The following is a 277,445-nucleotide window of genomic DNA, read 5'->3' on the forward strand; positions in this document are numbered from 1 at the left end:
CACTCCCTGCACACAAAGCAATGTCTATAGGGCAGACTGCAGAGTTATGAGCTGCTCTGACAAGCCACATACTTTGGCTACAATGAACACGTGTTCCAGGCAGCAGACTTGCATGGCAATAGAAAATCTGAAAGTATCTTCTTCATTTGTCCCAGGATACAATAAGCCTTGAAAGTTGATGAACATAGAAAATGACCATAGGAATGTGTAGTTAATTGAATGGAAATAGTTATATGAATGCCCATTCAACTTTTCCAGCAGACCTAGTTAACTGACCACTGTACAACTACTCCCACTTGGCAACCTCCAGAGGTATTGGATTACAACTCCAAACAGCTTTATCAGGCCACCTTTGTGGATAGAAGGAACTGTCTGATTGCTTTAGCCCTCCAAGATGTGATAGATAGTTAAAAAAAATTCCATTTGCTTCTAATTGTTATTTATTATCAACTTAAAAATGGGTTCTTAATAATTAAGTGTAGACTGCTGTATATAACTAAAGTATTTTTAATACAGTGCGGGGGTTTTAAAAAGTGAATTGTAGGCTATCCATTAAGAATTCAAGGATGCTTCACTTTATCAGGAATAGAGTTGAAAGAGAATAATATTATTTAGTTCTGACTTTTCCCCAAAAGCTGACCACAAGTGCATATTAACATTGCAACAGCAACATACCACTCCTGTATAGTCGTATACCTTGAGCTGGTGAGAAACTTTGTCAGCCCTGCCCCTAAAGATTGCAAACAGAAATAATCCAGGCAAAGTTAACACTGCAATTTTCAAGCCCCTGCTTAAACCACTGCCACTGAAGCGGACAAGGATTTAAGCATTTGAAGCCAGCTGAATCATGCAGAGACTTTGGGGCTTTAAGATGGGCCATTGTCTATATTGTTTTCATGTAGTAATAATGGGACTGCATTTAATACAGTATGATAAATGTGACACATAAGAAACAATAAAAAAGGAACAAGGAAGAACTTAATATAGCCGTCAGAATAAACATTTTTCTCTCTATTCAGTCAAATCACATTTGCAGTAGATAAGCTGATTGGAATGTGATTCCGAAAAAGAAAAAAAAAGTATTTGGAAACAGTTACAACCTGCTGGACCTGAGGAAATGGACAAGGTCCTTAGGACTGTGAGCTCAGTCTCTGCTTTAGACCCATGCCCTGCCTCGCTTGCTAAAGCCACCCCAAGAGGCATCATGTGACTGGGTTCTAATGGTGATGAATCTTCTTTTGAAAGAAATGGACTCCACTATCCTGGACTAGACTCATTGTCTGCTTTGCTTAAAGACAATAACTTGAATAAATTCCTTGTGACTTGAAAACAACTATTAGATTTCTTTCAAAACCAGGAGAAAAATCAACTTTTGACTTTGGGATGTGAGGATTAAAATTGGAATTAGAGAAATATTGTGCTTAGGACACAATAAGGATTGGTGGCAAAATAAAGTAATTCTGAAATTTGAATTATCATCTAGAGCTATTGTCCAGAACCATATAACTTTATGTTGAGATTGTTGACTTTTACAAAAGAAATAAACCAAAAAGATAGGCTGATAGAATGTTTACTTCACCAATTTTTAGAACTGTTTTTAAATGATCATACTCAGTCAAAGCAGTTCTCTCTATTCATTGGATTTGTTTATGGCCAAATTTGTCAGAATGGCATACATAGGATCAAAACCCATCTAGTTTTATTGTTCTTGCTGTTGATGTTGCAAAATTATAGCACATTTACTTAAAAATAAAGCACAAAATCTGGGAAAATCAATCTATTCTCCAAAGCATCTGTGGGCAGAACAAGAAGTAACTGATGAAAACCTATCAAGGGAGGTCCAATCTAGGAGAAATTTCCTGAGGTTGAGAACAATTAATAAGTGGAATGGCTTGCCTCCAGAAGTTGTGGGTGCTCCATCACTGGAGTATATAAGAAGAGATTGGACAGCTATTTGCCCAGAATGGTACAGGGTCTCCTGATGGAGCAGGGAGTTAGACTAGAAGACCTCAAATGTTTCTTCCAACTCTCTGGTTTATATGATCAGAACTGAAATCTTAGTCCAACAGTAAATGTATACTGTACTGTGTGTGATTTAAATTAATTTCAATTGACTGGATCAACTAGCTGACAATTTTCTCCTACGCACAGAAGAGAAAAATGCTCTTAACTTGACAGTAATCAATAGAGAAGAAGTGGAAGGAAAGGTATAAAAAGAAGGTCATCAGGTAATAATAGAGCTGGACAGAATCAAATATGTATTTTAAACTTTAGAAAAACTTACAGTAATGATGAGTTGAATCTCATCACAGGAGAAGCTAATGTGAGAAGCAGTTTAAGGTGGATGGAAATTCCTAAAGGATACTTTAACAGTGGACCAGTATGAAGGTCAATTAGGAAAAAAACATAAAACAAATGGAGGATAGGATAAGAAGATAAACTAATGACACAAAAAGCTTTTTGAGGATCTAAAAAGAAAAATGAACACAGGAATAAGCAGGGATATATCCATATATCCAAAATAGGCAAGATGGTGTTTATGGCATAGTGATCAAAGTCCTGTCCTTTTTATATTTGTGACAAAGATGTATATACATGCAGAGAAGCAAAACACACCATCTTGCCTGTTTTGATCACCACTGCAAATGCTGAGGAACAAACACCAACCCATAAAAAACCAATTAAGTTATAATCAACTTTACCACACTCATCATACTTAATAACATAGAAGAAATCCATACACAATTAGAAATTGGACAAGAACAACAAGATAACATCAGCCACCAAAAGACCTCAGGAACAATTCAGTTTTAATGTTATTTGGAAAGTAAACCTGATATTCAGAAGGATACCTTCTTTGGTACTGGAGCAATATATTATATTATATTCAAAATGTCTGCCTCCTCCTCCTCCAACATCCAGAGAAGGCTATCATTATAGGGTTATGCAACACTATGGAAGTAATTCAGTAAAGGTATTTTGCACTATATAGGAACACACACATAGCACCTCCGCAAATTGTTAAAGTGACTATGCGGGGGTGTCTGCATGACATGGCCAAAAAAAGTCAAGATGGTAGACATATAAAGGTGATCAAATTTCTGCCAGTTTTTTTACACATGATACACATAAAAAGGGTAGAGTTTCAGTTGCATGATTGTAGTCACCATCTTAACATTTTTTGTCATAGCCTATGAACTTTCCTGAGGCTGTCTTTTTCCCCTCGTTCCAAAGTAGTCCTCTGCAATTGCCATGTAATACCAAAAAAGAAAAGACTAGGCCACTTTTAAGAACAGCAGAGAGATGCTAGATTTGCCCATTCATGCACAAGCAACACTTCTTTCAAAAGGATACAAAATACTGCACAGCCTCTTAGAAATCAGTTAATTAATCGTAAAAAATAAACCGTCTTACAAAGGTGGTGGATCATCCCTCCAGTATTTGATTTTTATTCCAGTATTTCAGAAGATCGTTCCATCTAATCCTACTACTTTACATTCGAAATACTTTTTTTCTGTGAGTGCCTTGGGAAAAAACAACTATGGAATCCCTCCTGATTGTCCTCAAATAAATGTGTTTTTAAAATCCAAGAAAAGAGTAGAGAAAAAAATATTAAAAAGAAGTGTCATTTAACAAAACTGTTTTAACTGCCTGAAAACAGGGCAACTTACAACAGCGAGTCCCTTTTTTCACAATCCTCAAACACCCTTCTACTATGATCACCAAAAATCAGTTTACAATTTCCTACCATTATATAAAAAGCCACTTCAATATACCGTAATTTTACAAACACAAGTTTGGTTGGAGATTAAATGCAGCAGGGGAAATTTGGACTCATACATGTTTATCAAATTTTGTTTGAATTAGTGAATCTTCCCTGTCATAATATGTTCTTTGTCATTATCTTATATTTTCTTACCTTTGGGGAATTCCACTTAATCATCAGAGAAAAATGCCATTTCTTAAGTATACTGTCTGAGGCTGAACTTATCCACATACTTTCATTCTTGTCACCCTAATTCCAAAGAACTAGAAAGATGCTTTTTATTTCAAATGAGACTCATGTATCCTGGTTGTACAATATGCCCTGCCTTGAAAATTAAATGTAGTCTACTAATATTTTGTCATGTGCATTTCAGTTTTAGCAATAAGCAAGGACTATTATTTTTGATGACAAAATGCTACAGTCACTCTAAGTCAAGGGAGAAGAATGACTCTAAATTTTGTTTTTCTTAGCCCTCAGTATGTATAGTATGTAGGATGTTACAGTATGTAAACAAATATGAATAATACTGGGAGAGAAAGAAAACTGCCAGAACTAGTTACAAATAAGATCCTTATCTTTGTCTTCTGGTGTTTTAGATGCTTTAGAAACCAGCCTAGGAAACATTATGTTCTCCTGTGTTAGGACTACAGTTCTCAGAATTTAAAGTTATGTCACTTTGATTTATCTCAAGGACACCAGGGTGGCCTTAAAAAAACATAGGCATGCATTTTCTGTCCTGAAAATATGAATTCTGTCATCTAATATGTGTGATAGATTAAACCATGGAAAAATGACATATACACCTGGACCAAATATTGCATTGTGGTTAAAAGAGTAATGCCTTTACTGTAATTAATTACTGTGTTTTGTAATAGTCTTACTTAGCTCAATAATAGGTCCATGGGTCATCTTAATTTCAAAGCTAGAGAGTTAATGAATGGCAAAATCTTCCAGCCTTCAGATACAGAGATAGGAAGAAGAAGGTGCCATAAAAAGATCACTCCAGCAGTGTCACCACTATTCCCAGCTCCATTTTCATTCTCCATTTTAATATAGAAGAGAGATTGGGAAGCAGAAGGGAAGAATTTCAGGTATCACCGTCCAAACTCTAGCTGCCAATGCAGTTTAAAAAAAGAAAAACCTATCTTGTTATTCAAAATTTATGTCAATTATGGTATCATCAATATGCTTGTAGCACTCAGCTTTATCTCAAGAAAAACCAAATGCACAGGTATAGAATAGGTGGTACCTTGCTCAACAGTAGTAACTGTGAGAGGGTACTCAATATCCTAGTGGACAATCACTTAAATATGCGCCAGCAGTGTGCTGCAGCTGCCAAAAAAGCCAGCACAGTGCTAGGCTGCATTAACAGAGGGATAGAATGAAGATCAAGTGAAGTGTTAATACCACTTTACAATGCCTTGGAATACTACATCCAGTTTTGGTCACCACAATGTAAAAAAGATGTCGAGACTCTAGAAAGAGTACAGAGAAGAGCAACAAAGATGATTAAGGGACTGGAGGCTAAAACATATAAGGAACGGTTGCTGGAATTGGAAATGTCTAGTCTAATGAAGAGAAGGATGAGGGGTGACATGATAGCAGTGTTCCAATATCTCAGGGGCTGCCACAAAAAAGAGGGAGTCAAGCTATTCTCCAAAGCACCTGAAAGCAGGACAAGAAGCAATGGATGGAAACTAGTCAAGGAGAGAAGCAACCTACTGTAGAGCTAAGGAGAAATTTCCTGACAATTAGAACAATTAATCAGTGAAACAACTTGTCTCCAGAAGTTGTGGGCGCTCCAAGTTTAAGAAGATATTGTACAGCTATTTGTCTCAAATGATATACAATTTCCTGCCTGAGCAGGGGGTTGGACTAGAAGACCTCCAAAGGTCCCTTCCAACTCTGATATTCTGTTATTCTGCCTTTTTCTGGAAGCTATTGCTTGGCAATAATGGTGGACTGTGGGAGGACCATTCAGCTAATGCTGAATCTGACTAAGATGATGATAGTGTGGATAGGTGTTCTCAGGCCTGAGAAACAAGAAGATGACTCTGCTAGGTAAGGTAGAGTTCCTTCCAAAGGAACATGTGTCTTCTTTCAGATGTCTCCTTGATTCCCACCATCAATGGTTTGGGATTTTTCCTGCCCAGATGAGGTAGTCCTACCATAGCTTTCATTATGTAAATATTTGAAACTCCTACTGGTGGATTCTATCATAAATATTTTACAAGAATGATTCAAATGTGGAACAAAATATTATTATATACACAGAAATATAATGCCATAATCTTTCAATTTAGATTTTTGGATCTTGATAATTTGTGAACTTCTCCAATTCTTTGTCTTCTATTCTATTATCGCCTGTAGTTCAATTATCTACACATTATTCTTTTCAATCACAGTTAAATCTGGTGTGTTATGGCCCAGGCATTATCAGATTGTATTCAGAAATTCCACAATATTTTAACCTGCTCATTTAGACTACTTTTCAACTCTGTGTTTGTTAGTGGCACATGGTAATTTTTATGGATGTCACAGTGAATCATTTTGGTGACTGTGTAATATTGTTTACAGTCAGTTTGTGCAATCTTCTTGCATGAGCTGAGTGTGTGATCTACTGTTTCTTCTTCCTCTTTGCACAATCTGCACTTTGAATCATTTGACAATTTTTTGTTCTACCCTTGATTGCATTCATTTGAATAGCTTGCTTTAGAGCAGTCAAAATCAAGTCTTCCATTTCTTTTTTTAAAATGTTCCAGTTGTAAGATATTGCCAGGTTTTATCTTTATTCACTTCATACCAGAGGCTAGACTTTTTATAGAAATTGACTATATTATTCATTACACAATTGATTAAAGATTGTATAGAATAATACCAAATAATAGTAGTAGTTATACAAATGAAAGACTTCTTGCATAAGACGAGATATAAATACGTGTTTATTTTGCATTGAGAATAAATGTATATGAGCCTCTGTAGAGCTTTACAGCTTTGTGGGAACAAATCCAAGTGTTTTCAGGAGTCTTCAAAAATGTATTCTTAATATAATATTACTAAAAATGGAAAATAACTATTTAAAGCAGTAAAACTACAGTTTATTTAGTGAGCACTAGATGGTGCCATTAAACAAGCCTACTTTGAGATTCTCCTAGTGGAGCTGACATGTCACATGCTCTTGGAAACTTGGCAAAAATCCTGATTCATTAGGGATTTTTATCCCACTAGGAATAAAACGTGGGAGCAGTGTGAGTGAAGAAAAAAAAGAAGCAATATCAAGAATACATAAAGATGAAAATAAGCAGTGACAAACACTAGATGGATTAGACAGAGTAAGTGATGAAATAAATAAAAAGCAACTGTATATTTGAAAAATGTGAACTTGCCAGGGCTGCCTAGATTGGTGGCCCCCAACCTTTTGGGCATCAGGGACCGGTTCTGTGGAGAGAAGTTTTCCCACAGACCAGAGGGGGCGTATTTTCATGTGCTGCCTCCACTCCGTGGATGGGACTTTGCTTGTTTGCACGGCCCGGTTTATGGCATGCCATGGCCCGGTGCCAGTCCACGGACGGGGGGTTGGGGACCCCTAGCCTAGATGAGAAATAGTACAGTATCAGACAAATGGCAGAAGAAAAATGGAGGAAAATGTCAGTTAGAAAACTGCTATCAAACAACTGCTGTGAAACAACATCTCTTTTAGGAAGAATAATAAGATTATAAGACTTAGTTTGGTCTAGTTAGGGCAGTGATGGCAAACCTTTTAGAGACCGAGTGCCCAAACTGCAACCCCAAACCCACTTATGTATCATTGGGTGCCGGGTGGGTGTGGCCCATTGGGCGAGTATGGCCAATTGGGTGTGCATGGCCCATTGGATGGGCATGGCTGTGGTGGTAATGGCAGACTGGGTGGAACTAAAAAGTTCAATCAGTCAATTCCAACTTTGCAAGACCCTTTTTCCCCCCAAGAGAAGTTGAAATTAATTGATTGATTGAACCTTTTTTGCACACGGCATCGGAGGCCTAAAGCAAAAAGGGTTTATAAAACCCAGCTGAAGGCCTAGGACTGGGGCGACGGCACGCGTGCCCACAGAGAGGGCTCTGCTTGCCACCTGTGGCACGCGTGCCATAGGTTCACCACCACAGAGTTAGGGGTTAGGCATCAGGCTAGAGACTGGGACACTGTGAGTTCAGTCCTGCCTTAAACGTGAAAGCCAGTTGGGTGACTTTTTCTCAGCCCAACTCATCTCACAAGGTTGTGATTGTGGGGAAAATAGGAGGAGAAAGTAAGTTCAAAGCCTTGAGTTATTTATAAGAACAATAACGGCAGAATATAAATAAACAAATAATCTGGTAGTTAAAATTATACTGTTGTCTACAAATAGCAAGGACTTCAAGAGGACTGATATATGTTTGGATTAGAGCAAATCTCCCTGTCCCTGTTAAAAATATGAAAAAAACAATAAAACCATCTAAACAAGATACATGGAAACTTTGGAGATGGTTTTAAAGAAGAAAAGTCAATTGGAAATCTCACAAGGCCCAAGTGAACTATTTTTTCTAGAAAAAAATCTCATATTTAATCTCATATTCATAAAAAATGTCTTTGTACACCAACCCTACCTTTCTTCTTATATATTTACTATCCATTGTAGAGTGCAATTATGAAATTAATGGATCTTTTTATTGGATTTGTCATCTTTAGCTATCATTTTAATATCTGTATGTGACTTATTTCAATCTTTTAAGTTCTCTTTAAAAGGTTTTTTTACAGAAAAACAAGCTATGTATTAATTAAACTAAACAGTGATTAACATAGCTTGTGCGTGTGTGTGTGTGTGTGTGTGTGTGTGTGTGTGTGTTTTAAATCTATCTCAAGAAAAAGGAGCCAAACAAGACCCAGATAATATCATGCACCCAAGAGTTGGTGGTTTCCCCCCCCCCAACAACCTCAGATGCAAATTCAATGAATAAGCCTCCACAGCACATAAAACACACACAGACACACGCACACACACACACACAGAACCATGCTGTGATTTGGCTCAGGCAGAAGATATTTCTTGAGTGAATAATCTGAAACTCAAACAAATCAGGCAAATACAAAGAACAGGCCCTTCTTTATCATCAAGATGAGTTTCCAGAATTTTCCTTGAAGAACAAAAAGTGTTGAGGTTTTTGTTTGGTTTTGTTTCTTACAACAACTTTATTGATTAGCCCTTGGGCCATATCAAAGTGCAAAGTTCCAGCAACAATCCGTCACCAAAACTTGATAAAAGCAATCCAAAATGGAATTTGAGTTTGGTTTTGTGGAAGTGAATGACATTGTGAACAAAAAGTACTTTAATTTTCAAAACACCAGATACTATGAATTGTAAACAGAAAAGTTTACAAGTACTAAGTTTGCTGACAAACAGAGAAATCCTTTACTTAAAGAATATGTTTTGTTCCACTAAGTGGAACAGTTTGAGATTGTGGACTATCAACAGTCACCCACCATTTTTTGGCAGGAAAATGGGTCTTGTACAATGGATTTCAAGACTAAACTCCATGTTTTGCTCACTAAATATCAATATATTGTAGAGAATAGATGAACAAAAAAAAAATCTTCAGCAACTGAAAGCCATCAGACCCTACGTTCATAATTCATTACCCAACTCATGGAGTATGAATAATTCTTAGGCTTTAAAAATTAAACTCATCTTGTTATATATTCAGACACAAAACAACCCCTCACACTCATAAGGGATCCCCGGCAGCCATTGACAGCCGTCAAAAGGCTGCCGCGGCATTCCCCCCCACACACACGCGGTGAGCGGCCGATTCTGACAGCTGTCAAACTGCCGCGCATGCGCAGTGCACTGACAGCTGTCAAACCGGCCGACTCTGACAGCTGTCAAACTGCCGCGCATGCACAGTACACTGACAGCTGTCAAACTCCATAGAACCGCGCATGCGCAGCTCGGCCGGAGCTGTCAAAACTGCCAGCTGGCCCCGGCAACAAGCCGCCTCAGCCGCAGCCGGTCTCCTGCTTATTGGGTGTCCCTATCTGGCGGGAGATTCTTGCCTGTTTATTGGTTATTGAGTGTTATTGTTGTTGTCCCTGTTTACTATAAATACGAGAGATTCCCGGCGGTGTTTCGCCCGGGACCTCTGCCCAAATAAACGCTGTTGTTTGAACCTGCCTGCTGTCTCGCTGTCATCCCTCAAGACACTACACCTGGCGACGAAGGTGGGATACGGGTCTGCTTGATAGCTGAAGTCACTAGCTGAAGCCACAAGTGAAGGAGGGAAGCCGTCCCACCAGCCGACACCGCTGAAGTCACTTGCTGGTCGGGAGAGCCCTCCACGCACTCCGTCCTAAGCAGACCCGTGGACCTGACAGCATGTCAAACCTTGGGCACGTCTGTGAATTTGATGTCTCCCAGCCCGAGGGCTGGGAATCACATCTCGGGCAAGTGGAGGGGTACCTCCTCGTCAACAACATTGTCGAGGATCGCCCCAAAGCCGCGGCGCTCCTTTGCCTCAGCGGCCCAGCGGTCTACGATGTCGCCGTAGGGCTCTGCGACCCTGCTCCGGTGGCTTCTGTGCCCTATGCCGAACTGGTCGACCGCCTCAACCGCCATTTCGCTCCGAGACGGTCCGAGCTGTACTGGCGTTTGTACTTCGCCCGCCAGTATCAGCGACCAGGCGAGTCGGCCAAGGCGTTCATAGCCACGGTCCGACAAGCGGCCCGACGTTGTCGTTTCCCGGACCTCGAGGACCGCATAAGGGACCAGGTCATCGTCGGTCTGAGGAACCTGAAGCTCCAGAAAAAGCTCGTCACAAAGCCGACGATGGACCTGGCCGAACTAACCATAGAAATTATGGCTTACGAAGACAGCCATCGGGAAGACGCACTGCCACCTGGTAATCCCTTCACGGGGTCAGTCCATCACGACTGCCCTAGAAGTACAGACCCAGAAACAACCGAGCAGAAGACTGATGTGGACGCCATCCGTCCGAGACCCTCCAACCTCCAAACTCGTCGGGAGGGAGAAAAAGGGCCAGATCGTCCGGCCGGAGGCCAAAGGCAGACCACCAACCGCTCCAAGTGTGCCAGCTGCGGCGGCAACCATGCCAGGGCATCTTGCAAATTTCGAAACACCAAGTGCCATGGCTGCGGCAAAACTGGCCACATTCGCTCCGCCTGCCGCAGCACCGGCCGCGAGACCCTTCACGACCTGGAGGCGGCCCAGGAAGGTAATATGACCTCCCCCAAATTGCCAGGGAAGGCCCTCCAGTCATCCGTTATGACCACCAATACGACCCAGGGGACCCTGACTACCAGCTTTATCCGCCCTAAAATTAAAATCCTGGTCCGGATCCAAGGGATCCCCTGCGAAATGGAGGTGGACTCTGGCTCCTCAGTCTCCATTTTGTCCTGGGACACCCTCCAAGGGATCGCACGCCAATGCAGGCGCCGTTTTCCTATCACCCCCTCAAAAATTCTCTTAGCCGATTTCCAGGGCGCCCCTATCAAATTAAAAGGGGAAACGAGGCTCCCTATTAGTTATCAACATTTCCAGGGGGAATTAACAGCCCAAATTGCAACAGGGAAACGAGCCAGCCTCATTGGTCTCGACTGCTTCGAGCCTCTAGGGATAAAAATTTCGGGCATAAACCACTTCCAACCTCGCCATTTACAGGCCGTCTGCCAACAATTCGCAGACGTTTTTGACGGGTCGCTGGGGAAATTCAATGGCCCCCCCATTGATTTAAAATTAAATCCAGGGGTCCTGCCCATTAGGATTAAGGCTAGGAAAGTTCCCTTCGCCCTCAAACCCAAGATTGATGCAGAACTAGACAGACTAATCGGGCTAGGGCTCATAGAACCAACAGACGGGGGCACTTGGGAGACCCCCATAGTCACCCCTGTCAAGCCCAACGGGGAGGTCCGCCTCTGCGCGGACTATAAAGCCACCCTGAATAGGGCTTTAAACCCCCACGCATACCCAGTCCCAGCTGTCAGGGACGTGCTTTCTTCCATTCAGGCAGGCACTATATTTGCCAAACTGGCCCTGGCCCATGCATTCTTGCAGCTGCCAGTCTCAGATCAAACCGCCATTGCCCAAACTATAGTCACCCACCGCGGAGCGTTCAAAGTGAACCGCTTGCAGTTCGGAATAGCTGTAGCACCTGGAATATTCCAGGAAACCATGGAGCGGACTCTTAAGGGAATCCCTGGGGTTTGCCCCTATTTCGATGACGTGCTCATCGCAGGGGAATCGGAAGACATACTAGCTGACAGGCTGCGAGAGATGCTTCAAAGATTTCGCACCGCCGGCCTCAAATTAAAAAAAGAAAAGTGCTCCATCGGAGTTCCTTCTACGGAATTCCTGGGGTACAAAATTGACGCTAATGGAATCCACCCCACGGATTCCAAGGTCAAAGCCATCAGGGCAGCACCACCCCCCAAAAATAAGGCTGAATTACAAGCCTTTTTGGGGTTAATAAATTTCTATCATGCTTTCCTCCCCCATAAAGCCTCCATAGCAGAGCCGCTCCACAGGCTCTTAGACAAAGGAGCCCAGTGGCTCTGGACTCAAGCCCACGAAGATAGTTTCAATAAATTAAAACAACTTCTGTCTAGCAAGTCCACCGTCACACACTACAAAGACAAAATGCCCCTCTGTGTCGCCTGCGACGCTTCCCCCTACGGCATAGGTGCTGTCCTCAGCCACCTCCACAGCGATGGGACTCAGTCGCCCATCGCATATTATTCCAGGACCTTGTCTAAGGCCGAGCGCAATTACGCGCAAATTGACAAGGAAGCCCTAGCACTGGTGGCGAGCGTGAAGAAATTTCACGATTACTTATACGGCCGCCATTTTACAATCTTCACTGACCACAAACCCCTGCTAGGGCTCTTCACCTGGGACAAATTGACCCCACAAATCCTATCCCCCAGAATGCTCCGCTGGACAACATTCCTAGCAGCATACTCCTTCAAAATTGAGCATAAGCCAGGCAAGGAAATGGGCCACGCAGATGGCCTTAGCAGGCTGCCCCTGCCCAACCTCGACCCAGACCCTGCACCCGCCGGCCAAATCATGGCCATCCAAGAATTGCCTGACCACCCTATTTCAGCCAAAGAAATAGCTGCAGCAACCTCCAAGGACAAAATCCTAGGCAGGGTTCTGACCTGGGTCCACAGCGGCTGGCAATCCACATCCCCGGGGCCAGAATTTCAGCCTTTTTTCCAAAGGCACCTGGAACTGTCAGCCCACCTCGGCTGCATCCTTTGGGGCAGCAGGGTCATCGTACCCGCCCCGCACAGGCAACAAGTTCTAGCCTCCCTTCACGAAGGCCACCCAGGGGTGGTCAAGATGAAATCCCTCGCCCGCAGCTACTTGTGGTGGCCAGGGCTCGATGCAGACATCGAACACTTTGTCGCAACCTGCAACATGTGTCAACAGACCAGGCCACCGCTCCCTCACGCCCCTGTCCATAAGTGGGAGGTCACAAAAAACCCCTGGTCCCGAATACATGTCGATTACGCCGGCCCCTTCCAGGGACAAAATTTTCTAATAATTGTAGACAGTTTTTCCAAATGGCTCGAGGTCATCCCGGTCACCAGCACGACCTCAGCAGCCACAATTAGGGGGTTGAGGAGGGTGTTTGCCACCCACGGGTTGCCTGATGTCATCGTATCTGACAACGGCCCCCAATTCACTTCCACTGACTTCCAGGTTTTCACCAAGGCCAACTTGATTAGGCACGCCACCTCCGCGCCTTTTCACCCCTCCTCGAACGGTCTCGCAGAGGCCATGGTAAAGGCGACCAAAGATGCCTTAAGAAAAATCATCTCCGGCGACTGGCACTGCAGACTGGCAAAATACCTCCTGGCCCAGCACTCCACACCATGCACCACCACCGGCAGGTCTCCGGCAGAACTCCGTTGGGGGCGCCGCCTAGTCACAAAATTGGACCGATTACATCCCGACAGGGCAGCCGCCGAACAAACCATTGCACCGCCCGCAAAGGTCTTCCCTCCCGGCCAGCCCATTTGGGCAAAGAACTTCGGGGTCGGCGACAAGTGGCTGCAAGGCGTGATCTCCGACCAGACTGGCCCAGTCTCCTACCTCGTCGACCTAGGTGACGGAAGGCTCATCCGGAGACACGCTGACCAACTGAGGAAGCGCACACCACAGAACCACAGTTCCCGAGCCCAACCGGGCACTCTATTTTCCCCACCAGCACCGTCAACGCCACCCAGCCCATTGCCGCTCGTTCCTGACGCCGCCGACGACCCCCAACCTACTGACTCTGAAATTCCCCCCCCCTGGGGAAAGGGAAGACCAGCCCTGCACAAGTCAGCCCAGCCCTAACCTCCGTCGCTCCATCAGAACGCGGAAGGCTCCCTTGTACTTGGCGGACTATGAATGGGCCGGCAGCAGGACTAGAGGAACTGACCCCACCTAAACTTCCAGGGGCAAGGGGGGAAGGGGTGTTATATATTCAGACACAAAACAACCCCTCACACTCATAAGGGATCCCCGGCAGCCATTGACAGCCGTCAAAAGGCTGCCGCGGCATTCCCCCCCCACACACGCGGCGAGCGGCCGATTCTGACAGCTGTCAAACTGCCGCGCATGCGCAGTGCACTGACAGCTGTCAAACCGGCCGACTCTGACAGCTGTCAAACTGCCGCGCATGCGCAGTACACTGACAGCTGTCAAACTCCATAGAACCGCGCATGCGCAGCTCGGCCGGAGCTGTCAAAACTGCCAGCTGGCCCCGGCAACAAGCCGCCTCAGCCGCAGCCGGTCTCCTGCTTATTGGGTGTCCCTATCTGGCGGGAGATTCTTGCCTGTTTATTGGTTATTGAGTGTTATTGTTGTTGTCCCTGTTTACTATAAATACGAGAGATTCCCGGCGGTGTTTCGCCCGGGACCTCTGCCCAAATAAACGCTGTTGTTTGAACCTGCCTGCTGTCTCGCTGTCGTCCCTCAAGACACTACACATCTATAGCTTAATTTTCTCTGTAATCCTCATAAGATAGTGTGGGTGTTGTATAGTAAGTTCTTTGGGGACATTAAGCGAGACGAGAGGTTGCAAACAGGAACATTGCTTTATTGAGGCAAACAGGAACAGAACTAAAACAGAGGCTTCTGCGCAGCTACTTATATGGTTGGCCACTAGGTGACGGCCAATAGGTTTAAAGGAACCAATTCCCACCCCAAATCCTCCAATGATCTTCTTGGAGACAGCTTGTCTGGCAAGTCAGTGACCGTTACACAGACACACCAATTGAGCAACGTTAAACAGCATTCAAAAGACACGTGAAAGCAGTTCAAGTAAATCCCAATACATTACAGTGGGGTTCTAGCATATTCCTTTATTGTAATTATAAATTGGGCAAGGGATACATCTCATAGCAGATCCCACCATTGTTTGGAGCCACTGATTGGTTCTGGATTTGATAAATCATATTACAATATGTTATTTGTTTGTGTGAAATAATTCAATGTATATCTAACCTAAGGAAAGAGGGGGTTTGGGTTTACCAGACTTGAAATTGTACTTTGATGCATGCTGTTTGGTCTGGTTAAAAGAGTGGATGAACCTCCAGAATAAGAGGCTACTTGATTTGGAAAGCCATGAATTAAGGTTTTGGGTATTTATGGTACAATAATGTTAAATTAAATGTTGATTTTAATAATCATTTTATTAGATATGCCATATTAAGAGTTTGGAATAAATATAAAACAAGGTTCTTTATGAAGGTTCTTTACGAAGAAGCTTTTTATTTTAGAAAAAAATGGTGGTGAAGACGGACTGGTGAACGTATATTAAAATATTATCTTTCAACTCTGGAGACCCCACCCTCAAGTCGAAGGAAGAACTAGAATTAGAAGGTCATGTCTGCCATTCGTTTACATATCTGCAAATGAAGGAAAGATTTAAACTAGATAAAAAAACGTTATGGGTTTGATTTTGCTAAAAATGAATTGGAAATTTTTCTATCTGGTAGTGATGATCGTATTATTGCCAAGATCTATAAAATGTTATCAAAATTGAATTTGGAAAGTGAACATGTAACTGTATGAACCAGTGGACAAGGAATTTGGGGTATAATGTGATGCTTGAACAATGGGAGAATACATGGATGAAAGGCTTAAAATTTACATTAAACTATAACTTAAAAGAAAATTTGTACAAGATGATGTATCGCTGGTATTTAACACCAGATAAGTTATCTAGAATGTATAAAAATATTTCAAATGAATGTTGGAAATGTAAATGTAAAAGACTTTTTATCATTTATGGTGGACATGTGATAAAGCAAATAAATACTGGAAGAGGATTCATATTTAATGCAGAAAATTCTTAAAGTGAACATAAAGATTAAACCAGAAACTTTCCTTCTAGGTCTAATGGAAAAAGACTTGGGGGAAAAATTTGGAACTCTGATTTTATATATGGTGACTATTGTGTAGTGGGTTCTTGGCCGCATGGTCAGACAACAGACAAAGGATTCAGCATGGCAGCTCTTTATTGGTAGCAGTACCCAAGTGAACAAAGGAGTTACCTGTGCCCACATATATACTTGGCCAGGTGCACTGACAGCCAATCCCTTATTTGGGTTTTCACGCCGAGCGCATCCCAGCCAATCCAGTTACGGTACAGCGCCACCTGATGGTCACAATGAACTGCTGCTACATTTTATTATCCCCATACATAACACCCCTTCCCCCATAATAGAAAAAAAAACAATAAACAATTTTATAGTCACATGAAAGCTTCTTGGTATTTCTTAGACACCTTGCGTCCTTCCTTACGATCTTACATAGTCCTCTAAATAAGCTGGTGGCCTATGAGTCCTGGTTGACCTTCTCAGGGTTTGCTCCCCACCCTGGACAGTAGCATCATGTGTTGAGTCCTGGCTCTGGGGCCTTGCAACCCCTTGCTGTTCCAGCCTGTCAAAACCCCCAGGCAACAGTATAGAGACTGGCAGGTCTTCTTCCTCTCCTGAACCCCAAGTTTGTGGTTGGGAGGATTGGTCTCCCTGTGAACCCTCAGGAACCCGTTTCCTGATTTGGACGATGAGTCTCCTGACCTGGCGACCCCCCCTCCACCTCCATACCTAACAGGGACGGCAGCAAGACTGCTCTATGCACAAAAATGGAAGGATGTTTCGATTTGCCCCATGGACAAATGTTTACAAAAACTGATAGAATTAACAGAGATGGCTAAATTGATTGTTTTGATAAAAGAAAAGAATATAAGTACTTTCTTTTCTACTTGAAACCACTTTTGGACTTTGGACTTGAGGTGGAAAAAAATGATATCATGATTTTGGGTTTCATTGATTAGACTGATTTGTTGATATAGAAATGGCTAGTTCATACTACTATAAAGATGTAAAAATTTGAGATTCAATCTTAATGTCTTATTTTACTGCAACAGAGCGAATCGGAAGTCAATGCCTTTTGTTTCTTTCCCTCCCCTCCTCCACTTTTTCGTTTTCCGTTTCCCTATTGTTGTTTATTATTTGCTTTTGTTTTTTTCATATTTTATGTTATAAATGAATAAAATCATAAAACTAAAAAAGTACTTATTGATGAGGCAGGGGATCCCATTTGTAAGATGGGATTCTTGCCCCATCAATAAATATGTGTGTTTACTGCAGAAAACGAAAAAAAATGTATATCTGACCTTTTCACTGACTTGCTGCAAACCACAGTAGAGTTGGTGTTTTCCTTCAAGTTACCACAGGTTGTTAATCCTCCTTCGCCTGTGTAGCAGATTAAAGGGGATTTTAATTTGGTGAGGCCTAGTGGCTAGTTGTAAATGTTGCTGGTTAGCTGGGGAGCTTTTAAATATTTTGAAATCACAATGATTGTCTCAATGAGAACTAGACAACCTATGATCCATTAGGTAATTGTTTCAAAAATAGTTCCTAAAAATATTACCTAAAAGGAGAAATAAAATGACCGAGGGCAAAAACAAAAAAAAAACAGTGGGAGTGGGAACAACCCCTGACTTCCTGCCACCTTGACTGCAGCTAACTACCTTCCAACAGCCAATGGTGTGACCAGTCACCCAGCCTCTGGAGGGCTAGGGCTGGACCAGTCTGCCTGATCTCCAGCAGTGGAAGGAGGTGCTGGTCTACTCAGCCTCTGGAGGAAGGATAGGATAGGATAGGGTAGGGTAGGGTAGGGTAGGGTAGGGTAGGGTAGGGTAGGGCAGGGCAGGGCAGGGCAAGGCAGAGCAGAGCAGAGCACAGCAGAGTAGAATGAATAGAATAGAAGAATAGAATAGAATAGAATAGAATAGAATAGAATAGAATAGAATAGAATAGAATAGAATAGAATAGAATAGAATAGAATAGAATAGAATAGAATAGAATAGAATAGAATTTCAGACAAATGGTGGTCCAGTCTCTTTTTGAAAGCCTCCAGTGGTAGAGCACCCACAACTTCTGAAGGCAAGGTATTCCATTGTGTGGTTGCTCTTACCATTAGGAAATTTCTCCTTAGTTCTAGGTTGCTTCTCTCCTTGGTTACTTTCCATCCATTGTTTCTCATCTTGCCTTTTGGTGTTTTGGAAAATAGTTTGACTCCTTTGTCTTTGTAAAAGGTAAAGGTAAAGGTTCCCCCGCGCATGTGTGCTAGTCGTTTCCAACTCTAGGGGCCGGTGCTCATCTCCATTTCAAAGCCGAAGAGCCAGCGCTTGTCCGAAGACATCTCCCTGGTCATGTGGCCGGCATGACTAGACACCAAAGGCACACAGAATGCTGTTACCTTCCCACTGTAGTGGTCCCTATTTTTCTACTTGCATTTTTACGTGCTTTCAAACTGCTAGGTTGGCAGAAGCTGGGACGAGTAACAGGCGCTCACTCTGTTATGCGGCACTCAGGATTCGACCGCCAAACTGCTGACCTTCTGATCGACAAGCTCAGTATCCTTACACACTGAGCCACTGCGCCCCTTTTTTGTCTTTGTAGGAGCCCTCAGATATTGGAACACTGCTATCATGTCTCCCCTAGTCCTTTTTTCCCCATTAGATTAGTCATACCTGATTGCTGTAACCATTTTACAGTTCCTGTAACGCAATTCCTGTAAAGAAAGCAGGCAGCCTGGCAGCACTGAGGTCACTACAAATTAGCCAAATTTCAATCCTATAGGAGTCATGGGTCTTGGATTTTGGATGTCTTCTGTAAGATAGCCCATTTGAAGTACCTAGGCTCAAACATTGCTGCCCCTTGAAGCGCTGTTTCAATCAGTTAAAGGTTGCAGACCCAAGAGTTTTAGTAGCATATTATATTTAGTAGGATATTAAGTTTAGTTTTTCCCAGAGATTGTGTCGTCATCCTTCTAGCAGTAAGTCATTTGCAGTCTGCCTGGTTTCCTAGGGCTTAATTAAATTAAAATAAAGATCTGATGAGAAAATTCCTCCCATGGGAGGAACAGAGAAATTAAGCTTGTATCCAAAGTAAAAAGAATTGCATCCAGTACCCTGTACCATTTCATAACAAATATACCATCAAATAACTTGTAACAGGGCATGGAGTTGCTTTTACATAAACATTGGCATGGAGCTACTTCTCTGTATGGCCAAACCTAAACAAATATTGACCACTTCCAAGTTTTTGATGCTATGGAGGTATCTAAAATACACATGGAGATGAATAAGATCAACTGTGCTTCCTTTTTCTTTCTCCAAGCAAAAGTCTAACCAGTCTCCTCGACCATCTACTATCAGAATATGAGTCTCCTGTGAAAGAACCCCACATCTGATAATTGAATCACACAAGGTTTGGTTACTACTATGTTTTAGTCAAACTCCTTGTCCAGGATATAATATAGAAAATGATTTGACCTATAATAATAATAACAACACAAAACATTCTTTCAAGTAACTGATCTTGAATAGATAATTCACTCGTGTTTTTTTAAAGAAAAACAACTCTCTGCTCTGTATTTTTTTCACAAAATGTTTAATTCAATCTACAGCTTTGCAGTTTTCTATTTCCTCATTGCATTTCCCCCCTGCCCCCGTGGGCTTCTAATGCCATTAGCTGCCTTTTACAGCAGTCAACAGCTACAGACAGAATTTTAAGTATATAGCATAACTGTTGGGGATCTATTGGGCAATTATGTGACCTTAGAAATAGCCCTCATTTTTCAAGACAGTACAGCAACAGGCCTGGTCTGGTCTTGAGCCCAGTTTTCATGTTCTTTTTGCAGTTATTATTTTGTATGGCTCCTTTGAAAAATAGCAATAATGTCATGCTTCCCTTGTTTGGATATAACCAAAGACTTGTTCTATTATTACCCATAACAAGGAGCCAAATCTACAACTGAGGGAATTCAGCCTAGTTTCCAAAATTCTGAGCCCCCCACTCACACACAGCCACTACTTTTGAACCCATTGTTCATATGCAGTTGTTACTGCACTAGATTAAACCTACAACGAGAATGATTCTTGTTCTGTGGGCATTTCCTACATGGAAATCTTTGACTTGTCCATATATATAGTCTGAGTAGCTGGACAAAAGTATATATCACTTTTAATAAAAGAGTTCCCCTTTCTTTTCTTTTTCCCATGGATTAAGATTCTCCTTGGACTGATCTCATTGTGGCTCCTCCAATTAGTCTTTAAGGGTAATATAGCAGAGTTTTGCTATTAACTTTTTTCAGGATGATGTTTTTCAGCTTCCCAGTCTAATCAACAGAGAGCCAATATGGTGTAGCAGTTAAGGCATCATGCTACAACCAGGGGACTATTGAGTTCTAGTTCTACCTTAGGCACAAAAGTCAGCTAGATGACTTTGGACCAGTTAATTTCTCTCAGGCCTAGGAAGGTGACGATGGCAAACCACTTATGTAAAACCTTGTCAGGAAAACTGCAGGAATTAGCCCAGCCAGTTGCCAGGAGTGGAAAAAAATCTAGTCAATAACCCTGGTATTCCCAGATGGTCACTCTTCCAATAATAACCAAGGCTGACTTTACTTCACTTTCAGAATCATCCAAGCCTGGCAGATTGTGTGATCTACTAATAGCTTGTTCTTCATTGATCCAACTCTTAGATCACAATGTCTTAAAATCTGAAGGCAGAAATACTGTAGAAAAATGCCTATTATTTCCTGGACTTTCCTAACCTGGTAGGCTTCAGTGTATTGGGATGTTAAATCTCAGAAATCCCTAACTATAGGCATTCCAGAATTTTAGTTTAACTGCAATCAATTGGCACTAGGATGAGTGGGTTATTTCAGATCATGTGCAAATAAAATGGCCTTGTGCTATCATTTCACGTGCAATGAAATACCGTGTATCAGATTAATTTAATTACAAGATTGTCAAGGATAATCTGGACATATTGCAAGGTTCCTGAAGGAACTCAAGAATTTGCAACATGTAACAGACATAGGAATAGTAATTAAGATGCTGAAGGGAACAAAGGAAATTTCAGTTAAAATTTACACAGAGATAGTACTAACTGGATGAGAATAAGCCAGTCATAAACACTTGGCTCAACCTACGTCTCAGGAATAAAATGAAAAGAAACTTTCATGAGACCACTGAGTTCCCAGAGAAATAATGGGATATAAATGTAATATTATATAAGCCAATGTTTACTATTTCAATGGAGTTTTTGATTAAGCATGTTCACATGTTTTCTATGCCTAAGTACAAACGCTCTGAATTGTTATGAAAGGAGGCAAAAAATAAATGAAATATGTATGCTCAAGAGTTCAGATATAGCTTCATATATCAGTCTGCTCTCAATTTAAACTACAAAAGGCTAGGGGAAAATTCTCTAACTTAATCTATGAACAATGGGGAAAAGTAGCCTTGGAGTATCATGTAATTCACATTTTTAGATGATTTCAAGAAAAGTTTACACAGGCATCAATCATGTCTCCTGTAGTTAATGAACATTATGTTCAGAACAGAGAGAGGCATTTTGCTAACAAATCCTGCTCCAGGAAGGAAGAATTTCATTTTCCAGTGGGAATGAGTTATTAGTCAGCTATAAAAAATATTTGGGCACCATGGAGCTTATTTTTTTAACTAACTTCTTGAAATCACTGTTAATGCCTCTGATTTCTATATTTTATTACTCTTTAACTTCATGGGCTCAAGTAAGAGTAAGAGACAGCTGTTGTGTCCTTCACTGTTTGTGCAAAAACTGTTTGAATTGATACTGACTTCTTCAGCACTGGCAACGTGCAATGTAAGTGTACTAATTGCTGTTGCCCTAACTTTTGGCCTGGCTTTATTTCCCCATTCAGACCCATGGTGCATATGAATTCCTTTCTTGAGATTATACACCATGAGTTCACTTAAAACAGATTTTGACTCCATTAAATTTATGCTAGTTGTTAAGCTGCAAGACTTCCTTTATAATTTGCAGTCACCCACACTTTGTTTTTGAGTCCATTCTCTGCATTTTCTTCAGATATTAACTTGAGTTCAGGAGAAACTGATTCCTCAAGTTTGTAATAAAAACCATTTGTGTGCAGTTCTGATTGCGTAGAATGAGTGACTTCATAAAATCATTTTATCTCTCCTCAGACATGGTCTGTTTTAGAAAAATAAAGCTGAATGCCATGCCTGAAATTCAGCAAAGGAGAAACACAATAATGATTTGCCTGCATCAAAGAGCACTAGCCATTTGTTTTCCAAACATGATTTTCTACTCCATGAATCAATGCACAACAGGCATGGCAAACTGCCAGCCCGCAGGCTGGGTGCATCACAATGAAACCGTGCCCTGCCCATTGCCGGCAATGGGGAAAAAGTCACGATACATCGTGCGACGTCATGTGATGTCGTGAGTTTGACATGCCTGCATCATGACATCCAAGAACTTGGATAAGACTGCAGTCTAAATAAACTTTTTTTAGGGCTGAAGAAGTCAGGTTAGTATTGTATTTCTATTCTTTTCTTTTCTAAACCAGAAAATTTAAGGAGTTATAAAATATTTGACAGTCCTCTGTGCATGTGTGCATGTGTGTGTTATAGAAAAACTGTTTATAAGTGTACACATTGAAAGGATGGTCGAGTAACTCAACTCAAGCCTTGCTACTTCCAATTCTGAAGAAACCTTGAACCTTAAAGTATAACAGGTTGTGTTTGCCCATTTACTTCCCACACAATCAGTACAAAGCTTTTACTTAAAAGGTGTTTCCTGTGAAAAGGTTTTAGTATTGACAACTGTTTCAAATAAACTTTGTGTGCCTTTTAACAGATTATTTCTGTGGCAATATTTGATCAAGGATATTTACTCTTACAGAACACATTCACAATGTTTGTTATCAACACAACCACATACAGTAAAAGTTAAAGTTATTTTAACCCAATCAAAACAGGAAAAGTAGTAGTAAGAGCATGAGAATCATTTCAGATTTCAAATGAAAGGCATTTGGTCCATCCTATTTCTTATGGTGATTTTACATTTTTTCATTCTTTCACTACCAGGTCCCATACAAACACTGATTGGAAACATGCTGCATTTTGAATCCTTTTGAATGAAGTTCTGGACTTGCAGCTAGGAGAACTGAAACCATTTTTTTCTATATTGCTGTAGACTGGGGGGGTCTTCAAACGTGGCAACTTTAAGACTTGTAGACTTCAACTCCCAGAATTCCTCAGCCAGCCCTGGGAGTTCTGGGATTTGAAGTCCACAAGTCTTAAAGTTGCCAAGATTGAACACCCCTGCTGTAGACTAATGTCATATTTCTTGCAAAACATGTGATTTGTGAGCGTAGAACCAGATGTCTGGAGTTCAGAAAATATAAATATGCAAATATCAATGTCAATAAAATATCAGCAGTTGTAAAAAGTGCCATTTTACCCTTTTTAAAAAGGCCTTTTTGTGCAAATACGTTTCTGAATAAATGCTATAGAATATATACTGAGTATTATAACCATATTTGAGATTAACAGTAATTAAAAGGTCATTGTTTTTCAACTGTACATTGTAATACATTACATAGGATTATTTTTGCAAAATAGAACACATATTATTTCAGCCCTCATCATGCCTAGAGATTCATTCATTATGTGACGTATTTTTTAAAAAAATCTTCTCTTTCTTTCTCTCTCTTTTTCTTCTTTTTAATATTTTCTTCCTGTAAATCAAAACTGGGATATTTTAATATGGACTAGGAATCACTAATAAATAGCTGCTCTGTGTTAAGATATTTATATAGCAGCAGTTTTTAAAAGTGCAATGTGCTTCCAACACGCTGAAACGCATCCCCATAAATTCATTGTACATTTGCAATACAAAGGTCAACAGGCTCCAATCCAATGAATGGAAAGAAAAATCTGGCACTAAGAAAGTACATACTTTGGGGGAGGAAGGCATTCCATTAAGCTGCAACAACTGAAGAGGAAAATAGTTATTGAAAAATCCAGAATCTCCAGATAAAATACCCAGACTGCTCTGAAGCAGTCATCTCTTTAAAAACAGCAAGTACCAATTCCGCCACTAGTTGGTCTCTGGATAGAGCATCTCCTTGAGGACTATCACACAAGCAGGGGAAGAACGGTGCCCGTCCAGTGAGTGACTGGAATGCTGCTGGAAATCAGCTTTCAGCATTTGCTTGCAGAACATTTCCCGCAGCCCCTGCCGGAATTTGGGGTCCCAAACACTGTAGATAGCCACATTCCAACAACTGTTGGAAGCAAGGATCCAGAAAGCATAGAAGGAGAATTGGCACCATTCATAGCCTACCACAGTGCCCACAACAAATACAGCAATGGGAGCAAAAGACACAGAGAATGCAAAGGTCAGGATGCCGATGGTCCTGGCAGCAGTGACATCTGAGTAAGAGAGCCTGTGGGTTCCCTGTGGCTCTTCCCTCAGTTGCTTCCTCATTTTGTGGTACTGCTGAAGGGTGGCAAAGGTGATGGTGTTGACAACAAAAGTGCCACCTAAGAGGGTGAAGTCAAATATTGGGTACAGGAGCATGACGTTCCAATTGGACTCTGGCAACTTGCCTGGTGAAAAGCCATAGATACACATCTTACTGCAGGAATTGTACTCAAAGGTGATATTTGGAACTGAGAGCAGAGGTATCACCGCCAAGGAGAAACTCAGTATCCAAGATCCAAGAATGAGCCAAGTGATCCTGCGCTTGGTAATCACAGCTTTCCTGTGCAAGGGCTTCAGCACGGTGATGGTCCTCTCCACCGAAAGCAGAAATATGGTGCTGATTGAGACAAAAGTGCACCCTGCAAAGATAGGGCCAGTGATCAAACAGACTGACCAGCCAGCTGGACTCCGTTCTTGCTCCATCTCATAGGCCAACGTGTTCATCTCCTGATAAACTGAGTAAGGTACTACAATGAGCCCCACAGCCAAATCAGCAAGGGCCAAAGAGGCTTTTAGGTAGCTTTGGGGTGTCCGGAATTGCTTTACACGGAAGAAAACCAGGAGACTCACCAGATTTCCAAGCGTGATGCCAATGATCAAGAGGACCATGAAGAGCAGCTGGCAGACCACTCCAGCAAAGGCCAGTCTGCAGTCTGTACTATTGGTACTCCTGCTGCTGCTGCTGCTGCTGTTTCCCAACATTGATCAGGCTCTCTTCCCTTCACAGGACAAAACAGAAAGAAGCCAGCTAGGGAGCTCCACCTTCAAAGTGCCATGGAAGAGGCTCTACAGGCCAACAGTTTTCCAGGATGCTTTGCTCAGAAATGACCAATTCATAGGAAACACCATGCCAACAAACTGAAGTTCAGTCATTGACGTTCAGATCAGCTGGTAGCACCTGAGCCAAATTCAAACAGGAAGGGCTCCGAAATAACAAGTCTTCTCCATATGTTAAGAGGGAACAAAAATCAGAGAAGCAACATCTTTAGGAAGGAAAGTGATCTGTGGCAAGCTTGGGTCAATATTCCAAGAGTAAGTCGACATTTTCAATCACTGTGTGTGATCCTCAAAGAATATCCTATTAGCCCTTCATTTTCTCTCCTCCTCTCTAATGCAGATAGTGATTTGATATACTCCTACAAATGTTGGTGAATATTCTTGAAGCATTTTGATGCCATTTGCTCCTGAATGCAATGGAATATCCAGGCTCCTCCACGCCCTCTTTTCAGAGCCTATGATTACCCAACTGCACCGCTGCTTCTAACTCACATTAAAGCTACCTCCCTGTAGTAAATGCAGAAGGGCTTCCTAAAAGGTGGCCAACCAAAGAGCGCATCTTAACTCTTCTCCGCCCTTGGAGGAGGCTCTTCCAAAGTGAAAGCTCCCATCCAAACCGAAGCCTGCTTACGCTGTCCATCAGCCCGCCACCCCCACCCCACCCCACCCCAAGACATAAGGTGGCTTTTAAAAACGCACCCTAGAACACTTCAGGCTGGGACAATTTGTTCGATAGAAACTGCCCGGCATCTTCCAGCAGCGCCAAATAACCCTGGCACAGGGGTGAAGTCCAACATCACCTGGGCAAACCAGCAGCCAGAGCACGACGAAATTGCGGGCCCTGCGCACATTCTGCGCTTCTGGGCATTGCTGGTCTCCGAAAACGATCTTCGCTGAGCTCCTCGGCTGGCCCCGAAGGGAGCTCGGCTACCGCCGAGACCCTTCCTGCAGCGCTAAGAGCGCCCAGCTCCTACTCGCAGCTTAAATGCAAACTCCGGCCGGCCTGCCCGCAGTTCTTGCGCGGCGCCCACCGCCTTTCGCTTTAAGTCAGAACCGGCCCTTCGGAAGAGCTCCGCCGCCGCCCGTGCCTCTCTCGCCTCGCCTCTGCCCGATCCCCGCGCTGCCTCCCAGCGATCTGCTGAAAGAGCCGCTCGCCACAGGTGCCGCTTGGCCTGGCTCGCCTGTTGAGGAGGCGGGTCAGGCGGGGCCCGCTCAGGCGCTCCTGTCTCCCGAGTCGTGGAACCGGACCTCTCCGCCAAAGCGAAGGGCAAGCACCGCCTGGATTTTCGCTCCGTAAAGAACGCCAGCCCGGTCGGCATGGTTCGGGGCTGCCCGCCCCCGCCGCCGCTTCTGCGTCTGACCAGGGGCGGCACCTCGCATGGGACGCCCGAAGCAGCTCGGAGGCGGGAAGGCAATCGATCCCTGCAGCCCGTTTCTTTGCCCTTCTCGGGTTCGTGGGCCAAGAGCCCCCTGGAGTCACCCTGAGCTCCGGGCGTGGGTGCCTCATCACCCGGGGAAGCCGTATCCTATCCGCTAAGCATCGAACAGGCTGCCACAAAGAAGAGGGAGTCAAGCTATTCTCCAGAGCACCTGAAGGCAGGACAAGAAGCAACGGATGGAAACTAGTCAAGGAGAGAAGCAACCTAGAACTAAGGAGAAACTTCCTGACAGTTAGAACAATTAACCAGTGGAACAACCTGCCTCCAGAGGTGGTGAATGCTCCAACACTGGGAGTTTTTCAGAAGAGACTGGACAGCTATTTGCCTGAAATGGTATAAGGTTTCCTGCCTGAGCAGGGGGTTGGACTAGATGACCTCCAAGATCCCTTCCAACTTCTTCTTCTTCTTCTTCTTCTTCTTCTTCTTCTTCTTCTTCTTCTTCTTCTTCTTCTTCTTCTTCTTCTTCTTCTTCTTCTTCTTCTTATTATTATTATTATTATTATTATTATTATTATTATTATTATTATTATTATTATTATTATTATTATTATTATTATGCTCAGTCATCCAGGTCATGGTTGTCCCAAGAGGCAGCTGGACTTCCTTTGTTTTTGCTTGAAGACGTTTCGCTACTCATCCAAGAAGCTTCTTCAGTTCAACAGAATTAGGAGGAATTAACAACAGGAGACGTTGCTAATTTCATTTAGAAGCACAGAAGCCTTCCAGGGTGAAGCCGACCATTAGCCCAAATCAGAGTTTCCTAACCTCCACGACTTTAAGATATGTGAGCTTTAACTTAAACTTGAAGCCCGCGTGTCTTAATTTGCTGAGATTGAGAAACACGGGTCTAAAAGGCCCAGCCTTCTCCATCTGGGTGCCTATCCAGGAGGGTCAGATGGTAACAGCTCTCATCAACCGAAGGCAACACAGGGGACTGACTGGCCGCTTTTGCCCAGAGGGTAGAAGTAGGGCTATTGCTTTTAAAATCAGGGGACATTTTCTCCAGAAGAAGAAAGTCTCCAGCAAATTCTCAAGGGAAGAATTTCCTCTTAGTTATGACACAGAATAGCAAAAGCCTCATGGGAGGAATAGAAACTGAAGCAAAAACTGAGTTGAAGCATGGGAAGGCAATGGAGAGAAAATAGCAAGAGAAAGGAGAGGCTATTATTGAGTCCCCACTTTTAATCAAATAAATGCAAAAATGCCATTCCCTCTTCTCAAGAATTTATCTGAAATTCCCTTCTCTGTTAAAAAGTTTCTAAAGTACTTTCTCCCCATCAAACTAAACAACTTTATATATATAAAGTTGGGTTTATATATATGTATATGTATATTTATATGTATGTGTGTGTGTGTGTGTGTGTGTACGCACACACATACACACACACACACACACAAGGAGAAAAATAGATAGGCGGAATAGGCAGAATACCCTTCCCCATTCTTTTCTAGGGACCCTTAGGAAAGTAATAAAATGTCAATTCAGCCATAAAACAGAAATCAAAAGAAACCTGGGGCTAGCATTGTTGATGTTACCTACTTTAGGTAATGAAATGTCTGCAAGAAAAAAACCAAGCTTAGAGAGCCCCGAGGACCCCCTATTTCAGCCTTGAGTTATAAATATTCTCCTTTATTGGCAAAAGAAAGTTACTTGAAACTGGAAAAAGCTTACTGAAAGCAAGGCCAAGGAAGGTAATACTTAAGGGGAAGCAACACACTAAAAGTTACTGTTTAAAGTTTTGTTTTTTTCCTAAAACACATAGTCTTTGTTTGTACAAGTCATTGTCTTTTTAGTTCTACCGTCATTATTCCTGATTCCACAAGTTACATATAGATTTGCATAAATCTATATAAGGGGGTTGCATTCCCACACTTTTAAAGGTTTACCCTTTTAGCTTCTAGTAGTGAAATAAAGTAATAAAATAATTTCTAGTAGCAAAATAGTCAATTTGTGTTTCAAAAGGAAGGGAGTGTTCTTACTAGATGGGGATGTTTTCCCAACCAGTATTCTACCAGTAATATATAAGTATTCCAGTATTCTACCAGTAATATATAAGCCAGGAACATTTCTGGAATGGGGTGAGTTTTTGGCATTCATAGTGGGGGCAGCTGAGAGCGGAGGAACTTGTAAAGGATTCTCCCCTCCCCAGGCCTCACAGCTGCTGAGATTAGGCAGAGGGTGACCAGGAAAGGATCTTAACTTTGGTAGTACCTAAATTAGTAGCATTTTCATTAGATTTGGGCACTCTGAAATCCTATTGTTCTCTCTAATTTTATGAGGCTGCTAATGCTTATAGAGCAAACCTCTGATTTTTCCACTTTGGATCTTGTTCAATGAGGCATACCTTTCTTTCTTTGTTTTCAACCTATTTGCATAATTGGGGATGGAAGTAATTCCCATTGGATTTGGTGAATATAATTCTTCTACATTTGCATAAAATTTAAGTGTCAAGTTTCTGCTTCCACTACTTTTACCCCTGAATTTATTCTTATTATATGATGATGCTTTATGTCGATAGGTTGAGACTTCTTGCAACAAAACAATAAAACATCAAATCTACAAATAAATAAATGTTATCTTCCCCCCCCCCCAAAATAATAAATTATAGGGAAAAAGGAGGAGAAAGAAGAATTATGTATGTACATCACCTTGGGTTATTTACAGTAATAAAAGGGGGATAAAAATCAAATAAATAAATAAATGTTCCTGGGGCAGATGAGGTGAGGTGAATGCCAAGAATATATATTCCCACAGGGTCATCTTCTAAGACATGACGGTGAACCCATCTGCCCAGCTTAACCAAGCAAATACTTATATTCGGGAGCAGAGATATAGGAAGATGCTAGGGGCAGATGATCACTTTAATGACAATGGCAAAAACACTAATCCATATCGCATAGCAGAAAGCAATAGGTATCACTCCTGTGCCTTTACCAGGAAAACTTATATGAATGGAAAATATAAAATAATGTTATAGTCACCCAGAGTTGTGTTACAGTGAGATGGGCAGCATATACATTTATTTATTTATTTATTTTATTAATTTAATTTGTATACCGCCCTTCTCCCTAGGGACTCAGGGCGGTGAACAGGGCAATACATAAAAACTAGATACAAAAATTAAAATTATTAAAACATGATTAAACAATGCCCATAAATTAATACAAATTTAAAATTAAAGTCATTTCCCACCCCGTCCCATCAGGCCAGGCCAGCTTGTTTAAAGAGGTAAGTTTTAAGATCGCGCCGGAAGGAGCGGAGATCGGGCGCCATCCGGAGCTCAACCGGAAGATGGTTCCATAAATCCGGTGCACCCACAGAGAACGCTCTCCCCCTGGGGGCCACCAGTCGGCATTCTTTGACCGGTGGCACCCTGAGGAGGCCCTCTCTGTGGGAGCGTACTGGGCGGAGGGAAGTTGACGCCGGCTGCAGGTGCTCCCCAAGGTATTCTGGACCCATGCCATGAAGGGCTTTGTAGGTCATTACCAACACCTTGAACCTCACCCGGAAGACAACCGGTAACCAATGCAGCTCGCGGAGTAAAGGTGTGACATGGGAGTATCGGGAGACTCCCAGTACAACTCTCGCGGCTGCATTCTGTACCAGTTGGAGCCTCCGAGTGGTCTTCAAGGGTAGCCCCATGTAGAGAGCGTTGCAGTAATCAAGACGAGAGGTCACGAGCGCATGAGTGACCGTACGCAAGGCATCCCGGTCTAGATAGGGCCGCAACTGGCGCACCAGGCGAACCTGGGCGAAGGCCCCCCTAGTCACAGCTACAATATGGTCTTCTAAGGAGAGTTGTGAATCTAGGAGGACTCCCAAGTTGCGAGCCCTATCTACAGGAGATAATGACTCACCCCCCATAATGAGGGGTGGGATATCCTGAATATCCCGAGATGCCGGTACGCACAGCCACTCAGTCTTGTCAGGGTTGAGTCGAAGCCTGTTCCTCCCCATCCAGACCCGGACCGCCTCCAGGCACCAGGACATCACGTCGAGGGCATCACTGGGGTGGTTTGGGGTCGAAATGAAAAGTTGGGTATCATCAGCATACTGATGATACCCAACTCCAAAACCACGAATGATCTCACCCAGCGGTTTCATGTAGATGTTGAACAGGAGAGGCGAGAGGACCGACCCCTGAGGGACTCCACAAGCGAGAGGCCTCGCGGTCGACCTCTGCCCCCCTGCCAACACCGACTGCGAGCGTCCCAGGAGATAGGAGGAGAACCACTGAAGAACCGTGCCTCCCACTCCCAATCCCCTGAGACGCCGCAGCAGGATACCATGGTCGATGGTATCGAAAGCCGCTGAGAGGTCTAATAGGACTAGAACAGAGGAATATCCCCTGTCCCGGGCCCTCCAGAGATCATTCACCAGCGCGACCAATGCCGTCTCCGTGCTGTACCCGGGCCTGAAGCCCGATTGGTACGGGTCTAGATAATCCGCTTCATCCAGGACCAGAGGGAGCTGATGCGCCACCACACTCTCAACAACCTTCGCAAGAAAGCGGAGGTTGGAGACCGGACGAAAGTTATTCAAAACAGCCGGGTCCAAGGCAGGCTTCTTGAGGAGAGGTCTCACCACCGCCTCTTTCAAGGCGGCAGGAAAACTACCCTCACTCAGAGAGGCAGATATAACCGCCTGGAACCAGCCTCGTGTCCCCTCCCGGGCTGCATAAACCAGCCAGGAAGGGCACGGGTCCAATAAACATGTGGTGGAACTCAGCCTCCCCATGATCCTGTCCACTTCCTCCGGAGTCACAGGATCGAACTCCTCCCAGGTGACATTGACAAGACCGCTCGTGTCCTGATCGTCCGATACTGCCCAGTCAGAGTCCAAACCTGTCCGAATCCGAGCGATTTTGTCCAACAGATGTTGACTAAATTCCTCGGCACGCCCCTGCAAGGGTTCCCCACTCACCTCCTGATTAAGGAGGGAGCGGGTCACCCTAAACAGGGCGGCCGGGCGATTATCTGCGGACGCGATGAGGGCAGCGAAGTAGTTAGATCTCGCTACCCTCATCGCTGCGAGATAAGACCTAATATGGGTTCTTAGTCGCAATCGGTCGGATTCAGATCGGCTGGACCTCCAAACGCTCTCTAGGCCCCGTCTCCGACGCTTCATCTCCCGGAGCTCCGCGGAGAACCATGGAGCCCATTGGGATCTGCGCCGGGTCAGGGGCCGCAAGGGTACAACTCGGTCAAGTGCCTCCGTGGCCGTCCTTTCCCAGACTTCCACTAAGGCATCTGCCGAGCTGTGAGCTGAGGAGGCAGGTGGGGACCCCAGCGCTGCCTGAAACCTCTCAGGGTCCATTAAGCGCCTGGGGCGGAACCATCTAGTTGGCTCAACAACCCCACGGTGGGGGGTGGCAAAACGGAAGACCAGCCGCAGGAGATGATGATCGGTCCATGACAGGGGCATAACAATTGGGGAGCCCCCACCAAGATCATCTAACCACCGACCAGATAAGAAAACCAAGTCAAGGGTGTGGCCTCCCTCATGAGTCGGTCCATGAATTACCTGCGTCAGGTCCATGGCCGTCATGGAAGCCATGAACTCCCGAGCTAACTCAGATGCTCCTCCCAGGGATGGTAGATTGAAGTCTCCCAAAACCATAAGTTTGGGAAACTCAATCACCAGCCCTGAGAGGATATCGAGAAGCTCAGGCAGGGCTGCTGCTACGCGACTAGGCGAAAGGTACACGAGCAGCAAGCCCAACTGCGCCCTGGGACCAAACCTCAATAGGAGAGATTCACACCCGACTATCTGAGGAACGGTGGCCTCCTGCGGACATAAGGTCTCCCTCATAACCACAGCCACTCCCCCACCCCTACCCTGAGTCCGAGGCCGGTGTAGCACCCGGAAGCCTGGTGGGCAAAGATCAACCAGGGGGATACCACCCTCTGGGCCCAACCAGGTTTCCGTGATGCAGGCCAGGTCCGCATGCTCACCCTCGACAAGATCCCGGACGAGGGGAGCCTTATTAGCAACGGACCTGGCATTCAGGTACACCAGCCGGAGCTCAGGTGGCTGCACATCCCCGCTCCCAGACCCTTGGGTCGAAGACAGAGGGTCGGAGCGCCTCACCGCTTGTAGATAGCGGAGAGGCCCTCCCGGAGGTCGATACGGCCCTCTGATCTTACACCTGCTGCCATTCCCTATCGTCGTGGGAATTGACAATCCCACGACCCGCTCCAGAGCTCCGGAGATGACCGATCCCGGCTCCCCCTCAACGCGATCTATCCTGGGCCTGGCCTGAACAGCAGTTGGCGGATTACCCCCCCTCTCCAACCAACCACAACCCTCCCCCCTCCCTAACCCTACAAAAAATTTAGCTAAAAAAGTAATCAGGGGCCTCTTATTAAATTTATATCTTAGGCCCCTGTTTCTGCCCGGCCATCTCTCAGGGTCCCAACAATCGGGCCCGTCATCAAGAGGCGAATTAAAAGGTAAGGCGGGTCGCACCCAGGATGGGGGGGCACCCCTGAGGGCGAGTAAAACCGTGCTGGAGTACCTCAAAACCATGGTAATAATTGGGTAAAACAGCAAAAAACGGACCCAGATCAAAATAAATAAAATGGGAGGATCTTAAAATGGAAGGAGAATATCCAGACTGCAAACCCAGCTCTTCTGCCACTAGAGCTGGGTAACCCCGGGACAATCCCCGTTCTCTCACAACGGTCAGAACCGGGGAGCAGCCTGAGATATACAGCCGGGGAGAGAGATACCGCCTAGAGCTCTCACCTCTAAGACAGAACAGATGGGAACTCTTAACTCTTAACCACTCTCTCACAGTGGTTATACACCCGGCACCTTCCACAACCCAAGGGGAAAAGGAAAAAGGGAGGACAATAGGGGAAAACCAGTCAGCGAGATGGATTAGGGTAAAAACCCATAAAGTCACGGAGTGGGGCTCAAGGATATGGTCCAGTGAGCTATAATAGTCCATGCCTCCAGATGTCCAGGCATAAAAGTCCATACTCCACCCAGCCATAGTCACCATGCCAACTCCAACTCCCTCACCGCCAACCGTCCCAGACGCTAACCAGGGCCGTCTCCACCACTCCAGCTTAAAACGCTGACGCTGCTCCAAGCCGTAGTTCATAATAGCAGTCGTAAATCAACCAGCATCCGGCTCCTGAGCAACTGGAAAGTTTAATAAATAAATAAATAAATATAGCCAGATGTCAGACCATGCACAGTCTTATTGCGCTGAGGTAACCCAAGAGTAAATACAGTAAACAGTGGTTTGTATTAAATGTGGGTTATATTACACACTATCTACAAATATACACTAGGAACAAAATACATTCATGATAATTCAGCAAACTACAATACACAGCAATTACAGCAGGAAATGGATGAGAAAGACTCCAGCAAGGCCTTCCCTTTTATACTCAAGCTCTTAAAGGGATACAGATTCCTGCTGAATCATTCCTAACATTGCATCATTCATCTCACATTATACAAGCTGGTTAGCTTATAAATCATTATCTTGACACCAGATGATGAGCCCTTCAGGACATATTGCACTCAACATAGTACTGTGGACTGTTTGGCATACTAATGGTGTCTCTGCTGTGGGAAGTCAGCCCCCCCCCCCCAGAGAAGCAAATATTAAAAGGGGAGAAAAACATATTTCCTCAAAGGATCTTAAAGAGGCAGAAAAGCATGCCTAGTTTTTCTTAATAGCCCCGAGTTTCCCTCCCCCAAGCAGAAATCAGCTGTATAGAAATGCAGATGTAAACCATCCAGGAAGGTTGGAGACCCCCAGTTAGAAGATTAAGAAGACAAAGACACCTAAAATGTACATATCCCACCCAAAGTCTAAGAAAGGACATAATAGGATTAACCCACAGATGCCAAAGGGACACAGGTCAAAATACATGACACAGAAAATACAAAGCCTCAAACAGGAACAGGAAACAACTCCAAACAAAAAGCCCCAGAGGATATAAAAACCCACACCCTACATGTGCTCTTTTTTCTTCCAGACCCATCTTCCTGTCTGGCTCTCCTCTTCAATAAACTGCAACCTTCTTTCTAAAGCAGTCACCATGTTGTCTATTCCCGGCTTGGACTGAACCAGCCATGGTTGGATTAAGGCCTTCAGGCTATCTAATTGTTAATATTGCCATACAAGAAAACAAACAAACTCAAGACTGCAAAAAAGAATCACAGTAACAATGTGCACAGTAAGAAACATAAACATGGGAATATATATAACACTGTGAAAGATGAAATGAAACAACTTTAGTGATAAGCTAATTTAGATGTATTGGAATTAAGACATTTTCAATTAGAAGATTACACTGTTTATTACTCTGGGCATGGAAAACAAACAAGAAATGATATTGGTTTCACACTTACGAAGGCTATAGCAAGACAGTACTTAGATACAATGCAATATGACTGACTAATACCAATTAGACTTTTGGGGCAACTCTTCAGTATGACAATTATCCAGGTTATTTTCAAACCACTAATGCAGATGAGGAGTTAGGAACTAATTACCATGGGAAAATCTATCTATCAAAGAGCTAACAACAACTGAAAGGCACATAACCATTTATTTTGCTTTTTTTTTTGGTGCAGATGCCTCCTGGAGACAGCTTCCAAAATCTGCCTAGAAAAAGACTGCCATATATTGTTTCCTTTCAGGCAGAAAGAGGATTCTGTCCTACTAATAATTTTAAAAAAGCCATGCAAGAGAGCCAAAGTCTTTGATGCTTTCAGGATATGCAAATTTGATAAGTTATCTGCAATTCCCATAAAGCTCAAGGAAAGTTATTCATAATGACTGGTCAGGAATTTTAATAATAATAAACTTTGAGTGTTTTATAAGCAGAAAGATAAATGAAGAAAAATTGCTTAAAACTCCTAAACTATCATCTTTGTTTTCACATAAACCATACCTTATGCTAAATTTTGCAAAATTTCAGTATTAAAAATTGGCTATCAGAACTGTCCCAGGCTATTTCCAAAAGGTGTTTCATCCATTTCTGGCCATTCAAGTCAAGTGCCAATGTTTACCTAGACATTTTGTTCAATGAGAGTACTGAAAATGTAAAGAATGAATTTTTTAAAAAAACATGCTCATGAATATATGGGCTATAAATACAGAAAAAAACTGCACTTGGATTATCACACCTGAGGGTGATATTTGGTGTCCCATAAAAATCATGAGGAGTCTGATAACATCTTACTCCAACTAATGCGTCTTTATTAAGAGGCATAAGTGTCAAGCAATAACGTTCGATGTTAGCAGATGTCAACGCTGCTAATGTCGGAAACTTGACAATAAGTCAGTGGGAGGTGGAGCTCACTACATCAGATGGATAGATTGTACGAAGTGAGGTCTGAATGTTCTAACTCTCTACATTTTGTTGGCTGCTGCCAGAAAGGCAAAAATGAGGATGGATATCTTTGTACCTCTGCCCAAAGAGATATCTCCCCTTTCCCATATTGCTAGACTGTGAGCATAAATAAGGTTTGCATATAGCATAGATTTTTTATTGAATTTTGAGGCTATTTAATCTACCCTATATTTCCTTAATTGTCCACATTTACTGAAAGCATTTTGGAAGGCAATGCATTTTGACTCAAAATTGGACACTAGACAGGAGAGCTCTAATTTAGTACAGCAGTATGTACTGGAATTACATAGCTCAAATTTCTATGATGATGGCAAATATTCAGTATTCTGGGCAGTTAAATTATTTCTTTAGTACAGTACACTGTTGAAATAAGCCAGACCTTCTCCAGAATGATAACAGGCCCATAGTATGAAAGCCAAAACCTCTGATTGTTTATCTTATCTTTCAACCCACAAGAAGCCACATAAGACAAAAACTAAGCCTTGCTTTATTATGTTCTTGCAGAACAAACTCATTTTCTAATGTGACTAAAATGTGTTAATGATCTCCAAATGCTTCATAAACTGTCTGTCATAAACAAGCTTTGCTATAATAATCTGTCACTCTTAGAAGCTACTTCACTAAATAATGCCCTTGGCCATGACTCTTAAAGAAGCAAAATCTTCACTTGATTTTGTTGAATGACTATCTATCAAGCATATGTTTATTGTCTCCAGAAATTCCTAAGAAGGAGTTTAGCTACTATATAAATGGTCCATTTGAACAGAAACAGCATGATCCTTGTGAAATAACTTTAAGCTGCAACTTTTTGCATTTCAGTGTATGAGTATATTCTTTATTTCCACTGTGGTTTTCTCTTCTAGTATAAGAACCTTCAATAATATTCCACAATGCTCTGCAAAACAATAATTAAAGTGCAAATACACATAATAAAACAAAGGCTTGATTCAGTGGTGGGATTCAGCCAGTTCGCACCAGTTCGGCAGAAACCGGCAGCTAATTTTTTGTTGCCCAGGCCCAGAATGGACTTCCAGAAGCACATCCACACAGAGAACCAGTTGTTCACATATTTGAATCCCATCACTGGCTTGATTATACTAACTACATAAAACAGCCAATGAAATTGTATTTGAAAACTTAAGAAAAAAAGAGTTTTGCTTAGGTTTGAAAACAAAAGAATAAAGCAGGAGCTAAATGAATATTTATGGGAAGAGTACTGCACAACAGTAATGATATCACAAAAAAGACTTTGTTTTCGAGAATCCATTATCTGACATCTGATGTGTAACAACTGTACTGTTGCTACTCCATTCCTAGTGTTATAGTGAATTATTTTGCAAATAGCTACATTTAGCCACAAATGAAATTATTTCTTTGAATAAGATCTGATTTTATATTATTCATGCTTATTTTAAATACTATCATATTTATTATGTTTGATTACCATCAAAGTCATTTAATAAGAATGTAGTGGAATTATATAGATTAAAACAACTAAACAGATATTGGATTATCAGTTAGTGCTGTTTTATTATACATGGTTCAAATTCTTACATTTAAGGGATGAGGAATGGCATTTATGGGAGAGGAATGGCAAAGGAAGATTTTATAGGACTTAATCATATTTATTGAAATCAGCAGGACAGAGATTTAATGTGCATCCCATTAACTTTAAGCATAATCAAGTTAGGGGGCAGCTGTATTTTTGAAGCAAATACGTACATTAGCATAATACACATAATTTCATTGTTGTTTTTGCTTTGAAGGAACAAATCTTTCCCAAATTATCATTTCTGGATTTCTGATGTCATCTTGCAATCAAGACTTACCTTAGTTTAGTCTTTCTAAACCCACTGCCCTGAGATTTATCAGACTATAATTTTCAGAATTCCTACTGTGCAAAAAACAGCTGCAGGCAAAGGCTATCTCTGATTTGATCAGATGTTTGATAAATGTAAAGAAAAACCACATTATTTTATCTGCCCACATTCTTTTCTGACTTTAATACTACAATGAGAAATTTACACATACTAAATGGAAGAATTTGCTATATCTGAGAGGCAACAAGAATTTAATTACAGCTTTATTGGGAGCAGGATATATGGGCTATTTATGTGAACAATTACTTAAAATAATTCAGAAGCTATTTTAAGCATGCATATTTAGACTTATAATAATGTTTAATCTAATAATAACCTTTTCTGAAAGGTAGCCTCCTCCGAGATCTAAATTTGATTCAGAGAATTTACTTTTAGTATATTGGGTGATTTCCAGTGAACTAAGATTAGTTTAGGATGAAAAAGCCAATTCAAACAGGAAATATAGAACCATCCAAGCTTCAGAAATGAAATACAGATTCAATTTTTAAACCCTGCTTATCTAAATGATCCAAAACAGGATAACCAGCAATGTGGTGGATAGACGCAGTTATAACAATGATGGCGGCATCATTGGAAAAATCGAAGGATCAGGCTGGAGACAGTTCATCCAGGAGAAAATCTATCTATATGGTCACCAAGAGTTGATACCACCGGTCTCATGAAAAAGTAACTCTGGGTAGCATACAGTAAAAACTAAACAGTAATATATATAAACATTATTATTCAGAAAAATTTAAAACATCATGATTAAAGATTAAGAGAAAGCAGCAGATGACACCTTAGTATCTCCCCGGTCCCCTGAGACCCATAGGCTTGATTGCATACCCAGGTTTTGATGGATTTCGAGGAAATAAATGGGGACGGGAACAGCCTCACTCTGGGGTAGGAGGAGGATGGTCCATAAAGTGATCACTATGGAAGAAATACCCCATCTCCTGGTCCTGCAAATATAAATCTCTAGCAGACTGGGCCAACAGTACCTCTTCTGCTGGGACAGGCAGATGTAATTCAGGAGAGGCAGTCCCTCAAATAACTTGTTCCCATGCCATGAAGGGCTTTAAAGGTCAAAAACAGCACCTCAAATTGGACCCAGACACAAACTGATAACAATGCAATTCATGGAACAGAAGTATAATATATACCATTCTAGAGACACACATTGTTACATTTTGCACCATCTGAAGCGTCCAGATACTCTTCAAGGGCAACCCCACATAGAGCGCATGACCATGGGAGGGGACTAAGGTATGGATGACATGAGGAGAGCCTCCTATATAGGAACAGGTGCAACTAGTTCACAATGCGAAGCTATGCAAAAGCCCTCCTTGTCACAATTATCACCTGTTCTATCACATTATTACAACCTTCCTCATATCTTCTTTATGTGCAAACTTTATAGATATATCCATTTTTTAGCTTTTTCTATAAGTTAGTAAAATTTTGTTTAGCAATGCAAGAACCAGCTTCTTGCAATCCTGCTTAGAAAACAAGTGGGAAAATGTCACAATATTTTAGTAGCTTTTCAGATCAAGCTGCTTTATTGTCGGGTTGTTACATTTGGTCAGCTAAGAGAAATAATTCAGGATGCTGAATGACTGCTTGTTCATTCGACCTATAGCTACATCTAATTCTCACCCAAGTACTTATTGCTCAGCCATCTACACCTGGACAATCTTGAAACTCTGTGACTGAGATGTGGTGGGATGAAATTTTCATCTGTGTTAGACACTTCAAACTTGCAATCCATCACATGTGCAGTCCCTTGAAAAATAAATGCATGCTGAGTTAAGTTTAGTTAAGTCCTAGATTCACAGCTCTCCTTGGAAGATTATATTGGAGCTGTGACTAGGGGGCCTTCGCCCAGGTTCGCCTGGTGCGCCAGTTGCGGCCCTATCTGGACCGGGATGCCTTGCGTACAGTCACTCATGCGCTCATGACCTCTTGTTTGGACTACTGCAATGCTCTCTACATGGGGCTGCCCTTCAGCTGGTGCAGAATGCAGCCGCGCGAGTGGTGGTGGGGGTTTCCCCGATACTCCCATGTAACACCTCTACTCCGTGAGCTGCATTGGCTTCCAGTTGCCCTCCGGGTGAGATTCAAGGTGCTGGTAATGACCTGTAAAGCCCTAAATGGCATGGGTCCGGATTACTTACGGGAGCACCTGCTGCCGGCATCAACTTCCCTTCGTCCAGTGCGCTCCCACAGAGAGGGCCTCAGTAGGGTGCCGTCGGTCAAAGAGTGTCAACTGGCAACCCCCAGGGGGAGGGCGTTCTCTGTGGGCACGCCAGACCTTTGGAAACATTTACCCGTTTACCGTTTACCGGTTGAGCTCCGGATGGCTCCCGACCTTCGCTCCTTCCGCCGTGACCTAAAAACATACTTATTTGAACAAGCCGGCCTGGTCTGATGGGCGTGGGGTATTTTAATATTAATTGTATTAATTTTTATTGTAATTGGGCTACATTATTTAATTCTTTCTTAACTTTTGTACACTGTATTTTTATTGTATTTATTGCCCTGTACACTGCCCTGAGTCCTTCGGGAGAAGAGCGGTATAGAAATTATATTATTATTATTATTATTATTATTATTATTATTATTATTATTATTATTATTATTATTATTATTATTATTATTATTATAATTATAATTATAATTATTATTATTATTAATAATAATAATAATAATAATAATAATATCATTGCGAAAACAAAATGAGGTGGAAGAACAAGTTTAATGTGAATTTGGGTCGAAAGAGAAAATTGTAATGCAATAGGGACTCAGCAAAAGTTGGTAAGTCCTGCTCAATACTATAGTGTGCATTAAATATCATTTCTGGGACAGTGTCTCCTGGAATGTGTCTTCCAAACTATACCTACCTGTTCCTCTTTATATTATGTTATATTATCAAGGACAGCAACAGGAACTTTACAACAGGAACTACATTTGACAAATACTTAATGGTCTCAAATCTTTGAGGCTATTGTTTTGGCATTTGCCTCTATGATTGAATTTTCATACAAGATGAGGGCCATTAAAACAGGAACAGACTGGCATAACTGAGCATATTGCATGTAAATTGGTCTATTCTTCATTATTAGTCATTTGTATCCTGCTTTGTGAAAGTTTTTCTTAAATGCAAATTCTTTGGACATTCTTTTTCCTTTATGAACTCACTCACTGATGCCTATAAAATTGTTAGTCATGCATTGTTTATTGCAGTATCAATTGAGATAATCAGTTAAAAAAAGAGCTTTTCTTATATGTCACATCACACTGGAACTAGATGCTTTTCAAATAAGAATTCCAAATCATTCATTGCTTAACTTGGCTAGGATGACAATTCATTATAGCATAATTTATCAAAATATTTTTGCTCTATTTTGTGTTCCCTGAAGACATAATTTTAAAGTATCTGAATGAACAGAAAGTGGGGTTTTTTGAGCTCTAGGTTCTTCTACTATATATCAATTATAACTCTACTAAAATGATTTATAGTACAATAGCCCTTTCATGGTGCCAAACAGCACTTCTGCAATTCTTAGCATCCCGTATCACCACTTCCACCATACAATCTGCTTTAGTGAATAAATTAGTCGTCAAATCCTTCTTAAATGCATCCAAGGATGTGTGGAGTGGGGATGGAAGAGAATTGAAAACTTAACTGATGAAATGTAGCAGTGGCCTCAGGCTGGAATTCTTGATTAGCCTCTTGTAGGCTGCTACAGGATAGTAGGCCATTAATTCCCAAACCTGGATAAATTATCCAAAATTGGGTAAAAGTGGCTTTTCTTTGGATAAGGATGTGCAAAACTTTCACCCACCATAATGGGGGCATTAAAAAATATATAACTTAAAAGATTTTATGTGTAAATGTCTATGGATATTTTCAGTCTTCCAGGTCATGGCTGTCCCACTATTCCGTCAGAACTAAAGATGCTTCTTGGATGAGAAGCAAAATGTCTTCAAGAAGAAAAAAAAAACCTCAGAAGGTCCAGTTGCCTTTTGAAAAAGCATCTTTGACATTTTCTTGTGTAGTATATTCAAAAATCTCCCAAAGTAAAAATTACCACTGGTAATTTCATTATTTTTTGTCTTAATAAGACAACAATTGATGAAATTACCAGTGGTAATTTATTGACATGACACAAAGATCATTCAGTACAGGTCAACCTCAAATTATGACCATTTTGTTCAGCAATCATTTGAAGGTGCTAAATGAAAGGTCTTAAGATGAATCCTCAAAGTTTCACAAGGCTTTTGGATAACCAGTTTTGGATAATAAAAGAAAAAGTCTGGGAAGCACTGGCATAGGCAAAGTTGAATGCCCAAAACTCTTCAGCAACCTTTGGCAGAGACTCTAATAATAGGCACACCACAGTATACAGAAATGTCAAACGAATGCATTCAAACAAGATGGAGCAACAAGCAAAGTGGGAATGGGAAGAAGCTCTGACTTTTGAATTGTATTGCATAAGCAGGATACTACCAAGAAAGGAGCTGGTACTAGTAGTGGAGAACACCTAACTGCAGTGCTTATAAGACTTCCAAGGACAAAGAAATACTTGCTATGGATTGTTACAATAGTCCAAGTAAGAGATCACCGGGGTCTGAATTAACAAACGCACAGTATCAATGGACAGAAAGCACCACAATGCTCAATACGTAAAAATAACCAACCCTAACCAAGACCATTTGACACTAAACAACTCACGGCCTGTTCTGTACCAGCCTGCTACCGGCCCTGCAGAAAAGGCAGAGACAACCACTTTTACAAGAAGGCAAGAGGCTGGAATTATGCCTGCCAAATTTATTGCTACAAAAACAAATAGAACAAGACACAAACCAAGAAACAGGAGCTTTTCAAGCGGTTGCCTTCAGCAAACCAGCCCTCCCACACATTCCCCCTTAAATACAGTTCAGGGCGTGGCTTCTCTCTGCCTCCTTCCAAGGAGCCCCATTGCCTTCCTCTGTTTACTCCTGATTGACTGCCTCCTGCATTGGGCGTCCTTGAACAGGGCCAGCTGTGGGTCATCTTCATCCACGCTGTCAGGCTCACACAGCTGGGTCTGCGTCGTGACCAGGTGAGAGGGGCCTGGCTGAGGGCTCTCATCAAGCTGTCCAACCCCCTCAGCAAGCTCTTCAACACCCCCCTCCTCCTCCTCCTCTGAGTCGTCCGACCCAACTGCCGAACCCACAGGCTGACCCTGAATCACAACACGGCCTTAGAAGAATGGAGTAAAGTTTCAGGGGCAATCTGATTAAAATCCAGGATCTTAGTTTAACTAGTGTGCAGGCATCAAGAACAATGTCTAAAAGGCATCTAGATAAGCAGGGCTACACATCCTTATTTATCTCAGAAGCGACTATAAACCTGGTTTCATTGGCACAGATAGAGCAATAAAAGCCTACCTTTAAAGTTAGGCAACCAAGGGGAAGGAAAAAGAATAGAACCACTCAGGGGATGCCCACTGAAAGAGGGAATAGCATGGAATGAAATGGGGGTAAGAATGGGCAGAGAGATATGATTAAAACCCAGATAAAGCATTGCTGGCGATACCTGAGACGAGAGCTTTGTCAACAGTATCTGGGAGTTGAGAGTATCAGATAGAGTAGACAGAACCACCAGCATGCTTACTGAGGAACATAGTAACCAAAGGTTTAAGGATTTAGAGCCTGCTTGAACACAATACACTAATTAATAAACATAGCTCATTTTTTAATGGCTCAGGATATGCTATGAACCAACCCATTTAGTTAATTTACAATTCAGCATATTGTCCAAATCCAGAAAATGCTTAATTTAGTATCCAAGTTAAATGTGTTGAGAGAATGAAGCCACTGCAGCATAAAGACAATCACACAAATTTCTTGAGATTCCTTAAAATAACAAACGCCTGTTGGCTTCCTGCTAGGAAGCAAAAAAGACATAAAAGACATCATTAAAGGAAGTAGTTGTGAGCTTTAGTTAAATTTTCTTGACCGTTTTTTAACCTTTCATACAACAGCATTGTTAGGAAAGAAAGGGGATCAAACCAAAAGGAAAAAAGAAATACGAATGTTATGTTTTATTTTCATGTATTATGTCCTGATTACCTTAGGTACTCAAGGGGATGGGTTTAGCATGCTTGCTCCATATTTTATTTACTATTCTCTTAGAAAGATTAGGATAAGAGTTAATAACTGGATCCAGCTTTTGTGCTAAACCATGGCTTGTTTATGGTTTACTGAATGTGCAGCAGTAGGTCAGTTTCACTTAACATGTTAAGATTTAAACCATGCTTTTCAAGTCATAATATTCAGTTCATACAACATATTAAAGCTAACATGATTTCCTGTGTGTAATGAATCGAGCCAGTGATAAAGTTACAAAGAGATTCAAGCCTGAGGCTCCCTCTCCAATCTTAATGTGAATTTAACTCTCTTCCACATGCCTTGGAACAATCATTCATTATGACTGTCCATTATTTGGTTTTAAAGCATGTTATGTAAACTCTGTAAAATAAGAATATGGTTATTGTAATGTATTGGGCCTTTTACTTGAACTGTTTTCAGGTGTCTTTGAATGCTGCTTGAGATTGCTTAATTAAGGTGTTTGTGTAATGGTCACTGACTGCCCAGACATGCAGTCTCCAGGACGATCATTGGTTGGCTCTGGGGCAGGATAGGTTCCTTCAAATCCATTGGCTGCTGCCTAGTGGCCAACCGTATAAGTAGCTGCATAGAAGCCTCTGTTCTCAGTTCTGTTCCTGTTACTACAATAAAACAATGTTCCTGTTTGAACCCTCTTGTCTCGTCTCCTGCTTCCAAGAAACCCACTACACAACAGTTATGGGACTGGACCTCAGGAAGGGGTTGCACTTTTCCTAAGAATCACAGTTGAAGTCTGGATGATCTCCTGAATTAAGCGTGTATGCTGCTGGACAGCCTTGTAACATTAAAAGGGCCTTTTACTAGTTTTGGATGATAAAACAACTGCTGAAATAGGCTTGGCCTGTGATGAGTCATATGCAGACAATTGTAACGTGCTCTTTGTGGAGAGCCTTTGAAAATGTTGTGGAAATTGCAGCTGGCCCGGAATGCAGCAGCAGGGAAGTGAGCAAACCCTCTGGGATGCCATACATGACCCATTATACCAGGGATCTTCAAACATGCCCCTTTTATGACTTGTGGCTGAGGAATTCTGGGAGTTGAAGTCCACAAGTCATAAAAGGGCCAAGTTTGAAGACCTCTGCATTATATTGATCCAGATTCACTAGTGACTGTAGGACAGTAGTAGCACTGTATCTGCCTTGTGAGCAGGGCTTTTGATGGAGATTTTTAGTATATAGAGAATGGGTTTTATACTAAGCCATGACTTTTCTTCTCTGAGCACAATCTTGTTGTGATGTCCACAAGATATAGTCATAAAGGTAAAAATGGTAGCCATGATGGTGAGATTAAAGTTCCAACAAGCATAGGGTTGATTGTACCATATGTACAATGTTTTTCCCCAGATCTCGCCTTGACTTCCCTACTGTCACTGACCCCTAATAAAAGTATCCTTTTGAGACAATGCCTGTTTCAAGAGTTCTGTTTTCTTGGGTGGTTAGTTGAAGTGGGTCTTTACATAACTATTATGATGTTACTTAAGCATACTGCAGGTGTGAAACTGGAAATCAATGAAACCAATCTGCACTTGAAATTCCATAGATGCAAAAATAAAATTGGTTGATTTATAACACAAGTCCATTCTCTTGAGATTAACAACAAGCCTATTTTTCAATTATTTTTAGTTGTTGCTTTTTTGGACATTGCTTTCATTCTTACTATTTTAAATTTAAATTTTAATTTTAAATAAATAGCTTGAGTAAAACACATGTGAACAACTTAGATATATTTGCTGTTCTAGAAATATTCTACACTGCTATTGTAACAAATTCAACAAGATTTAGATGCTGTGACACTTGTACAATTGGAGGAAATGACAAAAGGAAAAAAGCTCTTCATGCTTTTATTGTTAAACAACAGCTTTTCTTCTGATATGGGAATTGCCTTATTATGCATTCGGCACCACCTTTGCAGTGACAATAGTGTGTTTCAAGGTTTCTCAAAATGATACAAGTACTATGTTCCATGAAGCACAACCTTTCCAGATTTTTATCTTGGTTTGGTCATACATAAGCATAATATTTGTTCTAGATTCAAGTTTAGTTCACCTATCATATGAAGTTATAATTTGTTTCGTTTGATGTTAATTTATGATGTTAATTTATGAACTCAGACTTTACAGCTTGTAAACAATGGTTTATAGTTTAGGCTGTCATACAAAGCCAACCAATTGAGTTTATTCAATAAAGTATTTTAAACAAATCATATTTTAACACAATTTCCAGGTCAAAATTATACTTGGGACAGACATATTTAAAAAATGAATTTTGTTTGATTGAATTAATTAACTCCAAATTTGATTAACAAGGGAGTCCATCTATATCTCTCTTATTTCATGAACAAAGTAAAGAGCTGTGGGAACGGCCAGAATTTGGTCTCCCAAGAATTTGGCTTTTCACCTTTCAGCCTTTCCGTGCCTTCCTAGTTGGGCCTCTCTGTAGCTTCAGTGCAGAGCACACTCTCCTGGCTGGGAGGGGGGCCTGGCATGTGGGAGGTTTGGGAAACGCTATGATAAAGACTTCACATGCATCTTATGCTATCTTGTTTTTGTGTGATCTCATAAGCACCTGAGTATCCAATTATTTCTATGTATCCTATTTGGTATGAGACTGATGTAGTTTTTTGTAAGATTGGAGGTGAATAAAAGTTCAGCGGGCAGTGCTCGGGGGAGTTCTTTTTCTGGAGATGAGGCTGCCTGGCTGGTTCAAAGCTCTCTATCGACTCAGGTCTGAATTCTTTTTCCTTCGTCTGAATTCCTGTCCCTACATCTGAATTTCTTTCCCCTTCAAAGAGCCCCTATTTGTAATCATGACTTTGTATGACCATATTCCTTGGATTTATATAACTAGAAGGCTAATGCTAATGCATGGTTATTCTATAACACTAATAATGCTTGAGTGTTTCATTATTATGGAACTACAGAGTTGAAAACAATCTCAGAGATAATCTAATTGAAGTTCCTGTTCAGTACAGGAACTGCTGATGCTTTTAGACAGATGGCTATTTAGTCTCTGTTTCAAGAATTCCAGTGAATGAATGCATCCTGTTTATTTATGTTATCTATTTATTAGATTTATATCCTGCCTTTCTGTTTACACAAGTAAAGGTGGTTCTATTTCCTCCTAAATTGCTTTGTTCTAACAGCTATGTTAGAGCACTTGGTCAAAGATGATATTTCATTTTGCTCTTTGAGGGTTGGGCCTTTTCCCCATTGTGTAACTAAATCTAAACATAACACTGACATGGGAAGCAAACCAGCTTCCTTTACTTAGCAGCCACAGAATATAATAAAAGAAACCAATAGTTCTGCAATATTCCAGTTCTAAAGGCCAAATTATCAGCATCAGAATATATGTAGTAAGAATGAGGAGAGAGGGTGATCAGATTTGCAGTCTTCAAAAAAAGAGGAATTTAGCTCTGCTTTCCAAGGGAAAATACTAACTGCAGAGAATACTATTCAGTCTAGAAGAAAAGCTGTCTTGGAAATATTTCCCTGTAGGAAGCCAATTTCAAACAGACTTTCATAATGTTCTTAAACAAGTGAGGATTGATTTATTTCAGTGTTCCTCAGTTTTGGTGACTTTAAGAACTCCCAGAATTTCCCAGCCACCATTCTCTTTATCAAGGTTGAGCAAAACAAATTTATTCCATTGGGGTTTACAGAGTAAATAGTTTTTTGTCCTGTAATTTCATTTCTCTTTTTCATTTTATAGATTTTTATTTTGCATTCTTCCTGTTCATTTGTTTTTATAATTTATATGCTGCCTTCTATCCATAGGCAGAATCAAAATGTTCTGATTTGCTACTTTGGGAGGGGGGGGGGCGGGTTGGACTGATTTTGAATACCAAAATACCAGAGTTGGAAGCGACCTTGGAGGTCTTCTAGTCCAAACCCCTACTCAGGCAAAAAACCCTATACCATTTCAGATAAATGGTTTGTAAAGTCGCGTGCTTCACATAGAGACGGACACAGAGCTGGGGTAGAGATGAGTTTATTCTGAACAGAAGGAACTGGGGAAACAGGGAAGCCTGGCGTCTATTTGTACCTGCCCAGGTGGATGGCATCCAATCAGTTCAAACCTGGGCTTCCTGCCAGTGCAGGTGACAATGGGTGTAGATCCTGGCTTCCCACCAGGCTGACCATGCCTGGGGCTGTCAACAGCTTAAGTCATTAGGCTTATCCTGAGTGAGCAGTTATCGCCCAGAGCTGTCCAGCCCCTCTGCTGATCTGCACCATCAGCCTCCTGCTGTGCTGTCCTTTGTGTATGCTGGGAGGCATACACTGCATGGTTGTCCAATCTCTTCTTAAAAGCTTCCAATGTTGGAGCATTCACAACTTCCAGAGGCAGGCTGTTCCACTGATTAATTGTTCTGTCAGTAAATTTCTCCTTAGTTCCAGGTTGCAACCAAAAAAAAGCAAACAAGTAAAAAATAACAATAAATCATACTGTAGCATCCTGAAAGGTGACCCTGAGATCATCTTGCTCTTGCCTTGCCTCCCAACCATTTACTCAAAGGGAAACAGCCAATCAAGTGTTTATCTGACACTATCATATTTTCTGTGCCAAGGGAAGAGTTTCAGTTGCCAATTTTTGAACCTCCTGAATCTTCTGTACACTTCTCAGAAGGTATAGATTTTTTGAAATGTTTCTACTGCATGTTTGCTGGAATTTCTTTATTGTTTTTAATATGTGGCTCTCAAGGAAAGATTTCTTACAAGGCTGTATAGATGTTTTGGCAATAACATCAATGTGGTTTGCTGAAGAACTAGTATTAAGACAAAAGCAAGACTCTTCGTGCCTTCTAAAACTCATGTGTTTTAAATAACATGAAAAACAATTAAAATATAGTTGAAACAGCAAATTTTACATGATTATTTATTTTATTTATTTATTTAATTTAATTTCTATACCGCCCTTCTCCCGAAGGACTCAGGGCGGTGTACAGGGCAAAACAATAAAAATACAATATACAAAAGTTAAAAAAAAATTAAATACTGCAGCCCAAATCCAATAAATTAGTACAATAGTATTTAAAATACCCCAAACCCATTAGACCAGGCCAGCTTGTTCAAATAAGTATGTTTTTAGGTCACATCGGAAGGAGAGAAGGTCGGGAGCCATCCGGAGCTCAACCGGTAAACGGTTCCAAAGGTCTGGCGTGCCCACAGAGAACGCCCTCCCCCTGGGGGCCGCCAGTTGACACTCTTTGACTGACGGCACCCTAAGGAGGCCCTCTCTGTGGGAGCGCACTGGACGGGAAGTTGATGCCGGCAGCAGGTGCTCCCGTAAGTAACCTGGACCCATGCCATTTAGGGCTTTGTAGGTCATTACCAGCACCTTGAATCTTACCCAGAGGGTAACCGGAAGCCAATGCAGCTCGCGGAGTAGAGGTGTTACATGGGAGTATCGGGAAACCCCCACCACCACTCGCGCGGCTGCATTCTGCACCAGCTGAAGCCTCCAAGTAGTCCTCAAGGGCAGCCCCATGTAGAGAGCATTGCAGATTAGGCAGAGAAAAACAATGTTGACCTAGACCAGGGGTAGGCAACCTGGGCTCTTTTATGACTCATGGACCTCAACTTCCAGAATTCCTGAGCCAACCATGCTGGCTCAGGAATTCTGGGAGTTGAAGTCCACAAGTCATAAAAGAGCCCAGGTTGCCTACTCCTGACCTAGACAGCATTGAAAAACAAAATAAAATGAAAGGATCCATTGACTACTTCATTGTCCCTTTCATGTGACCCAATGTGAGGATTTAATGACACCCCTATTAATCAATGAGAGGAAAATTATTTAGTTGTTTTAGCTAACTGTTCAGTTCCAATTTCCAGAAGAAGCACAGAATTCTCTGTAATCATTATTGTCACCTATCATGTAATATTACTTCTTTGTTGTTGTTAGTTGCGAAGTCGTGTCCGACCCATCGCGACCCTATGGACAATGTTCCTCCAGGCCTTCCTGTCCTCTACCATCTTCTGGAGTCCATTTAAGCTCATGCCTACTGCTTCAGTGACTCCATCCAGCCACCTCATTCTCTGTCGTCCCCTTCTTCTATTGCCCTCAATCTTTCCCAGCATTAGGCTCTTCTCCAGTGAGTCCTTCCTTCTCATTAGATGGCCAAAGTATTTAAGTTTTAGCTTCAGGATCTGGCCTTCTAAAGAGCAGTCAGGGTTGATCTCCTCTAGGACTGACCGGTTTGATCGCCTTGCAGTCCAAGGGACTCGCAGGAGTCTTCTCCAGCACCATAGTTCAAAGGCTTCAATTCTTTGGCGCTCAGCCTTTCTTATGGTCCAGCTTTCACTGCCATACATTGCAACTGGGAAGACCATAGCCTTGACTATACGCACTTTTGTTGACAGGGTGATATCTCTGCTTTTTAGTGTGCTGTCTAGATTTGCCATGGCTTTCCTCCCCAGGAGCAAGCGTCTTTTAATTTCTTGACTACAGTCCCCATCTGCAGTGATCTTGGAGCCCAGGAAAATAAAATCTGTCACTACCTCCATTTCTTCCCCATCTATTTGCCAGGAATTGAGAGGGCCAGATGCCATGATCCTGGTTTTCTTAATGTTTAGTTTCAACCCAACTTTTGCACTCTCCTTCTTCACTCGCAACAAGAGGCTCTTTAGTTCCTCTTCACTTTCTGCCATTAGAGTGGTATCATCTGCATATCTTAGGTTGTTGATGTTTCTTCCGGCAATCTTAATTCCAACTTTTGATTCATCTAGCCCTGCCATTCTCATGATGTGCTCTGCATATAAGTTAAATAGGCAAGGCGACAGTATACAGCCTTGCCGGACTCCTTTCCCAATTTTGAACCAATCAGTGGTTCCGTGTCCAGTTCTCACTGTTGCTTCTTGGCCTGCATATAGGTTTCTCAAGAGACAAATAAGATGGTCTGGTATGCCCATCTCTTTAAGGACTTGCCAGAGTTTGTTATGATCCACACAATCAAAGGCTTTAGCATAGTCAATGAAGCAGAAGTAGATGTTTTTCTGGAACTCTCTAGCTTTCTCCATGATCCAGCGTATGTTAGCAATTTGATCTCTAGTTCCTCTGCCTCTTCGAAATCCTGCCTGTACTTCTGGTAGTTCTCGATCCACATACTGCTGGAGTCTAGCTTGTAGAATTTTAAGCATAACTTTACTAGCATGAGAAATGAGTGCAATGGTGCGATAGTTTGAACATTCTTTGGCACTGCCTTTCTTTGGAATTGGAATGTAAACTGATCTTTTCCAATCCTGTGGCCACTGTTGAGTTTTCCAAATTTGCTGGCAAATTGAGTGTAGCACTTTTACTGCATCGTCTTTTAAGATTTTGAATAGCTCAGCTGGAATACTGTCACCTCCACTAGCTTTGTTGTTGCTCAGCTTTTCTAAGGCCCACTTCACATTCTAGGATGTCTGGCTCGAGGTCAGTGACCACCTCATTGTGATTATCAGGTATGTTAAGCTCATTCTTGTATAGTTCTTCTGTGTAACTTTGCCACCTCTTCTTAATCTCTTCTGCCTCTGTTAGGTCCCTGCCATTTTGGTCCTTTATCATGCCCATTTTTGCATGAAACATTCCCTTCATCTCTCCAATTTTTTTGAAAAGATCTCTGGTCCTCCCTATTCTATTGTTTTCTTCTATTTCTTTGCATTGTTCATTTAAGAAGGCATTCTTATCTCTTCTAGCTATTCTTTGGAATTCTGCATTTAATTGGGCATATCTTTCTTTTTCTCCCTTGCCTTTCGCTTCCCTCCTTTCCTCAGCTATTTGCAAAGCTTCCTCAGACAGCCATTTTGCTTTCTTGCATTTCTTTTTCTTTGGGATGGTTTTGGTTGCTACCTGTTGTACAATGTTGCGAACCTCTGTCCATAGTTCTTCAGGCACTCTGTCTATCAGATCTAATTCTTTAAATCTATTTGTCACCTCTACTGTATATTCAACAGGGATATGATTTAATTCATACCTGACTGGCCTAGCACTTTTCCCTACTTTCTTTAATTTAAGCCTAAACTTTGCAACAAGAAGCTCATGGTCTGAGTCACAGTCAGCTCCTGGTCTTGTTTTTACTGACTGTATAGAGCTTCTCCATCTTTGGCTGCAGAGCATATAATCAATCTGATTTCTGTGTTGACCGTCTGGTGATGTCCATGTGTAAAGCCGTCTCTTGGGTTGTTGGAAAAGAGTGTTTGCTATGACCATCGTATTCTCTTGACAAAATTCTATCAGCCTGTGCCCTGCTTCATTTTGTACTCCAAGGCCAAACTTGCCTGTTATTCCAGTTATCTTTTGGCTTCCTACTTTAGCATTCCAATCTCCCATGATGATAAGGACATCATTTTTGGGTGTTAGTTCTATAAGGTGCTGTAGGGCTTCATAGAACCGGTCAATTTCATCCTCTTCAGCACTGGTGGTTGGGGCATAGACTTGGACTACTGTGATATTGAATGGTTTGCCTTGGATTCGAACTGAGATCATTCTGTCATTTTGAGGGTTGTATCCCAGTATTGCTTTTCCTACTTTTTTATTGACTATGAAGGCTACTCCATTTCTTCTGAGGGATTCTTGCCCGCAGTAGTATACCTGATGGTCATCTGAATTAAATTCACCCATTCCTGTCCATTTTAGTTCGCTGATACCTAAGATGTCGATGTTTAGTCTTGTCATCTCTTGTTTGACCACGTCCAGCTTTCCTTGATTCATGGATCTTACATTCCAGGTTCCTATGGAGAAAGAATCTTTACAGCATCAGACTTTCCTTTCACCACCAGACATATCCACAGCTGAGCGTCCTTTCGGCTTTGGCCCAGTCGCTTCATTCTTTCTGGCGCTACTAGTACTAGCCCTCTGCTCTTCCCCAGTAGCATATTGGACGCCTTCCGACCTGAGGGGCTCATCTTCCGGCGTCATATCGTTTTGCCTTTTGGTACTGTCCATAGGGTTTTCATGGCAAAGATACTGGAGTGGTTTGCCATTTCCTTCTCCAGTGGATCACGTTTTGTCAGAACTCTCTGCTATGACCTTTCCGTCTTGGGTGGCCCTGCACGGCATAGCTCATAGCTTCATTGAATTACGCAAGCCCCTTCGCCACGACAAGGCAGTAATCCATGAAGGGGAATATTACTTCTTACTGCTCAGAATACCATCTGTGATAATTTTATTCAGATAAAGGGGAACAATCTTAACCAATAATGCCAATAAAAAGAAATAAGTCTTGTCTGTTTTCACAAGAGTGGTCTATTTCATTTTTTAAAAAATGGAATCTCCCTAGTTAGTATTGTTTCTCTCTGCGACAAAAGACAAGGCTTCCTAATAGGTCCACTGACAAAATTTGTTCAAATCGTTAGTCTGACAATCTTCAATTAATCATTTTCCTATAAACATGTAAAACTCATTCTGGTTATGAAGCAGATTTTTCCCCAAAGGCCAGCATACTCTGCTGCTTTGTGACAGTGCTGATGGAAGGAAAGAGTTGAATAGAAATAGAATGTTTGAAAGCAATCATCACACAGATTTGCTTCAGTCTGTAAAACAGAGATTGATCTAACAATCAAATCAGAGAACTTGATTGTTTAAAATTAGTTAACCTTTAGTTTTAAAAATGGTTCAGAAGAAGAACTTATTTTTATAGCAAGCATGAAGTGCTTGTTTTTTTTCAAAACACATTGTTCTTGATACACTAATCTGAATTCCTTTTGCTGTCTAATTATGGAGTGAAAACTTTGTAGAGATGATAATTCCAATTTAAGGTATTAGCCTTATTATTTACTTATTGCCCAAAGTTACTGAAGTGCCTAAAATAGCCAAAACAAGAATGTAATGTAATCAAAATAAATAAAGTTGAGCACTGGGATTTTTTAAAAGTTGTCCAGCTGCTGTTTCAATTCCTTTCAAAGGCTTTGGAAACTTTGGTTGGATGTAATGCACTACATAAATATTTCTTTTGGAATTGCACTCCAGGGATGCTCTGGTCTTGGAGTCTTACCTCCTTTGTTTTGTTGCCAATGTTTCCAAAGCTCATCAAGTAGAATTTAGCTTGCAATTGATACTTGCTGATTGACCCTGATTTCTTATACCAAATTCTATACCAAAACCAAAGGCACATACCAGTGTAATGGTTTTTATGTACAGTATTTAATTGTTATTCGTACATAAATACTCTGCCTTTCTTTAGATAAAATGCAGGGATGTGCAGTTTCGGATGAGATACATCCTGCCAGCATTCCTTCTGCAGCTTTTTTGATGGATAGGCTTAAAACCTTAGACCTTTTTGTTACTGGTGTGTGTGTATGTGTGTGTGTGTGTGTGTGTGTGTGTCAGGTGCAAAGTAGATACTTTTAGCCTTTCATTGCACTCCTTAATTTCTCCTTTGCAATTGCCTAGTGAGGCTCTTGAGAGAAGGAAGTTGTACACCTATGTTTTAAGGGCTCAACAGAGAAATCTTCTGTAATTTTACCCTTGAAAAACAATGTCTATGTTAAGAGACAGTGATAGGCTCAGAGTTACAGTGTCAGCTCTCTGATCAAGTAGAACTTGAACCTGAGTTTTGCCAGTTGTGATCTTAACCAATATGGCATGTTGGCACTGATTAAGATCAACATAAACTATGTCTTAATGATGACTTCACTGAAATTATGTCTGCTTGGTATATGCCATTAAAAAAACATATAGGGGAAATCAGTCTATCTTACTGGGAATGTCATTTGTGGTTATAATTCACAAGGATGACACAGCAAAGGCTATCAAAAATAACATGCTTCCCTCTGAATATCTTTAGCATGTAAAGAAGCAAGAAACAAAAGAAAACTTATCCTTGATTTTTTTCAATTCTAATATATTTTGTGCTAACCTGGATATAGTATATCCTACCTTCCTACCTACCTTATTTGTAGATCTTTATAGTTGCACAATATGAGAACAACTATAATTCAATATGCAGAGTATTTAAAATAAGAGTACCTGACAATAGCTCAGCAGCAACCTTTAATGTTGTAGTCCAGGGGTTCCCAACCCATCCATGGACCGGTACCAGGCCGTGGCATGCCAACAAATGGTAGGCACAAACAAGCAAAGCCCCATCCGTGAGATGCAGGCAGCACACAAAACCACATCCCCTCTGGTCCATGGAAAACCTTTCTCCATGGAACCGGTCCCTAGTGCCCAAAAGGTTGGGGACCTTTTTTGTAGTCTATTTATTCCTTTGTTTTAGGAATAGGAAATTATGGATAAGTACACTGAATTGTGTTGGTGTATACCCTAGTTTTAGTTATATTTTTGTTTTATAATCTCATTTCTTAATTTTTATGCATTACTTTTTCTCACTCATTTGCACAAATATCACTGCAAAGAAAATAGAATTGTGTAACATGTATATAAAGTATGGAGAAGGAAATCTTGAAAATCATGGTGAGGTATAGCATCTCTACTTCTCTCAGCCAATCATAAATGGTAAGGAACTGCCCTGTATGTCTACTTCCTGATGCATAACTATTTGAAAATAGTATACAAGATTCTAAAGTTATATCCACATTCAGAAGATAAACAGCAGAAATTAACTGATGTTGATCAGGAAGGTACTTCTTATCACTTAACATTATTGAACCATTCAAATTGATATTTCAGTGATAACTGGCAGCAGCTTGCCAGGATTTTCATGTAATAATTTTTCTAATCCAGTCTGCAGATGCTGGAAAGTAGCTCTTTATAGATCACTAAATCTTTATCTAGCAAAGAAACCTAATAAGTAAACTATTGGCATTTTAATTTAATACCAGAGAGATGGTGATTTATGTATTCAATAAATATGTACTGAATTTTAATAAATTTCTGCAAATAGAGTTACTTTTTTAAAAAAATTAAGGAAATATGTTTTATATTTTCTAGACAGACTAGGCTTCTGTAACTAGAGCTGCAGAAAGAGGATATATGATGCCACCTTCAGTGAAAGAAGAACACTACATTAAATTTCAATTTATTATTTTCACATTTGGTTTATTTAAAAGTACATTCTATACTTGCTGCATGAAATTCAAGAGAAGCCACACATGGAGTTCCAGATTGGGGTCAGTTAGAAGAAATCTTACAAGTAAAGCAAGTCTTCAATTAATTAATTATTTGCTACAGCAGAATAATAAGGCTATCTACCGTTTTAGAAATGTTTACAATGGAAATTCAGCCATATCAAGCAAATAACACATTCTTTCACAAACAAAATACCACCTTTCTAACCAAATGAAAATGGCAACATAATTCCTAAAAATTAGAATCTGCTATAATTTATTTAAAGCATGGATTATTATGAGAAGTGACAATTCCCTCTTTTCCACTCAAACCTATTGAACTATTTTATTATAATAGTCTCCATATTAAACAGAAAAAGATAAAACACCCATGTTGGAATTTTGTATAAAATCATAAAAGTTGCTCAAACAACTATTTACGTGGCAGATTTCCTCCAAAACAAGGCAAGAAATTTATTATACACAACCTGCTTCTCTAAATAAAGGGGAAAAATCAGTCTCTAAACTCCTTATTTTTGAATTGGTCACAATAAATTTCATAGGCCTTCATCTTTGTTCTATTAAGACATACTAGTGGAATAACTCAATAAGGTAAAGGTAAAGGTTCCCCCGCACATGCGTGCTAGTCGTTTCCGACTCTAAGGGCCGGTGCTCATCTCCGTTTCAAAGCCGAAGAGCCAGCGCTTGTCCGAGGACATCTCCGTGGTCATGTGGCCGGCATGACTAGACACCAAAGGCGCACGGAACGCTGTTACCTTCCCACCGGAGTGGTCCCTATTTTTCTACTTGCATTTTTGTGTGCTTTCGAACTGCTAGGTTGGCAGAAGCTGGGACAAGTAACAGGCGCTCACTCTGTTACGCGGCACTCGGGATTCGACCCGCCAAACTGCCAACCTTCTGATCGACAAGCTTAGCGTCCTAACCCACTGAGCCACCGCGTCCCAATAACTCAATATGGTGAAGTAATTTCTTATACATATTCAGAGCCAAATATGTATAAGCACGTCTAGTGAGGTACACTATAGCAGGGTACACAAATGCCAAAATTTACATTGTGTATTTTAAAAAGTTAATTATCAATGTACACTTCAGAATATATACCTTCACAAAATTAAAATAATGTCAATTTCAGCCCTATACATACTTCTCTTGATCTGCTGTGGGCAGGGTAGGAAGGAAAGGTGGCCAAATTCAACCTCTTGGTATACTCTAAAATTGTTTAAAGCGTCCATATTAGAATAAAGATGCAATATAAAACTTTTAAGGTTTCCTTTCTATAGTGTTCAATTCCATCACCTGTGAACTTACACTGGGGCACTTATGTGTGCATACAGTATATAACATAAATTTACTTAGACTGAGTGTCCCTTTACCATTTAAAATTTAAAAAATAGTAATTTTTAAAATTACTACCTGCATTTTGTTTTTCATGTATCTTTGATTATTGTTGATAAATATCCGCTCCAAGAGGTGTTTAAGAAACTGAAGTGAACTGCAATCTAAAAGACGTATACTATAACACGTGTTATTCTTTATTGCCTGCAATATGATTACATTAAGTGTGAGAGATGTTGTTTATAATCAACAAGAGCAGGCATCTATTTTTAAATCATCTTTCATCCTGGCTTTCATCACAACTAATTAGCTTTAACAAAGTGGCTTTTTATATAAAAATACATGTAGTTTGTGTCTGCATACAGTATATAGATGGATCTCAATGAATCTTAAAAAAAGCACATATTTTTTCTACAATGTCCATGCCTTATATACTCTGTGAATCTAGACATCTCTTAGGACAGATTGTTTGAACTGGAGTATCTGTTTCTGTTACCAGCCCCAGGCCACTGAGTAGGTAAACTTAAGAAATAAGACAGTACATCAATAATGAAATTTGATTTCCTTTTGTTTGTAACTCACAAACACAAAAGTTGCAAATTTTGCTAATCAAAGGATTTATGTCTTTTGTGATTTGTCCTTTAACAAATTTAAATAAATTTCTTAAGAGAGAGAGAGAGAAAGAGTCAGTGTGTCTATGTGACAGTCTAAAATCTGTATCAGGGCTTTATCTTTACTAACGTACCTCAAAGTCAAAGTCACATTTTTTAACGATCTTGAGCTACCATAATAACAGTATTGCTTGGTTTACTTTTTCACAGTGAGTAATTTATACGTATTTACTCAGCATCAAGTTCCACTGAAACATGGATTGGATGGCATGAAAATTAAGTGGATACAGTAGATAGCTGACCATAAAAGTGTTTTCAGATAAATATGTATTAACAGATCCTTAGCAAGCTGAAGTGAAACATTGAGCTGAATGCCAAAAAGGTATTCCAGTATTTTATATTGTTTAACATTTTCATTAATAATTTCCATGGATATATACAGAGAATCCCTAAGAAATATGCAGACAACACAAAACTGGAAGGTATAGCTAATACACTAGAATACAGAATAAACTTCAAAATAATCTTCATGGGTTAGAGTAGTCTTGTCTCAGGCCCCTTTTCCATTTTTAAAAATTATGGAATATCCCAAAAAAGCTTTTGTTTGTATGGGTTATATTTATCAGTAAGTATCCTATCAATTACAATTTATGCCACAATTGCTTCTCATTATTATTTGATGGGATTTTAATATTGTATTATTTTTCCACATAGGATGGCAAATAATTTTGATTTCAAGAACCTCTGAGAGAAACCTAGGGGTCTCCAGGGGTACCTAAAACTTTAAGAAACACTTAACACTGCTGGAATTGGGTATGTCTAGTTTAATGAAGAGAAGGATGAGGGGTGACATAATAGCAGTGTTCCAATATCTTAGGGGTTGCCACAAAGAAGAGGGAATCAAGCTATTCTCCAAAGCAACTGAAGGCAGGACAAGAAACAACGGATGGAAACCAACGAAAGAGAGAAGCAACCTAGAACTAAGGAGAAATTTCCTGACAGAACAATTAATCAATGGAACAACCTGCCTCCAGAAGCTGTGAATGCTCAAACACTGAAAGTTTTAAGAAGAGATTGGACAGTCATTTGTCTGAAATAGTATAGGGCAGGCATGTCAAACTGCCGGCCTGCGGGCCAGATGCATCACGCTGAAACCACGCCCACCCCATTGCCAGCAATGGGAAAAAAGCCACGATACATTGTGTGATGTCACGTGATGTCACGAGTTTGACATGCCTGGTATAGGGTATAGGGGGTTGGACTAAAGGACCTGCAAGGTCCCTTCCAACTTTTATTGTTATTATTATATAAAACTTTTATTCATAAAACATGAAACTCAGTCAACTGAACACTCAAATTGACTGGCACTAATGGTTGACACGGGCTGCTGCCAGCATCCTAGGTATCAACCAGGTATCTCCTTAAAATGTAAGATGTTCCGAGTAGCACAGTTTTTTTGTAGCTTTGCTGGAGTTATTGCAGGAAGCTGCAATTTCTTGATGTATTTTACAAAGTTTTTGGACATAGTTCCCAGTGCCCCGATGACAATGGGTATCACTGTTAACATGTTATTGTTGTTGTTATATTATTATTATTATTATTATTATTATTATTATTATTATTATTATTATTATTATTATTATTATTATTATTATTATTATTACTATTACTATTATTACTATTATAAAACTTTTATTCATAAAACATGAAACTCAGTCAACTGAACACTCAAATTGACTGGCACTAATGGTTGACACGGGCTGCTGCCAGCATCCTAGGTATCAACCAGGTATCTCCTTAAAATGTAAGATGTTCCGAGTAGCACAGTTTTTTTGTAGCTTTGCTGGAGTTATTGCAGGAAGCTGCAATTTCTTGATGTATTTTACAAAGTTTTTGGACATAGTTCCCAGTGCCCCGATGACAATGGGTATCACTGTTAACATGTTATTGTTGTTGTTATATTATTATTATTATTATTATTATTATTATTATTATTATTATTATTATTATTATTATTATTATTATTATTATTATTATTATTACTATTACTATTATTATTATTACTATTATAAAACTTTTATTCATAAAACATGAAACTCAGTCAACTGAACACTCAAATTGACTGGCACTAATGGTTGACACGGGCTGCTGCCAGCATCCTAGGTATCAACCAGGTATCTCCTTAAAATGTAAGATGTTCCGAGTAGCACAGTTTTTTTGTAGCTTTGCTGGAGTTATTGCAGGAAGCTGCAATTTCTTGATGTATTTTACAAAGTTTTTGGACATAGTTCCCAGTGCCCCGATGACAATGGGTATCACTGTTAACATGTTATTGTTGTTGTTATATTATTATTATTATTATTATTATTATTATTATTATTATTATTATTATTATTATTATTATTATTATTATTATTATTACTACTATTATTATTATTACTATTATAAAACTTTTATTCATAAAACATGAAACTCAGTCAACTGAACACTCAAATTGACTGGCACTAATGGTTGACACGGGCTGCTGCCAGCATCCTAGGTATCAACCAGGTATCTCCTTAAAATGTAAGATGTTCCGAGTAGCACAGTTTTTTTGTAGCTTTGCTGGAGTTATTGCAGGAAGCTGCAATTTCTTGATGTATTTTACAAAGTTTTTGGACATAGTTCCCAGTGCCCCGATGACAATGGGTATCACTGTTAACATGTTATTGTTGTTGTTATATTATTATTATTATTATTATTATTATTATTATTATTATTATTATTATTATTATTATTATTATTATTAATTACTATTATAAAACTTTTATTCATAAAACATGAAACTCAGTCAACTGAACACTCAAATTGACTGGCACTAATGGTTGACACGGGCTGCTGCCAGCATCCTAGGTATCAACCAGGTATCTCCTTAAAATGTAAGATGTTCCGAGTAGTGCAGTTTTTTGTACCTTTGCTGGAGTTATTGCAGGAAGTTGCAATTTCTTCTTCTTCTTCTTCTTCTTCTTGTTATTATTATTATTATTTTAGAGAAATGGGCTGGAAGTGGTGTAATGAACTTGACAAGAGTAAAAAAGCCAAGTTTTTCACTTTCGAAATCAAGTGCACAAGTATAAAATGGACACTATCTGAAAAAGATCTTGGCTTAATAGTTGAATATAAATTAGTGTTGTCCTTTTCGAGATTGAATTTTGGAGTCCTCCCCTCTCCCCTTAAGCAAGCTGAATTTCTTCCAGTCTGCAGAGCCCACTTACCTTCACTCTGGCAACGGATTACTATTATTGGCTTCACCTCTTTCTTTTCTGGCTACTGGCAAGGACAACAGTACAAATTTTATGGGTACTCGTCCATAATAATTAGAGCAGCTCAACTGTGGTACCAATTACCTAGAGCTGTGGTGAATTCTCCTTCCCCATAATTACTCAAAGGCTAGACAGCGTATTTCTGCAATAGTGTGAAATAGGGATTGCATTTAATTTATTTATTTATTTATTTATTTATTTATTCGTTTTATATACCGCCCTTCTCCTGGAGGACTCAGGGCGGTGTACAGAGCAAAGTAAGTATACAATAAACCAACAATAAAACAAATAAAACCCCAGATCTACAAATAAAACCCCAAATCTATCAGGCCAGGCCGGCTTGCTGGAATAGATAGGTTTTTAAATCTCGCCGAAAGGTGCGAAGGTCGGGGGCCATCCGGATTTCGGCTGGTAAGCGGTTCCAGAGGATTGGCGCACCCACCGAGAATGCTCTCCCCCTGGGGGTCACCAGCCGGCATTCTCTGACCGGTGGCACCCTGAGGAGGCCCTCTCTGTGGGAGCGCACAGGACGGAGGGGTGTTGACGCTGGCAGTAGGTGCTCCCGTAGGTATTCCGGACCCATGCCATGTAGGGCTTTGTATGTCATCACTAGCACCTTGAATTTCACCCGGAAGGCAACTGGAAGCCAGTGCAGCTCACGAAGCAGAGGTGTAATATGGGAGTATCGGGGAGCCCCCAAAAGCGTCCGTGCAGCTGCACTCTGTACCAGCTGAAGCTTCCGAGTGATTCTCAAGGGCAGCCCCATGTAAAGAGCGTTGCAGTAGTCAAGACGAGAGGTCACAAGTGCATGGGTGACTGTACGTAAGGCATCCAGGTCCAGATAGGGTCGTAGCTGGCGCACCAGATGAACCTGAGTGAAAGCCCCCCTAGTCACAGCTCCTATGTGATCTTCTAAGGAGAGCTGTGAATCTAGGAGGACACCCAGGTTGCGAGCCCTATCTACGGGGGGCAGTAACTCACCCCCAATATTAAGGGATGGAATACTCTGAATATCCTGACATGCCGGTATGTACAGCCATTCAGTCTTGTCCGGGTTGAGTTGAAGCCTGTTCCTCCCCATCCATTCCTGGACCGTTTCCAGGCAACGGGACATCACGTCAAGGGCATCACTGATGTGGTTTGGGGTCGAGATGAAAAGCTGGGTGTCATCAGCATACTGATGATAACCCACTCCAAAACCACGGATGATCTCACCTAGCAGCTTCATATAGATGTTAAACAGGAGAGGTGAGAGGACCAACCCCTGAGGAACTCCATAAATGAGAGGCCTCGGGGTCGATCTCTGGTCACCCGCCAACACCCACTGTGAACGTTCCAGAAGGTAGGAGGAGAACCACTGAAGAACAGTGCCTCCCACTCCCAATCTCCTGAGACGCCGAAGTAAGATACCATGGTCGATGGTATCAAAAGCCGCAGAGAGGTCTAATAGGACTAGGACAGAGGAATGACCCCTGTCCCGAGCCCGCCAGAGATCATTCATCAGAGCGACCAATGCCGTCTCCGTGCTGTGTCCGGGCCTGAAACCCGATTGGTACGGGTCTAGATAATCAGTATCTTCTAGGAACAGAGGAAGCTGATGCGCCACTACGCTCTCAACAACCTTCGCAAGAAAGCGAAGGTTGGAGACCGGGCGAAAGTTGTTTAAAACAGCTGGGTCCAGGGAAGGCTTTTTGAGGAGGGGTCTCACCACCGCTTCTTTCAAGGCTGCGGGGAAACTGCCCTCTTTCAATGAAGCAGTTACCACTGCATGGATCCAGCCTCGTGTCCCATCCCGAGCCGAATAAACCAGCCAGGAGGGGCACGGGTCCAATAAGGATGTAGTGGAGCTTAGCTTCCTCATGATCCTTTCTACCTCGTCCAGAGTCACAGGATCGAACTCTTCCCAGATAACATCAACAAGACTGTCCATGTTCTCATCGTCAGACTCTGCCCAGTTGGAATCCAGACTGGTCCGGATCCGAGCGATTTTGTCCAGCAGATGTTGGCTAAATTCCTCAGCACGACCCTGCAAGGGATCCTCCTTCACCTCTAGATTAAGGAGGGAGCGGGTCACCTTAAACAGGGCGGTCGGGCGATTATCTGCGGACGCGATAAGGGCAGCAAAGTAATTAGACCTTGCCCTCCTTAGCGCTGCGAGATAAGACCTCGTAAAGGACCTTAGTCGCGATCGGTCGGATTCGGATCGGCTGGATCTCCAACAGCTCTCTAGGCCCCGTCTCTGCCGTTTCATCTCCCGGAGCTCCGTAGAAAACCATGGAGCCCACTGGGATCTGCAACGTAAGCAATGACGTAAATGGCTCTTTACAGTCCTCTTTAATTCTGCAAATTTAATGGATTTACTTCCAAGTAAATGTAAATAGAATTGCAATCCTGATTAGTGGGATTCTTAAAATAAAACTCTCAAATTGATGCATATTTTCAAAAATTGAATTCAAACAACTGAATAATTAACTATGGGCCAGTAACTCTTTCAGCCCAACCACCTCACAGGGTGGTTGTTGTAAGGATACCAGGAGGAAGATGATGTGTTGGATAATTTCACTGCCTTGAGTTATGTGTAAAAGTAATAAAAGCGAGATACAAATAAATAAAGTACGGTAAGTTGTATTATTTCTTGTTATTCAGAAATTATAACATGTTTTCTGGTTTTAAGGAGAAGATCCGGGCGAAACACAGAATCAATAATCATTCCTACATTTTTTTTAAAAAAAGCTTTTTGGTAACGTTTCAAGAAATGCAATACAGCACAATACAAAACAACCCGAAAAAGAGCGTATCTCGCTATGCTCATTCATCCGTAGTTTGTCCTAACTCTTTCGCCATCGTCTTCGGGAAGTAAAGGCTGCACAAATGGCTTCTGGGAGTTGTAGTGTTCTTCCTGTAACCTGCCCTGTAGATCCCCAATGCAACAGACCAGCGTGGGAACTACTGCTAGTTTAGGCCAGTGTTCTACACTAAAATGGCGGCTCCCTTAGTGTTGGTGCTTTTAGTAGCCGTAACGGTTCGGGCCGCTTTATTCCGCTCCAGCCTGGCCCGACTCATCTCTGAGAGGGTGGAGGTGGTGTCTCCTTTAAATGCCTGGAAACGAGGTGAGGCCTACGGATGGGGATGGGGACGGGGTTGGGGATTGGTGGTCCTCAAAGGGCACCTGGAAGCGCCGCGCCTCGTCGACCTTCGTGGGGTGTCGCTTTCCGCCCCCGCGAGCTCTGGAGTGGTCGTCACCGAGCGGGCTTTTACCTTGGGAATGATGCGTTGGTATCAAGAACGCTTTGGTTGCCTTGGCACGATGTATTGTAACCTAGAGGATTGGGTGAGCCCCTCCTGGCTATTGAGTTCATGTTTTGTGGAGTGAGGTAACCAGGTTTTTCTCAGGACTAAGCCTTGAGTCTTGGGATCGCAGGTTTGAGTCTAAAGAAGGGCTAAAATTAAACAGGGAAGGGAGAAGGAAAGCAGCAGGAATTTTGAGACTGCGAGCAATTTCTTTTCAAGGAGCTTTCTTTTTCTAACGGCTTTGTCCAAGAAGTTATCTTTATTTAATTTAATTTTATTCTCTCTTTTGTATTGTTTTTGACTTGCCCTGTGAACCGCCCTGAGTCCTTCGGGAATAGGGCAGGTATATAAATTCAACTAATAATAATAATAATAATTAATAATAATTAATCATCATCATCATCTTGCCTTTGTAATTTTTGGTCTGAGATGTAAAAAGGCTCCAGAATTTCACCAAGCTTATACATTCCAAACCCAAAGAGTAGGTAGGGTTCATATTGCTAAGCTGCAAGTAAATCACACTTTAGATCTAAGTATCATGAATTAGGCTGTCTTCTAGATGAATTTCTTTTATTTCTACAATTAGATAAACAAGAAATTATTTTCTATTTTCCAGTTGTTGAAGGACTAGCCTTACTTGATTTGGGTGTGTCTCCGTATTCCGGGGATATCTTTCATGAAGTAAGTATATACAGTTTTTGTTGTGAACTGTTTCAATATTGTTACTCCCTTATAAAATGCTTTTTATATTAAAGATGAGAATATAATGTAAAAGAGTCTGTAGGGCTTAATAGAATTATATTGCCTTCTCACTTGAGCTGTTGAGTGCATAGGTGGACACACAAAAGCAATTCATGAGAATGTTTAGAATTTTTTTGATAATAGAAATAACTCAAAATTGACATCTCAAGTTACTTGTTAAAGTTATTTCCTGCTTTAGGAATGTTTTTACAAAATGAAAAATATATAAAATATTAATTGAAATAAATAGATATAATTCTACAGTGCAGATGGTGACTACAGGAAGTACAAATATATCTCATGTTCTTGACATAAGGAGAAAAGGAACAGGTCCTTTTCCCCTCAGGAACCTGCTTACCACATGTATAATTAGTAAAATATCTTTAAAATACCAAATTTTATCCTTACAGTGTCAGTTCAGTAGCAAAAGGATTTGTAGATGTTTCTCAGAGTGTTTTAAGAAACTTAAATGATGGCTTATTGATTATGGTTAAAGTGGTTAAAGGGCAGTATTGCAGGCAAACTGTCCACAGCCTGGAGTTTTATCCTAACAGGCCAGTTTCACTCAGCGTGTTAAGATATAAATCATGCTTTTCAAGTCATAATATTCAGTTCATACAACATATTAATGCTAACATGATTTCATGTGTGTAATGAATCAGGCCAGTGACACAGTTACAAAGAGATTCGTAAAAGGTGTAAAGTACTATGGGGCATTATATAAGCCTACATGCTATTGCTATGCATAAAGGAAAAATGAAATTAAAATGATGTCTAAAGTGGAGCGTTATGCTTGAAAATGAAGTTGTCGTCCAGTTCCATTTATCATAAAAATATTAATAGGGTTTCATACTATGAGTCATTGTTACTGTAACTTTAATACTGTAGTTTTTTTTTTACTTTAATGGCTGTAATAGCACAGCTGTTAAAATATTAACATTGTCACAAATACATGCCAGTTGCCAGCTGAATCTTGATCATGTGGCCAAGGGATGCTGTCATAAGTGTGAAAACTGGTTGTAAGTTACTTTTTTCAGTGCTGTTGTAACTTCAAATGGTCACTAAATGAATGGTTGTAAATTTGCCTTTTCTTACTTCAGTATTTTTTCTATTGCATCATTTAGACTAGCACAGTGAATTACCTCTGCAATAATGATTTTGGGTATTCTCTGTAAAAACCATACTTAGAAGATACTACATAGCTATCATCTCTACCAATTAATAAATAAGCTTTGATCAAAAGACAAGTTGTTTAAGATAATTTTTCCTTTTTTTCCTAGACACCGTTTATAATATACCTCTTTCATTTCCTGATTGATTATGCTGAACTAGTATTTATGGTATGTAATTTTCATCCATCAAATAATTGGCTCTCTTTTACGAATTTATTCTTTGATTTCTTCTGCATATAAAACACATTTTTTAAACTTAAGATATAGACTTTTTTAAAGACCTGAATCTGGCTGAAAGTCTAAGCATACGAAGGACTCATTAGGATCTTATGGAACTTAGTAGGATTCTTGAAAAAACATGTTTAGGATAACATTAATATTTTATGTGTATTTTTAAAAGAAAAAAATGTGGAAAAATTGGTTGGTGTTACATGTACAGCAGCTTTGTTCACCTTCATGCTCTGTGTGAGTACCTTTCCATATTTTCAAAGATTTTGATAAGGCACCACATCTGGACTGCAAAAATCTGGATTACAGATAGTTGGCAACAGAGAGATATAAATAGTTTTCTGTCTCTCTTTGCTGCCCTACTGTGGTTGTCCAGATCTGTAGCTTTATACCTTTGATTTTAATCTAGTATTGACCAGATGTTTGTAGCCAGATCTGTTAACCCGAGTTTTGTTCAGAACAAGCTGTCCTACTGATGAATAATTATCCAAGGCATTAGAAATTGTTTAAGAAACTGTGGTATAATTTCTTGGCATTTATTGCAAATCTTCTTCCAAAAGTATTTTTTTGATAAAACTGAATATCCCAGAGTACATTAATTAATTTATTGAATCATGTATGTAAAAACAAGTTTCACAATTGTTTATATTGAGACCAGGACATCTCAAAATTTATATACATAATCACCCTTTCATAACTACCGTATATACTTGAGTATAAGCTGAATTTTTCAGCCCACTTTTTGGGCTGAAAAATCCACTTCGGCTTATATTCCAGTGAACAAAAAAAAAAAAGAACTTCCACCCCCCAGTTTGGAGAGCTGCTGCTTTCATCAAACATGGACGAAGGCAGCAGCTCTCCAAACGGGCTGCGGCGGTTTGGAGAGCTGCGTGCGCAGCTCCGCCGCCACCTCTGCAAGCCTCCGCTGAGAGAATGGGGCGGTGGAAGCTTGCCACCCATTTTCTCGGCGAAGACTTCTTTCGGGGGATGCAGCCTCTGTCACCCCCTTCTCTCAGCTGGGCAGCTGAGAGAAAGGGGCGGCAGAGGCTGCATCCCCCGAAAGAAGTCTTCGCCGAGAAAATCTCAGCGCCCATTTTCTCGGCGAAGACTTCTTTCGGGGGATGCAGCTTCTGCCGCCCCTTTCTCTCAGCTGCCTCAGACAGTACTGATGTTAATTTCGAAAATCACTTTTTTAATCACTAAAGTACAACTTTGCATTAAGCAAGTAACCTGTGTTTTGGTATTCCTTTGATTTGTTTTCCCTTCAGTTTACAGATATTTTGACGGCTATAGCACTTTATTTAGCTGTTCAGGATTACAACAAAGTTTTGGTGAGTAGATAAGTGCCAGTTTTTATTTATATTTCAGTGCATTTTCTTCATACTGTTATCTCCTTCTCAGCTTCTATTTCTAAATACAGCAATGTTTTTCCCCTAATATTTTACATACTGTTTTTGGGGGAGTTGTCAGAAGATATTTGGAAAGTGCAGCTGAGGAAGGCTGGTATATTCAGAAACCTTGACTTGGAACTGCCTTGCAGTGAACTGGATTCCATTCAACATACACCTTGGAATGATTTCCTGTGTCAGTTGTTGGCAGAGCTATTCTCAATCCATATTGAACATCTAGCACTTCTAGTTTTAGATTGATTTGGGATCTGCCCCAAATTTCAAAATTTTAACTTTTTCCTGACGGTGAAGAGGGAAATGCTGTTTCAGGGAGTAGGAATAGCAACATAAGAAACATGCCTCCGTGTCACTGATGGGGGCTGATGCTAGCCCTGTCAAATCTTATAAGATGGGCAGTATATACACAATTATATTTAAAGGCAAGAGTGTGTGCTTAAATCACGAACAAGGGATGGAGTAGGGTTTTTTGTTTATTTTTGCAGAGCAAAATTAATTTAACATGTCTTCAAGATGAATGAATTCTTACTTTAAATATACTTACGCATATTCTGCCCATCTCATAAGATCTGGCAGGGTTAGTATGGTCTGGGTCCCATCAATGCAGGGGCGTCAAACTGCCGGCCCGCGGGCCAGATGCATCATAGTGAAACCGTGCCTACCCCATTTCCAGCAGTGGCAAAAAAGTCACGATACGTCGCAACACGTCATGTGACGTTGCGAGTTTGACACCCCTGCTTCAGTGCAATGGAGGCATGTTTTTTATGTTGCTACTCCTACTCTGGAACAGCACTCGCCCACTTCACCTTCAGGAAAATGTTAAAATTTGGGAGTTTTTTTTGGCAGATCCTGAGCCATTTGTAAATTCATTTGAATGTCAGTGTCAGGACCCACCCCAATCCACGTCTTAGGAAAGAAAAACTCTTGGAGACAGGATTGTCCAAGCAGGAACTTTTACTAAAACATGATTGTCAGTGGAAAATCTAGACAGGATCTGGAAATTGTGTTGCAGATTGATACTTTTAAAGTGTTCCCGAGTAAAGCCCCCTCCCTTCAGTCCATTTGGTCAGTCCCGGATCAATTAAAGTTAAGATGGGAAGAGGGATCTTCCATGCCTTTACGACATTTACTTCCTCCCCTTCAGATTCCAATCAGAGATACAAACCAGAATCTCCCCCCCCCCTTTCTTTGTTCTTCTCAGTTCAAAGGTTCTTTCCCTGGTCTTTGATGACGGCCTCCAGGCAGGCTGAATAAACAACCTTGCATCTAATGGATAGGGATGGCCAATTAACATCCTCTCTCCTCCTCCTTGGGAATGGCAGAATCCAGTGAGGGGTGTGAGATTCGGGGGGGGGGGTATACAGATAGGGATTTAGGAATGGGATATAAATGGATTCTGACAGTCAGTCTTCAATCTTTCTTTTGTTATTATATCTTATACTTCAATGACATTTCTAAATGTTACTGTACAGTGCTCAGAGTCATTGCCAATTAGTTGGTGTTACAATTTAGATAGCAAACTATAACTAATGGGTTAATGATGAGTATAAACCGTGAACGGTCATGAATATGCTTCTTAATAATAGCTAGCTCCTCCCCTTCCCTCTGCTGTATTGTTTGTGTCTTCTAGTGTTACCAACTGGGGAAACCAGCTGAAATATCCCACAGCTTGTTTTGGGATAATTTTGTATGTTTATCTGCAGACAGAAATTTCAGACAATGGTAGGAACACGTGGTCATAAGCAGAGGACACAATAATACAAGCCAGCAGCTGCTTAAAATACATGTTAGGGAATATGTTGAAGATAGCTGGCATGATTAAGTTATCCTGTTGGGAGTTGAATATGCTGCACTTTACTATATATTGCATCTTGTCAATACAGAAGAATCAGAGCTTTTGTAATGGTGATAAGTCAAGCTGGTGTAAATGTGGAATTTATAAACCTGGATAACAATCTGGGGAGTTAAGTATTAATTGCAGGAATCATAAAAATAGGCAGAATTGCTAAACAAATATATTATTTTTACTTACACATTTTTTCCTTTGTATTCAGTTTAAAAAGCAAAAACTGCTAATAGAATTGGATAAATATGCATCTGATGCTGCAGAGCTTATCCAGACTCCTATGGAAATGTACTATGTTCCTCTCAAAGTAGCACTGTTGTAAGTATTACTTTTCAATAGAAATTGGAAACTATCTTCCTTATGCAGAGAGCATCAGAACACTTACTTTACTTTTGAAGACATGGTGCCTCTTATTTTGCTTTTTTAGAAGTCTATTGAGGTGTGCTACTCAGCTCAGGATTTGAGATTTGTTTAAATTGGATTTATACCCCAAATAAGAAACACAGTTTAGTGAAGTGGTTTAGGCATCAGGCTAGAAAATGGGAGATTGTGTTCTAGTCCTGTCTTAGGCATAAAGACAACTGTGTGACTTTGGGCCAGTCATTCACTCTCAGCCCTAAAAAGCAAAGAAGAGCAAACCACTTCTAAAATCTTGCCAAGGCAACCTTAAGGAAGTGTCTAGGCAGTCACCAGGAATCACGACTGACTCAAAGGCATCAAAAACCCCAACTGGAATTGTTCAAACAAGCAAATATTTAGATATACAGTTGTCCGATGAAAGAACCAGAACATTTTTATTCCTGAAAACTTCATTATTATAAAGGTAATGATTAGTCTTACATTTTTTTGCCAAAGGGGAGAGGTCTCGTAGTGATGGGAGTGTGTGAGCTCTTTTGTTATTATGTACATATCCACATGCTATTGCCTTCCAGGAAAGCAAATATTAAGTATCATAAAAGAGTAAGAAGTACGGTACTAAGCAGATGAAATTAAAGACAGGAAATATGAGAAAAAATAAACCTAGTTTACACCAACACCATTAGGTATATCTTTCCATACTTTAAAAACTATTCTTGCTTGTATTATGTTTGCACAATTCTTTATACATTGCATTTGTTCACAATGCCTCTTTTCTCTTTTTGAGGGCCATCACCTCTATCCAACCACAACTTGCTTGTCTTTCATTTCAAGCCACTCACTTTCCCTTCACATACTGGATTTGTGATTGAGTGCAGAATCCCAAATGTTTGGGATTCTTTAGCTTAGAGAAAAGACAAATGCAGGGATACATGATTAAGGTGTTTAAAATCAAGGAGGAAATGGACAAAGTTTTTCTCCCTCTCTTAAAATACTAGAATTAGAATTCATCCATTGAAGTTGACTGGAAAGAGATTTTGGACAAAAGAGGCAAAAGAGAACCACACAGTATGTAATTGATGATTATTAATCTTGGGATTCAATCTGGATTAAGTTGAAGAGTAGCAAAAATGAAAGAGCAGTATATCTCTTCTATATCAATTCCAGTTGTAAACCTCTCATGAAGCATCTGTTTGGCAATTTTGAGGGGGGGGGGAAATCTGTGCTAAGATGGGCCTTGGCTTGATCTACCAAGGCTATCCTTATGTTTTTTTCAGATAAAGGAAAAAAAGGAATTGACAAGATATATGTGAACTTGGATGCCTTTTTTTTTCAGTTACCTGTTGAATCCATACACTGTGTTGTCTTGTGTAGCAAAATCTACCTGTGCCATCAACAATGCTATAATTGCATTCTTCATTTTGGCAACAATAAAAGGTAATGTACTTTGCTTTTCATGTAGTAATAGATCCCCTTGTAACGCTGTGCATATTGAGCAGCAGATTCTTTCCAAAACTTTTGATCAACTGCAGATGTTTCTGGTTGTTCCAATGGGATATCAGCAATTTACAAATTTCATGGAATGTTCTTCACCAAGTTTTATAGAATCAGCATCTCTTCCATTTTCCTCTGGGTGTTATCCAGCTGATTGCAGTCTTGGCATGATGCTGATCTGGAAGATACAAAACTTGTCTCATGAAGCACATTGTCTGTTGTATCACAATGTCCTGTATTCACATGAATTGCTTTTTTGTAGGATCTTAGCATGTAGGATCTGGATTGTAGGATCAACAATCAACAAGCATTACCAATGCTTTTTATAAACATACTTTATTAATATATTTATTTTTTTCAAGTTTCTGTGTAACATTTTTGTGGCTTATATCGGATAAAATCCGAAACAGTAATCCGCATCTGCCTTCAAGGTATTCTTTCACATCATGTTTTAAATAATGGAATATTGAGAGCCATTTTAATTAAAATTGCATGATAGTTCTGCTACAGTATAAAAATATAGATCTGCGTAAATAAGCTAATAGAAAAATATTGCAAAGCTCAGGAGAATCACCTGGGCTGCATAGAGTTCTAAAATAATTTCCTCTCAGTGAGAATATGTAATGTGTGTTAATATAATTATACTTGCTCTAACCCTGTGTTTGTGTGTAGGACATGTAAACTTAGATTTCCTTAGAAGTGACACAATTGTACTAATGTTCCTAGGGACACAAAGGAATATTGATTATACTGCTATTAATAGTTTCCTGACAGGGATAGGGGAATATTGTTATTAATACAAATATCATTACAAACCTCCTGGTTTCTGTCATGTCTTTTTTTTTTAATTGAAAAGTTTTATCATACATTTTATCTTTGACAGTCCCCCCTACCCCTCCCCTATCCCTCCCTCCTTACCCCTCCCCCCCTCCCCCCCCACCCCCCCCCCCCGACTTCCCAGAGCTGAGTACAAGGTATAAAAAAGAAAAAAAGAATCATAAACAACCATATGCTAACAACCATAGACTCTAAAATCTATCACTCTCTAGCTCACATAGGATAACTACAAACACTATTAATATAGAATATATAAAAAAAAAACAAAAAAAAATTCTCCTTATTCTCCTTATAAATCTCTAGCCAAACTGGGCTATGATCAGAAATAGTTCTTGCACATATCTTCACCTTCTTAATCCTTAAAAAAAAGTCATTAGTCATAATCCTTTTCATACGAATGTCTTTCACACCAAATATCTCGCAGTTCCAAGTCATCCTTCATTTCAAAAGAGGATTTAGGCAGTCGAGCATGACTTGGGACGCGCTTTAAAGCTCCAGCCTTGTCCATCTGAACATCCAAAACACCATTCCAATCCCCCATAAAAATAAAAATTTTATAATCCAACTGGATAAGCTTTGTATGAAATAAACTAAAAAAAGTCAACTTGTTGTTGATTAGGAGCATATAATCCAACTAAAAGCATCTTTTTACCTACTAGCAGCTTTGGGATGATATGCATGGCAACTAAATTTTTAATTTGGAACGTTAATGGACTAAATTCACCACAGAAGAGGAAGAAAGTTTTTTAATATTTAAAACAATTTAAGATAGATGTTATATGGTTGCAAGAAACGCATATTAGGGTTGTGGACCAAAAGTATTTATCGAACTCAAGGTTGGGCACGCAATTTGTTGTTTCTGCAATGAATAAGAAAAATGGAGTGGTTGTTTATCTTAAAAGTGCTTTAACAGCGGACTTAATTGAAGCAGATAAGCATGGAAGATACGTCATGTCTTCATTTGTTTCTAACAGCTAAGCCTAATGAGGTTAAGAGTAAGGTCACATGCAGGCACCAAGATTACTTGCTCTTAGTTTAGAGTTACAGTATTGTCCTTAACTGATGAAGGGAACCAGTGCAGCAGATGCCTTTAAAAACTAGATTCCTTTTGGGATCGTTACAGCCTAACAGTTGAGGCACTATTTAGATTTTACAGTTTAGTTCAAAATGCACAATGTCTCTACTCAGAATTGTTGTGCCATTCCACATTTTATATGGATTTGCTATAAACATTAAGAGATTCTGTTTTCCTATTCACCCAGAAGCTTCTTGTTATTGGCTATTTATACCTTTTCTCTTTGTTTTACAGGTAGTACTTTTCTGAGTGCTATATTTCTGGCATTAGCAACATATCAGTCTTTGTATCCTCTTACCTTGTTTGCACCAGCCCTTCTCTATTTGTTACAGGTATCTATTACATAAGAGCAAATGAGTCTTTTTAAATATTTTCAGTAAATAAAAAGATTAGCCACCATGAGTTGCTACTCCTGCAGACGAATAACTTTACCTACAAAATTGCTAGTAGGCTGATGGCTAGCAAATTGTTAGTTGCTTGCAAATCATCTTCATAGGATCAGAGATCTTAACTCTTGTGACTGAAATTTTTGGGGTATTATCTCAGCTGATCTTGTTGCTGTAAGGAAACTACTGTTGGCAGCTATTTCTCTGCAATCAATTAAAACTAGAAGAACTGCAGCTGGCAGTGGTTCTCTTTCATTTACCTTTCTCCCACTTCTCTGAATAAAGACTTCCAAAGGCTCTGCTGTAATACTATTCTCTCAACTCATAATCCAGAATCAATCCAGAAGATTACCATGGTTGATAGTTTCAAAAGTCTTTTAGAGCAAGTCTTTTCTTTTCCCATTAAGCTCAGTCATTAAGACAACCAAGGCTGACAAAGTCCTTCATCAGGACGAATTGTAATGGAATACATAACTTGCATTACTATAAGCCACCCAGAGTCACCTTATAGGGGAGGTAGGCACCATAAAATATTAATTAATAAATAAAATTATATGTGCAAGCAGCAATTTTAAAATGACAGTGCTATTGTGTGTAGAAAATCATTAAGAAACAAGAATGGATTTACTATTATCTCCTTCAATGTATCCTGTACCATTCCTCCTGCAAAGATGGTTTTTCATGTTCTAAATCTAGCCAGACAGTTTCCTTCACCAAGATCCAATTCCTTTCTATGGAGGAAAGACTATGCAATTATATGCACAATAGTTTCCAGATTTTTATATGAGCTTGAAAGTGAATCCTCCCATAGCATTTTTTTCTTCTAATGTCTTCACTTAATATCAGAAATAAATGTGTTAAATAATTTACAGAAAGCTTTTTCATGTATTTTTCTGGCAAGAAATTACATACAGACATTTCAAAACTATACTTTGTGGTCACTTTTTCTCTCTCTAGCGTCAGTTCATACCAGTGAAAATGAAAAGCAAGGAGTTCTGGTTTTACACCATACAGTATGCGGGACTATATTTGGGAAGTCTGATAGTGATAATTTGCCTCTCCTTCTTCCTCCTCAATTCATGGGATTTCATTCCATCTGTTTATGGTTTCATGTAAGTAGATCCTGTTTGTCTGCATTGTAACCACCTACATATAGGACAAAGATCTCTTTCCTACCTAGTGAGTTCTAAGTAAGGTAAAGGTAAAGGTTCCCCCACACGTGCGTGCTAGTCGTTTCCAACTCTAGGGGCCAGTGCTCATCTCCGTTTCAAAGCCGAAGAGCCAGCCCTTGTCCGAGGACGTCTCCATGGTCGTGTGGCCGGCATGACTAGACGCCAAAGGTGCACGGAACGCTGTTACCTTCCCACCGTAGTGGTCCCTATTTTTCTACTTGCATTTTTATGTGCTTTCGAACTGCTAGGTTGGCAGAAGCTGGGACGAGTAACAGGTGCTCACTCTGCTACACGGCACTCGGGATTCGACTTGCCAAACTACCAACCTTCTGATTGACAAGCTCAGCGTCCTAACCCACTGAGCCACCACGTCCCCTTGAGTTCTAAGTATAACAAAACAAAAGAAATAATTGAACCAAAACTTCTATTTTTAAAACAATTTATTTTGTCCAATGTCTTATTAATTAGACAATTTCTTGTTTCAGCATCCTGGATAGATAATTTAACTCTGTTTATCTGAGTGACCTGGGAAGTGTTTAATTCATTCAGTAAAATAGAAGTGTGATTAAGCTATATTGGCATTTAAGTATGGACTGCATGATTAAAAAATTCACAGCTTAAATTCTGTGGAGTGAGAAAATCTATGTTCACTAATACAACAATGCATGTAAAAAGCTGCATCTAAATGATGAAAAATATTCAGCGGCTTTTAGAAAGTAGGTTAGATCAGCACTTGCCAGGATTGTCCCAAAGGTACTTTTCAAAAGGAACCGGACTTTTGTTTTTTCTTTGAAAATGTTTCACTTCTCATCCAAGAAGCTTCTTCAGTTCTTCAGTAGTTCAAGAACTGAAGAAGCTTCTTAGATGAGAAGTGACATATTTTCAAAGAAAAAAACAAAGTCCTGTTGTCTTTTGAAAAGCACTTTTGGGACAACCATGGCCTGGATGGCTGAAAATCTCCATAGACACTTGCCAGGATTATTTTATAGGAAAGCTTATGTAATGCTGTGCTTTGGAGTACATTATCTATTTAGCCTCTTTGATTTTTTTTTGTTTTTGTTTCCAAGCACTGACTTCCCCAGAAATGGCAGTGTAAAAATGGTAGTAAAAAAAGGAATATTTTGATTTTCAAACTGCTGTTACTTGTTTTGGATGATAGTTGCTGATATTCATCTTGGAACCTGTTTCACTCCATTGAAAAAGATCAGCATGATCTTACATTATATATGAGCTACACATGAGAAATGTATGAAATGATAAAGTTCAAATATATTTATTTTTATTTTATTCATTTATTCAATTTCTTTCTCCACCCAACTCAACCAAGTGACTCTGTATTATCTGTCCAATTGTCTTTTTAGTAGAAGTACTGAAAATGGATGTTTATTTTCTGCTCTTTTATTATTAAGGGGTTTTAATATTTTTTAAAAATAAGTACCCCTCCAAAACCCAAAATAAAATTGTTAAAAGAAACGAAACTTGCTGCTGTGAAAAGGCAAGCAATAGTGGACTTAGGTTTCTTGAATAAAAAATCAAAAACATATCTCTTTGGAGTGAACAGAAACAATTCCTGTTCGTATTGTTTTCTGCAACATATTAACCCAGTCAACTTTTGGAAGTTAATTGTGAACCTTGAGTATAATTTTATAGATACAGATAATTCACTAATGATGATATTGTTCTGTCAATTTCAGCCTTTCTGTTCCAGACCTGACACCCAATGTTGGCCTTTTCTGGTACTTCTTTGCTGAAATGTTTGAACACTTCAGTCTCTTTTTTGTGTGTGTTTTTCAAATCAATGTCTTCTTCTACACTATTCCACTAGCGCTAAAATTAAAGTAAGCAGCTTCTTGACATTTATTCATTTATTTGCATAATCATAACATTAATTCAGATTAAGTGTTGGTAATATTTTATATTACTTTAGTTTGACTAAAAATTAAACTTTCAAGAATCAATTCAAAATGATTTAAGCAGTTTAGTTTTTCCTACTAAGAATTTACACTTGTATAGGCTTCTGGCATTATATAGTGATAGCTGTTTTTTCTATTACCTTTGTCTTATACACACGACAGGTAGTCCTTGACGTACGACCACAATTGAGCAGAACATTTCCATTACTAAGCTAGACAGTTGTTAAATGAATTTTGCCCCATTTTATGATCTTTTTTTGCCATAGCTATTAAGTGAATCAGTGTAGTTGTTAAGTTAGTAATAGGGTTTTTAAGTGAATCTGGATTTCTCATTGACTTTGCTTATCAGAAGGTTGCAAAAGGTGATCACATGACCCTGGGACACCTCAACCATCATAAATACATGCCAGTTGCCAAGCATCTGAATATTGATCATGTGAGCCTAGGGATGCTGCAATGGTCATAAGCATGAAAAATGGGTGAAAGAACTGGCCTTACTGTTTTATTTTACTTTTTGCTTCATGTAGCCCTGTCTTCCCCCACTTAGCACATTGCAGATCTGTTGTGAATGCAACGTCCAGAATTCTTAGACAGGAGAATTCCCAAGTAACAATTCCACAAGTCTCCAGAGTGTCACCTGGGATAAAGAATTTGTAGCTCAAATTTGCTATAGAAATAACAGAAGCTAGATATATTAGAGTTGTTTAGTAGAGTGTTACAAGTCTAAAGTACCTTTTATTTCATTATTCTGAATGTTGTGCATTAAAGCTAATTAATTGTGGTAATACTGAATATATAAATTGGAAGAACAGCAGCAACTCACTCTCCCAGTTACTTACCGTCTTTTTTGTTTCTTTTCTAGGGAACATCCCATGTTCTTCATGTTTGTTCAGTTGGCCATCATTTCCATCTTTAAGTCCTACCCAACTGTAGGTGATATTGCTCTCTACATGGCCTTCCTTCCTCTCTGGAGCCACCTATATCAGTGTAAGTTCTGTATTATTATTAATGTGGGAATTGTGCATAATGGTCCTTACCTTGACAATGAGCCAGGAAGAAATATAGAATATCTAATAGGATATCATTATTTTTCATAAGTGGGACCTATGATTTAAAAATTTCTCTATACTAAGGAGCTCCAAAATCTTCTTCCGGTGGGTGGTTTCTCCAAATATTTTGATACATTTCTGAATGAAGCAGATATAGCAATCAACTGTTAATTTCATGAAATGGTGAATCTCATTTCCAGTTGGGAAAGTTCAAAAATGTGACTAGTTGGTTCATGAAAACTGAGCAATATTCTCTACTTATTTTTTTCTTCTAATGTATTTATCTGAAACCCCTTGGTCACATAAGATTTTTCAGAGAATAGTGTGTGGCTTTATCGGTTCAGTGTATTGTTGAATCATCTTGGGAGTCTTGTTATAAAATATAAAACTAAAAATAAATCAGTGAATTAAAGTACTTTATTGATGTTAAATATATATTTTTAATTATAAGGCATCAACTTAAGTAATGCATCTTAAAAGGGTGGTGGGAAACAGTGTTGTATAAAATATTAGCTTTTAGAACATTTAGAATTTTATTTTAGAACAGGAAGAATTCAGTCCAGAATTAGCTTTCCACCCAGGATCCCCCCCCCCCCTTATTGTATTTTGATATCCTTGTATTTTGTAGTTTGCACCTGCTTCAATTCAGGAAGTGGAATCTGGGCCTGTGTAGTTGGGAAGTCTGCACAAATAAACCTGTCAAAGTTTTCCTCCCCCGCAGGAACTATGGTTAATTACCCATTCTAAGAAAGGGACCTCTGTAGCAGCTGTCTCTGGATCCACCCTCTAAATTAGTACGTGCCACCCATTGTAACTAAGATAGGACAAGCCAACAATGCCTCAGTGTATCAATTAACCAGCTTTAATGATGTCTCTGCTTTTTGTTGCAGTTTTGCGGAATGTCTTCATACTTTCCTGTGTACTTATTGTCTGTTCCCTGCTGTTCCCGGTTTTATGGCATCTCTGGATTTATGCAGGAAGTGCAAACTCCAATTTTTATTATGCAATCACATTGACATTCAATGTAGGCCAGGTTAGTGAAACAAAATATTGTGTTTGGTTAAGTATAAACATTTGTTTTATATCAGTATTAAGGTACTAGACATTCTAGACATATTTGAAAGTACTATGGTACTAAACATCAAAACATATATTTTTGGACTCTCGGCTTTTTTTTATATCCAAAAGAAAAACATCTTTCCATAGTGGAGATAAATAGGAATTCAGTAGATAAGGGCTTCATGTAGATCCCAAATTTAATAAGTTTTTATGTCTGTGTAACAGTTTTTCTATCTAGGGCAAGTTTCTTTAGTACAATTTATCTAGTTAATATCCATCTTTCAAATGTGCCATCACAACATTTGTCAGGGTTGTTGAATTGGACTTTTTGGTTCTGCTTTGTTTCCAAATTATGGGCATCAGCAGTGATGACCAAGGGTCTGTGTCCAAGTGGTGATGTATATGATTACACATAGGCGACGAATTACAGATTTAACAGTTGTCTTGACTGAAATATATAATCACAGTATTTGCATGATTTTGTCATCATATATATGGTGTAATTTTGGCAACCTACCATTTTCTGAAAGATTTGCTGCTTAAAATCCAAATACGTTTTATTAGAGTTGTGGGGAAAATGGGAAAACAAAACACAGTATTCTCTTATATGAACATTATTTTCATGAGAACTTGGTTCAGCTTGGTAGGTTGGAATGACAGCTGCTTTCTCTGCCATAGCTGGAATTTCCTGCCTGCCTTGCCAATTTCCTAGATTCATCTGCTTTTAGTTGATTAGTAATCATCATTGTGCAGCTAGTCCTCTTTATAGTGCTCTCCTATTCTTTAATGGTTGATCATCAGAAAAGGAAGTGGTACTCCTGCAAGTTATGTACTACTAAATCTGAGTGTGATGAAGTGTGTTGCTATACAAAATCTATTTTCTGCTATAGCTGAAAATTACAGATGTGGCTATATTGGATTGGACCTAAGTTATGCAATTTTTAAGTGCATAATACTGTTGACTGTGATGCAACTATCTTGTTTTGTTCCTCTTATGCTGAATATTTCAAAGCATTAATCTATAGTTTTAGTAGAAATGTTAGCTCAGAGATTAGATCAGCTGTTCGTAACTACTCCATCTATTCACTTTAAGGATCTATAGTATTTTTTCCTCCTACTTTATCTTCATATATTGTTTTAGTTCTATAAATCCAGAATTTGAACTTTTATTTTTTTGTTGATCTATTAATCTAAAAACAATTTCTTACAATATTGACTGGTAGATTTCAACATGTGTCATAATGGAAGCATTGCTATAAGGCTTAGGTTGTCATTGGCAGTAAGTTTTGTTGGACTTGCAAAGGGGAAAAAAAAACCTGACATCTTACAAAAATAGTCCATTGCAATGGTTCTTAAACTTTTCATTAGGCAAACCACTATATTGTCATCAGTTTTTGTCTGAACCACTATATTAACCAGGGTGGCCCCCACAGGTATTACATCGCATGTTTTAGCTGTCTTCTATTAATAAAATTAATTTAAAATTATAAATTGAAAATGTCCCAAATCATGGGAATATCAACATTTTTGAAATCGAGTGACAATACCAAACTATCACCTGAATTTAATCTAGAATATTAAAATCTCAGAACATTTGACAATATGGCAAGATTCTGGCCATTTTTAAAAATAAGTATTTTATTTTGGCATCTATACTATAGACCAATATGGTTCATCTTTGGTCCATGTGTTACTCTGTAATATGCAAACTAACATGATTGAGCTATACAAAGTCATATTCTATGAAGAACTGGACAGGATTTTCTATACACAAATTTAAGATACTCATTTTGTTTGCACAAGGGAATAAAGAAGATAGGAGTCATAGTTAACCATGTATTCTTGTAATTTTTAAATCCAAAACAGTAATTCATAGCTTCCCCATGGATGATTATTCATAAATCAACTTTAAACCAAGGCATTATATTCTGAATAGTTTAGAAGTTGTGTATTATGGGGTTTTTTTAAAAAAAAAATTAGATCCAGTGCTTTATCGGGATCTTTAAAACCAGCGATCCAATGCACTTTCAGATTTCCTAGTCAAACATAAGGGAGTCAGTATTCTTTTTGGAATACTGATTATATTAGAACCACTGAAACAGGTGCTGTTCTTTTGGCAAAAGATAATATTGCTCTTCAGTGTGCAAAGAAATACAGGATTCAAGACACTCATATTTATTTTCCTTTATATCCTTTGCCAGTGGCAGATAGCTATGAATGGCTGTGTTTTCCCCATAATCATTCTTTCTCTCTGGAAGGAGAAAACTGCTGATGCTAAAGGAATTCCAACAGGGAGAATTTTAATGAGAACAAATTTGGTGCCAGTTCTGTCTGTAATATAGATCGGCGTTTCTTAATGTTATTAATCTTTAATTGCATTAAAATGTGTAGACTTTAACTCCCAGAATTCCCCAGCTGGCTGGAGATTTCTGACAGTTGAAATCCGCACATCTTTGGTTGTCAGGTTTGAGAAACACTGATATACATTGTGCTGCAGATTTGAGTATGATTTGAACTTGAGAATTTGGGATTTCCTGATTGTAATATTATTATTATAATCCAGTCAACTGGCTATAGATAAAGTAAATCCATATCTCCATAAATCAGTCTGATGTTGTTTATGCTGCTAAGTGCATATAGGGATATGTTTTAATGTTTACAATATCTCTTGAGTGGAACCATTTTGTTTTAAAGGAAGTTATGTCAACTTTTTTCTCTCTCTTTCTTTTGCAGATTTTTCTCATCTCAGATTATTTTTATGCCTTCCTGCAGAGGGAATACTATCTCATTCACGGAATACATTTAATAAGAAAAGATAGGACAGATCCTATGTTGGTTCTTAAATAATCCTGGCATTTGATGTGACTTGAGGAATAGACATTTATGAAAAAAAAGATGATATTAAAGTGGGTGGGGACCTGATTTTTGGGAAGAAACTGTTTTGCATATGGAGAATGGGTTGCGATATGGGAATACGCTAATCCTGATGCAGAGTTGGTACTAAGAACTTGTGAACGAGGTGGAAGAGACTGCATTTATATCCTGTATCCCTATTTAAAGCTGTTTCCTCCAGCCATAGCATTGCTGTGAATCCTGTTCAACAATCCTTGAGATTCTTCGGGTAAACTGCATTGGGGCTTACAACCAAAATGAGCTTTTGTACCTAGAAGCAAGGCGGTAGGTGTTGATGATAATGATGATTTCTGGGAACACTTTTGAGAAGTTTTTTTTTTTCAGGAAACAAATAATATACATTATTTTGGTTCTTACTGCTGTGTTTCCTTTGCTGTAATTGTTCATTTACCTGCCTAAATTTACAGACGACTTTGGAGAAAGGGCAGCTATATGAAACTTCTTGTCCTAATACTAGAAGCTAGGAGGCCTGATGACGGCATGGTGCTCTAGACAGAAGGTGGATTCTGAACCAGCCCGGCAGACATGGAGAACTAAATCCCAGATTTTAAAAGACAAATGGTCAGGATTAAGATTAGAGTTAGGTCATGAGGTGGGTAGAATTTACTCACTTTTCTTTAAGGGAAAATAGTGTTTCTCTGCTGTGTTATTTGGATATTAGTTTTAAGGAAGAGAGATTAACAGCATGATACAGGAAACTTTCCCTCCCCCCTCCCCCATGGTATGCACACGGATCTACATGGTCGTGGGTGAGCTGTGTAATCCATTTTTTAAAAGATGCATAAATTATTTCCTCTACCTTGATTCAATTTTGAGAGCATAATAGATATTTTTATTTTTCAAATTTTGTGCAAAGAAATCAGAAAGCACAAGCCTTTTAACTTCTCTCCAAAATAAAGCAATGTTTTCCCATATGATGCTAAGTCTTTACAATACTCAGACCATTATATATTCCATCCAAAGTGTTAGTTATTGACAGGACAAGCAATCAGATGTGAGGGTGCTAGAAAAGAGGTTGTGCAAAAAGGGCGGTCCCTTCTTATCTACCTTCACTGTTGTCCGGGCAGATTTCTTCTCTTAAGATGTATGTATGTAAGAATGTATGTATGTATGTATGTATGTACGTATGTACGTATACTTGCTGCTATTTTAAACTTTTCCAACTTAATATAGCTGCACACGGTATCTTTCTCTATTATTTTACTCACAGTATGTGAGTAAAATAGGAAAGCTAAGCAGAATTTAACCAAGCTCCCAGTTCCCAGAAAAGGGACACTCCACTTTTTTTACCTGTGAGCAGAAATGATAAGATTGGGAGGCACTGAATTTAGTATTAAATATGCCATCTGTTGCTTTTTCCAAAGCCACTCTGCAGGTCACACATACTCTCTTAAATGTATTTCTTAATGAGTGCTCTTTCAAAAGGAATTAAAAATAAAGAAATATCTTGCCTTACTAAACTGCAGAGTGTATTATATGAAGAACGCTGCAGCTGTGTGTAGAAAGGACTCTACATTGTATTGTATTACCAAAAAAAAAAATGTATTGTCCAATCCCAAGGTTGTGAACAGTGTGCATGACTATAAAACAGAGACATGCCAGCTGCCAAAATTAATTGATACAATCAGTACATTTAAAACCCAGTTATAACAATAAATTAATTATCTGTACATTTATATATTGGAACAGTTTATATACCAGCATTAGAAAGCCTGAAGTTCATCATCAAATCAAAATTGTTTCTTATTTCATGCAAATTGATAATCTTCTTGAGAGATGTAATATGATATAAATTCCAATGAATCTGGATACAATAATTTAGTAATAAGAAATGAAATTGATACATTGCTAGAGAGGTTGTTTTGTCTTTCATGGAGGGGCCTTCTTTGGCAGCTTATGACAAATCCAAGGCTGTTGCAAGGTGACATGTTGATAAGAAGAAAACCTTTTTAATATGTGACTTTATATAGGTATAAGAAAGACAAGAGCTGCTGTGTTTCCAACTGACAAAATCTCTGTTTGTCTAACTTATTCTAGAATTCTGCTGTTTTCATACCTTCTCCAGGATTTGAGAACCAAGAACAATTCACTTTTCTACTTTCAAACCAATATGGAAATCATATCAGTGGACTGTATTATATACATGAAACTCGTATTGGTATCTATTTTAGGCCAATTTCAGATTTGTAAAATAGTATGAAAGCTTTTGAGTTTTTAATTAAACAATTAAAATGGCCAGGAACAAATTAGCATTGCACACTTATTTTATAAAACTGTGTTAGTCTAATAAACAATGGTCTGAATATTGATTTTTTGTAGTTCAGCTAGTTTTTCTCATGGCCTTTCAGGAGTCCACTTTTTTAAACAGTGAACATTAATGATAAGGTGATGGCAGGAATAGGAGAATAATTATACTGGTATATATGCAGGATATTTTGCTGCCCTAGGTCTATAGCTCGGCACATTTCATAAGGATTTTTAAAAGGCATCCTCTTTGGGGGGGTTTCTTCTTTGAGTTTTCCATTTATGATTTTCAGCCCCAGATATTATTTTTCTGAGATATTTTCACCCTGTTTACACTGTGAAATTATATTTAACCCTCAAATGGACATGCTGCCTCATGGAGAATGTCATTACTGCTGTTGTGTTTTTTGGAAGTCTTTTTGATTTTTGCATACCTTAAATTTTGGTGTGCCTAGACTAGTGCCTGTTCAGCCTTAGTCTAGAATCAGCTCTGTATATACATTGCTGTCAAAAATTTAAAAGTGTCAGTTGCATACTAAATATTACATAATTACAGTGTCTGCTTATTTATTCTTATTCTTGTGCATTATGAATGTGACATTCCTGAAAAGTCAAATCTCACAAAGCAAACTTGCCATAAAGGGACAGATATAGACCAACTAAAGATACAGTGGGACTTTTTCAACAAAAGGTATGGGATTAGGGAAGATTTTAGGGAGATATTGACGAAAGGGGGGGAGGCTTGGGACTGAGAACAGTCATTTGAAGCCATCAGGAGTTGTGCTTGACCTGAAAGAGACTTGACTTTTCCTTTTTAGGTTAACGGAGCAGAGGAATATTACCAGGGAAAAATGAAGCAGTTGAGTCAGGTTTGCATATATAGCTGTGGAAAAGAAAAACAAAACTGTGGGTTAAACAGAAGAAATAAATGGTAAAGCAATGTCAATCTTTGATGGTTGAATGGCGAACCTGATCTTTTGTTGTATGAAAGAAACTTCCAGATTTCTAGAACATGTGAATTTGTTTAACTAAAAAAATAGGTTTCACTGAAGCATGGTTCCTTGGAATTAGAAAACACTTTTTAAAGTGGCATGCAGGAAGAAATTTCCTCCTTTGATATTGAGGGATATAGGAGGAAGGAGATAATGGCTAGCTATTAGAGCAAAGCATCTGAGAAGCCCAGGTATCAGTAGAGTCTAATTTGAAATGTTTCTCTACTTGCTGGGAACACAAGATCTCAGATACTTGGGGTATGCACCTTCAAAAAACATTACAGTTTTCTGTTTTCATTACATACATTTACTGAACTAACCAATAAAAGATTAGTAGTAGTGACGAGCTGTATTGGAATGAATAGAAGAACCTATGACAAGATTGAGAGGAAATGGCAGCCAGCAGAAGTAATGTCTAAGGAGCCTGGTCATAAAGCAATCCTATGGTTTTCTGGACCATGAGCACATATCTCTTGACAGGGGAGGTTGTCATTTGGCCTTCCAGATATTTTTAATTACAATGCAGCAGCACCAGTCAACATAGTTAATAGTGAAGATGGAAAATGTGATGCCCTGAGATATTTGTAAAAATAATAAGACAGGATCCAAATAAATAATAATTTGGAGGGTAACATGTTTTTCATACTGGAACTACATAGTGGCCATTAAATTAGATGGAGTTAAAAAGAAATTAGACAGATTCATGGGAACATAGGTCTTTCAGCAGTAATTTACCATGATAGGTTCAGAGAATCTGTACAACCATGGGCAGTAACCTTCCGAATGCGTTACAGAGGTTAATCAGTGTGTTGTGCATTCCCTTGAGACCAGATCACATTACTTAGGATTAAAGTCTGAAGTATTTTCTGGTGTAATATAGAATTCTTTTCTTGGTTTCTTCCTGATGCAGAGACTATCTGGGCTGGGCTATGCGGAGCTTAATGAGCCCATTCTCACTATCTCCAAAACTCCATAAGGTCTATAATTTTTGTAACAGTTGAAATGACTTGAGTATATTATTGCTGAGAAATCATGTCTTTTTATGAGATTCCTGCAAGCAAGCATTTGATATGAACTAAACTTAAAGCTTTAGTATTATCAAATGCATTTTGCTTTGCAAAGTAGTTGCCTTTTCTGAAGTTTCTGTGTCATAGAAAGCAATATGCTGGTGAGATTCTTTTGAACAACAAAATACAACTCATTCTGTGGAATAGGTTTTCCACTCAATGGCATTTTCTCTAGTTTGTATTCTCTTTGTGAACTGGAAAAGAAATGCTGATTTTATATGTTATGAGCATCAATCAATCAATCCCATTTTGAGTAGTCAATGCCTTAGATAAATTAGATTGTTTATGAAGGAGATGAATTGAATGAGAAGGGGAAAATATGCAGAGAACTGCATATTTTGGTATATTTATTGAACAAAGAACACCAAATATGGATTGCATACCTATGTAGTGGTTGGTTGCATATTCCTAAATGTTTACTGAACACTTATAAAATCTGTACAACTAAATGTAATCATTTTTGTCTAGCTGTGTCCTAATACTTGCCCATCCCCACATTGTAAATACTTATCTGGGTTGGCATGCAGAAGCCCTATAACCTTAGTATTCTGACACTGTATAGTTGCTGTGGCATTACTAATTTTTGATGTGGCTGAAAGACATCCAGAGGCTCCATTTGCAGGCTGCCTTGCATATAAGTTGATTGCTGGCCAGGCAAGATTGGGAAAATGAAAATAGAAAGGCGCCACTTCACTCACAAAGAAACAGAATTATTGAGCAGCATTTTGTCTCGACTGTAGAGAGTGGAACTCACATGCAGGGCAGTGTCTGGCACATAGCCCTGCTGTCTAGTATCAGATTTAAAGATACGCTGCAGCTCAACTTCTACCTGATGCTCTTCCAATATGTTGTAAAGTTACCATCTTACAAAGGGCACCAGATGGAGCACACTACATTGACTCAAAGTCAAATCATTGAAAGTCTACCAGTCAGTCACCAATTGGGTGACCTTCACCTCAGTAACCGAATCATCCCCACCTAACTTTCTGAAACAGGTGTTTTTTTTGGGGGGGGGGAGAAGTGTCCTGGAAGTGCAGGTAGTTCTTCACTTATGATGGCAGTTGGAACTGGAATTTCTATTGATAAACAGTATGGTCATAAAGCGTGACTACACTGCTTAGCGATGTCAATCCCTGCTGCAGTAGGATAACATCAGTAAATTAAGGATAGTCTATCTCAGGGGTCAGCAACCTGAAACAGTGAAAGAGCCACTTGGAACCGGTTCCCTCACAAAAGGAAAAACTGGGAGCCGCAAAAAATATGTGCGCATGCATGTACATGCGCACATGCGCAGAACAGGGTTTGACTGAAGAGTGGAGCCAAGGCGAGATATGCACCTACCCTGCATATTTGAATTGATTGGTTGAACTTTTTTAGTCCCACTTTTTTCCCCCCGACTGCACATGGCAGAGGACCGGGAGCCGCAGGAGATGGCTGAAAGAACCGCATGCGGCTCCGGAGCCGCAGGTTGCAGACCTGTGGTCTATCTGCATCATAGCAGTAAAATCAAAGTGATAAGAAAACCTGATATACAGACCACACTTTTTTTTCAGGACCAGTCCCTTAACCTCAGAGATATGCTAATGTGATGATGAGTTCAGGACAGGGAAACTAGTTTCCATCAGAAGAGAATTTTAATTTATTTATATAGATAATTATATAGATTTGACTGGGCAGATTGTTTTCCTCTGTCATATACACTTTTTGGTATCATATTTTTATAAAATAACCAGGTAAAGTAGCAATATAAATCAGTACATTCCTTGAGACAAATGGCCTGTTTGCCACAATGGGATCAAAAATAGATTTTAAAAAAAATCCATGCATGCATTAAGAGCAAAAAAGGAAAAAAGACTGGCTTTTGAAAAATAAACTTTTTAAAAGGCAAATAGAAACATTGTCAGAAACAGCGCAGAACACGACACCTTTGTGAAAATTAAGCTACTTTCATCCTTGCTTTTACAACAATTTAAAGTGCAAAAAGGCATGGTTTTTTTTAAAAAAAGGCTATATCATACAAGCAAATTCTAATCCCCCTCGTGCTTAAAGGTAATAAACTTAGAAGATATAGTTTGGGGAAAATACTGGAAAAGATGCCTACATCTATTGTGTAGCACCAAGAATCAATAACGGAAAAACTCCAATAAAACCCCAATAAAAGTTATAGTAATTTATTTTTGTTTTATGATTTTCTGCCCTTTAATAGCAAACAAATACATTCCTTGCTTTAGTAAGTGAGGAAAACAGTTTATTTGCCAGACTGCCAGGGGCTCCATCAATTTGGCATTGGAGTAAGTAGACATAATATGAAAGAGAGTGCATACATCTGCAAACACACCCGCGTGAACAAGATGGGAGACAACGTATAGAAATCGTAAAAGATAGAGGCAATGCAAACAGAGATTTATGGGTCTCTCACGCATCTACACACTGAATTATCTTGGTCTGATGTGCTATGAAATTGGAGGAACAGTCGCTTCCAGGTTGCTCCTGGACCAAAAGCTTCTCTCTGCATAGGGTTTGCCAAGGTGGGGAGCAGTGGGGAGGCAGAGATGTTGCTGCGACAGTTTGGAATTAGTCCTCTGGTGGTGACACTCAATACCCAAAGGTTTCCTGTGAGGCATAGACCATGTAGAGGAAGCCATCTTCATCCTTCTCTTGCTCATAGATCTCAGAGATTGGGGTAGAAACGCTCACCATGCTGTGCTGGTTCACCAATAGGAAGAAAGCCTGGGTAGGATTCAGCTGTAGCCGGCGCCTGAGGCAGTGCAGAAGATAATTATTGAGCCTGAGTCAAAATAGGAGCATAATAAAGCATGCACAGCTAATTCTAGTTAAATAAATGAACAAGATACAGGGCACCAATACCAAAAATGTCTAAAACCTAATAGGAGTTTCAGTACTATTTTATTACATATTCTATCATCCTTTTAATTAATATGCCCTGCAGTTTTCTTTTTCTAATTTGCTTCAAAAAAAAATTCCATAATGTAGGCTACACAGCAGGCCAGTATTAATGGTAACAAGAGCATCTTAAGGTGTTTAAATGGGAATTGCAGTCCAACACATCCTGAAGACAGAATGCTTATTTGCAATTGATTTCCAAATCATGCTACCTTCAGAATGTATCGGACTGCCATTCCCAGAGATTTGGCGGGGGGAGTGGCATTGGTGAGGTTGGACACTGACAGTTTCAAGCACTCAAATTTCTATCACACATAATGATGGAAGCCTTGCAAAATATCAGCTGCCTTGCTTTACTCGTAATGTGTGTCTGCTGCACACATTAATCATCTTGGATGGCCTCCAAAGTGTCTTTCTGTGTGGTTTGCACAGTTGCATCGAGAGCTAAGCCAAATAATGACTGTGGAGCTATGAACTCTTAATTCTCAAGAAAGTGCAGTTTTAGGGAAGAGGCGGAAATTTAGTACTCTTCTGATTTGATAACTGCATCTTGGTAACTGTAGGCCAGTGAATTAGTCAAAATACAGCTAAGAGCTAGTGCCAATCTGCATCCTCAATACAAGATTATCTAATCTTCAAGTCTATTACCCATCTTCATGGAAGGCAGAACTGCCATTATAATCCCTGTAATATTTCTTGGGGACCAACTGGAGTTGGCTTGGGTGGGTGATACCTTCCAAACAACTACCCATATACCTATGCAGCAGCAGGCAAAGGATTATGGAGGCTTCCCATCTGTAACTGAGAATGTATATTACTTCACTGACTTCAAATTATGGTAAACCAGCCTGTGCATTTGGGAACACTCTTAGTCATTCTAATCCTTGGTGCTCTAAACCAGCGTTTCCCAACCTTAGGAACTTGAAGATGCGTGGACTTCAACTCCCAGAATTCCCCAGCCAGCATAGCTGGCTGGGGAATTCTGGGAGTTGAAGTCCACGCATCTTCAAGTTCCTAAGGTTGGGAAACGCTGCTCTAAACTTCTGTCCCCAAACCTTTCCATGACTTGAGCAGGTTTCCTTTCTTCTGGGTGAATGACGAGATGGTTAAAAGGCAAGATGCTCTACAATGAAAGAGAAGTTGCTTTCATACCATAGACCAGGGGTCTCCAAACGTGGCAATTTTAAGACTTGGCCGGCTGAGGAATTCTGGGAGTTGAAGTCCACAAGTCTTAAAAGTTGCCAACCCTGCCATAAGCAAACAAATTGTCGGCACAATTCCACTCAATAGGAAAAATGCTCCTTGGTCGTTTGATATCCACAAGCAAATCATAGTTGCTTTGAAGTATTTCACTTACCGGATTATTTTTACCAATTCACTCATATTGACATGATCAGGAACTAGAAATTTGGTCTTATCCAGAACAGGTAGCTGCTTCTCCCCTTTGTATCTCTCAATAATGACCTAGTGAGGAAGAAATTTGGTGCTGTCAGATTCTTTCTTGCCCAGGAAAATCAAAAAGACAATCCTTTTAAGGCACTAAACATTATTGCTGAGCATTAGGATCCAGACAATTAAGACAGAGAATTGGGTCCTTTTTTACGGATTTCTTCCAAATTATGTTGTGAGATGTTGGAGTTACCACTCAAAATCTAATTAAATTTCAAATGAGAACACAAAATAAGCAAAACCCAGTGGTCTCATGATATTTGAAACATTTTGATAGTTTACATTTAAAAAAAAAATCTAAGGGTCCCAAGAGGCGCTTTGAAGGAGGTGCAGGTGCTGTATTACTGAGCTGATTAAAGCAGCAAGCTTGTAAAAGCTTTCTTTAATAATGATGTACAGTCTGTTAAAAGGAAAGCCGGGAATCACTGTTACATTAGTATAAATTAGTATAAAATAATCAATTTTCATAGTATACCAAATTTCTCGAGTGATTGAATATCATGATTGAACACGATAGAAAGATGATATACTATGAAAAGTGATTATTCAAAAAGAATGCCAAACTCAAAACCATATCATTATAATTGTCTATGGAGATTCTCAGTCATCCAGATCATGACTGTTCCAAAGGTGCTTTTTCAGGAGGCAACTGGATTTTCTTGTTTTTCTTTGAAGATGTTTTGCTTCTCATCCCAAAAGCTTCTTCAGCTCTGACTGGATGGTGGGGAATGGCAGGATTTATATTCCTTGCAGACAACTGGTCATTTGCATTTTTTTAGAGTGTGGTTGAGGTCATTTGGAGGTTTATTTGTTTATCTGTATATTATTATAATTTTGCCTTATTGTTATTACTACTTCCTTATTGTGTGATCATAAAAAGAAAAACCTCCGTGATGATCTAAATAAAACTAAACCCCAGAAATCTGTTTTCTTGGGTAGAAAAAGATATTTAAGACCCAATTAAAATTATGCAATAAGCAAGTGCATGTTCTCTTTTCTTACTTAAAAGTGTGACTTCCTGACACACCTGACAGCATATGATCATTAAACAAACTTTACCTTTGAAAATAGATGGCTGAAGAATCCCTACGTGAAAGCAGATGCTCACCCAGAGAAGTTCTGTGTAATCTTAATGGCTATTCAGAGGTCCTAATTATGTAAACTGCTTGCATTTAGGGGTTCTTTTTCAAAGAAGAATTCCAGCTACATGGTATTAGGGGGCAGAAACTGTATTCCATGACAGTAACACATGGAATATGATACAAAAATAGAAAGGACTTTCTCACTTTGGAATGACAGATACATGTTCAATAGCACTCATGGTGGAAAGCCAAGCTTAAGCCTTACTTTCCCACTGATATCCTAGTTCTTCATATTGTTTTGTTTTCCTTTCACTGTGGAAAAAACAAATATATAATGATTGTCTTTTTTTGTTTTGCTATGTCTGCTTATATTCCTTTTCTATATCTTACCAGCTAAGTTGTTTGCTAATCCTGCTGTTTTCACAACTCTTTCTGTCTATTGTTGTAATCTATATATGTTAACTCTGCTTACCTACTTATCAAAGAAACTGACTATTACCACTTGTTGAATGGAGTACTTACCTGCCAATTCTTAATCAGATCACCAAAGATCTATAATGCTTGTAGTTGCACTCTTTATTTCAAAAGAAAAAGGGAACTATGTGCTGTATGAAATATACAAACAGTTGCTTAATTCTGTGCAATATCAAAGAGGACTATCATTTGTTTTGACGTTCTCCATTATCATACAAAGGAGACACTATCACTATCACTATCCTGTATTGGGGCTGTATGGGGTGCTTTGGGTGCATAGATTACTCTTGTTTCTTTGAGTTGTTGTAAACTTAAGCTTGAGCTGTCAGTGATAGCATCTAGCCACCTCTGTGTCCTCTGTCAGCTTTTGAGCTGACCCTTATCTCCAATGACACTTGCCTTGCCATTATGTATCCAAAAGGATTAAGCTTTAGCTTCAATATTAATGCTTTCATTGAGCAATATAGTTTTACTTCATCTAATATTGAATTATTTATTTGTGCAATCTAAGGTATTTTCAATATTGCATATCAGAGGCATTAATTTTTATTTGTTCACATTTTCACAGCTATATATCAAAACTGGGGAAACAATGGCGTTGACAATATGTGCTGTTGTTAGTGTGATGTGCCATGTTAATATTTTGTCTAGATGTCACTTTCCGTCTAAGAAGCAGATCTCTCTTTGGCCCAGTGGCTATTGTACAATCACCATTGCTGTGCATTTTTTGCCAGGGGAGAAATAGGATCTGCTACTAATTCCATCTTCATTTGTCTGCACTGACCTGCCAACCTATTGACATGATAATTTTAGAGGGGATTTATTTATTTTATTTTATTTTATTTTAATTCCATTTATATCCCGCCCTTCTCCGAAGATTCAGGGCGGCTTACAAGCTTAGCAGTAGCCTTCATTCTAACTGCTTTTGGAGTGATGGCTTGGCGGTTAAAAGAGGCTGAGCTTGTCAGCTGGAAAGCTGAAAGCCCATGTTTGAGATCCAAGTGCCGTGTAATGGGGTGAACTCCTGTTACTTGCCCCAGCTCTGTCCACCTAGCAGTTCAAAAGCATTGCAAATACAAATAAATTAATAGGTAGCACTTTGGTGGGAAGGTAACAGCGTTCTGTGCCCCTTTACATATAGCCATGCTGACCACATGACCGTGGGAATTGTTTTCAGACAAGACTGGCTCCATCACCCAAGAAACAGTCAGACACAGCTGGACAGGAAACCTTTTACCTTTTTATTATCAACTTTTCTTAAATCTTCCTAATTTCTAGCTCTCAGCTGAGGTCATCAGCATATTTGAAGTTGTTGAAACTTTAGCAACTTTGACTTCAATTTTTATTTATTCTTAAATAAGATTTCTCATAATATATTCTGCATATAAATTAAAAGAATAGGGAGACAATATACAACCTTAACACCCTCCCTCATGAAGCCTGGATTTCAAAACTCTGAGCATTATTTTACTAGGATGTGAGATAGAATCAATTATTTGGTATTCAGTTTTTCATATTGGAATATATATTGATCTTTTCCACTGCCTTGGTTACTTTGGTGTAGTAGTTAAAGCATCATGTTAGAAATTGGGAGAGTGTGAGTTTTAGTCCATCCTTAGGCAAAAAACCAGCTGGTGGTCTTGGACCACTCACTCACTCTTAACCATAGTAAGGAGGCAATGGCAAACCACTTCTGAAGTCTTGCCAATAAAACTACAAGGACTAGTCCAGGCAATTGCTAAGAGTCAACACTGATTTCAAAGTATGCAGACATAGTGTGACTTGCTTAATTCTGGCTTAACATAGTGATATGTAAAACTAGCTGTGTTTTGAAGTCCATGAATGATGGCTTAGCATGTCTAAACACAATATTAGGTGTGGGTCTATTCAACAATACATAGGTGTCAAAATTGTGGGTAAGAATATCAATCTTGCTATTAAGGAAAATAAAGCTTTTGGTAGAGTGTACCGAACCATGCACTAACCAAACAGGTGGTAAGAAAGTGGGGGAACTCAGGCACAAAATAAGTTATGTAGAAAGTAAACATAGGGTCAGTCAAAAAGAATTTAAATGTCTATATACCAATGCACAGAGCATGAAGAATAAACAGGGTGAATTAGAAATTCAAGTCAATGAGGGCAGATATGATATTGTTGCCATTACGGAAACTTGGTGGGATGTAACCCACAAATGGAATATACAACTAGAGCAGGCATGTCAAACTGCCTGCGGGCCAGATGTGTCATGCCGAAACCACACCCACCCCATTGCCAGCAATGGGGGAAAAGTCCCGATACATTGTGTGACATCACATGACATTGCGAGTTTGACATGCCTGAACTACAGGGATTTAAATTATTTAAAAGAAACAGACCAAATAAAAGAGGAGGTGGAGTTGCACTATATATAAGAAATAACTACATCTCTGCAGAAATAGGGCACAACAATGATGGAAAACTGTCTTGAATGCATTTGGGTCAATATAAAAGGTGGGGGTGACATTGTCATAGGTATATACTATAGCCACCCAACCAAACAGAGGAAATAAATGAACTTTTTGCTAGTCAGTTAACTAAAGTATGTAGAAAGCACATCACAATAGTAATGGGGAACTTTACTCTGACATCAACTGAGAAACAAACTGCACCAAGTGGAAGATCAAACATGTTCCGGACAAACCTAGCAGACAACTTTCTCTCCCAAAAAGTAGAGAAGGGAACTAGGGGATCAGCCATATTGGACTTAATTCTCACTAACAGAGATGAAATGATAGAAGGTGTTGAAGCTACAGGAACCTTGGAGGGGACTGATCATGCAATATTGGAATTCAATATTATGTAAGCACAAGCAATAGAACAAAGTTAAAGTAGAGTCTTAGACTTCGAGAGAACTAATTTCAATAAACTTAAAGAGAGCTTGGGAAGAATTCCATGGATGAGACTCCTCAAGGGGAAAACAACCCAAGAGGTTTGGGAAACTGAAAAGTGAGATTATAAATGTCCAGTCTAGCACAATACCAATGAAGAAGAAGAATAACAGCTCTCAAAAGAAACCAGCATGGTTGCATAAAGAACTCTCTGATAAATGGAAAGATAAAAAGGATAAGTATAGAAAGTGGAAAGAGGGGCAGATATTTAAGGTAGAATATCAGCACATAGCCCGAGCCTGCACAGATAAAGTGAGGAAAGCTAAAGCTCATAATGAACTAAGGCTTGTGACAAAAGTCACAAACAACAAAAAAAAGCTGCTTTCAACATGTAAAAACCCAAAAAAGTGAAGGAAATGATTGGTCCATTAATAGGAGAAAGTGGCAAGAAGGTGACAAGCAACAGGGAGAAAACAGAACTGCTTAACTCATTCTTTGCATCCATCTTTACACAAAAGGAATAAACATTACAACCTATCAAAAACTGTACTGTAAAAAAGAGATTAGGAATACAAGTTAAAATAGGCAAGAAAATGATAAGTGAGCACCTGTCCATCTTAGATGAGTTCAAATCATGAGAACCAGATGGCTTACACCCCAAGGTTCCGAAGGAACTGGCAGACATGATCTCAGAACCTCTGAACTATATCTTTCAAAGATCCTGGAGCATTGGGGAACTACCGGAGGACTGGAAAACAGCTGATGTAGTTCCCATCTACAGTTGCAAGAAAAAGTATGTGAACCCTTTGGGATTATGTGGAGTTTTGCCTGAATTTGCCATAAAATGCGCTCTAAACGTCATGTAAGTCACAACAATAGAAAAACACAGGCTGCTTAAAATAATACTACACAAACATTAGCTGTTGTCATGTTTTAATTGAACATAAGATGGAAACATTTGAAGTCCACGTTTGAAGTTTGCAAAAGAGCACCTGGATGTTCCACAGCACTACTGGCAAAATATACTGTGGACAGATGAAACCAAAATTGAGTTGTTTGGGAAAAACGCACAACACTATGTGTGGAGAAAAAAAGGCACAGCACACCAACATCAAAACCTCAACCCCACTGTAAAACATGCCGGAGGGAGCATCATGGTTTGGGGCTGCTTTGCTGCCTCAGGGCCTGGACGGATTGTTGTCATTGATGGGAAAATGAATTCCAGAGTTTATCAGGACATTTTGCAGGAAAACGTACGACCATCTGTCCGCCAACTGAAGCTCCGCAGAGGATGGGTGATGCAACAGGACAATGACCCAAAGCATACAAGTAATTCAACAAAACAATGGCTTCAACAGAACAGAATACGCCTTCTGGAGTGGCCCAGTCAGAATCCTGACCTCAACCCGATTGAAATGCTGTGGCATGACCTTAAGAGAGCGATTCACACCAGACATCCCAAGAATATTGCTACACTGAAACAGTTTTGTGCAGAGGAGTGGTCCAAAATTACTCCAGATCGTTGTGCAGGTCTGATCTGCAACTACAGGAAACGTTTGGTTGAGGTTATTGCTACCAAAGGAGGGTCAACCAGTTATTAAGTCCAAAGGTTCACATACTTTTTCCACCCTGCACTGTGAATGTTTCCATCTTATGTTCAGTTAAAACATGACAACAGCTAATGTTTGTGTAGTATTATTTTAAGCAGACTGTGTTTTTCTATTGTGACTTACGTGACGTTCAGAGCACATTTTATGGCCAATTCATGCAAAACTCCACATAATCCCAAAGGGTTCACATACTTTTTCTTGCAACTGTATCTTACTTGATAAGATAGAAAAATGTGGGTTAGACAGTATCACCACCAGATGGATTCATAACTGCTGACCAACCAGACTCAATGTGTAGTCCTCAACAGAACTGCATCTACATGAAGGGAAGTATGCAATGGGGAACCCCAAGGCTGTTTTAGGCCCAGTACTCTTCATCATCTTCATCAGTGATTTGGATGAGGGGATAGATCAGGAATTCATCAAATTTGGAGACGACACTAAGCTGGCAGGAATAGCCAACACTCCAGAAGTTAGACTTAAGATACAGAAGGATCTTGACAGACTTGAACATTGGGCGCTAACAAAATGAAATTCAATGATGAAAAAGGTAAGGTTCTACATTTAGGGAAGAAAAACCAGATGCACAGGTATAGTATAGGTGGTACCTTGCTCAATAGTAATAACTGTGAGAGAGATCTCGGAATCCTAGTGGACAGTCACTTAAATATGAGCCAGCAGTGTGCTGAAGCTGCCAAAAAAGCCAAGACAGTGCTAGGCTGCATTAACAGAGGGAGCTAGAACAATTAATCAGTGGAACAACTTATCTCCAGAAGTTTTGAATGCTCCAACACTGCAAGTTTTTAAGAAGAGATTGGACAACCATTTGTCTGAAATGGTATAGGGTTTCCTGCCTGAGCAGGGGGTTGGACTAGAAGACCTCCAAGGTCCCTTCCAACTTTATTATTATTATTATTATTATTATTATTATTATTATTATTAGTAGTAGTAGTAGTAGTAGTAGTAGTAGTAGTAGTAGTAGTAGTAGTAACAGCAGCAGCAGCATATTGCTGCATGATGTTGCTCTTTTCTCAAAAGAAACCACAGAATATGTACTCTGAACTAGAACCAAAGTATGAGAGTGTGAGACACAATCCTTTGCCCCCTATGGTCCAAAACAGAAAAAAATACATAGCAACAATTCATAGGGCCAAAAAAAGGATCCACTGAGTTTTATGCACATGTGGCTTGTAGCCAGAAAGCAGCTACAGCTTTTTAACCAACTTGACTCAACAGGGTTAACCTTCAGTCCTCTGTGTTTATATTTTGATGTTTGTGAATTGTCCACCTTAGAAATGTGCAAAACTGAATAAGAACAGTTATTTTCATTCCTTTTTTATACTTAAAGTAGATATATTTCTTTCAAGCAATTAAAAAACTAAAAACTATGTGAATGACTTTAAAGGCCTGCAAAAGACATACTTTGAATTTATGATGATTTAAAATATCTTTCTCTCCAATGCCCCATTGCTCAGTTTAGGCAGCATAAGATGTCTGTAATTCTTCTAAAATCAACCATCCACCAACATATATTTAGGTCATGAGACACTGCAGGAACAAAGCAATTGGCAAGTGGAGAAACTAAAATTAATATAGAGAAGGAGAAAATAGTTTTGGAGAGAGAAATGATAGTGCTGAATCACTTCAGGCATTAAAGAAGATTATTTTAAAGTACAGCAGAAGCTTTGGTGTCACCTCCTCTGGAACTGTGAATTTGAGATCAAGTTTAGCATCCAGAAAATCTTAAAAATGAATTCCCAGTCTTTAGTCTATTTGCTCGCAAGAAAGCTGGACTAGAATTATACCAACAGTTCACCTTTCCCTGCTCCAGGATGGAAGTTTGTTTACTTTATTTACTATTACTTCTACCACTACTAATAAAAATGGCACAATTTGACTAATATTTTAAACAGAAGCAGGAAAAACTTTCACCTATTTTTCCCCCAAGTTTTTTTACATCTGATTCACATGTAAATTGGCAGGTTTCTTGGATTCAGTATCAGATATACAGTATGACATTTGACACCTGGACAGAACTTAAGACAGCAAACATGTGATAGATCAGCTGCTGAAAAGAATCTCATCCTGAATTCTCTCATAAATGTTTTAACTCCAGTGTATCTGCTCTTGAATCAGGATCTAAAATCCTACAAATATTACTAGAGGCCCTTAACCTATTTTGTTTTCCAGAAATTTTCATTGCTTTTTTGCATGGAAGTCAGCTTCTTAGTATCAGATGATTGTATCATTGTGCAAGTCATTTCCCCCTCCTTGCCCTCTTGCTTGTCTCTCCCCCACCATTGCCTATGCTGTATTCTTCATCTAAACTGGAAGAAAAGAAATTGGATAAAGCTGGCTCTATCAGCTGGTTGTAAAGTAGTGAAGTAGATGCTCCAGAGATGCATTCAGACAAAGCAATTCAAGTTTTAACAAAGGTATAAATGTAGCTTTTCCTATTCATCTTGCATGGAGAGACTGATAGGAATGCTAAGGGTTACAGTGAGAGAGACATGTTTGAAAAGCCTATGATTCCTTAATGTGTTTGAAATCACTTAAAGAGGTAAAACTTTAAAACTATTTCAAAACAGTTAAACTGCATGCTAAATCAGTAAACTCTAATGCCTGATATGTGGACCATTATCTGTAATTCAGCCCAAACATAAATCATGTTGTTTATTTATTTTATTTTTCCTAACTGGTACAGTCATATCTTGGCACTCAACTGCTTCAAAGCTCATCAACTTCGGTATTTAATGAATTTTGAAGCACAAATCTTGTCCTAGCCACTCATTTTTCTTCTGGTAGTCAATGTTCAAGGAAGAACTTGCTGACATTGGCTGCCTCGTAACTCACTATTTCTTCTGGCCAAAACAGTGGGTCACATGGTAGGTCATACAGTTTTCTTGGTACTCGTCAGTTTTAGTATTCGTCGTCTCTTCCAGAATGAAGTACCGACGGGTACTGAGTACCACTGTATTAACTGCCCATGGTACACTAAAAGCAGCTTACAATAAAACTTTGGGACAGTTACTCTCTCTCAGCCCAATTCACTTCACAGGATTGTTGTTGTGGGGAAAATAGGAGGAGGAAGGGGTTATTAGGTGTGTTTGCAGCTATGGGTTATTTATAAAAGATAATAAAGGTGAGAATAAATAAATAAAAAGATAAGTAAGTAAGTAAAAAAGCATTTGTTGTTGTTAGTTGCGAAGTCGTATCCGACCCATCGCGACCCTATGGACAACATTCCTCCAGGCCTTCCTGTCCTCTACCATCTTCTGGAGTCCATTTAAGCTCACGCCTACTGCTTCAGTGACTCCATCCAGCCACCTCATTCTCTGTCATCCCCTTCTTCTATTGCCCTCAATCTTTCCCAGCATTAGGCTCTTCTCCAGTGAGTCCTTCCTTCTCATTAGGTGGCCAAAGTATTTGAGTTTTAGCTTCAGGATCTGGCCTTCTAAAGAGCAGTCAGGGTTGATCTCCTCTAGGACTGACCGGTTTGATCGCCTTGCAGTCCAAGGGACTCGCAGGAGTCTTCTCCAGCATCATAGTTCAAAGGCTTCAATTCTTTGGCGCTCAGCCTTTCTTATGGTCCAACTTTCACAGCCATACATTGCAACTGGGAAGACCATAGCCTTGACTATACGCACTTTTGTTGACAGGATGATGTCTCTGCTTTTTAGTGTGCTGTCTAGATTTGCCATGGCTTTCCTCCCCAGGAGCAAGCGTCTTTTAATTTCTTGGCTACAGTCCCCATCTGCAGTGATCTTGGAACCTAGGAAAATAAAATCTGTCACTACCTCCATTTCTTCCCCATCTATTTGCCAGGAATTAAGAGGGCCAGTTGCCATGATCTTGGTTTTCTTAATGTTTAGTTTCAACCCAAGTTTTGCACTCTCCTTCTTCACTCGCAACAAGAGGCTGTTTAGTTCCTCTTCACTTTCTGCCATTAGAGTGGTATCATCTGCATATCTTAGGTTGTTGATGTTTCTTCCAGCAATCTTAATTCCAACTTTTGATTCATCTAGCCCTGCCTTTCTCATGATGTGCTCTGCATATAAGTTAAATAGGCAAGGCGACAGTACACAGCCTTGCCGGACTCCTTTCCCAATTTTGAACCAATCAGTGGTTCCGTGTCCAGTTTTCACTGTTGCTTCTTGGCCCGCATATAGGTTTCTCAAGAGACAAATAAGATGGTCTGGTACGCCCATCTCTTAAAGGACTTGCCACAGTTTGTTATGATCCACACAATCAAAGGCTTTAGCATAGTCAATGAAGCAGAAGTAGATGTTTTTCTGGAACTCTCTAGCTTTCTCCATGATCCAGTGTATGTTAGCAATTTGATCTCTAGTTCCTCTGCCTCTTCGAAATCCTGCCTGTACTTCTGGTAGTTCTCGATCCACATACTGCTGGAGTCTAGCTTGTAGGATTTTAAGCATAACTTTACTAGCGTGAGAAATGAGTGCAATGGTGCGATAGTTTGAACATTCTTTGGCACTGCCTTTCTTTGGAATTGGAATGTAAACTGATCTTTTCCAATCCTGTGGCCACTGTTGAGTTTTCCAAATTTGCTGGCAAATTGAGTGTAGCACTTTTACTGCATCGTCTTTTAAGATTTTGAATAGCTCAGCTGGAATACTGTCACCTCCACTAGCTTTGTTGTTGCTCAGCTTTTCTAAGGCCCACTTCACTTCACATTCTAGGATGTCTGGCTCGAGGTCAGTGACCACCTCATTGTGATTATCAGGGACGTTAAGCTCATTCTTGTATAGTTCTTCTGTGTAATTTTGCCACCTCTTCTTAATCTCTTCTGCCTCTGTTAGGTCCCTGCCATTTTGGTCCTTTATCATGCCCATTTTTGCATGAAACGTTCCCTTCATGTCTCCAATTTTCTTGAAGAGATCTCTGGTCGTCCCTGTTCTATTGTTTTCTTCTATTTCTTTGCATTGTTCATTTAAGAAGGCATTCTTATCTCTTCTAGCTATTCTTTGGAATTCTGCATTTAGTTGGGCATATCTTTCTTTTTCTCCCTTGCCTTTCGCTTCCCTCCTTTCCTCAGCTATTTCCAAAGCTTCCTCAGACAGCCAATTTGCTTTCTTGCATTTCTTTTTCTTTGGGTTGGTTTTGGTTGCTACCTGTTGTACAATGTTGCGAACCTCTGTCCATAGTTCTTCAGGCACTCTGTCTATCAGATCTAATTCCTTAAATCTATTTGTCACCTCTACTGTATATTGAACAGGGATATGATTTAATTCATACCTGAGTGGCCTAGCGCTTTTCCCTACTTTCTTTAATTTAAGCCTAAACTTTGCAACAAGAAGCTCATGGTCTGAGCCACAGTCAGCTCCTGGTCTTGTTTTTACTGACTGTATAGAGCTTCTCCATCTTTGGCTGCAGAGCATATAGTCAATCTGATTTCTGTGTTGACCGTCTGGTGATGTCCATGTGTAAAGCCGTCTCTTGGGTTGTTGGAAAAGAGTGTTTGCTATGACCATCGTATTCTCTTGACAAAATTCTATCAGCCTGTGCCCTGCTTCATTTTGTACTCCAAGGCCAAACTTGCCTCTTATTCCAGTTATCTTTTGGCTTCCTACTTTAGCATTCCAATCCCTCATGATGATAAGGACATCATTTTTTCGTGTTAGTTCTATAAGGTGCTGTAGGGCTTCATAGAACCGGTTAATTTCATCCTCTTCAGCACCGGTGGTTGGGGCATAGACTTGGACTACTGTGATATTGAATGGTTTGCCTTGGATTCGAACTGAGATCATTCTGTCATTTTGAGGATTGTATCCCAGTATTGCTTTTCCTACTCTTTTATTGACTATGAAGGCTACTCCATTTCTTCTGAGGGATTCTTGCCCACAGTAGTATACCTGATGGTCATCTGAATTAAATTCACCCATTCCTGTCCATTTTAGTTCGCTGATACCTAAAATGTCGATGTTTAGTCTTGTCATCTCTTGTTTGATCACGTCCAGCTTTCCTTGATTCATGGATCTTACATTCCAGGTTCCTATGGAGAAAAAATCTTTACAGCATCGGACTTTCCTTTCACCACCAGACACATCCACAGCTGAGCGTCCTTTCGGCTTTGGCCCAGTCACTTCATTCTTTCTGGCGCTACTAGTACTAGCCCTCTGCTCTTCCCCAGTAGCATATTGGACGCCTTCCAACCTGAGGGGCTAATCTTCCAGCGTCATATCGTTTTGCCTTTTGGAACGGTCCATAGGGTTTTCATGGCAAAGATACTGGAGTGGTTTGCCATTTCCTTCTCCAATGGATCACGTTTTGTCAGAACTCTCTGCTATGACCTTTCCGTCTTGGGTGGCCCTGCATGGCATAGCTCATAGCTTCATTGAATTATGCAAGCCCCTTCGCCACGACAAGGCAGTAATCCATGAAGGGGTAAATAAGCATACTTCTATAATAATTTATGAACCAGTTACCACTTGTCCAGTAGGGCTGACAAATCTTTTGAAATATGGCATCCAGATTGAACAGCATCTCTTTTCGAATTGTTAAAGCAGGTGCATCTTTTTTTAAGCTGGCACAGCTGTTTCAGAAACTGCTCTCAGCTATCTCTACTGTGCATGCATGAGCATGAACAGCCTTTTAGCTCTGCACTTCAAAGACAGCCAGAAACAGCTTCTGAAGTATGTGAGAGTTGGGGGGGGGGGAAGAGGGGGAATTATTTGAACCATTTGAGAGAAGAGCTACTGTATATTCCTGAGCAATTTTTTTGGGAAAGATTTGTACTATTAACGAAGGCCCACCTATGTAATATATTGGCTGAAACACAAATGCTGTATTCAATGTGTAATTGATACAGAGAATTTCATCATCAATTTTAAACTAAGGCATAGCATTAAAATGAAATATCCCGATGACAATCTCTTTAAATAAATTTCTTTTTCCCTTTTTGCCCAGAAATGAGTCTGGGATGCTTATATTGACTCACATTCTACATGATATCTGTGCAATATTGATATGACCAAGTTTTTGATTAATATTCCCGTAATTGAATTGTTGATTAATAAAAAATGCAGAAGCTGCCTGTGAAATTTTCTGCCTTTTGGGGTATGACTAGTGAAAAAAGAAAGAGGACCTTAAATTATTCGATTACCTAAGAACAATAAAGAAAAATAGAAAAAAAAGAAAAAAAGAGGATAATTGGTGGCAAGCCTCTATTATGCAGATCTAGTGCTTTCCAGTATGTTTATATATTAACATAATGTAATAAGCAAAACACTATATTTCCTTTCACATAATCAATTATTATTATAGCAATGAAATATTCACATATGAATAATAATGGAATAAAAATGTCAGTCCCAAAGAAAATTTTTGGAGGGATGTACTCAAAAGAAAAATTAAATATGACGAGGCTTATGAGAGCCAAACATTTGTGTTCATCTCATGTAATAAAACAGACGGTAGCTTCACTTTTTTCTCCACATCATCACAAGAGTTGATTTATTACAGGAGTTAGTAAAGTTGGCCTAAACCTCTTACTCCCATTAGGAGACTGGCCAAAAGCAACATCTTCCTTTTCGTTCTTAACTTGGCATGAGATATGCCTTGGTAAGAGGAGACAAATGTCATAGCTTGCTTGACACCATCCCAATCACTACAAGATATTTCAGCGACGTGCAGGGGTAACCACCTTCTGACCCCCAAATCCTGAATTCAATTGTACTGTGACTCTGACTGAACAGGTTTGCACAAAGTCTCAGTTAAAAAGAAATTAACATTTATAAAACTACTCCCTAAACTTAGCAATATATACAATCAACTGTTCAGTGTGGGAAAAACAGGGAAATGTTTCATGATCCTGGCATATGACCTACAAGATACCTATTATGTTTCATGGATTTACATAAATTGATTTAAAAGCATAGATAATCTTCTTTACTTACTGGAATTTTGTTTGGATGCTGTTCTCGAATCTGTTGTACCTCTTTACAACGATCCGCTGTGGAAGTAAAGCATAATTGATTTTAAGAAATTGAAATAATTTTCTAGCCTTCTGTATATTGAACAGTTCTGTAAACCTCAGAAAAAATATGGAAGAGGGAGTAGTGAAACTAAGCAGTTTTTTAAACTAGAAAAATCATGAATCATACCAATCCAAATATAGTAATATTTATAAAGAATATTTAGTATTCCCATAACAGCATTGATCAATTATTTAAGCCATCTGAATACAGGCCCTCTTAAACTGTTCATCAAGGATGTGAATTTATTATTCCCTCCCCATTTGCACCTCACAATAAAAAAACAACTCCCTTTTTATGACCCTGTAATTCCTTAATTCTGGGCAGTCAGGGAGACTAGATGGAACTGAGTGTTTACTAGCCAGATGCCCTTCCTAACACCTATGCAGAGTTCACAACAAATGTTTTTTCATTGTGCCCTGGGAGAGAAACATCTGCAACTACCTAGGATTGAACTCTCAATCTCACAAGTGGGAGGGCAAGTGACTTCACCACTAGGCCACTACGCCACTCGATTTGTACCTTATATACAATGTACCCAATACCTTTTATAATCTACCAAGAAAGATAGAAATAAAATTCTGCAATAATGCCCACCTGTTCTTGAAGCATCTGACATTGTGCAATGTAAATTGAATTAGGGCCTGCCTTCTGTCCAGATATTTACTTGAGCAGCAATAATTTTAGTTTCAGATTATGTATTTTAAGGATTATGCAGCCTAATTCTGCAAAACAGGAACGCTAACTTATTTTGACCAAACTCGTTTCCAGCTCTTGAAGCCCATTTGTTAAAATTCCTAAATCGCATATATATTTGTGTATATTTCATATGTGATCATTTGACTGAGCCCCCTGAACCAGGACGAGAAATGTCATTGTCAATGAACTATACAGTAAAAATGACTTCTATTTTCTATTTCGTTGCAAAACGTATTTCTGGTTAAGCTAGTTTTTAGAGGTAATAAGTAAGATCTACTAAGACGATAGCACCTGACTGACAAGGTCTAAAAATACAATACTGTAAACTAGGCAGAGGCCTGGGAAGTACAGAAAGGCGAATGCTAACAAAACAAAAACTATCAGGGACTATCAGGGACTCTGGTTACCTCATTCTCTGGGAGAGCTGATAGAAAGCAGAGCTCAAAGCTATGTTTACATGAAATTTCATTATTAACAGCAGTGAAGATAACTTATTAACTTTGCTCAGTGTCAGATACTGTTCCACTTGTTCACATGCAAGAACAGTTTCATTTCCAGGAAGCAAAACACAATACCATCACCTTAACTCATGATCGACAAGCCAATGTTAAGGACTTGTAGTTTGCTTGTTTACTCCCAAAGGATCACATGAATAGAATATTTTTGCAAGAAGCTATCTTAAAAAAATGGGGGGGGGGCTGGGTGAGATGCCATTAGCCAGCACAATATTTATAGCCAAAGTAGTGAGATTAAAATAAATTTGGAATCTTAAATACATTCAAGCACTTAACTGAAGGCTAGCCAAGTTATTCAGTTTGTGCAAGTATTAAATGCTGGATCTTCCTTTTTTCCACAATATGAATTATTGTAAATTGAAAATTATTTTAAAGCTTATTGAAGAACAAAGTTAGAACTGGCTTCAGAGTTTCTTGTGAAACTTATATTTTGGTACCAGAGAAGGATGCCGATTTTTAAAAAGATGTTAACATGGGGAAGGAGTAACTAGCACGTATGTGCTAATTAGCACAAATGCAATATGAATATTACAGTAACATCCAGATTGCAAATATTTCATTGAAAGAAATATTCTAAGTAACCAGGTAAGTTGCTCATTTCACATGATACAGGGAAAGAAATGCAGTTTATTTGATGACAAACAAGTCTGATGTTGCCTTCTTTGGTAATGAAACATTTGCAAGAAAACAACCAAGCCCAGAGAGTATCAAGGACTCTACAGTTTGTTTATTTAAAATGTTTATATAGTTGCCCATCTTTGATCAAACTCTTGACGGCTCCCAATCAACAATTAGAAAACAGAACAAGGAATTCCTAGAAGCACACATTTCTGGCATCTAATGTAGTATGACTTAAAAGTTGATATCCTGTCTGTAAATATTAATATTAAATTAGCTATTTACCACCTTTACATGCAACTGATTGCCTCAGATGCTTCCAAAGAGCCTTTGGAATTTATGAGTCATTGCTTGGAAGCTGCCTAAAAGACAGACATGGGCCTAATCTGATTCTGGGAGTGTCTTCACCTAGAACAGCCCATTCTACACATTCTAAGAATTGGCTTCTGCCTTTACTCATCTGTATTACCCAGAACAGGAAGTGGCTAGTCATGTTCCAGAATCAAATCACTCATTTTTAACATGTCTACTAGAAATATATTTACCTTTGACCATCATATGGGTTCTCTAATGTTTATTATAAAGTATAAGAACAATAGCACTCTGTTAGTTATGATAGATGATATAGATAGATAGATGATAGATAGATAGATAGATAGATAGATAGATAGATAGATAGATAGATAGATAGATAGATAGATATAAGAGAGAGGGGGGAATACTTTTACTGTATTATTAGTGAACTGAAGTTGTAAACAATAATTGCAGATTTAAGTTTCATAAACTTTTCCTTAGCAATTTTTTCTTTTTTAAACAAATGGAAATCAAGAAAAAAGAGACAATTATGGAGGCCTTTCTACAACCTTATATTGTGAGATAATATGTTAGAGAGCTGTCAAATCTGTAATTTGACTCTTGACACTAACAATAAGGACTTCCCAAAGCAATAAGTAGTAATAAAATGTTTATAAATCCTTCATTTTGGAAAGATCAAATTATAAAAACTGTTTTCATCCTATCAAGATTCACAGATTCTTTGACCAACAAAAAACAGAAAAGACTATTTATTAGTTAATTTATTGATGTATAAAGACCATCCTGCAATGAAGCCAACATGTTTACATTTGAGAATGAGGTTGTGATTTATTAAATCTGATTATGTAGCCTCAAGACTGGAGTTTACTACTGGCTAACAGGGAGAGCATATTTCTGTTAAGAAAATTAAGTCCAAATCTCATTTTATTCCCAGGCTTACTCAGTTTGCTTTTAAGTACCGGTAGCTTTAGCTCACTACTATGTAGACTTATACAAAAATATAGGTGAAAACAGAGATTTTGAGATTTTGCTGATGAAGTTCTTTTTGTCATAACATTTGTGGTTTCCAAGAAGTACTCTAGTCAAAGGCATTTGGAAAGCTCTAGTTTCATGATCACTTATCATGAGACAAGCAATGTCAGCCTCCAATTTGCTCACATGTTCAAGGGGAGAAGAGAAATTGAAATGTCAACAACTACTAGCAAGAACAGAGCTATCTCAGGTTCTCAACCCCCAGCTAGCCATCAGGAAAAAAGCGGAGAGTAGATAATTTTATCTGATGCTCACAGTTCCTAAAGGAACACAGTGTCCTGTTAGTAAGCCAAGATAACACCAGGTTGGGGGTAGGATATCTTGGAAACCTGTGTTCTCTCCTAAAATCTCTGCAAATTGATTGTATAAAAGTTCTGAAAGAGAATTGGTGTGTAGATGTAAACATAATGGATAAGGAAATGCTGTGCAGATATCCAGCTATGCCCACAACTGAAGATCTGGAAAGGGGAATGTGGTACAACCATTGTTCTGTACATAGTTTCTATAAGTTCAATAGTGCATATGCACATATAAGTAAGCACTTGACATAACTGAGTCATATATTTGTTAGGGCTTTATTTCCTAGTGTACCCTAGTAAATAAAAAGTAATAAAATCCAAAGTGACCCCACCATGGGATGACTTAGAGAATGTACCACCTAACGTGATAGGCATTGTTATACCTGGTTTCAAGAGGAAAATTGGCACATTCTTGAAGGTCAGGTATATTTTGTAGGAGAATGCTTACAAATGCTAAACTTGCTTTGTAAAAGCAAGTCAAAGGGAAGAAACACATGTGGAGGTATCAGGCTGAATTGTATTAGAAAGTTAACATATATTAAGATTGACTGCATTTGTGAAGGGCTAATTTAATAACAAATCAGAATGTCAGATGTCTTCTGAAATATTTTATAAATGGATAGTACTAGAATGCCCCAAAGCTTGTTACACAAGCTAAACCTAAATTATTGTACAAGCTAAACTTGAATTCACAAGCAAGATTATTGTGATCTTATAACGAGGTAAGGCAACATCTACAGTAGGTCCCCACAACATGCTGAATGATTGATGTTAGTTTAGTTCAGTGTATTGTGCTAATCTAGCCATAAAGACCCCTAGACCTTGAGTTTTGAAAATACTTCAGGCTTCCCACATTTTTCCTATAATATTTACTTGATCTGTAATCCTGGATACAGCAATGCATATACAGTACTGTTGCATCCAGACTTCTGTAAATCATTGTGACTGACCAATTTGGAAGCCAAAAGAAGGAAGAAAGGGGGACAGAGGGAGAGGGAGGGAAAGAGAGAGAGAAAGAGAAAAAGGAAAGAAAGAAGAAAGAAAGAAAGAAAGAAAGAAAGAAAGAAAGAAAGAAAGAAAGAAAGAAAGAAAGAAAGAAAGAAAGAAAGAAAGAAAGAAAGAAAGAAGAAAGAGGAAGGACGGTATCTTTTGCTTCATTTTTTTTATTTTGGGGGTCAAGTGTGCACTGTTGTGTTCCTTCAAGGAAATGCTTTCATTTGAAGTTTTCTAATCTAACACATTTCACAGACAACAGCGGCAACAACAGTGGTTGCCATGTGACATTACAAAAAGGAAAGATGCCACCCTGGGGACTCTCTTCTAGGCATCAAAAACAAATGTCAGCAATATTTCTGAAGTACAAGAACAATGAAAATCTGCCCAATGCCCCACCCTCAAACCAAGCCAGACTACATTTAAATAAATAAATCTTATTTATGTATTTTAAAAAAAATCACAAAAATATGAAAAAACCGTATCTGATTGAGTTTAAAAAGTAACTGATGAAAGCAATGATACAAAACACTAAAAGGAATTTTTTTAAAAATGGCAATTCTTTCTAGAAACTCACTGTCAACAAGTTTTAAATGCAGTGCTCCTAAGGGCAGGTAAAAGTGTTTTTCAAGTGTTTTGTAAACATTCAGTTATGTCACAGCCAGGTTTTTACCGCTCAGGCTAGTCTAGTGCTACAAATTTTGCATCCTGAAAAATGCTGAAGCCCAGAGGACACTTGATCCAGAGGCATTTTCTTTAATGAATATTACAGCTTCTTAAAGATCTTCCCCCCTTTCCCCCCCCCCCCTGCTCATAACTGTGGCTCTATATAGCTCTCTGGCTGACCCTCTTTCCCTCTGCCTTTCTTCCCAGAAAACACAGAAAGCCAGTCAGTTGAGGAAGCAAAAAAAGATTTATGGAAAATAAGCTGAAAGGCACTCAACAGTTGCAGCTGCCTGCGCTCACATCCCACCCCCCTGCTGCTTTTGAGCTATTTTCATCCTGCTTTGCTTTTGAGCTGGGACAGTCAGGGCGAGTAACTGGAGGCAGACTAAGCACCATCTGCCTACTCCACCCAGTGGCATCCAAGCAGTGGCTGTGAGCAAACAAGGCTGGGAGAAAGAGCCTCAGCCTGTCTGTTTTGTTTTGTTGTTTCCTGAAGGAGGTCCACTGCTCCATAGAGGGCAGTAGAAGCTGAAATGGTGAGGAAAATCAGCACAGGGCACAGCACGTGTTTTCTCCGGATTTGTTATTCACTCTTGATACAGAGTATTTGTCAATGTTGGGGTGAGTCAGAGTTAACAACAACAAACTGAGGTGCACTCACAGTCGTGGCATGTGGAAGGGTCAGGGTTATAAAGAGGATAGCCCACAACAGGAGAGCAAAACAGATTTCCTTAAGTGTATCTTTTCTATATAGCAAAACTCTCCCTCCCAACCTAGGCACTCACGATGTGAGAATGTTGATAATATTTCCCAGCCTGCACTGACATGGCTGGGAATTCTGCAGTTTAAGTCTGCGTATCTGGATTCTAGAGCAGGGTTTTTCAACCAGTGGTACGGGTACCACCTGTGGTACATTGGCATCTGGCAGGTGGTACACAACCATCCTAGAAAAGTGGTAGCGGGGGAGGGGAATGAGCTGAACCGATGGCAGCACCGCACAAGCCTGAGCGAGAGATGGCTGGAGCTGCAGGGCTGTCAGGGCTTAGTGAAAGCTCCAGGATCAGCGCTTCTTCAGGGCTGTCAGGGCTTAGTGGAAGCACCAGGATCAGCGCCAGGCTCCAGCTGTAGCTCGGCGCTGATCCTGGCGCTTCTGCTGAGCCCAGAAGAAGTGCCGATCAGCTGGAATGTTGCAGCATCTCCAGGGTCTTGTGATTTACATTCAGATGCTTGGCAACTGATTCATATTTATGAAGGTCACAGTGTCCCAGGGTCATGAGAAGTGACCAAAACCTGCTGCAACCACCCAGGAGACAGGGGGGGAGAATAAAAACCAAATACATCCCCACCCCATCCCCACTGCCAATCCTCAACAGAAATGCTCACAACAATGAAAACATCGGACAGGAGGAAGAGCACTGCCGGGTGGGCAGGCAGGCATCTTGCTCGGCTGTGGCTTGGGGGGCACTTTTTTCAGTGTCATTGTAACTTCAAACAGTCACTAAGCGAACTGTTGTAAGTCGAGGACTACCTGTACTTCATCAGTTTTTCCTTTTTTTGGGGGGGTCATCAAGTTCTTGACACCTTGCTGGTGGTACTTGGATGTTGCCATATCCTAAAAGTGGTACAATGGGTGAAAATGTTGAACAGCCCTGTTCTAGAGGATGTCGTTGCATACACTTGCAGTGGCAGTTTTAAAGCTTCTGAAAAACCAACACATTTAACCTTATATGTAACCTTATGCAATAATAGATATGTTGTCTTTTAAAAAGTCACAAGACTCTGAAATGCTAATAAAATAAGAGTTTTCTATATAAGCTGCTTTCAGCTTCTGAATGAAAGGCAGGATATAAATATATGAATGAACAGGGACACAGCATTTAGCAGACTACAGCATTAACAGTGTTAGTAGGCTAAAGGCCAAAACAATTAGTATACAAGGTATACAGTATACTTTCTTGATAAAGCTTTATCAAGAATGAGATTACATAATTACTTATGTGGAGTAAAGCAACATGGGAGAATTGATCAAATCTTCTTCAACTGGTTCAAGTAAATACAAAGTAACTATACTTTGTGGTGTCCTACTTAATGCTGCCCAATTTCCTTGGCCACTATGAATTTTCAGCTGTGACTTGCCTTTAGCAATGCAGAACCTAAATTCCAAGAGTGGCAACTCTATACAAAATTGAAGGCTTACATCAGAGTTCAACGTCAGCCCTGCCGCCAATCAGTCATGGAATCTGGTCACAAATTGGCAGTATCTCTTTTGCTCCTGACCTCAGATAACAAAAGACAAGCAGCATCTTTTCCCTAAGCAGTTTTCAGTTGCATTTAATGATGTCATCAGGTAAGCAGTTCAACTCCATTCATCCCTCCTTGCCCCAAATTCTCCATCTACAAAAAGCCAATGATACCAATATATTCCACATAACACATTTCAGGCTGAAAATGCTCTAAGTCTTATCTGCCTATTTGCAATGATAAAATTTACCTAGGGCAACTTGGAAGATAAGCTTCTGAATATCAAGAAAAAAAGCTAGTGTCTTGAGTAGTTTCCAGAGTAGAATGTAAAATAGGAATGAAATAAATGAAGCTCCTTTCCCATGAATTATAATCCTCTCAAGGACACTTTGAGTACTAAAGATTCAGGACCCCAAAATGTATTCATACAATACATACAATGAATAATTAAAAGGACTTTTAATGCCAAAACAATGCAATTACAATGATGTAAATTCAGTGGCACACAATTATAATTCACCCATAAGAGCACTCTATACCCTCTACACACTGTATTGCAACTTCTACCACGGCATGAAGAAATGAATTACAATGGCTAATCTCAATTCACTGTAAAACTGTAAACTATTTTGCATTGAATTAAACTGACCAAAGTATTTATCCTAATACAGATGACAAAGTGCCCATATGACTGATGTCCAATAACTGGTAATTTTTACACATCTCATCTTCCTTTGATCTTTTGTTTTATTATTCCTTCATCTTTTCCAACAATAGAAGTACATGTAAAATACTCTTCCCTGGACAGTGAACCAGAAAAACTAATAGGATTATAAATTTCTTAAGACTTTGGGGAAAAATTTTTACAACCGATTAGGGCATTATACCAAAAACAAACTGCCCGAATTATAGTTAACAATAGTTTGACAACAGTATGTAATATTGAGAAGGGCACAAGGCAAGGCTGTCCGCTATCGCCCTTGTTATTTATATTAACATTAGAGATATTATTGGTTAAGATTCGGAATTCGGAAAAAATTAAGGGGATACAAGTTGGAGATCAGGATTACAGATTGAGAGCATTTGCAGATGATCTGGTTGTTACAGTGACCCAGCCAGAGAACTCTGTTGTGGACCTGATGGAGATAATAACACAATATGGGAAGGTTTCTGGATTTAAAGTAAATATACAGAAAACTAAAATTTTGGCTAGAAATATGACAGTTTCGCAGAAGGCTCTCCTAGAAGGATTAACTGGATTTGAGATTGTTAAAAGGGTTAAATATTTGGGGGTGATTTTGTCGCCCTCTAATACAAAGCTATATAAAAATAATTATGAAAAGTTATGGGGGAAAATTCAAAAAGAACTGGAGAGTTGGGAAAAATTGCAATTGTCTTTGTTGGGACGGATTGCAGCAGTGAAAATGAATGTCCTGCCCAAATTTTTATTCTTATTTCAAATGATACCGATTCTTAAGAAAGACTCTAACTTGGAGGAATGGCAGCGTGGTATCAATAAATTTGTGTGGGCAGGGAAAAAGCCACGAGTTAAACTTAAGATTATGCAGGATACTCGTGAGAGAGGTGGCCTTAAAATGCCTAATTTTAAATTATATTATGAAGCTGCTGCACTAGTAGGAATAAGTGATTGGATTAATTTGACACAATCGAGGTTATTAAATCTTGAGGGCCATGATCTGTTGTTTGGCTGGCATGCATATTTGTTGTATGATAAGAAGGTAGATACTGTGTTTAGGATGCATATTTTAAGACAGGCATTGCTGAGAGTTTGGAAGAAGTATAGACATAAGTTAAGCAGCAAGATACCATTGTGGGCAATCCCAAAACACGCAATAGAAAATATACATGCTGGTTTCAAACATGATGAGACTACTTACAAGGAAATTTTAAGTTTGGAAAGGAATATTTGGTGCTTGAAATCATATAGTTTCTTGCGAGAAGAGAAGGTTGTTCAGACTTGGTTTCAATATCTTCAGTTACAGGCCAGGTGGAAAGAAGATCAAAAAAATGGATTTGCAACGACTGATGAAAATTTGATAAAGCAAATTAGAAATCAAGGACCAGCACATATTAAACGGATATATCTTGCATTGATAGAGATCGATTCAGAAACAGAGCTTGTTAAGGATTGTATGATAAAATGGGCCCAAAACATTCAGGAAGTTATTACAATGGACACGTGGGAAAAGATCTGGGTGAGGAATGTAAAATTCACTCAAGCTCAAAGTTTAAGAGAGAACTTTTACAAAATGTTTTATAGATGGCATCTAGATCCTAAAAAGCTTGCAAGTATGTATCCGAATTATCAGCCTAAATGTTGGAGGTGTGGTGATGAAGAGGCAACATATTTTCACATATGGTGGACATGTAAAAAGGTCAAGGCTTTTTGGATAAAAGTCTGGTGGAATATGCAGAAGATTTTTAAACGGAGGATAAAGTTTTGTCCGCAATTTTTTTTGTTGGGAATAATTGTTGACGCTACAGTTGTGGACTCTAAGTTGATGTTGAATTTAGTTACGGCAGCAAGACTTTTGATAGGTCAATATTGGAAGAAAGAGGAACTGCCGACTATACAAGAGTGGATTTTAAAGGTTTCCGACTTGGCAGAGATGGCGAAGATTTCGGCCTATTTGAAAGATTACTCGCAAGAACATTATATTATGGAATGGAGAAAATGGATTGAGTTTATCCAGAATAAGTATAGGGTCAAGAAGTTTTATCTAGCATTTGAATAAGTCTTCTTTCGTTTTCTTTTTTCTTTTTTTTATTTTGTCTTCTATATATATTTAATAATGTTAAGTTTTGTTTGATCCTATATAAGTTAGAGAGTGATGGATTTTAGAATTTATAGTTGTTAGTATATGGTTGTTTATGATTGCTTTTTTATATATATATACCTTGTATTTAGCTCTGGGAAGTCCGGGGGGGGGGAGGGGGGTTAGGGGGAGGTGGGGGGGAGGAGGGAGGGGGGGAGGGGGGGAAGGGGGGAGGTAGGGAGGGGAGGAGGGAGGGGGAAGGGGGTTTTTTAAAGGAAAACTGTATTTTTAAAACTTTTCAATAAAAAAAAAAAAAAAGACTTTACAATGGAATTTTTTATTATTTTAAATATAATCCCATGAAGAATGGAAGGAGCCACAATTCAAAACATTTAGAAGGCACAATATTCTCTACTGCTACAGAATTTAAAAATCTCCTTGTTTAAATTGTACCTCTGATATCATAAGATAAAGGTAAAGGTTCCCCCGCACATGCGTGCTAGTGGTTTCCAACTCTAGGGGCCGGTGCTCATCTCCGTTTCAAAGCCGAAAGCCAGCGCTTGTCCGAGGACGTCTCCGTGGTCATGTGGCCAGCATGACTACACGCCAAAGGCGCACGGAACGCTATTACCTTCCCACCATAGTGGTCCCTATTTTTCTACTTGCATTTTTATGTGCTTTCGAACTGCTAGGTTGGCAGAAGCTGGGACGAGTAACAGGCGCTCACTCTGTTACGCAGCACTCAGGATTCGACCCGCCAAACTGCCGACCATCTGATCGACAAGCTCAGCGCCCTAACCCACTGAGCCACCGCGTCCCTTTCTAATATCATACAATACCTCTACGTTTGGTACTTGAAATAAACATACACTTTTGTTTTAATAGTTGTATTATCATTTAATTTTCCAAGTTTCAGGAGGTTTTCCACTGCAATCCTGAAGCTTACTTAAATGAATAACAAACTGATTTTTAATAACAAATAGATTTTCAAAAAGGGGGTTTAGTGTAATGGGGAAAAAGACAATAGACTTAACCCTATTAATCAGCTGTGAAAACTCTTATTGAGCTGGATTGGAAGTGTCACAAAGGAGAGTTAGAACAAAAACAGAAATAGCAATACTGTATAGCAGTAGAGCAGAGGTCCCCAATCTTTTGGGCACCAGGGACCGGTTCCATGGAGAGAGGTTTTTCCACGGACCAGAAGGGGCCTGGTTTTGTGTGCTGCCTGTATCCTGCGGATGGGGCTTTGCTTGTCTATGCGGCCCGTTGCTGGCATGCCGCAGCCCGGTACTGGTCCACAGACCGGGGGTTGGGTACCCCTGCAGTAGAGGACACAGATGGCTGCTTTGTCCTACACAAACATAGTGATAATCTAGAATTCAAAATACAAAAAAACTCTTTATTACTCACTGGCTTTTTATTAGATGCAAAGCAGATAGGTATTGTTGCAAACTGTCACAAATCTACTCATCTCCCAAAGATGAAAACATACAATCAGTAATCTCTTGCAGCATTCCACTTTATCTCAATAAGGCCCTTAAGGGGCAACTTCTAAAAAAACCTCACCTCCCTACTACATAAATCCTATGCTCAGGGGGGAAAAACAATCAAGTGTGCATTCTTATTGCATGTAATGTATTTCCTTTTGGTCAGCTTTCATACCTCCTGATGTCCAAAATAGAATGTTTTGGGGGGGGGAATCAGAGAATTGGAAATAAGAGTCAAAATCATTTAGCCTGGAGAGAGGAGGAGGTTTCAACTGCAAGAAAGATTAAATGTGTGCTGTATACACATTCAGTTACAAGGCCTGCTCTTAAACACTTCGCCTTAATCGCTCAAACTGATTCTCTGAATCCAGGTCCATATTATGTTCTTAAGGATTACTAGCAGTCTTTCTTTACAAATCAGAAATTATAGATAGCTATGACCAAGAGAATGAAGGCCAATTTGGTGTAGTGGTTAAGGCACTAGAAATTCCAGTCTTGCCTTAAGCAAAAAGTCTGCTGGGTGATATTCTAATTTTTCTAAACTCAAAGATAGGCATGTCCAACCCACTGCTCACAAGCCACATGTGGCCCTGGACAGTTAGTAAGGTGGTCCCATAAGATACAAAAAATACTAAAAAAGTAAAGTTTGTTATTTAAATAATTAACTATGTCATATACAGTAGTTTATTTGTGGCCCAAGACAATTCCTCTTGACTCAGTGCAGCCCATGCAAGCCAAAAGGTTGGACATGCTCTAGGATGTAGGCAATGACAAACTGTTTCAGAAATCTTGCCAAGAAAAGAAAGAGCAGGGTCTTGTCCAGAGAGAGACCAAGAAGAGATGGTCAGCATCATATTTAAAGTACTGTCACTCCAAGTCAGTGGCAGCAGATAAAAACTAAATAATACAAATCTAAGTTACCGTATTTTCCGGCGTATAAGACGACTGGGCGTATAAGACGACCCCCGACTTTTGAGAAGATTTTCAAGATTTTTCGTCTTATACGCCGGAAAATACTTACATGCCAGTTGCCAAGTGTCCGACACAAGCCCGATTCAGACCCGCCTGATGCAGATGGTGCAAAGCCCTGCCGGTTCCCGCCTGACGCCGGACGGCTCTGCCGGTGCCGCCTCGAGAGGGAAGGGCGTGAGGCGCCTGCCACGGCTCCCCGAGGACTCCTTAGCAGCCGGGGAGCGCATGCGTACGCAGGACTGCCCTGCCAGCTCCCGCCCAACACCAGCCTGCCCTGCTTCCTCCACAGTGAGAGGGAAGGGCGTGCCTTCCCGGGCTCACCAACTTGCAGCCACGCCGTAGCCGAAAGGGGCTTTTCCTTCCACCCACCCTTTGGAATAAATGCAAGAGCTGCGTTTACACGACGCGCTCTTCCAGGCCAGACTCTGCAAACGGCATGCCAGAAGCCGCAACCACCGCGGGAACTCCGAGTCCCCACCTTTCGGCAGCCTGCACGGCCGAGCGCAATCTGCTTATGCTCAGATGCCGCTTGGGCGAGGGGCTTCCTGCCGCTCCCGGGGTCTGGCAATTGCAAGGGGGAGGGGAAGGGGCTTAGAGGCTCTTGGAGGTGGGAAGGGAGAGTCACGTTGGAGGGGGGACTGGACTAAGGAGGCTTGAAGTTGCTTTGTAAGAACGGGGGCGCTCGATTGATTTATGTACTATTTTCCGGCGTATAAGACGACTGGGCGTATAAGACGACCCCCCAACTTTTGAGAAGATTTTCATGGGTTAAAAAGTCGTCTTATACGCCTGAAAATACGGTAAATTACTACTGTAGTTTAAAATGACCAATACTCAAGAGGGTGTAAAAGAGTGCTGTAAAATGTGTTTTCAATGCCTGAAACAAGTTTTAAGGCAGTTGGATTAAAAACTCCTTTATAGCTCTGAGGATTCTAGCTTTGCATACAGGCAAAACTCTCCCATATAACAAACTGCACCCACATTCCACAACATAATTTCCTGGGGGCTGGGAGGGGGTCTCTGATTTTTTATGAAAAAAATACATTATTTTACAGCGGAAAGGAAACAATAACAGTGAAGACTGCCTCCAAGTTATCATTACAACAAGGTCCCACAGACTTGACGCAACAAGATGTGGGAATACTGTACTGAGAGCACAAACACAACTAGATTTCCAATAATGCAGGAAAGGCCACGCCGGCCGTGTTGGACCCAAGAAAATTTTCCACCAGAAGGGGAGCAAAGTGTCTCCTCAGCCTCCGTTTCTTCCTAAAAGCCTACCTCGCCCCTCCCCTCCCCCCCCCCCAATTTGGCTTCTTCCAAGCCGGGCTGATTTTCCAGCTCTGGTCTCCAAGCCTATCGCCGAGACGCAGGGACGTTCCCCGAATCCCATTGGCAGGCGTTACATCAGGGGTCTTCAAACTTGGCCCTTTTATGACTTGTGGACTTCAACTCCCAGAATTCCTCAGCCAGCTTTGCTGGCTGAGGAATTCTGGGAGTTGAAGTCCACAAGTCATAAAAGGGCCAAGTTTGAAGACCCCTGCGTTACATCACCAGCAGGGCACGACGTCCTGGTCGGCTGCTACTTACCTTTGCCTTCTTTCTTGCTTCCCTGGCTTCCCAGTAGGAAAGTTGGAGCTGAGCTAAACAAAGAGTCAGCGAGCTGCTGGCCACTTGAGAATCTCCCAAGTTAACCGATCTTCCGGGACTGGGCAACCAGCAACTAAGGCAGTATTTGGGGTTCCTCCCTCGTCATCTCCCAAGGGCCTGAACCTGCAGCAAGGGCCGGTTTGCACGACCCAGCCCGGTGTAGACCGGCACCTCAACCCCGCGTTGAGGAAATTAGGGATAAATTAACCAAGAATAAATCGTGAAAAGAGAGAATTTCAAGATACTACTGTATCAGGGTCTGGCACGCACAAAGCTAGGCAGGCATTCAGAGGGCGCTCCACCTTTCCCACCCCCAAGGAGCAAGTAGTGCAAGAGCTAAAGCAGCTTTGCGCATTCATGTAACCAAGACAAAGCGGCGAAGCGAGGAGATAATTATTATGAAAAGCACGGCTGAATTTGAATGCATTTCGATCTGACTAAAGAAAGAAATCAATAAAGCATTTCTTGGCAAGCAGCGAAGTCTAAAGGTACAAACAAATGGCGGCAGATTCTTCTCTCCACTGGTCTTCTCCAAGGAGGTGCCCTCTGAATGTAGGACTACAAGGCCCCTCATCCCCCATCGGGCACGTCCCGCTGGTCGAGGGTTTCCCATCGAAGTGACAGGGCGAAGATAAATTTGGAGAAGGCGAACACAGCCGTATCCCCTCGTTTCAAATCCCGCCGCGCTTCCCTCCAATCCAGCTCGCCAAACCCTCCAGGATGGGAGTGTGGGGAAGGAGGGGGGGGGAATGGAGCATCTCCGGGGAAAATGGAGAAGCAAACAAGAATCCTCTGTGCCCAAATTTTGCAGCGGCGGCGGCGGCGGCGACACCGCTGGGCACCTGTCCCCAAACTACCCCGGCCTCCCAGGATTCGGCCCTCCGGTAACTCTTCCCAAGAAGGCGGGGATGGCTGGGAGATGATCCTGGACACCAGCCATTTCGCCTCTTTCTCAGCCGCTGGGCCTTCTCCCGAGAGCTAGGACTTTCCCCCTCCCCGCCCCCGGAAAAATAATAATAAATCCAGTCAGGACTTACAAAAGCTCCGCCGCTGCTTGAAAGGCCGGTCCGAAGGCATCGCGGCCGGGAACCGGGCACTACCGAGACCACCGCGCCTCAGCACGGTCGTTGTTAGATTCAAAAACAAAACAATACAACCCGCTTCGGGAGGGCAGGGGACGTCTCCGGAGCCCCCGAAAGCAACTGCAGCCTACGCCGCGACGCGCGTCTCCTCTTCCTCGGTCGGCCGCCGCCGCCGCCTGCTGCTCCCGGTCAGATAGCTGAGCCACACCGATCCCCGAAGGTGGCAGCGCAGCGGTGACTTCATCCCACAACCTCCTTAAAGGGGAGGCGCGCGATCCCGCCCCTTCTGCAGTGCGGCCTCGTTGCCAGGGGCGCACCGGTCTCAGCCCTAGGCTGCCCCCGGCGATCTTGCTGCCGCCCTCGGGCAGCAGACTCGCTTCCCCAGGAGAAAGAATCAAGCCGAATCCCGGAGGGTGTTATAGAATAGGCGTGAAGGGCAGATGTCTGCAGAGAATGGACAACACACACAAACACACACACACACACACACACATCTATTAAAAAACATTGCCAGGAATTCATCTAGAAATAATCCCAGAAACGACATTGTTTATTCATTTAATTAATAGCAATTTATTATAATTAATACTTCTCTTTGAACCAGTCCTGAACAGTTTCAGTTGGATGTTACTCAATTGCAGCACAACTGGAAAAACAGGCAGAAGTGTCATCTTAAAAATTAACATATTTATTACATTACTGTATAAGCTTTGGTGGATCACGTATATTTGATATATAAGGCGGTCTTTTGTTATGATTAACTGAAAATGCTGCAGATTTGCTGAATTAAATTTTAATTTAATTTAATTTAATACTATTTCTATACCGCCCTTCTCCCGAAGGACTCAGGGCGGTGAACAGGGCAATAATAAAAATACAAATTACAAAAGTTAAAACAAGATTAAATAAATGCCCACATACTAAAATACATCATTAAAACCTAATAAAAAACAGTAGCAAACCCCCCCCAATCCCCTCATCAGGCCAGGCCAGCTTGTTCAAAAAAGTATGTTTTTAGCTCACGGCGAAAGGAGCGAAGGTCGGGCGCCGTCCGGAGCTCAACCGGCAGCTGGTTCCATAGCTCCGGGGTGCCCACAGAGAAGGATCTCCCCCTGGGGGCCACCAATCGACATTCTCTGACCGGTGGCACCCTGAGGAGGCCCTCTCTGTGGGAACGCACAGGGCGGAGGGAAGTCGATGCCGGCAGCAGGTGTTCCCTCAGGTACTCCGGACCCCTGCCATGTAGGGCTTTGAATACCATTACTAGTACCTTGAATTAAAACCAAGATGACCTTCCAAGTCAGACTTGGAGGAATCCAAATGCTCTCACATTTAGTTTCTACATCTAACATCTTGATGCTTAGCCATATATCCCCCCTGCCCCAACACCCAGGAAATGACATTGAACGTGGGGAGAATATTCTCATCACAGAATGTCTATGGAGATTCTCAGTCTGAACCAAAGAAACTTCTTGGATGAAAAGTGAAAAGTTGTCAAGGAAAAAGACACCAAGAAATACAGTTGCCTTTTGGAAAAACAACTTTGGGGTCTCAACATAGAATGACTTTTGAGGAACAGTTATTTATATTTGTGATTAGAAGACAAAAGTGGAACTCTGGTTCAGGCTTCTGGATGAGAAGGATTTAAAGAGAAGCTTCTCACATGCATTTAGTATATTTATAGCTTCTAGCTACTGAGAAGGCTACTCCCCACTTTATTCTAAGAACCTGAGGTAGGTTAGGGCTAAGTAACTATGCCAAGAACACTTAATAGCTTAGAAATTAAACATTAATCTTTGCTGAGTTCCTATAAACAACATCTACCAGTGTATGAGCTTGGAATGTGTAGGTCTTTCAACTGCCTTATATAATTAATTTTCGTTTATAAAAGCTGTAATCTTTTCTACCTTTTCAATTGGTCAGTCCAACAGCTCACTGGTGCTGCAAATCAATTAAGTTGAATTTCCAACCCTTTAAAAATTGAAGTTGTAGGTATGTGATTTTCCCTTAGTGACCAACTTACCAGTCCCAATTGTGGTCACTAACCAAAGACTATTGTAGTAACTTGAAATGTGGCAATTATGACTTTGTCTGATGGATTAGATCAGGGGTGTCAAACTTGCAACGTCACACAACATGTCACGACATACTGTGACTTTTTTTCCATTGCTGGCAATGGGGTGGGCGCGGTTTTGCCATGAAGCATCTGGCCCGCGGGCCGGCAGTTTGACACCCCTGGATTAGATGGACATTTTAAAATGATTCAATCAAACCAGTGCCATTTACCATTTTGGCTTCAGTTTTTCAACAGCTGAATTATGTATTCCAGGAAAAGAATTAGCCTTGTTGAAAACGACAGTTGTTGACTTAGCAAAGTTTTCAGCTGCAAAAGTTATCAAGGTTGTTTTTCCAAGGAAGCTTCAGCAAGTCAAAAGATAAGCAAGCTGGAACTGGTGAGTATTTAAATGGGAATTCTCTAGGAAACACCCAGACTGTACTACATTGGACATTTCAAAAATATTTTAAATGCTGTCAGAGACAAATCTTGTAAGAACTTTTCTCAAGAAAACTATGTTCATGAAGTCACAAGGAGTTAAGTTTGACTTGAAGGAGATTTGATTGTTCCGCTGTTTTTCCTGTACTACTAGTAATTGTTGGCAAAATTATAGGACAGGGTTTGCTAGTTTGTCTGAAATCAGAAAGCTGGCAGCCCTCTTGTTTGGGGAGGGCGCCACCTAGTGATTGCACAGCATTATCACTGATTGAAAGATAAACCTGGAAAGATACAGTAGGGACTTTGCTTTTAGGGCAGGTGTGTTTGTATCTTGTACAGAAAGGATTTACTTCACAATAGGTTGATTAAGTGCCCAGCAAAATGTTTTCCATATTACTGACACCAGTAATGGAAGGATGTGATTGAAAGGATACAAATATTATAGACTGATTTTCAGAGAAATATTGCAATGGCATGAATTTCAAGGAGGACAATAATTTGAAAAGCATGAAAAATTTTTTATTGAAATCAACAAAGGTTTGCTGGATTATTTTAATTTGCTTTAAAAGAAACAAGTGCAAAATAAAATGAAGACAAAAAGGAAGGATGATTTACAGTTATTACAAGTATTTTGAACAAAGTTATTTAGTTATAATTTGCTAAAGAAAACTTCCATCTTTCGTTATCTTTTTGATTTCATGTTTTGTTTTCTCCATGGGGTAACCCTTGAGTAACTTGAACAGACTCCTTAAATCTTTAATATTTTAAGAAAGGAATCTCTTTCAGACATTATCATGGACAATAATTATCAATGTTAAATAAAAATATATAATAAAGTAGAAGGAATGCAGGCCAGTTGGGGAAGTTTTCATTCTGTTGGATTTTGAATGACAATCAGGAAATAGTCCTTATCTGCAAAAAATATAAAGCAATTATATTTCAATATTTGGTTGTTACTGTTAACTCATAATAACTCTTTTGTGTCATGTTACGCTATTTCAACTGCTTTGTAGACAGAGATTACCGGTATGTGTCTTCCAGGCATTATCAGCTACAAAGAAATTTGGTTAGTGGCACATGCTGAAAAGGACTTCTTCATGAGGTTTTGCAAATATAGTATACATAGTCCTTGACTTACGACTGTAATGGAGCCTGCCTATCATGGTCATAAGTGCTGTTTATGACAGTTGAGTTTATGACCTGTTTTGTAAGGGTCATTGAGCAAACATGGCAGTGATAAAGTGAATGGCAAGGTCATTAAGTGAAGAATGGTTCACAATGGGCATAGATTTGTGCTGATTTTCAGCAAAACTTTCATAAAGTGTGACTGCAGAATGCTGCAAACAGCCATGAATGTGGCCAGATTGCCAAATGCCCGAAAGTCAGTCATGTGACCATAGGGGGAGGCAACAATTGGAACTATGAATCCAAGGTAAATCTCTCGTAACTTTGAATGGTCACTAAGTAACTAGTTGTAAGTTGGGAACTACCTGTACTAGTTGGAAAAAAACAATACTGGACAAAGATTATAAATAAACACAAATTCCTCATGCTATTTCCTTTTTGGAAGCACAGTTATACAAAATGTAAAAAGAGAATATGATATAGTAACCCAGAGAAATAAAGGCACAAGAAAAGGCTGAACATAAAGAAACAAATTAAGTCAATAAACTACATAGAAAATTCACTTAAATATTACAAACATTAGAGTTGTTAAAACAGATCAGGCCACAAGCCATCTACTGCATCATTGTTTCTTAAAATGAAGAATAGTTAGGCCGATACATTTAGAACAGTAGTCCCCAACCTTTTGAGCTTTGAGGATTAGTGGAGGGGGAAGGGGATGGTTCTGTGTGAGCACAGCTCCATTTGCACAAACAGTGGACACATGTGCCTGTTGCTCATGCAAATGGAGATGCGTGTGTGTGCACTCACCTGCATTTGCTGCATTGCAAATGGAGCTGCATGTATGAGCACACTGGCCCACCACTTCCATGGACCGGTTCTGAACGGACTCCAGACCAGGGTTTGGGGACCCCTGATTTAAAACCCATTCTTATCTGAATCTTATGAGAAAAACTGGTATAGAGATAGATTGCCTATTGCTGTTACATTTGGAGACAACTCTACCAGAGGCTCAAAAAGAGCTTTTTCCCCCTTTTAATTTTACCTGGTGCAACCATGATCTCATTTTTCTTGGAGCGAATCCGCAGGAATGTAAGATCGTTCTGGGGATCAATGTCTCTGACAGTGCCCCTTGCCTTCATTATTAAGTTATGCATTAAGCCTGCATACTGTACTGTGGAGGAATTGTCCATGGTGCTTTTGATGGGGATACCTGCAGAATGCAAAAGGATCCTTGAGATAAATTATTTAAGACATTACTTGATCCGAAAATTTTGAGTTCTCTATTTTTTACTGAACAGTTTTGATATAAAATCCTGTTATTTGATATGCATGTAGCAAGCACATATGTAAACCTTTCGTATGAGATTCAGTATGCATTTCTTTAATAAAGATGTATAGACACAATTGCCTTATTATATTAATGAGGGCCAAACCATACAATGCAATCCTCTGTAGACTTATCACAGAGGGAGGAAGAATATTTAAAGTTCTACACAGGATATACACATAGATCACTTGTTGGCTATTTTAAAACAATCTTGAAGAGCTAAATGTTCCATATTCCTTGCTTGCCATATATTTCTTGCTTAATGAATATTTATTAAGCAAAATCTGTTTGATTATCTTAATCAAATAATAATTTATTTGGTTTATATGCTCTTGAATTAACAGAAGCCAATCTTACATTACAGTTTATTATAGTTATTTTATATTAGGCTGCTTTCATAACTTGGGTTTGTACACTATACTGATCTTAAAATGCTGCTTTATAACTGTATTGAGGAGGCTGTTTGAAAAGACTTCAGCAAATGTTTTTAAATCAATTTAAATCAGAAAGTTTATCACAATTTCTAAAAGAACATATTAAATGAATGCACCCTGTTCCATTTTAATAATCAGAGATAGCACAATCTCAAAATAATGTCAAAGGCTTTTGATACAGTGTGATTCACTTCCTCCCTAACAGCCATGTAATTTCAGCCTTGGTTTCATAATGATGTCTGAGTCCCCAGGTGGTTCTTAATCCCAAACCACACACTGCTTATGTGCTACCAAAGGGCAGATTTCATTCACATCAACTTAGCTGTCACAGCACCTTCTGAATTGACAATAATGATCCCTTGGACTCCCTTTTGACTCTGGATTCGCTTCAGTGTTTCCTCTACCTCAGCCTAGGAAGGAGAGAAAAAATAACAGCTTGAAATGTGCAATTTTGTTTCTGGATCATACTCTGTGCTAAGCCATATAGATATAGAAGAAGCCTAAAAGGATTCAAGGAGACACTTCTTAAATACTAAGCCAAAAGCACAGCTATTTTGGGAACAGCCGTATCAATGCCTGCTTTTCTTAAACCCATAATTTTCCTCCCATCATTTGGAAATAAGCCTTAGATGCCAGACATTTGTTTCCTGTGGTTTTCTAGTAGGTTTTTTTTTAAAAAAAAATGCACTCAAAGCTTCACACCTATAGGATATGTATAGTGGTAAAATCTTGCTTGCTCAGTTTCCCTCTCAGAGTATAAGGGTCTTTCCACATATAGTCTTCTATATGGGGATAATTTCTATCTGAGAAAGGATTTTCAGGATTCATCTTGGAAAATGCAATGCAAATATTTAAATGCTGATTTGAACACATAGGTAGGGACGCAGTGGCTCAGTGGGTTAGGACGCTGAGCTTGTCGATCAGAAGGTTGGCAGTTTGGCGGGTCGAATCCCGAGTGAGCGCCTGTTACTCGTCCCAGCTTCTGCCAACCTAGCAGTTTGAAAGCACATAAAAATGCAAGTAGAAAAATAGGGACCACTATGGTGGGAAGGTAATAGCGTTCCGTGCGCCTTTGGCGTGTAGTCATGCTGGCCACATGACCACGGAGACGTCCTTGGACAAGCGCTGGCTCTTCGGCTTTGAAACGGAGATGAGCACTGGCCCCTAGAGTCAGAAACGACTAGCACGCATGTGCGGGGGAACCTTTACCTTTACTTGAACACATAATTGCAAAGTCAGCATGTGGAGCATCCCTCCTTTGGGGGCAATGACATGCTGACACAGATGAAACCTAAAAATCTTTAGAGGGATGAAATTATACTTAGGTGACAGTAGTAGAGAATATATATAGCTTGGAGACAAAATAGAAGCAACAAAAAACATTGGTTGAAATAAAATGTCATGCTTTTAATCCTTTATATTTACAGAAATTAAAGCTAAAATAATCAAATACATACTCTAAACTTCCAAGAAAGCAAATTTAGATTCAGAGCAAATGATAAATATAATTCCACAAAAAGTTAGAGGTAAACAAGGTAAACATGAATTTCTTTCTTTTTTTTTAAAGGAAATGACTAAAAACATGATTGCCCACAATTCCAATGAAGTAAAGAGGAAGAACCAACTCATGCAACTACAAAAAAGGTTTGGGGAAGATTTGAAAACCAAAATGGACATATGTAGGAAGAGGAAAGAAAGAAAGAAGGCCAGAAGGAAAAAGTAGCTCCAAATTAGAAAAAGTATCTAGATAGCAAAAGAGTGAGCTGAGGTTTGGGATGGATGCTAAGAACATTTTTTAAAAAGAAATCTTCAGAAATGTTCAAAGAAGGACAAACCAGCTGCTATATCATATAAATGCACTTGAAAAAGCAGGATATATATACTTTGCAAATAAACTCACTTTTAATAAGAAATAATGTAGCTAAAGACAATGTATGTTAATGCATTGTAAGATTCCTGTTTCTGTTTTCTGCTTCAGGCTAAAATGTAGTGGTGAATCAAGCATAAAATTGAGTTTAGCTTGCACCAGGTCAGAGAGATGAAGAGAAGCAAATCTGCTAGACTGGGACTCTGCAGGCACAGAAGCTTAAGTCATTTTGAACATATATAAGAGCAACTGAAATCTCTGGGAAAATATCACAGGAAACATATCCTCCTCCTAAAAAAGAATGCTTCACTTTAACTAGGTAATCAAGACATTACATAAGTAGTATGTGAAGCTGTTTTTTAATTGTGCCATTACTTTGTCTAATTTCTGGAATTTTGCTTCCTGTAACTGACACTGTTTTCCAATAGAATCAGTCAGAACAACTTTTTTTCTTTCCAACAATAAATGATTAAATAATGGAAACCAGAATAGTGCCAAGATATTTTTCTGATAGTGTGAGGATTTGTTTCTCTGGAAACACTATTCTATAGATATTGAGCACAATTCATTCTCACTGAAATCTTTGACTTTTGGTTTTCTCAAAGAAATCTTTGAGGAGACCTTCTTCTGCAAACATTATAATAGGCTCAACTATGTCAATGAGTTCCTCTTTTTAAAAATTTGATATTAGTAATATTGATATGATAACAAGAGTCAACTGTACTGGTTTTAAGACAAACTGACAAACCATCCATTCTTGGAAAACTGTATATAGATCTGGTTGCTTTTCAGCAAAAGGGGCCTATAGTGGGAAACGTTGCTAGAAAAGATCACAAAACTGATCAAAGGGCTGGTTTGTTGAGCAAGACACACAAGTTTGTGTCACTTGCTACTGTTGCTAAATTAACAGAACATATGTAAGGTCCAAATAAACAATCCATATTATGACTCAGCATAATGGCTAGGTTCACACAACACAATAACACAACAGCTGGACTTGTCCAACATTCAAAACCAGAGAGCATCCCCAACTACATTTTATATTGGCACATTCACAAGATTCAGCTGTCAAGTAAAGGTGATCACTGCATATTACACAGGGTACCCGTTCCTACATGACAGCTGGACATATATACATGGGACCCATCACAGCTGCTCTTTCGGGACACAATGCATCACGAACTAGCCAGTCACATTACATTTTCCTCGTGTGCTGTGAAAAACCAGCCCTAGTGCTTTAATTTACAGCGTAAACCGGAAAACTGGGTCGAGAAAATCATAGTTAAATGATTGGGTAAGCAAGCCAGAAGTGAAAAGGCCAGCTAAAATCAGAACACGTGAAAGCGATTGTATTCTGGGGAAAGCAATGACAAGACACGCCTCGCCTCATCCCACGAGATTATGGGCTGAGGAATCGGGGAGCCGTCGTTTGAAAGACAGCCGCAAAGAGAGAGAGAGAAGCAAAGGGTGACACCTGCGTCCCGGTGGTGGTGGGGTCCTCAGCCTTCCTTGGTCATCCCATCGCATTCCGGAAGGCTCTGCCCGAGTCTCGATCCCACTCCCTCCCCACTCAGAATTTTAAAAGGCGAAGCAAAGGCAGTGAACTACACCGATCCACCGAACTCCCCCCGCCTTTCCTTACCATTTTGCAAAAAGGAAAGCAACTCAATGCTTTCTCTCGACTTAAGCCAAGGATCGCCAGCTGATTCCGCAGCCGAACCCCTGACTGTTTTAGGGCTGAGACCTAATTCAGCCAATCGACGCAGGCGGAAGGCGGGTTCTGAAGGGCAGGGATCAAGAATAATTTTCGTAGCCTTCTACCGAAAGGCTCACAAAGGGAGGGGTTAGGGGCCGTCGTTTGAAAGGCACGCCGCAAAGATGGAATTGAAGGTTAGTTAGGCATGCTTGCTGTTAAACAGGGCAAAGCTTGGTATAAAAGGAGAAAGCAAAACGATAAATGCAGAATAAACAGTGTTTTGAAATCATAGCTAGCAGAGCCAGGAAGAGCCAGGTTCAAAGTCCCGGGAGTGAAGCTGAATGGCTTTGGGACAAAATGGCTTGTTGAGAAAATACAATGAAGACGCCTCTCCGTCTCTCTCTCTCTCTCTCTCTCTCTCTCTCTCTCTCTCTCTCTCTCTCTCTCTCTCTCTCTCTCTCTCTCTCTCTCTCTCTCTCTCTCTCCCCCTCCCTCCCTCCCTCCCTCCCTCCCTCCCTCCCTCCAACTTTAAGATGCATGGTAGAGTTGAAGTCCACGTTCTTAAAGTTGCCAAGGTTAGAAGACATGCATTACTGGAGATTGTTCTGTGAAAGTCTCCTTTTGCCCTCTGTGACTCCAGTTTTTCTGGCAGATGCTTTATAAATGGGAGTCCCAATGAGATTATTTTTCTAAAAATGCTTCAAATCCAAATCTTCATACTATGACAGCAATAGAAGTACATCCTCACTGAATGAAAAACAGGGTTCTGTGAAATCCAGTATTCTGTTCCTATAGTGACCAACTAGTGCCTGTGAAAAGCAGTTTAGTAGCATAAAAGCACCTCCTGTTTGTTTGCCAACTGGCATTCAAGATGAACTGGAGGCTATATGTAATCCTGATATATGCTGATAGATGCCAGTAATCTTTCTTCTGGAAGTTTTAAAACTTTAAAAATCTTTTAATACATAGACTAGTAGCTGTCATATCCAGTAGTTTCTTAGTTCAGCTATACACTTTGTGAAGTACTTCTCTATCTGTTCAGAACTTCCCATCTATAGAACATAAATTATAGAGCTCAATGCAGAACACACTGACTAGAGCAGGGGTAGGCAACCTTGGCTCTTTTATGACGCGTGGACTTCAACTCCCAGAATTCCTGACCCAGCTTGGCTGGCTCAAGAATTCTGGGAGTTGAAGTCCACGAGTCATAAAAGAGCCAAGGTTGCCTACTTCTGGACTAGAGCATTTGTGACACATAGGACATAAGAGTTGGAAGGGGCCTTGAAGGTCTTCCAGTCCAATTCCGTTAAGCAGGAGACCTACCATTAGAGATAAATGGCTGTCCAGTCTCTTCTTGAAAACCTGCAGCGATAGAGCACCTGCAACTTCCAGGGGAAAGCTGTTCCTGTCAGGAAACTTCTCCCTAGTTCTAGTTTGGATCTCTAATGATATTCTACTCATTAGTTCTTGTCCTGCCCTCATGTAGTTTGGAGAGTACAGGTGAAACTCGAAAAATTAAAATATCGTGCAAAAGTTCATTTATTTCAGTAATGCAACTTAAAAGGGGAAACTAATATATGAGATAGACTCATTACATGCAAAGCAAGATAGTTCAAGCCCTGATTTGTCATAATTGTGATGATTATGGCTTACAGCTCATGAAAACCCCAAATCCACAATCTCAGAAAATTAGAATATTGTGAAAAGGTGCAATATTCTAGGCTCAAAGTGTCCCACTTTAATCAGCTAATTAAGCCATAATACCTGCAAAGGGTTCCTGAGTCTTTAAATGGTCTCTCAGTCTGGTTCAGTAGGAATCACAATCATGGGGAAGTCTGCTGACCTGACAGTTGTGCAGAAAACCATCATTGACACCCTCCATAAGGAGGGAAAGCCTCAAAAGGTAATTGCAAAAGAAGTTGGATGTTCCCAAAGTGCTGTATCAAAGCACATTAATAGAAAGCTATGTGGAAGGGAAAAGTGTGGAAGAAAAAGGTGCACAAGCAGCAGGGATGACCGCAGCCTGGAGAGGATTGTCAGGAAAAGGCCATTCAAAAGTGTTGGGGACTTTCACAAGGAGTGGACTGAGGCTGGAGTCAGTGCATCAAGAGCCACCACACACAGACGGATCCTGGACATGGGCTTCAAATGTTGTATTCCTCTTGTCAAGCCGCTCCTGAACAACAAACGTCAGAAGCATCTTACCTGGGCTAAAGAAAAACAGACCTGGTCTGTTGCTTAGTGGTCCAAAGTCCTCTTTTCTGATGAGAGCAACTTTTGCATCTCATTTGGAAACCAAGGACCCAGAGTCTGGAGGAAGAATGGAGAGGCACACACTGCAAGATGCTTGTAGCCATGTCATCTGCTGGTGTTGGTCCACTGTGCTTCATTAAGTCCAGGGTCAACGCAGCCGTCTACCAGGAGATTTTGGAGCACTTCATGCTTCCTTCCACAGACGAGCTTTATGGGGATGCTGACTTCATTTTCCAGCAGGACATGGCACCTGCCCACACAGCCAAAAGCACCAAAACCTGGTTCAATGACCGTGGGATTACTGTGCTTGATTGGCCAAGCAAACTCGCCTGACCTGAACCCCATAGAGAATCTATGGGGCATTGCCAAGAGAAAGGTGAGACATGAGACCGAACAATGCAGAAAAGCTGAAGGCCACTATTGAAGCATCCTGGTCTTCATATAACACCTCAGCAGTGCCACAGGCTGATAGCTTCCATGCCACGCTGCATTGAGGCAGTAATTGCTGCAAAAGGGGCCCAAACCAAGTACTGAGTACATATGCATGCTTATACTTTTCAGAGGTCCGATATTGTTCTATGTACACTCCTTGTTTTATTGATTGCATGTAATATTCTAATTTTCTGAGATTGTGGATTTGGGGTTTTCATGAGCTGTAAGCCATAATCATCACAATTATGACAAATCACAGCTTGAACTATCTTGCTTTGCATGTAATGAGTCTATCTCATATATTAGTTTCCCCTTTTAAGTTGCATTACTGAAATAAATGAACTTTTGCACGATATTCTGGAGGTTTTTAAGAAGAGACTGGACAGCCATTTGCCTGAAATGGTATAGGGTTTCCTGCCTGAGCAGGGGGTTGGACTAGATGACCTCCAAGGTCCCTTCCAACTTATTATTATATTCTAATTTTTTGAGTTTCACCTGTAGGTCAATTCCTTCTTTTCTGACAGCCCTTTACACACTGGAAGATCACTCCTAGTTCTTCTCTTTGATAGACTAGGCACTTATTCCCTTAATCATTTATCATATGGTTTAGCCTCCAGACCCCTTATCATCTTTGTTGCTCTTCTCTGCACTCTTTCTAGTGTCTCAACATCATTTTTGTATCGTGATGACTAGAATTGGATGCAGTATCGCAAGTATGGTCTTACTAGTGCAGTATAAAAGTGATACTATCACTTCTCATGATCTTGAAACTCTCTGTTGATGCAACCTTGGACTGCATTAGCTTTTTTGGCAGTTGCAGCACACTGCTGGTTCATACTAAAGTGGTGGTCTTCAAGAACACTTTGGTCCCTCTCATAAATTGCTATTGTTGAGCCAGGTGCCACCTATTCCATATCTTTTTGAAGATCTCTGGTGAAGAACTCACCGCTTCATTTCTCCAGTCACTCATCTTTTACGAATATGCAGATCCTTTAACCACTCCTTTTAGTGTTTGGTTTCCAGCCCTCCCCTGAAAGTACTCATTTGTCACTTTTTGAACAGTAGAGAAACTTTTGGGAAGAGAAAGTCTCAACATGCAAAGAATGAGACCATAATCTTTTTAAATACTTTTATAAGAAGTTTGACTTCTTGAGCAATTTTTATTGTTACAATTACCTGAGTATCTGAATTTATACTTTGACAACAATTTAACATTGGGCTTGCAGTATAGCATTTTACAATCCAGTGCTTCTGATTTCTCTTGCAATTCTGGGAAAGAAATGTGGAACAGTTTCTTCTCAAAATAAGAGCTAAAGATACCAAATGGATTCAATTTAATCTTCAGTTTCAATTTGAATTCTGTTGGAGAATGTGTTAATGTGATCTGGTAAACATCACAATGAAAATAATTGATGATGAAATTTCACCCAGTAAAAATTGGAAATATACATTTCATGTATCCTGTCATGACCTTTCCAGAAATAAAAGGCTTAAAGAATATTCAGACTGAAATATATATAATAGAAATTAATTTTTACAACTAATGTTTTAGAGATATTGCTATGTTCTGATATTCATGTGGAAGAACTGTTGACTGATGGCCACATACTTTTGAATTAGTTTATAATGAACAAATCCTGCTCTTTGCAGAATTTTTTTTTGTCATAGTTCAAGCCATCCCACCCGGCGTAAGTACCATACTTCCACAAGCCTTCAGGTTCCCACAATGAAAAGAGATACAAACTGCTCAAATGACTTTTATTACTGCAACATAACAAGGCATAAGAACAAAATTTAAAAATTACAATGCAAAGGGACCTTAAAAGTGACTTTCCATTCTGATTTTAGAAATATTGCTAGCACAATGCTTACAATAAATGTTTTAACAAATATTTCATGGTCAAGACTCCGTTTGTTAAGTATTCTCAGTTTTGACTGTTTAAAATACATTTTTGTGCTTGGGATATCCAGCCCCCATTTCCCCTTGTAATGCAGCAGTAAAGACAAACAAAAAGCTATTTAAATTAAAAGTTTGAGTAAGCTACACTTCTCCAGACTGCAAAAATATATACAAGCATTTGCTTTTTCCTAATCATCTGAGCCATAAAAATATTAAACAGCCATGCCCTATAGAACTAGGGCCTCAGCTATTTTAATTAGAGCTATCCTTTATTTTAAAAATATAGGGCAGAAAGCCTTTTGTATATTTATACATTAACAATATTCCTAGGTCACTAGATGAATAATGTAACATTATGTAGAGCATCAACTATATTCCATACTTGTTACCTCCATTTTATTTCTGAATTGTAAATGTTCAATAATTAAATGCTATTAAAACAAATAAGCAAAGAATTCTAAGGCTTTTTCTCCTCCAAAATCTTGATTTTTAATATATACTTCAGATATTCTGATAAGTGTCACAGATTTCTCTCCAGAATAACGTATGACCTTCTCCATCCAAGTAAAAGATCATTTGTGTTAAGAAAAAAAAATCTGTGTATATTCCTTTGAATGTACACTGAAGGGGAGGAAAATTAAATTCTTTTCATAATTTTTAGAAATGAAAATGGAAGAACAATGGGCTATTTATATTGTTTCAAAGGAGAATTCTAAAAAAAGTCAAGATATAAAACTGGTTAAGCCCATAAGCGTTCAATAGCCCTGAATTAATTCATTCTGAGTCTGGATGGGTAGATATGTAACACTTGTCTTACTGGCCAATTGGTTTGATCTTTGACTATGCTAGCTAGTTCTCAAAGGATTCTGCTCTTCTCACACAATAGGACAATAAAAGTATGTAACTATCAACATGCATTACTGATTTCTGAAAATGTCACCACCTCTTCTACTGAGTTCCAGAGCAGCATGCAGATCACAGAATTTTAACAACTTGGAGGAAAAGATGCAAGGTAGCAATGCTGGGCAAAAGAACTACAGTCATGCTCGAAATTGTTGGCACCCCAGAAATTTTTCCAGAAAATCAAGTATTTCTCACAGAAAAGTATTGCAGGAACACATGTTTTGCTATACACAGGTTTATTCCCCTTGTGTGTATTGGAACACAACAAAAAAGGGAGGAAAAAAAGCAAATTGGACATGTCAAACAAAACTCCAAAAATGGGCCGGACAAAATTATTGGCACCCTTTCAAAATTGTGGGTAAACAAAATTGTTTCAAGCATGTGATGCTCCCTTAAACTCACCTTGGGCAAGTAACAGGTGTGGGCAATATAAAAATCACACCTGAAAGCAGATAAAAAGGAGAGAAGTTCACTTAGTCTTTGCATTGTGTGTCTGTGTGTGCCACACTAAGCATGGACAACAGAAAGAGGAGAAGAGAACTGTCTGAGGACTTGAGAACCAAAATTGTGGACAAATATCAACAATCTCAAGGTTACAAGTCCATCTCCAGAGATCTAGATTTGCCTTTGTCCACAGTGCGCAACATTATCAAGAAGTTTGCAACCCATGGCACTGTAGCGAATCTCCCTGGTCGTGGACAGAAGAGAAAAATTGATGAAAGGTTGCAACGCAGGATAGTCCGGATGGTGGATAAGCAGCCCCAAACAAGTTCCAAAGGAATCCAAGCTGTCCTGCAGGCTCAGGGAGCATCAGTGTCAGCGCAAACTATCCGTCGACATTTAAATGAAATGAAACGCTATGGCAGGAGACCCAGGAGGACCCCACTGCTGACACAGAGACATAAAAAAGCAAGATTACAGTTTGCTAAAATGTACTTAAGCCAAAATCCTTCTGGGAAAACGTCTTGTGGACAGATGAGACCAAGATAGAGCTTTTTGGTAAAGCACATCATTCTACTGTTTACCGAAAATGAAATGAGGCCTACAAAGAAAAGAACACAGTACCTACAGTGAAATGTGGTGGAGGTTCAATGATGTTTTGGGGTTGTTTTGCTGCCTCTGGCACTGGGTGCCTTGAATGTGTGCAAGGCTTCATGAAATCTGAGGATTACCAAAGGATTTTGGGTCGCACTGTAGAGCCCAGTGTCAGAAAGCTGGGTTTGCGTCCGAGATCTTGGGTCTTCCAGCAGGACAATGACCCCAAACATACGTCAAAAAGCACCCAGAAATGGATGGCAAGAAAGCGCTGGAGAGTTCTGAAGTGGCCAGCAATGAGTCCAGATCTGAATCCCATTGAACGCCTGTGGAGAGATCTTAAAATTGCTGTTGGGAAAAGGCGCCCTTCCAATAAGAGAGACCTGGAGCAGTTTGAAAAGGAAGAGTGGTCCAAAATTCCAGGTGAGAGGTGTAAGAAGCTTATTGATGGTTATAGGAAGCGACTGATTTCAGTTATTTTTTCCAAAGGGTGTGCAACCAAATATTAAGTTAAGGGTGCCAATAATTTTGTCCGGCCCATTTTTGGAGTTTTGTTTGACATTATGTCCAATTTGCTTTTTCCCCTCCCTTTTTTGTTGTGTTCCAATACACACAAAGGGAATAAACCTGTGTATAGCAAAACATGTGTTCCTGCAATACTTTTCTGTGAGAAATACTTGATTTTCTGGAAAAATTTCTGGGGTGCCAACAATTTCGAGCATGACTGTAAGTGCTTTTGTTAAAAATTTGGGAGTATAGTTTAATTACTATTGTCAGCTTTAATGGACAATATAAAAATATAATAATTGAAATTTAAATTAGATTTAAAACCAAGTGCTGCCTAAGTTGTTAATAAGAGTTGATCAACAGTCTAAAATCATAACAACACACAATTTCCACCCTCTAAAAAAGTTAATGAATTATTTAAAACAGTATTCGGAATGCAGGAATGTAATTTTTGTGCCTCAGTTTCTTACATCAGAATTCTATGCCTGTTTGTTCAGAAGTAAGTTTCACTCTGTTCAATAAGATTTACTTACAGATACACATGCACAGGATTGAATGTCCAGATATATTCATGAGGCAGTTTTGTTGCAATGGTTAGACCAGTACTGGGAAATAGGAAGCAATACTCCCACATCTAGAGGAGAACTAGAATTGATAGTTAATGGCCATTTGTAGTTTTAAACTCAAGCTACAAAAAGGACTGGAAATAATTTCCAGTTGTTTCCACCTGAAAGAATTATCTTTCAAATTTACTATTAAAGTACCATCATCAAAACTAAGTACTCACTTAGCTGAAAATGGATTAAAATTCCTGCAAATTTGAAGAGGCACCTTCAGATGGAGAAATAACCTGAGGAATGTGATCATAGTGGTAAAAAAAAAAGTGCTATGCTATGGATGCGTGCATTAAGGTCTACATATCCGTCTACTCTGTTTGAACAGAGATGGCTTTGGGATATGTTTTGCGAGAGTGGAAACAGTCAAGCCTCAATGGGTAAAGAACACATAATGCAAGCAGTGGAAATGCTTTTAGAATTCAGAATCTGAATGCAAGCAAGTGTTATTAGAAAAAGTCTGCTGCAATGCCGCAGCTACCAGTGGATTTCCCAGTTCAACAGCAGCAATACTTTGCTACTAAAACAGGAAGGGAAAAGAGTCATTTTAGAAAAAGAAAAAAGAAAGGAAAGGAAAGGAAAGGAAAAGAAAGGAAAAAGAAAATGCACTCGTTAATGAACATGATGCAAGACATAGCTCCAGAAGTACAGTAACCTCTGGTCGAGGAAGATTTCATTTATAGTTTAGCATTTTGGATTTCTGTAAAGACTTGGAAGAAATCTAAAAATAAAAGGAATAAAATGACAGAGCAACATCCATTTACTTACATACTAACATTTGTTTAAATAAATGAAGATCAAGTCCTGTTTACAGCAAGAAGTGCAACTAACAGAGGCAGTGAAGAACTCACACCCTATATGAATTTATGTTCTTCTGATCCAAATTCCATTAAGTTACTCTTGTCCAAATCCTTCCGTTTCTTCAATTGCAAACAATAACTTTTCCTTTAGCTGTTCATAACTCTTATATGGTGGCAAATCCAAGCGATTGAAACTGAAAATAAGCAACAAGCTTAGTAACACTGAACATTTGAACAAAATGATGCAGAAGAAAAATAAGAGCATCCAGCTCAACAAATGACTTTTTCTACCTTTTGGTTGCCTTGATGTTGAGTTATAGCAACATACTAAGAATAACATGTATTTTCAGATGTCTACATTGTGCATTAATCCACTTAAGTCTATTTCTTTAGCTTAACTATATACCACATGAACTACCTATATATTATACAATTAACTCTTTTACTGCATATTTATGATTTTAATGATATGCTGTGTAATATAGATCCGCTTCTGAGTGGACAAGGAGGAAATAGGAACACTTTTAGTGTAATTATCCAACAACTTTTATATCCCTATTTTTAAATGAAAAATTTAACTTGTGGGCCAATACCACAATGGTATGCAACTGTGTGATTTAAAACATTTTAGCTATTTACAAAAAATATAAAAGTAGCCCTAATTGTTACATAATGGAAATAGTAACTTGAATCACAACGGTCATCTAATTACTTACCATGTATGGCTTCTAGGCAACCAGTTTTCTTTACCAACTTTTTCAATGCAGAATTTTTGGGGTCCATTACTCCCTAAAATATTTTTTTAAAAAAGATATGACAGATATTAAGTTGTATTAAGTAAATACAGTGAAAATCAAAGCTGCTGAGGATTAAATATTTTTGTTAAGAAGTAGTAAGAATGTTTGTGCTTGTTTCACTATTAAGTGGTAGTCATAATATTAATTTCTGATCAATAGCTGTGCCATCATGGACAATGTATTAAAACAATTCCATGTAAAGTTCTTCCATTTGTGTTGACTTACATAGCACCTGAAATTCATTTCCAGTTCCACAAACCAGGGAGTCTTGGTGACAGTGATCCATATCCACCAGCATATGCAGTTCTACTACTGTAACACACATTACATAGGGCTACATCTAAAGATGACTCAGAAGCTGCAACTGGTTAGAATGCAACAGCCAGACTATTGGTAGTCAAGCCTACCACCGAAGTACAACATCCCCTTGGTCACTAAACTAATTGCTGGTAATCTCCTCAGTCCAACTGAAAGTTCTGTTTGCCTTTTATAAAGCCTTTTACAGTGGTCTCCAAACTTGAATTAGGGGCTGCTTCTCCAAAACGTTTTTGCCCATTTTTATCAGATCGAGTGTTCAAGGTCTTGTTTCCTCAGATAGTAAAAACATAGTGGATCATAGGAGGGCCTTCTCTGTGATAGTGCCAATTTTTTGGAACATCAGCCACCCAAAGTTGTACATGAGCTTTTTTAAGTTTCTCTCCCTCCTAGTCAAAATGAGTTATTCTAAGTTTCTTTCCCATATTTTCTTCAGTATTTGGGCTATATAATAGCGTCTTAAAATCCTTTTTGGTTTTTCATACCAAGGTCATCCCCTTTGCATACGGAGTTTGCTTAGCAGTAACTTTGCATATTGTGTCTGAATGGGAGTACCAGATCCCTCATACAAAGACTTTGCAGAAGTTTGTAAAGAACAAAGGTAGAACATACCTACTTCTGTACATCGTTAGGCTGGCTAACCAAATATTATTTTGAGTTGCATAAGGAAACATAGAGAGTTTACCATTACTTATGATAAAGGTTAATTTAATTACAAAATAATATAGGCCATATAAATGTGCAATGGTTGGGATCCAGAAACAGTTCTGGATGCTTTAATGAGCCATAGACAGATGTTGTACTCATGTTTCTGGATGTTTTAGAAGCACTGCACAACCACAATAGATCAGTACAGTCTTCTAATATTTCTAAAGTGATTCATTCTGCATCATAAACAAACATGCCTCCAATAGTACAGGGGTATGTACTTGAAGGAAGTATGTTTCTTCAAAATCCTGAAGAAATGGGGTTTTATTCAGTTATTCTACTGCCAACAAAGAGTGAAATGATGCATAGATACAGAATAAGGCAGGGTAAATACTTTTTCCTATTCCTATTTCTCCTACAATACTCAGCACTGTGTTCTGGAGAAATCCCAACCTTTCTTTTGTAATAACAGAAGAAGAAGAAATTATCTGTTAAGTTGGCAGAATTATCAAGGCTTAAAAATAACCATCCTTAGAATCAATCCTTAAGAAGCTCAATTAAGATAAAAATATTTCCCCATTAAAGTAAGATGTGTCATTGTTCAACAATATTGTAAAACTTACCCTTTGAAGATGTGCACAATACTCTTTCCACAACCCATTCCTTGCATAGAATGACATACATTTTAGATGTTTTGCCCTGGACAGAATCCAGAATGTGGCTTTATATTAAAAAATACTTTGTGTTCTATTTTAGTTGGATGTTGCTTCTTGTGAATGGGCCAGATTGGTGGTTTTGTAAAGATTTTTGTGGGGAAGCTGAACTTCATATGAATGAATGTGTGTAGCTTCCTTAATGTGGGATTGATAATTTGCCCAACTGCAGATACCGAAATGCATCAGGCCTTGTGATCAGTCAGGCTATTTCTCAACACAGATCTAGCACTCTTCCCAAACAGTGCTAAATTTGGGTACAAAAATAGCCTGGTTGATAATACAAGCAGGTGTCGCTGTGGCAGGCAGCTGTCCAGTTTCATCTACAGCTCAAGCCAAAATGACCATGGAGGGAAGTTCCCAGTGACGAGACAGCATGTTAGGTACAGTCTAAAGTGGCCCATAAATACAGCAAATTTATTGCTCCAATTTAATGGTCATCTAGATGGAAGATTGTTCCAAGTCTGAATCCCATTGTTTTATATAGTCAGAATATCCACAACTGTTTCAGGGTTTGGTTTATCTGAATCCAGAATAGGTAAATCATTCTGGATTTTATTTTGTCCTTACTGTGGCTAATATGAAACAGAATTTGCAGCATATGCTATTTGAATTGAAGCAAAACTTATTTTTCCATTTCATTCACACCTCTATTATCCATGAACCACGTGCAATGTATCCCACTTTAAAAATGATTATGCTGGGGGCTCATTTCTTGTCAAAGATAATTAGTTAAGCTCTTATCTGTGAAAAGGAAGCTAGTAAACAGATGTTAATGTTTCCAAATTCATATATGAATACCCAATGACTTGAGCTTATGCCCAAACTCTATCAAACTATGCTAATCCGGCTCACATAATTTTGCTTACCCATGAGGTCAGAAAATCCTCCAACTGGTAATCGACATGTCCCAGTAACAAACTGTAGTAATCTCATTCTCTTCTCATTATCTATTTCCTTCACAAACTGAAATAAAATAGATCATTTAAAATGATTTGCAATATCTACTGCCAATTCACGAAGTGTTGACACCCATAGCTAAATATATGAAAATAACTCTTAGATCAACAATTATTTTTAATACATTTGCAGCCTTCTATAAGCTGAAATGTTTACACTGAAGTATTAAATATTTCTATAATTTCATTATGATCTAACATTTGAGATCTAGTTAGGAGTAGCACTTAAAGGCACTGGGCTAAAAACTAGGAGTTCATGAGTTCTAGTTCTGCCCTAGGAAAGAAGCCAGCTGGGTGACTGTGGGCTAGTCATTCTTGCTTAGTCTTAAGAAGGCAGCAATTTATTTATTTATTTATTTATTTATTTATTTATTTATTTATTTATTTATTTATTTATTTATTTATTATTTATTTATTTATTTATTATTGGGATTTATATGCTGCCCTATCTCCCGAAGGACTCAGGGCGGCTAACAACAATAACATACAATAATACAGAAGTTAAAAGAAAAATTAAATTAATGGCCCTGTAGAATAAATTAAAATTAAAATAAGTTAAAAATTAAAGTTAAAAATTAAAAACATAATTAAAATGCCTGTCAGTCCAGGTCAGCCTGGTGGAAAAGGAGTGTTTTGAGGCCGCGGCGAAAGGACTGGAGATCTGGGGCCATCCGAAGCTCAGGGGGGAGCTGGTTCCATAGGGCTGACGCTCCCACAGAGAAGGCCCTCCCCCTGGGGGTCGCCAGCCGACATTGTCTAGCCGACGGTACCCTGAGGAGGCCCTCCCTGTGTGAGCGCACTGGGCGATGGGAAGTCGTTCCCGGCAGCAGATGGTCCTGCAAGTATCCCGGGCCTAAGCCATGTAGGGCTTTAAAGGTAAGTACCAGCACCTTAAATCTCACCACTTCCAAAACATGCTATAAGGACTTATCTATGTATTTGTCAGGAATCAAGACTGATGCAAAAATGTATAAAAATCCAAAATTTTAAAAAAAGAAAATACTATATTTTTATTTAGATGAAAATGTTGCATCTGTCAATTATTAACAACTGATGCATATTCAAAAAGAGATTAAATGTACATAGTAAATTTTCACCTTGATATTTTACTTGTTTGTAATGGAACAGTAGGAAAAGAACTAGCAAAATTATTAGACCCTAAGAAAATTTGAAATGTTTGTCTGAATAAACGTATTACCTGATGCTCAGATAACATAATCTTAAATTTATGGCATAATAAAAGAATATAAAAAAATATTGTTTCAAAAAGCAATCTTGCCTTCATATCTGGAAATAGTGAAGACAATATAATTTAGCTTAAGAGGAATATTATTCAAACATTCATTTGAAGTGGGTTTTACTTTCTCAGTATAGCCATCAGTAAAATTATCACATCAGAAACTGAGAAACTAAGTTCTAGTCCCACCTTAGGAATAAACACATCACAGGGTTATTGGGTAAATAGGAGGAGGAGGAAGTACGAGGAATGTTTGCCACCATGGGTTATTATAAAAATAATAAAGGATAGGATAGGATAGGATAGGATAGGATAGGATAGGATAGAATAGAATAGGATAGAATAGAATAGGAATAGAATGGATAGACAAATGATGTCTATTCAAGGATTACAAACCTGCCAAAACCACACTATTTGCTTGCTTGTCCTGGTATAATGCCGGTAGATTGTATGTCTTTGCCAATCAGTCAGGTCAATCTCTTGCATTCCACATAAAAGTACCTGGGGCGCCGGGAGGAAGAGGGCGGAAAAGTGCAACACAAGTCAAGATCTGATTAACATATTTATTTTCCATGATTTGCAATGCAAGGGAAAAAAATCACTTAAGCCACAGTGCTTAAGTGACGATTTTAAGCCAACTCTTTTCGCACATAAAGAAAGGCTGCAAAACAAAGAATCTTATGCTGTTTATGGATCAAATCTCATACAGCCAAATGAATTTATTTCCAGCTCTGCTGCAGTTCATTCAAAGTGACCTTTAATACTAGTTCTTCCTTAAACTGGGGAAGCTCTGGAGAGCCTAGAGGCAAGGCAGATTTCACAATGATGACGATTTCTGCACTGCCCTGTCTCAGGTTAACTCAGTCTTTTCCTTCTCCCTCTAACTTTCAGCCTATCTTTCTATCCAATTTGCTATTACAGCACTTAAAAAGGAAAACATGCAAAAAAAAGTACTACTTAAATGGCTTTTCAGCCATTCTATTTCTTTAGGAAATTATCTGGCAGCCAGCCACGCGATACAAAATAAAACCATGGATGTGAGGAATAAATCAGAAGAAATTTTTGAAAGCTATTTTTACACTGTATAGCTGGTAAACAGGGGAGGAATCACTGTGTCCTTTTCAAGGATGATGGATTAGCTTCAAACTGCTTTTGAGAGATGGGAGAATAAAAGCGATGGCAGTAAATCTGCATTTTGTCTGGTTAAAAGTAATTGGAATAGTAATAAGGGAAACTAAAACTTTTGCTAAAATTTGGTAGCCCAGAGATTAAAATACAGTAGCCTTTAACAGTAGCAACAGTAGCTGTCCAGAATCACTTAGGATAGTGAGATGAGTGGCATATAAATATAATAAATAAATAAACTGTCCCTCAATTTATCAGTTCCCTTGAACAAATGTTTCTGTCCAAATTGTAGGTTTAAAGGTCTACCTCCAGCTCTTTGGCATCAAAGTATTGTAAGTATTGCTGTGATAGAATCTCATTGAACCCTTCAAAGAAAGCTTGTGTCTGCTCTTCAACACCCCGGGAAAGCCTCCATTCTGCTACCAGCCTTGAAAAGAAAATATACACTCATATGACAACAGCCAGTGCACCTTGATTCAGATGAATTATAATATTAATTAATGAAAAACTATAGGAATTTGAAATACTGAAGTCATTCACTGTTTGAAAAGGTAGCACACAAGAACAAAAGAACATGAAATCTTGCAGAACACCACCATAGCAAAAGGACACGATTAACTTCCAGCCTTGGGTGCTTCAACCAGGACACATAGTCTGCTATATTCAGTTATACAGTTCTAATGAATTGCAATTTGGACAAGGGACTTTTTCTGGGATTATGCAGAAGATTAAGGCACATATGAGCAAACTGTGTCACACACACAGCCCTTGGACACTCACACATACAGAAATGTAACCTAAGAATACAGGAAGCTTGGCTCACTTTCTCTCACAAATTAGCTGATCAGGGCTCTGAAGCAAGAGTGGGAAAGTTATGGTGCTCTAGAAATGGCCAACTACAGTTCTACAATCCCAGATAGCATGGCCAATGGAAGTTGATGGAAGTTGTAGTTTAAAGACAGGAAGTTCCCCATAACAATGCTGCAGCATGGAGGAGAAAAATGAAATTGATGAAAAAAATCTCCTCCCCCATGCCCAGCAGTAGTTTTACTCTGTTCAAGTTGTATGCATGAATGAAAAGAGACCTAATCAGAGAATAGCAACTTGAATCCAATAAAAAGTATGGTTAAAATACTTAAAATAATTTTGAACTTACTTAATATATTCTTCTTTGTTTTCTTCAGTAACAAGGAGGTTGCTACCATTGGGTTTCAAGTCATGGCTCTTTATTTCACCTAGAATTTCTTTATCAACTGAGAAATACATTTCTAGGCCACATTCTTCAATATTGTTTTCCCTACAAAATCAATACCATATAGTGTGATTAATTACTAAAATATTTTTACTATGATATATGACAATAAACAATATCAGGCTTAGGACTATAGTTCATAGATTTTAAAATCAGCACTCTTTTTCTGAAGCTGTGAGCTATGCTTCCTTTTTATATTATTCTCTGAAGATTACCGGTGGAGTGACATTGGCACAATGCCATTACAACAGTTAATGGAGTCAACATTTTGACAAGGTTATTTTTTTAAAAAAAAATACAAACTAGTTGTGTTGAGCCCAATGGAGGGTCAATGCTTCTAACCCATAAATCTTTCAAACTATGAAATGACATGCCAATGAAAATCAATGATACACTGTCACAAAAGAGCCCCCCCCAAAGAACGTTGAGGCTTTATTTGGCACAGAATGGTGTCTGATTTAAAAATCTACAGGCTATCAAAATTAGAAATATCAATCTCTCTAAATACTTGAAATTCATAAAATATTATTTGCCTTTTGGAGGATCCCAAAGACATGGTTCTATAATTAGGCCTGAGGTACGTAGCTAGTGAGCCACCCGGAGTCACACATGTGAGATGGGTGGCTACATAAATTGAATAAACAAAAAAATTAATAAATATTTCATTAAAATGTAAATTCAAATATGAATAGCAAAGTAACTTTTCAGTGAGACTTAAATATTTACTAATTTGGTCTAATTCGTAGACATTTATTTGGATAAAGTTAATATTCAAAAAGTGGAAATAAGAAACTCACTTAACCCAGATGAGGGAATTATAGAACTCAGGATCTACAGATTCCAAATCTTTTAATCCAACTGGCTTGTTGAGGATACGTTTATAGAAAGGTAGGGAGAAGCCTGTGTCTATAAATTTTCCATGGAATAATGCCTGAAAAGGATAGAAAGTATTACTTATCTTATATTCGTTGCACTCTGCATATCTGATTTGAAGTCTATGCTATTCCTATCACTTTGAAAGAAAATTTCACGAAAGGAATCCCACATTAGAATATATGCTAGAATTATAGTCTCAATTTTCTATCTTTTATTTCCCCCCTCTTCAGCAGCGTTTTCATATTATCTTAACATCCCATTGAATAATTGTTCTGTTTTCCAATTAATGAAGTCAAGATGTCAAAGAGATTCTGTATGTTTTCCTTGAAAATGAATGCTAAAAGCGTAAGATCATATTGTAGAAACTGGCTGACTTTCTTCTTCTGCTGTAACTTGATTTGAAACTTGTACACAGGTAGTTTATGATCTGCTCTATAATCAGCCCAATTATTTAACCCAGTGAACAATGCTGAATAATTTAACTTTTATTTGCGAGTTATTAGAACATGCAATTCAATATAATTTAGATACATTTAATTAAAAAGTACTGAAAACATCTCTACAATTTCATGCAGAGGGTTGGACTAGATGACCTCCAAGGTCCCTTCCAACTTATTATTATTATTAGATAGCCTATTTTAACAAAACATATGGCAGCCTATAATAACTTCATTTTTTTACATTTCAGAGCAAATTCAGAAAAAAAGGATTATTCTTATAGCACTCTAATTCAAGATATATGATAGATATATATTTTCTTCTTACCAGGTATTAAGAGGAATAGCAAAATTAAAAGCTTGGCAGGCTTTTAAATATATCGAGCATTCAAATATAAAACACTGGATGGAACACAAGAAAGATCACTGCTGCCAAGGATATCAATTTGGTAATATCCAATTACATATTTACATAAGATTTTAAAAGTAAAAAATGGACAGAGATTCTCGTCTTCTAGAATTAACCGTTTTCAGCCTTGCTATGTAGTTTTTATAAAATTTTAAATGTGTTATGAGTATTATTCCATGCACTGAACTCACCATAGCAATAAATCTACCAATAAAGCGGAAGTATTTCAGATGATCTGGATTGATGTAAGAAGCTGGGTTTATCTGTAGGCAGTAGTTATCCTTCCCTGCATATTCAAACAGGCAATACATTGGATTCAGCACTTCATGCGACAATAGAAAGAACCATTCCCTGAAACCACATAAAGAACTCACAGTCAACACCACAAAAAAAAACCACACGCACACATACAACAAACATAAAATTTAAGACATTGTGTATACATTTCTTTGGTGATAATACCTAAAAAAACTAATATGTTTGAAATATGCCTTTGTTTTTGCATCTGTGTCACGAGTTTCAACAAATATCGCATCTGCTAGACAACATCACACAAGTTTATAACAAAGAAACTTTAGAGTTATTCAGTGATGTCTACCTGCAAGTCAGGCATCAATAACAAATAATTTACAATGTTCAGCTTTTGGATGAAATTTGCAGAAGAAATGGCAGAAACTAAAGGCAGAGTCAAAATAAGAATCAACCTAGAGTTTCTACACAGTCACAAATGGTCTAAATCCAACCCCTCTTGAATTCTGTTAATCTTTATCCAGTGCTTAGATTCCTGTACACAGACATACATAATAATCAATTTAACTGGAATTTCAACATGTGGTCCAGGTCTTTCATGCCTGACAAATTCTTTTTATTATATTTATTTCTATGACAATGCAGTTTTATTTTCATAAGCCAATCACTACTCTTGAAATCTCCATGTATTTTTATTAAGCACTGTACTGTTTAAGAGTCTTGAGCAAAATTAATGCTATCCAAATTGTTGTATAATATCTAACATATTTTAGTTTACAAAATCACATTCCTGATGTTGATTTTTCAAGGTGTTTAGTTCCAAGATAGAAGTTCATACAAATAGATAATATTCTTATGTATTTGGCTGTACAAGAAATCTGAGAGATCTGGGGAGTAGGCAAGGATGCTTGAATGCGCTGTACATATGGATGAATACAATGAAATAAATGTTTGCATGCTAGTAGCTTCTAATTAGCAACAATTCCAACTGTTCTCAAATTTGTTTTTAGTTTATAGAAAATATAACTAAACTTGAACCTCACTGTATATACTTCACCTATATTTTACAGAGGGCATTAAAAAAAGCCTTTTAACATATCAGGGCAATAATGAAAAAGTAAAACTTCAGATTTCTTAAGCAACTTTCTACAGCATAATTTTACAGCTTTATGGGTTTGTTTTATGAATTAAGTCATACCTACCGCGCAACACCTCCATAGTCTAAGCCTTCTTCTCCTGGGAAAATGACCCACAAGCGTCTTCGTAGGTCCACGGCACTAAGGCTCATTATCTTCACAGGAAAAAAATGGAATGTTACTTAGAATGTTAGTAGTTTACATAGCTATTCAGATTAAAGCACATATAAGGCAGAGACACAAGTTGAAATTAGGAAAAAAATGCTAATCAAATAATTTTAGAAAAAATATATACTACTTAGTTTTAAAATTTCAGCTTATTTACCTGCTGAAATGAATCTTCAAACAGTGTTTTCCTGCTCACTGTTATTTTTATATGCTGGGGCATAGACAGTTGCTGAAATGTAAAAAAATACATTTGAAAAACAAACAAATTAGATAACCATAATTACAAACATATTGTACTCTCAGCACTCTCTCAAACATTCTCAGCAGGAACTGTGGATAAATTAATTACTTATCCTGAATAGGAGACACTTTATGTTCATACCCAGCAATTTTCTTGTTACAAAACAAGAAAGCTTCTTGCATTTATTTTGTGTTCATGTAGTGCATCTGATAAAATACAGATACAAGGCAATGTCTGATATATTAAAAGTAAAAAAGTTGATAATCAAGAAAATCTTAATTGGAAACAAAATTATAATTTATATGTGCAGGGAAAGATGTGGCAAGTTGGTCTACAGAGTCACAGAAGAAATATATCTATATATCTTCACTCATAAGGGTTACTCTCCAACAAGGCAAATTCATAATTCAAAGGAGAAATGGTGAACTCACTATAAAGAAACAATGCTATCTTTATGGTCAAATGATCTGAAAACAAAGTATTACTGTGCAATCTTTTGGGAAAAGGTGACATGCCAATTCTGTAATTTCCCCATTAACATACTTTTATAATCAAATATAAATGTTAATCACATTGGTATTTTTGTTTCTGTTGCTCCTCTCTGGGAGGAGGTTTTGAAGTATTTCTAGCAGGACTACTTGATTCTGTAATAGCTTTGTTCCCTATGGCATCTGTCTGCTAAACTCGCAAGATTTGTTTTTCTCGCCATGCACATGTTTATATAACCCGAACTAGACTGTTGTTTCTCTGTGTCATATATCTGGGTATATGCATAATTTTGTATTTATTTATTTTTTGTCATATTTATGTAGTGTATATTGGAGGTGGCGACCCTTTTGAGACCTGTATGCAATGAAATTTCATTTTAATGTATGCCGATTAGTGTACATTCAAAGTGACAATAAAGTTATCCTATCCTATCCTATCCTACTCTATTTTTATAATATTAATAAATTCAGGAGTAATTAGCACTGCGAATACTTCAAATTTGATTCCAAAATATGGATGCCTCTTCTTAGCAACTCTACAAACCCAGAAAAAGATGAGGCTGTTTTAATAGTGACCAATAGGCTACTTTAATGAGTCACCAACAAATGTTGTGGGGCAGGAAGGAGCGGTTCTTTTGTTTCGGGTCTGCATGGTATTACAGATCAAGACAATTTTTAAAAAAGAAACATTACTGCAGCGTGAGAAGAACCGAACTCTCTTTTTTCCCTCTTCAACCCTAATGTTGTGGAGCTGTTTTAATATACATCAGCTTCAGAAAATCAAAGACACAGAAACCTAGTTGTAGGGCCTGATGTATAATTCAGAAAGCATTATACAAATATATCTTACTCTGAACATAGAGACAATTATAAGCTCTGATTTGCTTAATCGTGATTTTTGAATAAGTCATGACAGAATTAAAAGGAATACTAACTCATAAACCATGTTTTATAACATGCTAATTTACACAAATCACAATATGGCGTAAAAAATTGCATGATTTCAGGCAAGGTTAAATGTTTTGCAGATGATAGCAAGAGCTCCATGATTACATTTCCAAAGGGAAGTATCTCTCACCTGACACCAAAATCGGAAATATTGGACCTTTGCTTTGAAATCACGAACATAGGCTATTTGAGGTCCATTGTCTCTGGAAAGAAAAAGCAAGGTGACACTGATTGAGCACACATGTATATTCAATTAAGCCTAAATAACTAAATAAAGTTGAACAGAAAAATATGCTGTCAGAATGCATACCATCTTTCCCCAATGGAATTGGCCCACCCCACTTGTGCTGGCAGCCTACTGCAGATCTGATCAGCCAAGAAATTTTGGCTGGTGGGATCCAGAAGAGCCTTTTCTTCCAGGGCTCCAGGATGTATGATCTGATTCCTCTCTTTTAGACTTCAGAAAAAGCCTTAAAACCTGGCTATGCCAACTAGCATGTTGTCCTGAGAGAAGCTGGCTAGAGGTGGTTGGTACACTAACAGAGAGGGCACCTCATCTCTACCCTTCAAACTCTTGTTTTTTATAATCTTTGAATGTTTCTTTTATCTGGATGTAAGCTGCTCAGAGTAGTCTGAACTGCGAGATGGGCACCAACTAAATTTGATTGATAAATAATAAATCAAATCAAATCCCTCTCACAATGAAATATTTCTCCATAAAAATCATTACTTAAAACAGCAATTTCCTATCTTGTGTTAAATATAAACTTTCTTCTTGGAAACAGAAGGACTATTTCACAAAGAGTTGAAAGTAGCTTAACTGGTTTTCTCAGCCAGTCATCTATTTCCTGCCTCCTGTCTTTTAAGCAATCTTCCAGCTAAACTTGATTCTTAACTCCTCCCGTTCCTTTCTATCAGATTTCCCAGGGACCTAGGGAGCACTGCCCAACTGTAAAAGAAGTCAAGGGGCATCTGGTTTCCTCCCAGATAGTAGGTTTTTTTTTTAAAAAAAATGTCCTGATGATCCATGGGAATTCAGTTTCTCCCAGAAAAGGAGGGCTTTCATCCTGGCATCAGAACCAGAATAAAGAAATTTCAGTGTTTCTTAAGTCTTGGTCTCTTGGAAATGTATGGATTTCATCACTCAGAATTCTGGGAGTTGAAGCCCACATATCTACAAATTGCCAAGGTTGAGAAACCCTGCTCTACTTCATCCATTCTTTTTTCTCTCATTACAACTGATTGTTGCTATTTCAGGTGTTCCTAACATACAACCCAGCAAGTGCAAATTAAATTGAAAGATCCAAAAAAGTGGAGGTGAAGAAGGTGATGAAGAAAGATAAATTGGAAGTCTTCTTTCCATTCTAATTTTACTGAAAGCATGGAGAATAAGCACAAATTATAAAGTGAAAAGACAGAAAAATATATTTGCCAATATCTCTAATGTTCAGTGTCACCCCACTTTTAATTTTAAATGGATTTAGCAGTGTAACATTTACATTAAACAGTGTTCACATTAAACACTGAAAAATAATTCCCTTTAAGCATTATCTTGTTTTGTTTTAGAAACTGTCCGAAAGCAGAAATAAATCTGACCTGCCTTGAGAATGAAGGGTATATAGAAGAGTGAAAACGCTATATTCAGACTGGCATAATAATCAGTATTATCAAATAATATTTTGTCAGAAAGTAGCAATGTAATTTAGTTAGTATGACAGTTGACCCAACCACTTTTGTGTTAACCCTGCCCCTTTTTACAGGCTACGTAAACACTGTTGATATTTTAGGAGGAAAAAACATACAAAGCAGACTTTCCAGTACGAGGATCGATGTATGTTGTTGTCCTTCTGTTGTGATCCACAAAATATGGAATTCCATCCACAGTGAATCTCATTTCCCAGCCCTCTGGTAAAGGTTTTTCATTTAATTGACTATAAAAACAGATATAAAAGATACGAACTGCATGTTACAAAACTGATGCAAATCATATCTGCATCTTAAATCCAAACTAGCAATTATTTGAGCAGAACTTTAATTGTCCACTACCATTTACCAGCCACTCAAAGGGACTGCATCATTAAAAGGGGGGGGGGGGAAAGAGATATTTAGTAAGAGAACATTAAAAAATCCTGCTATTCCTGCTCAGTGATCAAAGGTCAATGTTTCCTTATTAGATTATCAAAGAGAACAAATAACACTGTTTTCCTTACAGCTGGTATGTCTTTGCCATTCTCTTCTTTCTTGTAAAGATCTTTTAAACTCAAAATATGCCTTGACATCTGAACAGTTCATAAGGTATGGAGTAGACACTTGTTACAACTTAAATTTCATGCTGTTTTTCATTTTTACCAATATTCAACAAAATGGACAAGAGAAATAATAATCATTCTTTGAACTCACACAAGCATTATGTATGTCACATGCAATTATACAGCATCTTAACAGAATGTTAATATTTAAACTTTGTAGTATTTTACACAGGGTTCAAAGAGGCAAATGTGATACCTTCGCTCTACTCAATGTGCATGTGCATTTTTCAGTTATTATTACAGTACAGGTGCTTGTTTTAGCAAGAAACAATCTAAGTTAGAAGATTCTCCATACCTTTATGAATTACAAATCTTTTAGTATAGGAGTCCCCCAATCCCCGGGCTGCAGCCTGTTCGAAACTGGGCTATGGTAGAGATAGGCAAGCATGCATGTGTTAAGTTCCACTCGTCGAGCGGAGAGCGCTCACACAAGTGGAGCTGCGTGCATGAGCACAAGTGCCCACTGCTTGTTCAAATGGGGTTGTGTGTACCTACCACTCACATCTCCCCCACCCACCCCTGCCATACCGTGCTGGGCCACCAAGCTGGAAAGCTTGAGGACCACTGTTTTAGTACTCAATGCTTCTTTCATTGCTTGTAAGGAAAAAAAGCATACTTTCTGGAACATGGTTGAACAATTCTGGATCTTACCCTTGACTCCTGGGATCTTCCCACTGTGTGATGCGAGTATTATGATTGACAAAATATACTCTGCCATTGCTGTCTGTTCTCTTTTCTGAGAGAAAATACAATAATACATTGTTAGTTTTGATGTAAGTCATACCTAAGTAATATTTGTGTGGGCATGTTTGTTCATGGAAATTGCTAAGCACATTGATTTGTGCTTTAGATTGTAAGCCGCCCTGAGTCTTCGGAGAAGGGCGGGATATAAATGGGATTTAAAAAAAAATCTCATCCCAGTTGTGCACTATAACAATCTGGATGCCCCTCCCCTCTAAGGAAGGGCCCTCTAAGGAAAAGCTTAGAATGTGAAATAGGAGATGGAATTGGGAGATAAGGAACAGATGAACTTGCTCAAATGGAACCTTTCAGAGGATGAAGGAATTGCAAGTATGGAAATTCTCACTGAGAAAGCATTTATTTTGATACCACCCAACTGCATTTGGGCAGCTCTGAAATTATTTGTTGGTTTTAATCTTAAACGTTTTACCTGGAAATCTGATCTTTTGTAATAGTTATATAGATGAAGTATTTAAATTGATTTACAAGCTTAATCCCTTTTTATAAGGTATCATTGAAGAGCAGCAAAGAGTAAATCTACTCTCGGGGAAAAAAATAGGCCCCACTTTTTTTTATGAGTAATGCCCCTTCAGCAGAATATATTCTGGTCATTATCTCTTAAGAAACAAAGGTCAAATCCTGATTCCAGATTTTAAAAAATTATGCAGTTCTGCATGTAAAGTAGTAAAAATAAACTGACATTATGCATTAACTCCATAAATTTTAAAAAAGCATTTTACATGGCTTATGAATCTAAGTGCAAAGGCATGTAAACTTTGGGGTCATGAATGTCAGATAAGAAAAAAATAATCCTGGTGATTACTAAATTAAAGAAGTAAGAATAAATTCCAAATAAGTGACACTAGAAAATAGAACTTAAAAATATCTTACCCCATCCATGTGGCAAGGGACCAAGAGGATCAAATTCTTTATTCTGTGTAAAGTCTTGATTCTACAATCACAAGAAGACACATCTTAATAACCACTACCGTATTTTCCGGCGTATAAGCCGACTGGGCGTATAAGACGACCCCCCAACTTTTGAGATGATTTTCAAGATTTTTCATCTTATATGCCGGAAAATCAGCGAGCCCGGGAAGGCACGCCCTCCCCACTCACTGTGGAGGAAGCAGGGCAGGCTGGCATCTGGCGGGAGCCGGCAGGGCAGTCCTGCGCACGCGCGCGTTCCCCGGCTCCTAAGGAGTCCTCGGGGAGCCATGGCAGGCGCCTCACGCTCTTCCCTCTTGAGGCAGCATCGGTGGAGCCGTCCGGCATCGGGCAGGAGCCGGCAGGGCAGTCCTGCGCACGCGCGCGCTCCCCGGCTTTTAAGGAGCACTCCTTAGCAGCCGGGAAGTGCGCACGTGTGCAGGACTGCCCTGCCGGCGCGCGCTCCCCGGCTGTTAAGGAGCACTCCTTAGCAGCCGGGGAGCGCGCGCGTGTGCAGGACTGCCCTGCCGGCTCCCGCCCGACGCCGGACGGCTCCGTCAATGCTGCTTCAAGAGGGAAGAGCGTGAGGCGCCTGCCATGGCTCCCCGAGGACTCCTTAGGAGCCGGGGAGCGCGCGCGTGCGCAGGACTGCCCTGCCGGCTCCCGCCAGACGCCAGCCTGCCCTGCTTCCTCCACAGTGAGAGGGGAGGGCGTGCCTTCCTGGGCTCGCTGACTTGCAGCCAAGCCGGAGCCGAAAGGGGCTTTTCCTTCCACCCACCCTTTGGAATAGACGCAAGAGCTCCCGGGGTCTGGCGTTTGCAAGGGGGAGGGGAAGGGGCTGAGAGGCTCTTGGGGGTGGGAAGGGAGAGTCACGTTGGAGGGGGGACTGGACTAAGGAGACTTGAAGTTGCTTTGCAAGAACGGGGGCGCTCGATTGATTTATGTACTATTTTCCGGCGTATAAGACGACCCCCCAACTTTTGAGATGATTTTCATGGGTTAAAAAGTCGTCTTATACGCCGGAAAATATGATAATTAAACTGTCTTAGTGCTATTCATATATCATTTTAAAGCAAGATTTCTCTTTTAAGACCGTAAGTTTAGATGATGTGTTAATTAAGAATTAAAAGACCCAACACTGGCTAAGATTTTCTAGCAGGAGATAAGAAACTTATCAAGGCAATCTTTAGGTGTCTTTATAAACAAAATTAATACAATATATGAAGTGCTAGGGTTTAAGACTTAAGGGGTACTTTACAAAATAAGACTTGAATTCTGGTGAAATTCTGCAAACCCAATGAAATATTGCCAATGTGAGTCTCTTTCTTGAATAAATTATGCTCATAATCTATATACTTGGCTAAATATTACTTGTTTTGTTCCAAGAAATGCATAAAACAGTCTGAAATATCTAAGTCATAATTCTCTGAAGTAAAGAATTATTCAAAATAATATTGTAAGCAGAAGTAATTTTCAAAACTGTAAAAGAAGGAAAAACAGTAATTTCTATGTATATCAAGCAAATTACATTTAAATTTTATTGCACTGCTTTGTTTTTGGAAACTTAATGGATTCTCACTAGAAATTAATTAATATATTATTCTCTCAATTCTTAAGTTTCATTAGATGGGGTTGTGCTAATGTATCTGTTAGATTTGCTACCCATTCTTCAGTGTTCTCACCCCATATATGAACCTCTGGTTAAATTGCTGCATAGCTCCTTGAAGCTGGCTACGCTGAAGTTGCCATTGCTCATAATTACGGACAGATTCTAGAGTTGGTCGTTGCCAAGTGGTTGTTCTGGTGAAATGGTCAACATAATAAATCCGTCCCATGTTGTCTACTCGGCGCTCCCAGCTAAAGAACAAGGATGATATATTTAAATGAAAGCAGCACAGACCTCAAAGTACATAGCAAACAGAGAAAGGAAGAAAGAAAACGGAGAACGCATGCAGTATAAAGGACACACACACACACACACACACACACACACACAAAGAGGGAGCTTTATGTTTGTCACTTGGAGGTCCTGAATGAAAGCCAGGATATAAATCTACACATAAACAAATAAATAAAACGGGTCAAGCAAAATAATTCTTCAATTTTACTTGAACAGTGAGGAAAGAGTAATTTATCTTTAATTTTATCACTATACTATTCTATTTTTCAATTCTAGCATTTGATTAAAGCATCTATACTTTATTTATGCATGTCTACCTTGTCTGTAATAGCAAAAATAATATGGCTTTTCTTTTTAAATTATTCAAGTGTATCATATATATTTAATAAATATATTAGTATATGAAAAATTAGATTTGATTCTTTTCTTGTCTACTGAACCAGAAAGAAGGTAGGGGCAGTACAGCAAGCCTAACAATGCTGAAGTCATACCCACAGGTTCTTTTACAACTGTTTGGGAATGCCCCAAATTTCTAAATCTACAGCAGCAACAACAACATTCAACAGTAATAAAACATATAACTCCCAAAGCAATATCAACCTAACAAAAAACAATCCATGAGTTAAGAATTGCTCACCCTGGAGGAAGAGGCTCTGGCCTATCCCATGTTGTTCTTTTTTCTACATGATCTACATAGTACATTCGGCCATGCTGATCCACTCTTTGTTCCCACCTGGAAAAAAACACAAACTGTCATATGTGAATTTGTTCAAATACCTTCACCTTGTTGCTTATTTTTAAGTGGCTTCTTAACCCCTCTGCAAATGCAATATATAATAAATGCATTTTTTTCATATATAGACATTATACAAGTCAAAGCCTTGCTTTCATTTGACATTTGTAAGTCTGCTATTACTATAGTGCAATCCTTGATAAAAAAATCTTCAACAATTTGCAATTTCACAAATCTTCTAAGCTAAAAATATTTCGTCACGTTTGCATTGTCTGTTTTTTAACTCAAACATTTAGGGTGGCAAACATTGAATTTATCATTTTAACCTCACAGTAAAACGTTTGGATCAACTACCCATCTTAATTTGGCAGTTAGGATCTAAATCACTCTCTGTGATTTAGTGCTCTGACAGTACTCGTTGCCCATCACATTTTGTGAAAAGCAGAACAAAACCTGCTTGTCATTCCAATGAAATGCTCACTGCATTCTATTCATATTTCTGCAGTATATTTTCAATTCAGTGTTGGACTACAATCCTTCTAATAAGCAGACCATTCAGATCTAGACAGTTTTATCTTTACTATATCACACTAACTTGAGAACAAGAATTTTTGATGACCTAGAGGTGCTGCACTACTTGGAAAATAGCCACACTAGTTCATATTAGCCAATAATTTCTAATGATACGTTGGAAACTATCATTTTAATTATAAACCATATTTTTCCATCAGTATTGCACAAAGCTATCTAACTGTACCTGCTTAGCTGGACTTATATCAGCTATTTTGCTTTGGTGCTGCACTCAACGTTTGTTGCTATAGGAATTTTGATATTTATTTATTTATTTAATTAGACTTATATACCGCCCTTCTCCCGTAGGACTCAGGGCGGTTCACAAGGTTTTTAAAAAACAATACAAGAAGTTACAAAAATTAAAAACAATTAAAATAATTACATTAACCTTGAAATAAAACCCCAATTACAATTAAAACCCCAGTTAATACTCTCAGTCCAGGCCAGAAAGCTCGAAGAGCCAGGTCTTTAGGCCCCGGCGGAATGAGCGAAGGTCAGGGGCAGTCCTAAGCTCTACAGGCAGCTGGTTCCAAAGGGCTGGTGCACCCACAGAGAAGGCCCTCCCCCTGGGTATTTTCCGCCGGCAATCTTTTACCGGCGGTACCCTGTGTCATCAGATCAGATTTCATAAAGAACTTTAAAAACTGGTTTATACTGTAGGTGGCAGAATTTTATGTCTTAAGATACGAGCCATACATGAGAGAGATGAAAGAAAGGGCCGTCTTTCAGAGGAAAAGATGCTAAGCTACAAAAATACTTATAATACAGAATATAACAACATCAAACACTTGCCCAGGTGGAAGAGGACCTTGGCTAGCTGTATGGTGGGGCTGTGTAATGGGAGTTGCTGGCTGAACTTGTCTGCATATGGGCGGCGTAGCTAAAGGAGCTGCTGCAGGAGGAGCTGTCCCTGAAGTTCCTCCATCAGAACTTGGTTCTGCTGCTGCTGCTGTGCTTGCAGTGGGCACAGTTTCTTTATTAGCCCCTTCTGATTCTATGAAAGAAGGGCCATTGACAGATGCTGCAGAGAATACAGATTGGAAAGAAGGCAATGGTTACTTTTATTCCGATACATCAGAGAAAGCCGGTAGGTTTCTACACGGGACATGATAGTAGCATTATTAGATCTTTGATTAAGAATAGTCAAGTAAAAAAGCCCTTTAAAACACTTAAAATATCAAAATGCATTTATAACACTACATTAAAAATTAAGGATCAATTGTTTTGAAAAAGTATCTCCCAGTTAAATTTTAATTAATTCCATTTCAGGGAAACTGTGGAGTGGGTTTCAGAAAATTAAGACAAACAATTTGGGATAAAGGTTCTTGTCCTCTTGATGACAAAAATTTGGAAGTCTTTAAAGAGAGTATTCCCAGATTTCAGAGGACAATATACAAATATATAAATTTGCACAGCCAGGTTTGAGAAGGTTCATGTAAATGAAAAATCTATTACATAAATATGGTGAAATCTTCCAAACTTTAATCATCCATGTCTTACCGTTGTAAACTTCTCTTTACATAGTTTGAGAATGTTTTCCTGAAGATCAGAAAGCTACACTTTCAATAAAAAAGTACAGTGGGCAGACAATAGCAACAGCACTTAGTCTTATATACTGCTCCATAGTGTTTTACAGCACTCTCAGAGCAATTTACAAATGTCAGCATATCGTCCCCAACAATCTGGGTCTTCATTTTACCAACCTCAGAAGGATCGAAAGCTGAGTCAACCTTGAGCCGGTCAGGATCAAACTCCTGGCATCATTCATAAGTAAAATAAACTCTGAGAGTTTGAAAACTTATTTCATATTGATATTCACATACCAACTGGAGCTGAAGGCCTACGAGGGGTGGGTGGAGGTGGTCGAGAGGGTCTGGGAGGTCTAGAAGGTTTGAAGCCGCCATTTGCAATCAATGGAGAGTCACTGGTATTAGCCCCCTTGTTTTCATTGGAAACAGCAGTCTCATAACTGTCAACACTGCTACACCTTAATAGAAAGGAAAATACAATTTATCCTTGAAACCTGAAGTTGGCATCTAGATAAAAAGAGTACCGTAAGTTAAATTTCCAAATCAAATACTAAATACTGTGCTATAACAGAGCAAAGGATCACTGAAGTTATTGATGAGTTTTATGCTGACCTCCAGTGTTCCCTTTTGACAATGCCCACGGTCCCTCTAATGAAGATGGTAAGCGCTCTTATTATTTTGCTTTGAAAAAGAAGGAGAGCAAAACAGATAAAAAATGTGCAGGTATGTTCTAAAAACTTCATGAAAAGGTGAAATTTCAATAAGGGCAAGTTATCTGACATTTATTATTCCTCAAAGCAATTCTTGACATAAAAGATATCAAAGGGAAAAGATACAAAATGGTTTCTGGAAAATGTATTTCATTTTGCCTGAGATAGTAGAATGGATGTTATAAGAAATAATGGCATGTGATCAAAAACACGAGTGGGGCAACACCATGGAGAGGTTTGGATGAGCTGTCTGTACAGGATCCTAGAACAGGCAGGAAGTCAGTATAGGTTGGCTTTCATGTAGCCAGAGTGACATGAATAATTCTGACCAGAAAGGATTTTATGACATTAGAATACAAATACAATTCACCATATTAAGCATGTCATTGAATCAGCTTATATTCATCTACTCTCCGCTTAGTCTTTCTGAATTACTCTATTTACTTTAAATAAATATTTAAATATAAATTTTAAATGTATTTATGCTGAATCAATTATAGCTAGGCCAACAAGCATCTAGAAGTCATAGTAAGATACAATTGGAACCACCTTACCTTGTTTCATTTCTTGCTTTGGAGCCATCATTTTGCACAGGACCTTAAGCACAAGGCAATACAAATTTACAACATTTATCACACTAAAAAGATATAAACATTACATAATTATACTGGGAAATTTTATTCACCTAAATATTGACACTAAATATATGATAAAGTGGGACCATACGTGTCCCACCAAAATAGAGAACCCAGAACCAGGATCCAGGAAACAGTTCTTAGCTGAGCAACAGAGGAGGCTGGCAATTTTTAGCAATAGCTTCTTTCACTTCAGCCCTCATTATCCCTTCAGTGTTGTTCTGGAGAATCCCCCCAAAACAGGTAAGCTTTTTAGGGAGCTGAGAAGAGGGAAAGAGAATTCTGTGATTTTATATAAATTAAAATCAGAAATCAGACAGGAAGTTTGTAGACACCATTGCTTGTCTTTGGTTAAAATATACATTGACGATGCCTGAAATAAACAACTGACATTTGCAGGAAGACTAAAGGCTATGAATAACACAGTACAGAAAGTTATTTCTCAAATGGAAACAAAATGGAACAATGGTGATCCAGGTTAGTGTCTTTTTTGATGAAGCAATATTTTTGAAATCAACTCCCCAGGGAGGTCACCTGTCCATGTTATCGCTTTGGATCAAAATACAACTTTTAATTTGCCTGGAGTTTTTAGTTAGCTATTTTGGGCTTCATACATAAAAATAAAAACTTGACAGATAAATAAATATCAATTTGTTGATAATGAGAAATGATAATGTGATGTTTCTAAGACAGAATCAAAAATTATTTTTGAGAAAGAATTCAGTGTGTGGCAAACTGCTATATAAGGTCTAATGCAGTTTTCCCCAACCTGTTGCCTTCTGGTATCTTGGACTAAGTTCTTTTAATTGCTAGTTCGTGTGCCTACAGTCTATGCCAGAAATGTCCAACTCACAACATCACGTGACGTTGCACAACGTATCGGGATGGTTTTGCCATTGCCAGCAATGGGGTGGGTGCCAAAGAATTGAGGCCTTTGAACTATGGTGCTGGAGAAGACTTCTGTGAGTCCCTTGGACTGCAAGGCGATCAAACCGGTAAGTCCTAGAGGAGATCAACCCTGACTGCTCTTTAGAAAGCCAGATCCTGAAGCTAAAACTCAAATACTTTGGCCACCTAATGAGAAGGAAGGACTCACTGGAGAAGAGCCTAATGCTGGGAAAGGTTGAGGGCAAGAGAAGAAGGGGACGACAGAGAATGAGGTGGTTGGATGGAGTCACTGAAGCAGTAGGCGTGAGCTTAAATGGACTCCAGAAGATGGTAGAGGACAGGAAGGCCTGGAGGAACGTTGTCCATAGGGTCGTGATGAGTCGGACACGACTTCGCAGCTAACAACACAACTCTTCTGCTATTAAAAAAGAGCTTGTATTAACATATATATAAAGTATCTGGGCCATTTTTTTCATGCTTCAGTGGTCACAAATCAAAAGTTGGAAGGGAGGATGTTGCTGATTCTTTGCGACACCATGGCTCCCTGGCCTATAGATGACTGAATACAAGAATCTATACTTGAGTCCCATTGTCAATCATCTGAGGTCAGCCACATCAGGAAACAGAAACTGAATGAAATACTGGGACTCTATTTTATTGTTTATAAAGATTAACAGCAGAGTCTTGAAAGCCTAGCAGAGTTTTTCAAAGAGCCAAACTACCTAAGGTCACAGAAGATACCAGAAATATGTTAAACGAGGAAATTCGACTATCTGAGGTGATAAAAGCTATTAATGCACAAAAGAATAATAAAGCATCGGGACCCGACGGTCTTCCATCAGAAATTTATAAAGAATTACAAAATATCCTAGCTCAACCCCTAGTGGAGGTATTTAACGCAGTATTAGAAGGCGCAAGGACGCCTAAATCTTGGCTAGAGGCAAACATAACCCTTATTCCGAAAGATAACACAGACCATACATTAATCCAAAATTACAGACCCATATCACTTCTTAACTCGGACTACAAGATATTTACATCAATTATAGCGGAACGATTGAAACGATTTCTGAATGATTTCATACACGCAGATCAAAATGGTTTTCTCGCTAAGAGACACACTAAGCACAACATTAGAATAATATTAGATACATTGGAGTACTATGAATTACATAGCGAACAACAGATGGCATTACTTTTCTTAGACGCCCAAAAGGCATTTGACAATGTTAAATGGTCTTTTTTGTGCCAACAGCTTAGCTTTATGAATATGGGTGAAAAATTTATAAATATAATTAGGGCAATTTATGACAATCAGGAAGCAAAAATAATTATTAATGGGGAAGCATCTAGCAAGTTTCAAATTCAAAAGGGAACACGGCAAGGCTGCCCCTTATCACCATTGCTGTTTATATTGACTCTTGAAGTATTAACGAGAACTATAAGAAACGACCCAAAGATAAAAGGATTAACCATTAAAAAGGAAACCTTTAAATTGCAAGCTTTCGCGGACGATCTGGTTTTTATTATGGAGGATCCATGTCAGACGGGACCAAAGCTATTGGAAGAATTATCTAAATATGGTGAGGTTGCCGGACTGCGAATAAATAGAAATAAGACCAAGATGATTGTTAAAAATATGACCAATAAACAAAAAGGTAATCTGGCCGAAATCATGGATATAGAAATAGTCAAGAAAATAAAATATCTAGGGATTAACATTACGGCTAGATGCACTTCACTCAAAAAGGATAATTATGATAATGTAGTGAACCAAATAAAAGGTGATCTGGAAAGATGGGGAAACCTAAAACTCTCATTATTGGGAAGAATCGCTGTCATTAAGATGAATATTCTGCCTAAAATCCTGTTTCTGTTTCAGAATATCCCAATTCAACTCGACTCTAAATTTTTTCGAAATTTGGATAAATTATCACTAAATTTTATTTGGCAGGGGAAAAAACCAAGAATTAAATTGAAATATTTACAAGACACGAAGGAAAATGGGGGTTTTGGATTGCCAGACTGGGAATTATATTACCACGCCGCGGCCCTGAGCTGGATTAGAGAATGGGTAATCTTGAGAAATAGAAGACTATTAACTTTAGAGGGTCACGATTTGCAATATGGCTGGCATGCTTTCCTATGGACGGAGAAACAAGGTCTTTTCTCGCATTTTCAAAGACACCGGATCAGGCAAGCGCTACTTAATACTTGGAAAAAAATTAGATCTCACAATTACACCAAAATACCGGTCTGGCTATCCACCCTTGAAGCGATAGTTTACCCAAATCTGTTTGATTTGGGTAACATAATCTCATACAAGGATATTCTGAATGAGGAGGGGGAATTGAAACTTAGGAATGAACTAGAATTACAAGGTATAAAACTCGATTGGTGGGCCTACTTACAAATCCAATCGAGATTTAGGAAGGATAAAAATGAATGGGGGATATATACCTCTGAAACAGCATTGGACAAAATATTATTGGGACCGGACTCTAAACAAATAAGGAATTTTTATAAATTACTTTTGGGATATAAGCTGTTTGAAGAGCAAGTGAAAGACCCCATGTTGACCTGGGCTAACAATTTAGGACATAACATCGACCTAGATACTTGGCAAACAATTTGGGATAGGAATAAAAGGATAACACTGGCCTCATCGTATAAAGAAAATTTATTTAAAATGTTTTACCGATGGCATCTTCCCCCAGCCCGCTTAGCAAAAATGTACACAACAGCATCTCCCAAATGTTGGAAGTGTTCTGAAGAGATAGGCACATACTTCCACACGTGGTGGTCTTGCAGTAAAACACAAAAATTTTGGAGAATGATTTGGATTTGGCTGAAAGAAATATTGAAACAAGATCTGGAGTTTAGTCCAGAACTTTTCTTGTTGGGAATCACGAAAGAGAAATATCCTAAAGATGTGCTATACTTAACGATCCATATTATCACAGCAGCTAGAATATCATTTGCGCAAAAATGGAAAAAGAATGAGATCCCAGGACAAAAAGAGGTTATTAGGAAAATTTGGGATTGCGCTGAAATGGACAAATTAACTTTGGAATTAAAGAATAAAGATCAATCAGACTATTATAGAATTTGGAACAAATTGTATCTTTGGATGGATAAAAAGAAAGGTCTCTATTAGGTTTTACAGACTAGCTCACTGTTTTAAATATTGTGGTATTTCACCGATTTGTAATCTAAGTGTATTTAAGTGTATTTTTGATGTACATATATACATGTATATATATATATTTAAACATTGTAGACAAAAAGGTTTGTCAGCTCGCTGGTACTGTGTCCAATGTTTTTAAATAATAAATTTAATAAAAAATTTAAAAAAAAAAAAAAAAAAAAAAGAAAGCCAGATCCTGAAGCTAAAACTCAAATACTTTGGCCACCTAATGAGAAGGAAGGACTCACTGGAGAAGAGCCTAATGCTGGGAAAGGTTGAGGGCAAGAGAAGAAGGGGACGACAGAGAATGAGGTGGTTGGATGGAGTCACTGAAGCAGTAGGCGTGAGCTTAAATGGACTCCAGAAGATGGTAGAGGACAGGAAGGCCTGGAGGAACGTTGTCCATAGGGTCGTGATGAGTCGGACACGACTTCGCAGCTAACAACACAACTCTTCTGCTATTAAAAAAGAGCTTGTATTAACATATATATAAAGTATCTGGGCCATTTTTTTCATGCTTCAGTGGTCACAAATCAAAAGTTGGAAGGGAGGATGTTGCTGATTCTTTGCGACACCATGGCTCCCTGGCCTATAGATGACTGAATACAAGAATCTATACTTGAGTCCCATTGTCAATCATCTGAGGTCAGCCACATCAGGAAACAGAAACTGAATGAAATACTGGGACTCTATTTTATTGTTTATAAAGATTAACAGCAGAGTCTTGAAAGCCTAGCAGAGTTTTTCTTTTTCTCCCTCTTATACCAAAGAGTGAAAGCAGAGGAAGCTTGAGTTTCTTCCTTACTCTCTCTTGTCTTTCCGGCTAAGTTGTTTTCCTGACAGCTGCCAAATATCTTATTCAAGGCAACCTCAGTACTCCTCTACACCAAAGGTTAATCTGGATATGTTGCTGGTGGTTCTGATCCTTCCTAAACGGGCAGCTCCAATTAATATTAATGGGAGAAGAGTGTTTGATCCATGGCCACTGCATATAGAGTGCAGCACTCACTCTATCTTATGTAATAATTATATGAATGAGTTGGGAGACATCATCTAGCTATTTTGGATGGCTTTCATCAATGTGAAGTCACTACCCAGTTATTACTCCACAATGGGCCAGGCTGGAGAAGCTTGTTTATTCTGGCGCCTGGAAGCTTGTAAGAATTTGAAACAGAACCCTATCAAACCAGAATGGTTGTTTGTCCAGAAACTGGCTGGTTTTCTGTTATGCTGATACTAGACATTACTAAATCTGAATATTATTTATTACATTTGTATGCCTCCAAATCTGCCAGGGACTTACAAAAGTCAACAATTAAAACATTAACAGTGTTACCAGCAATTATACAATGAAAACATACCTGATAAAATTAAATAATTTAAAATGATAAAACCTAACTTTTATAATCTTGACATCATGATCCAATCTGGAAAACGAACCCACAATAGCAGCAGTAATAAATAATTGATGGCAAATAACTTCCAAGTGCCTCTAGAATGGTTTTGTCTTTACTACTTTTGGGAATGCCGTTAAAGGAAGAGGCTTGTCTGAGATTTTTTTTTTGGGGGGGTGGGGCTATTCCAAAAGATTGGGCCCCTAACCAAAACACCTTAGTATTCCAAGCGGGGTTATGACTGTCTTGTAGCTAAGACTTTAAGTCACGATGTTCATTGCCATAAAATATATTTTTATTTAGAATTATGCTATTTAAAAATAGAATTGCTCTGGCAAGAAATTGACAGCATAAGGCAGAATACCTATAATTTCAACAAATTTTCTCATAGGAAATACCTCATAGAGGTCTGAACAAAGATTGAGGGTTTTGTTTATGTAGCATAGATACTCTATAAGAAAATATTACTCACTACTTATGCTTGAGGCATCACCATTAGTCAGAAGCTCAGAATCCACCTGCATACCATCTAGACAGACAGACAACTCTCCAACTCCATCCGGTGGTTCTTTGTCACCAATAAGATCCATGTTCACAATCACTTCCTCAACTATATAAAAAACAGAAATAGTCTATTAAAATGTTTTAATTGCTTAAAGCCAAGCAAATGGATTAGAATTGTAAACAACATATTTAAATCCCTCACATGTGCATTTCAAAGGGTTGCTGATAGTGTTAACTGTAATTCAATGCTCCTTTCCTATTTTTTCACCTTTATCTTTATATCAGTCCTTATTGTACCACACATTCTTCAATAGTCTATGGAAGTAAATCTCATTGATGAAATGAGCTCTTACAATTGTTCCATTATTGCACCAAATGAAAAAGGCTTAGATATTTTGACATTCATCAAGAGGACCACAAATGTTTTTCAGATGAGGTAACAGCAGATTTCTGCCTGAATGGCAATTCAGTAGCAAAGGTTCCTGCAAAAGATTTTGCTACTATATTTTAAAATAGGATTTCCATTCAAATCATTTGAGTAATAAAAAAATCAGAGTTCTTTGCAAATACTTTTCTTATTGCAACTCATTTATTTCTGCATAATATAAGTCTCAACACCCCTTGGAAACATCACCATACATTAATGTGCATTTCAAAGTGTCAAGAATGAATTAGAATGGCACTGTTTAAAGCATGAATATCTAAGAAATGATTAATCAGTATTCTGCAGAAATAATGCAACAGAGAAAGCTTGGATAATTTGACTGATGTTAGACCAACTTAAGATGGCTCTGCTAAAAATGAAGCTCATAACCACAATTGAAGAGCCAAGAGATAGACTGGCTTATCATAGCTCCCCTCCAAGCAAGGAGAGGACTTGAGATTGCTCACAAGTTCTTCAGACAATTGCTCCTTGTGAATCTGCCCTGCTTAAATCTAATTTAGAACTTGGAACATAATTGGTTCAAGTTCAAAAACACTTTCAGAATGTATAGATAATCCAATCTGAACTTAAAATCACTGTTTTTATCTCCAGATTATTTTGAATTCAACTGTTTTAATTTTGAAATTATCGGCATGGCCTGTATCAGACATAGCTATACTGTTGATTGATTTTTTTTTAAAAAAGAGGACTCCATATATGTAAAAGTATGTAATTTTCAGAAATTTGTTGCTAAAATACTTACGTTTCATATTATTTGCTTTTAGTTTCTCCTGAATATCTAATGTGGCACTTCCAAGTAAGAGATCTGACTTCAATGTCTGGTGACTCCATACACGAAAATGTAGCTTGCTAACAGGGGAGACAATTCTAAAGAAGCAGAAGAAATATCAAACATACCTTTCTTTCCTTCATTTAAATTATGTATCAATATACCAGAGAGATCTTTTTTGAAAGAAGTTACTAATAGTTTAAAATTTTGAAGGCCGGAGTTTTTAGGTGAAATATGAACTCTAATCACAGTACTAATCACTTTACTATGTTAACTTTCTTTTTAATGTTTTTTTTAACACAGATTAGTCAGATTATATTTCCAGATGCTAATCAAGCATTTTCTGAAAGAAAATATCAAACAACTATGGGAATATTCAGTGTGGGATATTATCCAACATACAAATCTTTTTAGTTATTTCAAAAGAATATGAGCAATTTTGAGTTCTTCCTTCCTACAACTATTTACCCTACTCCAGAAGTTATTCTGATGGATCTCATTAGTTTTATGACTGGCAAAGTATAAGCAGCTACAGGTAGAAGAAAATATCTAATTATTCTTCAGTTTACATCAAGGGCCTTCACACTGTGCGTTGCAACTTCCAGAAGGATCACAAGCAATCAAGACAGAAAAGCAGAAAAAGTTTTAAAAACATTTCATCTTACCCATGGTGGCCAAATCAGATTTTTGAGTACTAGTAAGCTTGCTATTTGTTTTCCCAACTTCTTCTTCTTCTTAGCAGCCAATAATGTTATGTCAAAAAAGCTGTTAAGGTTTTGACATCTGCTTTGCTTAAACTGTAATGTACTTTGTCAATTTTGGTCTTTAACTGAACTGAAAGGGGATAAACTTCTATAATGTCTTATACCTACAGATCATGCAACAAACTATTACAGTATTGATCATTCCTGGATTTGCCTTTTCTTGAAATGTATCTCTCCCTGAATTTTGGATTGGTGTGCACAATAAGTGCCAAGAATTTAAAAAGAAAGCTATGACCATACTGATTCCATTTACAACAGTTAGTCAAAGTTTTTCTACAATTGTAGTTAGAAAAAATAAAGACCAATCAAAAGTAAATGTGAAATGAGAACTGAAAGTAGCTACCCTAAAAATGAAACCTGGATTTCAGGAGTTAGCAAGCTCCCCATTAATAATGACTAATTTCATTTCCAATCAAACAGTATTCTTTTATAAAGCTGTAATGGTTGTCATTGTTTTATTTGACAAATTCATTAACATTTAGTAATTAACACTGATATATATTTATATATTTCTTTCCCACTTTAATCCCAATGAAGTCATTTATTTTATTCTTTGGGTTCTAACAAATTCATTTATTATTTTAGACAGTCATGGCATCACATAGCCTGAGAACTCCAGCATTTATTGGGTTTAGAAGGCTGCCCAAATGGAGAGTTTTTCTCCATTTATTTGGGGACCAATACAGATTTTAGGCAGCAAATATTTATGTTCTTCCTCTCAGACTAATGAAAGTAGGAACTTCTAAGACATTTGATAGGCTATGTAAAATGGATAAAATGTGTTTAAATGTATCCAATAAATTTAACAAACTAAGCAAAATTCTGTATGCTCATGAACATTCATACACTTTCCTTGTAAGCACTGCATTTTTCCATTATCAATATTCATTGGATATTATCTGACTGCATTTCTATTTTTCTTAGAATGAAATGATATTTCTAAACTTACACTGTAAGATGCTGTTTCCATTTTGGACTGTTGGTATTGTTGCATTTTTCTGTCTTCTTTGACTGACCATCAACTGAAACTTCAACGTATGGGCTGGGTCCAAACCACTTGTTTTTGTTTTCTTTCAACTTTGCAGAAATAACTTGAAAAATAAGAGAGAACAACATAGTCAAAAATGACCTGTGGATAGATATCACATTGTTTCATATTATTCAGTTCCTTTAAGTCAAGAAATGAAGCATTTATTACAGTAGAAATAGATCAAACCATTTAACTGAAAAAGACTGGAAAGATGTCCAATTTTTAAAACAGCATCATACTATAGATTATAAACACTTTATTTAGAATAGAGGCTGGAAAGTATTTTACAGCTCCTGAGGTTTGCATGTTATTTGAGTAAGCTAAAAATGAGAATATTAATGTATGTTTATATTCATCCCACCCACACACATACGTTTAATTTCTGACATTTACAGGTTGCTTATTAGTCAAACTTGTATTCTGTACAGAAGAATTTTTTATTTTGTTTGTGGCTCTTATGGAGTTTCTGAAGCCTATTATTTTCATTTAAAAATTGTTCTATGCTTATTTTTAGGTGCTTAGAAGCTTAAATGTAAGTATAAATACATTTAAATTATGTATGTATGTATGTATTTGGTTTACAAACAACTCAAGGCAGTAAATATATTTAACATAACTTCCTCCTCTTATTATCCACACAACAACAACTCTGAGGTTAGTTGCGGTAGAGAGAGTGTGAGACCCAAAATATATAGTGATATCAATAAGCATAGTTATGTGAAAAATCTACAGCCCATTAAAATCTTGGAGTTTTTCAATATATTTCAACATACATATATTTGATCTTCATTTCAACCATATTGATAAAGGGGATATAATACAATGAATACCATGCAGCATTTACATTTTACAATCCATTGTGTAATTTAAATAAACATAGATGAAAATTCTGCATGGAGGAAAAAGTTAGCACATTGCTATATTTATCGCTAGCTCAGCTCAGGTGGACATGACATGGAGATTTCAAATCACTACCAAGGCCAGTCTGTCCAAGCAAGTTCAGCAGAATAGCAGAATGTAAGATATTGAAAGAAATCTTTAAGATTCCCAGAACTGCATCACTTGACCTGCAGGTAGCTCTTACCACTACTGATGTCACAATGCATGAATCTACCATTAGAAGGAACGTGTACCAATTAGATCTAGATAGAAGATATGCCAGGAGGAAACAACTGCTATCCAGAAAAAACACCAGGGCAAGACTAAAATTTGCTCTAGGAAAAACCTAGGATTTCTAGAAAAATGTGCTCTGGAGAGATGAGTCAAAGATATTTATTTGGTCATAGTACCAGAACATTTGTTTAATGAAAATTAAAGACAGCATTTCATCAGAAGAACCCCATACCAACTATAAAGCATGTTGGTGGAAATGTTATGGTTAGGGGTTGTTTTGCTGCATCAGGGCCTTTTTATTTATTTATTAAATTTGTTTGCTGCCCACCTCACCACGAGCTGAGGAAGGAAGGAAGGAAGGAAGGAAGGAAGGAAGGAAGGAAGGAAGGAAGGAAAGAAAGGTAAGGTTCTGGAATGGCCAAAGTCAAAGTATGGATATAAATCCCATTGAAAGGCTATGGGGTGCTGACGCAGGTTGCAAGAAAGCCCTGAAACATTGCTGAAAAAAATTCTATATCGAGAAATGGGGGAAAAAATCTTTGCAGTCAATGTCAGGGACCAGTTGAGAGTTATAAAAACACCTACTTGATGTTGTTTCCGCCAAACAGGGCAATACTAGTAATAGATCTAAGGATATATTTACTTTTTCACATGACTGTACATATAAAAAACAATAGTGATAGAATTAGGCTAACAGCTAACATTCCCCCTAATCATTTTATTTTGATATTAACATCACTATAAGAGCTCAATTTGATTAAAAAGTGTCAAGTCTCTCACTTCAATTACAAAAACTGCAAGACAACATTCATTTTTGTCATCCCTGCCAAATGTAGAACACTGCTGCTAAGTAGTGATTTAGGCCAAGCAGGAAGAAAATGAGCTTATGCCACAAGATTAATACTCAACATAGCATAACTTTCTTTTCAGAAATGTTTTACTTGTTTGTTTAAATTTATATAGCTGAACAATCTCAGATTTGCGACTCAACCGATTAAAACAAGAAACAGTAAACAAAATAAAACTAAAAGTGTGAGTATGCATGCTGTATATAAAAAACATTAAAAGCTAGAAAATGTATTTGAGGACAGTACAATTAATGCATCACAATCCATACAGCAAAGATATTTGGGACTGGCAACTTGGTTATTAAACAAGACAGTCGGTAATTCATACACGATTTCAGCTCTCACTTCAGTTTTCCTTTTCTTTACAGTTCTGTGAAGATGGTAAAAGCAAGGATTGGTTGCAGTTACTTTTTCATCACCATCTACTTATATAGCTGTCTAGTAGGTTCCACACCACAGCCAGACTCCCAAGCAAGACGCCAAAGCCACGTTTTCAGAGTCCTCGGAAAGGCTAGGAAGGGCATGGTAAAATGGTCTCTCACTTTCTGCCCATATTATATGTTCCCAGCATCCTTTTACCAAACATATTTATATTTTTTATCAGCAAGGCCTCTTTACAAGGGTTGCAATATATGCAGATACACTGGTCCCTAGCACAAAATATAGGATATGAGTGGAAAAGGGCACAAAAAAAGGAGGCTGTAGCTGCCTGCCTCCATTGCTCCACCTTTTTGCATTTACTCAAGGTTTTCCAGAGAGTCACCATAGGCCAGCACAATTTAATGTTAGCTAAAGGTGACATTAGCAGATAGTGTTGAGTGGTCCCGACTGTCCATTAGCTAATGCAGCTCTGTAGGTCATCATGTAGATCAGGCCAACAAAGTCATACTCCTAAGCAGGATTTTAATGCAAGATGACTTCCGTATCCACTATGTTTTTCCTAGATACTTTTTTTTTTAGTTTGGAATTCCAGTCCGAGTACATATTTTTAATCACCTGAGGAATCCCTGTACTATTTTAAAAATAGTAGTAGTTTTGATAGCACATGGTATGTCAAATCTTTTTTCAGTTTCTTCTGGCCTAAATCTGTCCTTATCTGATCAGGTCATACCAACGATAAAAATTATATTAGCAACAACATATAAATTTCCTTGGAACAGATTTTAAAAAAGAAAAACTGCTAAAGAAAAGCATTGCCTTCAGATCTTCTAGTTCAGAAAATAAAATCTTTCCAATAGATAATATAAACTTTTGCCAAGGAAGACTTTCATTTTGAAATCCCTAACATATACAAACGTCATGAGTACTCAAAAAGGCAGCGTTTCTAAAACCTTTCTAAAATAGTTGGAACAGACTTTAAAAAGGGGATACAGCATATATCACAATGATACCCATGTACTTCTCTAGTACAATGGACTACTGTATTTCTATTCTGGACTATTGCAAAGTCCATATGAGAAGTGAGTAGGGATCAAGTGACCATAAACAGAGCCTCCCGGTCCAGGATTGGGTGCACAAGATGGATTTGTATAAAACCCTCCACCCCAAGCCATGATTGCCATCTGCTCTTCAGAAGAAGCGGCAACTCCAGAAGGACACATAATTTGGGCAACAACTCTATTGAGGAGTACTACCCATTGCCAGTTAAAGACAGCAACTCTCCAGAACCAGGGGATCCCAAACCCCAAAGACAATTTCTCTATATGGGGCTGCCCTTGAAGATCATCTCCCCAAAATTCAACTGGTCCAGAATATAGCAGTTGTCACCTGGTGGGATCTAGGAAGTAACCTTTCTCTATAGTTTCATCTACTGTATGGAAAAGGGTAGATACAGAGCTGAGATAGAGAAAGCTGTATCTTTCTTGCTTCCTGAATGGTGTTAAGACATAGCTTTCTCCTCAGGCATTGTGTCATTATATAAAGTGAGCCAAACTTTTCTTTCTAGTTTTTCTTGAGAGATTAACACCATGGCACTGGTGATGTATTAGAGTTTTAATCTTGCATTTTTATTATGTGGATAAGAAGTGATTTGATAGCACATAATCAATTAATCAGTTTGTTAGCTGCCTAACACTTTATATAATAAAACATGTAACATTTTCAAACACAATAAAAAAGAAACAGAACATATTTGGTGATGCTGTCGAAGTGACAGTATCTGAATCAAACCACAGGATTGATAGACAGACTTACCAGTTACCTGAAGCTGTGATTTCATAGTTAGTCCACTGATACACTCTGATTTTGACCCATTCCCAGCCATATCATAGGAAGGAACATGAACCTAAGTAAAGAATTCAAGAAAAAATACTATTTTAAAAACAAGTGGTGCACTCCTTAACAACATGGCAGGACAGCCAAGTATATATATAAACTGGTTAAATCAAGGAATACCATAGGCACATATAGTCAATGAAGAATATGTGTTGATAAACCACAGAAATGAAGTAGCAATATTAACTGAAAGTAATTAAGACTTGAAACTTAACATTAAGAAAACCAAGCTCATGGCATCCGGCCCTCTCAATTCCTGGCAAATAGATGGGGAAGAAATGGAGGTAGTCACAGATTTTATTTTCCTCGGCTCCAAGATCACTGCAGATGGGGACTGTAGCCAAGAAATTAAAAGACGCTTGCTCCTAGGGAGGAAAGCCATGGCAAATCTAGACAGCACACTAAAAAGCAGAGACATCACCCTGTCAACAAAAGTGCGTATAGTCAAGGCTATGGTCTTCCCAGTTGCAACGTATGGCAGTGAAAGTTGGACCATAAAAAAGGCTGAGCGCCAAAGAATTGAGGCCTTTGAACTATGTTGCTGGAGAAGACTCCTGCGAGTCCCTTGGACTGCAAGGCAATCAAACCGGTCAGTCCTAGAGATCAACCCTGACTGCTCTTTAGAAGGCCAGATCCTGAAGCTAAAACTCAAATACTTTGGCCACCTAATGAGAAGGAAGGACTCACTGGAGAAGAGCCTAATGCTGGGAAAGATTGAGGGCAATAGAAGAAGGGGACGACAGAGAATGAAGTGGCTGGATGGAGTCACTGAAGCAGTAGGCGTGAGCTTAAATGGACTCCAGAAGATGGTAGAGGACAGGAAGGCCTGGAGAAATGTTGTCCATAGGGTCGCGATGGGTCGGACACGACTTCGCAGCTAACAACAACAACAATTAAGACTATTAACACAATTATTGTCAACAGCTCTGAGTATTTGATAAGATAAATAATAAAAATGATCTCCTTTTGTTCTATCCCAGACAGGTACTTGTTGGCAAAACAATCAGTAGCAAGGAAAGGAGTGAGATGGGCGGTCTAGAAACATGAAAAATAATAAAATGAAATGAAATATGCAGTAACAAGGGACAAAGTAAAGATATGCAAATTATAAACTAGAATAATAATTACTATATAGCCAAGAAGGTATAGCCTAGATTATTTTTACAACTTCCATTCCACCTAATTCAACATATTGTATTTTACAACAGTCTTATACTTGACCTAAAGTTTAGATAGCCACTACATCTCTTAAAAATGTTAGGATGGTCAAACATAAATTTATGTAAATGAAAGACTACTATGAAGCTCCGTATAAATTATTTTTTGGTTGTTTTAGGAGTTAAAGTAGGTGGCATTTCTTCCATTTTTAAATTCATCAACTTCTTACAGTGGTTAAACATAGGACTTGAAAGATATCCCACAGAAATCAATAATAAGCAACCCTTCACAACAGCCAAATAGTTATTCAAACATTTTATCTGAGATATTAATAACATGTACTTGAGCAACTATTTTCCCCACTCCAGTACTTGCCTAGACTGTGAAACTGACAGATTGGTTGCTTTTGCTTTGCAAGGCAAAATATTAATCTTCATAGCTCCTACATTATGTGGAGAAGCTCAAAATTGTCTTCATTTTTTTTCTTGTGAAAAGCCTATGATTTTTAAACTTGCTTGGCTAGCACAAAACTTAATAGCAGATCCCAAAGGAGCTGAGAGAAGAATCTAAAAGTTCCACTTCCAAATCCTTATGCTCATGAACGTGTGGGTTTTCCTTTAGTTAATTTTCCGATCTTTATATCACCCACCCCTTCAAATTTTTGGAAATGCACAAAGAAAACAATGGAGATATTCTTCTTATTAACTACTATGACTTTCTACTAGGGAGAAAGAGTACTCTGGCAAAGTGACCCATTAACATTTGCTTTGTTTTACACAAAAAGGACACATGAATAATTCATACAAATGTATCCTTCATTCTCCCTGCAATCAATTCTTAATTTCTACTTCCCCAAAGCAAATATTTCTGATGGTGAAACAATAAATAAAACCTTCTTTAATTCGTTAATTTTGCAAAGAACAAGTCTGGTTTTGCTTGTAACAGATTTATAGTATGATAAATGGAATAAATACGTACCCTTTCCCAAGAAAACAGAACTGACTCACAGTGGGGCTTTGGGTTTTTTGTTTTTACAGAAAAAAAATGCAGGCATAAGCATGTGAATGACTATTCTTAAAGGTGGAGTCTTCTTTGTATTCTTTCCAATATTAGATAAAAGTTGGCTGGTTATTTTGCCCTCAGTCTCCAGCTACAACATAGAGATCCTTAAGGCAGTGATGTAACAATTAAAGACAATGTGCTTAAGATTGTTTGAATATTTTAAAGCATAATAATAATTAAAAGGTTTCTGCATAAACCAGTCTTGGTGGTCCCAGAGGTTATTGGCACACTGGGTGCCGTACCAAATTTTTTTTGAAAGCTCTTAGAAAATATGCACATTGACAAAATTTGCATCGGTCAATTACAAAAGGTCACACTGCTTGGACCCACACATATATTACACTGATACATTACAATTTCCTATAATATCTCTTGGGGATAACTTGATGTGTATGAAGGCCAACACTAGCTAAAGAACTGGCAGCTCTGATTTTACATTTTTATGTACTTAATAATACTGGAATTCACAAAATCATCGTCAATTGCAAAAGGCAGCTTTGCTTGGAACATAGCCTGTGATGATATGTTTAGCAACATCAGCCTATCCCAGGTTGAAGGGAAGGATTCAGTAAGGGGCCAAAAAGTTAAATCCAGTCTAAACATCTGGCTGTATGATTAACCATAATAAACCTTTAATTAGGACTTGAATTGTTAAGTTTCCACCAGTCTTAGACTATGAATCTGTCAATTACCCACATATAGTAATAATGATGATATGTTAAATTTATTTGCCACACAATTCCAAATTATAGTAACTAATATTCTGCTCAGGAATTCTGCTTCATCTTATATCAACTAACTTTAAATATACAGTAATTCAGTTTCAACATAACATTGGTGTTATCACCACAAATTTGTATGCATACCCAGGAATACATATCTCTCTAATCTGCCTTCCTTCTGAAAATGTTATCTTATTAAAACAATTGAACATTATGATTTCTCCTTCCACTAATTTCAATCACATGAAGCAATGCCTTATTGTAAAGTCACAATACATGTTCAATCAGCACTACAAGGACAGGAATAAGTAAACTTCAAGAAACAAAAATTAACAATAATCTAACTTTCTAACCTGTTAAGTGAGATTATTTAATCAGGAGTCTTTACCTTTCTTGTTGGAAGCACACTGCAGAAAGCTAAGGGTTGTGCTCCCCTATCCTATACTGTGACCTCCCAATATGCTTGCAAAGATATTTGAGATATTTATTTGTATATATCCTGCCATTATTATTTCTATAAATAATTCAAGGTGGCAAACATAAGTAATTCTCTTCCTTCCTATTCCCCCCACAACAACAATCCTGTGGGCTGGGCTAAAAGAGTGTGACTGGTCCTAAGCCAACCAGCGGCTTTCATGCCTAAAGGAGGATTAGAACTCACAGTCTCCTGGTTTTTATTTTAATTACCATTTGTCCAATATATTATTCAGAGTTCCTGACCTCATTAAAGAAAAAAGCAGCTACTGTGTTTCCCCCACAATAAGACCCGGTATTATTATTATTATTATTATTATTATTATTATTATTATTATTGTTGTTGTTGTTGTTGTTGTTGTTGTTGTTGTCTGCAAAAGAGGCACCAGATCTTATTTTCTGGGGGGGGGGGTGTCTTTTCCACTCACCTCGCAGAAGCAACTCCGACAGCTTCGCCCAGCCAGCCCACTTCTGCAGCCAAAGGAGCAGCTTCATTCTGCTGCTGAGAATGGAGCTCCACCCTACATTTCGTAGTCAGAGGCCTTTCTCAAAGACTGTGAAATGCAGGGCAGCGCTCCATTCTCAGCTGCAGAATGAAGCTACATCTTCAGCCGCAGAAGAAGTGGGCCAGTGAGGTAAGTGTAGATCCGTGGGAGGCCTGGCTGCAATGGTAAGCTCCACTTCTCCCCCCCCCCCCCAGCTTGATTTTTAAGCGTGTGCCTTGCCCCAAAACTAGGGTTTATTTTGGGGATAGGGTTTATATTAGGCCCACCCCCAAAATCAAGCTAGGGCTTATTTTGGGGGTAGGTCTTACTTTTGGGGAAACACGGTACCATTGCTTTTTCAGTGATTTAAAAACAAAATAGTATTTTGCATAGATAACAGAATCTGCTATTTTAAAAAAGTTTGGATCTTCATGATAACATCGAAGTGTTTTTTTTACGTAAGCTGAACATTACCAGAAAATCCACGTTTACAAGTACAACAGCATTATTTCTCAAATCTCACAACTAGAATTACGTAATCTTATTTTAGAAATAAGGCACAGAAAGTCTGAGTTTTTATTAAAGAGTACTAGGAGATGAATTTCCCATCAATTAAAACTTGAAACTAAAATAAAAAACAGCACAAGTACCTTATAATGTTGGTGATCATGTAGACATAAACACTTACATATAGAAAAATGCATAGCAAATTCCTAATTGGTCTCAAACTGTAAATATATTTGAACACAGCTCCACAGAAACACTGGATGTCTCACTACACGGAATCCTTCCGGAGGCTAAGAAGCAATTAAAACTGATCATGGCACAATAAACAGTATTATTTCCCTTCCCTTTAATAGCTTATATACATCACTATTATACATATTATAACAATGAATGATTCTTTTGTTCACTGAAGACTTCATTCTTCAGTATTGTATAGCCCACGGGTCGCCAACCCGCGGCTCCAGAGCCGCATGCGGTTCTTTGAACCATCTCCTGCGGTTCCCAGCCGCCCGGTGCGCGCGCACCTCTTCGAACGGGCAGTGGTGCGTGTGCACCTCTCCAAATGGAGAGTGGCACCGCCCGTTTGGAGACGTGCGCGCGCACCTCTCCGAATGGGCGGAGGTGCGCGTGCACCTCTCCAAACCTTTGCGGAGGTGCGCGTGCACCTCTCCAAACCTTTGGAGAGGTGCGCGCGCACCTCCGCTCGTTCGGAGAGGTGCGCGCGCACCTCTCGGAACGGGCAGTGGCGCCGCTTGTTGGGAAAGCTGCTGCGGCCCGTTTGCACAGCTGCCGCCTTTCCCAACAAGCGGTGCCACTGCCCGTTCCGAGAGGTGCACGCGCACCTCCGCATGAACGGGCAGCGGCGCCGCTTTTTGGGAAAGCTGCCGCGGCACGTTTGCAGGCCGCCGAAGGCGGCAGCTCTGCAAACGGGCTGCAGCAGCTTTCCCAACAAGTGGCGCCGCTGCCCATTCGTGCGGAGGTGCGCGCGCACCTCTCCGAACGAGCGGAGGTGCGCATGCACCTCCACGCGAACGGGCAGCGGCGCCGTTCTTTGGGAAAGCTGCCGCGGCCCGTTTGCAGAGCTGCCGCCTTCCTCGGAATACTCACCCATTTCCTGAACTTGAAGCTGACAGAAAAAACGAGACAAGTAGCTTCTAATGCTCCCAGACTGCCCACAGAATACGGGCTGAGTTGTGTACTAGACACAACAGTGCACTTAAGACTTATTATTGTCTGCCTTTCACAGGGTTTTAGCTGAAGGTCTAGTGGGCAATTTGGCTAAGGCCTTGGTCGCAAGCTGGAACAGGCATGTGACAGAAGTTTTGGATCACATTGCTCCTATGCAGCTTCTCTTTGGGCAATAAACTAGGGGTGCCTTGGGTTTCTAAGGAGCTCTGGAAGCAAGAAAAGATGCCCGGAATGCCATTGGAGAAAAATAAAGTGTACTATAAGTCCAATCAAACACCAGTTAAGAACTAATATTATGGATTACACTATGGTGACAAATGTGTTGAAACCATTATTTCTCTGCCATTATTATGTCTGTCGATAAGATGCCCAGTGGACCTTTTAGGGTGAGCTGTGCCTTGCTGGGGAAGGATGGGCCACAAGAACATCTCTAGAGGAATTTTCTTGCTATCTGATGGATAGATACTTGGATTCATTCAGGTATGGACTCCAAATGAGCAGGTTCCATTGAAGTGCTTGGAACATGATCTCGTGAAGTTATCTGGACCGAAATGAGCATCTTACTCTAAAGCAGGCATGTCAAACCTGCAACGTTGTGCGACGTATTGCAACTTTTTCCCCGTTGCCAGCAATGGGGTGGGCGTGGTTTCGGCGTGACGCATCTGGCTGGCGGGTTGGCAGTTTGACATGCCTGCTCTAAAAGAAGTGGACAAGGTCCTTTTATATGTGAATTCAATGACCTAATTATTAGATCCAGGGCCTTCCTGGGTTACTAAAGTTTCCTGGTAAGTGACCAGTATTTGGGTTCATTTGAGACAGCTTCATCAAAGGAGGGGATGGTCACATTATTCATGTCATCACTATTTAGCTGTATTGATTACCAGTTTACTTCCTAGTGCAATTTAAGGTGCTGATTATCAGCTATGAAGCACTACATGGAATAGTGCCTGATTAGATGAAGGATTCTGAAGAAAACTGTTCTTGCAGATGTTTCATTACCGAAACTAGATAACATTATCAGTGCTAGAAAGGGCATGTTCCTTTCAATCAAATAACTTCATCTATCAGAATCTAGGTAATATACCTTCTCTGTTATGGTGCCACAGAGATTCACATGGCTCCCATACTACAGCTGTTCTGGATGTTGTTAGAAACACGGTTCTGCTCTCAAGCTTTGGTTAAGATGGATGCTGGAACTTTGTTAGTTTTGTTGTTGATTATCATTTTGGGTATATTTGGTTGTTTTTCCTCTTCCACATCTAAATATCTTTTTATTGCTTAGTTTTTCTCTTATGTGAAAATTATCACAGAATAATCTGCAAATAATTGTTTGTAATTTTCTCAATTACAAAGTGCCCCAGAGCCTTTTGGGAATCAGGTGGTCTCCAAATTTAATAAACAAACAAAACACAGCAAGAAATAAGAGATTACAAAATTCCTCATGTAAGTTGAAATCTTTTCAAGTAAATAAAATTTCTATTTTATACACATGCACTTATAATTTTACTAGTCTCCTTCCCAAGAATACTTCCAGATGGGAATAGACTGAATGGTACCTGTGGCCTCAATGTACCCTCTCTCATTTGGCTTTTATTATATTTGCAAGGGATATCTCTGAGTACCATAATCATCCTTAAAACATAAAAATGCTGTATAGCTGTAACTAACATCATGATTGGATACATGCCAACTTTTAAATGGGGGGTTGGATGTAAGAGGGAACATTCTGGGGAAGCTGAGGGGATTGACAATTTCAGTATTTGTGACAAATGTTATATCCCATCCCTTCACATTGGTTTAATCACATTGATTTAATCTTCCTCATGGTAAATTGACATTTTATGATTGATTACACTGGTAGGCCCTATATGAATAGACAACACCACCACTCATCTGCCTATTCATAAAATGACTACCAGAGAGACATTTTGAGAGAACATCCACAATATGCCTCCAAATTTGTATAGTGGTGCTAGAACAGCAGCTCCCAATCTTTTCTATACCCCGCACCCCTAGAACGCTTCTGATATACTCTTGCACCCCTTACAAAAGTTCAAAATAATGGCAACAAATTATGCATATACACTATAATTTTGAAAACCCAAGTTTTCACACCCCCTGGAATATTGTCTCACACTCCCGGTTGGGAACCCCTGTGGTATAAGCTGCAGGACTCTGTTTCAAACTATAATATAGCTAATTACTCAATATTACTTAGTGCTTCTCTTTGCAGTATTTCAAAGATGTAGTTTGAAATACTTGCAGTTTGCATATTTGCAGTTATACTGCAAGGAATTCATATTTTAGTATACTAAGTTTTAAATTTTTTAAGAATTTGAACTCACATAGATATAATTTTCAATTCCAAACACTTGTCTTGAACTATATTTTTATGAAACTCTGGACTCACACCATTAAGCAACTAGTTAATCAACAGCTATGATATATCAAGATCATGTTTCAGACCAACACCATTAAGAATATAACATCTGGACTCATATAAAATCTGTTCTTTACTACACTTGGTCCAAGTCATAATGACCTATAACCTCAGAAGCAAGAAGCTGAGCTTAGAAAACTCCAGATCTCTTTGTTTCTTTGTGGAGTTCTGCAAATAGCCTTATGAACATTGTTCTCAGTGAGGATGTCCATTCCTGGCTTGACTGAAAGTGGGGGAACTGGGTAGAGTCTGGAACATCTTTCTTCATCTATTTGAAACAGATGTCTAACATATGGTCACCAATTGGTAATATTTCACACATTATCTGGACGCTTATCAGAGTGGATAACAGCACAGCACATTTAACCATAATGGATACTCCATATTTTAATGAGCTTTCCCAAATAAAAGGAATTATTATATAAAAATATATACAAAAATTTAAGTCATGCAAATTTGATAACTATATTATGAGTTTACCTCGCTTTAGTCTACATGGCTCATATGCATAGAGATCACAAAAGTTAGGGAAACAGCTAGGCAGTAATCTCCAAACCAATCTGAATCCCAACATTCATCCAAAAAAGCATTGAAGAATTTTGTTGGTGTTTCTTCATAGAATCTGAAACAAAACTTCAGATTTTGTATACAAGGAACAATAACTTCATTACTTCAAAACAACAGATTAAATGCAATGAATCCAAATTACTCCAAACAATTCATATACATTTATGGCATGTGTATTGTTAGCAAAATTACATTAATAATTTATGCTGTTTGCAGTAATTTACATCATTTGTGTGACAATATATGCAGATGATATAAAAGTCAAGTAACTATGTAATGAAATTCAGATCTAACAACATCCTTTCTTACTAAATGAGATGTACAGGTAATCATTGATTTACAACCACAATTAGGACCAGAATTTCCAGTACTAAGCAAGGTGGTTGTTAAGTGAGTCGCACCCGATTTTACAGTTTTTCGCCATAGTTATTAAACAAATCACTCCAGTTGTTAAATGAATCATGTGGTCATTAAGCAAATCTGGCTTCCCCAATGACTTTGCTTGTCAGATGCCAGTTGGGAAGACCGCCATCAACAATGACATGACTCCAGAATGCTGCGCCCATCATAAATACATGCTAATAGGCAAGTGCCCTAATTTTTATTATGTGACCGTGGAGATGTTGCAACAGCTGTAAAAGTGAGGACCAGTCATAAGTGACTTTTTTAGTGGCACAGTAAATCTGAATGGACGCTAAATTAATGGTTGTTAGTCAACGACTATCTGTACTTATATTTTAATTAGCAATAGCACTTACACTTATATACCTCCCAATAGTGCTTTACAGCAAGGGTCCACAACCCCTAGTTCGCAGCCCGGACCTAGTCCATGGCCTATTAGGATCCTGGCAGTGCAAGCAGCGGTTGAGCACGTCAAGGTCCATTCCCCCCCCTCCCGTTGCTGCCAGTCCACAGAGCCAGAAAGGTTGGGACCTTTGGGCTGTTTACTATGTCAGCATAGTGCCCCCAACAATCTGAGTCCTCATTCTTAAAAGAGATATAAAAGTATTCTAATGTCACCCTTTCAAAACAGGCCATGTCAGGGAAAAAGCATAAGGAATACTACTTTATTGTTGTAAGGATATCACAGAATCTTCAAAGCTTACCAGCATTTCCCTCCATTCCCACTTACAATGAGTAGAACTGAGGGGTTATTTTGAGTCTCTTTCTTATGCTTTCACCCGTCTCACTTCCCTAAACTGTCACTTACTTTTTCAACTCTTGTATTACTTTATCAAAGTTATCTCTAGACATATACAGTAGCACAAGTAACCAGCAAACCAGGTTTCAGATAATTTTCTTTTAATTGAGAGTTCTTGACTAGAACTTGAGGATGAATACGTGGCAACAAATATGTTCTATCAACTTATAGTTCTCTTCATATATACAGTGAATTTTAATGTTTAAAGAATTTAATGCAAATGTTTGATAGCTGCAAGAGGTTTTTGTAATTATAAGCTGCATCTAATACTGCATTCTCAGACTTCTACTTATACATTACTTGTGCTTCCATTAATTACCCTTTAGTTTCCTTCTCTCATCCCATTATGTATGCCAACTCCATGCTTGAAATCTGGGGAATATTTGGGAGCAAAAAAGAGCTAAGTAAGAATTTATTCTGTTAGCAGAATAAAATATGCTATTGGAATAACACTAGAGGGTAAGACTCCCTGTAACAACTGAGACTTTCTTTATAAAATGTCCCTGCTTATAACTTCTATTTCTAAAATTAGCAGATCATGAAATTAATGTATTTTTGGAACAACAGAAATTTCACTAACCATATTACTGGTTGCCTTTTGTCTTAAGACAGATAAAAAGGAAAATGTTTAGCATAAGATGCATACCGTAATTACCTTAAAGATTTTGCTGTCACAAGGCAAAATAATGAACAACTTTGTTAAATATTATGAGTTTACATAAATTAATGGAAAGTTTACTTATCAGAGATTATTAAATGCATTATCAAAAACATTCCTTGACTATAATAAGCCACAAACCAATGCTAAGAACGCTACAATTGTCATTATTTAAAGGGCTTCCAAGGAGCTTCTGAATAATAGTGGACTGTTGGATTATGGGGTTCTTTTTATTTTATTTTACTATTTATAACATTTATATAATCGCCCATCTTTCAACCACCTCTGGGAATTCTCACAATTAAAAATTAGAAAATACATAAAATCATATTAAAGCTATGAAACTCAACCAATTAAAATAAAAAAAACTGGTGCTAAATCAGTTTTATAATGTAATCTGGTCTTATCCCAATGCTTGGGAAAAGCCAAGTCTTCAAAGCCTTAAACAAGGCTAAAAGTGGAGGCCTGCCAAACTTCAGGGGGCAGAGTGTTCCATAGGGCAAGGGCTGCCACGGAAAAGGCATGCAGATAACATGGCCCTGTGGCATATAGGGCTTTAAAGGTAATAACTAGTACCTTAATTGCACCCAGAAAGAAGCTGGAAGTCATACAACAATGGTGTTCTCCATTAGTCAGTGTGCTGCTGCATTCTGGACTAGTGGAAGTTTCCAGGTGACTTCAAGGGCAGTCCCATATAGAATGCATTACAGTAACGCATTCAGATTAAGATGTAATAGACCTGAGCAGGGCCTCCTGGTTCAGGAAGGGCACAACTGGTACCCCAGACAAATTTGTACAAAGACCTCCCTGGCCTCAGCTTCCCTCTGCTCCTCAAGCAGTAGTTGTGAGTCCAGGAGGGCCCCCGAATTGTGCACAACTGAGTCCAGGAAATGCTACCCCATCAGAATCAAAGATAAAGAATCAACTGGTCTTGGGATCTAGAAGCTAATAGCTACTCAGTCTTGCTATGGTTAAGTTGAAGATGGGGTTCCTCCACAACCAGGCCACCACATCACTTGTCTGGCTAAGGGTGGAGATACACTGTATAATTGGGTATCGTCAGCATACTGATGATACCAAACCCCATACTGATGAAATCAATGCAGTTTCAGAGGATGCTTGGAGTTTTCTTTTTCCCCAAAATTCTGTTACAGTGGAGTGCTAGACTTTTTGTAGCATATCAGTTAGTCTGGTCTTGATACAACACTGGTCAAGTTATTGAAACTTCTATGTAATAAAATTATTATTCGCTGAAAAAAGATACAGGTGAACATCCTAAATAACAATACAAAGAACATTTTAATCTTAATCAAAACATTATGCTAGAAATTATGCCAAACATATTGCCCAATCTAGAATCTTTAAAGGAATTCAAGTTCACTTGAATTTTATTTTAAACATTAAGAAAAAAATTGACTGTGGATATTTTCAAAGAAAATAATGACTGTGGTTATTTTCAAAGAAAATAATGGGACAATCCCTGGCACTGCTTCCAAGCAATATGAATTTATTCAGCCATTATATAAAGTGAGCGACCTGGATAGGCAATCTTTACAGCTAGTTTAATAATCACCACTGATGACACTTGGCTATTTCCTCTATTAAGTATTGCTTTAAATTTTCTCCATTAAATAAAGGTGGTTTTATTTATTTGAATTTCACTTGTTTGTAATTACTATGCAATATGGTTTTGGTTAACAATTCAACAGCTTCATTACAAAACATCTTTGGGCTACAGGACCACCAAGGTGTTAGCATCGATCCATTAAAACATCTTACCTGTTCACTGCCAAATAAATCTAGACAACGAAACATTACGTTTTTGGCATATCACAAAATCATGATTATTTGGTCAATTAAAATGTTATCCTTGCTGATTTGATATTAACATAAAATTTTTGCTGTGCAAAGAAAAAGCAGAAGCAGTGGAATAAAAATCTGTAAATTTTTGTAACTTGTACACTATAATAATGATAATTGGAATTCATTTTAAAGAGGAACATTTAAAAAATCACAGGGGTTTTGTGAAATGTAGTAAGTGTATTTAAATTATTAACACCTAGCAACATCACTTTAGGTTTGCTTGTATTAGTGAGACTTCAAAAAGAAACATTTATGTATCTGAAACACTTAAAAATAGTCAACACAAAAGTGCATATTTTGAGAATCTATATACACAGAAGAAAATCAACTTGAAAGATGTGTATATACCTAAAAAAATAGCAAAGTATAAGCTTTAATTTATTAAGCAATGATAATAATAATTTGCTCTATCTTTGAAGAGGTTTATCATGTTGACCCATACATATAAACAGGTAAACATTGCTTCATCTTTATCATCATAACCTCCACTCCTTTCTAGGAAAGAAATCCATTTCTGGAAAGGGAAATCCAATCTTGTGATCTTCTATACCTGCAAACTTGCCATATATCTCATCTTTGTGAAATGAGAAGCAAAAAGGACATTTAATGCTTGAACCCATAGGAACTAAAATTTTCCCATTCCTCCTCTTAGAATTAGGAGGTAGAAACTGCTAATCCTAATTAAGGGGAAATTTGTAACAATAAAATAAAAAATCCAAAAACTCTGTAACTCTTCCCATTTAACTCTGAAATTTCTTATCTACCAGTACTGATTTGGCAGTCAATTTCCACTGTATCATTTCTGTTCCAACTGATTCACGCTTTCAAATATATAAATACAAACTTAAAATCTCTTTTAGAATGTAAACACTCCTGAAGAAACTAAAATACTTATCATTAATTATATTTCTAAGCTGGCCAAGTTGGAGTTCTTTTGATACTATCTGTTCCCACAAGTATATTGTGCCACAAAATAGGAAAGAACAACTTATTTTTGCTTATCTGACAAAGGGGCTCTCAGCACACATACAAAATTGCAATTTATAATTCTCATAAATTGTTTTAATGTGACTAATGTTATGCTCCTTGGAATGTTGTTCAACTCCTATCTATTCCAGATAGGAGAACAATTATAATGGATAATAAGAGCTGCAGATTTGAAACCACAGGATATCCATTTTTTTAAAAAAATCATATTAGTAATACTAATGTTAACAGTCTTAACCTTGCACTGTTGCTTGACAATTCTAATATTTTAAAATATTTGAATTAGTGAATCCAAATATTGTTATTTATTTTTGGACACCTAGCACGTTCTCAAGTGTTACAAGACAAATGATCCTATTCTTCAACAGATTCAGTCTAACATTCAGCCTATGATATCCATATAGCAAGAAACTCCTTCAATCACAGTTATTCACTGAGGTAAGGAATAAATTAAATTAAACAAATTTCATTGAATTAGAAGGCTTTCATTACCCCATTCCTATGGAAATATATTCAGATCTTATTATTCCAAGTAAGGATGTATGATATGTCAACTGTCAAAGTCCATTACTTGCAAAAATGGTTTAATTATATGACAGGTGCTTTGGACAAAATAACATATTCAGCTGTGTGAATAAAAATCTCGAAGTCCTTTAATCAACAAACTTAAAATAGCTTTATGATTTTTTCTGGTATTTGTCACATTACAATATGTGGAAAAATATACAATAGTTCACATACAAAAAAGTTTGCTTCAACGACAATATTGAGGATATAAAGTTTTCAAAATCCATCCTATTGATATTTTAAGCAATTTGCTAATTGCTCTTTTTGTGCAATTCAATGTTTGATTATCTGAACTGAATCTAAACTAAAAGAATCCATTTTCAGTTATACAGTATTATCACTCTCAAAATACAGCAGTTGCAAACTTTACTTTCAAAATAATGACTTCATTGCTAATTATTCACTGAATTTAATATTTATCTCACAACTTTTTAAAAAAAGCTCAGAGAAGCATTTTAGCTTTGCACCAAGAAGATTCATCCTTTAGGCAGCAGATATATTTGGAATGGTTAACATCTTAAGTCAAAGTGTCAAGGCAAATTAAAGATAAGACATGTGCCAAGAGGGACTTACATCTGAGCATAGCTCCAGTAAACCTTCTAAAATACATAACACTTTAATGACAGGAAAGAAATTGAATCAAAGTTCACTGCACTGTCAACCTAATAATCGAACCATTTGCTGCCTTCCAAAGGGATGGGAGAGAGCAGTACTGTACCATACATAAGTTTGGTGTATTCGTCAATTACAAAGACATACACTGACAGAGGTCATAGGCAGTGTTTTCCCATACAGTAACCTATGGACACCGAGTTAACCCAATTGCCTAGTTTCACACAATACGATCCATCACCAACTAGCCAGCCACATTTTGAGCTAACATCCACTACAAATCTAATCAGAGTCAAAAGAGCACAGGGAAAACATTCAGCTAACAACTATTAGCAGCCAATTGAAAATAGACACGGTCAAGAAGAAGAAAAAAGGGCTCAAGGTACAGTATCTGCAGACAATACATTAGTGAACTCAAGAAGCCCTTACCAGCCCCTTCCTCTGTCCTGCATCCAACAACCATCCCAATGACCCAGTCATGTAAACAAGAGCCATAATATGGTCTACCAACTCTATCGCAGGGCTTGTCAGCTGGATGATAGGCACCCTCGGGTCCTAAAAGTGCGCCAAACGGTCATCTAATCCAGCGTTTCCCAACCTTAGGAACTTGAAGATGCGTGGACTTCAACTCCCAGAATTCCCCAGCCAGCATAGCTGGCTGGGGAATTCTGGGAGTTGAAGTCCACGCATCTTCAAGTTCCTAAGGTTGGGAAACGCTGAAATTCTAATCGACTTTGAACTTATTTTAGATATTCCTCTGGTCAACCCAGGCACTTCGGCGGGGAAACAACGCACCAATTCCGAACGCCGCGGAAGTGGCAGAGGAGGGGGGCAAAGGTTGAGGAAGCAAATCCTTACCCCACTCGGGAGTAGAAGTTCACGGACACCCAGGCAAAACGGGGAAAAGCCACGCTCGGAGGCCCAGGGGGATAAAGAAGGGGCCTGGTCCCTCTGAGGAGAGACCCCCTGCCTTCCATGGAAGAACCACCTGCTACCAAGCTCTCCTTCTTCCGCATCCACCCCCCGCCCCACAAAGACAGGGCCTATTTCAGGCTTTCCCTCGCCCCTCTCCTGAGAAATCCAGAGGAACGTTTACCCAGCCGGAAGAAAACAGCCCTCCCTCACAACTCAGCGCTTCGCCAGCCCTCTCGAGCAGCACAACGGATTTCTTACCAGCCCTGAAGGCGACGACACCTCAACTAAGATGGCACCCAGTCCAAGCTTAAAGAGCGACTCCCAAAGCCGGGAGCCAACGACGCATGCTCCGAGAGAGAATAGGATTTCTGGGAGTGCGCAGTCACACGAACGAAACTGAACAGGACTACAATTCCCAGGAAGCTGCTGGAGAGCGCCGTTGTGCTCTAATAGGCTCCCGGGTTGAACCGTCTTTGACAAAGGAGGTGACTTTAAATCGCACGCGAACGTCTGGTTTCTGTTTTTTATTTTTATTTTTACTGCTTTCGTAGTTGTGGCATTTGTTCTTGGGAAAATAAGTAGAATCAGGGCTTTGACAATACATTTCTTTAGTGGTGTTTCTCACTAAAGATTTTTCTAGATTGCAGATGTTTGGAACGTGGTTCAAGAGCCAAAACAAAACAAACTCACTTGGAATTCCAGCAACAAAGTTTTTATTTCAAAAGAAGCGTTTGCAAAGGCTTGGTGGACTGAAACACACACAGGAGTTCAGCCACACCTTACAGAGCTTGTTTTAACACATTTTTATATCCTATCCCCGACGCAGATTCCACCTCCCCTATCGCACTCAACACCCCTTCCCTAATCATCCGACAAACTTTCCAGACCGCCTTCAAACTCGGCCCTTTTATGACTCATGGACTTCAATTCCTAGAATTCCTCAGCCAGCGTGCCTGGCTGAGGAATTCTGGGAGTTGAAGTCCATGAGTCATAAAAGGGCCGAGTTTGAAGACCTCTGACCCATTGTCCCTCCCATGTTCCAGGAAGCCCCTTTGTCCATAGCCTATCTTTCACCATCTGGTGTTCTACAGGCTGCTCCTTACAATTTGTAACTTCTGCTTTTTGTATTTGTACTTAATACTTAGATATTATTTCTGATCTTCAGTTGGCTTCTGCTTCAACCTTTAGACTCATTAGAAATTTCTGAATAATACTTTTATTCCTTCCACAGACTTTTTGCTATTATTATAATCATAGAAATTTTTGACACTAGGAAGACATTTTTACTACTTCAACTTTTTCTCGACTTATTTGTATACGTTTTGTGCTACCTATCAATATAATCTTAGTTTGTTTAATATTCAGCAGCAGATCAGCTTTGGTACACTATTTTTCTATGTTCAGCCAGAGGTTCTTTTATGTCTTCCTCACTTCCATCTGTAAAAGAAGTATACTTATGTATAATATTGCTGGACATCATACAGATTCTTCAGTAGCAAATGAAACAGCCTGGTCCCCTTTTTTTTAAGGGCTACTACAATTTGTCATTTACTCAGTCAAAAACCTTGTGTAACCATTGGAAGCTCCCTTGCCTTTTTCATTGTCAACCAGAAATTAGCACTGTGATCTCAGGCACACTTGCATCCCATGAATGCATCCTGTATAACTGACAGTTCTATATATTATTGAAGTTTGGATTACAACATCTTGAGGATTGGTTTACTAACATGATATTAATGCAGTTGTTTAGTAATTTAAAAATTCTGACATTTCCTTTTTTGACACTAGAATGTAATTTTTTTTTCAGATTTTTGGCCACTGCTTGAAAACTCCACGTAGCACTTTGAATGCAAATTCTTGAAAGGTTTTTAACAATTCTGCTGATATTTAACTAACCCCTGCAATTTTGATAATAGCAATATATTTCCTGTTCCTGTTTAATTTCTTTCCAGAATGCCTATCTTTAGTTCATTGATTAAATCACTATAATGAACATTGATTTTGTAATCATTTTGTACAGCTGCTCTATATGCATTCATGATATATCTTATTTATATCTTCCTCCTTTGATAATTTTTTCTTTGTTTATATTGTGCACCTCTTTGCATAAAGTTTGCATAACTTTCTTAGATAAAACATTTTATCCTTAATTTCTTTGCATTGCTTATTTAGGTATGACTGTGTTTTTTCTGATCCAGGAAACCACTATTTTTGGTTAGCACTAAATGAATGTAATGAAATGTAAAACCAAGAATGAAATTATGAAATATGTCAGGATTTTAAATTCTAGAGTATAGTAGCATAAAGTCCAATCCTCTTAAAAAGCCTTCCCCATTTGTGCCTAATCACAGCACAAACAAACCCTGGCAATTTTTTGCCCATCTCATCCCTAGTTTATACATGAGACAGCTTTACGTTGTCCTTAGCTGTATTAGTGCTGAAATAGCATTTTCTCCTTGTTATGAGGTACAACCCAGAAGATGTATAAAATCTGTTAGAATTTATCAAGCATTAACTTAGAGGGCAACCAGGCCACTGGCGGTGACAAAGAACAGAGGCAATAAAGGCAGGATAGGAATTTGCAGTAGACAGTAAATTTTATGAATAAAATAAGGTAGAAACCATTTTAACTCAACAGTGAAGAAAAACTTTTAATCTGGCTAAAACACCTTGAGCAGAATGTAGTCAAAGGTTAAAAACCTTTCACATGAACAAACATTATTTATATTTTATTTTTACATTTTAAGATTTTCAATAAAACAGATGAAAGGTGATTGTTCTGATGGATGATGCTGAAATAATCCTAAAAGAAACTACAGCTATCAATTATTTACACTTATGGGATGAATTGTAACTTTTCTACATAGACTCAATAATTACATTTCAGGTTTACTCTGGAATAGTAAATGCTATACATTCCAATTGTACCTTAAATTCCCAGAATCTAATAGGATTTTTAGGAAACTCTAGAAATTATGGTATTGAGGAATTAGAATTTAAATATGACCAAGTCGTTAGAACATTGGCTTCTAGTCCATGAGGTTTGGGATTATTTATTTCATGCAGCCATTTGTACAGTACAAAGAGTAAAGAACAATTTGTTTTTCAGAATTTCAATTGACTGAAAAGGTATTTAAATTATAAACACAATAATCCAAAGTTGTTTATTAAACTTAAAAAAAATATGCCACTTTTGACCAAATCAGTGCCCTGGCTCATCTCACTCACTTCTCAAGGGTAGAGAATCCCCATCCTCCAATTGTTCCTCATAAACATTTTCAGATCAACTTATTCACCTTCTGTACACCCATTCCAATTTGTCTGAATCTGTCTTAAAGTATGGTGCCTAGAATTGGATAGAATACTCAGAGGGATTTAATTCATAATTAAAATAAATATTACTTCTCATGATTTGATAATTATATTTCTGTCAATGCAACATACAACTGCATTTGTCTTTTTTGCAGCCATATTACATTGCTGAATTACATTTAGTTTGAAATCAACTATTCTATGACTGAGTTCACAAGTAGTACCAAGCCAGGTATCCCCCAAACTATACCAATTCATTTTCTGTTTTTTTTTCTAAGTGAGGTGTTTTACACCTGTCTCAGGTAAATTTCATTCTGCTACTTTCAGTACATTTCTCTACCCCATTGAGATAATTTTGAATTTTATTTCTGTCTTCCAAGGCATTAAGTATCCTACACAATTTTATGTCACTTGCAAATTGCTAAGCACATTGGTTTGTGCTTTAGATTGTAAGCCGCACTGAGTCTTCGGAGAAGGGCGGGATATACCGTAAATGGGATTAAAAAAAAATTGGCAACATTTTCAATTTTACTTCATCTCTTCATTTAAGTAATAAAAATGTTGAAGAATACAGGATTCAAGAGTCAACTTTGATACATCTCATTTTCTTCCTTTTGAAATATGCCCTGTCGCCTCTCTCTCTATTCAACCAGGTCTGTTCATATAGAATAAGTACATAAGAATTTTAGCTGTTTTTCTTTTAGTTTAGTACTTGTTTAAAAATGTGTTGCTGACTGCTTTGAATGTTCTCAGGGCTGAAAGGCAGAATATAAATTGTGTGTTTGTATGCATATAAATGTTATTTGTTTGATTTGACTTAGTCTGTTGGGTATACTCAGTTACTGAACTGTTATAAAAACAAATGAAGTTATGATTACAAATGTAAGACAATTGTTTAACAGAGAATATAGTTGGAATGAGACTTGCTGGTGAGTGTTGGTTTTTTTCCTTAGTCCAAACATGCCTGGTTCATACCTATGAGAATCTGCTGTCAGCCAGAAGAGTTGGAAGATGATAAGATGATAATTAATAAGCATATTTTACATTCCATTTTAGCTACTCTTCCCACTTTCAAAAGGAAAAAAAATAGATCTTCTATTCCTAATTAAAAAAAACACCTAAGTCTTCTGTTCAGGATGGAGGTAATGATCACTTCCTGAAGAACAAGTACAATGAAGAGAAGCATAGCTAATTAATCTGGCAATTGCAAGTATGTCAGTAATGTAATGTCTGACTCTCCAGTCTATTAGTAGTAGGTAAGAGATAATTTTCTGGTGTCTTAAAAAGGAAATGACACCATCTAAAAAGTATATATTTTATTCTGGGGGGAGGAGGGGAAACACCATCTATAATAAAAAAAATGAAGAATTACACGGCTGGGCTTACTGCATTTATTTACAGGACCCAATCATAAGTTTAAAAACAAATATTTTAAATAAAAAATTATTTATTTAATCTTTATTTAAAATTCCAGATATGCAGATTAAATTTAATGATTTGACTGAATTCCAACTTAATAAGGCCTCTTCAATTACTATATTAGAAAAAAAATACGTTGAATTAATGGGACATCAGAGGCAGGAACCATAATTCTATGGAACTTTGATGGATTTTATGGCTTATCTCAGTAGCAAGAGATTATAATCAGGTCCTTGACCGATGACTGTAATTGAACTCCAAATTACAGCTGTAAGTCATTATAATCATTTCTCAAGGCATCCACATGACTGGAAGTAATTTTCCAATCTTTCTTGTATTCATCATTAAGTGAACACCATGGTTGTTAAATGAGCCCATTTGTCTGAATGGGCTTTTTTGCTGGCGACTGGCAAAAAACATCATGAATCCAGACCATGTGATTGCAGAAAAACACAACTGGCTAAAAGTTGACCAGCCTAACATGGTCATGTGACCATGAGTGGAGGGGCAGCATTACCCTTTATGATGGGCCATAAAGCACTCATTCCATGACTGTTGTAACTTTGACCAATTGTAAAATGACTAGTCTAAGTGAGGACTACTTGTAGTAAGGTTGGAACTAATAGATTGTCTAGTTTGAAAACTACTGTGAGAAAATTCTGCTGTGGTCTTCCACTCTCAATAGTCAAGCCTCTGTTGACTCAAAAAGGTGGGAGGAAAAGTCTTAAGAACTTAAACCATAAAGCAAACCTGTCTCCTTTTCTTGTTCTTTTTTCTGCAATAGGAAGATCTGTGTATATATGGTTTCTACTTTCTTTGAAATAAAACAACACATCTGTAAAAAAAGTAATTTGGCTAACCATGTCTTGTTTACAAATGTCTGATGTAAATTACTTCTGGAATTTGGAATGAAGTATCTGAAAAATCATGCCTAATGTGAAGTTTGAATCTAGAAGATATCAGTTTGAGGGAGGTTGAATGAAGCAAATGCGTAAGAGAATCATCTTATTGGAGTAGAAGAGAAGTTTTATATATTTTCCTTCCAATTTAGAAATAAAGGTAAAGGTAAAGGTTTCCCCGCACATGCGTGCTAGTCGTTTTCAACTCTAGGGGACGGTGCTCATCTCCGTTTCAAAGCCGAAGAGCCAGCGTTTGTCCGAGGACGTCTCCGTGGTCATGTGGCTGGCATGACTAGACGCCAAAGATGCACAGAGCACTGTTACCTGCCCACCGTAGTGGTCCCTATTTTTCTACTTGCATTTTTATGTGCTTTCGAACTGCTAGGTTGGTAGAAGCTGGGACGAGTAACAGGCGCTCACTCTGTTACGTGGCATTCGGGATTCGACCCGCCAAACTGCCGAACATCTGATCGATAAGCTCAGCGTCCTAACCCAATGAGCCACCGCGTCCCTAATTTAGAAATACATCAATTCAAATTTCCAGTTTTGATTGAAGACAGTAGGAAAGTAAGTGTTTGATTGATTGATTCATCACTTTACATACCTCTGATCCCCCAAGATTCCAGGCAGTTTGCAACTATATAGGTTTCTTTACTGCAACCCTAGACAAAAAATGGAGAGTACTATATGTATAGTGCCTGAAAATTCAAAAAGGACAAATGTTCCTATCTTCACAAAAGGGAAGAAGGAAGATTTAGGTAACCATATACTAATTAACCTGATATTGATATTGTGCAAAACTCTGTAATAGTTTATTAAGCAATTGTTTGTAAGCATTTAAAAAATAATGCAGTGCTTGGCTGGAGTCATCATGGATTTATCAGGAACCCATTAAGCCAAGCCTACCTGATTCTTAATGTTGTTTATTGATCTATATTGATGGCTAAAATCTGTATACGGACTCTCCATGGAAGAAGATCTCACTATAACTCTGGGATTCCTAAGCAGGACTTGCACTGCTGCAACCTTCAGTAGTACTAAAATTCTCTTCAGTGCCTTATAAAGATGGTATATTTAAAATTAGGGAACAGGATAATAGTAGCTCCTCTAATATATAATGTTTATCTCAGGAGACAGTAGAGATATTAAGTCAAATGCTTGTAATCATGTGAAATGTTAAAACTATTTAACAAAAATATAATTCTTGTCTTCACATAACATATTATGCCCCCAACTACTTAAATAATGGCTACAAACATTGGTCTGGTTCATGAAACATACAAGAGCAATTGCTGGTTTCTCCAACACACTGGATAACAAACTACCCAATACCAAATTAGCCTAGCCCTATGTTGTTGAATTCAACCCCAAAAGAATTACTCATACTGCGCAAAATTATTGTCAAAGCTTGCATAAATGGTTCTCCAATTTAAATTCTTACTGGACCCTCTACTTTGGAAAAATGTTTATTCAATGATTGTATTTACAGTTCACATTAATGCATATTTGTGTATTCATGATTTGTTTAATAAATCATACCTGGCTGATTTTAACTAAGCTATCATTTTGTACTGTGTTTCCCTGAAAATAAGACCGGGTCTTACATTTATTTTGGCTCCAAAAGAGGCGGTAGGTCTTATTTTCAGGGGATGTCTTATTTTTTCCCTGACACCTGCCTCGCCTCGCGGTGGTGGCATCGACAGGAACCTGTGTGGCCACTGGCCCACTTCTGTGGTTGCTCGTGACAGAAGGCTGCATGACCCGCTGTGCCATGCCACCGCCACAAGGCGAGGCAGGTGGGAGAGGGGGTAGAGCTGTCCCAAGCACCCATAGGTGCCCAAACCCTTTTCGCCCAGAGGGAGACTGGAAGCTTCGTCTGCTTGCAAATGCCGCGCTTGGGAACGGAAGCGATTAGCCCCATCTCAAGCACCCCATTTGTAAGCAGACAAAGCTTCCAAACTCTGTCATTTCTCCGTCCAGGCAAAAAGTATTTGGGTGCCTATGGGGCATTTGGAAATTTCTAGATGCCCAATAGGCACCCAAACACTTTTTGCCCAGAGGGAGAAATGACAGAGATTGAAAGCTTTGTTTGCTTACAAATGGGGTACTTGAGATGGGGCTAATCGCTTCCGTTCCCAAGCGCCCCATTTGCAAGCAGACAAAGCTTTCAGTCACCGATATTTCTGTCTGGATGAAAATCGCTCTGTTCCCAAGCGCCCCATTTGCAAGCAGACAAAGCTTCCAGTCTCCCTCTGGGTGAAAAATGTGCAGTGCATCCAGATTGCCTGCTTCCCCCCACCTCTGCCTCTATGCTCAGACTTACTTGTGTTGTGCCAAGGGGCCGGGGGTGGGGTGGGTGGGTGGAGGCTGCAGTTGCTGCTGGACACCGTTGGTCCCCGTGTGTTCGTAGCCACTTGTGCTGGCCACGCCCATCCCTTCAGGCTTATTTTTGGGGTAGGCTTATATTATTCCCACACCAAAAAACAGGCTAGGACTTAATTTTCAGGGTGGGCCTTATTTTCAGGGAAACTCGGTATATTATTGACAAATTATGATAGCTGGTTTTATATAACACAATAAGATAAAACCAAACAAACCACATAATGTATCTAGTAAAAGTGCTTCAAGTTTTAGAAAAACAGAACTATAACAGGACATGAATCTCTGTGATATAATAATTCCCGCTTATTTTCTGTGTCCTTTACAATCCTGCAAGCAAAATATTCTACTAAGCTCTTTCATCTCAATAGTCTGCTTATTTTTAACTTGGCTTGAAACCTTAGACTTCTCAATCTATAATCTTCTCCTGCAGTTGGAATTCATTTCAAGATGCTGATGCTTGCCACTTCAGCCAGAATAAGTCTTGGACCTAAAAATATCCGAAGCCATGATCTCTGATACCAGCCTGCCCATGTTTTAAGATTAGAATTGTGCTCTTAGATCATTAAATTTGCTCCAATTTCAGAAGATGAAGCGTGATATAAAAATATTTGAAAGATCAAAGTTAATAAATATTGTTATTTTGATCAGCTATCATTGTCTGCTTAAAGACTTTCATTTTAGGAAAGTAGTAATATAGCAAGACTTTTACATTAACTGTACCAAAAATTAACTGTGCCAAAATCTGTCCTCCAAATCACAGAAAGTAACAAATCACATGTTTTAGGTATGGTACAACAGTGCTCTGTAAATGATCTGATAAACTGGCTGCTAAGCAGAGAGAATACAACTTCCCATGCCCCTCCCTCGAAGCCTTTACAGCAGGGGTGTCAAGCTCGCAACGTCATGTGACGTGTCATGACGTATCATGACTTTTTTGCCATTGTCGGCAATGGGGTAGGTGTGGTTTCATTATGAGGCATCCGGCCCATGGACCGGCAGTTTGACACCCCTGCTTTACAGTCATACACTGGCACAGCTAATGAAAACAAGTTCACCGAGAGTTGTTAGGGAGATGGGGTCAATTGCAAGATAACTAATGTGATGGTTAGATCCAAAGTACTGGTGATGCAGAATTTTCCTGATTAGAAAAAGTTACAGTCTTGGCAGTGGTTTGCTCTCTGAGCTTGCCATTTAGGTCCCCTTAATTAAAAACATCAAAAAAATGACAAAGAAATAATGGTCACATTTGACGTCACTGCAATATTCACATCTATCAACATCGACCTGGCCAAAGAAGCCATCTATGATCTACTCACAGAAAATGAAAGCAATAAGGAAAACATATCTAAAGAACACTCCACGTCCACTGATGCTCTCATGAAACTTCTAGAGTTATGCCTCATAACACACTTCAAATTCAATGGCTAAATCTATCAGTAGCTACAAGGCACATCTATGGGATCACACCATCAATTCAGTAATGTATTCACTGGGATCAGTTTTACACGAGAGGAAGCAAAAGAACAATGGCTCCCCTTCCTAGATAGTGACATAGGGAAACATGTTAACAGCAAATTAACAACCTGTGTATTCCAAAAATCCACACACACACAAACCAAATTCTAAATTTCACAAGCAACCACCACACTACACACAAGAGGAGCTTTATCCAGACCCTCTTCAAAAGAGCTAAAATACACTGCAGCACCAAGTCATTAAGAAAAGCAGAAGAGAAACACCTTTTTGATGTTTTTCTCCTCAATGGCTATCCAAAAAACTTCCTAATATGATGCTTGTCATGCAAACCCTGACAAAATACACAGCCAACCGCAAAATGGAAATGAGTACTGGCATAGATCAAAGGAACATTGGAAATGGCTGCTAGAATACTGCAACCTCTAGGAATACGTAATGATAGCTCACAAACCACTATTTACACTCCAACAGGAGCTATTTAAGGTCAAAGACAAGATACAGATGGAAGACAACAGCAACATAGTATACAAAATAAATTGCAACAATTCTAACCAGATCTATGTTGGACAAACAAGAAGACAATTGAAAACAAGAATTCATGAACATCAACTAACAGTTAAACAACACGACCCAAAATCCCTGATCTCGAGCCACATCGACAGTGAACAACACCAGCTTGATTGGGAAGGAACGAAAATCATTGGCCATGCCAACACTCACCACACATGTGAATTTACTGAAGCCCGGTATTCTACAAAAGGGGCAATTAACAAGCATATTGATTTAGATCCATCATATGAACACTTAAAAAACTGGATCATTCGAACGACCAATCAATAATGGAACTGATCAGCTCCTCAGAAATTAAACATAGCACCAAACAAATGGCCAATCATGTGAACAAATGATCACACCTGCACATAAGACACATATAAACTAAAGAGGAATAGAACAAAACATTTCAACCGAAGTCCCACTGCTGATGTTACCTAGTCATTCTGAAGCTAAATGGCAAGCTTGGAGAGCAAACCACTGCCAAAATCTAAAATCCGAGCTATAAGTATTTTCTATAAGTTCAAAGCTACACTCTTTAAAGTGCTCAAGAGGAAAACTGAAAACAGGAAGAGAACCATCCAGAACAATGATCTGCCTACAAATATCATAGCATGTGATCCAGATGATCTGTCTCCAGCTAAAGGTTTCGAAATAACTATTTGATCATGTGCTGAAATCTAAGATCTTATTTGAGGAAATAAATAGTAACTACTCAACTAGACTGAGTTTGCTGATTTCTTTGAAATGATCTGAATTTAATTTTATCTTCCTTTGATCTTGCCCTTATCTTTCTCTTTTTGCAATAAATTCCTTTTTATATCTAGAGATCCAATTTCATTGATTTAATAAGGAAATTCATCATTAAAAATATTCACACCTGCAGGATTACACAAATATAAAGCTACTCTTTGGCCTGTAGAATTGCCACAAAGCCAGCATATTCCACTGTATGCTGGACTGAACTGAGAAAACCTTGGTAGGAGGGCTAAGAACACTCCAGCTGGATAGCAGGGGTGTCAAACTCAAGTTCATTGAGGGCCGCATCAGCATTGTGGTTGCCCTCAAGGGGCCAGATGGGTATGGCCAGGGTGGGCGTGGCCTACTGGGTGGGGGTGACTAGAGTGCGTATGGCCTGCTGGGTGGGCGTGGCCAGCTCTGCATCGTTCACATCAAGGGTGCCTATGTGGGCCTGGGCAGGAGTGGGACAGATCTGAGGGTCTCTGGCAGAAGGAGGGTCTCTGGGCCAGGGCCAAGGCAGTGGGGGCCATTCCCTCCCTGTTTCCAGGATGGCTTCGCGGGCTACATGAAACCACTTCGCAGGCCGGATCCGGCCCCCGGGCCTTGTGTTTGACATGTCTGGATTAGGGGATATGTGAGGAGGTACTCATGGGAAAAATCCTTTGTGTTGTGTTCCTTCAGATGTAACTTAAATATGTGAAGAAGTCAGAATAACTACAGAGGTAATTGTACAATGAATCAAGACATTCACACATGGTTCTTGGCACCTTCTTACTAAAATAAATGCAAGAGAGTACATGCATAGTACATGCATTGTAATTTTGACAGTATGTGCTCTTTAAAACAACAACTGTAAGCAAGTTCTCTTCCAACAAATTAAACAAGAACAGTAAAACAAATGCACTTTTTCAGGAAAGGGCTCCTGCATTGTTTGCAGATAGTAACTGAGCTCTGACCTTCATAACTTGCTTTTGTGATCTTATCCATTTTGATCTTTTTATTGTATTATCTACCATCCTTTATTTTTGTTAAACTTGCATTACAAGCTAGAGAGGTCATCTCTAAGTTCATCTTAACCTAGCAAACACCACTAAATCCAGCAGAACCTCATATTATTTGCATTGTTCGGAATTCACAGTGCACAGTGAATCTTTTGCATTTTGCATTCCTATGATTCCTCAAACTCACCCCAAAGGGACAAAAATGATCTCGCTTACTAGCAAGCCTACTCCGATAGGTGTTTCATAAAATCCTTTTAAAGGTAGAACATTCTCATAAAAGTAAGAGAAGTACAGGTGAATTTATGACTATTTTTTTTCTAAAAAAAAACCCCCACCACCACCAATAAATCAATTGGTAAAATATATAAACACATCAGGGACCAAGAAAAATCAGTGTATTGCCATTGGCACTTCCTTAACAGCAGAGTTCCCAACCTTTCCAGCTTTGCGGACCGGCAGGGAGGAGAAAGGATATGGGTCGGAGCATGTGAATGGAGTGTGCATGAACATGTTCGCCCACTGCTTGGGCAAGTGGCGATGTGCGCATACACACTCACCCACTTCCGCGGCCCGGTTCCAAATGGGTCAAGGCCCGGTAGTGGGCTGTGGCCCAGGGGTTGGGGACCCCTGCTTAACAGGATACTGTGTCAATCTGTAAATAATTCCAACTTTCTATTTTTTCAAGATTCTGGCAGTATTGGAAAGGTGAGTGAATTTATTTTCTGCTCAGCTGCATTGAAACCAATGTCAAAGCTAAGTTGTGTTTTGCATTTCCTCACTTGCAAAACAAGCAGCACAACTCCTGACTCCTGAACTTTGCAACTCCTTCCAGGAGTCCAAGCAGCAATAAAATTGAACTCATTTTGTGAGTTTTCACATTTTCTTCAGCAGAGTGTAAACTTGCTTGCAAAGTGCAATCTATTTTTTTTCCTTTTTGAATAAACCATAATGAAGAAATTGTTGTCATTTCAGGATATGTGTAGCAGTTTAGGGTAGATAAAATTTTCTCTCTCTTTGTTCTCTCAAATGCAAACTACTTCAACCATATTCTGAAGGTTTAGGCAGAGGCTAAGTACTTTAAAGAAAAACATTTCAGGAAATTTCTGAAATCTGAATTATCCAGAAGGATAAAAAAATTAAGCAGGGACTTGAATTACAACCTAAAGAACAGAACACCTTTGTGTATATAATAATGGGAGCCCTCAAATTTCATCTATTCTTGAAAGCCTTTCCAAAAACTGCCACGGGTCTGTAGGTTTTTTTAATGAGATAATTAGTGAAAAAAGTAAGGTTCTACATTTAGGCAAGAAAAACCAAATGCACAGGTACAGTATAGGTGGTACCTTGCTCAGTAGTAGTAACTGTGAGAGGGATTTCGAAGTCCTAGTGGACAATCACTTAAAATATGAGCCAAAAGTGTGCTGCAGCTGCCAAAAAAGCCAAAATAATGTTTTGTTTTGTTTTTTATTAAAGAGTTTTACAAAAACAAAATTTTACAATATATCCCCAAATCCCTCCCACCCCAAACCCCCCCACTTCCCCCCCACTTCCCAGAGCTAAATACAGGATTATAGTTACAATAATCATATTCTAAATAAAAATTATGCATAATATACAATTAACCAAATTCATAATGTGCTTTAACTCCCCTTTAACATAACTACAAACAACGTACCAATAACAATATCCCACTAAAATCTACTCATAAGCTAAATGGAACTTTTTAGTCCCATATTTGTTCTGAATATAATTTATCCATCTCCTCCAAACTGAAATATATCTTTCCTGTGAATGATCTTTCAAATAAGCAGAAATCTTAGACATTTCTGCAAGATTCGAAACTTTAAACACCCATTCTTCTATAGTGGGCAAACTATCCTTCTTCCAATATTGTCCCACCAGTAACCGTGCTGCTGTTATCATGTTCAACATCAAGTTAGTTTCTTTAACATCACAATCTACAACAATACCCAATAAAAACAATTGCGGAGAAAACTTTATCTTTCTCTTAAAAATCTTTTGAATGTTCCACCAAATTTTAATCCAAAAAGCTTTTATATTTCTACAAGTCCACCACATGTGAAAATAGGTAGCTTCTAAACTACCACACCTCCAACATTTAGACTGTAAATTAGGATACATGTTGGACAACTTCTTGGGTTCCAGATGCCATCTATAAAACATTTTATAAAAATTTTCTCTTAAATTTTGAGCCTGAGTAAATTTAACATTTCTGACCCAAATTATCTCCCAGGTGTAATGTTAAGGTATATTAACAGAGGGATAGAATCAACATCATGTTAACTGTTAATACCACTCTATAATGCCTTGGTAAGACCACTGTCAATGCTGCAAACATTGACATATTTTTGTACTGACAATATAAGAGACAGCCCGTTACTTTAAATTGCTTCACTTTGGGGGGAAACAGCGGATGTTTTGAGAAGATTAGAAAAGCCCGCGTACAGAATGGGAAATGAAACCTCGTATGTAAAACTAATTGAATAATGTGATTTATGACGTGTAGATAAGGGTGGGGATTGTATGTGTTACAATGGGCTTGGGGGGGAGGAGATCTCAGATTCTGGCATCCCTCCATGAGTGCCAGTGTTTCGTTTTATTATTAAGACTTTTTAGATAAACAATGCCTACATTTTGTTTGAACAGTCTCATTTATTGGAACCATGACAACCACACTTGGAATACTGTATCCAGTTTTGGTCATCACATTGTAAAAAAGATGTTGAGATTCTAGAAAGAGTGCAGAGAAAAGCAACAAATATGATTAGGGGGCTGGAGGCTTGATGGAATTGAGTATGTCTAGTTTAATGAAGAGAAGGACTAGGGGTGACATGATAGCAGTGTTCCCTGTATCTAAGGGGTTACCATAAAGAAGAAGGGGTCAATCTATTCCCCAAAGCACCTGAAGGCAGGACAAGAAGCAATGGATGGAAACTAATGAAGGAAAGAAGCAGCCTAGAACTAAGGAGAAATTTCCTGACAATTAGAACAATTAATCAGTAGAACAAGTTGCCTCCATAAGTTGTGAATGCTCCAATACTAGAAGTTTTTAAGAAGAGATTGGACAACCATTTGTCTGAAATGGTATAGGGTTTCCTGCCTGAGCAGGGGGTTGGACTAGAACTCCAACTATTATTCTGTTAGTCATAATTAGACTTAAATTATATCAAGTTATTTTTTGTTTTATTCATTATTGCAAGATTCCTTCCTTTGTCCATCCCTTGTTTGTGTCTTGGAGTAAGTCAAATCCTAGACCTAAACAAAGTTGTACAACGCAGTGATATTCCCTGATCTGTAAAAGCAATCTAAGACTAGGTTTGGTGGTCTGAGGCAGGAAGACGAATGGTGTGTGCATGTCTGCATGCATGATCAACTAGATCTGAAATTTATATTTCCTGGGTTATGGCACTGCTACTATTGATTGATGTATTCAAATGTACAAAAAGGAAATATCACCTTTCCTGAAAAGCTCTTCAGAACAAATATGCAAAATTATTTTTGAAGGGAATCTAGAGGCTTAGAATTTGGAGCTTCAGTAACTAAACAGAATTGGGAATGGATGCAGTATTCCTTGGATGGGAAATCATTAAGAAATTTCAGGGCTATATAGCCTAAAAGGGTAGATGAAAATACAAACCGTATTGTTGCTAAGTAGCTAACTCTAATTTAAGGATATCTTTCCATATGTCTGGACAGGATATGCTGTACAGTAAATCAAAGTAAATCTCAGCTTTTTCTCAACCTTGGTGACTTACTTCTCAGCTGAGGAATTCTGGGATTTGAAGTCTACATATCTTAAAAGTTGCCAAGGCTGAGAAACACTGAGTTTGAGTTCTTATTACAGACAACAATAAAGTCATATACAGAGACATTTTGCTTTCTCCAGCAAAATTTGCAGCTGGTTTCAGCACAGAGATGAGATTAATATGCAGAAAGTTCTCAAATATATTAGTCTGCTCTGGTTTGAATATTGCTGGTTGCTAACTCATATTTAGTTTTTCATGCAGCATTATGGAATCATAGAGCTAGAAGGAACCACTCAAATCAATGAGAATTTCTCTGTATGACATATTTGGCAATGTTTTTCTCTTTTATTTGAGGGTAGCTCAGTTTGCTAATGATACAGTTATACCATTTAGCAACCGTTCACAATTATGATAGTGATTAAAAAGTAACTTTACAACCAATGGTCACTTTTAAGACCTTTGCAAATCTATAAAGCAAAGAAAAGCTGGAGTAAGATCATAAGCATAATCTCAGTCTCACTTACTGAGTACTTTGCTTAATAACTGAGTTTCTGGTCCCAATTCCTTGTTGCTAAATAAGGATTACTTGTTTATAAATTATAAAAATGAACTAAAATATACTTTTTATCAACTATCCAGGTTATACTTGGAATAGTGGTTGTCTTTTGATTAAATTGATGTTACAAATAGAATAAACCTCTACAGTTGATTATCTATGATAGCAGTATTGTATCTCCTTTTTTCAGCATTTAATCAAAAGGCAGTTAACTCTAATTTCAAATGGAAGAGACTTCTTTTTCTGAACTTACAGAGGAACTAAATCATATCTGCCCTCTGCTGGGGAGGTAATTTGTAGAAATTAATTGAACACAGGCTATATCCATCTTTATCACACGTCAGTTCCTGTCTATGCTGTACTGCTGGGAACAGCTGTCAAGTTGGCCTGAGAAAATGGCTTACTGGAAAGTAGATTCGGAAGATGCTGGGAAGGCCTAAAAATTGGGATCTCATCTTCTCAAGAGGAGGACTTCATTGTTCCAAGATTCCTTACAGTTTAGGAAAGTCTGCATGGGTCAGAACAGTCAATATGCTGGCCATGACTATGTGGTTAAAGGCCTAGCCTTACATATGGAACTCACATTAAAAAAGGCATGACTTTGATTAAAGTCACTGCTGCCATGTTGACCTGCAGTCTCCTTCATTGTTTGCATAACTTAAGGTCTTTTATTTATTTAATGCTCCATTGTCTATTTTCATGACAATAATCATCACCCAGTGACATGATTTGGACAGAGCATGACTGGCTCAAAATCAATAGGACAGTTTTGCACCTGAAGGAGAACTAATGCTCACGGCCTTCTAGTTTTTCCTCCAGCACTTTAGGCACTATACCAAACTGGCTTTCTAATTAACATATACAGTATTAGTACCTAGCATAGGGACGCGGTGGCTCAGTGGGTTAGGACGCTGAGCTTGTCGATCAGAAGGTCGACAGTTTGGCGGGTCGAATCCCGAGTGCCGCGTAACAGAGTAAGCGCCTGTTACTCGTCCCAGCTTCTGCCAACCTAGCAGTTCGAAAGCATGTAAAAATGCAAATTTAGGGACCACTACAGTGGGAAGGTAACAGTGTTCTATGCGCCTTTGGCGTCTAGTCATGCAGGCCACATGACCATGGAGATGTCCTCGGACAATTGCTGGCTCTTCAGCTTTGAAACGGAGATGAGCACCGGCCCCTAGAGTTGGAAACGACTAGCACACATGTGCGGGGGAACCTTTACCTTTAATACCTAGTATAGAAAAGTAATAATGTTGATGGAAGGTAATAATTACTTTGAATCAGTCTTCTATTCATAGCACTGTTTTGTACAAATTAAACTTTTGCTTCAATTGGGGTACATAAACTGTGTTGGCAGAACATGGTACTGTATACCACGACTTGTTTAACCAAGCTGATGAAATAAGCTGATGAAATAAGCTACATATATGCAAGACCATAATGACTAAGTTTACAGAAGGTGCCTGAATCGCAATCAAGCAATCCTTGGTTGGTTCAGTACACATGAACTGCGCTTTCATAGGCAATTTATTATTAATCTCAGTTGCGAAGTTTGGCACAAAGACTGGAAACTACAGTATTACCCAATTCCTTATCATTCTTGAATTCATCCTTTTCTAGTCTGCATAATTTTATGGCTAACCACCCTGATAATTTCCTGCAGTCTGGAGAACTCAAAGCTGCTGCATCCTAAGCCATTTACTTTCAGGTAAAGGTGACCATACAAAGAACCCAACTAGCTCAATTTTTGCTACATACTGCAATAAAAGAACAAGAAAAGGCAAATCCTTGAAATTGCCATAAACATTCTTATCAAAATTGCAAAAATCTGGACTTTGGTAATTCAAAGTATAACATTAGTCTTGCTCTGTTAAAGTTAAAAAAAGTTATCAAGAATGTTATATTTAGCAGGAAACCTTTGACCCAACAGGATGGCTTTACTGATATATAGGATTACAAAATTAAACAATTTTAACAATTAAGGCTATCATTATTTAGAACTGGCAGATCTGGTCAGCTAAGATTTGGACAATCATTAGTTAAAGGTGAAGTTCTCCCCCCCCTATCCCGTCCAATCGTGTAAGGTGGTACCTGTTTATCTACTCACACTTGCATTCTTTTGAGCTACTGGGTGGTCAGAAGCAGAGGTGGGGAAGCGAGCCTCTTGGATCTAGATAAACCTGGGCCGTCAGCGGCTGACAAGCTCAGCGTCTTCAACCACACACTCATTGCCCTGGTCTCCCCATCATTACTTGGCAGCAAATAGACGGAAAACGATCTTTTTGCCACCTACTAACGGTCGTCCGGATTACCGTAGCTGTACTGCAGCGGCCCTCGATGTAGTACAAATACAAAAGCAAACGTAAACAACGTAACTGCGCTATGACGTTAGCAAAAGAAGGTGTTTTTCTCCTCCCCTCCCAGGCCCTGCACACACCGCGGTCTTCAACCCTCTTCCACTTCGCCCAGCCCAGGGGTAGGCAACCTCGGCTCTTTTATGACTCATGGACTTCAACTCCCAGAATTCCTGAGTCAGCTCTGCTGACTCAGGAATTCTGGGAGTTGAAGTCCATGAGTCATAAAAGAGCCGAGGTTGCCTACCCCTGGCCCAGCCTGAGCAGTGCCTTCTTCCTCTGCACGAGCATTCGATGACCCCGCCCACATCGTGCCGCAGACGGGGATTGGTGGACGGGGTCTTGGGGATTTGCAAAACTAGGCGAGTCTATTTAAAGCCTGTTTTTGGCGCCGCTTGCTTTTCTTTGCCCATCCAGAAGGCTGCCCTTTTCTCCCTTCTCTTTTGCACTGTAAAAGCACCAAAATGTCCGACAAGCTGCCGTACAAAGTTGGTAAGTAGTTAATTCTCCTATTCTTTCTTCTTCGTGCCACAAGCGGTTCCCAGACGAGGCCTGGTAGAGGCAGTTCTGTTTCCTTTCTGAACACAGTATAGAGGTTTATTGCAACACCCCCCCCCCCCAAAAAACCTAAGCACTGGCTAAGGACTCGGATTTTTCTCGGAAACGTTTAGCAAAGGAACACGCGATGCCTTTTCTTTCTTCTGTGCCTTAGGCTCTTTGAAACTGAAAGAGGAGCTCTTTTATACACCTTAAAAGGATCTTGAAAGGATGATACATCATGCTTTCTTCCCGGGGAGGATTTAAATGCAACCGATTGCCCTTAACTGAAAATTGATCTGAAAATTAAAGGGGAGATCCTCGCTAGTTCTGCCTGTATAATGTTGGAAGGCTTATGGGCTTTTTTTCTGCAGTCAAAATGGATTTCAGATTGACTACTAGATCGTTTTTATGCAATATCTGAGCAAACGCCATGTGGCTCTGGAGGGAAAAGGGCTTTGGGAAGTGTAGTACTTCTTACTGCTCACCAGCAGGACGATATTGGAGACTTTTAATTGAAATTACTACATTTCCCGTCATGCTTCTGGTGACCATGCTGTGAAGGAACCGCTGCCTTCTGGCTCCTAAATCCATTCACGATGTATAGTAATTATTTTTACAAAAGAAAAGGCTGTTACTTGAAATTCAATCCGGAATAAGAAATATCTTTTTTTAAAAGACACGTTGTTTCTCCAGCTGCATAAAATTAAATGTTATACAGAATCAAGACTTATTAACTTTTCACATTCTAAAATGTGATTATAATGGAAGCATTCGTGGGCAAGCATAAGATAAAGGTTCTACTTACAAATTTTAGAATCAGAGTGTCTATGGAGATTTTCAATCATGGCTGTTGTCCCTAAGGTTTAGAATCCGAGCTTTTTTCACTATTGCAATATTATTTTTCTGAATTTTAGACCCTCTGCTGAGGACCTTAAGCATTCAATACACAATGTAAGAATACCTTAATGAAGTACAGTAATTGGAGATTTGCCATTCCTTTTAAGAGATCAGAATTAGAAAGTTCAATTATGTATATGTGTGTGTGTGTGTGTGTGTGTATATGTATGTATGTATGTATGTATGTATATATATATATATATATATATATATATATATATATATATATATACACACACACACACACACACACACACACACTGGACAATGTGGGAAAATCTTTAGGCCAGCTCCACCAGTGTATTGAATTGTAACTTCCATAAGTCTCAGCCTTTGAACATCCACAGAATACCATATTTGATAAAGCTAATCTGAACTTCTGTGTCTGAGTGCATACAAATCAGTGTTGTCAATTCCAAAAGGTTATTTTGTATCAGAAGATCCTGATATTTCCTAAGGCAATTTAGATATCTTAACAAAAGACTAGACTCTGTTCGTTGTGTAAAACTCTTCTTTCTCCTTCTGTCCTTTCAACATATAACTTCTCTGAAGTCAGACATGTATGTACACGCAATCACCTAAGTTTTGTTCTAGGGTAAAGTTGACTAAAGTCAATTATTTATTACATGCTTTGCATCAGCATTTTTTTTTCCTTCTCTGTCATTTCAACATTTTTATATGCTTTGCCTGGAGCAATATCTGTTCCCTCTCTTGGGTTTATTTCCAGATAAACATCTATGATTCAACTGAATAGGTCTCCAGTCTTAGGATATTTGTGTTCTCTTTTGTGTTTGAATCCCTCAAATGGCCACTATTAGAAGTCTCTTTTAACAGTAAAGTACAGCAAATACCAACATTATTTAGATTAATGGATATTAGTGAAGCTTGCAAGAGGATCACAAAAGATTTTAACATTGCCAACTGCTGTTATAAGGTGTTTTTTTTAAAAAAATTGCAAATGGCATTAAATGTACCTGTATGTCAGCTGTTCTTGCTCTTCCTCTTTACAAGACTTGTACAGTGTTTCTTAACTATGCAACTTTAAAACATAGACTTCAACTTTCAGAATTCCCCAACCAACACTGTATTTTCTTGGTATATGACTCTTGTTGTTGCTTCTTGTTTAGATTTTTATTCACCATTTTCAGATAATTCAAGGCAGCAAACATCAGTGTTCCTTTAATTTTTCCCAATGTTGGGATGATTTGTGTTGAGAGTGGCTGGTCGAAAGTTACCAGTCAGTTTTTCATGCCTAAAGTGTGATTAGATTTCACTGTCTCCTAGTTTCTGGGCCAACATCTTAAGCACTGATGTAGTATACAAAATTTTTATAATCATCTTTATGATTTCATTTTTGCTAAATCTAAGTAAACTGATGGCTCCTCATGAATGTTCTTTTCATTAGGATATAAAAGTGATTTGCTGCTTTCGTAATCCAAGTAATCTAGAAATCCTGAAGCAAGGTGGCAGAAAAGAAATCTTTGCACATTTCCATTGCTTTTGTTATAATTTGTCTGTTTAAATATTAGAAGTTTAGGAATTGATGAAATCAACTTGAGCCATGGTACTTTAGGGAAAAATACATTGAGAAGGATATCCTAATTGTCTTTCTGAGTCTGGACAAATATGTATCAAGGACAATATTGTGTTTTTTTAATAATAGAGAGGCAGAGGTTCTGAACACTGTTGTTTTATCTTTTGAAGATGGGAGTTATTGCTCTAGAAAGAAGATTCCTACATTTTTTTTTAAAAAGATGGTTGATCTAATATAGACCCAAGTGCTATCAAGTCATAACAATTGATAAATGACAGTTATATAGAGTTTGTTTGATAATTCTGGTGGTGGGGAATTCCCCTCTAGTTCTTGAAAGGCTGATGAATGACCTTAGTATTTTTTAACTCAGCTACTCTATGAAATACTTGCACATTGACAGTTATTCTAAGAGCACTTAAATTCAAAGACTTTAAATTCTTGAAGATTATAATTCCTTCTTGTCAATTTTTTTCCCATTCAGTTGTGTCCAATTCTCTCATACTGCCTGGACAAGATGCTCTCTGGTTTTCTTGGCAAGGTTTTCCAGAAGTGTTTTGCCATTGCCTCATTCCTAGGGCTCAGAGGGATTGCCTGGCCCTAGGTCATTCAGCTTATTTTGTAGCTAACACAAAACTACAGCTCACAATCTCCTAATTTCTGACTTGATGCCTACTACCTCAAATTGGTGCTCTCGTCAATCGCATTCGTTTAAACATTAAATTAGCATTTACTTTAGCACATGAGACTCCTGTTTCCTTTCTTAACATTCTATTCTGGAAGTTTGGAAAAGGTTGGACCATAGTTTTATGAATGCTGTATTTAAATTTCTATTATTTCCTTAACCTGCAGCTGACATCAGCCTTGCTGAATGGGGACGCAAGGCTCTGGACATTGCTGAAAATGAGATGCCTGGGTTGATGAAGATGCGTGAGATGTACAGTCCCACAAAACCACTGAAAGGAGCTCGAATTGCTGGTTGCTTACACATGACTGTGCAGACTGCAGTTCTTATTGAGACTCTGATAGCTCTGGGGGCAGAGGTAAAGCTGCATTTGGGTTAAGCTGCACTCACCTGAATGGTTGTGATATATTAGGATGACACCAGATGGGCTATGTATGGCTATTTAATACTGTCAATTGATAGAAGTAGTTAAAAACAACACAGTATTGGGAACATTTAATTGTTTACTTATATTTATCTCAAAACTGTGGGGACTACAGTATTTCTCCAGACCACACTGAACATTTCACTACATGATAGTTATAGTTTACACTAGTCTTTCCATTCTAATCTTGTAAAGATGCTACAGTTACAGCGTGTTTGCATGAACCTAGTCATTGTGGCTTGTAAATAATTGATTTTGGTATATCATGTGCAAACTCAATTAAGTTTTATTCTATAAAGCATGGTTGATAAAATTATGGCTTAGTGCTTCATAGTAATTATAGCTGGTTAGGCATGTTGTACTGATGGCTGTAGATGACTCTGCATCCTATTTGTATTCTGGCACTAATGAAAAGGATTATATCCTTTTATATCCACATGCTATAGTGTGATTTCTTTGCATCTTTAAACCCAACAGTTATGACCTAATATTGTGCATGGATCCAGACTATTATTTGCTTATCTGAAAATATGGTTGGAATACTGATCCCCTGCACGCAAATTAGTTTGAACAGCAACTTCCTTAATCCTGGATTGATACTGCTCAGTTTTGCAAAGCTGTAATTTGTTGAATAAGTGCAATGGGTTGTTTTTTTTGTGCCAAACTATAAAGCTGAAATGAGTTTGCAGCAGAACCAAAGAAACAATGGCATTCTTTAAAACAGTATCTGACCTACCTACAAACTAGCCATCTATAAGGTTTCATTACAATGTAATGATTAAATTGTTATAAAAAAAGAGCTATCAAATTTTGACTGATGCTAGAAAAAAATACCTAAGTAGGCAGTCACTTCAAGATCCATTAACTTTTTGATTTTCAGTTACTGAGTTTTGGAAAGCTTTTAGTTTAACCTGGTACAAAGTTTCGAACTCTGACTGAGGTTTCACTGGGAAATAATTGATCTCCTGATTTTTCAAACTATGCTTTTAAAGTATTCCTTGTCCCATCAAATTCTGTGAAAGTAGTAAACTTTGGGGATTGCTTTATTCTAAATAGCGTAGTTATTAAATATAGTGCTGATGGCATTTTGAATTATTTTTCAGGTCCAGTGGTCCAGTTGCAATATTTTTTCCACACAAGATCATGCTGCTGCAGCTATTGCCAAGACTGGAATTCCTGGTAATGCTTTGCATTGTTAACAGTTATGCTCTGACCTTTTTTAGTCTTATGAGTGTGAAGTAAAATAGGGGAGAAGAGGACAAAAATGTTGGGGTTTCTTAGGAAGAAAGTTATTCTGTGCTATCAGGGTAACCTTTTTCCTAGTGAATAAAAGACTAGAATGTTGCTTTATCATTAATAAAAAACTAAATGAAAATAAAAATCTGGTACTGTGGAAGACTTTAATCAGAAAGCTTTTGATCTTGAAATAGGCAGATATGTGATCTTGATGATTCTGTACTATTTGTATCACACTGGATTCAGTATTTTAAAAAAAAGGTTACATTTCCTTTTTCAAAATATTGAATCCAGTATAATGAGTCTTCTCACTTCTAAGTGATCTCAATGCAGAGAGGACGCCTACAGCTCACTGTATATTGTTGCTTTGCTTGTTATAGACTAGTGAATCTTAAGTTATTTCATAATATTTAAGAATATCTTTGACTTTGAAAATTTAGATTTCTCATTTGTCAATAAAATTTCTTTGCAAATTATGGAGCCTGATGTAGGTTTTAGAGTAATATTTGTGAGAAATGAAGTGTGTCATAGCTTCTAATCAGTGTTACAACTGCTTTGCTTGTAATATAGAAGAGCCGTGCCTCATTTATTCACGGCAGAGAGATGCCTCTCAAATCCAGGATATGGCTTAGTTTTGTAGTAACATGGGATAATAGATCTGATGATTAAACAGTTTGAAATTTAACATCAGTGACTTTTTGTGTCTGTAATGAGAAACAAAAGGGGTTCATCATTTTATTGGCTTAATCCTGACTAACAAGGATTATGCTTCATTTCCATGAAAATAAGTAGGACTAAAGCCTCACTTATTGGCTTGGATCCAGCTTATTATATATTGCATAGGCAATGGAAAGGTAAAGGTTCCCCCGCACATGCGTGCTAGTCGTTTCCAACTCTAGGGGCCGGTGCTTATCTCTGTTTCAAAGCCGAAGAGCCAGTGCTTGTCCGAGGACGTCTCCGTGGTCATGTGGCCGGCATGACTAGATGCCAAAGGCGCACGGAACACTGTTACCTTCCCACCGTAGTGGTCCCTATTTTTCTACTTGCATTTTTACGTGCTTTCGAACTGCTAGGTTGGCAGAGGCTGGGACGAGTAACAGGGGCTCACTCTGTTACGCGGCACTAGGGATTCGATCCGCCAAACTGCCGACCTTCTGATTGACAAGCTCAGCGTCTTAACCCACTGAACCACCGCATCCCTTAATGGAAGGGTATCCCTTGCAATATATCCTTAAGTGCATGATCTACATAGGGAATAATATCTTGGAATTGGAGAAAGTTAAAGAAAAAAGAGAAACAACAGAGCAAAACATGTATGAACAATACAGTATATTCTTACTTGCACTGTAACCTGCAAAATAATAATACATAATTTGTAGGTCACCCAATTCTCAATTGCTCTGAGCAGCTCACACCAATGAAAAAGGATTAGTGATTCTGAAATAGATGTTTCTGGAGTATATGGAAGAGAGCAATACAGGATCACTCTTTTCTTAGTTAATTAAAAAAGCAGCCAGCTTAACTTATTTGTTTTATGCTACTGTAAGATGGTTAACAGACCCTTTATAGGTCAGATGCATTCTTGGAAGTAAAGATAACACTGAAGAAAGGCTCTTCGTATTTCATTTACAAAATGTTTACATATTTAAATCTTTTTACAAAATCATAGAGCCACATTTATCCTTAAAACACTTAGAAGGCAACTATGTTTATTATGTAGCTAATTCCTCTGGGGGGATACACTGACATGTATTTTGAAGGATGAATACATTGATTAGCAATTTGATTGGAGGAAGGAAATTGAAAATTGTGGGATTTTGATAGCTCTTTATTAAAAAAAAACACCTGTTAAGTATATATTAGCTTGAGAGCAAGGAAATGTGAGTAATCTGCTTCTCTCCCTCTCTTCACATTTGCTCACAAATGCACTTTTCCCATCATCTGTTGATATTCCCCAGCCAGCAGGACCTTGCTGACAATTCTGGGAATTTCAACATTTTAAGAGTAACCAGTTTAAAGAAGGCTGATCTAGCCATTAATCTTTACCTTGAGCTAAATAAAGCTAAGTTACTCTGCAAAAGTGTTCTTGCCTTTTCACAGATACCTTTGTAGTATTTACATTTACACTGCATTTTTTTTGCCTTTCTCTACTGAAAGGCTTATAGGTCAGTGCCTTAGGTTATATGAGAAACAGATGAGCTCTGATCCCAATCTTAATATGGGGATAATTAGTTTTCTACACAGAATATGTTTTACTGACTCAAGGAAAATGTTTATATTAGGATAGCATTTCCTGTTCTTAAGCTCTGAAACTTAACTCAATTGGTTATAACAGCACTGCTGGAGAAATTATGAGCCATATGATTTATGCTTGATTTGGATCTAGTGTATGCCTGGAAAGGAGAAACAGATGAAGAATATATATGGTGTATTGAACAGACCGTGTACTTCAAGGATGGACAACCTCTGAACATGATTCTTGATGATGGTGGAGACCTCACCAGCTTGGTTCACACTAAATATCCTCAGCTCCTGAAAGGTAATTTCTAGTCTTCCAAAACACTGAGAATTCTCTAATATATTGTACATTCAAAATCACTGGGGAAGTAGTAATAGTTTCATTTTTAAAGGGATGGCAGGGTAGGCAAAACTCATGGTCACCCAAAACAGTGCATCTTACTGTACTTGTATGGCAAGTATGTTGTAAGCCCCAATTGATTTAGCATTTAGTAAAGGAGGATTTATTTGCATTAAACGTTTCCTCCCAGTAATGCTCTGCAATCTTCACCTTCAGTAATGCAGAATGACCACCTTAAATGTGAAGATTGATTTGGACTCTTTTCCCAAGTTGCCCCCTTATTCTCATTTAGTGCACAAACTAAATGGAAGGCATCAGGTTACCCAGCCTTTATTACCCTTCATACAAGGGGAACATTGAACAGTTTGGGGTATTATGGATATATGCTTTTGTGTAACATGTCCCTGTATTTTTACTTTATATTAACAAAAAATATTTAAAAAATGAAATAAAAACCCCTCCTTTGGTAAATATCTGAATTTTCCTGAGACGCTGGATAGATCTACTTAAGTATTCATACTCTATAAATGAGATGTACATTTTAATTCTGAGGCCTTTTAAAGTTGTTATGATTATTCCATTTTTAAAAACAACTGACCTATATGGTAGCATGGTTACCATGAATGTGAAATTCCATAAGTTTTAAATTAAATTGATTTTATAGATAAGAGTCATTTTCTGTTCCTTTCTCTATGTAATTTTCTTAGTATTTAGAGTGCTATGCTCAGACTTCTTTGCAGCTGCAGTAACAATGTAGCTTCAACTTTAGAATGTATTAGACCAGTGGTCCTCAACCCCCATGCTGCTGGGCTGTTTGAAACCAGGCCGCAGAAGTGGCAGGTGAGCATGTGCGCATCCCCATTTGCATGAGCAGTGGGGACGCATGCACACATGCTCCATTTGCACAAGTGGCAGGCGTGCATGCCCCCTGCTCATACAAATGGAGCTGTACACACACACTGGCTACTTGCACAGAACCATCCCTCCCCCCCACGTAGTCTGGAAAGCTAGAAATTTTGGGGAACTCTGTATTAGACAACCCTGTTGGGTCATAATTTCTTAGTGGGCAAAAAAGCAGTGTGAGTGGGAGTAATTTCCTATTTCCTGCCAGCTTCCTCACTGAGTTTCCTTATGGAAAGCTGGCAGGGACCATCAGAAATCTGCCCAGCCCAGCAGGCAGGTAAGTGGCTGATACTGGTAGCCGAGAATGTGAGGGATTGTGAGACTGGCTGGGAAACTGTCATGTTGAAACCCCTTGAGAACTGAAGAAGCTTCTCTTAGAATAGAAGTGAAACATTTTCAAAGGGAAAGAAAAAAAACAAAATCCAGTTGTCTTTTAGAAAAAACACCTTTGGGATAAACATGACCTGGATGATTGAGAATCTCCATAGACATTCTGTCATGGTGAAAATGAAGACCATGTGATCGCACTGAAGCAGCCACAACTTTCTCAAATTTCATTCCTTTGGGAGTTATGGTTCCTGGTTTTTGGACACGTTCTGTAAGCTATCCATTTGAGGCACAAATATTGTTGTCCTGTGATACAGCATTTCACCTAGTTAAAAATCCTGATAATGACAGTTTTTGTAGTATATAGAACTTTTTTGTATTAATTAATGTATTGTTGCCAGATGTATACAGTAGTAAGAAGAAATGTCATATATTTATTGCTTATAGACTGAATATGTTCCACAGTTGCAACAAATATTCAAAGAACATTTTGGAACATAGTCAAACCAAAAAACCAATACTATCCTTTTAATTTCAAAGATCCCCTTGAAAGCTTTTCCCTGTTTTTCAATCCTTTAAATCTTAAATTGTTCAGGAATATCCAAGGTTCTGTTGTTATGAGTTAAATGATAAAGTGGAAAATTTAAGAAAAGACAGAAAATGTTTCGGTGGTTGCTCTGCTGTGTTACTATGACATTTCCTTGGACTGTATGTACTAGATTAGGAATTTAGATAGAATATATAAAACGGCAATAAAACCCTGGAACTTGAGGAGGAGAATTTTGAACATGGCTGCCAAAATAATGTTGTTGTTTTTAAATTGCTCAGAAGAATGTGTGCACTTCTCTGATGGCACAATGTGGTTCTGCCTCATCATGTTTTGTTGCTTGAAAGGCACATTAACTTGGTAGTTAATGCAGTGTTTCTGGCTTCCTGTTCACATCTTCCCTATTCATTTTTGTTTAGCTTTGCATTCTGTTTTTCCAATAAACAAATGGCATTCAAGTTAATTAATACAAAACAGTAAAGAAATTAATCCCACAAATGAAAATCTTGTACAATGGATGAGAAAGTGCCCAGACCTATCTTCTTTAGCTAAGCAGCTAAAGCTTGCTTACACATCAAAACCAACCTAAATAAAAATAATGTCACCTTCCAGAGAGAAAGATAAAATAATCAGTGCTTTTGATTTTTACGTAATTAATTTCTCTTAATTGAATTTTGAAGACATGTAGAAACAGCTTAGTACTATAATGCCTTTATCCCGTCAATAAATAGGTATTCACTTATAACTTTGAAACTGCCTGTCAAAGAACAGAATTGTCTTTCAGGATAAAAACTCAAAGCTTTATCATCAACATCTACAGATAGTCTTTGACTTATACTATAATTGAGCTCAAAATTATTGTTGTAAATTGTGATCATTAAGAAGGTTACCATATGACTATGCCTGGTTTTATGACCCTTTTTGAACTGGTTGTTAAGCAAACACCACAATTGTTAAACCTATTTTATGTAATGGGCTATTTTTGCAAGAAACTGGAAGTAAACATCGGCAACAGGCCAAATGGGTCATGCTCATGTAACCATGGGACAGTGCAAATAACCATATAGGTGAGCTGGTTGCCAAAAACCCAAAATGAGATCATGTGGCCAGAGGAGGGTAGGGCCATAATAACTAATACCAAGCTGGCAGGAATAGCCAACACTCCAGAAGACAGGCTTAAGATACAGAAGGATCTTAACAGACTTGAACATTGGGTACATTTAACAAAATGAAATTCAATGGTGAAAAAAGTAAGGTTGTACATTTAGACAAAAAAATCCAAATCCACAGGTATAGTATAGGTGGTACCTTGCTCAATAGTAGCAACTGTGAGAGGGATCTCGGAGTCCTAGTAGACAATCACTTAAATATGAGCCAGCAGTGTGCTGCAGCTGTCCAAAAATCCAACACAGTGCTAGGCTGCATTAACAGGGATAGAATCAAGATCACATGACGTGTTAATACCACTTTACAATGCCTTGGTAAGGCCACACTTGGAATACTGCATCCAGTTTTGGTCATCATGATGTAATGTCTAGTTTAATGAGAAGGACGAAGGATGACATGATAGCAGTGTTCCAATACCTCGGGTTGCTACAAAGAAGAGAGTCAAGCTATTCTCAAAAGCACCTGAGGGCAGAACAAGAAGCAATGGATGGAAACTAATCAGAGAGAAGCAACCTAGAACTAAGGAGAAATTTCCTGACAGTTAGAACAATTAATCAGTGGAACAACCTGCCTCCAGAAGCTGTGAATGCTCCAACATGGAAGTTTTAAAGAAGAGACTGGACAGCCATTTGTCTGAAATGGTACAGGGTTTCCTGCGTGAGTAGGGGGTTGGACTAGATGACTTCTAAGATCCCTTCCAACTATTATTATAAAGCTTTTATTCATAAAACATGAAACTCAGTCAACTGAACACTCAAATTGACTGGCACTAATGGTTGACATGGGTTGCTGCCAGCATCCTAGGTATCAGCCAGGTATCTCCTTAAAATGTAAGCTGTTCCGAGTAGCGCAGTTTTTTGTAGCTTTGCTGGAGTTATTGCAGGAAGCTGCAATTTCTTGATGTATTTTGCAACGTTTTTGGACATAGTTCCCAGTGCCTTGATGACAATGGGTATCACTGTTACACGTTTCATCCATAATCACGCAGTTTCGATGGCCAAGTCGCGGTATTTCGTATTTTCCCCCAGTTCTTTTTCTTCAACTCTGGCATCTCCTGGTACAGCGATATCAATCAACTGTACGCTTTGGTTCTCTATGACTGCAGTATCTGGCGTGTTGTGTTCCAAATGTCGATCTGTCTGTATTCGGAAGTCCCACAAGATCTTTACCCTCTCATTCTCAACAACTTTTTCCACCCTATGTTCCCACGACTTTTCGGGCACAGGCAAGTCGTATTTTTTACACAATGCCCAGTGGATTAGTTTAGCAACTCACTCATGTCTAGCTTTGTAATCAGTTTGCGCGATTTTGCTGCACTCATATATTAAATGTGAAACAGTTTCAACTTTGTTGTTGCAAAGTTGGCAATTTGGATTGTCAGTAAATTTTTGCATCTTTGCTTTCATGGCATTAGTTTGTAGTGCTTGTTCTTGAGCAGCCAGTATTGAACCTTACGTTTCTGTCTTGATGGTTCCCATCTTAAGCCATGCCCATGTCAAGTTGTTATCACATTTTCCTTCAATGTTTTTCAAATGCTGTCCATGCAAAGCTTTGGTTTTCCATCTATTTAATCTCATCCAGCCATTTTTCCTTATATTCTGCCTTTGTTTCTGTTATTTTTATAATGCTCTCTGTTTTTATAGCCTGCAGCAATTTTTCTGTACTTTGATTTACATAGTCATTCAAACTTTGTTTTATTATTATTATTATTATTATTATTATTATTATTATTATTATTATTATTATTATTTCTTCAAATTTAGGTTACAAGTAGCTTTTGAGAGTGTATTGTAACTTTGAGTGATCATTAAGCAACAGGTTAAAAGTCAAGTAGTTCCAGCATAATACAATTCCACAGTTTCCACCTAATTAGCAAACTGCATATATAAATGTATTGCATTTAATAAGGATGGATAATAGATACCATAAATATTGGAAAAACAAGAATTAATCTACAAGTTAATCTACAAACGTGAAGAAGGCTATTTTCCAGTGCAGTAGTGATGCAGTTAACCTGCAATGCAGGTTAAGCCTCTAATATCCTGTTCATTATTTTTAACAGCAGACAATGATAAGGAAGCAAACCAAGACCTTCCAATATTGGTTCTTATAGTGCAAAAATCCTGCTGGTTTAACAGGTCCATCAACATTGCCGGCCTGGACTGAGGGATTGGGGTTTTAAATTTCATAATTTAATTTATTTTGTTTGGGGCTAAATTTAATTTAATCTATTTTTAACTTTTGTATGTTATATTTTAATTGCCCTGTACACCGCCCTGAGTCCCTCGGGAGAAGAGCGGTATATAAATCTAATAAATAAATAAATATTACCCAGACATTATTCCATCATGCAACATTATATAATTAGTTTCTAGGCTCGTGTACCTTTGGACATTTTGTAACCATTTAAGCAAAAATGAGAGCAATTTTCAGTCAGTGCTGCCCTTGACATTTTGGTGATATGGAAGGGGTTAAACAAAATAGGCAGGTTCAAGACTAACTGGACACAGGAGAAGGTAGAATTACTAGTAGATAGGTTCTGTGAGATTTCTTAAGCTGTAATGGTAGGTTATAAATTTTAATACATAAAATTGCAAATGCAACAGTGGTTTATTAAAATTACACACTAAAAGAATAATTAGTAATTGAGATATAAAGTTATGCAAACAAAGTTTTGTAAAATGCCCACTAGAGGGAGGCCATGCACTTTCTACTCTATCAAGCTATTGTCGACCTAGACCAGGAGGAGGCAACCTCGGCTCTTTTATGACTCATGGACTTCAACTCCCAGAATTCCTGAGTCAGCTGACTCAGGAATTCTGGGAGTTGAAGTCCATGAGTCATAAAAGAGCCGAGGTTGCCCACCTCTGACCTAGACCTAGTCATTCTTTCTTAATATTAACAAACAGTATGTTGCAAAGACTATTTACTCATGAGTTATATTTCAGGCAAGATACAGGGCAGAATTGTCTATTGTACATCCAGAAGTAATTAGTGTTCACCTTTTTAATCTTTCCATTTTTCTAATGATAAGTGCAAATGGGGATATATTTGGTTATTTCTTGCCTCATTCTTCTAAAGATTTATAATTTGCATCCAATGTGAGGTATTTGTGATCTTTTTTTCTATTGCTTTTCTACTAATGTAGCATAGATGAAAAGCCAATGTCATGGTATTTTCCTGAATATGAACAGGCATAAATATTGATTTCTAATTTTATTTCAACAATATAACATGTACAGGCCACATTTAATGTTATTCTCCGAGAGAGATACACATACAAGAAAGTAAAACAATTTTTGAGGGAGACTGGGTGGATTTAATACAGTTAACTGGTAACCACTTCCATTTGGACTTTGATCAGAAGATAGACTTATTCTGGAGACTGAATATATTATATTTAATTACACAATTGATAAGAGATGGTATTAAGAAACAAACATGGATATTTGATCCAGGACGAACTATTCATAGCTTTTGGGATGATTTAGATAAGATGCTGTGGTAAACTTTTTTTTGGGGGGGGGGATTATAATAACAGGTTTTTTAACAGAGTCTTGAAGTTCTAATTTTGTTTTAGCATTATCATTCTTCTTGCTAACTACTTTGTTACTAATATAACATATAGAAGACAGTTCAATGATTTAGTGGTTTAAAAATTTAGAGAAGGCCTGTTTCTCAAGGGGTGGGAAACTAAATGTAGCAATGTATTATCAGCATTCATCTAGAGGGGATAATAAATGTATATGTGTTGTTATTTCTTTCAGTGAAAGACATATTTATTGCTTGTCTAATCACTGGTGGGAAGCTTTCTTGTTAAATGGGATTTATACACTTTCTTTTCCACTCTTCCCCACCCGTAACCATGGAATTGTCAGATGTTACATCAACATCTGTTCATGTAACTTTTGTACTCCGCATTAAATTTAATAAATGTATTTATTTCTGTGAGGATGCAAGCCTTGCAATACAGGTAATCCTCAACATGCAACAGTTCATTCAGTGACTTCTTGAAGTTACAACAGCACTAAAAAAGCTGACTGATGACTGTTTTTCACACTTATGACAATTGCGACATCACCATGGTCATTGCCACAATCAAAATTCAGACACTTGGCAACTAACTCGTATTTATGACAATTGCAGTGTTCTGGAGTCATGTGATTACCTTTTGCAATCTTCTGACAAGCCAAGTCAGTGGGGAAGCCAGATTTACTTAACAACTGTGTTACTAATTTAACTTCCGTGATTTACTTAACAACTGTGGCTTGAAAGGTGATAAAATGTGTTCTTTAAAGTCCTCTGTCTTGATATTAATTTCTTCCTCTTCTGTTGCTTTTTGGACTGCAAGTTCATCAGTTGAAATCAGGGCTTCATTTTGTGGTCATAAGTCGAGGACTACCTCTGGTCAGTTATGCAACTTTCAAATGATTTTGGCCACAATGTGGACTTCTAAATGTAGTCTTAGCGTGCAAAAGGATGTTGCTTCAGCAGTGCATCCATGAATCATGATTGAATCCCTCCATAAAACAGGATTGAGTCCCAACATTAACAGTTTGAAGTAAACATAAGATTATTTTATATCAGCTATTTGATATTCAGGTGATGTTCCTAACAGCTTCACGATTTCTGAGAATGTTATATTGTTGTTCATCATTGAGAGAAGATCCTTCTTCCTGGGTTAACCTTGAAGCCCTTCTTGACCATACATATTGTTTTCTTCTGCCCATGCACTGGACATTAATTCTGAGGTCTTCACTGTTTAAAAAGTTTACACTGAAAGGAAATAAACAGATGGTCAAAAAGTAAGTTATATCCCTTTTTATGTGAAAAAGATGGTTATGTCTGTCCATTAACATCTTAAGATTTCCTCCCGAAAGAAGTATTGCAGTAAATTATGCTGGATTTTTCCTTGCAGGAATCAAAGGAATATCTGAGGAGACGACCACTGGCGTCCATACTCTTTACAAAATGCATGCCAATGGAACCCTGAAGTTGCCAGCTATTAATGTTAATGACTCTGTCACTAAGGTAACAACCAGTATTCTTGTGTTCTACCTTCTTTTTCCTTTCTTAGCTGGCAATTTACTGTTTCTTCATATTTTATATGAAGACTTTGTTTCCTTATCCCCCTTTATGTGTGTATGACTACTTCCTGCTGAAGCATCTAAACAGGGAATGATATGATGTCTACTTGGCATCAAAATTAAAATGTTATGGGTCTTTCTTGCATTTGGAAATGCTTAAAAACTGCAAAGTGTTCTCTGCCATCCTTTTGTCAATAATGGTCTTTTCTTTTAAATTTTATATTTTTATTAGATTCTAATAAAGGAGATGTTTAATAATCTCTGTTTCCTTTCCAGTAGAATTTAGTTCCATACAATAATAAATAACAGTTGCTGTTGTTGTTTTATTTGCTCTTACATGCAATTCTAAAGAATGTTCATTTTTCTTCAATGCTGTTTTCTTTCCTAGAGTAAATTTGACAACCTCTATGGCTGCCGAGAATCCCTCATTGATGGAATAAAGCGTGCCACTGATGTCATGATTGCAGGGAAAGTGGCTGTTGTAGCAGGCTATGGCGATGTCGGCAAAGGCTGTGCTCAAGCCTTGAGCAATTTTGGTGCTAGAGTCATCATCACAGAAATTGACCCCATCAATGCACTGCAAGCTGCTATGGAAGGTGAGAAGCAACTTGGTTATGTTACAAGGTGGTATTACCTTGATTATGTAATAATTTGGTAGCTGTACATTGACTGTAATCTGATATTGCATTGCTTTTCTGGCATCCAGTATTTGGCTAGAAAAACTGATCCAAGCCACTATTATGTTAGAATAATCTTCCTTTAGCCACATGATTGCCATTATATTCAGTATGCAATGCCCTGGAGCAGACCAGTTGTTCTTTTTTTTCTCTCCTTGTATGATGGAGCAAGTGGAGAAGAAATTAGAAGAGAGTAAGCAGGCACACAATTTGTTGGTGCCAGCAGCTGCCACCAAACTCAGTAAGCAGGTGTATTCCCCAGATTTAACAATTGCTGATAAGAAAAAATATATATGAATATTGGGCACTGTGGTACCTGGAGATAGCACAATAACAGAAAGAAGTAGGGAAAATTCCTTAGTGCAAAGACCTGCAAATATAAGTGAAATAACTGTAGCAAAAGAAAGCAAAGATGGTACCAATAGTACTAGGTATCTTGGGTGCAATTCCAAAACATCTGAAGCACTATTTAAAAACCATTAGCATTGACAAAATCACCGTCAGTCAATTGCAAAACGCAGCTTTACTCAGAGTAGCTTATAACTTGCAACAATATGTTTAACACCATCAAACAACAACATCTGCCTATCTTAGATCTTTAGGAAGGACTTGATAGGTACATAAAAATGCCAAATTCAGTGTAAACAACCAGCTGACAGTGCAATAGACTATAATAATAAATTGTCATAGCATTGGTACTGTCCTAGCTTTCTTTTGCTACTTCTTATTTACAGGACTTTGCACTAAATAATTTTCTCTACTTCTTTCTGTTATTGTGGCTGCTTATTCTCTTCTAATCCCTGGCTTTTCTGTAGCACAGCACCCTATTAGGGAAATTATTGGTAGCCATCTGCCAAAGCTGGGTGACACTGGGCAGAGTGAGAGATAGCTCTGAAGCCACTTGCCAAGTCGTGGCCCCATCATACTCCCCTCCTTTTAGTCAAACTTTTCTTCACATCAAAGCAGCTGTCAATGCTGCTAACATCGGCGTTACTGCTTTGACAACAGATGGAAATGCATTCATTTTTCTCTTTCGCTTTTTGAGCTGATTGATGCTGGGAGTGGGGATGTGGATGAGAGTCCAGTTAGTCATAACAACAATTTCAAGTTGTGGGAATTCAAGGTTGCTGAGCCCAGAGCTGATATTGATTTGGTGGGCTGGAGAGCTGTGGAGAGAGCCCACATTTCAAGCTAATTGGGGAATGTGATTTATGACTGTTAGTTGGAGGAGGGAATTGTGCTTTGCTACTTTGTGCCAAGGGGAGGGGAATTCAGGTTTTGGCTTCAGTTATGCAGTGCCAATATTATGCTTCTCGAATAAAAGATTTTTTAAGGTAAACAATGCCTCTAAGTTCTTTTGAAGAGTTTCATCTGTCGGAACCATGACAGCACCAACCACCATGGGGACTTCATATTTTTGCCAAGGCTAATTAACTTTCCCCTGCAGCTTCCACCCTGCCAAAAGAAAAAGGGGTTGTAAGCCTGGACTACCTAAGCCAGCCTTCCCTTTTCAGATGCACTGGGGTGGAGTCTCCAGACATGTGCAACTGGGAATGAAGGACATGATGGGAAGATGGCCCTTTGGGTCTCTTTGCAGGCCAGAACTGATAGGCACCTTTCCAAGACATACCGGATGCCTGCCCTTTCCTCCTTGCCAATCCCTTACCATCCAAATAACCTTTGACCTCTGCCCAAGTCTGTAAAACGAGAGGAAACACTATTGTGCCTCTCTCTCTCTCCCCTGCCTGTATAGATGCCCCTATTGATGTTCAAGTGACTCCTGTGCTTCCCTGTCTTCCTCCCCCCTTATGCCAACTGCAACCTTTCCTCCCTCATCCCCTCTCTAGAAAGGAAGGGTCCTGCCAAGTGATTTTTTTGTAGGCAGTCTCCTCCCCCAACAGAGTAGAGAAATTAGAGATGAAGGTATTAGAAGAGAGTACAGTAAGCAGGCACAAGTGACTGTTGACACTGGAACGTTGCTTTCAATATGATTACTGTCTTTTAATCCCTATTTCTTCAAAATGAATGCAAACACTGATTGCCTTTCCAGCATTGGAGTGAGCATTCCAAAGGCTATGGTGGTTAGGAGGTAAACAAGAACTAAAGGTGTGAAACAGATTATTTTTGCCTGTTTTGAGCCAGAAAGCAAAATTGCAGTGATTTCCCACTTAATGACTGCTTCAGTCAGTTACTTAGTTACTGGTTCCAGTTGTGGTTGCTAAATGAAGGCTATCTTTATTGTGGCTGAAAATAGATAAAGCAATATACCTGTACATATTCTTGCTTAAGCTTCTTGTAGGAATAGGAAGAACCATATGAATTAGTAAGAGTTTTTAATGCTGTATTCGCAAGCTTTGCTTGTTTGGTGATGGTCCATCAAAATCCACTAATGATGCATAACAAATATATTTTAAAATTATAATTTCACACATTACATAAGGAAGATTGAATCTTTATTAGCTTTATGGTGCTTTATATTTTTAGAGGTATGGCTAAACTTCTTAAATGCATGCTTTTGGCTATAACATAAGAAACATTTTTCTTTTTCTATGTTTTCAGGTTATGAAGTTACAACAATGGAAGAAGCCTGCAAAGAAGGCAACATCTTTGTTACTACAACTGGATGTTCAGATATTGTACAGGGGAGGTATTTATCGCTTTATTTATGCCTGGTGTGGCTCCATGTGGTATAAAACAGAAATGCAGAAAATTGTGGAAATTGAATTACTGACACACTTTCATTGATGGTTTAATCTTATTCTCAGTGCTATTTACTCCCAATACAAATCTTTAGATGTTAGTTGATAAATTTTGAGAGTCAAACTTCTGAAACCGATTTCTATCATTCTGCACGCAGGTAGTCTTTGTTTAGTGACCATTTGCAGTTATGACAGTGATTAAAAAGTAAGCTTATGATCAATCCTTGCATTACAACCTTTGCAGGTGTATAAAGTAATGCTGAAGTAAGATCATAAGCACATTTGCACTTTTACTTAGTGATTGCTTTGCTTAAAACCAAGTTGCCAGTCCTAACTGTGGTTGTTAAACAAGGACTACCTGTGTATTAAAATATGGATTCGTTTATAAACTTTGTTTCCTCTGTCATAGCTTAGAGTTGAGACACTCGCACAGATGTTTGCAACAACTAACTAATGGTAGAGACATCCATCATGCTAACTTTGGTAGAGTATCTTATTGCCAAACATCTGGAAGTCTTTGAAGTCTGCCTAGTTCACGGGTCGGCAACCCGTGGCTCTGGAGCCGCATGCGGCTCTTTCAGCCATCTCCTGTGGCTCCCAGTCCTCCCACCATGTGCAGTCCTGGAAAAAAAAAGTGGGACTAAAAAAATTCAACCAATCAATTCATACTTCTCACACAAAAAAACACAACCTCACGAAGTTTGAATTGATTGGTTGAAATTCTTTGGTTTGTGGGACTGCCCACAAACCTCTTTTCTTCTTTGGACTGCACATGGCGGCAGCGGAGGAAGAGACTGGAGGACTGCTGGAAAGGTGAGTAGGCCCTTTTTCCACCTACTGCACCTTCCTCGGGCTCCCCTCCGAAAACGCTGCTGCCGTCTCGCCCGACTCCCTCTCCACCCCACTCTTTTGCAGCAGGGCCGTCTGGCCCTTTTTCCACCTACTGCGCCTTCCTCAGGCTCCCCTCCTCCGAAAACGCTGCCGTCTCGCCCAACTCCCTCTCCACCCCACTCTTTTGCAGCAGGGCCGTCTGGCCCTTTTTCCACATACTGCGCCTTCCTCAGGCTCCCCTCCTCCGAAAACGCTGCTGCCGTCTCGCCCAACTCCCTCTCCACACCACTCTTTTGCAGCAGGGCCGTCCAGCCCTTTTTCCATCTGCTGCGCCTTCCTCGGGCTCCCCTCCTCCGACCACGCTGCCCCCGCCTCACCCGACTCCCTCTCCACCCCACTGGATGAAACAGTGGAGGAGGGCAGCCCCAGGGTGGCTGAGCACCCCCTGCGCCCCTATTAAGCTCTCCTCTCCTTCCCTGAGCCCCGAAATGTTCCCCCTTCCCCACTATTCTGAATGCCGTTGCGAAGCTTCGGTGCAATTGCAAGGGGGGGCAAGCGAGGGGACTGTGAGAGTGTCAAGGCGCAGTCCGCACTTCATTTCCTCCTTCTTCACCTCAGAAAACCCAGAAAGAGAGAAAGAGGGAGAAGGGAAACGCAAGTGCCTCTGTCTCTCTCTCACTCTCTCTCTCTCTCTCTCTCTCTCTCTCTCTCTCTCTCTCTCTCTCTGAGCGCGATCGCAAGCTTGCTGCCTGCCCAAGCTCTCAGCCCCCCTTCCGGGACACCGTCCCCAGAAGTTCCCTTCCTGGCCAGGCCGGGGGCTATCCAAAAAGACTGAAATAGCGGTGTTGGGATCTGCGAGCAGGGCACCAGCAGGAGAGAAGTCAGGTGGTCGTTGCAGTTTGGAAAGAGAATTTGCTCTTTTCGTCCTCGGAAGGCAGAAGAGGGGGAAACAGGCAAAAGACGGGAGTTTTCCCAGCCAGCCAGCCAGCCAGCTCCCCATTCCTGATTTTATGCCACATTCAAAAAAAAAACAAACCCAAGCCTGGCACCGTGCAGGGTTTGTGCCTTGACAGTCTCACAGTCCCCTCGCTTGCCCCCTTTACAATTGCACCGAAGTTTCGCAACGGTGCTCAGAATAGTGGGGAAGGGGGAACGTTCTGGGGCTCAGGGAGGGAGGGAAAGGAGAGCTTAATAGGGGCGCGGGGGGCGCTCAGCCACCCTTCTGGCTTCTGCGCCGGGGCTGCTATCCTCTTTGCAGTGGCGGTGGCAGCAGCGGCAGCATTGCCTTCCATGCCGGTCCCATTGCAAGCTAGGCATGCCCCCACACCGCTCACGGGAAGGAGAGGAAAAAGGGGGTGGGCTGTGCCGGTGTCGGGGTGGGGGGAAGAATAAGGGATGCATGGGGGCGGGCTGGGTGGGAGGAAGAGTCAGAGTCCAACGTTCAAATTCAAATCTGGGTGGGCTCCCAGCAAACACGTGCCAAAGAAGTGATGGGAGAAGGAAGACAGGAAGAGAAACAGCGGGTGGGGGGGGAAGCGCCCCATTTCTTCTTCTTCTGGCACAAACTCTGTGCTCAAGCCGGAATGGGGAGGGGGAAGAGGAGGAGGAGAAAGAGCAGCGATTGAGAAACTGCCAGCCAAACTCTTTGGGAGAGGGGGCGCAGGATGGAGAGGAGGCCAGCTTGCCTTGGAGAGGGAGGGAGGAGCCCTCCTCGTCTGCCTTTTGTTCTGTCTTTCTCTGCCCTATTCCCCTCGCTCCTTTTAAAAAAAATCTTTTTTTCTTTCTTTCTTTTTTTTTTTTAAAGTAAAAGTGGCTGGGATTATGAAATCAAATCTGGAGGGAGAAGGGAAGAGTTTGCTTACATTTGCTTTCCAAAGCGGCCTCGGTGTCACCCGGCTTGCTCGCGAGCTCAGCCTGGCTCAGCTGGTGAGCAGGTTGCGCATCCTTCTGGCCTGGCCGCTCTCCTCGCTCCCGCTCTTCTCTGGCCCAACCCGCTACCCCAGTTGGCATGCTTGCAGATTCCCCCCCCCAAAATAAATAAATAAATAAATAAATAGAAAAGGCCAATTTTAAAGGTTGTCCAGCTAAAAGGGAGGAAAGAAGCTGGGCTGGAGCGCCCTGGAAAGGCGAGCAGGCAGCGCTTCTGCACGGGCTGGTTGGGCTTTCGGCAGGTTTTGCCTGCAATTAAGGCAGGGTGAGGTTTTTTGGCTTAAGAGAAGTTGAGGGGGACGGGAGCTGCTTGTGGGGGCACGTGTCTGCTCACATAAGTGCGAATGTGTTTTGCAGGGAGGCTGCTTTGCTGAAGGTTATATCTTCCTCTTCCTTCCCATATTCTTCCTGTTTGTCTTCCTTCCTTCCCTCCCTCCTTATTTCTCTCTCTCTCTCTCTCTCTCTCTCTCTCTTTCAATAAGCAAACAATCTGGGCTCTGATTGGCTGCTCCGCGCTTTCTCCTCTCCCCCCCCCCCCAAGTAAACTGCATGCAAAAATCCCATAAAAACCCCCAAATCCCACAGCAAGCTGAGATAGGCAAGTCCGAGCAGCAGCCTCGGAAGATTTGCAGCAGCGGCTCCTTCTCCCTGTCGGCCTCCTCCTCCGCTCCCTCAGAGCAGTCTTTTCCAAGGGGAGGAGAAGCCAGAACGGCAGAGCCATCCATACCAGAGCTGGACGGGGGCATGGCCGGTGCATGTCTCGCCTTAGGCTCCACTCTTCAATCAAGCCCCCTGTTCTGCGCATGTGTGTGCGCACGCGCAGGTGCGCACACATTTTGTGGCTCCCGGGTTTTTTGGGGGGGGTTGTTTTTTTTGGAGGGAATCAGTTCTGAGTGGCTCTTTCACTGTTTGAGGTTGCTGACCCCTGGCCTAGTTATTGTCCATGAAAAAGATTTCCCTGTTTCATTTCAGGCATTTTGAACAAATGAAAGATGATTCCATTGTGTGCAATATTGGGCACTTTGATGTGGAAATTGACGTGAAATGGCTGAATCAAAATGCTATGGAGATTGTAAATATCAAACCCCAGGTTAGTACGTTTAATTTTACTTCCTATCTTTAAGCTACCCAGAAATCTGTTAATAGCCATGACAGGTTGTAGAGAGGTTGAGAAAAGAACAAATGAGAACATAGAACAGCTTATATCATAAATGGTGACTTAATCCTAGTGGAAAGAGTAATTTTAAAGGATTCAAAGAGACTCCATCTTAATGAACACATTATAAGTAAACCTAGGAAACTCTTTTTGCAGTGATATTGCTACCTAGTCAGGTAATGAAATCTCTGCAAGCAAACAACCAAGCTTAGTGAGTCCACAGTTTAACCCTGAGCTACACAGATTCTCTTCTATTGAATCCTGTTGCAGTTTCTAAGATTCTATATTTATCCAAGGCTAGCATGAAAATTATTGTACTGAAATCTGGCTTATTCTTTCTTCCCTGGGCTTGCCCAGCTATATGGGGTTGACACTAATGGGTTACTGTGCTGTGATTGAGAATTCTAATTCCTGGGCATCACAAAACACCAGTTCAATTGTTTTGGCAAAGTGATCTAACCTTATAAAAATCTAATTTAGTTGCATCACAGCCAGTTGAGGATGCATCTTTTGCTAGTTTAATCTGTCTAAAACCCATTTGGCATAAGTTTGTTTCGTTGCTGTCACTGGTGTTGTTTTGTGTTCTTCTAGTGAAATCTCCTAGCCAGAGTTGCCATCTCCTGATGTGGTGAATACTTCTATATGTCAAATATGTCAAATCCATATTTCCACCTTGTCCTTCCAAATTATATTGAATTACTGTTTTTCATTTATTCATAGGTATTTGGAAGCCTGGTGTCTTTCAGAAACACATGCTTCAATATTACTATTTTTAAAAAATGAAGACATTTTCCAGAGCACTTTTGAAAAACTTCAGGTGCTAAAATAATTAATTCAATAGGAGCACATCAAAAACATTTCTTATCCCTTCATGTGGTCTAGTTTTAAAGCTCTTTCCATTTTCCCTAAAATTCCTGAACATCTTATGCAAGGAAGATGTCCCATAAACATTCTGCAATTAAAGGAAAGCATGATTTTGATAAGAACCAGCACCATGGTTTTCCTAAGTAAAGTGTTATTTGATGTTTTGAAGCAAATACATTTATAGTTGTCTTTTTAAAGGTAAAGGTTCCCCCGCACATGCGTGCTAGTCGTTTCCAACTCTAGGGGCCAGTGCTCATTTCCGTTTCAAAGCCAAAGAGCCAGCGCTTGTCCGAGGACGTCTCCGTGGTCATGTGGCCAGCATGACTAGACGCCAAAGGCACACGGAACGCTGTTACCTTCCCACCGTAGTGGTCCCTATTTTTCTACTTGCATTTTTACGTGCTTTCGAACTGCTAGGTTGGCAGAAGCTGGGACGAGTAACAGGCGCTCACTCTGTTACGCGGCACTCGGGATTCGACCCGCCAAACTGCCGACCTTCTGATCGACAAGCTCAGCATCTTAACCCACTAAGCCACCGCGTCCCTATAAGTTGTCTTTTTACTTGGAATCAAATGCATCTCCCCTGCTATTTGATATTAAGCAGATATCCAAGATAAAGTCTGGTAATTCTGTCCTGTATCTCAGCAGTTATGAGTGAATTGGCCAGTTCTTAACCATAGCATGTTTCATTATAAGGCTACAGACAGTAATTTTATAATGAACATATTAATTTGATAGTATTTAGTTATATAATTTCTTTGCATCTTTGTAAATATCCTAAAGTGAGATACAATCTGATGAAAATTTCAGAAGAACTTTAAAACGTCAATACAATAAATTTCTAAACAATATTAACAATCTTAATTCTAAAAGCTCTGTTTTTACATTATGTTACAGATTTCGTAAATATTAATCGCTTTGAAAACTGGTCCTATAAGAGGGACTTTGCTATAACGTTATCATGTCCTGATGAAGTAGTAGCATTCATTTCTGAAATTCACGATGCTATATCCCAGCCTTCCCAATGTAGTGCTTTCCAGATGGATGGGATAATTCCAAGTTCCTATCCTCTAGGTTGGGAATTATAGGTTAGGCAATGCATTGTGGAAGTTGTTGGTTAGTTGCTTACACAGAATAGATACTCTTCACTGTGCATTCCTATCTCTGCAGGTCTCTTGTTATAGAAATATTCAAACTTTTTATTATGAGATCCCTAGTATATTGAAATAGTGCAGATCTGGACAAAGAATTCAAACAATTCCATTTTTAGAAGTGTTTTTTTGTTGTTGTTAGCTGCGAAGTCATGTCCAACCCATCGCGACCCTATAGACAACGTTCCTCCAGGCCTTCTTGTCCTCTACCATCTTTTGGAGTACATTTAAGCTCACGCCTACTGCTTCAGTGACTCCATCCAGCCACCTCATTCTCTGTCGTCCCTTTCTTCTATTGCCCTCAATCTTTCCCAGCATTAGGCTCTTCTCCAGTGAGTCCTTCCTTCTCATTAGGTGGCCAAAGTATTTGAGTTTTAGCTTCAGGATCTGGCTTTCAAAAGAGCAGTCAGGGTTGATCTCCTCTAGGATTGACTGGTTTGATCGCCTTGCAGTCCAAGGAACTTGCAGGAGTCTTCTCCAGCACCACAGTTCAAAGGCCTCAATTCTTTGGCGCTCAGCCTTTTTTATGGTCCAACTTTCACTGCCATACATTGCAACTGGGAAGACCATAGCCTTGACTATACGCACTTTTGTTGACAGGGTGATATCTCTGATTTTTAGTGTGCTGTCTAGATTTGCCATGGCTTTCCTCCCGAGGAGCAAGCGTCTTTTAATTTCTTGGCTACAGTCCCCGTCTACAGTGATCTTGGAGCCCAGGAAAATAAAATCTGTCACTACCTCCATTTCTTCCCCATCTATTTCCCAGGAATTGAGAGGGCCGGATGGCATGATCTTGGTTTTCTTAATGTTTAGTTTCAACCCAAGTTTTGCACTCTCCTTCTTCACCCGCAACAAGAGGCTCTTTAGTTCTTCTTCACTTTCTGCCATTAGATCTGCATATCTTAGGTTGTTGATATTTCTTCCGGCAATCTTAATTCCAATTTTTGATTCATCTAGCCCTGCCTTTCTCATGATGTGCTCTGCATAAAAGTTAAACAGGCAGGGTGACAGTATACAGCCTTGCTGGACTCCTTTCCCAATTTTGAACCAATCAGTGGTTCCGTGTCCATTTCTCACTGTTGCTTCTTGGCCCACATATAGGTTTCTCAAGAGACAAATAAGATGGTCTGGTATGCCCATCTCTTTAAGAACTTGCCACAATTTGTTATGATCCACACAATCAAAGGCTTTATCATAGTCAATGAAGCAGAAGTAGATGTTTTTCTGGAACTCACTAGCTTTCTCCATGATCCAGCATATGTTGGCAATTTGATCTCTAGTCCCTCTGCCTCTTCGAAATCCTGCCTGTACTTCTGGTAGTTCTCGATCCACATACTGCTGGAGTCTAGCTTGTAGGATTTTAATCATAACTTTACTAGCATGAGAAATGAGTGCAAAGGTGAGATAGTTTGAAAATTCTTTCGCACTGCCTTTCTTTGGAATTGGAATGTAAACTGATCTTTTCCAATCCTGTGGCCACTGTTGAGTTTTCCAAATTTGCTGGCAAATTGAGTGTAGCACTTTTACTGCATCGTCTTTTAAGATTTTGAATAGCTCAGCTGGAATACTGTCACCTCCACTAGCTTTGTTGTTGCTCAGCTTTTCTAAGGCCCACTTCACTTCACATTCTAGGATGTCTGGCTCGAGGTCAGTGACCACCTCATTGTGATTATCTGGGACGTTAAGCTCATTCTTGTATAGTTCTTCTGTGTAATTTTGCCACCTCTTCTTAATCTCTTCTGCCTCTTCTGCCATTTTGGTCTTTTATCATGCCCATTTTTGCATGAAATGTTCCCTTCATCTCTCCAATTTTCTTGAAAAGATCTGGTCCTCCCTATTCTATTGTTTTCTTCTATTTCTTTGCACTGTTTATTTAAGAAGGCATTCTTATCTCTTCTAGTCATTCTCTGGAATTCTGCATTCAATTGGGCGTATCTTTCTTTTTCTCCCTTTCGCTTCCCTCCTTTCCTCAGCTATTTGCAAAGCTTCCTCAGACAGCCATTTTGCTTTCTTGCATTTCTTTTTCTTTGGGATGGTTTTGGTAGCTACCTGTTGTACAATGTTGCGAACCTCTGTCCATAGTTCTTCAGGCACTCTGTCTATCAGATCTAATTCCTTAAATCTATTTGTCACCTCTACTGTATATTGAACAGGGATATGATTTAAATCATACCTGAGTGGCCTAGCGCTTTCCCCTACTTTCTTCAGTTTAAGCCTAAACTTTGCAACAAGAAGCTCATGGTCTGAGCCACAGTCAGCTCCTGGTCTTGTTTTTACTGACTGTATAGAGCTTCTCCATCTTTGGCTGCAGAGCATATAGTCAATCTGATTTCTGTGTTGACCATCTGGTGATGTCCATGTGTAGAGCCGTCTCTTGGGTTGTTGGAAAAGAGTGTTTGCTGTGACCATCGAAGTGTTTTTTAGGTTACCGGTAATAACATTCCTAGACCTCAATAAATTCTCCTTTACTGTAGAATTTACTATATTAGATTAAGTGTCACCTACAACATTAGATTAAGATTTCAGAGATACATAACTGCAGGTTTATTTCATTGAAGTTATAAAACCTGTGGAGAGCAGTTAACATCTTCACCTGAATAAACGCTTGATTTATGTGGGGTTTTTTTCTAGCTTTTGGCTATAAAAATCTGATTTCACTATTTTTAATGTGAAATTTTAACATGCTTTAAGCCCACTTAGTAAGAACATTTGTCACTTCAACTAATTTTAGAAAATGCATATTTTAGCTACTTTAAAACAATTGCATATTTTTTATTTAGCTACCATCTGTTTCCAAGTCTTATTTAATAGGATAAATTATAACTCAGAAATGAGCAATATATTTTGTCTTCTGTTCAATTTGATTAAATAATTTCCCACAGAATACTCATATATAGTTACAGTGCCGCATCATGAGAAAATAATTTCCCTGTTCTTCACAACTCATTCAGCATTCATTTTGTGCAAATTTTAATTCATTTCAGTCTGTCATGCCATCTGCTTATAATTTTGCAATTTTTTTCTTAAAATATCCATTTAAATATAAGCATTGCTTTTCAGAATAGATCATTTGTTCTATACTATTTCTTTCATCTGTTCCTTTCCCCAAATTTACATATCTGCATTTCATCTTTTAGCAAACACAGAACTGCAAAATACACATCATGTTTTATGTTAAACCCCCATTATTTTCATATTGGCCTGTTGGCTCATTGCTTAGAAATGAATAGAATTTCAAGGAATATCTTAAATTGGTCAGATGAAATGATAGTAATCAAATTCTATTACAGAGTTAAACTTGCCTATAGTACATTATTGGGTTATGCCAAGAAATAGAAGTTCTTGTAGAGGAATAAACTAAAAACTGCGATCAGATGAAATGTATAGCTATAGCCAAAGGTTTCATCCCTGTATACTAAACATAGTACTGCCCCGAGTTCTGTTAGTGTATATAAGCTAATATGTAAATATGTGTGGGTTTGGACGTAATGCTTCCTAACCAAAAAATGGTTTTATTACATGACCATTTCTGCTGAGTTTTGCCCCCCCCCCTTAAGAGCTCTTTTTTTTCCGGCTTCCGGTTTGCCAAGCCAGTGGGCATGGACATTTGGAGGATGGCTCTCATCTTCCACATCCAGTTTCGCATTGCTGGGGGGGGGGGTCCTAAAAGGGCCTAAAAGAGTCGCCCTGGAGGGGCAACCAGAAAGAAGGGGCTTTTGCAGAAATGCGGGGGAGCCGCAACCCCCCTGTTAGTGCCTGCATTCCCTTCGTACCAGTGGACGAAAGACTGGCCATAGTAATATGGCCAGTTACTAGGCTGCAGACAGCCGAAGTCAAACTTACCATCAGGCAACATTAAAGCGGCGTGGAAGAAACGGGGGTAAGATTCCTCTCTTATACCTTAATCTTAAGTACTTGGGGGACACCCAGTGGTTAAACCTGAAATTGCAATCTTACTTTCTCTTTAAAAAAATCAACAAGATAAGATTAACCTTGAACACCAGATGTGAAACTTCACTATGGAAGAGTTTCAAAAACAAATCTATGCTATGTGGGAAATATCTTACCAAACTTATCAGTTCCTTTCTTCAGCTGGCAATGAAATAAGAGCTTTTGGAAAAGAACTAGAAAGCATCTTGAAGAAAGAAACTCAAACTGTGACTACAACTAATATTTTATTGGGACAGAACTTAACATAAGAAATTGATCAAATACATTGGCAGAAGAATTAAATATGCAACAAATACAGACTTTTGAAGATTTAATGGAAAAAAGGTGGGAAAAAGTCTATTCAGACCAGGACAATTATATCAAGAGGCGAAAATAATGAGAAGATTTGGTGCTGTTAACAGACTCCTCAATCCTTCAAAAGTGGAGACTGGAGGGCCACTTCAATATGATATAATAACACAAGAATGCTTTGGTGATCCTAAGGCAAAGAAGTGAAAAATGACATGGCAAAGGAAGAAAGCAAGAATAAGATTGAAGAAATATGGACATTCTTAAGAGGCCTGAAATAGATAATACCAAAATAGACAGGATTGTACTTGGATTACGAGAGATTGTTTTGATGAGTAGATAAAAATACTAATTAAAAAAAATAAAAATAAAACACAGATGTATGAATACTAACATTGAAATATTGAGTTCCTTAAATGATATGGATTAAGATGTATAGATGTTAAAAATGATAGAATGTAACTAATATACTTGGATGTAGTGACATGAGAGGATGTATTAAATGTTGAAACGGAAGAAATTTTGGTTAATTTTTAATATGTGGAAACTATAAATGAGAAACAAGAATATTATATTGTCCTCCTCTTTCTCCTCCTTGCAATTGGTATTCTAATGACTACTATTCTAATATTGTACTACTAATATTGATATAGAAATGAGATAAATAAGAAGTGTATTACATTACTAGGTATTGGAGAAAATTGTGTAAAGGGAAAGGAGGTTATTTAGCAATATGAAAATGAGAAATTTAAAACGTTTAATTTTAATATTAATGTAAAATTAAAGCTAGAATAATATATAAGGTGTTTGATGTTTTAAAGATGGAATGTTAAAATATAAAATATACTAAAGTATTGATAAATATAAGAAAACTATTAAATGACTGATAGATAGCAATGAGAAGTATGTTAATTTAGATAAGAGATAGTATGTATTAAAGGAAAAGAGAGAGGAAGTATTGGTTACAACAATTTGGAGATTTGTACTAGGTATTTGTCTGAAATGGAACTATTGTAACCCAGACACCACGTTGCTTTTTAAAGATATTATTGTAATATTGGAAAACTAATTTAAAAAATGGCCAGTTACTAGGCTGCAGACAGCTGAAGTCAAATTTACCATCAGGTAACATTAAAGCAGCGTGGAAGAGACGGGGGTAAGATTCCTCTCTTATACCTTAATCATCTTTTCACCTAAATAAGCTGCTAAGTACCTGTGGAGAGCGAGGGGGGAATTTAACCCTCCCTTCAAACAAGCGGCAAGCAAGCTCAGGGGTGTTTTTTTTTAAAAAAAAAACATTGAAAAAAGAAACGGACTAAAAGAAAAGAACTTTTAAAGCGCTTGGGGGACACCCAGTGGCTAAACCTGAAATTGCAATCTGATTTTTAAAAAAATTAAGAAAACATTTAAGAAAAATAAGATAAGATTAACCTTGAACACCAGATGTAAAGCTCCACCATGGAAGAGTTTCAAAACCAAATCTATGCTATGTGGGAAATATCTTACCAAACTTATCAGTTCCTTTCTGCAGCTGGTGATGAAATAAGAGCTTCTGGAAAAGAAATAGAAAGTATCTCGAAGAAATAAACTCAAATTGTGACTACAGTTAATATTTTATCGGGAGAGAACTTAACAGAAGAATTAAATACATTGGCAGAAGAATTAACTACTCAACAAACAGAGGTTTTTGAAGACAAAACTGAGAAACAGTTGGAACAAAATTTATTCAGCCCAGCGCAACTATATCAAGAGGTGAAAATAATGAGAAGATTTGGTGTTGTTAACAGACCTCCCAACCCTTCAAAAACGGAGACTAGAGGGCTACTTAAATATGATACAACAATACAAGAATGTTTTGATGACCTTGAGGCAAAGAAGCGAAAAATGACATGGCAAAGGAAGAAAGCAAGAATAAGATTGAAGAAATATGAACATACTTAAGAGGCCTGAAATAGATAACACCAAAATAGATAGGATTGTACTTGGATTATGAGAGATTGCGTTGATGAGTAGATAAAAATATTGACTAATTAAAAAAACAAAAATAAAATACAGATGTATGAATACTAACATTGAAATACTGAACTCTTTAAATGAAATGGATTAAGATGTATATATGTTAAGAATGATACAATGTAATTAATATACTTGGATGTAGTAACATGAAAGGATGTGTTAAATTTTGAAACAGAAATTTTGGTTAATTTTCAATATGTGGAACTTATAAATGAGAAATAAGAATATTATATTGTCCTTTTCCTCTTCCTCCTCCCTGCAATTGGTATTCTAATGACTACCATTCTCATATTGTACTACTAACTTGTCGATATGAAAATGAGATAAATAAGAAGTGTATTTATATTACTAGGTATTGGAGAAAACTGTGTAAAGGGAAAGGAGGTTATTTACAAATATGAAAATGAGAAACTTTAAATGTTTAATTTTAATATTAATGTAAAATTAAAACTGGAAAAATATATAAGGTGTTTGATGTTTTAAAGATGGAATGTTAAAATATAAAATATACTAAAGTATTGATAAATATAAGAAAACTATTAAATGACTGATGGATAGCAATGTGAAGTATGTTAATTTGGATAAGAGATGATATGTATTAAAGGAAATAAGAGAGAGGGAATATTGGTTACAACAACTTGGAGATCTGTAATAATATGTATTTGTCTGAAATGGAACTATTGTAACCCAGACACCACGTTGCTTTTTAAGATATTATTGTAATAGTGGAAAATTAATAAAAAAAACAAATGAAAAAAGGGCTCTTTTTCCACCAGAATTTGCTAATTTGTTTGCCAACATTTGCTAATTTGTTTTCTGCACAAATTTTATATTTTTATTGTTGGCTTTCTCTCAAACTGCGATATGGAAAAACTCAAAGTATTTAAGTAAAATTACATACATGGGGATGTTAGTGTGGGCTTCCCATTGATACAGTTTTGATATAGCAGAATGTCTTCCAAAAATACTTCTTATTTTATTTTATTTTTTATTTTTTTCATCTCAAATTCATTATTCTGGGTGGGAAACTTAAAAATAAAAAGATTGGAAAAAAACAGATCTCTCAGAGGGGAGTATGATATTTCAAAAGGCCATTTTTTTTCCTGTTCACTCATGTCCCAGCATCACAACAGAAAAGTCTCTCTTCCAGAACCCCACTAGGTTAGGTACCATTCCTTATCAGACAGAGCTTGGAACGTGCCTCTTCTGTCAACTCTAATGGGATGGGTAGACATAATCAGAGAGAGGCGATCTCTCAAATAATCTGGCCCCATGACAGGAAGAGCTTTACAGGTTCCAATCAAGATCTTGCATTTAAATTTCTACATTTAATTAGGCATAAATAGAATTCCTTGATGGATCAGTCTAAGACTCCTTGCTATCTGAGTGTCTCTAGAAATGATTGGATGTTGTGGTGTATTTCATTGCTGTGAATAGGCTTCTGTTGGCTTTATAATTTGCTGTAACTCAAGAGATATGGGCAAGGAAAGTCAAAAAGGTAAAATTTGGCAAGGTCAACATTTTCTATTTCAGCAAATTTACCAATTTCAAGGTTATGTGATATTTACTTTTCATATATTGATCTAAAGAAAGAAACTTAAAAATATATTGTAATTGCATATTATTTTATTGCTTCTTGCCCATCATTGTTTCCAATATTTTACTAAGAATATTTTTACTCATATCAGAGATTTTAGATCCTTGAACATTCAAATTTATAGATTAGATTTTTTTCTGCACATCAAATCCTATTCATCTCAGAAATTTTTGCATACGAACATTTTCTGATTCGAATTTTCTGGAAAGCTGATAGCTTTAGAATAATTTTGTGAAAAATGGACTTTGAGGAAAAACCTCCACTGTAGGATGTATGTACATAGAAAAACCTTTAGCTTATTTTACTCAGACACTGTATTCAGCAATAAAAACACATAAATTGGGGGTATCTATGAGTAGAACTGTCAGGAAGCATCAGGACTATTTGTTAAGTTGCAATTTAAGAATTTATTGATGAAGCCTATGCACAAGAATTTAGTCAACTAAAGTTCAGTACTAAATTGCTACCAGGTAAGGGTCAATGGAATTCAGGAAGGGTTGTATTTGGACCATTCGTGCCAGTGTAACGATTCTAAGATGATGACATGCTTAACTGCCCCACAGCTTTGCCTGCTTTTCTCCTACAAGAACTGAGAAGTTATCCAAGAACTTAGCTGCCTTGATATGCTTAAGGGATGTATATTTTTATCTCATTGTTTTTAACATATTATTTTTACAGGAAATGCAGTGAAAAAGATTATCAGGAGATTGAATGATCAATTGCCTTGTCCTTGTTTTGCAAAATTGCTTATAAAGATTCAGTATATTACTTCAATTAGCCACAAAAATTTTGTTGTGATGTTGCATCATCTAGAAGTCTAGTAATGCCTTTCTCCTTTCCTATTTTCATTCAGGTGGACCGTTACACACTGAAAAATGGACGTCATATTATACTTCTGGCAGAGGGCAGGCTGGTGAATTTGGGATGTGCCATGGGACACCCCAGTTTTGTTATGAGCAATTCTTTTACCAATCAGGTGTTGGCACAAATAGAGCTTTGGACAAATCCTGGTAAATATACTGTAGGAGTCCATTTTCTGCCAAAGAAGGTAAGTGTATGAATTAAAAAAGGAATAATATGTTCTAATTGAAATATATAATTTTTGATATCCAAAATAAATATGGGGAAGATAAGCCAACCTTATTTCCAGAACTTACTATATTCCGTAAAGCTACTGTCAATTATTGCTGGTCATATATATAGGATATGTAGGATAATCTGTACCCAGTCTGGTGCTTCAGAGCTTCCATTAGTACTGTATACCACCATTATAATTGAGTCCATCCATCTTGCTGATAGTTGTCCTCTTGCATATCATCTTATCCAACATTATAGACATCTTCAGGAAATCATCAAAATACTGTATTTTATTTATACTTTAAATATCTGTGGTAATGTTAGCATAAGTTGCTAATCCATAAGCTATAATACATAAACTATAATAGTTAAGGTAAACCAAATTTTGTCTTAGCATATTGTTGGAATCAGATAAATACAATGTTAAGCCATTATTTTATGGCTGTTTATTTTGATTTACCATGTTATGAAAATGCAGCATAAATTATGATTTATAGATTTGTAGTATTGTAGAAATTATTCTGTACAAGCTTCCCAACATCTGCTCACATAGGAAAATTAAAAGGTTGGATGTTCAATCTGGTTATATATTTAATTTGTGCACTTGGTAATATGCCTCTGTGCATGGAACATAAAACACTGCATATACATTTTTATAGCTATTCTGAAATTTCATGCACTGAAGCATATTTCATATATGAATGACATTGCTCAAGATTTCTTTTGGGGATATTCCAGGTATCTAATTGTTCCGTTGCCAATCATAATGGAAAGATAGCTTATACCTCTCCTTGAGCTTCTGAGCAAAGTCATTTGCAACATGTTTCTGGCAAGTGCTTAGAATGGTTCTTCAGAGTCCTTAACTTGAACTGTGTTGTGCCATTTTTAATTCGATTAGGTTTCTCCTTAATTATGAAAATTATGGGTGAATTCTTTTTTCTAGAGTGAGATGCCATTTAAGAACTCTTGTTAAACTTTTTTTTTAAAAAAATCAAATGGATTCAATTTTCCCCCACTGCCAAAACAAAGAGTTATAAATTCAAAAAGATTGTACCTGTGAGATTCTAACACTTTCCTGAACAAGGCTGTGATAATGGACTACTGGTAGAGAATCAAACTATGGAACGTAAATTATAGACTCTTCCATTAAGACCTAAATGTTTTAAGTGAACACAACAAAGTTGGGTTAATTCATGCTCATTTTCCATTGGCCTATATCAGTTTTTATATAATTTTCAGGAAAGGAGCTATGATGATATATTAGGTTGGATAACTTGATTCTGCAGCCTAATTTTGCTAGCCCCAGAACACATTGATATTGTGCTGTCCGTCCTTAAAAGCACTCCAGGTTTCCTTAAAAAAAGAAAGCAAAAGGGGGGGAATCTCCTGTTCACTGCAGCAATAATATTTAATTATTGGTCTGCAGTGTTCAGAGGATGACATTTTAAAAAGGATGCAGAGATAGATTAAGAGAATGTGGTAAAATCATCAAAGCAATCTATTGGCATCAGCAGATTTTCTAAGTAATGAACTGTTCTGTCCCAGTATATACACCCAGCAGATATGCATATCCACTCAGGGGTGGTTTGCAAGAAGTTTTACTTAGGATTTAGCAAATTCAAGCAGCAGCAAACAGAATGGGTGTGCAAACGCATACTCAAAGCAAAAAGTCCAAATCCCTGTAGAGCTTATCTGCAATAAGTTCCAAATCATTATGACCATTAACTTTCTGATTAGGTTGGAAAGATAGAGTTGGAAAAAGAACCCAGCCTGAGTCTTTAGTGCCTTGACAGCTTTAAGATGTGTGGACTCCAACTGGGGAATTCTGGGAGTTGAAGTCTACCCATTGTAAAGCTAGCGAGGTTGAGAAACTCAGCTCTAGCATGTTTGCTGTCCATCTGTGTGGAAACTTTGCTTGATGAAATGATTTGCACATATTTCTAGCATTCACATATTGCCGAGCTTCAGCTCCCTAATATCTTTTACAGTTGGATATCTGGAGCTATTCATTAGGATACAGACGGCTACATGTTTTCAGCCCATATCAAGATGCAGCTTCCTATATTTGTAACTTTCCACATTTTTCTTTCAGCTGGATGAAGCAGTAGCTGCTGCTCATCTGGATAAACTCGGTGTGAAGTTAACCAAGCTGAATGATAAGCAGGCCAAGTACCTAGGACTATCCAAAGATGGCCCCTTCAAACCAGATCATTACAGATACTGAACAGCTGGCAAAGCCCAACAGGCTCAAAATGCAAGTCCTTCTGTACTGCTATTTGATCAATGGCCACTTCACCTGTCATCTACACTTTCCCACATCTGCCTCTTGTCTTCTCCACCTCCAGCACATCTGCTCTTCCAAAGAAACTTCCAAGAGTCTGTCAAGCAGGTGTCTGATGCTTCAGCGAAGGAGTGATGATGCTGGAGAATCAAAATGTGCTTTGCAAATTCTCTTCTCTTCATGGCCTGGCCCTTTTGAATTTTTGAATATACTGATTAAAAATAACCTGGGGCGGCAGGGAGGAGGCTTCACATTAGGGCTTCAGGCTTGAGATATGAAATGATACACTTTAATTTAATGTTTGCATCCAGTCTCAGATGCCGGTTTGATCTGGCTGAAGAGGTAACATGTGCATACATGCAAGCCAGGAAAATACTTCAGAAGGAAATGTCTGAAACCAATTTATTTACTATGTAGTAAAACTGATTCTGAAAACCTGACTATGGGGAAGGGGAGCATTCAGTTCTCCAAAAAGGCCATTAGGAATTTTCTGCTCAACCCTGGTCTGTTCTTGTGTCATAAAACAATTTTATTAAACATCTGGAAAGTGGTCTTGCTTTCACTTTAATTATGTGGGTTAGGAAGACAGTTGCTGTTATTTTATCTAGTAATACCTAGATTGTGCAGCAATTTAAAGGCACATTTTGCAAATATGATTCTGGCATATTATGAGTCATTTATGAAACTAACAGTTTATTTCTTAAAATAGTTACTACTTACTGTCCAGTGGCAGAGAGTTGTAGGTCCTCATCCTGTGGCAATGAGTTCCAAAAATTATATATTGAATGGAAATCTAAATATGTTTTGGCAGTGATTTAGAGGAAGCACCAAAGGCCTATTATCTCTCCATTTGATTATTGGCAGTTAAAAATGTGGATAGATTCTGTTAAGACACAGTTCTTTTGATTTTTTGAAATGCAGAGCTTAATGTATACTTAAGATAATTGAAAGAATAATATAATCCATTGAACACATATTGTTCAAAAAGTGGAATAAAATAAAAGTACTGAAATTGATAATCTAATACAGATTAAATCTAGTTGAGATTACGGTAAATATATTCATTTCTTGCTTGGAAGAAACATGTAAGAATTCTAATCCACTGGATAAAATTTATACATAATCATTAGATCCCTTTAACTTAATTAAGTTAAGTTAATATGCATTAGTGCTGGCATATAGAGTCCATTTACATAGGCCATGGGTGTCAAACCCGTCACGTGACGTATCGTGACTCTTTTTGCATTGCCAGCAATGGGGTGGGCGCGGCTTCGCTATGATGAAAGCAGCCCACAGGTTGGCAGTTTGACACCCCTGGCATAGGTAATACCCTATATCAGGGTTCTCATATTTGATCATAAACAGGGATATAAAATGACCTTAAAAACAATTGTTTCTTAACTCCAGTGTTCATAAAAGGGTGATATCATTTTATAATGTAAAGTGTTGCAGTAACTGAATTTAACAAGAGCGACGGTTGAAATATGCAGAGTGATGCAGATGTTAATATAATAGACAAATTCCCATATTTGCTCTATTAGACCATGAGAATATCTAATGCAATTCCTTCTTTGCCTGCTGCTTTCTCTTTTAGATGTGATTATTACTAATGACCAATAGTGGTCATGTACATACAATATCTGGTTGGAGAGACATGGAATTCTACAACTTGATGGAAAAATAACCTAGCTTAGTATATGTCTGAAAACTAATTTAATGCTCTGCATTTATTTCATTAAGGCTGATCTGACCCTAATAAGCAAAGAAAAATAAGTTTCTTTTCTGAGTACTTCAAAACTTTCTTCTGATTTTAATATTTTTACAAAATTGATTATAGCTTCTATTTTTTTGAAGCAGTACATCATCATGTTCCAAGACTTGATTGAGCATTTTGTTCCAGCTTTAATTCTTTCTAGGAGGCAATCTAAACCAGGGGTCCCCAACCCTCGATCTGTGGACCAGTACCGGGCCACGGCATGCCAGCAACCGGTCCGCAGAAACAAGCAAAGCCCCATCCATAGGATGCAGACAGTACATGAAACCACGCCACTTCCGGTCCATGGAAAAACCTTTCCACATAACTGGTGCCTGGTGCCCAAAAGGTTGTGGACTCTGATCTAAACCAAGTAAAGAGAATCCAAGTCTGGGAGTGATTTTGTAAAACTGATTACATTTAATCGTAAATTGAGGAAATGCATTTTATATGTACTTGAGATTGGTGACAGTACTTTTCAACTCATTTTGGGTGCAATTAATAAATAGAAAATCCCTTTCTGTAGAGAAAAAGTATGTTAGAATGATAGTAATATAAGTCCAAGTTAGTTACTGTTGCTACTAAGTCAGTGCTACAAATTATAAAACTACTCATTCATACTGAGCATGGCTTTTGAATTATGCAAATAATTATTTTTAAATGAATTGACCAAATTGAGGGTTTTGTTCCCCATGAAAATACAGCAGTGTCTGTACTATAGACAGTAAGCAACCTTATGTTGAAAATAAATTATGGTTAGCAAAAAAAAAAAAAAGCTTCCTGCAGCGGTCCCTTTAATTAGTACCCTTTTATCCCATATTTTTCTTTAAAATTACCCTTTATTGTGTGCCCTTAAATGAGAATGTTTTCCTTCCATGCAGTCAGGATCAATAGAATAATTAAATCATCCAATTTAAGAATTGGAAGAGATCTTACGAACATTTATTCCAACTTCTATCCAGAACAGGAACTCACTGCTACAACATCTTTGAAATAATTATTCAGCGATCTTTAAACTCTTAACGATAAAGAAAAGCCCACAGCCTCCCAAGCCAGTCTGTGTTAAGCAGCTCTTAGGGTTAAGAGACATCTTTTGATGCCCAATCAAAGTAATGTTTCTTATAATTTATTTATTTATTTTATTTATTTAATAATATTTCTATACCGCCCTTCTCCCGCAGGACTCAGGGCGGTGAACAGGGCAAGAATAAAAATACAAATTACAAAAGTTAAAACTAAATTAAATAAATGCCCACATACTAAAATAGATATTTAAAACCTAATAAATAGCAATAGCAAACCCACCCCCCGATCCCCTCATCAGGCCAGGCCAGCTTGTTCAAAAAAGTATGTTTTTAGCTCGCGGCGAAAGGAGCGAAGGTCCGGCACCGTCCGGAGCTCAACCGGGAGCTGATTCCATAGCTCCAGGGCGCCCACAGAGAAGGATCTCCCCTTGGGGGCCACCAGTCGACATTCTCTGACCGGAGGCACCCTGAGGAGGCCCTCTCTGTGGGAACGCACAGGGCGGAGGGAAGTCGATGCCGGCAGCAGGTGTTCCCTCAGGTACTCCGGACCCCTGCCATGTAGGGCTTTGAATACCATTACTAGTACCTTGAATCTCACCCGGAAGGCAACTGGTAACCAATGCAGCTCACGGAGCAGAGGTGTAACGTGGGAGTATCGGGAGACTCCCAACACAACTCTCGCGGCTGCATTCTGTACCAGTTGGAGCTTCCGGGTGGTCCTCAAGGGCAGCCCCATGTAGAGAGCGTTGCAGTAGTCAAGTCGAGAGGTCACGAGCGCATGAGTGACCGTGCATAGATCATCCCGGCTTAGATAGGGCCGCAACTGGCGCACCAGGCGAACCTGGGCGAAAGCCCCCCTAGTCACAGCTCCTATATGGTCTTCCAGGGTGAGCCGTGAATCTAGGAGGACTCCCAAGTTGCGAGCCCTATCTACGGGGGGTAATAATTCACCCCCCATAGTAAGAGGTGGAATGTCCGAATAAACCCGGAATGAAGGTATGCAAAGCCACTCGGTCTTGTCGGGGTTGAGTTGAAGTCTGTTCCTCCCCATCCAGACCCGAACCGCCTCCAGGCAACGGGACATCACGTTGAGGGCATCACTGGGGTGGTTTGGGGTCGAAAGGAAAAGCTGGGTATCATCAGCATACTGATGATACCCAACTCCAAAACCACGAATGATCTCACCCAGCGGTTAAACCCATTGTTTCTTGTCCTGACATCTGGGATGACTCCGAACAATAAAATGTAAAGGAGTCCCTGCAGATTTTACTCTGCTACACATTGCTTTTTATATGGTGTTCTTCTCTGTTTCAAGGCCATGGAGTCAGCACTATCTGAAGACATTTCTGTGGTTATGTGGCCAGCATCACGGAGTGCTGTTACTTTCCCACTGAAGTGATACCTATTTATCTACTTGCATTTGCATGCTTTCAAACTGCTAGGGTGGCAGGAGCTGGGCTGAGGACAGGAGCTTACCCCGTTGTGTGACGCTCAGATCTCATACCTGACTGCCAGCTTTCCAGCCAACAAACCCAGTGTCTTAACCACTGAGCCACCACTCCAATAGTACAACTCCATTTTCTATATAACAGCCTTTCAGATCCCTGAAAGCAGCTATTATATCTCCTTTGGCTTCTCTTTCTTCTTGGCTAAACATACTCAGTGCTTCCAATTATTCCTGGTAGTTGTTTTTTCCCCTAAACCTATTGCTTTCTCTCTTCTTGATGTGCTCTAGTTTGCCGAAGTCCTTGCTGAAGTGTGGTACTCAGAACTGGATGCAGGCAATCTGACAATATAGAGTACAGAGTAACAATTACATCTGTTATAATTTAAAATGGAGCACCTTAATTATAATAACTATAAATGTGAGTGAAGTCATTCTTGGATGGGTTAGCTGGCTAAATCTTCCCTTTTCTCTTCAGTTACAGAATTGACTGCAATTCAAAACATTCCTGCATATGCACTTTCATAATTCTTTGTTTCCTTATTGCCTTCCTCACATCACAAATGGTGAATTTAACATACAAAGGGGTGAGGAGACACTTGGACTTCTCTGTTCCATGCACAGAACTTCTTCTAAAGTCTAAGAATCTTATTGTGTGGCTCTTTTTGCTTTGTCATGCTTGCTGGCTAGAAGGGGACTGGAAAATAGTGGCTGGTCATAAGTCACATCTGATTATATTTACTGCCTAATGCTAATACTTAATGGAAATGTAGCATGAAATGTAGCAATTATGAAGATTCTTGAGTGATCTTGGCTCAGTGTACATCCGTATTTTAATTTATTCAAAATAGGTTAGTCAGGGGATAGAGGAAGATCAGAGTTTCATTTGAAAATGCAGAAAAAATACAGTAATAAAATGTCTGTGACTAAAATAAGAAAATACAGAAGAAGAGTGTTTATGAAAGACAAAGTGCCAATTCAGAAAATAGGGCAGGGCATTCAATGAAAGATTAGATTTAAGAATTGGGGTAAATTAAATTGATTCCATGTGGCTGAATGTTCCCTTTCATAATTGCTTTAGAATAAGGAAAAGTTTGATATTTAGAAAACAAGAAATCACATCGCAGGATCCAATCTGAGTGGGTCTCTGGGACCAGAGTTTCAGTCTTCCAAGATTTTATGCTGGAGCCCAGGGAACTTATTTCTGACATGACATAGGGGGAGAAGTTCCCTGAGGATGGGTTCCAGCATGAGTCCAAAAGCTTGGAAGTCTAAATCTCTGGTTCTGGTGATCGACCCAGATTGGATCCTGCAACATTATCCTGGGACCCATATATTTGCCTTCATTCGAGGAATCTCATTCTTTGCTTATGGAACAGAATCTTGGAAACGTATCACAATATTATTGAGTATTAGCTATAATTAAGAACTAATTGAGTAAGTGGACTGGTTTGCCTAATAATTCATTCCTTCAAAATGAAACAGGCAAGGGGCCTTCAATTTCCTATTTTCTAGAAATACCATTTTATGTATGGTAGGCATTTTTATATGGGGTCAGTCATTTGAAAAATAATTGGGCCCCATTTAAAAATTAAAATGTGGAACAGGATGATGTTTCTACTGTATATGACTTTGTATCTGGGTTTCTGTATTTAAATCAGCCCTTCCTTGCATTCCAGAGAACTTTGGTTCTATGAACTTCAAATAACAACTCAAGGAAACACGTTTTGCCCACTGCCATCATTTTTCCATTAAGTCAAATTGTGGGCAGGTGACAAGGTGACTTTTATTGTACTCAGAAGTGCTAATCATAAAGGAGATGGAGGGGGAAGGGAGTCTGCAAATTTTTCCCGATGATTTGGGTCTGTGTGGTAGTTGAGAGAGACTGCTCATTCCTGTACAGTCAGCGTAAAATTTTGTTCCCAGATATAGTAATTCTACCAAAGTAGACAGCAAGGGCATGTTTACTGGCTTTTTCCAAGGTTTTTTGACTGGCTTTGCCACCATGGCTGCCATATTTTTATAGGTAAGTCTTCCATCTGTAAAGTAACATCACTATCCTAAAGTTGCTTTCAGCCTCAATGCTTGTCTACTCCTAATTAAGAGTTCAAAATCATAGATTAAAGAGCTGTGACTCCTATACTTACTATATTTCTTATTAAGAGGTTCCAACAACTAAAGAAACTAAGACTTGATTGAAAACACGTCCTTATGCCAATATTTTCTTTGTAATGTGTTATAGAAATTACAATAAAGAAACCGACCCAGCTTCCAATTTCTAGGTGATGTATATTCTCTATAAACTGAAAACAAATTGGTTGGCAGCCAATGCTCCCACACAAAAGAAGAAGCCAGGCAGCCCATTATTTAGATCAGGAATGAAAAAGAAACCCCAGAGGGACTGAATGTTGTTTTTAAAAATCAGTCTTGTGATACAGCAGTCATTACATTTATTTTTTTAACCTTAGGGCTTCCTAACTTTTCCTTTGTAAACATTGCTTACCAGAAGTTAAAGTGCTAACTGGACTTGCCTAAGTGAACTTGCCTAACTGCCCAGTCCTGCCTGCTGGATTAGATCTGATAGATTATTTGCTGTGGTTATAAACAAACTCATTCATGCATAAGGTTAATATGTTTTCCAGCAGCTGGAAGGACTGAAAAAATGGCTGTTCTGATCAAGACGTAGCCACCCATAACTACATGGTGCTGAGTCTGCAGCCTTGCTACTTTTATTGCCAGTGAAAAGGATTGCCATTGCCTCAATTCTGACAATGAGAAATCGTAATTTGCCTGGCCCTTTCAGGTGTTCACATATATCAGTTACATGTAACTCTTTAAAACGGCTTTTCAACCAGTGGTACGGGTACCACCTGTGGTACATTGACACCTGGCAGGTGGTACACGACCATCCTAGAAAAGTAGCGGGGGAGGGGAATGAGTTGAACCAGTAGCAGCACCGTACAAGCCTGAACGAGAGATGGCTGGAGCTGCAGGGCTGTCAGGGCTCAGCGGAAGCACCAGGATCAGTGCCAGGTTCCAGCTGGAGCTCGGCGCTGATCCTGGTGCTTCTGAGCCCAGAAGAAGCGCCAATCAGCTGGAATGTTGCAGCATCTCCAGGGTCTTGTGATTTACATTCAGATGCTTGGCAACTGATTCATATTTATGACAGTCACAGTGTCCCAGGGTCATGTGAAGTGACCAAAACATGCTGCAACCACCCAGCAGAGAGGTGGGGGGAGTAAAAACCAAACACCCCACCCCACCCCCACTGCCAATTCTTAACAGAAATGCTCACAACAATGAAAACCTCGGGCAGGAGGAAGAGCACCACCGGGCAGGCAGGCAGGTGTCTTGCTTGGCTGTGGCTTGGGGGGCACTTTTTTCAGTGTCATTGTAACTTTGAACAGTCGCTAAGCAAACTGTTGTACGTCAAGGACTACCTGTACTTCATCACTTTTTCCTCTTTTTTTGGTCATCAAGTTTTTGATACCTTGGTAGGCAACTGGTGGTACTTGGATGTTGCCATATTCTAAAAGTGGTACAGTGGGTGAAAAGGTTGAAAAGCCCTGCCTTAAAACACCTAGCACTTTTTCTAAATGGTTAAATCTTGTGGAAATAAGATTGGTGTTTTAATATGGAGGATGAACAAAAGTTTCCATTGGTCTTAAACTTAACTGGCTGCAGAGAATTAAATTTCAGGAAGCAAACAGGTATGTGATGATTCTAAAGCAAAGGCACTGGAGACCGGTTCTGTGGAGAAAGATTTTCCTGTGGGCCAGAGGGGTTGTGGTTTTGTGTGCTGCCTGCATCCCGCGGATGGGGCTTCGCTTGTTTGGCCTGGTTGCTGGTATGCCGTGGCCCGGGGCCAGTCCAGGGATCGGGGTTGGGGACCCCTATTCTAAAGGATACTGGAAACCATTCATATTATTCTAGACCATGTGGACTTCAATTCCCAGAATTCTCCAGCTATGCCACATGCAATCTATTAAAGTAACCCTTAGTGGGGTCTGTGATTGTTGCCTGAGAAATAACCCTGCCAGTTATGCTGTCATGTTATTGTGAAATATATCCTTCCATGTTTTATAAACTATTTCCATATGCAGGATAGCAGAATTGACCAGCTTTCTTTCAAGTTCAAAAGGAAAATCAAGATCAAAAGATGATTCTGGCCTGTGAATGCTTTTTCAGATTTTTCAGTGTGGGAGACAATTTATGGCCTAGAGAGGCTACCAATATTGAGGAAATACATTTCAGTCACTAAGGACTTTAAAACACATCTGAATCTATATTGTGCATTGCTCCTACTATACAGTATCTATATGTGAATTACTACATACACATACATGAAATTAAGAACTAGTAACAAGCAAGACATGAATTGAAATATGCATCAAAGAACTGTATAAGGTATATATTGCTAAGTCCTGAACAATAAAAGCCATTAAAATTGTTCTTTTCTACTAGACATAATTATGCTTTTGTTTTGACATTGTAGCACTTGGTCTATGGTTTAAATACCTTAATATCTGTTCCTGGTAATGGAATAATTGATGACACTAGGTTTTTAATTGATAGCTTTGGTCAATTTAGCTTCTTGACAGTTTTTTACAGGTTTTTATAGTTTTTTTTCTGATAGTTTTGAAGCTTGTTTCCTTGGCAGTGGAATGAAATGTCAATCTAACAATCCCATCGAAGTACTTTCTCATTTTATATCTCTTTAACATCTGGAAAACACACTAGAAATTGGAAGAGGGCTTTTCAGAGAATTCTGTGTTGAATAAAAGAGTTAGAATTAGGACTCAGCATATGTTGTTCAAACGTCATAAATTTATAACATTTAATATGTACTAATCATATTAGTAATAAATGATTCAATTTTGTTTAAATATAAATTAAGGTCAAATTTAGTTTTAGGAGTAGCTCTCACGTTTGTTTCCTATGACCACCTTTGCATTTGGAATGCAATTCAAAAATCAAATGCACCTCCTAGCCCACAAAATCTATGCCCCTCTGGCTTATGCATAATGTCAGAGCTTATTATTATCTTTAGGTAATTCCTTGAAAAAAGTGGGTAAATTTTAAAAGGTGTTAATTGTCAGAAATCCCTGGTGTGCCCACTGATTTAAATTCATTGTGTTTTGTTTAATATTTGGAATTATATTAGAAACCAAAATATTATAGGAATAAATGTATGGAAATAAGCAGCTCTCAAATGAAACAGAAAATTATTTTTATTGTATTTACCTTATTAAAGTTCAGTAGAAAATAATAATACACAGAGGAAAGTGCTTCTGAAGAAAGATAAGATCTAAAGGTAGTGTTTTATGTTTGTTCACATGTTGAATAACAGGTGTGTTTGGTGGGATCATATTCACTTTTCATTATGGAGATCTGCAAGCAAACTGGGCAGAAGAAAGGGTGGGTGGCAGGTACAGATATATTTTCTCCCCTGATTTAACTGTTCTGAAAGTTTCAGTGACTTAACATTGCTTAAAATTTCAGAAGAGATAGTAAGAACACAAACTCTTTACATGATGTCGTTACAAAATGCTATTTTGAAAAGCAGGTTGTGGCATTGTGTGAAATTGCTACTTTTATGCAAAACAAAGATCAGCAGCTCACTTAGTGTGGGATCAAGATGGTAAGTTTTTGCTCTAGCTATACTTTTACAGCTAGTTCTCATTTATTGACTGCAGGAGGGACTCTGCAGTTATTAAGGGTTATGTCGTGATTGCACTGACTTACAAAAACACATTCATCAATTCTAGTTGCAGAACATTAAGTGGATAACCACAGGTTGTTAAGCACAATGTCATGTGATTGTGATTTGCAACTTACTGTTGACTTCCCCGTTGACTTTGCTTCTGGGAATCTAGCTGTGAAGATTACAAATGGCAGTCAGATGACTGTGGGATGCTTCAAGCATTGTAAAGTGTGGCTACTGCCAAGTGATTTATGTTAATTAAGCGGGGACAGGCTATTTTCTGGTATATGCTTGTGTCCTATGCTTGAGTTTCTAACATGTATTTGTTTGTATTTTACCCCCTTTTCTTTCTTTCCAGTATTTCCTCTCTTGAACCCAAACCTAAACTGGTTTTCTTTGTGCACAGGCTGCACTTCCATGAAAGGTACTAACTGCAAGTTAGCTTTTAGTTAATTAAATTAAACCTGGCTCAGCTTGAACTGCTATCTGAAATTGGCATGATCCTAATCAATTTGATTGCAAAGGCTTCCTTCTGTATCTTAAGCAGTCAGGCCAGGAGCACATTAAGCTTGCTGGTGCCAAATCATTCCTTTCAATGTGTATTCCCCATTATGTGCTTGAAAATCTAGAATAGTAGCTATCCCCAAAGATCAGAAGGATCTGATGGATGTTTCAAATTATAGGCATGTTTCATTATTGAACCAACATGCTAAAATATTAACATCAATGCTTTCTAATAGCTTTAATTAGTACTGCAGTAATTTAGATCAATATAGATTCATCAAGCCCAAACAGATTGAAGTTCAGTTCCAATTAGAAAGCTTCTTAACATGATACCCTGAAATAAAGAAAAAATAAATATTTGCTGATTTGCTGCAGTCTTTGATATATTAGAATGGCTACTTTTATTCAAGATGCAGAAAAAAAATATAAATTAGGAATTAAGTACAGTGTAGTGTAGTCAAAATTATCTTTTAAATTAAATTATTAAAGCAAATCATGGTTGCTCACCCTCTTCCATTTTTTATAGATTACTATAGATCCTTTTAGTAAGATTACAGAATAACTGAAACATTGTAGTAGTAGCAACTCCATAGGCAGTGCTTTTTTTGTAAAAAAAAAAAAAAAGGTGCCGGAACTCATACACGTCATACAACCTGCCTTGCCAGCCCTACAAGGTTCCATCCAAAAAAGGTGCCGGAACTCCGTTCTGGGCATTCTATGACAAAAAAAGCCCTGTCCATAGGTAAGCATCTTGTGAATGTCTTTGCAGATTAAAATGCTGATATGCATCCTAAACCAACCAATTTCTTTTTATTTGATTCTAAATAAAAGATTAACATATGATGTATGATAGCATGCTTAAAAACAAATTTTAAAGAATTGAGGACTAAAGAACTCCCCAAATTATACAATGAGCTTAGGGGTACCTCTAAGATTTGTGTAAACAAAGAAAATAAAATGAAATTCTAACTCCTCCAAATGGTTCTAAATTGGATATAGTCAATTATTACACAACGCCAAAGCTAGCAATAATCATGGCACTAATTAAAGCTGTGTCAGGGTTATATACTTAAAAGGATTAGTATTCTGTCCCTAAATTATTTTTTCAAACATCTCTCTCTTTTACTAAAAGATTCACAGCAAGAAATATTTACAAAATTTGTATTAAAAAGCATGCATAAATAGACTACTATTTTACCTTTAATCTCAGAAAAGAAATGGAGATTTTATAATAAAATATAATATTTTATAGCTCTCTAAAATTACTGCTTATATTGAAAGATATTTTTTTTCAAAAATGGAGAGAATTTCAAGTCCTGAACAGAATCCTATTTAACAAGAATACAGATTTAAAAGGAAATAAAGGGAAACTTTGTTTGTTTGGAGTATATTAATATTCATATCCTTTGTGGCAGCATAACCTACCCTGATAATACTTCTCATAGAACAGCAATCTTTTTGCAGGGAATTTAAAGTTACTACAGACCAAGAAATGGGAACAGACAAATCTACAATATATGGATGAAAGGAATGTTTTACAGATGGAGGGACAATATCTAATATGGTTAAAAGTTGGTGATCTAACATTCTAGGACTAAATTGGATACAATATGCATATGTTTTATCATTCCCTAAAGACAAAAATGTAAAGGAAATAATTTTACACTTGACTTCTAATCATTGACTTCTAAAGAGTAATTCTTAATATAGAAAGAATACCAAAGATGCAGTGTCAAAAATTTATAGTGGATTATCAAAGGATTCTCAAATACAGATTTCAAAATATTTATGGAAACAGTTATGAAAAATATTAGAGATAAAAAGTAGAGCACTTTCTAATGGCATAAGACATTCAGATCTGTCTCTGAAAGCATTAGGGGCCAGTCATGGAATTTTATTTACCCAGAGCAAGGGCAACACTCATCACCAAGCATTGATCCATTAGTTGCAAAAGGAATTGGCTTATCTCCCGAACCTGACATCGCAGAATGAGAAAAAGTGAATGGCCCAAAGTCACCCAGCTGCCTTTCATGCCTAATATAGGACTAGAACTCATGGTCTCCCGTTTTCTAGTCTGATGTTTTAACCACTGGTTTTTGTTTAGTCCTCTCAATTATTAAAAATAATTTCTAATTTGAAAAGATTTTATTGATTTTGCTAAAAATTCATCAATTAAGAGACATTTTCCCCTAGTTAAGGAATTCTTTTGGGTATGGTATTATACGTTACCATCAGCATTCCTAAAGGAAAGATACCTCAGAATCCTTTTGTCTGCACAAATTCACACTTTTACTTCAAAAAAGATTGAAATCATTGCCTATTGTATTGCCATACTGCAATTTCTACAGAGACATAAGGAATTCTCTTATTACACTATGACTGTAGCCAGAAAGAACAAATGCTGATTATATAAAGCTTCTACTTTCTGATTTTAATATTAGCATTATCAGTATTGCGGCTAATTCTGTGTGAGTTAGTTAAAACATTTATATATAAAAATTTGTTTCTCAGCCCTACGTGTGGTCTGTATTTTCTTGGGTCCTCTGCAAGAAGCCTGGGAATTTGAGGGTTCTGCATGGTATCTTAATTGTTCCTAGCACTGAATCCTTCTGGAAAAAAAGCTCTGATGTTGTTCCTACGATCTTTTGGAACCACTGTACCATCTTAGGAGTCACAGCCCTGAGTGTACTACTTCTGGGACCACTTGGCCTTTACTTTCCACATTCTTTCCACCCAATAATCATTTTGAAATGGGAGGCTTAAAGAAGGTGGTTATGAATTAGTCATATATTGTGATTATGATACATTCTTTCTTACTGGGATCTTAGTATTTTCTCATTGTAACGAAATGTCTGCAGAAAAACACCAAGCTTAGAGAACAAGAAAACAACAATTTAACTTAAGCTACATACATTCTCTACCACTGGATTCCTAACTGTGTAGTGTTAATATTTGCCTCTAAAATAAAAATTAAATTAAAAGTATGACAAAGCAAATTAAGAAGGAAATGTTTAATCATTGCCATGCCCCTAAAAAGCTCAAAAAAGCATTACAACTTTCAGATCAATATTGTTTATTCATGATAAAATAATGCTAACATTTTTTGTACACCAATTTGCCTGGGAAGAAAATGTAAATATGCGCTCTACTTTTCTCATGTATCACTCCCCCCCATCATTTTCCCCTTCAAAGTAATATTAATCATCATTCCTCAACTCTTTCCCCCAGCAAATACTCCAATCTGTTGTTTATTCATTCCAGACTTCAGAACAAAGTCTAATCAACTTAAATTATAGAAAGGCAGGCTTTGATTAAGAAAAACTTTATAAACATAGCAGTAATGAAATCAGTTGCTAAGGAGGTGACATCATTGCACATGTTCTGATAAATGATGGGTAGCTGTCAGATGGGGATACTTTTATCTATATTTCTGCACTGAAGAGAAGATTGGAGAATGGACTAAATGGTTTCTTTAAACTTTCCTAACTGCTAAAATGATGTGCTTTCATCAGTGATTTGGCAGTAAATCAGGGGTGTCAAACTGCCAGGCTGTGGGCTGGACGCGTCACGTGGAAGCCGCGCCCACCCCATTGCCGGCAATGGCAAAACTGTCCTGATATGTCACATGACATCACATGACATTGCAAGTTTGACATGTCTGCAGTAAATGGTACTAGCATGAAATATCCTATTCCCATTTCAGATCTGTATGCTGTATCTACTTCACGTCACTGTAGTCAGTGGACTTCCTTCAAAGATAATGAGTAATGAAGCTTAATAGATTTTAAATATACATCTTGAGGGTGCCCTTGGATTGTAGAAGGAAAATTAACATCAGTAGAGCTAAGGTTGGTATAAGCTTATCTTATTCATTGCCAAATTCATGGGGCAAAAGTTAAGAAGCTGCCAGGGCATGATAGCTTCATGATTAGTTGCAAATGAATAAAGACTCCCTGAGCCTGATATGATTCTGTTTGGAGGTCTTGTATGGCCTTTCTTCTGAGTGCCATGGGTCACTATTTTATCTATTAACTACTATAACAATGGGAAGCTTGCAACACAATTTTGCAGCATATCCTTAGCTCCTAACAGTCTAGAATGCCAGCTAACTCAGTAAAGCAGCATTATAATACTGTTAAAGACTTATGCAGTCAGTGCATGAAATATTTCAAGAGACAAAAAAAGGGGGGGGGAGCTTCTAAAATGCTAAAGGTTTGTGCAACAGATAGATTTATGGGTATATTTATAGCCTACATAGGTGTGATGAATCAGTCAGGACAAATATGAAGAAGTCAGAGATATCCATATTTAGCCTAAACATCAAAGTGGCCATGCGTGCTCAAGATGATGGTTGTGAGATAAAATCTGCAGAAGCCTAGTTGGATTGGGAAAGCTTTGGCAGCTCCAAAAGCTGAGGTTAAACAAAGGACCCAGATTGTTGGGGGCAATTAAGCTGACTTTGTAATAATGCCGCTTGGGGGTGTGTGTGAAAGCCCTAATAAGCAGGCATATACATAGAATGAAGGCTACTGCTAAGATTGTAAAGCCGCCCTGAGTCTTCGGAGAAGGGCGGGATATAAATGAAATTAAAAAAAAAGTCAGTACTTATAAATTAAGAGTAGTAATGAAAATGTGTTCATTTAATTCCCTCACTCACCTCCCACTTGGAAGGTTGAGATTTCAGTCCTAGGTAGCGGTAGATGTTTCTTTCTAAGGGCGCAAAGAAAAAGTATCTGCTGTGAACTCCACATGGTATTGGGAAGGAAGGGCATCTGACCAGTAAACTCTCAGCTCCATCCAGTCACCCCAGTTGTACTCCGAATTAAAAGGGAGTTTTATATACTCCCTTTTAATTTATATATTATACACACTAATATAATCAAAACTGCTGAACTGAAACATAGGCCAGTTTAAAACTGAAGATGGAGAATGGTTTTGTTAAAGTTAATATACTGATTTGTTTTAAGAAATGGAAGAGCATGCTTTATAATTTGCATATAATGGGAAACATCTGACCCGTGGAACAGTGCAGTTTTCCAACCCTTTCTGTTTGGTTTGCTAGCTATTTACCAGGCTCCATCAACTTTCCTTGATTCTGCTCCCCATGCTTTCATTTACCCTATTTCACAATTGTTTTCCATCTGGGTAGTCTAGGATTAAAACCTCTTTTTCTCACCAAATAGCATAAAATCTAATGACAATGCACAGAAGAATCATTCTGTCTATTACCAGATGTTTTGCTTCTATGTTGGATTCCTGCATCATTGACTCACATTGCTCTCTCCAGAGGAGAGAATCAAAGCAGCATGATTTATATAGAGTAGACCTAGGAAGAACAGAGGAAAGGAGAACGGTGATAGAAAGGACAAGCAAAAACAAAACAAAGAAAGTAAAAAGAAAATACTTTAGCTTTGGCTATATCCATCACTGATGGATAGTCCTTAAATTATATTAAAGAAAAAAATATTAGAGAAGTGAATGAATCTTTGGACTGAAACTCGTTCTCCACTCCCTTTTATGGACATCTGCAGTCCTCAAAGACTGATTGTTAATCATAGTTCCCATTATCCCCATCCAGTGCTTTTTTTGTAAAAGAAAAAGGTGCCGGAACTCACACATGTTATACAACCCGCCTTGCCTACCCTACAAGGTTCCATCCAAAAAAGGTGCCGGAACTCCGTTCTGAGCGTTCAATGAGAAAAAAAGCCCTGTCCCCATCAATGGTTGGGGCCAATCATTAAGCAACACCTGGAATGCTAAATGTTACCAAACCCTGTTACAGAAAGCTAACTATAAATCACTGAGCAGTATCTTGTTTTCACCTGTCTCATTTTGCTAGATATCCACATGATTATTGTCCTGGAGGGCACCTTTTATTGCGGTCCCTATTTTTCATTCATGTTTTTACATCTCTGAACTGTAATAAATGCAATAAATGCAATTCTTCAGAAGGAAAATATACAGGTAGTCCTCAACTTACAACAGTTCATTTAGTGACCATTCAAAGTTACAATGGCACTGAAAAAAATGACATGACCATTTTCCGCACTTACTACCATCACAGCGTCCCCACGGTCACATGATCAAAATTTAGATGCTTGGCAACTGATTCATATTTATGACCATTGCGGTGTCCTGGGGTCACACGACCAGCTTTTGTGACCTTCTGACAACCAAAGTCAATGGGGAAGCCAGATTCACTTAACAACCATATTACTAACTCAAAAAAAAATGCAATTATTCACTTAACAGTTCTGGCAAGAAAAGTAGTAAAATGGGGCAAAACTCATTTAACAAATGTTTTACTTAAGCAACATAAATTTTAGGATCAATTATGATAATATTTTTTATTTTTTTTATTTTAATCCCATTTATATCCCGCCCTTCTCCGAAGACTCAGGGCGGATTACAATTTAAGCACAAACCAATGTGCTTAGCAATAGCCTTCATTCTACGTATATGCCTGCTTATTAGGGCTTTCGCCCCCCTCCCAAGCGGCATTATTACAAAGTCAGCTTATTGCCCCCAACAATCTGGGTCCTCATTTTACCTACCTTGGAAGGATGGAAGGCTAAGTCAACCTTGAGCCTGGTGGGATGCGAACCTGCACTAATTGCAGGCAGCTGGTGTTACTTAAGGAGGCATTAGCCCACTGCTCCACCAAGGCTAAAAAATAAAAAAAATAAAAAATTGTGATAATAACTGGAGGACTACCGTGTTTTCCCCAAAATAAGACCCACCCAGAAAATAAGCCCTAGCTATCCCAAAAATAGGGGTGGGTGGGCGTGGCCAACAAAGGAGGGGGTGAGCACAAAGGGCCAAAGATGTTCGGCAGCAGCCCGCGCAGTGCAGGTAAGTCTGAGCACAGGGGGAGAGTGAAGGGTATGTAAGTAATCACGATGCACCACCCACTCTGTCCCATCATCTCTCGGCTTGCTTGTGGCCTTGCTGGGGCAGATGGCCTCATGGCGCATTGGGATCAGTGGGTGGCGCGTTGGGATTGCCTGCCTCAGCACAGCCGTGCTTCTGCCTGCTGCCACTTCTGCCGTGTGAGCCTCCTATGAGCCAGTTGGCTGCACCGGCAGCAGGCAGAAGAGAGGCACTGGGAGGGAGGCAGGCCATGTTCAGATCACCTGCCTCCCCCCCCCCCGCATCTGTCTCTGCGCTTGGACTTACCTGCACTGCGCCAAGGGGCCGGTGGGCTGCAGCTGCTACTGGAAATTGTTGGTCCCTGCGTGCTTACCACCTCTTGTGCATATACTGGGGGGTGGGGCACCCAGCTGGGCTGATCCCCCTGGTACTGTATTTCCCTGAAAATAAGTCCTAATGTGTCTTTTGGTGCCAAAAAAATATAAGACCGTATCTTATTTTCAGGGAAACATGTTACCTGTAATATATTTTTAATGTGTAACTTTCATTCTCTCACCTTCCCTTCACTTTTCAAGTGGTCAGTCATTATCTCATTTCACCCCTTCTCTACCATAATTACCATGGCAGGGACTAGCTTGTTTCTGGTAGCATTACCCTTTGAGCCAGATCCCACAATGAATGTGACACTTAGAAGAAAACAAGGCCTCTTTTGAACATAGATACAAGACAACCAGGCTGGAAGATATACTGAGATACTGAGAGCACTCTTGACTTTGATTTAGCAGTTTGGATTTCCCATACGACAGTAGCAGACTGTCTGAAAAAGTCGGCAGTGGCAGAAGGCACAGAAATCGCAGCAGGGATGAGATGGTGGCTTGCAGCTTGCCCAAGTAGCGACACAGTTCGGAGGGGGAGATGGTTTGGGTCTAGAAGGCTTTTTTTGTTGCCCCATTCTCTGAGGAGAGAAAACAAAGCAAAGCATACAAATAAAGCTTTTGAAAAGCGTTTCAATAGCCTTTGCTGCCTAAGAGGCTAAATGAGTCTTGCTTCAGTTGCTCTAGCTGAAGTAAATCTGTGCTCTTCATTTTGAGCACATTTTAAGCTACTTTATTGTATTGAATTTTTCATTGTATTTTATCCTGCTGCAGATTTAAAGTACAGACTAGAGCTTGAAAAAGGTGGTGAGGGAAGAGCAGGTTGAGTTGTTATATGCAGATTTAGCCTTTGGTCAAACCAGGTGTCTTCTTCATACTTCACATAAGAATAAAAATGTTGTTTGTTATTTATCTACAATATCCAGTCTTAAAATCTTAACTTTGTCTCTAATTGTTTGTGGATTTCCAAGCCCAAATTTGTAACAACCTCAGTAAAGTATAATTCCCAAAACTATTTAAGGAAGTCATGACAGTCCAGAAAAGAATATAAATTGGTAGTTTATTTATCTTTATAAATATGCTAAGAACAATTACCCACCTTCATAGATTTTTTTTTCTCAGCTTCTTTCCTGCTTAGCTTCAAGGAAGTTTTGGTTAAATCTTTAGGGGGGGAAAAACCAGAAAGATTTCAGAAACTTGTATAATATGCATTTTTAACTGCAACAGTTAGGATAATATAGAATGCTTGTATTGGACATTTCAACTGTAGTGACCAACCTATGCATTTCATCTACATAAGCATGAATATTTCTCTATTGTTTTTGGAATAGTAGAGATGAAATACTTTTGCTTTTGCTTGAAAGAAAGCACAATTACAGTTTACTCCCAGCTTATGTAAATGGTCTCACATCTAATTGCTGGTCCCAGGTTCTTGAAAATGGAATGAAATAAGAATGAGTATCTGAATGGCCAAATAGGGTACTGAAAATATTCTCATGTTGTGTGTGAAAAAATGGAGTGGATGCACAAGTTTTATCTGGGTGATTGCCAGTCTCATTTAAAAGCAATTTGAAAACTTAATGACGGGTAAAGATAGGAAAGCTATGTACCTCGCTTAGGAGGTCTCCCATATGGGTACACCCCCAAATTGATAAGGACATGTGTGTTAGGTAGGGACAAGGAAAAAGGAACTTCGGCTTCGCAGGTTTCCCCAACCTCTCCATTAGGAAGGTTGCTGGATGCCTGGTTTAGGAGAGAATGAAAAAGTGAAATGCACAGGATTTATGTAAAAAAAATGGATTAAGATATGAGATGAGACTAGTAATTTAATTTAATTTGGCAAAACAAAAGTACTTTCAATTGTAATAAAAAATAAAGAAAAAAGCCTTAAGAGAACTATTTTATTAAAAAAATAAATTGTTATTGTGTATATTCCTATAAGTTTAAATTGAAAGAGACTACTTTACTGCCATTGTATATGTATGCATATTGTAATTTTATGTTTAAAGTAAGGAAAGTTTAAAAGATGACTTAATTATACTCTTTTGATGATCTATGAAAATAACCCATAGAAGGCAATATATTTCTTTCTGTTTCTTTACTTTTTCCTGCATTTAATAGCCTCCAAGTAAAAGCTGGAGGCTGAGAGAGAGAAAAAAAGACAGATAACACAAACATATGGGTCAAACAACTCTTTCAATGTCCATGAATTTTTAATCTCTAACTGAATGCACCATCACCTTGTGCCTTTCCTTTAATTTTCCTAATAAATTCTTAAATAAAATATTGTCAGAATTAGTTGCTCTCACCTATAAAACAGCCTTACTCACATGGTTCAACCGCTCTGATTTTTCCCAGTTTTGAAAAAATGACCATATATGTGAGTTACAGCCTTAGTTTAATGTTTACATTCCACATAACTTCCAAATTTTCACCATTACAGCCAGATGTTATTCAAAGTCAAACCATATGCAATGCAGGAAAACTCATGTTTTATGTCCCTTCATAACAGGAGCTCAATTGATGAGTACACAATGACTTCTTATGACTAAGGAGGGAGACACCTTAGCTATGGTGTGCAATCAAGTTGGTTGCCTCTCTATTGAGCATTTCCAGATGTTTCTAAATTTCATCACATAAACCTTTGCTGGCTTGAATTAATTTGTATTCTATTGGTTTATTTTGAAGAACATTATATAGCTAAAAAGCTTTGTTGTTCTCCCTTTCCTTGACTTCATCTGTGACAAAAATGGTTAAGGAGAAAGTAATCAATCCAAGTTTCTGCTTTTTCCTTTCAACATTATTTGTTTCCTCCACCTCCTCCATTTTTCACTTCTTCTGAATGTAGCATGATCTATTTACTAACTTTAGCCTTAAACCAAGAGATGCCATGGGAGAAAGAGACACTGTTGTCTAATGGAGATATCTTTAGAGTGGAATCTGAGTTACTATGTAATGGAACAAAGTTAAATTTTGTCAATGAGAATATAAGGGTGAAAAATTAGGGCTAATAGCAACTCTGAACCAATACAAAATGCTAGTTAGGAAGATCTTTAAGACAAGCAATGAAAAACAACTGTTTCTACATGTATTATTATTATTCTTTAAGTTTAATATTGTTTTGATGCCCCAGATGGCTAGCAAAATGAATAAATAATACATACTTTAATACAGATAGCCTCAACCTATAACCATAATTTCTGCTGCTATGAAGACAGTTTGTTAAGTGAGTTTTTCCCCTTTTTAATATCTTTTTTGCTACAGGTATTAAGTGAATCACTGCATTGTTAAGTTAGTAACACAGTTGTTAAGTGAATCTGGCTTCCCTATTGACTTTGCTTGTCAGAAGGTTGCAAAAGGTGAGTACATGACCTGGGACACTGCAGACATCATAAATACATGCCGGTTACCAAGATATCCAGATTTTGATCACAAGACCATGGAGATGCTGCAATGGTCGTAAATGTAAAAAATGGTCATATGTCACTTTTTTCAGGGCTGTTGTAACTTCAGATAGTCACCAAATGAATGGTTATAAGTGAAGGACTACCTGTAAATAATATGTTAATGCTGGGAGTATGGTGAAATTCTATGATGTGTGTGTGTGTGTGTGTGTGTGTGAGAGAGAGAGAGAGAGAGAGAGAGAGAGAGAGAGAGAGAGAGAGAGAGAGAGAGAGAGAGAGAGAGAGAGAGAGAGAGAGAGAGAGAGAGAGAGAGATTAGGGCCAAACAGAGGGGGATGCCAACCCTTTTTCTAACCATGTTCTCCTGAAACCATTCTTCCCAACAGTTTTCACATCAGAAAATAACTCCATAGAAGATAGACAAATGGCCAGGAAAGCTCCATCTTTTCTCTTATCTGCGTGTTGAAGGGCAGCCGTTTATTCCCATTTTCTAATAATAACATAACCTATAGCAGATCTTGTCACTGAGCTTGTCGATCAGAAGGTCGGCAGTTTGGCAGGTCGAATCCCGAGTACCGCATAACAGAGTGAGCGCCTGTTACTCGTCCCAGCTTCTGCCAACCTAGCAGTTCGAAAGCACGTAAAAATGCAAGTAGAAAAATAGGGACCACTACGGTGGGAAGATAACAGCGTTCTGTGCGCCTTTGGCGTCTAGTCATGCCGGCCACATGACCACGGAGGCGTCCTCAGACAAACGCTGGCTCATCTGCTTTGAAACGGAGATGAGCACCGGCCCCTAGAGTCGGAAATGACTAGCACGTATGTATGGGGGAACCTTTACCTTTTATAGCAGATCATTCACTGCTGTTCTTATCTGTTCCTCAGAAATCTTTTCTAATTCTTCATGACTTCATAACAGTTAATATTCCCCAAATAAGTATTTTACAGAAAGCCAAATTCTGCATTTCCCTGCATCTTTTATCCATTTTTGCTAAATAAATATATTTCAAGTCCTAAAAATCCGTTAAATATGAAATGTGAGAACATGCCATCCATGAGTTCTCATAGAAGATTTTATTTTATTGCTAGTTAAGTTACTTCAGAATTGAAGAAGTTGATCTCAGAAGGAAAACAGACTACTGAGATTAATTTATTAATTCATGAATAATATTTTAATCTTGTTTTCTGTTAATATACCAAGAAAATTTGGATATTACAAAATCTATCTGTATCTTTAACTTCTTAAGCTAGACAGAGGAAAAAGGGTTTATTCTTACTTTTTAGATTCTGTATTGTCCCATACAAATTTATATAACTTATTTTCAAGGTTTTAGAAGATCTGATGACTCTTAATATCACTAGAATGAATTCTGATATAATATTAACTTTAAGCAATCATGAAAGCCATAATGATTTAATTAAGAGTATATGAGCAGATGGCTAATGGCAAAAATGCTCCTATTAATCCCAGTAAGTCTGTGAAGAACCTTTGTATAAATTGGCCTTGATGTTTTGGCTCATCATAAATCTGTGATGTGGTGATTTTCGTATGGGTTCAGTTTGTTTCTTTTTAAAGATGAAGAGTCATGAGTAAGACTATGAAGAGGAGGTTTGCAAATAGAGGTGAGATCTAAATTGATTAGTATCTAATCCTGAATATAGATTTTTGATTTGAAACATTCAGAATTTGATTTTCTATTTCTCCTAGAACAAAATAAAATAACAATGGAATAATTTCAAATTGAAATTAACTTATAATTTGTCCATAAATATTCTATTTTATTCTGTTGGTTTATTGTATACTGCCTAGGATCTGACTGTGCCTAAATTGAAGTAAATTCAATTTTCTAGGGGTCCTGGTCAGCCCCCTGACCCCTGGCTGCCACTTTAATCATATGCGTCATATTGTATTATGGTGAGAGAAAACAGTGTCCATATGTAACTGGTTAAACTTGTTATCTGTATATAGTTTCATTGTAATGTTTGTACTCTGCTTTTTTATTCAAAAGCAAACAAAACATTCATCCTGGCTTCTGGCTTCTGGCCTCTGGAATGATATTCTCCCAGAGATCTATATCGCTCCCAACCTGATGATGTTCTTGAAATCTTTAAAACGTGTCTGTTCTCCCAGGCCTTGCAGTTTACATTTGTGGAGCCCTTGTTTTTATCATTTTTATTTTTTTTAAATGTAAACCAGTCAGTTGTTCCAGAGTTAACGATGATGATGATGATAATAATAATAATAATAACAACAGCAGCAGCAGCAGCAGTAGTACCAATAGTAATAGTTGCCTTGGGTACAATCCAAAATATCTGGAGCTTCAGCTGAATACCTCTAACATCATCAATCAACAATACCTGCCTATCTCAAGTCATTGGGAGGGATTTGACAGATGGATAAAAATGCCAAATCCAGTTTAAATTGTGTGGCCAACATAATCACATTGTTAGTCACACATGAATACAGGAATAGAGAAATCATACTTTACCATTCAAATATAATTAGAATTATTTGTGCCATGAAGGTAGTGTCAACTGCTACTAACTCCATGATAGATATTCTTCAGGATTATTAAACTAGATTAAATGATTAAATTAGACTATTAACATATATTGAGAATTAATACCTGGGGTTTTTGAAGACTTAATAATTTTGTCACTTAGAGAGATAAGTGTGGCGGTTTTCAAAAAGAGAGTTTTGAGCAATAGCTGAAAAACTCCTTATCCCTCCATTTGTTCTATCTACAAATAGGAAGTGAAAGAAAAAGACCAGAGGTGCTATCATTACTATTCAAACATCCTCAGCATTTAAAAAACATTTAGATGACCCTATTCCATTTTATTGACATCTGTTAGAAGAAAAAAGTACAGGCATACGACAATGTGCTTCACCGATTTCATTTCATAATACAGTACTGAAAGGGAAGTAGAGATAGGAGGAAAAGCAGAAGTAGAGATAGGAGTTAGAGATAGGAGTTCATTTCTGACTTTAAGATTCAAAACAGGATCCATTTTTACCAACCTACTATAGAGATGGGAGCGAGATCCGGGATCTTGATTTTGTTATTTATTGCATAGTTGTCCGAGTTCTGCTTTTCCTCAAATATCATGTAACAATAGTTGGCTGTAAGCAACATGGAGCAAAGAAGGAAGCTCAGGAGAAAGTTCTTGTATTCCATTCCAAAGGCAAAAAAGAAAATATGTTTTTGCTAAGATCTCAAATACCTAAGGAAAAAAAGGTAGGTCATATGTCAAAAGTATAGCCTTTTTTAAATAGCATCATCAATGTTTTGTTATCCTCCCCATTTATCATTCCTTTGCCAGAATGGACAATTCCAGTTTTAATCTGTTACAACAAAACAGAAAAGTGTACAAAACAGAAAAGGCACATTCATAATTCATTACAATAAGATGAGAACATATTTGATCAACCAAGTTAAATAATCATTGGATAAAGAAGCAGTTTCAAATACTTTTTCATCCTTTCTTAAATGTCCCAATGTGCCGAGTGTATATGTATCCCTGCAAGAAACAATTTTGAATCATCCAATAAATTCCTCTGAGAACACTAAAGCTCAAAAACCAATGTAAGCACCTTTTCCATATTTGATTGTGGTCTCCATAATGTAACATCTGTGACATGTTATATTACAGTTATGAAATGATCTGCAATAAAATTTCAATTAGATAATTCTGCATAACAGTTAAAGTCAGGAACAAAATTGAACTCTCTAGTTTATATTTAGAGATAATGTCTACAAAAAGTTATATATCCATTGATAAAAATGATCAGGTTGGTTTTATAAAATATATATGGGTCAAATACAGAAAATCACAATTGGGTGCAATTTATGTATGTTTATTTATTTATATTGCACAATTATTTCTTAATTTAAAAACCTGGCAAAATGAAATATTTCATCAGAAAAAAATCTGTTCAATAGGTAATGTTACAATGTTCATTCCAGTATCTAATAAACCGTTCATTTGTTTATCTAGAAAGTAAGCTAATTTCACCTCTGGACATCCATTTCCTTCAAGATACTTTCAACCATCTGGTAAAAGTTTAACATATATGCACTCACATATAAATAAACAAAAGAGACAAAAATGAGTTTGTTAGTGTTAGTCAACAACTAAGATAACATGTTGAGTGTCTAGAAATTACAGTTCATAGTTATTATATATCCGAACCTTTATTTTCTTTTTTGTCTAATAATATTCAGTTAAAAAAGAAATGGGGATAAAATTATTTATGATAAAAAATAAACAAAATGTCACCTTAATCTATTAGAATAACAGACAAATTTGACAATATTTGCAGACTGTTTTGAAATGCTAGTATTTTCTCTTCTTTTAGCATCAAAATAACTCATACCAAACACTACCTCTATTGAAGCAAATAATTACTTCATTTTGTTTATGTAAATATGCAAACACCAATATAATAATTCTAGATTCCTTAAAAATAGAAGTTCTAAAATAAAATTTAGATATTCAACATCCATAGAATTAAAGATGTATGGAACTGCAGAAGTATCACTAAAAATGAGAAAGGGTTTTTTATCCACAGAACAAAATTGAGTAACAAGGCTGAAACCAACCAATTAAAAGATGATACAACTTTGAATTTTGCCAATACAAAAACCAAAGTGCAAATCATATATGGCATATTTGGATTTCCTTTTTTTCAGAAATGTGTTAATCACAGCCCTTAAAAATGTTATGATTACATCAAAAAACAAAAGAACAACGCACAGGGTAGGGAAAGCAATTACTCTTACCTTCAACTGACATTTCAAAAATATTAAATATATGCAGTCTATTTTGCAGAAAATACAACCAAATGGCAAAAAGCACCAAAAAAGAAATTAAAAAAATGCAGAAAGTTGATTCCAAATGGTGTTTGGCTGATTCTTAATTAAATTTTTCATAGTTACCTTAAGAAGAATCTCAGGAAATTTTTATGAGTTAAGGAAATTCTGATAGATTTATGCTGCTTAATTGGCAAAAGACTATTATACTCACTACTTACTAGTAAAAAGTAGAGCAGCTTTTCTCTATGTTGTCTTCTTGCCTCTAGAAGAATATGGGCAATGCTCCTAGATATTAGGTAGAGACCCCTCCTTTTTCCCCTCAGGAATCCTGTAATCCACAAAAGCCATCCAGCATCTGTTTGTAGTATACCTGGGCTGGCTTGCTCTTATTATGGCCCACAATTTAATTTGCTGCATATGGTAATGTGTTTTATTGATGATGCTTTGTATGTGTGTGCATATGTGTGCGTGTGTACATACACATAATGCATAAATGCATATATAATATATATATATATATATATATATATATATATATATATATATATATATATATATATATATATACATATATATGTATGATGTGTGTGTATATTATTTTAAAGTACTTTGCAGAGTGAATTTGAATTGATTTGATGTAATTTTAATCAAGAGAGACTTCTATTAACTAAGGAAAATGTTACCAGATGCATTTCAGACACAAATAATTTCAAATAATTGAAAAATATTTGCTAATACTTTCAGCCCTGATTTCTTTTAATAAGGACTAAGGCTGTCTGCTGCCTAAGAAGAAAATTACTGTGCAAAATGAACAAAATTATCAGTATTTTTCAGGCTTTTTCTTGTATTAATTTGAAAAAGAAATTATAAGTTAGTAATTGGCTACAAGGGTCGCAGTGGCTCAGTGGGTTAGGATGCTGAGCTTGTCAATCAGAAGGTCGGCACTTTGGCGGGTCGAATCCCGAGTGCTGCGTAACAGAGTGAGTGCCTGTTACTCGTCCCAGCTTCTGCCAACCTAGCAGTTCGAAAGCACGTAAAAATGCTTTCGTTCAGCATTGTGTGCGCCTTTGGCATCTAGTCATGCTGGCCACATGACCACGGAGACATCCTTGGACAAGCGCTGGCTCTTTGGCTTTGAAACGGTGATGAGCACCGGCCCCTAGAGTTGGAAATGACTAGCACACATGTGCAGGGGAACCTTTACCTTTACCTTTAATTGGCTACAGCGGAAAGAGTAAATTACCTGAAACATTTACTTTAAAAGTCTTTTTTCTAATATTGGCCAGCAAGATAAATTTCAGTATTTTGATATATTATAAAATTGTTTTAACAGCACTCTTTTACATTTAAATTTAAATTTCCCATGTCTAGGAATAATTTTCATAAATACAGTCTTAATAATTTTTGTTTCGGTAAATAGAAAATGTTTAGCACCAAGTTAAAATAATATGCTATAGTTCTATTTGGAGTTAGTAGGAGACATTTGAGCACTTTTCTTAAGTACCTGGAGCAGAGGCAGCACAAGGAAACAACAACCAATGACTTAATAGCTGGCCATCAACACCTTAATTCAGGGCTTTTCAACCTTTTCACCCATTGTACCATCTTTAGGATATGGCAACATCCGAGTACCACCAGTCGCCTAGCAAGGTGTCAAAAACTTGACCAAAAAAGAGGAAAAAAGTGATGAAGTACAGGTAGTTCTTGACTTACAACAGTTCACTTAGTGATTGTTCGAAGTTACAATGCCACTGAAAAAAGTGCCCCCCAAGCCACAGCCGAGCAAGACACCTGCCTGCCCACCCAGCGGCACTCTTCCTCCTGTCGGAGGTTTTCATTGTTGTGAGCATTTCTGTTGAGGATTGGCAGTGGGGGTGGGGTGGGGTGTGTTTGGTTTTTATTTCCCCCGTCTGCTGGGTGGTTGCAGCAGGTTTTGGTCACTTAACATGACCATCCATCATAAATATTGTTAAATAGTGGGTTCTTTGGTGCAGGAATGAAGACGAGATAGCTGAGTACAGGAAAACTCATATTGCTAGCTGACCTTGAGAGACGGGGGGAGAAAATGCCTTTTCCCTCCAGTGTGCACTGCCTTCCCCTTGTAGACTTCAACTCTTTATTTAGTGAAGCAGGATCCCACCTTCGTTGCCAGTGTTAAATAGCGGGTTCTTTGGTGCAGGAATGAAGATGAGATAGCTGAGTACAGGAAAACTCATATTTATTTCATGCAGAATCTGTACTGAACAAATGGCTGCAATTAGCTGCAATATATAGTCTAGCCCCTAGGCCGCAGCCAATAGATTTGAAACAAGCATTGCCACCTAGGGATAGCCAATTGTAGCGCTGGAGACTTGTAGTCTGGGTTGCTGGAGAGCTGTTAGCTGCTCCAGCAACCCACGTGGTATTACTATGATCCCAGTACATAACAAATATGAATGTGATCGTCATAAATATGAATCAGTTGCCAAGCATCTGAATGTAAATCACAAGACCCTGGAGATGCTGCAACATTCCAGCTGATCGGCGCTTCTTCTGGGCTCAGCAGAAGCGCCAGGATCAGCGCCGAGCTCCAGCTGGAGCCTGGCACTGATCCTGGTGCTTCCGCTGAGCCCTGACAGCCCCGAAGAAGTGCTGATCCTGGCACTTTTGCTGAGCCCTGACAGCCCTGCAGCTCCAACCATGTCTCGCTCAGGCTTGTGCGGTGCTGCCACTGGTTCAGTTCATTCCCCTCCCCCACTACCACCTTTCTAGGATGGTTGCGTACCACCTGCCAGGTGCCAATGTACCACAGGTGATACCCATACCACTGGTTGAAAAGCCCTGCCCTAATTAACAACAAAAAGCAACATACCACAAGGAACCACATGAATACTACATTCTGGAGAGAGAGAGAATTTCCCTGTGGATAGGCTACAGCATGGGTCCGAAAGCTTGGAAGACTAAACATCTGGTCCTGGTGACTGACCCAGATGGGATCCTGCAACATTATCCTGGGACCTGTATATATGCCTTCATTTGTAAGCCTGGATTTCTCTCTGTGTTTTGGATAGCAAGGAAACTGTCATAAGGCTTTCGATTCTTGGATGTCACTGTATGGATTATTAATGAATATAAATGGCATCTATAATTTCCCAGAAAATAATTCTGGGAGGAGAATTTTGGAAATGTTTAGATTTGGGATTCCTGGATATTGACAATGGCAGTGCTTTTCATTATTTTTATCTTCATTCTGTAGCATGACACTATTTATTATTTTAACTTACTGTATGTTGTATGTTTCTATTCAAAGTAAACACAGAAATAAAAAACCCCACACTTGAAATTGTAACGAACTACCTGAAATGGAAAAGGCCCATGTTTCCTTGTCCCAAAGTGTAAAGAGCATATAGGGTCAAATACAAACTTCCTCTAGCTAGGGTCCTCCTCATCACTTGCTTCATTGACCACTTTCACTTACCTGGAGATGATCATTCTCTCCCAGCTCTGCAGCATTCCAATTGTAATCCTATATATGCTAGGAATGTGATTCTTGTGTTAAAAATGTATCCAGGGCCAGTGTGACTGATACTTTCAAGGCAATACTAATGTCTGTTTTTTGTCATTGTCAATTGCTTCAGCTGCTCAGGCTTGTTGGTCCTTCTCTAACTACAGTTGTCACTTTATCCATCTTTTCCCTAGACTGAAGTTTAACAAGCAGCAACAGAAGAAACAGCTGTTCTGCCTGGTACCTGGCTGAGATGAGTGCACATCTTCTCCTAAGGTCTGAGCTCAAACCTCACCACTTAGCAATAGCCAGGGCCACATGATGTGAGGCTTGTATATGCATTAGCCCCAAAGAGGACTAATGAGAGCTCATATTTGTATAGTATTGGTGTATGGTAATAAATATTTAAGCCAAGTTTAAATTCTACTACTTTTAAAAAGTGTGCAAGCTTTCAAAACCAAGTTCAGTGCAAATATGGTGCAATTATTTGAAAATACAAGGAATTTCACTGTGATTGAGATTTTCCAGCGGCTAAGTGCTGATGGGTCATGGCAAGACCATTGCTGCTTACCCTTCTTTATTTTAACATTGTACCGACATCTGTCTTCCAATTATTCAAAAGTTTTCTAAAATTTCTCTGGGAGAGGATATTTTTAAACTTATATTATTGTCAGATGGCAGAAAGCCTTGGTGCTGTTTTTTCTATTTTGTGCTCTTTCTCTCCCTGCTCCCTCATAGTTGCACAATTCTCCATCGACTCTGTAGCCAACCTGGTCTAAAGAATCCACAAGAGAAGATCCCTCATGATACATTTTTCTCAAATTGAACCCAAATGTGGAGAATTAGAGACCTATGTAGTGAGGAAGGAAAATAAAAAAAATATGAGCATAATCAGAGGTGGGGGATTTAGGGCAGAATGAGCAGCTAATTATTGCAGGAAAAGAGTAGAATATAATTTTAGATGTAATTTGATAGGAGCACCTGGGCTTATTGCAAATTTTTATCAAGGAAACCATGAATTCAAAAGCTACTATCATTCATTTTTCTGCATTCAATGTACAGCAGTTCATTGTGTAGGTAGAATATCATCATTATAAATACATTTTCCCTTTTATTTACAAATCTCATCTATGCATTTATTTGCATCATTTCTGTTAAAGCTTTCTATCATGCCTTGCAAGATACATTACTCTAATAAAGAAGCCAAAACAGAATCAAATATACTGTAGAGTGCAGTTCTATGCATGTTTCCAAAATCATCAAAAGTCATGAGACTCTGACTCAAGGAAATCAATGTAACATTGCACTCCAGCATGATTTCAATTAAATTATTTCAGTCTACAATGCTGTGGTCTCTGAGAAAGGGTACTCACTTACAGGAGGATGCACCCAAACCTTTTAATACTACAAACATACATAGATATTGTGAACACATTTAGCCCTAAATGGCATGGGTCCGGGTTACTTACGGGAGCATCTGCTGCCGGCATCAACTTCCCTTCGTCCAGTGCGCTCCCACAGAGAGGGCCTCCTTAGGGTGCCGTCGGTCAAAGAGTGTTGACTGGCAGCCCCCAGGGGGAGGGCGTTCTCTGTGGGCGTGCCAGACCTTTGGAACCGTTTACCGGTGGAGCTCCGGACGGCTCCCGACCTTCGCTCCTTCCAACGTGACCTAAAAACATATTTATTTGAACAAGCCGGCCTGGTCTGATGGGTTTAGGGGTATTTTAACATTTTGTATTAATCTATTTAATTGGGCTACTGTATTTAATATTTCTTTTAATTTTTATATATTGTATTTTATTGTATTGCCCTGTACACCGTCCTGAGTCCTTCGGGAGAAGAGCGGTATAAAAATTAAATTATTATTATTATTATTATTATTATTATTATTATTATTATTATTATTATTATTATTATTATTATTATTATTATTATTATCTTCAATCTAGTTTCACAATTGTACCCTTAGAGGATTTTTTATTTGTTCTTTTGGGAAGCACATTTTGAAATATATGATTTCAATGAAACTATTGCACTTTTTATTTACTAGTAGTAGTTCTTTGGACATTTGTTAGGTATCCATGTAACTGTAACTGGAGATACTACAATTTTAATTTGGACCTTTTGCATTTGACACATGCATTTTACCATTCATTTAAGATTTTTCATTCCAGAATAACCTTTCACTTCTGAATATCCCTTTCTAAAATATACACATTGAAAACAGATGCCTTTTATTTCATCTTCCGTCTCCATATAACATCTTTATAGTCAACATCAGACACTGCAGTTGACTTGTTTCTCTTGTTCAAGGAAAGCCTTGTGATAGGGTTACAGTTCAGCTGAAATTATTCTTATTAACTAATCCTACAACAATTTTCAGGACATCTTATTGGAAGCCATGGGTTTTGCTCCCAAGCTATTGTAAGTTCCTCATGCATTCATTTTATTTGAATCTTGTGCATCTTTAATTCAGAGATGTATAAATCTTTAAATATATAACACATTCAGAAATTCTGTTCAAGCTACTTCTTTATTTATGGCAAATCTTATTTAATGCACACACACACACACACACACACACAGAGAGAGAGAGAGAGAGAGAGAGAGAGAGAGAGAGAGAGAGAGAGAGAGAGAGAGAGAGAGAGAGAGAGAGAGAGAGAGAGCTTTTTGGAATATCTGAAATAGTAGCAGCTGTATGTATTTTAATGCACAGCACCAAGACTACCAAGATGGTAGTCAGAAATCAGATATTTATAGTTAAAATACTCCTTCAAAAATTCAAAAATTGCAACAGTAGTTGAGAGCAAACTTGATCAATTGAGAATTCCAAAGATACAAATAATAGTCTTGGTTGTACATATCAGTTCTTTTGCTTGTATAAATTAGTGGAGGAAAGGAATAATTTCATTTTGCTTATTGCCAATATACCAACATTTTTTGGCTCTACCATATCACTATTTTACTTCTCAATAACAGTACTACAGTATTAATGTATTGTAATACACATTACAGTAATTATAATCATGAACAATACTTTTAAGTTCTGACTGGATTATCCCACAGTATGCCTGTGTGAATGGATAGATATAGATAGATGATAGATATAGATAGATAGATAGATAGATAGATAGATAGATAGATAGAGAGAGAGAGAGAGAGAGAGAGAGACATAAATTGGTAGATGATAGATAGATAGATGATAGATGATAGATAGATAGATAGATAGATAGATAGATAGATAGATAGATAGATAGATAGATAGATAGATAGATAGATAGATAGATATTCTATGGATGCTGCCTTCTTAGATAAAGTTTCATGCAGAATTTCTCCTTCACATTATTATTTGTACAATTATACTTATTATTGCCAACTTACAGAGAAATGATATTGACATAAATATGGTTGCATGGATACATGGGGGATAAATACACTCATATGATCAATAGAATCTGGTTGTCACAAGACCCAGAAGAGCTACAAGAGCTGCACAAAACTGGAAAACCATTTGGCTAAAAAATAAACATGAAAAAGAGCCAGGTTATGTTTAATAAATTCACCAAAGAAAGTAAAAACAATTATATCTGGAGAAGAAATAGACATAGTAGATCACTACATATATCTTGGCCAACAGATCTCAATAGAAGGTGATACAATAAAGGAAATTGAACAGCGTGCTAAATGTGGTTGTCAGGCATTCAGCAACCTAAGCGTAATTTTCAAGAACAACCTCCTCCTTTGCCTGAAGAGAAAACTTTTTGATCTCTGTGTGCTACCTTCTCTAATATATGCTGGTGAAACATGGACTCTAAGCTCACAATAAATACAAAAGCTACAAGTGGTGCAAAGAGCGATGGAAAGATGCATGCTAGGCATTACAAGACAAGATTGAAAGACCTGCACATGGATTAGAGAACAAACAAAAATATATACAATATCATCTAGAGAGTAAAAGAATTGAAATGGAATTGGGCTGGTCATATAGCAAGAAGAAATGATGGCAGGTGGACCAAGGAAGTCATAGAATGGATACCACTTGATAAAAAGCATCCATGAAAGAGACATAAAACAAGATGGATCGACAACATTAGCAAGTATTTCAGACCCAACTGGCAAAAGAAAGCTCAGGACTATATTGGTTGGAAACATGTGGAAGAAGCCTTCATCCTACAGTGGACAGACAATGGCTAAAATGATGATGATGATGATAGTAGTGGTAAAATATACCTTCATGGGAAATGATGTTGCTCTACTTGTCTGATGCCACTAAACAATCTTTGATTCTTCTCTACCAATGTGATAAAAACAAACTGGAAAAAAACATTTGCATGGATTTCATTAATTGCTACAGTGAACAAGGTCAGAAAGCAAATTTTATAAAAAATGGCAGTTCTGATCTGAGACTTGATTTTATGAAGAAAACTGTGTGTGTTCCATTGCAGGGCATAGATTCTATTTTTAGTAAAACAAAAATAAAAAAAGATCTTAAATATTATGTTTTAAAGAAAGGGTATAGAAATGTTGACTTTTTCCTCCATTACTGTATATATGCAAAGTACTCAACTCTATAAATCATATGGTGACATCAAGTGCTGTAATAAACTCCATTAA

General features: G+C 38.7%; 7 protein-coding genes and 1 long non-coding RNA gene across 9 annotated transcripts; 3 read left to right on the forward strand and 5 right to left on the reverse strand.

Moving 5' to 3' along the window:
* Positions 1 to 24,251: 24,251 nt before the first annotated feature.
* LOC308666493 (trace amine-associated receptor 8b-like) lies at positions 24,252 to 25,476 on the reverse strand (the record flags this gene model as incomplete). Its single annotated transcript, XM_081325360.1, has 1 exon — positions 24,252 to 25,476. Exon 1 carries the CDS (start codon positions 25,338 to 25,340, stop codon positions 24,252 to 24,254), a length of 1,089 nt encoding a protein of 362 aa, XP_081181486.1. The 5' UTR covers positions 25,341 to 25,476.
* A 39,022-nt stretch (positions 25,477 to 64,498) lies between these two features.
* On the forward strand, positions 64,499 to 97,184 carry PIGU (phosphatidylinositol glycan anchor biosynthesis class U). Its single transcript, XM_081324299.1, has 17 exons — positions 64,499 to 64,630; positions 65,428 to 65,492; positions 66,833 to 66,892; positions 68,221 to 68,283; positions 70,413 to 70,522; positions 71,898 to 71,998; positions 74,202 to 74,299; positions 75,311 to 75,465; positions 77,220 to 77,363; positions 78,301 to 78,425; positions 79,378 to 79,520; positions 82,280 to 82,723; positions 82,867 to 83,051; positions 84,497 to 85,394; positions 85,522 to 85,562; positions 86,606 to 86,672; positions 96,766 to 97,184. Exons 1-12 carry the CDS (start codon positions 64,501 to 64,503, stop codon positions 82,391 to 82,393), a joined length of 1,308 nt encoding a protein of 435 aa, XP_081180425.1. The 5' UTR covers positions 64,499 to 64,500; the 3' UTR covers positions 82,394 to 82,723; positions 82,867 to 83,051; positions 84,497 to 85,394; positions 85,522 to 85,562; positions 86,606 to 86,672; positions 96,766 to 97,184.
* Positions 88,453 to 120,753, reverse strand: MAP1LC3A (microtubule associated protein 1 light chain 3 alpha). The gene is made up of 4 exons (XM_081324302.1): positions 120,444 to 120,753; positions 105,065 to 105,120; positions 91,024 to 91,130; positions 88,453 to 89,520 (listed from the first exon to the last, which is right to left on the reverse strand). Exons 1-4 carry the CDS (start codon positions 120,481 to 120,483, stop codon positions 89,358 to 89,360), a joined length of 366 nt encoding a protein of 121 aa, XP_081180428.1. The 5' UTR covers positions 120,484 to 120,753; the 3' UTR covers positions 88,453 to 89,357.
* Positions 120,754 to 123,520: 2,767 nt separating this feature from the next.
* Positions 123,521 to 129,474, reverse strand: DYNLRB1 (dynein light chain roadblock-type 1). The gene is made up of 4 exons (XM_081324303.1): positions 129,381 to 129,474; positions 126,206 to 126,281; positions 125,153 to 125,320; positions 123,521 to 123,894 (listed from the first exon to the last, which is right to left on the reverse strand). Exons 1-4 carry the CDS (start codon positions 129,381 to 129,383, stop codon positions 123,851 to 123,853), a joined length of 291 nt encoding a protein of 96 aa, XP_081180429.1. The 5' UTR covers positions 129,384 to 129,474; the 3' UTR covers positions 123,521 to 123,850.
* Positions 126,204 to 188,910, reverse strand: ITCH (itchy E3 ubiquitin protein ligase). 2 transcript variants are annotated; one of them, XM_081324298.1, is made up of 25 exons: positions 188,814 to 188,910; positions 173,069 to 173,159; positions 168,834 to 168,975; positions 167,094 to 167,218; positions 165,875 to 166,012; positions 159,853 to 159,895; positions 158,883 to 159,046; positions 157,852 to 158,080; positions 156,391 to 156,486; positions 155,536 to 155,710; positions 153,818 to 153,878; positions 152,837 to 152,921; positions 151,679 to 151,807; positions 150,007 to 150,079; positions 148,357 to 148,428; positions 148,098 to 148,186; positions 146,838 to 146,997; positions 145,722 to 145,855; positions 144,829 to 144,969; positions 143,979 to 144,099; positions 142,944 to 143,048; positions 141,221 to 141,317; positions 138,595 to 138,667; positions 137,930 to 138,072; positions 126,204 to 126,281 (listed from the first exon to the last, which is right to left on the reverse strand). In XM_081324298.1, exons 2-24 carry the CDS (start codon positions 173,136 to 173,138, stop codon positions 137,973 to 137,975), a joined length of 2,622 nt encoding a protein of 873 aa, XP_081180424.1. In that variant the 5' UTR covers positions 173,139 to 173,159; positions 188,814 to 188,910; the 3' UTR covers positions 126,204 to 126,281; positions 137,930 to 137,972. The 2 variants fall into 2 exon arrangements, with proteins under 2 accessions (XP_081180424.1, XP_081180423.1); XM_081324297.1 differs by lacking the exon at positions 126,204 to 126,281 and having other exon boundaries at positions 137,875 to 138,072; positions 188,814 to 188,909.
* On the forward strand, positions 133,259 to 137,666 carry LOC308665928. The gene is made up of 2 exons (XR_014025997.1): positions 133,259 to 135,058; positions 136,689 to 137,666. It is a non-coding gene; the product is annotated as an uncharacterized lncRNA (long non-coding RNA).
* Positions 188,911 to 207,309: 18,399 nt separating the features above from the next.
* Positions 207,310 to 246,377, forward strand: AHCY (adenosylhomocysteinase). The gene is made up of 10 exons (XM_081324093.1): positions 207,310 to 207,506; positions 210,835 to 211,025; positions 212,195 to 212,270; positions 214,714 to 214,866; positions 222,768 to 222,880; positions 223,325 to 223,532; positions 226,173 to 226,260; positions 230,045 to 230,162; positions 240,949 to 241,143; positions 243,265 to 246,377. The coding sequence occupies exons 1-10, from the start codon at positions 207,479 to 207,481 to the stop codon at positions 243,394 to 243,396; spliced, it is 1,302 nt and encodes a 433-aa protein (XP_081180219.1). The 5' UTR covers positions 207,310 to 207,478; the 3' UTR covers positions 243,397 to 246,377.
* A 15,154-nt stretch (positions 246,378 to 261,531) lies between these two features.
* ASIP (agouti signaling protein) lies at positions 261,532 to 267,709 on the reverse strand (the record flags this gene model as incomplete). The annotated part of the gene is made up of 3 exons (XM_081323563.1): positions 261,532 to 261,708; positions 262,227 to 262,288; positions 267,553 to 267,709. 3 exons carry the CDS (start codon positions 267,707 to 267,709, stop codon positions 261,532 to 261,534), a joined length of 396 nt encoding a protein of 131 aa, XP_081179689.1.
* Positions 267,710 to 277,445: the final 9,736 nt, after the last annotated feature.

Source organism: Vipera berus, assembly GCF_964194415.1.
Source record: "Vipera berus genome assembly, chromosome: 3".
NCBI classification, from domain to species: Eukaryota; Metazoa; Chordata; class Lepidosauria; order Squamata; family Viperidae; genus Vipera; species Vipera berus.

Excerpts from the sequence above, each read along its gene's own strand:
- PIGU (XM_081324299.1), top strand. The coding sequence starts at position 64,501 with ATGGCGGCTCCCTTAGTGTTGGTGCTTTTAGTAGCCGTAACGGTTCGG. Across the intron at positions 66,893-68,220 it reads ATGCTGAACTAGTATTTATG|TTTACAGATATTTTGACGGC; the intron begins GTATGTAATTTT and ends TTTTCCCTTCAG. Across the intron at positions 71,999-74,201 it reads CATTTTGGCAACAATAAAAG|GTAGTACTTTTCTGAGTGCT; the intron begins GTAATGTACTTT and ends TTTGTTTTACAG.
- MAP1LC3A (XM_081324302.1), bottom strand. The coding sequence starts at position 120,483 with ATGCCTTCGGACCGGCCTTTCAAGCAGCGGCGGAGCTTTT. Across the intron at positions 105,121-120,443 it reads CAAGCAGCGGCGGAGCTTTT|CGGATCGTTGTAAAGAGGTA; the intron begins GTAAGTCCTGAC and ends TTACTTCCACAG. Across the intron at positions 91,131-105,064 it reads AGCATCCAAACAAAATTCCA|GTCATTATTGAGAGATACAA; the intron begins GTAAGTAAAGAA and ends CTTCCTCACTAG.
- DYNLRB1 (XM_081324303.1), bottom strand. Across the intron at positions 125,321-126,205 it reads CATTATTGTCAATTCAGAAG|GTATCCCCATCAAAAGCACC; the intron begins GTGCTGTGACAG and ends TGCATTCTGCAG. Across the intron at positions 123,895-125,152 it reads TGAGATCATGGTTGCACCAG|ATAAGGACTATTTCCTGATT; the intron begins GTAAAATTAAAA and ends TATTTTTTGCAG.
- ITCH (XM_081324298.1), bottom strand. The coding sequence starts at position 173,138 with ATGGCTGGGAATGGGTCAAAATCAGAGTGTATCAGTGGACTAACTATG. Across the intron at positions 150,080-151,678 it reads CGTACTGGAAAGTCTGCTTT|AGACAATGGACCTCAAATAG; the intron begins GTATGTTTTTTC and ends TTTTCTTTCCAG. Across the intron at positions 148,429-150,006 it reads ATTTCCGATTTTGGTGTCAG|CAACTGTCTATGCCCCAGCA; the intron begins GTGAGAGATACT and ends TTTACATTTCAG.
- AHCY (XM_081324093.1), top strand. The coding sequence starts at position 207,479 with ATGTCCGACAAGCTGCCGTACAAAGTTG. Across the intron at positions 222,881-223,324 it reads TTAATGACTCTGTCACTAAG|AGTAAATTTGACAACCTCTA; the intron begins GTAACAACCAGT and ends TTTCTTTCCTAG. Across the intron at positions 230,163-240,948 it reads TTGTAAATATCAAACCCCAG|GTGGACCGTTACACACTGAA; the intron begins GTTAGTACGTTT and ends ATTTTCATTCAG.